The sequence below is a fragment of the Gymnogyps californianus genome, chromosome 2 (genome assembly GCF_018139145.2).
Source record: "Gymnogyps californianus isolate 813 chromosome 2, ASM1813914v2, whole genome shotgun sequence".
NCBI lineage: Eukaryota > Metazoa > Chordata > Aves > Accipitriformes > Cathartidae > Gymnogyps > Gymnogyps californianus.
In genome coordinates this window covers 29,872,906-30,161,263 of record NC_059472.1, presented here as the reverse complement: position 1 = coordinate 30,161,263, position 288,358 = coordinate 29,872,906, and the positions used below count along the sequence as shown (strand labels likewise).

Sequence of the window (288,358 nt, the reverse complement as noted above, 5' to 3'; positions counted from 1 at the left end):
CAACATTAATAGTCTAACTCCCCTCAATGGTCTCTGGATATACAGTTTTATGCAAGTCCTCCATTTTACACTGTGTATAATGTCCAAGTGCTATAGAAAACATGAACTCTCTGTAAGATGCAGCATATGTTCACGGACAGGAATACAATAAAAATAATAAAAGAGCCATGTAATTTGATTACGTTGCAGTTTACGTTTATGCTAAGGCCAAGGAGGAAACTGTGAAGTTGATACCTGCTTAAAAACACCCAGGAGATCAGGCAAAACTTTGACAGGAGAAATCAGAAGTGTGCAGTCCAGTGAAGAATTAAACTACTGGGAGTAATAATATGGGCTGATGCACTCAATATAGCAGTAATGCCCTCCGAGAAGAGTAGGAAATAATTCAGTTCCTCTAGGCTGCACAGAAGCTAAATACAGTATGACAAGAAATAGTAGCAGTACTCATTATGTCTGATTGCTAATTACCCCTTTGAATGATTCAGTTATGCCTGCTACTAGATAATTAGTTTAGTAATTTATGGCTGCAGCACAAACTAGTATTTTAATTTTCACTGCACAGTTTTCACAACACCTACAGTTCAGATAATATCTCCCTTTTTATTCAATTTCAGATTGCTTTTTTTGATAGCTGATGGAGGGGAGAAAAACAAGCAATTCTTTCAATTTCCTAGCATAGCTTTAATGTTAAATTACGTATTTTTATGTAATTTTATTCAAATGTAAACTATACAAATGTAGAAAACAGCTTTACCTGAGCTCTTAACATGATTTCTTTATAGATTTGGGAACTGATCCCGGAAACACTTGCACAGGAATATTTGCTGTAGTAAAGTTATTCATTGTCTCTGCTCAAACTGGAATAAAACTACTCCTGTGTATGACTGTTGCCAGGATTAGACCCTTGGGATAAAGTAAGGTTATTTTTTGCATTGTTTTTGTAATTGCACAGATATTTCTGTACTCCCCGATTATTTTGCTTACAGGGTTGATTATTCTATGTAAGGAAGGTACAGACTGCAATCAGTGACATTTAGAGTGCTGCTTGTAGTGTATCGGTTGGTGGGATTTAAAAGGTTCAGCAGTTTTCAGGAATAGTTTTATATTTCTTATAAAATCAACTACTTCGTAGTTCACTCAAGCCTGAAAGCTAATTCTAAAAGGTATTTGGAGATATATGTTTGGTAATCTGTGAGCTGTGTTGTTTTTCTAATAAAGCTACCACATGGTAATTTGGACTGCCAATGGAAGATGTGTATCTGAGTACCACTGAGGATCAAGGTCATACTTTAATTATTTGTAAAGTGTTTTAAACCTCAGTCTCGCTTTGCTGGTTTAACCAAAATACTTTTCTTTTGTCAATATGTGACTTTGTGTGTGATTCACGTGACTGTTTCTTCCCTTCTTATGAACAGACCTACCTGTGTTTGATTCACACTGTCACTTATTATCCGTAGGTTTATTTTGTTCATATTTCAAAAAGTGTAATAAAATCTTTCATGTAGGCAGGACATAGTCTGATTTTTTTTTAAAAAAAAAAAGCTTTCTATACTCTTTTTCCCTGTGTCTTTGGAGAGACATACTCTGGTAGTGCCTAGGGACTAGTTAAAATGAGGCTATCCTTTGTGGAGCAGTTCATAAAGTAACAGGCCGTTTACGCAAGACACTTTCAATATAAATAGACTAGATCAGTATAAGATTTGTTTTCAGGTGTGGAAGGGGCAGCAACTGTATGACTTGTCCAACTGGGTGTAACACAGCAGCAGCAAAGGTTGTGTGGGTAACACAGCATGTGGAGTAAATGGAGGGAGGAAGCAAACAGCCAACCAAAAGAGCAAAGAAAGTCTACTCAAAACCACATATGGGTTTGCATGGCTGAAATCTCTGCTTTTTCAGAGATCTCTGCAATCTTTGGTTGCTGTTGCTCCCTCTCCTGTTGCAGTCGCCTTAGTTGTAAGTGAACTGCTGCTGCTTCACTTCAGCAGACACAGTTTTTCCTGCTTTTCCTCCAGTATATCTCTCTTTTTTCCAGTGACCGTATTTCTTTCTCTACCAAGAGAACCAGATTGAACCAAGCAAGTTTGCTCTTAAATTTCCTATTAATCTCTGTGCTAGCTAAGGAATGGGTGTATAGAGAAATGAAAGATGGCTCTGTAGGATGCACCTCCTCTCTTTTCAAAGGGCGCAACAATTTGTATGCTTCTCCTGGCCTTGGAGGAAATCAGCAAAGCTTTTCTTGTCCCCAGTGGTGTTGTATTCAATGGCATTTTGTCATCTTTCAGAGGCAGATTTCAGGGCCAGCTCTCTTCTTTTTAGAAACCGCCTTCTGCACAGGGCAATGCTGGTTAATCTTCAGAGGCAATTTGGGAGAGATATCCTTGAACTTGACCTGTAAGATCCTACTTCTCAAAGAAAGCACTGCTTTTTGAGTTTTCTTCCCACAATGCCCAAGGAGCCAAACACAGAGCCATGGCAGAGTCTCAAGCACAGCCACAAAACAGTCAGGACTGCTTAGTCAATGGCATGTGTCCTGCTGTGCTGTGTTCTGCACCAACCAGCATCTTATCGCTGGGTGCAGTCTGCAAGCAGCACAAGGCAGGGATGGTTTGAACATAGCTGCCTCATTTTGGGAAAGGGAAGGGAAGGGAAGGGAAGGGAAGGGAAGGGAAGGGAAGGGAAGGGAAGGGAAGGGAAGGGCATTAACCAGATCAATGAGAGCTGTGCAGTGCCTCTCACCTTCAAGGTCAGAAGGTAAGCCTTGACAACCTGTAATTTTAATATAGCTCTAACCAACGTTTCTTCAAGCATGAGGTAAAGCTGGCAAAAATGTGCCCATGCAGGATTTATCAATGAAATCTTCATTTTTTTGTGCAGAGTGTATTCTTTGCTACATTGGGATACTTGTTCCCTTTAAGTTTTTGCTTCTCACCCCTGCTTTACCATAGCCCATGTGTCCCATGAAGCTATGCTATTCTGTATCTTGGTTTATCTTATTGCTAACTGTTGAATCATGAGCAAAAATTGTGGTTATAAACAAATAAATCTTATCTCATCTCCAGCTCTTTTTTATCGTCTGGCCTTTTGTCTGTTGTGTGAATACCTTTCTTCACCTTTACTGTATAATGGGAAAGTTCACTTGCTGTATCACATTTTGATCTCACAAGGTTCAGTGCTTTGTGGGAGGTGAAGAGCTCGGAAGGAGAAAGTAGTGAAACAAGGGGAAATTGGTGCTGAGAAATAGAGTGGTTCATGTTTGTTGATTTCATATGAGAGACCAAATAATTTGAATGGAGACCTTGAGGTAACCTATGCAAATGAAAAACTTGGTAGGAAAGTTGTATTGTTCAGCTTTCACATTCACATTTATCAATCTAAGAGGTGCATTAGCAGGCTATGATTTTGTCAGCACAACACCATTTTTATTGAAAAATGTGTGCATTTGTTGCCTCTTTCCTATTGAGTTTAGCATTTCAGAGTTCACATTCTAAAGAAAGAAGAGGTCCATACTAAACATTGGATTATGACAAGCCTCTTTGCAGAAGTAATTATGTGATTTTCTTGTTCAGATACAGCAACTGAGACACTTGGAATATCAAAGGAAGCATAAAAGTGTGTTCAAAATCATTGCATTACCATTCCTAGCACATTAACACTGTTACTGACAAATCAGTTGGGACTAGCAGGCAAATATTTAGATTATCAAAATGAGTTTTTCCTTATGGGCAGCAGTGCAGATTGTTTGCAGGTACTGTATTACTGAGAAAAATATTTGGCATTATGAGTTTATCAAGCTTGCTTTATTCATGTTATTTTGTTTTCACTGCAATTCGGTAACATTATGTCCATGGCTTGTACTTGCAGCAAAGTTTCTGTCCTCTTCCTGATGTTTACCACTACTGGATCAATGTTCTAAAGGGCAACTCTGACAGCGTTATTTCTGTGAACATCAAGCTTGTGTTTATTATAGAATGAAACTACACCCTTTATAGCCAACAGTCTAACTTTTGAAATATGTATTCTCTGACCCGTTTAATAAGTGGTTCCCTACAGACTGAATGTAGTGACTCTTCTCCATTACCAGTTACACAAAGAAGAGGCTGTTCCCTGTAAGGTAAGCTATCTCAGCATCAGCTTGACCTTTCCAACTTTATTTGGAGAGAAGGTTTAAATTCTTTCTACCTGGCAGAGATTTCCACTTCCAGGGTCATAACAGCCTATCTGTCTGCTCTTTCTGTTAGCTGTCTGCTGCTAGCCATGAATATTGCATGAGAATAAATGTATACACAAGTAGTCCATTTGGAATTTTCCTTGTTGGTGCCACATTGCCAGATGAAAGCATCCAAATAACTTGTCACAAAACTACATCCACTGCATATTTTCTGCGACAGTGAGGGAGAAGGTAAAGCAACGAGGGCCAGTTCTGCGTTCTGAGGATGCTGTGGGCAAAAGCAGCTTGGGAAACACAGTATAGGCAGATTTATATTGGACATAAGGAAGAAATTTTTTATGATGAGGGTGGTGAGACACTGGAACAGGTTGCCCAGAGAAGTTGCGGATGCCCCATCATTGGAAGTGTTCACAGTCAGGCTGGACAGGGCTTTGAGCAACCTGATACAGTGGAAGATGACGCTGCCCACGGCAGGGGAGGTTGGACTAGATGATTTTTAAAGGTCCCTTCCAACCCAAAGCATTCTGTGATTCTACGATTCTACATGGATGCTCCTTCCCAGTATCTGTAGTAGCACCTTAGAAACCTTTGACAGGCAATGAAATTTAGAGCAGCCATAAAAGTAAAGTCAAGCTAGTGCACAGCAAATCTAAGGTGGTAAATGTCAAAACATTTAAAGATGCCTCCATACTCCTTGTTCATACTTAAGGATATTGTTGATTCATTCCTGCAAAAATGTAATAGAAATGTTTTATTCCACAAAAGAAAAACACAGAAACTAGTGAACTGTGATTTCTAGGACTACAGTCTTCATTTTGGGTCATGTTTATACACTTGGTAACCTTCTTTATTATGATGAGAAAGTGTTTTGTTTGCTGGTATCTCAGCTAAAAAACGATGTTCTTGATGTTCCATATTTGGAGAATAATCATTACAATGACTCTTGAACTCATAATTGCAGGCTGGATACTACCTCCATTGGAACAGTGGCTATATAACCTGTCTTCAGAGGTGCTTTAATGTAATTAATTAAAAGCAGTGTTTTGCTTTAAACTGAACTGTAGGCTGCTAGTGGGGGATTATTGTGTCTATTGGCCCTTCAGCTGATTTGTGTGCACTGTACCTTGAGCCGCTGGAGGTGAGTGACTTAGATACACAGTCCCTGGCCGTTCTGGACATGCTCCAAAGGCAAAACTTCATAGACGACCACCATACTTTGGGTCTTAAAGTGATTTAGGCGCTGGTGACTCACCATACCAACACATAGGAAGTCAGAGTAAAACACCAGAGAAATGGATAACTTTGTGCATATCAGCTTCAATTCTGTCATTATGGGGAATAAACTGTAATAATTAGATTAGAAGTCACTGTAACTGGACTAGTAACAAGTCTTCGATTTGTCTGTACTTGTATGGATGCACGAATTAATTATTACTCTGCAAGATATTTCTGTAGCCTACAAGTTACACGACTGTGCGGTTTAGTATGCTGCCCTTGCAGCTCAGTTATAATTTGGATGCATGATTGACTATGTCTATACTGTTATACTTGCCTTGCATACCCCTCTGAGCGTGGGCTTGCCTCTTGGTGCCAGTTTTGTGTGAACTCTGGATCATAGCTAGGTTGGTGTAGAAATAAGCACCACCTACCCCTTCATTTAAGCTAAGCACTCTCTTTCCTGTGTGCTCTCACTGCCTTCTGACAGGGTACTGTAGGAGTACTGCAGCATAAAGGAATTGGTTATTTTGTACTTTGTCTGCTTATGTTATTCTAGAGTAGACACAAGTAAGAAAGCTTTCTCAAGACTGTGTTTATGGGTTAATATAGGCATAGCCTTTCAAGCCAAAGAAAGAACCATTTTAGAATGTGGGATGGGATTTTTCTACTGCAGTTTTGTGCTGAAACTCATCTATCATTCGTAAATCCTATTTTTCTGAGTCATGTGGCTCTGGGCCAGATCCAAAGGGTAGTCCTAAATTGGTGACTGCTTCTAAAGAAAAATGCAAATTAGAGGGGAAAAAAAAAGTACTGTGATACAGACAGGTTTCAAAATTCTGTTGTTTTTTCTTTTGCCATGCTTATAGTAGGAGGTTGCATAGTAATAGATAACAAAGTGGGTGGTTCTGAGTAACCTGTGCTGAATTCCAAATTGTTTTATTTTTTGGTGGTGGCCCAATCAGATAAACATTGCCAGGGATTGTGTAAAGTATCCTAATAAGTCAGTCAGCATACAGAATATCTAGATTGAAAATGTCTTGGGAAAAACCTTTGTATTGATATTCTATTGTCTTTTAGCTGTGGGAAAAAAAGCCCTAATTTTATGGCTATTAAAATGTTTGCCATGAACCTTTAGTACTGAGAATTTTTTTTCACAATCACAAATTCCACTGAATTTCAATTTCCTCCTGTTGAATTTAGAGGCAAACATTGTAGTGAAAGGTAAACACAGCCAGTAAGGCATTAAAGTGATCATGGCTGGTCATATGGCTGCTAGAGCAAGAGGGAAAAACAAGACTGTAATCAGAGGGCAGAGTGTGACCCTCTGTCCTGATTGACTTGAGCTCGGAAAGCCTCTGGGGACCATTGCCACGTGTTTTGCGGTTGACTTGCTGTTGCTTTGTGTATAATAAACAAGCCCCAAGGAGAGGACTCTCAAAGGATTACAGTTTGGAGCCTTGTGTTGCTTCCCTTGCTGTTGTGAGTGCCCACCAGCATGCAGCAGCAGCACCAGAACTGCCTTTGTGGTCCTACTCGGCACATGGAGAGCTTCTCACCCCAGTAGCTAATCAGGGAGTAGGGAAAACCAATTAGGCTGCAAGATCAGGGCCTGAGGAGGAGTCAGATCAGAGATAAAGATAAAAGAGAGGTGTAAGAAAAAATGGCAGTGTTCTGTGTAATCCTGCAGAACAGGGACGCTCTGACCTCAGAGGCCTATCATCGAAGATGCCTGCATACATCTCTTCAAAATTGATTTAATGTATGTGCCCTCTTTGTTCAGCTAAATTGTTCTTTTCATGAACTCAAAAGACTGTTTGCATTTGCAGTACCTTTATTCCATAATATGCTGAAAATAGTTGGAAAGATCTGATAACAAGGAAAGCTTCTGAGATCAGGGCTTCGGAGGCATTTTTGGATTCACCAGTGGGTAATGGAGTCATCCAGCCTTTCATGCTGTCTCAGCTCTTCTTGGGAATCAGACAGGTCTGGTTTAGTGAGTGTTTCAGGACTGTGTAAAAGGCAATGAAAAGAAACATGTGAAATTAATTGAAGTTGTTGTTACATCCGTAACAGAATACAATTTCTGCATATCATGTAATCTCTGAGTGGTAACAGAGATGGTTTTAACATTGATTCGAAGATGTTATTTTCTAAGCACAACTCTTAAGGGCATTTGTTTTTCAATGTCAATTACTCTAAGAACGTAAAAGGGAATGATAATTCCTTTACATGATGAATATTTCAAACTTGCTTTTGTTCAACCTGCATTATTCTTCATTATGTTTTTACTTGTAGCACTATCTCTACAATATTCATTTAATTTAGATCAGTGAATACAAGTTATTTATGATTTCATATAAAATCTCTTAGTAAGTAAGTCTGTCAGCAGACTGGTCTTTTGGAAAAATGAAAGGTATAGTGGAAAGAGAATCTACATTTATCTTTATTACATCTTTATTGCACACAGTTTATAGCCAGTGATATTTGTGTGTGTCTGTGTGTGTCTGTGTGTGAGACAGAGAGACAGAGAGAGAAACTACTGTGCAGTGACATTTTGTTAAAACCGTTTAAAAAAATACAAAAAGGAAGAAATGGTTTGGAATTTAACTAAACTGGAATTATTTTAAATTACTACGAATTAGAGTGAATTCAGCTGGAAGCATATTTTGATCTGACATTTGATTTTGGGAATTAGAACTGTTTGTTCCCTCTTCATCTACATCGTGGAAGGGAGCAAAAGGAGAGAGCTGGCAAAAAATGGAAAGTAATGTAAAAAATAAAGAAGGAAAAAGGGCAGTAAAGTCACTATTTATTTTATTTCATGGTAAAGGTTCTGTAAGCAAGGACTAGCATAAAGGAACTTCAATCAGAAGTTAAAGATCACCTAGTCTGCAGAAAGGGTGCCAGTCACATGGAGGAATATGCTCGGGAGTTTACACTAAATTTAAAATTCTTGTCCTCTGAAGCCCAAGTGGAGGGTGTGCTCCCAGCTGCAGTAATGCATAGTCCTTCTATCAAGGACTGGGAGGATCCAGGGTACAGGTTTTATATCATGTGCTGTGGATATGTCTGCGCTTGGTGTGCAGACCTACGCCCTGGATGCTAACCTTAACTGTGCCAATGGCTGGAACTGTAAATGTGGTGATTCCCAAAAGCAGAGGTCTGTACCACCCCAGTTTTAAGTGTCTCTTTATACAATAATCGCAGTGCCCATTCTGTCATTTTGGGGGGATTTAATGACCCAGTGTGGAACCACTTAAACTGTATTTTATGCAGTAAATGGTTCTCTCTCTGTGATTTTCTAATCCAGACAAAAGAAACCAACCTGCTGAACTATGAGTACCAGTGATGCCCTTCACCTGAGCTCGTTGTACTAAGACAAGCAGGGCAAAGATGGGCCTTTTGTTTTGCCAACTTCAAGTCTAGTGGATTTTCATTCTGAAATATGTTAGAAGATTGTTGTTAAAGACTTTCTATTTAATCATCAACAAATTAATTTAAAGTCTGAAGACTCCTGTGAAAGGAGATTTTTTTCATCTGATCTGAGTGATGGTCAGTGTCTCTGCCATCCAATTTCAATTGGCATAAGGTTCTGATACAGGACTGAGTATTACTCTGAGACCGTGATTGGATTTTAAATTAAATGGTGATACCTCTCTACAGCCTTCAGGCAAGGAGTTTGAATGGCTACTTCTTTCCATTAGTATCCAATTAGAGATGCAAAGTACAATGGTGGAATCCATGCTCAGGAAAGTTTTTACATGCTTTGTTCTTTCATTCACATGTTAAAAGAAAATGTTATCCCCTTCAAAGGTGACATACAGAAAATGGATTCATTTATCGAATGTCTCTCTACAAGAATGCAGAATTTTGCCTGTGTAGGTGCATTTAATCTTACGCAGCTTTTATTTCTGAAGCTCCCAAAAGAGCAGAGTTTAATTTCTGCAAATATATTCCCAAAGCAAAGACATGATGACATCTTTCTTATTAGAAAAATCTGCACATTTGTATTCATCTCAAAATATTGATATAAAAGTATCTGAAAAATGTAGGCACGATGTTATTTGTAGCAAGGCTCTACTTCGGACATAGATTACTGCATAGTAACTGCCAGTTTCTAAGCCAATAACGATGGGACACATACAATGTAAACTTAAACCAGTCAGTCTGGAATTTAACTGATGGCTTTAAGATGAACATTGTATAAAAACAGATACATGGAATAAAATGTTAATTGATTATTTCTAGTAGAGTTATAGCTGGTATTTGAGAGGTGTTGACCTACATCACCTCTCCCCATAAGAGAGCTTTAAGTTATAGATCTTCTAACTCTGTGGTTTTGTCTTAATTTAATGCAGAACTTCAGGCAGATTTTGCCCTGCTTATTGCTTTTGGATACAATTCTTTGGTCATTAAATGAAAAGTATTTCAGACTTTATCAGAGTCAAAGACATTTTCAGTTAATACTTCTAACACTGCAAGCTTTTCTAATTTTCTAATATACCTTCTGGTTAATTGTTGTATGCATCAATACATATATATATACAAAAAGCACATGCACACACATGTGCACAACTTACTGCATTAGAGATTCTCTAGAATTTAACCTTCTATTTAAAACAAGCCAATAGGAAAATAAACACACAACTACTTTCATTCTATGTGCAGGAAAACCAACCTTGAATGCATGACCTTGTGACCCAATACAGAAAGTAAATAAAATAAATATGTTCTAAAATAGTCCTGGAGCTTTTAAGACAATTTATCATTTCTGTGGTTTGACTTCTGATTTTTTGACTATTTTGTGGTGACCTTGATATTTTAACTGTTTCATACTGAGACAGAATTCTGGAGAAAATGTTTAAAAGTCTGGATTAGTCTCTTTGAAGATTACTGTTACTTCCAGCTTACAACAAAGATTTCTTTGAAGTTAATTTTAAAATACACATTAAATTAGTAACAAATGTATGTATTTATGTTAGCAGTGAAATAGAATATTTTCCTCCAATGTCATATTTAAGTAAACTTGTTCTGGAGAGTTTGAAGGTTGCCTCCTGGTTAATACTACATACCAGTTGCAGCGATAGCCCTACTACTCTAGTACTTTGTCCATCATTGAGTTTGGGCAACATGTCATCCTCCTGCCTGTACAGGTCCATTGCACAAAATGTCAGCTTGGGACTTCGGTTGCATCTTGTTCCATTCAAGTTTATAAACAGCTGAGTCTTCCTGAGTGGAGTAATTTTCTTTATATGCCAATTCTTCTTAGCGGGACCTGTTTAGGGGGGATCATCTTTACCAAAATGGAAAGTAAAATATGTCAAATATTAACTTCAATTCACAATTGCAATTCTCTCACTGTTTTCTTTTCCCTAGAGACTCAGATATGACAGTAATGAGTAATCTTAAAAATAAAATGTACCAGTTCTTTTTTACAGGACTTTCCTTCTGTTATTCTAGTTAACCCTTCTTTAAGGCATCTAACTTGTCAAAAGGTATAAACACAGAGAATCAATAGCAGTCTTTCAAATAGGTCCTATCATAGGTTATGGGAACTCCAGAGATACAGATATGTAACCATTTTTCTCCCTTTCCTACATTAGAAAAAGAATTTATGCTGATGACTGCATGTGTAGACATTGTTCTGAACGAATTAAAGAAAAATTATGTCCAGTGCACTCAATTCTGTAACCTTAATTGGAAAATGAACATGGATTGTCTTTGCTCTAAATAGATTATGAAAAACTGTTTGAAAGTAAAGCTTTTAGTGCCAATTGCTATAATTTTTATTTTCAAATTAATTTCACAGTTTATTCACACGGTTTATACATTTCTACTTTGAACTGCTAAATTCTCTCTCTCTTTTCTGGTTTTGGGCCAAACAAACCCAAATATCTTAAAATACAAGTTCAAATAATCCACATTTATGAATTACATGTATCAAAGATATAGATCCATCCTACAATTTATACTGCATAAGCTTAAAAATAATTGTGTTCTTATCTGCTGGGTGGTCTTCTTTTATGGAATTTGACAATAATGAAATCAGTTGATCCCTGTAAACCTGATGATAGCTATAGCTGAGAAGATGATACCACTCTTTATAAAAATACAATTTGAAGCTTGGGGCAGACCAGCTTTTATATATAAGAGAAACCAACAGTCAAAGTATCTGGCAAACAAAGGTTGCAAAAACTTTGTTGGTTATAGTATTTTACTGTGTGTGTATATATATATAACCAAATGTATATATTTAACATATATATTTAGAGTATTTATATATAACACCAAACTTTGTTCGTTATAGTTTTTTAGTTGCAGTAATTCAAGAAAGCTTCTTTACTTTGGAAAACACTAATATTTTAGCATGACAGCTGTAAAGACCTCATAATACCAGGACTCCACAATGAAATGCAAATTGAACCTCTCTCATATTTTTATGGAAATAGGACTGCATGCCTGTGTCTACCCACCTGGTCTGGTGACCCAGGTGAAACTCCACTATGTAGCTGCACTCAAGGGGGAGCAAGGTGTTAAAAAGGCAAAATTATTTTCCTTCTCTGCCACATGTTCATGGTTCTGTCTTCTTGGCAGCTTTTCTGTGATTCCTCTAAGCAATTCAAGTCAATAAACTGGCAGTTTTCTGGTTCATCCCATGGGACCGCTGTTATTCTTATGCTCAAAGAAAGGCATTTTCCTTCTGAGTTTGCCTGTCCTCAGGGACAATCTGAGTTATCTCATATTTGGTTTTGGTTCTTATCCAGGCATTTTTTGAGTGTGTACATCAACATCTGGCCACTTTGGAAGCCATTTGTATGTCCAGTCTAGCAACAAGGGTAATACTGCTCTGACAGAAGGTCTCTGACAGGGCTGTCTAGGGTACTGAGCAATGTCTCATGGCTCGCTGGTGCTCCCTAGTTCTCCTGCCAAATGTGCAGAGTTCGATGGGAGCCTGGTCCGTGGTTTAGAATCAGAACTGCTGTGGCCATGCAATAACTGTGAGCATGGCTAGAGAAAACATTCATCAAAAAATGAGTTTTCATCCCCCTTTTTGAAACAGTAGTTAAACTCTCTATTTTCTTGACGTGTTTGTACTCTTACATTTTGAAATGTGATGGTGGTTCTGGAGTACTCCATACGATTCTTGCAGAGAATAATCCTAAATAGAAAGAAGAATGTATAGTAAAGCCTGCTGAAGATGAACAATGCATCTCAGAAACCTCAGGGCCTCTACAGGGATCAGAGTTGCTGAGATACCATCATACCAGCTACCAGAGAGATTGTGAAAAAGGCAGTGAAAAAGCAAATAATTTTCATATGGTAAAAAAAATCTCTTAGTCATACCAATGGATGAAAAGAGATAAAGATAACCTTCCAGCTCCAACACATTCATTCTATAAATGAATGAGACTTATCAATTGAACAAAGCTTTAGATTTTAAAAAATGAGGTAGCTGACAGATATGTAAAGTTAGTTCATTTAGTTTGCTTTGCATTTCAAAATCAACTTTCATAACAGTTGCCACATGTAAATTCAAGTTAATACTATATGGCCCCCAAGACAAGAGTGCTGCAACATCTCAGTCCTACCACTGGAGATAAGTATCAGCAGAATTGGATAGGTAGTTATTCCAAGATAAGGGACACAGTTGATGATCTGATGTATTTATTTCAGATGACTGTGGAATGTTTTTCCTTTTGATGTGTGGGTATATGTGGTGGTGCTGGGAAACTCAACTGTTTTAGGGTCAGTGTTTCTGCAAATTAAAAAAAAAAGGCAAAAAAAAAAAAAAAGCTGTTCAGAGATTTAACTCCCTTTCTTGAAGTGAATAAATATTCTAAATAAAAACGTACATTTTGGGGTAAGGAGTGTGAAGAGAGGACTGTTGAGCTAGCAAGAGAGATTAAAGGGAAAAAAAAAAGAAATGAAAAAAGAAATGGAAAAGTATTTCTTTCTCCACAGGCTGTTAGAGAAGCAGGGAGTGATGGAGTGGGTGTTCAAGAAAAGCATCAAATTGGCAGAATAGAAGCTAATCAGGCAGGAAGGAGAAGATTATGGATGATTAGGGACCTAGGCAAAAGCTGCTTATGTTGCTGGAGAAGGGGGCTAGAGAGCAGATGTGGCCTATAAATGGCCACTTCTTTAACCCTCCTATTTCACACAAAGCAGCAAGACTGTAGGTGCACTAGATAGGAGAGCAAGTCACGATGGCATGAGCGTGAAGCAGCTATGGGAGGGAAGGGAGCTGAGTGCTGCTGGAAAGAGCGGAGGTGGGGGATGCTTCAGGCCTGTGTGGAGCGGTGAGCTGCTTTGAGTAGCAGCTTGGGCTGAGCTGCCTGTCTTGCCTGTGGCAGAGCCATGCAAAGGCAGCCTGGTGACAGTTTCTCTCTCTCAGAGGCAGAAAATACGGAGGAGGTTGCAATCTGGGAGGGAGATTCCTCCCTGTCCCACCTACTCTGCTAGCAGTGGATGTAGCAAACCAGACTCCATGTCTCACACCATGCTTTTCTGCCTTGCTTCATCTTCAGCTTCTTTTCTTTCTCAGGACAGCAGCAGCAAGGTCTGTCCCTGAATCAGCAAAATTCAGCGTTGCCTTGATCTCGGTCTTGCAGAACGAAAGGATGGGGGGAAAAAACAGATTTGGTGCAAGATATAGAGTGAGAAAGGGTTGAAAAGGGATCTGTAACACTGGAGACAGAATCATTGTCAAATGAGCAATAACCCTACTTTGGGATTCAGAAGAAACGTATGCTTCAGGGGGAACATTTTCACTCTCCCAGGCTAAATATTCCACTCTTTTCCTTAAATCCTCCAAATGCACTGTTTGCTTTGAAAGCTCAGAAGGAAATTGATAAACATATTTTACTAGTCCTTTTATGATTCCATATCACCTCTAGGAGTTACATGTATGGTTTCTAGTTTGTGTGTGGTGTGACCTCAGTTACATGCTGCTTGTCACAAAGGAATAGAAATTATTAACAATTATGAGACACTGACATCTGTTTCTTAAACATTCTTTAAACAGATGAATCAAGTGTGTTAATTTAATAATTCATCTTTTTGCTATCTCACACAAACATTTTAAAAAATATCCTCTTGTGTCTTCATTGTAAGTAAGGCTAATTTTCTGCTGAAAAACCTGGGTTTTGGCCATTAGTATTCTTCTTCCTCCTTTCTCAATAAAATTAACCCGGGCTTAAAGATTTCAATGGAATTTTATACAGTTTTTAAGCCTTGCTTATTACAACTTTAGATTAAGTTGAAAGTGAAGGCAAGAGCACATCTGTTGTGAGTGGGCACAAGTGAAAGCAGTCATTCAACACAGCTATCAGCAAAATAAATAAGGCATGAGGTAAAGTCAAAATTTTTCTATAGTTCACAATGCTGTTGTAAAATCAAATGTTTATGTTTTTTCTGAAATTATATGCTGCTTGTCTGCCTATTTAATGCAAGTTATGTTCCTGACATATTCCTCATTTTTTCCCAGTAACTCTTCAAATTGTCATTTCCTTTGATCTTTTTATGGTATATCAGCAATATTACAATGAATCACAGTTCTCACCAATCATCTCACCTTTGGCTTGTGTTCAATAGCCTGCTTTTCCAAGTCTGAAAGTTATTTCATGTTCTTTTTCTTTGCTCCTAATTCAACACACATTGTGTATAATTGCAGGGTAGAGTGATGATTACTCTCCAAAGAATTACAATCAAACTTGGCTTGTTAGTGTATAAAGCTCTGGCTGTTAATCACAATCATTTAAGCAGTAGCTAACCCTCACTAAAACACAGATGGTATGTTGTTAGCATTTCAAGCTACCGAACTCAGACATTGTTGATGTATCCCAGAGAGGACTTTGTTATGCTTTTCAATACTGCTTCTCTTCTGTAACGCTGAACAGTATCTGCTGGGTTTGATACCCTCTCAGACACTTAGGATGAACACATGAATACTGTACAGCTGTAGCAGCTCATGCAAATAAAAATGCATAATTTTTTTTCCACTGAAAATGAAGAATTTAACCATACAACCCAGAATGAATACAAAAAGGAAGTCTATGAAAGAAAAAAACAATATAAACAGGAAGTTGTCTTGATTAAAACTAGTAAGGAAGTTAAAATATGTGCATATTTGACTTAAGAAAACCTTGGCAAGCTTGATCAGTAATGGTATTAAAGAAGGTCTCATGTTCACTGGCTCAGAGTCCTAAGGTCTGGTGATTTTCAACAAGCCATAAAATAAATAGATAACTGTTTTTTCAAGTGTTACTGACCTAAATAAAAACTCAAATATTGCATATCAAAGAGTAGAACAAATCATACCATCAGTGCCAAGCCCCTAAGCAAGGATTTTTAATAAGAATGATGAAAAGCTTGATACAATATGACAATCCACTTTAAAAAATCCTGTATTTCTTCAAAAACATGTGTTTTGCAAAAGTTTAAAATGACTACATGCAAAAAAGTTGAATTCTTACACTGTAGAAAAGGATTCTCTGAAAGGCCAGGATACAGTCATGTTAGCAAAAGACAGAAGACGAACTAAGATTCTTGCTACTGCAGAGACTCAGTACATGCTTGTCTGTCGCCCTGTCACCTTTCAAAAGCTTCCCTATCAGTAAAATAAAGATTAAAAATGCCTTACTTGGAAGATACCTTTTGGAACTGAGTTGCAGTTTTGGAAAAAATCTATTGTTTTATATAAACTCTGGGGAATAGAAAAAAACCCTGTTCTCAAATGAAGAATTTATTATTTAACTGGAACTAACTGTGCATGACTTTTCATGAGTATGCAGCAAGTTAAGAGCTCAGAGGTCTGGGTATGTGTGTTCCGGTGTTGTCAGAGTACGTGAGCATTTGCACCTTATACCTCCCAGGGTGCTGTGAAAGGGGTAGGCTTCACTGAGGAGCACAATCATGGAGATATCTCTACTTGAAGACTCACCCGTGTGTAAGGTCATAGCAGAAGTTTTGTTTGTGAAATGAATAAAGCTTTTCTCCTTACCTTCTACCAAGGCTGTTACTGTTTTGTCTACATAGATGCCATTCCATGGTGAAATATGGGCTTATCAAATCAAAATTTCAGAAAAAAAAATATGATTCCTATATTCTTTTTGACACATAGTTTGATAAAAGGCAACTAGTCTCTGCCCATGCTCAATTTCCTTCTACCACCTGCATCCTTTGTGTATCCTTCTCTAGAGACTACTGCTTAGTTTGAGTAGGCAGAGAAGAGATTTCAGTTGGCATCTAGACCTAGATGTATCTTTTTGTCATTGTCATTTAGCACAAAATATAGTGAAGCCTAAGGTAAATCAGATTTCCAGAGCGGTCATTCTGTGTTCTTATTAGACATTCTCCAAAATATTGTTCATATTAAAGAAATTCTTTACCAAGTTTTAATTAAAGTATTTTATGAAGACCCACCTAAGTAATTTCCTTGCAAGGATTTCAAGATCAGATGCCATTTTCCACTTCTCTTTCATCTTTAAGTTTTGGATAAATGTGAATTGTCCATAGTGAACTTTGTATGGACAAGCACTGAAAGAAATGCTTGCCAGCTCTGCAATTGTGTAGTTATTCAGGTTTGCTACATAGACACAAAACCTTTTTGTTCTGGAGTGCTATGTGTGCAGCAAAAAATCATATTTACTGAAAAGCTGTGGTTCCTGGTCCTATATCGTATGATTCTTCAATGGCAGTGGAATAGGTTAAAAAGTTGTCACAGAGGCCTTGCTGATGAAATACACATTCCAACCATGTTACTTATCTGGTTCAGGGACTTTTGTCTCAGTACAGAGGCACAGTACAATGCACTTAAACATCCTTCTGTTGTTTCCCAGAGCTGATATGCTTTCAGATTATTCTTTATGGCATTGAGCATCAGAAGTACACCTTCATTTCATTTCAAATAAGGTGTAGTATCCACATAATTGTCTACAAAGAATATACTTCATGTCATATATATCTGGTTTTCTACTTGCAGTAGGTGTGTCGTTTCTCTGTTGTGCTTAGTGTTCATCTTGATTTCTTTGATCTGAAATGAGAGGTCATTTGAATATAGTATGATTTTAATCCAGCATCCTCATACCACTCAGGACAAAGGTACGGCTTGGCTTACCTCAGCAATCAGGGAATTGAAGTTTTGAGACAAATTGTGACCTTGCAACATGGGTTTCTGCATCAAACACCTTGAAATTGAGTTTATTTGTACAGCAGCAAGTTTCATGTCAAGTGCTTGAATGAAAATTGAATTAATTTGTTGCTTTCATTAATTGACCTCCTTTAATTTTCAAACTTTACATGTTTGTTTAATCTTAATACTTTTTGATTTATTCATGAAATGTTGCTCTTCTGTGCTTTGTAATAATCTTTGTCTATTCAAGCATTTTCAATGTGATATTCTCCATCCCAAGTTTTTAATGAGGTTTCTTATGTATATATTTTTAAAATAAAAATCATAGAAGTTTTTTTAATATTCATTAACTGAATATTAGAAACCATGCCTGGTTAGGAAAATCTCATCAATTTAAGGTTCCATAATAGGTCACCAAGTGTCATTCCAATAAAAATGAAATTTGCATGCAATGCTTCATTTGCAAGGAGTGCTTGTTATCTTCTCTGGCATTTATTACAGTGATCAAGCAACTGAAATAATATGCATATTATGCAAACCAGTCCTTTTCCCAGGAAAGTTTTCAGGCTTTTTATATTAAGAAAAAAACTAATGTAAAACCTTGTTGTAAGATAGCATGAGAAAAGAATTGAATCTTGTCACAAGAAATTCTTGTTACTGTCATTGCAGGTGACTAACCTATTTTGGGAAATTAAAGGTTCTCATACTGTGGGTTACATCACAGAAATATTTTATTGTGAGTGTTCTTAGCAGCATGAAGGACTGCTCTATTTGCTTCCTGGCTAATTGGATTATTGCCCATTCTACCAGTGTAACCACAAAGATGATTAAAAGAATTGGAGCCTTAGCAAATGGAGATTTGACAATGAAGTGAGTTCTTAGCCAAAGAGAATTTCAATGGGAAAGGTTAGATCAGCTGGGAAAAGAAAACTAACAGTACCTGTATCTTTATAGTCAAGAGCGTGAAGATATTGAAGGAGGAAAAGTTGTTTGTAGCAAATTGTTGAAAATCACTATCTATAAACATATAAAAGGCTCTTTTTAGTCTTGATTTGGGGACATCTTTTGAAAAAGCTTTTCCTACCAGGAAAAATTATTAGCTTTAGCTTTATAAAAACAAAACTCACAAGCCTATCAGAAGTTAGTAAACTGTTCCCAAATGACATGTTTTGATGTGGATGTTTAGGTGGTGGAAAGTGTTTTGGGCAAGCTTTCTGGAATCAAGCTCCTTTTTGTACACTACTTGCTGCAGAATCCTTTCTGCATGAGAATTGTGAGTCATGGTGGCAAGACTTGTATAATAGAAGGAAAGTTTGCAAAGAAACAGACCTTTACTAAGTAAAAATACACTTTTTAACAAAACGCACAGTTCACATGGCTTTAATTGCATCCTGGGAAAGAACAACTTTCTTGAAGTGGAACTTTAACAAATACTGAAAAACTCGTTGTCATTCTCTTAGTTTATTCATTTAGTTTCCCTGACTTCTCTACGGAGAGGGAGAGTCCCCTCCAGAAAGCAATTTGGAGCATTAAAATTGAGCTTCTGATCCAAGCTGCCCTCAGGACTGGGTAAGGAGCTCAGGGAGACCAGTGAGATATGTAAGGTGCAGATGTGTGGGAAGAAAGAGCAGGCACATTTCTGCCTATTGTGATATTACAGCAGAGACTGAAAGGAAATTATTCCCTCCTGGTGCTCCACACTCCTCAAGCTAACCGGTCTATTTGTCAGAATAGGCGCTACTTGCATGGATTTTGCCAGAGTAACCCATCACTCAGAGGTACATGGTTGGCAGATCAATGGCTGTCTATTTCACGAAACCATCTTTTTTTTAAGAGCTTTTACATGATTGAAAGCACAAATTGCACTTTGAAAATAACAAACTGTAAAGTTATTGTCTGTCACTGTTGTGCCATCCGCCATTCCTTCAACTGTTATAACCTCTCCTCGTGTCCTATCTGAAATGAGATCATAAATTATCCAAGGAAGGATTTGCCTCTTAAAATAGCACTTGTACAGCAATTAACACTTTGGGGTGCTGAACTTTAACGGAGTTTTCTGATCTTGCCATGACATAGCAAATAATGACCAAAGTATGGAAAATAGATCCAGAAGGGATTTTGAGACCATATAATCTGTTCCCTGCACTGAAACAAGGTTAAAATATATCTGTCATGAATGATATTGATATACATCCAACCTTAAAGACCTCCAGTGATGGAGATCCCATAACCTCACAAGACAGGTATATTCAGGGCATTTAGTGTACATTTACATTGTCTTTACTACACACATTTCTCTACTGTTTTTACCTGCATTCCTTGCTGTAATTTAACTTAGCATTTTTTGTCCTTTCCGTCAGCAATATGGAGAGTACATTATTTCCTTTAATAGCGGAAACATTTTATGTATTTGAGGCCTGACCATCTTCCCGCTTGGTGGTCTTCATTTGACTGTGAATTAAGTGCAAATGGCAAATAAAAAACCCATGATGCTTTAAAAAAAAAAAAAAAAAGCTTGTTAGGAGGGGAAAAGAAGATTGGGCTAAGCAGTATAAAGATAGCAGATGAGACACTGAAATTTTCCTTCTGACCCAGCAAACTCCAGAACCACAAACTGTGTGGGTAATTGTTTCACTTGCACAGTTACAGTAGAAGGTGCCTGACAGTGCTTTGTGAACTACAGAGGATATCGCGGGCATGGTCTCAAGGGCTTTAGAATTAATGTGGATGTTTCCACTTCATTACTTTCAATGGACCACAGTCTTATCTGTCTGCATTAATGAATGGTTACCCCTCTGGAAGACATGCTACTGGTTATATTCTAATGATGACATAATTAGGAAGTAGAAATAGATCTCGGTGAGAGGACTGCCTGTAGCCATGACCCACGGGCTCCTTGGTTTGATTGTGCACAAATCCAGGATTACTGAAGCATGGAAAGATAAACTGTATGGTGTTAGAGAAAGTGTCAGAGCGATAAAAATTATTGTCTGTATTTTTTTGGAATACACTCTTGTGTTGCAGTTTTGGAAGGAATACAAATTTTTGGATGCTGATTTTTCAAGAACATTTTCATTTTAAGACAATGTCTGGAATGTAGGTTGGAGATCAGTGCAGCAAGCTGCGTCAGTAGCTCTAGCATTAGAAATATTTCCTTGGGTTATTCCAAATTATATTTAAAAGAGAAAATTTATTAACAGATTTTAATAATGGAAAAATAATGAATTACATTATAGTATAAAGAAAAGTGGGTGGGTTTTTCTGGGAATGAAGTTATGAATAGAAATCCAGCATCTCTGTATAGTAAAAATGGAGCTGAAATCAAAGCATTGGTTTGAGTAGGGCTTACCAATAAGCATTAGAATAATGCTGTGATTGACAGAACAAATCAGATAACAGGAATAATACATGAAATATCTTCTACACTGGCTGTTAAGAATTTGGCCAGCAAGAAAGCAAACATAAGGCAATTGTACAGACCACACTGTATCTCCTGTCTTTTTGTTTGCATGGCTGTGCCAACCTGCTCGCAGTCATTACTGTTTACAAAAAAGTAAACTCCCAAACCAGAAAATGTACCCAGTGCAATGCTAAACCTTGAGAGTCAAATGCCCTGCTGTATGGCATCATCTTACTTTCATATGTAGCAGATTATAATTCATAAATTTTCTCAGACTATATGTATCCATATTCTAGTTTTCTTTAATGCAGTAATCCAACAGCAATTTAACTGACAGTATAGGAAGTCTAAAATATGCTAATTCAGTAAACTAGCCAGGTCTTCGACTCTGAGATTATTTTTTTATTATTATTATTTCTATTATGGTAACAAGTTCCATATATTTGCAGCAAGACATATCTGAAACAACTTAGTCTTTCTTCTGCTCAGACATTTTGACTTTTCTGCTCTATATGGGAGTAAGTAGGCTATATTTCTCCAATCTTTGTGAGTGCCAGGAACCAAGGAATTGAGCTGCTTATGCGATAAGATGTATTAAAATGCATTATCCGGAATAATTAGCACTGCTAGTTGTATAATTATGATTAAATGTGATTTAAATGGCTGTTTAAAAGTAAGCAACAGAAGGTTCCTACCAGAAGTAGCCTTCTAATAAAAGCAGCACAGAACAGAATGTTATACCAAATTGCCAGTTCTTTTCAGATCCATGTGTAAACTAGATGTCCTGACTAGCTATCCCATTTGCTACAAATAACATATTTGCTTTGGATTTGAAGTTTTTATTTTTTTATATTTATAGATCCAATACCATTAGTTGAATAAAGTTAGTAGAAAAAACGTAATCATTTAATCTCTGCCTTTATCTTTAGAAGCTATCAATGTCAAAAGTATCATTTTGCCTTTAGCTGTGATCTCTGTGTTCATGTATGATACAGAACTGTCCAAATTATTTATTGCAGCCTGTGAATTACTGTGGAAATCCTCCCTCTGCAACTTGAAGTTTGCTGTTTGTAACTATTTGCTTTTTGAATTGGTTACTGTAGTCACATCATGTTGTGTTTGCTGCTGACTATCCCCCAGATCCCCGAGCAATTTCTGAGCAGGGTGCTGTACACAGCCAGCATAGATCCTCAGACCAGTGCACATTCATACATATATTTATGAAGTTTTTTTGGTGGACAATGATCACAAAAAGAAAATTGTTTTTCATCCAGTTTTGAAAAAACAAAATAATATTAATACATCTTTATGAAAGAACAACTTGATTTTTGTAAATTTCATTAAATTCTAGGTTGTCATTATGTTGTGGCTGTTCTGTATTTTCTGTTACCATACCTCTGCATAGTGCCTTAGGATCTTGTATGTTTTAACCAAAAGAAATATTCTTTCATCTTCCTTTTATCTTCCACTACCCAGCCCCAGTTCTTAGACTTAAGTAATTTAGCTAGATCCGCCAGCTTGTACCCAGTTTAAGTACCGTCATACTCCGTGGTCCCATTGAAATAACAGGGATTACTTGTGCAGTAAGCTTCGATTCAGCTTGACTGAAGGTAGCAGAACTGATCTCCTAGTTTTTATGGGAAAGGCAAATTCATCTATGGATGCACTGGATTTAGTGATAGCCTATAGAAGTTATTATTATCCCTTGTTACTTGCGGGTAGAATTTGGTACTTGCAATATCTGTTTGGGACACTTAACCTGAGACTGACACAGTGTTTAAAGTAGAGGAGGGTGGTATTGCCATCACCCAGGATAAGTGATTAGGGCACTGTGCAACTATTCTGGCATTGTGGCCCACAGGCTGAAGAGAGACTAGAAACTGAATCTCTTGGAAGAGAGCTTTAATCCGCACTCTGTTACTCAAAGGACTGATGGCACCAGCAATATCACATCAGCTGGTTTCAGTCATTGTCCCATTGTAGCTGCCCTGTGGTCACAGCATGAGATAGGCACCCATCTCTCCAGAGCAGACATTACTGGCAGGTCTAGGAGATTATTTGTTTGTGACTAGAGAGCTGTGTTTTTGTAATTTGTCTCCATTCTTTTTTTATAAAAGCATTGTAATAGCTCTTCTACAGATTTGCAGGTACCATTCTGTTTACTACATACATGTGTGTGTGTGTTCATTACTTTTTCAACACTCTAAAAACAAAATTATTCATATTTCCTCTATTTTTCTGATATAAACAATGAAACTGGGAGAAGAGAATTTCACTCTCTTCCTTTTGGAGTATAAAATTATCACAGATTAAAAGCAAACAAAGTACTTTCTGCGATGACTTCTGTAATTTTGGGGAATACCTGAGCAGTTTTGTTTTTATCATCAAGGCACGTACATGTAAATTTGGCATAACTTCAGATACAGAGGCAAAAGCATATTAAGAATAAGTGGACTTTCTTCCAATTACAGATGAGTAGCTCTAGCCAGTTCCTACAAATGCCTTAGAGAGGGTATGCACTTTATTCTTTCCCAATTCCCACTCTCCCTTACCTGCAGGGTAAGTTTCCCAATAATAGGGATTATTCTGAAACAGGGATCTTTAATTTTCTGTACTTTTTTAAGTAACAAAAATGAGAAATTCATTAATAATCATGCCTGAAATCTAAACTGTGTATTAATTTTTGAACCCAATTCTGTTATTGCTAAAAATGTAGTGAATACTAAAGGTATGAAATCAGTAAGAATAGTTGTGCAAGTGATTTTTATGTGACTGAGAATATGAATGTGACTGACTGGGGTCCAAAGTCACATTGTGGACTGTTTTCAACTTCCCATAAGGTGCCATTTGAAAGTGCAAACTAAAATCGAATTTAAGCTGCCTATGTAATTATTCTAATCCGCAGTATGAAAGTGCAGTTTGCGAAGAAGCAATTACCTGTCCTAAACTATGTGATCTAGACTAGAAGCCCAAGCTGCCTGCCCTGCAAGCTGACCTCGGTTACCTCCGAACTCCTTGGACTGGCAGGGCACTCGCTGCTCAGCTCTGAGTAGCTAGGCTGGGACTCATTTCACAGAGGTACAGATCGACAAGGGATATTTCATTCTGTCATATACATTTCAATGTAATCACTCATTTTAGTCTTGATTGTCCTCCTCTGAATTCAGCTTGATTCAGTATTTCGAATTTGTACATGTGATAAGCAGTCTGATGCCTTAGGAAGGTAACAGATGTAAAAGGCATATTGCAGATTATTCTCTGATTCTGCTTTGCTTCTGCTGACCATTCTCAGAAGAATAAACTCTAAAATTAGATATGCTTTTTGTACAGTTTTAAACAGTTATTTCTGTAGTTTGCTGCTCTTTCAATGATGCAACTCATAGAAGCTGGAGTCTAGAGCACAAATCAAGAATGCTTTTTTCAGGAGAAAGGAATTTTGAGTAATATCAAGATTTGAGGGAACTTCTTTAAGACCTATATTCAAAAATCACACCCAGGTGTTTGTAAAATATCTACCTCTATGATGAAAATTTTTCTGATGTTTTCATGAACACATCCTTCTTCCCAACACACTGATATACAATATCTTAAGAGTGTCTTTCCAGTTCAGTCTCATTTTCCAGTGATATGAACTAAAAATAAAAATATAAACTAAAAGTATTTCAGGGACACTGCTTTGTAAGTGCTGGCCAGATTTCTAGTACATGTTTTGCTTTGTTTCTCCGTGGAACAAGAGGTAGGAGAGGTAGGAACATGGAAGGAGTTATAGACTGAGCTTCTGAAAGGAATCTCAAGGAGGTTTAGGTCAATAAGTGAAGATTAAAAAGAATTCTTTTGCTATGTAACTTCATTCCCGAAATCTTCAACTTGCCGCAGTGCAGCTCTTCTGTCTTCTGTGAAAGTATTATAAAATTTGAAGAATTTGTTTGACATTTATAATGAACACTAAATTTACTCAGCTTTTATTAATTACCAGAGAAAGTTCAAAGTCCACTACACAGCTTTTTCAAACTAACAAGATTTATTCTGACCCTCGTTAGCATACATAAGCCATGACCTGGAAGATTTAATTACTGTAGATCTTTCTATGTTTGCCTCCTATTGCTGAGAAATACAAACTTTATTGGAAGTTTAATAATATGTTCTTAAAGATTCTTTTTTTTCTTTGTACCTCAGCTTCCAGTATGATATGGTTTTGTGAAAATATGGGGGTTTCTTTTGACTTTTTTTTTCCCCTTAATCTAAGCTTGCAGTCCTACATCTTATGGAAAAAAAAAGACCCCCAAAAAACCCCAAAACCCCGACCAAAACCAACCAAAATTTAGAATGCAAATTGTAAAGTTTCAAACTCTGGGAGACACATGCAAGAGATTCTAAAATGTTTAAAGACACTTTCATATTTAAATAATTTCCTTTTAGCGAACAGCTCAGAAAACTTGGACTCTTGCAGTTGTCATACCTTTCAAACTCTGTTGAAATAAGCAGTTTCATCCAAAACCATTAATACAAACAACAAAAAAAATTCATTTGATTTCAGAAATATAGAATGTTTCTTGTAGAGATGTTGTACTGTAAATATTGGTCAGGATCTGTGTATGCAAAACATGTTTATATTACTCATCTTTGGTTACCAGAGATGGTGATATCTAGACAAAGGTTTAAATAGGATCACTTTTAAGCAATCCTGCCCAAATTCAGTTTTAAGAAAAATTTCAAAATATGTTTGTATGTGTTTACAAATCATACACGACTATAGAAAATACCTAGAATAAATTGTTAAGTACAGCTGCCAGTGGGAAGCTCTGAGAACATATCTATTTTATAGAGAATTAGTATCAGTGTTTCAGTGCTATTGCTTGAAGTAATTGTGTCTTCAGAGAACTATCAGAGAAGAAGACCATGCCACAAAATGTTCCTGGCATGTCTGATGGATTTATGCTTGTTGACTATTCATATGGGTGGCAGTGGCAGTGTGATGAATAGGGTTTTTTATGGGGTGCGGGGGGGGGGGGGGGATGGATTGACTTGTTACATTAGTGTTTCTTTATCAAACAAAAGTCTGTTTGTTTGGCTTTTGGTTAGGATGCTAAGTCAACCTCAGAAGCTGGGAAACGACAGCTTTTTCACTGTACTCTTTTAATTCTAATTTGTCCTGCTTTGGGCTATGTGTCATCAGGCAGACTTTGGATTAAATTATTACATACAGTCTTTTTTCCACAAGATCACTGCTTCATTCAGTTCCCAGAATAGATGACAGCATTCACTTAATTATCAGTAGTCAATAGCTTTTTCTAATTTGTTCTGAAAGTGGCTCTTTTGCATTCAAAATATGTGTTGCATATAGAATTTTTCATTTGCTCATGAGCTTTCCTATGGCACTGGCCACTATATTAACTGAGTTCTCATGCCATATTGCTGGAGGAAGATGTTATTCTATTTTCCTAGGGAAACAGGGTTGCAGAAATATTAGAGATCAGAACCATCTGCTGATTTTGAGTCAAAATTTGAGGCACTTAGGACTAGATTCTTCAAGGTACATAATATTACCCAGAGTTTTGTATGTTCTAAGAGATGTTGGTTTTGCCAGTGTGTTTGACCTGCACAAGGAGGAAAAACTCTTCAACACAAAAGCCCATCAACTCACCAGCAAATTAGGACAAGCCTAAACTTTACTGTATTTGAAATGAGAAGCAGAGAAATGGAGATTATGTTGCAAGAGAAATTTGGGTTAAGTACCACATTTTGCATCACAATGGAACAGGAAGATGGGGAAGAAATAAATTTCCTGGAGTGGCATTACTTTTAGTCTGAGTGTCCACACTCATACTGCAGCCTCTTATTTATGTTGCCAGCTCCAACAAAGGAGAAAAAAATCACAAAAGCAATGATTTTTAATATAAAACTTGATTCACTTAACGACAGATGCATACAATGCACTCCAAGTAAATGAAGCAGTGGTTTTAGTATCTTTACTGCTTTTCTAACTTAGGATTTTGTTTGCACATAATGCATGGTTACAAATTGGTAATATTTCTCACCATAGATGTGAAGTGAAGCATTTGAATCTGTTAAAATAACTTTTTCTTGGGTAGAGAGAGAGCACCTAAGAATCTTGTTGTGAAAGACATTTCTTGTTTTCACACTCCTGAGAGAAAAATTACTCCATCTATAAATGTTTTTCTCCTGAATTCAACTTGTTTTTCCACTGTGCTTTTTAACCATTTTGATACTCCTTGCGCTGAGCATTCTGTTTCCTTTCAAAGTTAGACCCCTAGTGTTTCAAAGCTTGAATTCAGTATATCATGTTTTTGCAGTTCCTTGCTTGAAGTCCAGAGCTTTTGCTGGTGACAGTACACAATGGAAACCAGAGAAGTTTCTGCTCAGGCTGCTTTCATAGTCTCATGGATGACACAATGACATCTTTCTACTATTTAGTAAGAATAGTTGCTGGGCTGCAGCAAATTCCCTTGCTTGTTAACTACCTCATTTCCTTGGGTCTCAGGGTGACAGTCAACTGAGGGGAAAAACCTCTTCAGATAGAGATTCTGCCTGTTTCCAATGGGAGAACAGAGATCATAAAGGAAAATTAGAGAAAGAAGCTATTACATCTGTTAAAAACATGAGGAGGGAAGGTAGGAAGTGATAACGTGAGATCAAAAAGTTTAATCTTATTTCACTTCCAGAAATCCTGTTAAAACAAATATTTTTTTCAAATATTGTTATGTTTCTCTGTGTTTATTTTAATTCTTTTATACTTATCAGGCAGCATCCTAAACTCTCACAGAAATCAATAGGAACTTTGGGTATAAGGAGACTGTCCCACCATGACTTCAAAGAACAACCTTTTTCCTCCGGGTGCCCATGGCTGACACTCTGCTCTTGGGGTTACGAAGAGCTCCTGCTCCGCTCTTCTCTGTCAGGACAGGCAAGGGGAATGAAAAGAGGGAATGAGAGCCCAAAACATCAGTGGTGAGAGCCCATAGAGCAATTATGCTAGAGCTTCCTTCTGCACTCTAGACACATGCTCCATTGGACTCATCTTCAGTGTTTTCTCTATCTTATATCCCCTAAATGACATATTTGGCAATATCAGCCTCAGGCAATCACAAGCATTCTCTGAAAACATTAGTGGAAACATTGGCGGGAAAATAATTCACTTGGAACTTGGGAGAGGCTGGACAATGAGGAAAGTCATGTAGATATGTCTTCTACTTTTTAGTTTTTCCCCACTGGTCTGTCATGAAAGGTTGCGACAGGGAACAGGAAGGCTGTTTGCTGTACTGAGTGCTGTTAGAAGGAAAAAAAAAATCCAAAATGAAATAAGCAGTGGGTACAATTCATTGCACTATTTCAGTCAGAAATGGCTGCTACACAGACTCAGACTTTCTAATGGCTTTTCACAATCAGCCATCTGTAAGCCTTCAATTGGTATGGTGCCTGCAGTATTTATTTTGAAATACTGTATAACCACACAGCATCTGGAAATACCTACAGTACATACTGTGCAACCATAAACTATATAAGTGTTGTGGAGGATTCAACAGACTCTTCTATAAAAAAAAATCTGTTGAAACGTTCAGAAGAAGCAAGGCCAGAATGGAATAAGGTTCATCCAAGTGTAGGTGACATTGTGTGCATCCTTTTAAAATTGCCCTGTCATTGTGGACATGCTCGTTCTTTGAGAAATAATAATAAAAAATCTTGGTGATAACTTTAGCTAACAATTATTAAAATGGAGTAAAACAAAATATTCATAAGAGAGGTTTTGCAAAAAGACGTAATGGAATAATGTCGTTATAGTATTCTCCATTCTCATCTAAGTCTTTCTGGTAACCACTTTGGGTATGTTTCAAATGGAATTACATTTGTGTATAAGTGCTTGATCAGGACTTAAGGCTGAGTCCATGTGTCTATAAAAATATTTTAAGAAAATTATTTACAGTTTAGAACTTTGCTAGTTTGTTGTTATACTGGGATAGAGAGCTTCCTTCCCAGCAGGAGATATTTTGAAAGCAAATTCATTAATGTTTGTGAGGTGATGCCACTTGGCAAATGCGGAACAATCACTGAAAAACTGCAAAATTTTCAAGCAGCTACACATAACACTATGTCAAATTTATCATATTATTTCAGCATGAAAAATGGAGAAAGAATAAAAATCAAAGCATTTTAGATGGGCACTTCCTAAAATAGCTTTGAATATTCCCATATACTGACGTTTTAAAATGTCTGTCTTCCTGTCTTGTTTTGTCTTCTAGCTTTTACCCAAGACAATATATTTCCCCCAGTTTTTCACTCTGGTTTGAGAGGGGGAAAATATTTTTGTTTTAAATTGACATGAAACATTTCTTTTTTCACTTCAATCAGCAGCAAATTGAAAAGTGTACTCTCCATAGCTTTTTCCTGCAGCAGATTCTGTTAAGAACAGGTGGAACAGGTATCTCTGGCACCCTTTATGTCATTTAGTTGATTCTATAATTACAGACTAATTAAAAATGTACCTCAATTTGCAAATTGCTAGTTTCTAAAGATTCTTTAGATCTTACTAGCTGGAAAAAAGTTTGTTATGTATGTCTTCAACATATGTATAATAAATTCTTTAAAGTGTATATATTTGACTTCATAAACTATATATTGAGAGAGAGAAGGAGGACGTATATTTGAATTTAGAGGATCATTAACCAAGCTCATAGCAGTTGCTTTATAATCCTTACAGTTGAGTTGTCTGAGAGAGTGCTAATATTTTCAGATTCTCAGCAGAATTATTCTGCTATTTACCTTAAAGATTTAGTGAACTTGTAGCACAGAGAAGGAAAAAAACCAAAAAAAAGTCTCGAGGTCTTTCTGAAAAGGTAGCTAGATAGTTGTTCAGATAGGTGGCATGGAAATACGCTTTTCTTTTCTATTTTTGTACAAAGTTTGGATTACAGAAAATTATGACTACATGTGGATCTGTTTCTTCATTCTTTACTTACTGAAGTGTAGGATGAAGGCAAAAGCCGTGAAAGTATTTATGGTAGCACTAATACCAAGAATCGGGAGACGATTTTTATACATATATGGCTGCTTTTGTCAATGATGCTTTGTGAAAAAGTTCACTAAGTAGTTAATAACAAATTCTGTCATCAAACTTAACTTATGATAACTTTTATAAAGTAGAACTTTTCATACAAACAGGAATACAGAGGCAGAGGTAAACGTTTTTCTAGCACCTATGATACTTTAGGCAGGCAAGTTAGTAGAAATGCCCTGGTTCCTGGGAAATCAAGTACAATTTAATATAGACATAGGTAATTCTATAAAAGTATGTAAATGACCATTTGATAAGTCACCTTAACTGTAGGCCAAAAGTTACATTGTCAGCAGTAGAAGATAAACAGTATTGTTTCAAAAAATCGGAGTAAATCATTGAACACATTTGAAATTAGTACAAAATCTATCTGAATAAAACCTATATTCTTTTTACTCATGTGAAAATCCAAGACTAAAAGTGAAAATATAATATAATATAATAGCTTAATGATTACAATAAAAATGCACTTTAGAAAGAATCTCTTTGAATTCTATAAAATGTTTCATAAACTTTGGTTAAATGGAGCCTGAGTTCCTCATAATAACTTCAGTCTTGCATTGCATATGCTGCTAGATGCATCAACCTGGCTTACCAAGAGAGCTGAGGGAAGTCCTTTGTCTGAGATTGACACCTATACAAATAGACGATGTCTACAGCTTTCTTCTCAGTAGCATTAGGAATCCTGTGAGTTATAAAATCTTGGCAGATTCATTCAGCTCTCTCAAACACAAATGTAATAAGGGCATCTCATTTGTTTTAATCATATTTTTTCTTTTTTTAGTCTGTCTAGATTATTTTAACAACCACGGAGTTGTGCTTTGCTTATGGTGGGTGGCATGCTTCTATTTGCAGATTGTTATTTCAGGTTAAGTTTCTAATTTGGAATGTACCAGAACTTGGTTGCAAACATCTGCTTCACTTTGTGCTACAACACATTTTTCTGTATAAAATATGCAGTTAGAAACTGTAACTACCCCAGAATTAAAGACCTACTTTTCCCTTTCAGTTAGAATTCCTTTAACTGAAAAAGCAGTATGCCTTTCACTTGCAGAGTTGAATTGTAACACCCTGGATGAGTCCCTGGAAAAAAAGTATAAAAGTCTATTTATGTGTATTAGATATAGATCATCATAGGATATTTTAGAATGTCAACATCACTTCATTAGATATTGATGGAAACTTATTTAGAAATATGTTTTAAAATCAGAATTCTAATAATCTCACCCTATTTATCCTAAACTTTACAGAATTAAAATATAAAAAAAACCCCTGCAAGTAAAATGGAAGGAATTACTTCTGCATATTTTACAAAGATAGAATAGTACATATACAGATAAGAAAGATGATTACACCTTACATTCCCACCCTGTGTTGTAGTTATCACCCTTTAAGTTGTCAGGGGTTGTTTCTCTGTTCTTAATTGTTATTTTCAATTCCTCCTTCCTATCATATTTCCCAAAAATAAAACCTTCCTGGGAAAAGGCACATGGAAATGAGTCGTCCTCTAAATCTTCAGTATGTGAGGAAAAAACTTCATTTTCCAAAATGCCATTGTTGTTAATAACAGTACTTTCTACTTAATCCCACTATATTTTGCTCTTCCAAATCCTTCGGTATTTCAGGATTTCACATCAAGGAGATTAGAATATGAATTGTTTCTGAATACTTCAAACTGTCCTTCTTCCTAAACCAAGGACATGACTAAAGACATAGTTTCTACTGTTTTGAAAGTATTTATCTTCAGTTCTCATTCCATTTAAGTTTAGGTGGGGAACAAAGTTACAGAGACATAAAAAAAACAGAGAAAGAAGATGTGATACACTGTCACAGAGCTCTGGTGGTCAGGGAATAAATTTAATTATAGGAGGTTCAGGACATTATATTTTTAAAGCTATTTTGCATGGCATTTAAAATTAAACCATAATTTAGCAGACTAGTCTTAGAACGAGAAGATAGTATTTTCTCCATTTGGGGAGATCTGCCAAGTTCTGCCTCCTGTAAAGAATAGGACTTGTCTCAAGATTTTATGTTGTGGTTCTCTTTCCAAGACAGGATCTGGGGGTGGGAGATAATTTTATACATCCAACATATGAACAGATTGACAATGTTACATTAGATATTTTCCTATTTTTCTACAGAGCTTCTTGGACGGATTGTCTTAGTACCCAGAGACTGAACTGTGCAGAAACACTTCTAAATGTTTATGCTTTGCAAAGCAATTGTTATTCTGGACAAGGTTATTTCAAATCTCTGCTTTAGCTATTGTAACTAGACTGCCTATATTACTCATACTTTCATGTAGATTAATATATCCCTTCATACTCATGTCAAGCAGTCCCAATGTGTAAGTTACACACCTCAGGATTTATAGGACAGCAACAAACAAAAGGAGAACAAGGTTTTTGACTCTGTCAGACATCTTTACTGTCCTTAGATCCTACAGTCTACCATTACTGCTGCAGCAAGGAAAGCAGGAATTATTGCAGATCTGCACAATTTCTTGCTGTTCTGAAGATGTGTGCACACAGAACTCCTAATTCATCTTGGAATGGTTGTAAAGACCTCAATTTCCAAAAGAACTTCAGCATTTAAGAATGGGTGGCTTGTTCAGAGCATTTTTCAAATATTCAGAAGACAGGAAAATGCATCAAATACTAAGTTGGTATTTTTAAATTACCAATATATGACAAACAGAGATGGCTGCAATTTTCCACTCTTCCTTGAATGTGTTTCTTTACACTCTTTTTTATTATACCCTTTAGAGGAGTTGACAGACAGAAGAAGAAATAGCTCAATAAAAACTACTGGAAACATCTAAGGAAATCACATTTGAGAAATACTTATGTGGTGAAATTTCATCCAGATTCTTCTCCTAGCCATGACAAACAGTTTTGTTGTGAAAGTACTTTTCCTTTTATAGAAGCTGATAGCACTTAACTTTCCTTTATGTAAATATTAAAGATAGGGGTAAAAGTCACATATTGTTTAAAGTGAAAGAAATAAGGGACTAGTAACCATTTCCTCAAATACCTTTTCTTCTTAAGGAGTCTAGCTCTTTCTACAACAAAAAATATAAAAATAGAACAGTAAAAAGCATTAAATCAGTACCTTTTTGCTGTAAATATACAGATAATTTTAAAAGCAAATTCTTACATAAATTGAAGGTGGGCTATCTTAAAATATTTAATTTACAGGAGTAGGTGCATTCCAATTTCTCTTCAAAATGTTACCTGTACCTATTGATCTTGATTCTGGTTTCTTACTCCACAACATCTGGTAACTTTTCCCAATAATCAGGAGTTGAATAACTTATCAGAATATCTACAATCAACATGCAATCAGTTTTAGAGAAAACATGGCAAGGATGGATAAAAATAATAAAGGCTATTTTAAGTGGCACAATTTAATGATGATGACAGTGATGTTACTCAGCTACAGCTTACTCTTAGAATTTAAAATAATTTTATTGTTGTTTTTCTTCAAAGGGATTAATGTAATGTGCAAGAATTGACAAGCATTTCCTTCCTTACATGACAGTTCTCATCACTTACTTACACAAATGAGATATGTAGGAATTGGTGTTGTACTGCTAACAAAGCACCAATACACTTTTGAAAGGAATAAGATGCTCTTTAGTAGGATTTTTTTTTTCCAAAAGGAATATAAGAATACATAATCACATTAGGAGAATAACTAACAATATTAATGGAAATCAAAGACAGTATGTTGTATGCAATGTGGTTGGGGAACTGAGACTTGCGTGTTAAAAGACCAGCGTGGTCCCTGCTGAGTATGTTTTAGTTTCAAAATAATTAGCTCTGTCAAATAATTAATATTTGTTGACAAGACCAAGTTAAACGCATGCAGCATCACATGTGTTGTAATTAGTTGGGAAGATAAGATAATATGGACTGAAAATAATCAATTTGAGCTGCCAAAGCTGATCACTTAAGCCAAGTGAAAAAACACAAGCAACTTTCTTCCATAGATCTCATACACACTTATAATTAGCTTTGCCTGCTTCTGTGGTCTTTTTATATTTCAGCTCTCAGTAGCCATGTTTCATTGGTGTGAATGTTTTTGAACATTTATTTGAGTGTTTCCTGAGCAAACTTGTTGGAAGAAACACACTAAAAGTCAATTAGAAGCAAATGATAACATTGGATATACTAGATCAAAATAAATGTAGGTAAACTAGATAAAATTAAAGAATATTTAGAATATTTAATATTGAAATTCAAGTGCTATCAAAGAGCTGTTTGTAACTGATTTACATTTACGAGAAAAAAAATCCTTACTCATTGCAAGCTGTTGAATAACAAAACTTAAAGTGTATCTGTTCAGATTCACCTGGGGGGATAACATAAAAACAACAGCAAAACCCCTCTCCTTTCAATTTATACCCTTTCCTGTCCCAGTTAAGTCAATGAAAGCTATGGTGTGGTTTAAAGCAGAGTTACTTTAATAATGAATCCTTCTAATAATATCATCCATTAGACCAGAGGTTAGATATTATGACAGCAAGTGCTATAGAAAAATCTTTACAGGGTAGAAAATTTCTGGGATAAATTATTCATTGTAAATTATTTGCTCTAACCAGTTTTTACTGCACTCCTGTCAGATACTTTACAGCTCTACAGCATGATGTTGGAGATTGAGTATAATCAATAGAATAAATTATTTAAATGTAAGATTCATAGGGAGGTTTCTTTACACTCAAATTTGTCCAATCTCCTGTGATACAGGGGAGCTAATATGAAGTATATTTATGTTAAATATTCTGGATTTTAATGATTTCTGCTGAGGTTTCTAAAAATTTTCTTCACAGGCTTGTATTGTTTGGCTTAAAAATAAATCATAATCCACTTTACGTTTTGAAAATTTAGTGGAAATGTTTTCCTTTTTCCTTTTTTTTTGTCCTGTTCCATATGCATCTACGATGTGGAAAGAAAGAGAAAAAGCAATGTACTGCATACTCAGTGTTACTAGAATCATTCTTTTATAGTCTTTAAAAATGCTATCCAGTTGAATTTCTTCTGAAACACATTAAGAGGCAAAAATTGAATTTGATTGCAGTTAAAATCCTACTTTTTTGCTACAGACTTTGGCAGGGCCACAGTTTCACTCAGAGCAGTAATACAGTCGGCTCCTGATAGAGAATGACAGATTACGTTCACTTCAGGTGCTGCTGGTCCCAGTGCTTACAAGACCATGCTCTTTTAGGTACAATATAGAGTAATAGCAAGCAAAAAAAAAAGCTTCTGATACAAATAAATTAGCCAGTCACTGGACAGGCCTATAGGAAGTGAAAACAAAAGCAGTGTGACAAACTTCATACCAGTGTTGCTCTTCTATGGTTGAGGAGGAGGAAAATCTGTAGGAGGGACTTAGCGGAATGGAAGAAACAAAGTGGACTCGAGTAAGGAATAGTGTGAATGGCCTTGAGCAGAGTAAGGTAGACATGGGAAGAAGCAGAGAACATATGAGACAAGTGATATCGAGTAAAGCGTTGAAAATATGACATTTATGATACAAGAAGTCAGTACAAAAAAAGAGAATTACACTTTAGACATATCTGAATATAAACTGATTTTTTTCTGAGCTGTCTCTTTGCAAAAGGTTAACCAAACAGGTTGACAACAGGTTTTGTATGGTTTGCATCTAAAAGTTTGTATTAATGTTGTTGATTAATGTTCAGATAATGTTTTTAATAAAATACCTTTGGCATATTATTATTTAATTTTGTTTGCTTAAACAAGTCTCTAAAAGAGCATTAAATAAATAAAACAATTATCTGAGTACAGACTATTATCATTGTGTTTGGACATCAGATGTGTCCTAGAGTAAAATCACAGCTTCACTAAGACTTACTAGTATCCTGAACTAAATTAAAATCTCACTTGTATCTACTTGCTGCAGCAAAATGTTACTGTTGAGACTACAAAGATTGAACAATATTGGAAAAAAGTTTCTCAGCCAATTTTTGTTTGGCTTTTCACAAAATGGTAAAGAGGGAACAGATAAGACTTTTTGTGTGTATATATAATGCATTTTAAAGAGAAAAATTAAAGTAGAGTATCATTTCAGAGGTTCTCGATGATACATACAGTATTTTAACACATTGCTTTTAACACTTTTCTTAAACTGTCTAGCAGATTTTTTATATGGTATGGGGCATAGTGTAGGAACTGCAGGCTTTGTAATCTCTCAGTAACAATGAAAATGTTACTATGCTGAGTTTCATTTAATTCCCATGTCTCAGCACAGAACTGAAAAATAAACAGCCAGATATTAAAATTAGTTTTGCATTAAAAGATAAGTGCTTAGCAAGGCTTTGGCATGAAAATTCCCATAGTTTTAACTACAAAGTAAATGTGAAATGCTTTTGAAGATAGTCTAGGAAGGAAGATGTAGAGGTAAGACCCTGAAGCAGCCACGCTACAGTGATTGCTGAGAGCCAAGGCACATGCTCAGAAGACCGAGAATGCACATTCTAATTTTCAGCAGCAGAGAATCAAATGAAGCTTTCCATTGTCCCAGAGAATGTCCTAAATGTTGAACTGTCAGTTAAAACACTGGGAAAGGCACCACAACTGGGTTTTGTGTCCTTAATAGTCATGACAGAGGAAAATTACTGAAATAGTCTCTGCAGCCAAGACAGGTCAGTGAATGAATTTGGGCAGATTTAAACATGCTATATATATCAAGTCACTCAGTCTTGAAAAATTTTAAAGAGATTTCTGCAGAATATTAGACTACTTGTAAGCTTCAATGTCAGAAACCAAAGTGCAATTAAACTTCAGGTGCCTTCAGGATGAGATGACAGAGGAAGAAGAGTTCCACAGGTAGCTTTGAATTTGTGTTTATGAAATGATAGAAGTCCAGGAGAGTCTATGGATCTAGTTTATAAGGACCTTTCTCATGGTTGCATGATTGTGGTGGAAAAAGGAGCTGAAGTCAATTCCAAATACAAGACTGACTTTAAGACTCTAACATCATCATCAGATCCATATCCAGATTTTCTTTAAGTTTTTCTTCATCAGATGCCTGTATACTCTATATATAGATGATGGGAACTTTCATAATCCCATGTGGAAAATTCCATTGCCACATTGTGGACACAACGAACTCTAAGGTTTATCAAGCAAAGGAATTTCAGATGTCTTGCTGCATATCCTCTGTGGTGAGAGTATCTCTTGTTTCTTGACTACCTTTGTAATCTTAAACTTTGATATATGCACATGAGATTCAGTGTGTGGAAAGATAGACTAGACTTTCTAGATAGACTAGAAAGGCAGTCAGGTGTTTTGTGGTGAATGATAGCCTATTACCTTGGGTTCCTGACTCGGGATGCACTGTATACGCTAAGGAATAAAATCAAGGCTCTGCAGGGATGTGACAGTCTGCCACATGTTGCCTGCAGATGTGCTTGAGTTTTAAAGATGATACAAAATGATGACTGATGATACAAAAATCTAGCCAGGCTGAATAAATGAGGTAAAAGAATGGGATGGATAAAACAAAAGCACAACATGCCAGTGATTTACTGCATCATTTTGGTAAAGTTACTGGTAGAGCTAGAGTCAGATATCAGAATTAGTTGGTTGTCAGCACTAGCTTTTCTTCCTGTAAGTCAGATGCACAACATGATCATCTGGCAGAAATCCCCAAGACAGACTTCTGAGAAGGACATTATGGAGTGAATACAATAGCAAATGTGATTCTAATTTGCCTCTGATTATGAAAGTCAAGTACTCTTAAATGCCTCTCTCCATTATGAAAGATCAAAATAATTATTTTGATCAACTAATATGGCAGATAAATTGTAAAAAATACCCATGAACAGAAAATACAGAAAAATATTTAGAAATATACAGGTATAAGTGGTACAGACAGGGAAAACAAAGATATCACTAATCCTCAAAACCAAGTCCTATGTTTTCAATTAAACTGTATATTTTCTATTAAACTTCCTAGTGCCACAGCATTTTTGCAGTGTTTTGCATTCTTTCTTTTCATTCATGCAACAACCCACTGAGCTGGAATATCATCAGTATTATTGCCAGTTTCTGAAGAAAGAGGACAAGGTGGAGATATTAAGTGACTTGCATAAGGCCTCTTATCAAGTCTGTACCAGAGCTAGGATTACAATTTGGAAGCTCTTGACTTCTTGTTTGGTATTCGGCAGCCTAGACCGTGACATTCCTCAAATCCAATTTCAAACTCTTATAAAATAATAGAGGAAACATAAGAGAGCAAAATTCTAGTCAATGTTACAGAAAGTTTTCTTGGAGGCTTCAGTAGAATAAAATTGGCTGAAATAGTCTATTTATGAGGCGCTTATAGCGATTCCACAAATAATAAAGATCGGATGCTACTTTAAAAAAGCATGACAAATTCACCAAAAGAATCTTCTTCCCTTAAGAATCATTTGAAAAAATAATTTATATTGGCCTAGCTATATTTAATGTCATGTGTCCCGAAAAACAGCTTAGTACATAACAGAGAAGGTTTGGAATGAGAACTGTGTTGTAGGGGAAACATCTAACCATGCCATGGGTATCCTTATTAGACCTGGTTTTAAATAATGGCCTTAAATTCTAAAGCATTAAAACAATTCACTGATTAAAATTTCAGAAGATGTTGTACTTTGGGACTGTAAACTCCCTTGAGAGCAGAGAAAACTGTTGAAGTCTATTAGGAAGGTTAGAAATACAAAAACAGTAGTAGGAGACTGTCTTACTTGCCAAGGCTCATTTAATCCTCACAGTGATATGAAGCTGAAGAGAAAGCAAAAACACAGAGGAAGCAACAGTGCCAAATGAGACCAAGCAACCCTAGTGAACATGAGATTAGCTTAAAATGTCGTATGAGAGCAAATATAGCTAAGATTGTTTTTAGGCAATCCGTAGTACCACCAAGTCACCAAGTGAAGAGAAAGACAGCAGTCCTGCACCTTTTACTGTCACTATACCTAAAACTGAAGATTGAAAACAGATTTAGGCCACAGAAACTGTAGAAAGTCAGAAATACCTTAAAAATTATTAAGAAGCCAGCAGGAATGACTGATGAGGGAAGATTAAAATAGCTTGCTGTATAAATGAGAAATGATGACTTGGAGGGGATGAGACAGCTGGCTACAAATAGATCTGGTCAAAATATTGGAAGTGAAGGGAAAAGTCACCAACTTTTGTTTGCCTTTTTCTTAAAAAAAAAAAAAAAAAAAAAAAAATCTTGTTCAGTTCTATCTCCAAGAGTCTGACTGACAGCACGTAAAAGCAGCACATCCCAAGACTAAAAGTTTCGATTATTAGTTTCCTGGATAGACATATCCAATGCATAGATCACAACCAAGACATGTTAAAGAAAAGTATGAAGGTTAGCCCTTTATTTGTCTGCCTTGCATGAGTGTCAAAATATCCTGATTGCACTCTTTCTCCTGGAGACATTTTAAAAGATGAAGCAGTACCTGAGGGATAATACTGAAGGTCCCATTCTGGAATTTGTTAAGTGACCTCAATGTCCAGGTCTTTCCGGTATTCCCTGGAAAGGCATACCTCTTTATGGGATTAGACAGTTAGGTAATGCAACATCTTTACCCTATTTCAAACTCCTCTTCACTTAGAATCCCAAATAAGTCTAATCTTTTTTTTTTAGATTTGGTTTTAATATTTTTCTCCTGAATTTTCTGTATTATTTACACAGCTCTCCTGGTATGTGTTATCTTAATTACTTTCTTATCCTAGCCAACAAGATTATGGTTTGATTTTACAATTGATAAATAGAGAAAGCCTTGTATTTAGTAGGGGTTAAATATGATGGGGAAAAAGGACCCATATCTGAGTGCTCATCAAAAAATTATGTTAGGGAAATGTATTTCTTTACATGACTATGTAGAGTTATTTTCTATATCCTGAGAACAAAGAGCATGTGAATGGGAGGGCAAATCCCTATAACTCTCTGCTGACAGGTTTTGTTGTCTTCTGCCCATTTGGGTGGGAGAACGTCCCAGCACCATGAGCTAGTGCAGGTCAATAAGAAGCTGTAGCTTCTGTCCACCTGTACAGACCTCAGACCTTCTCCTCTTTCATCTCCCTCCTTGGAGGTGGTGCTGCTCCTGAGACAGGGTGCACATCTCCCCCTTACTCTTTCAAAAGTTTAAACAACTAACTCAAAATAATATATTCCTAAAAGTGATTTATGATATTTGTCTGTATGGCATTATTAATATCTAGTTTGGGGTTGTTGTTTTTTTTAAAGTAGATACATTTTATTCACCCTCCCCAAAGAGAGAGTATTTGTCTCTTTGAGAAGAGTGACAACAGGAGATGAAGTGCGATCTGCTCCATCATTTTATTTTTTAGTCCTTCATTTTCTACAGGATGTGGCATAGCAAATATTGATGCATTTTGTCATTTATATGGCTCCAGAAATGCCAGCTTGAAGGGAGCGTTGTCTGTGTTATAGACATGATGTGTCAAGCCCTTCCTAAAAATAATTGAAAGGAAAACTTAAAGCTAAACCATTAAAAAAAAATAAAAAAATAAAAAGGCAGGATATCTTGGGGGGAGAGAGGGGAAGCAGATTCTTTGACTTTAATGAGAACTGGAAAAGCCAGAATATTGTGATGTGGATTTAACTAACGATCTTATGAATAACTTTTTTCTTTATTTGTGTGACCTAGATATAGTAATTCATTAAAAATGAATTTAAAATACAAAGAAGAAAGCATTTTCCAAGACAAAATATATTTTATCTGATAGCTTTCTGTTCTCTCTCTTCCTTCCTTCCATCTCTCCCCCCCACCATGAAATATCCAATATTCTTACTTCCAACAGGTATGTAAAATTCTATAGAGGTTTGTCAAGGATTGATTTAACTGAGATAAAATAGTTTTTAATGACCGCTTATTAAAGGAATTAACATGAATATTGATTTTTCTCTGTAAAATATTAGTACCAATGCAAGATAAATCTATGCTATGTAGGACATTTCACCCACAGAAGGACATTTCCAATGTTTAAACATCTTAAATTTGTCTGCAACACTACAAAAGTATTAATGTTATCACTGTTGCTAAAAAGTAATTCAAAAGGAGAGAAAATATATTATGCCCTTAAATTTTTTTCTCGATAAACATTTTAATATTTATTGATTCTTAAACCTTAAAGACACTAAGTCACAGAAAAGCTCAACTATTAAAGCAAGGATTGAATCTTGATATTTACAAAAGTTCCGCTATTAACTGAGGCTGGATAACAGAGGGGCAGAGATAAGTTGCTTGGAAATGCCAAAGGGAGCACCATGTGTTTTGGGTCAGAGACTGACCATGTGTTACAGTGCTGCATTTTGTCCACCTAAGGACCAATGCTGTGAAGTTTGATATTTGCCAGAACACCTATGTTCAGCTCGACCCCCAAACTACCTAGCAATTAATTTTTTACAGGCTGTACTTTTTACTGTGGATTTCATTGTGGAGACAGACACCACTGTCCAACCACGTGTCTCTTTAGGTCTTTCTCCGTCTTTCTTGGAAGGATTTGTAATTATCAAATGTGTACTATGCATCGTACTGTGCAAACTTTATTATTGTAAATAGTAAAAATTAAGATTTGGAATTTAATGGTGCTTAGAATAAGCTGCCAATGATGGGAATTTTCACAGTTAATAATCTTTCTCCACAGAATTAGTCTTTTGCTGTCACACAGATCTAATACAGGGTGGTGATTATTTCCTGGCTCAGCTCTACACATGATCTCAAACTGAATTTTTTTTTTGGGGGGGAAATGAAAATGTGTTTCATTTTTCCTAACATTTTCTTTGTAAATATAATAAGTACATAGAAGTTTGATATTAAATCTCTCTATATATAAAGTAACACGTTTCTAATCTATTTTCAGAAAACATTTAAGTTTTCTTTAAAGATTTTCTGTTTCCTTGTTTTAGTTTTCCTCAGTAGACCCTAATTTTTCCTAAAGTCACTGCAAGTAATATTTAGTTAATTCAAATATATAGACTTTTTCTATTTTCTTAAAAAAAGCAAATGTTTTATTTAGAAAAGAAAATATCTCCGAGATAAAAGCACATAAATATGTAGAAGTTCGTGAAAGTATTACTAAACTTGTTGAAGGCAAATTTTTTAAAAATGAAACTAAGTATAGATCTTACAAAAAAAAAAATCCCCAAACCATCAATGTAAATCTTTCCTAACCTCTTTTAAAGAGATTTATCTGAGAATTTAATTCTAACAGAATTGTTACTCATTGGCCTCATTGGTCTATTCGGTGTAGGAAAATGCATAAGGACAATTTCAGAGACAAATTTTCAGTATTCAGTAGAAATTTAATCTGCTGATGAGTTCCAGTCAGTCTTTTAAGATGAGAAACAGTTGTACAACTAGGAAGATGCTGAAGTGAATCGCTCTCAAAATCCCTTTAAACAGCTTAGGTCCTCAAGTCTCCGTATGTCCCGAATTGTTTTGCAGTTTGACCAAAATGTTGTCTCTTCAAAGAAAAATTTTGCACTTTACTGTGAAGAGTCATTGGTAAAATGCGTAAACAGCATAGGAAGCAGAGGTCCAATAAGACTATCATGGTCCCTTCTTGCCCCTACCCCCCCCAAAAGAAATGCCTGGGAGTTACTGGGATGTAGAATATGACAACTTGCTCCCTTTCCCTTTGCTTCAAGTCCTGTGCTCTTCCCTGCACTGGGACACAGCACAACTGTAAGAGGGATCGTTGTCTTCACTGTTCTGGGGTTAGGCACAGTGCCAAAGGAGAAACATCTATGAAATGGGAGATGTGGGTTCAAATATTCATCTTATGAGCTGAAGATGAGTTTTGCAGCCACAAAGCAATGCTTTGTCATGCTGGTACTTAACCCAACTTCGTCAGAAAATGCTGGAAAAGTGAAGGAAGCCAGGGCTTAAAATGCGCCCCCCTCTTCAGCACTTCATATTGACAGGTTTAGACTTGTCCCATGTGTGTGCTGGACAGTAGGAATCTCATTTTAGTCATTTGCATTTTCATTCCTGTTTAACATGTTAGAAATTTTAATGTTTAAAACAGGTTTGCAAAATTTACTCTTTGAATCAGAGATCTATGTAGTAATGGAAATGGTCTAATTCATAACTTTTATGTTCAAGTATACCAAGACTTAAATTAGTTAGTTCTGGGTAGAATAATTAAATCAGCTACAGCATAAAACAATGCTGTATATAATGAAGTGTATTGAACAAATAAATATGATGAAGTGTATTGAGAGCTAGAAGTTATTCATAAAACATTTCTTAAAAGATATGTTTGGCATATAGAGGATATTTATTACCAGAAAGGGTCACTGCAATAATAGGAAATTAGCAAGATAACTTATTAAAGGCTGCAAGGAAATGAGATGATTTCAGATATGTTTCTCTCACAGTTTCATTTATTTCTGTGGTTGTATGAGTTACAATGTTTGTGATTTTACTGATAGCTCAGAGAAGATAGGTATAATTCAGTGTTCACAGATGCATATTGTAAGTGAGGTGTAAAACTTACCATAAGTTTTTTCTCATTGTAAGGAAGATTCCGTGTATCTTTGATTTTTATGAAACATTCACAATAGCATTGTACCTTGACCAGCAAGGCAATCAAATCTCAATTATTCACATGTTAATATTATTCTCACCCTTTGAATTTCTGCAGCACGTTTTCCTGACTGCTCATTTGAATATGAGAGAACCCACCAGACAACTACTTTTCTTTGTGTTATAAAAATATTGTAAATTTGCATTGCAAAGAAGAACTACAAAAGAGAAATATTCAATGTCCTATTCAAAGTCTATTTAAATTCGTGCACGGCAAAACTGGGGAAAAATAAAATGAGGATTTTTATGAAATAAAAAAAGGAATAATTCACTAGATTCCATGTTAAATGGCCAAACAATAGAGGAAATAGAGAGTGTAGTACTCTCGTGTTTTGAAAACAGTTGTGATGGTAATAATTAAAGAGTTTTGTTGTGTACAATTTTCATACAAGTCTTGTCTGGCAGAAGCTTTTCTGTAGATTTTGTCCCCTTGTCATTCTTATTGTTAGTGTGTCGGTTGTGCCCAAACGTACCAGCTGAGGTCACATCATTGTGTTAGAAGCTACATAAAAATACATTGAGAGACAGCTCTTAGTCAAAAAAATGCAAGTCTGAAGTCTAAAAAGGAACAGAGGAACAAAAAAGTGTCTTACTGAGAGTCACACAGCAGGCTAGTGGAAGAGAGAGGTCTACCAGACAAGCCTACTGCTTTCTAGACCAGTGGTCTTACTTGTGAGACACTACCTCTGTGAGTTTAGTAAAATCAGTTCAGCTACACAGCTGATAAATGTACACAGACAACATTAACAAGATGCTAAGAAGTATATAAGGACAGATACAGCTTTTTTCCTGGATCTTCACAAAGATGAACACAACACTGTCCATGTTAAGTTTTCCCAACAGAAGTGGCATTTGCACACTGAAGTGCTATGCATCTTGGCACCACAGGGGATACCAGTGGTTCCCTGTTCACCAGCTATTTGACTGCATTAACTTTTATCTTTATGTCTAGCTATTCTGCCATGTTACCTCTTCAGTTTGGGTCATTAGGTGTCTTTAAGCTAACATGGCTATGCTATTGTCACTTTGACTCCTGTGTAAGTACAGGTATATCTAAGATGGGTTTAAACTTGCTAGTTAGATAATATCAGCAGTCTACTTCATGCCAACAGGGAGCTCATTGTGCATTATATTCATGTTTTGGAGGTGGTTTGTCTTCAAACTATTATGGTACCAAGCGTACTATTATGACTTCACGATATTCAGGTTAACTATATATAGACATGACTTCAACATGCATGATCTGCACAGCAATCTAGAAATACACAGTATTGAGTCAGTCTTATGATAAAGCTCAGAGGCTTTTGGTCAAGGCAGTTTTCCTCATTTTCTGTGATTAAATTTGCGCATATATACAGTATCTTGTGTTTCTAGAATGTATTTAAAATTGATAAACTTACAAGAAAACATATTTTTCCTTGTTTTCTGCAGTGTTTTCTCTAAATGTTGTAATAGGAAGTAAGCTGTCATATTTAGCCGTTAGGCAAGTGAAAGTTATTTCACTGATAGCTCCACTGCATGTGTTCGTTTAATAAAGCAGATTGTTTGCTACGACTCAGGAGGACTGCCCACATGTCTCCATTGTGCGTTCTTACCTGAAGGGTGTGGTTTGGATCCTGTGTGATGGAGACAGTTGAAGTGCTGATGGCTGCGGCTGTGGCCGTTTTGTTCACCAAGAATTGTGCGGAGTTCAGTAACAATGGTTTCTTTTTTCGTCAATCTAGCTTGATATATGGTAGCTATTTATTTAAAATATGAAACTTCTGCTAGTTAGTGTCAAGCTTTAGGTGTCCAGAATAGAGGTCATTATTCCTTTTCATCTTAAGAAATGCACTGAGCTTTAACTGTGAGCAGTATTTAACTGGGTTCTCTTCTTGCCTAAGCTGTTACTGTGATATGATCAAAAGTATGAACAGGTTAAAAAATAGTAACATAATTCTTAGCTGCAAGACATGGCCTATATTTGACTGCTGCCTAAATGACCTCCTCCTTAGAAAATAAGTTTTCACTATTTAGAAGTATGCATATTTTTGACACTTCTGTTGTCTAATATAGCTAAAGAAAACCCAGCAGCGACATGGGACAACTTCTTGCATTTCACCTTCATCTAAGTAAATTGATGTAAATGGAGGGACCTGCTGGCAGGTTGAATTTGCATACATGTTAAGAAAATAAGGTGTGCTTCAGAAGTGTGAGGCTAGATGAACACAAAAAATTTTGTTTTTTTTTTCTTTTGCCAAATCTTTCCCAGGATCCATGTGGATATTTCCATTTGAGATATGCCAGGATGCATTTAGACTCGTGACCTCAGAGGAAAGAGCAAAGCAGCAAGCAAATCTGTGTTCCTATAATTAAGGAAGTTTGTTCTCATACTTTTTAATTCTAGGAACATAAGCCACTTGTGCTTCCCCTGTCTTTTCTCTTTTCTTTTTTGTACTGAATTAATAGGGAAAATTGTTCTGATAGAAAAATATTGAATGCAGTAAAGAACTGTATGTCACCTGCCCTGCACTCCTCACAATGACATTTAACTGGTGAGAAATGTGCTCTGGCTGACACTTACCAAACAAAAGCAGAGTTGTCTTTCATTTTTAGAGTTTGTTCTCTACATGGCCTTGAATGTTCATTTCTTTGACATAAGATAATGATTCATTCTCTTGCTTTGCAGTTTCTAGATGGCTAGTTACTTAAAAAGTCAATACTGAATTTCTAAGCAGAAATCCACATGTGATTACAGTAAAGCTCTACTATCACAGCATTGTATTAAGAGCTGTATTGGTATATTTTATATCTATAAAAATAAGAAGTCTTAATTTCACTTATGAACAGTATTTTAAAATGTGCTACCTTGGTTTTATTGATAACAATTTTTAGAAAGTATAACTCTTCTGAGTCTAGATTCATCCTAAGTGAAAAATAAAAAGTGAATTATTGCTGGAAAAATCATCCAAAGTCAGAGATAACTGTATGCTTTGAAACATAATTCTCTTTGTTCTTTATTTAAGGGTTAAAGCCAAGTGATCCAACCATGACCGGCAAAACACAGACCAGCAACGTCACCAATAAGAATGACCCAAAGTCCATCAACTCCAGAGTCTTCATCGGCAATCTGAATACAGCCATTGTCAAAAAAGGCGACATCGAAGCAATCTTTGCAAAGTATGGGAAAATAGTTGGCTGCTCAGTGCACAAAGGTTATGCGTTTGTACAGTACATGAGCGAGAGGCACGCGAGGGCTGCAGTGGCGGGAGAGAATGCCAGGATCATCGCAGGGCAGCCACTAGGTAAGGGCTTGTTCATATCATTGAAATATTGTTTTCTCTTTCCTTTCTATTTGAAATATCATCTGCTGCTGGTGCCTTGGGGACTAGTAAGTTTGTTTTGCCATTTTTCTATCTAAGCTTATTTCCAGGATGTTGGATCTGTCAGAATTTTCAAGGTATTAGATGTTACCTAGATATTACAAAATGTTTAGTGCTATAAACTGCTGATTTATTAAATACATCACTTCTGACTCCTTTATGCTTCTTTATGTAATCCCATTGTAGTGAACGGGATTACTCATGTGAGGAAAATATCAGTATTTTCTCTTAGCCTCTAGTTAGTAAATTTAATGTAATATAACAAGACTCATCTAATAGATGTGGTTATCTTGCATTTAATGAATCTAAAATAATATCCAGCCCAGTGGTCTGTCACATTTTATATAGAAGCAAAAGAATGAGTTTTGTTAGTCCTTGAAATTGTACCAAATCAAACTGTAATGTTGTTATTCATTTAGAGAAGTTTATTATTAAAAACTTAGGTTGAAGTTATTCCCACATAATGTTGTGGACAGTGTTCATCTGAGCTCCAAATTAAAGAAAAAGTGTAACATTTTTGTTTTCCAGTGCTTTGTCATGAACGCTTATGTAAGATCTGGTTGTTTGTTATTGTAAGTGTTACCTCTGAAAGCTATTTGCAATTGGATATGGAGGCTGTCAATGATAAAATCATCTGGAGTACAGTATAACCCCATCTGTCATATATGTAGTAATGATGGACAGTACAGCAAGATGTTTCGTAGGAGCCAGAGATCTTTCACTAGACCGCTGAACTATATTGCTCAGTTCCAAACCCATGTCTGTAATGGCTATGTCAGGAAAAGGTAAAGTGTAGCTAGAGCTTTGACTGTAACAAGTCATAAAGAATGGATATGGCTTATTCATTTTCAATTTCTCAGGCTGTGGAAATCTGTTTTTCCGATTATTTGTGGAAACTGAGGCATTTGTGTTAGATGGGTTGTTGTTTTGTCACAGTTGCTCAACAGTAATTTTAAGTTTTATAACCCCTGTATTTTGGGTTCAAAAGAAAAACAGATTAAAGAAATCCAATTACATTTTAGGGGAGATCAAAACTTCTTTAGGAAAAGTTATATATATGAGTGAAATAAAAGAACTCAAGTGATAAAAGCAAGGCAGCAAAGTCAGTCTGTGGGATGGCATTATTAGAAGATGTTTCCTGGAGCAGTGGTCTCCGAGCAATAGGCCATGTAATGCCATCAGTGCATTATTTACAGCTTCTTGCACACTGGTCTGACCAGATTTTTTAAACTGTGTTTTCCTAAGGCAATAGATAGATCTGTTATTATTATGACTACTGTTGCTAGTCTCTTTTAGTATTTCTTGTGGCATCTATAATATGCCAAGTGCTTTGTACAAGGAGATGCCCTTGCTCTACCCAGAGTACTTTTGTGCTTTGTATAGAAGGTAAGTGAAGTTGTTGTAAAAGAAATTAAGGGACCAATAATTACTTGAGTTCTTCAAATCTTTTAATAATAACAGAAAGTTTATTCAATACTAAGTTTCAACTGTATAATCTTAAAATACTTTGATTATTCTGCAAAGTCTTGTGATGGTATATTTCATGCCTCAATTCCTGATGTATCAAGGAATATAAAGAATAAGCAAGGTGAAATTTTCTTTTATCTGTTCCAAACCTCATTTACTCTTTCTGTATATGAAATACAGTTGTCATTGGTATTGTCTGACAAAAAAACCCACCTTTGTAAAGGTGGTACTTCTCGTTAGACAAACTGTTTCTATGAATTCTTTTTATTAGCAGTAGACATTAACAGTCGCCTCAAAATAATGAGGAGCTGATAGATAAAATTTGCTTGTCTTTATGACCCAGAAGAATAACTTATGTGAAAATTGTGTGTTTGAATGGAAGTAACAGGTAGACTCATTACTGTGAAACTACTCGATGAAAAATGACTTTGTTCTCTGACCTGAGAGCCTTGCATTCTGAAATAAACAGAACACATTATTTTATTTCAACAGTCAAGGTATGGAAAGGGGACAAGAAAATCCTTTTACAGATGTACAAATAAACTTGATTAGCATAGCTGAATTTTCTTTTAAATGGAATTAGAATATAATTAGTATGTGGTGGGTTGACCCTGGTTGGATGCCAGGTGCCCACCAAAGCCGCTCTATCACTCCCCCTCCTCAACTGGACAGGGGAGAGAAAATAAAACGAAAGGCTCGTGGGTTGAGATAAGGACAGGGAGATCACTCACCAATTGCAGTCACAGGCAAAACAGACTTGACTTGGGGAAAAATTAGTTTGATTTATTACTAGTCAAATCAGAATAGGATAATGAGAAATAAAATAAAATCTTAAAAACACCTTCCCCCCACCCCTCCCTTCTTCCCGGGCTTAACTTTACTCCCGAACTTTCTACCTCCCCCCCACCCCACCCTGAGCGGCGCAGCAGGATGGGGAATGGGGGTTTCGGTCAGTTCATCACACATTGTTTCTGCCACTCCTTCCTCCTCAGGGGGAGGACTCCTCACACTCTTCCCATGCTCCAGCGTGGGGTCCCTCCCACGGGAGACAGTCCTTCATGAACTTCTCCAACTGAGTCTTTCCTGTGGCCTGCAGTTCTTCATGAACTGCTCCAGTGCAGGTCCCTTCCACAGGGTGCAGTCCTTCAGGAACAGACTGCTCCAGCGTGGGTCCCCCACAGGGTCACAAGTCCTGCCAGCAAACCTGCTTCAGCATGGGCTCCTCCTCCATGAGTTCGCAGGTCCTGCCAGGAGCCTGCTCCAGCGTGGGCTTCCCACAGGGTCACAGCTTTTTTCAGGCATCCACCTGCTCCAGCGTGGGGTCCTCCACGGGCTGCAGGTGGATATCTGCTCCACCGTGGACCTCCACGGGCTGCAGGGGACAGCCTGCCTCACCACAGTCTTCCCCACGGGCTGCAGGGGAATCTCTGCTCCGGTGCCTGGAGCACCTCCTCCCCCTCCTTCTTCCCTGACCTTGCTGCAACTGCAACTCCCCTGTAACTTTTTTTCCCTTTCTTAAATATGTTATCCCAGAGGCGCTACCACTGTTGCTGATGGGCTCGGCCTTGGCCAGCGGCGGGTCCGTCTTGGAACCTGCTGGCATTAACTTTATTGGACATAGGGGAAGCTTCTAGCAGCTTCTCACAGAAGCCAGCTCTGTAGCCCCCCTGCTACCAAAACCTTGCCGCGCAAACCAAATACATAGTAATATAATGAGGGCTGGATCGTAGTCAGTTGTGGAAAGCTGTTTGAACAAATGAATATTTGAAAAAGATTATCCTATAGTATATGCCTGATACTACTATACACTCTAGTACTCAGCACCTCACAAAAGAAGGAATAATTTAATTTAGATTGCATTATTAATATACATTAGTTCTTTCATGGTTTTGGCAAACTGACCATTTATGTTAGCTCCTGTCTTCTATGGAGTCCTGCCATTCAAAATTATGATATCCTCTACAGCGGCTTTACCTGTGAGTCAGAGACTGTTTACATGTATGTAACTGAAATTAAAAATGGAACCTGTAAATTCCTATAGCTGTATATAGTGCTACACAGTTCACTGAAAAGCCTGTCTAAATGTTTCTTCTGATGTGGAATCCCAAAGTGTTAGGCTCCATAGGTACATAACAAGACATTTCATTTAACAAATTCCTCAGAAGTACAAATCTAAAGCATTGGTAGTGCCGTCAGTATTGCCAGCTTCCTGTGGGTCATTATAATTGGCCTGCTGGTCTCCTTCAGACAACTCTCAAGCTCCTACTGATGTGTTTGGTGGCCAGTGTTGTGTAATGGCTATGCAGTGGATATTGTAACTTCAGGGAAGTGGATTTCATGAGCTGTGTGATTATTTCCAAGTTTTCTGTTCCATGAAGTGCAACATGATCTGAAAAACTGTAGGGAAGAGATTGTAAAGGAACACAAAAAAACATGCTTACGAAATATATTGGTATTATTGTGAAGTTCAGTGTGGTTTCTTGAAGTGATATTATATCTTCATGGGAATAGCATGTTTTCCTGCCCACAGGGCAGGGACAGGTCAGTATTGGGCATAGGAGTCTGCTTCACAATGATTATTTTGTGAATTGCTTCAGGTTGGAGCCAAGAAAATGTTCAAGTTGGTCTAGGACAAAACTGCAAGTTACGTTCCCAGTTGTGGAATGCACCCACATAATCCCCTCTGCTGTATCATCACCTCAAAAGTTTTTCATCCATTCAAACACATCTACCAGTTAGAGAACATTTGCCCATATTTGCCTCCTTGCACATAGGGCAAAGAGACAGAGTGAATAAGAATTATTCTGAGGAAATACCGAGTCTGTCTGTGAGCTTTACCAAGGGTGATTTCACCCCTCTGTGGTGAGAGGAGGACTAGAGACCTGCTTGCTCCAAAGCAGATGGTGCAAGTCCCTCATTGCAGCTGTGGGCTGAGGAGCAAGCTGCAGCAAGAGTGAAACTTGTGGGTACGTGATAGAGAATACAGTTCTTCACCTGATGTTTTCTCCTGCCTTTGTAGTTGTTCACAAGGGTCACAGTAACGCTATTTAGCTTTTTTATCCATTCCAGCACATATGAATTCTGTGAAGCTAAATACCATGTAAAAGGCATTTAATGTTCCATAACTTTATATTATATATTCCTGTTTACCTTGTGCATTTGGCAAATATATGTAACAGCTTCCATCTATAATTCTTGTGTAGCTATCATAGCAACATCCACATCATAATGTCCCTTTGATTTGCTTGGTTTATAGTTCATAGCCATATATTTTATAATTATAGGACCTAAATTCTTTCCTCTTTCACACACATTTTTAAACCATCTTAATTCCTTTAACCTCAGAATATGTTTTGATTTGCATCAGAATAAGACCTGAGCCACCTCACAGGCACCTTGAGAAAACAAGTTAAATGCTGCAAGGCTAGTACTTTTGGTCTCTTCTGTTGCTTTCTTTAAGACACTATGGAATTTCATTCTTGGATGCTGAGAGAAAGGAAAAAGATTACAGTACCAAGAGTATGAAAGACACTGTAGTTCTTCAGTTGATGTCCTTTTTAACTAATAAATTAGTTCCACTGTAGCTTCAATCCTGTTTTGTTGCTGTAAGTATTATTCACGTATGTCTGCCTTCAGGTCTAAATTAGATGCAGTCTCTGAGTACCAAGTGAGTGCATATTGACATGTAGCCTAAGGTAAGATGGTGGTTGCAGATAATTATTTTGGGTGACATACTCTATTGCACATCCTTTTGAGAAGCACAGAAGCCCTGCAGGGGCTTTCTAAATGATGGCTACCCAGTATAAAACATCCAAAGAGAAGAACAGGTAATAAAGAGAGCCTTTAGAGAGACTCAACGTATACCTTTGTTGTAAATTGAATTGATGTGACAATAGGGCTGTTTTTCCTTTTGTTTCCCTTGCCTCTACTCAAAACAGATCTTCTCTATTTCATATTTGTAATGTCGATCAACACTGAGACATTTTACATATTTGCAGAACTAGGACTATCCAGAGTGAATCAATTTTTCACCTCAATCTGAAATCCAGACAGCACTAATTATGTCATGAATGTTTGTATTTAAAAAAGAATAAATACTTATGCTGCTTTAGTGAACTCGTTTGTGAAAAATGCACTTTGGCTTGAAAAATGACACATTTATGCAAATTTTGTTGGTGACTAAGCTTTCTTTACATCAGTGGTACACTAAGAAAGGAAATTCAAAAGGGAATTAGTGATTATTCAGTTTTTCCTTTGCCATCAGCGTTCAGTCAGTAGCACATAAGTACAACAATCATGCATTTGTATGAACGTTACTCGTGACTTATTGAAGCAACCTGGTTACTCTTACCCACCTACCAACAGCTACCATAATAGCAGGATATATCTGTGCAGGATAATGGGAAAGTAATGCTATCTTGTTTTAAAGTGTATAGTGGAGGAACAACTGGAAATGTTTCTTATTTTGCTTCTGGCAAGTCTATAAAGACTTGAGTTTTAATGTGAGTCAAAACATTCTAGGCAAGGACAATGGCTGTCTTAGAGAAACCCCAGAGATTGTACTGATACAATGAAAAAGTGGGAATGTTTTGGTATTTTAACATATATTCTAATGAGACATTAAAAATAACAAATATTACATACATATAATAATTATATATTCAAACTATATTTCAAGTCTTATACTTTTAAGAGATTGGATATTGCATGTTCACATTACTGGACCAGAAAGGGCGATACACTTCATAGAAAATTCTTTGGCCCGTTGTAACTTTTGCAGATGCACATTCTAATGTTTTGTACTTATCAGCATTGCACCATGAGTAAATAATCTGAGAACTGTAACTCAGTAATATACATGTAATTGTCTATCGAAGTGAGACTTAGACAGCAAGGTATTTAAGTTCTGATAAGCCGTAATAACTATGTATTGTATGGTTTTCAACACTTAAATGTTGTACCTCAAAGACTATTGTATTCTTCTGGTATAACAATCCACTTTTTTTCTGAATAGTGTTTAAGCAAAAGCAAAAACACGCTTGCAAAATGCTGTATAAAGAATTATCATTATCATGTAAGTTTAAACAAAATATATATTTAAATAAGCAAATACTTGAATCCGCAGAAAATATTTATCCATAAACCTATCCACAAACCTATAAAACCTGTGAGATGTCATAGATGTTGGTTTATTGTGGGGATGACTTTTACATTTGCTGAACTCATATAACTATTTGCTGAATACTTCCCCAAATAAGATCAATTACTATTGTAAAATAGCTGTCAACGTCAGGGCCAGGTTTTGAGAAAGTTTATTTGATCCGATATTTTTTATGTTGAACAAAACATAAAGTAATGATAAAGAACAAATTTAATTACCAAGTTGTCTTCTTTCAAAAGCAAGCAAACAAACAAAACCCACAAGAATTGTGTATATGTAGTCATGATGAAAATAATGCCTTTGATGTCTTGGGAGCCTAGAGTGAAACTAAGGATATTGACTTAGGCCTGTGCTGTCTTTATTAAAATCTTTCCCACTAAATCACATCTTAGTCAATGTCCTCATCATCCAGCCCTCAGGCGTGAACAGAATATTACAGAACTTCTGAAAAATTATTAATTAACCTTCCACAGCTTATTCTGGAGGTTGTCAAACTTTACCCACTAGAACTGACTCTTTAATCCTATTTCAATCTGTTCCTATATTTGGGAACCAGTGTAAACCTGTTTCAGCCTACTCCTGCATGCAGGAATAGGGACCCTGTCTAAATCTATCTCATAGGTCTCCACCTTCTTAATTCTTACCCATGCCCTTGTGGTCTTGGTGCAGCCTGTGTAACAGCAGACACTAGTGTCAAGTCTAACTGTAGGGGACCTTGGATACAACCACTGATCATTGCTCGTAGGTGTCTTCTGATATTGGGTAATTTCCCTATGTCCATTCCCATTACACATTTTGGTGTCTCCCAATACTTTTATACCTTCTATTGTTGCATCAGCAAGGTTCATTGTGGCTGTAGTCTACAGCCATAGCAGCAGACTATGCTACAGCAGTATAACCCAGTTGTCTTTCCTTATGCTCTTGAACATGAAAAGATGATTAACTCTTGTTGTCACTCCATAGTTCTGTTTGTTGTGCATTTTTTCAATCAGTATTTTCTCATCCTATAGTCACACTGATGTGAACCATTTCAGGTACTATCCGTGCATATAAAGCAACTCATATAAAGGAAGGAAGGATTATTTTTGACAATCATCATTCAGCGGTTCAGGGCAGGACACCATTGCACAATTGATGTATGCCTGTTCCAGAAGAGCAAGCTGAATGTCTCATCACGTAACAAAAATCCATATTTTAATGGAATGAGCCATTTCATTAGATTGAGAATACCTAGAATAAGAATGAATGAGTTTTACTCCCCATATCTTACAAAATGTTCTATTTCTTTCTTAGTGGGACTTGGTCACTCTAACTCATTATGAAAACCGAAACTACAATTTAGATCTGACTTTCTGGCAGAACTAAAATTTTTTCATGTTCAGAAAAGTACCAAATGCATATTAAGAAAATAGTTTAGCTATGAGGTGAACTCATGAGAGCAAAGCTTTCCTTTTTGATTGCTTGGGGCCTCCTCCTGTGAAATTCTTCATATATTCCTAAACTATGATAAACTAAAATTTGCAAATTTGTGCCTGGCACAAGGTTGTGTACTCTGAACAGCCTGATGTCAGCTCATGCAAATGTTAAGTATTTCCTCTTTCATAATGCCAAGAATAATGATCTGATTGCTTGCCATCAGCAGGTGTTATTGTAAGAAAAACTTTCCTTCAAGGCTATATACAGATGTATATTAGGATTTACTTAGTCTTCTGCATGCCCAGCTCATCTTTAAAATCATGGACAAGGTGTTGTTATGGGATCTTTCTGTGTCCTTCTCTGCTGCTTCACATGTCTGTATATAGCACAGGGTCTCATCTGCATTAAATGCTACTTTTTTCATCATTTCATCTTTGGGTTTCACAACATGCTACACTTTAAATCCCTCAAATCTGCTTGCAACAAATATTTACCTGTTCATGGGTCTGATATATCCATTGTAATTTTGTAAGCGCTTTTCAAAACCTTTAGACAATGTTACCTCAAAGTTCCCAGTACTTCAGCCTTTACTCCATGCATATCTTGATGAGATGATTGGGTTTTTTAGCAAACAATATCCAGTAGTTCCTTCTTGATCTGAACATAACTCTGTTTTATTTCTGTTGCAGCTCTATAAGAAGTTACAAAAATTGTTTTCCTTTGTGGCAGACAAAATCCTGTATGTTTTCTTAAATATACTTGCTTTGATTAGTGACTGCTGGTATCATTAAAATTTGTATAGCTATTCTATAATGTTTCAATCTGAACTGTCATAACATCATGCAGTGATAAAAACACTGTCTTGATAGGTTCTCACATAACATTTGTCTCAGTGTCTCATGTGGGATGTACTGTATAAAAAGAAGAATTAACTCTAGGATGCTCTGCAATTTTTGGTTTTGTTGTTCTAGGAGGTCTCATGTTGTCTACAGCTTCACTTTGCTTGATCTAGCTTGATTCAATTTGATAGACTATCTTCCATGCATTTGGCTTCTTTCACTTCAAACAGAATCTCATCTGGACTGAGTCTGATATTTTCTTCTTGATCATTTGACAATACTTTCTTCACTATTTCATCATGTACTGGTGCAGTTAGTGCTGCTAGTATCATGTCACCTGGTTTTATATGTGTGCCTGCCATATCTCCATGTTTTCTCATTCTTTTGTGAAAACATTTCACTTGCTGACCTTGTTCCAAAAGGCATACAGAGAAATTCATATCTGTTCCAGAGTGTATGGAAAGGGCAAAAGTCAGATGATTTCTCATCTAAATCTGACTTGCCAATGTTCATCTTTCTAATCTGCAATTGGAAGGGGGAGGGGCGGGGCGCGGTTTACCAGGTATTCAGGACTGAATGCATGACAGGACAGAGTAATGCTATTTTAGTGCACTGTGGAATCCAGACAAATCCCAGCCCTGCTATTGGTCTTTTGGGCTATGACTGTTAAACCCATAAAATAGGTTTCCCTCCCAAGATGTCACTCAGCTGTTTGGAGGAGAAAGTATAGCAAATATTCCTCCTACCAGAATACTGATGTAGCAGACAAAAATCCTTCACTCGATCATAGTCTCAGTTCATGGAGGAAGCTCTTTAGCATGATGAACTTTTAGGATCACTCTTCCTTTCTTTCCCTTCTTAACAGCAAGGTCAGCTAAAATGCAAATTTTCTTTTTCTGTTTAGCTTAACTGAGACAAGAAATGCTTGTGAAGGCATATTTGCTATCTCAGATTTGATTTCATGTCTTAAGCCTACTTTCATTTCACACCTAAGGAAAATACAGAGGAGGAAATCTGTTTCTTTCTCATCAAGGGTCTGTCTCAGGTTTCACACAATCCTACAATTCCTTCAACGATAGACAACTTCATCAGCAGAACTGTGTAAATCACGTATATTGGGGAAAAAAATAATACTAACACCTTACTAATAACTCATTTATTTTTCAGCACTTCATACTGGCAAAGTGTAATTCACAGGCAAACAAAGGGGAGATTTGAAAAATGAGGTCCTCAGCTTCTACACTACTGCTCCTCCCTCTCTGGTGGGTTGACCCTGGCTGGATGCCAGGTGCCCACCAAAGCCGCTCTATCACTCCCCCTCCTCAGCTGGACAGGGTAGAGAAAATATAACGAAAGGCTCGTGGGTCGAGATAAGGACAGTTTAATAAAGCAAGAGCAAAGGTCGCACATGAAAGCAAAGAAAAACAAAAGATTTTATTCTCTACTTCCCATCAGCAGGCAATGTCTGGCTGCTTCCCAGGAAGCAGGGCTTCAGTACGCGTAGCGGTTGCTCCAGAAGACAAATATAAATAACAAATGCTCCCCCTTTCCTCCTCCTTCTCCTAGCTTTTATTGATGAGCAGATGTCATACAGTACGGAATATCCCTTTAGTCAGTTTGGTCAGCTGTCCGGGCTATGTCCCCTCCCAAGATCTTGCCCACCCCCAGCCTACTGGTGAGGGGGGCAATGTTGGCGAGACAGCCTTGATGGTGTGGGAGCACTGCTCAGCAGTAGTCAAAACACTAGTGTATTATCAACGCCTTTCTAGCTACCAATACAGAGCACAGCACTATGAGGGCTGCTATGGGGAAAATTAACTCCATCTGACCCTCCCACAGAAAAAATTTTAGTATTACTGAGCTCCACCATAGGCTTACAAAGTTTTGAGTAAAAGTAATTTTCTAGGTATTTTAATGACTCAGAACTGAACACTGTTCATGTTCTTGATCATGACAACTGTTTAAGTGACTTTAGTCTCTTCTAGAAAATTAATGGCAGCTGAATCAGACTTTTTTTCATGGCAAGACTTGTAATTTTCAAAAGGTCAACTCAAAAAGAATGAGTCTCGTTTTTAGTATAAAGCTAGATTTTTTCATGTCTATTTTAAGTTGTGTAAAGTCCCTCTATACCTTACAGAATACCTCGTATTACTTAGCAAATGATAGTGTATCTGTAAGAAGACACTGCTCATGTTCAAACCCAGCCTGGAATTTCTAATTTGACATATATGTAAGTTTAGATATATGAGTCCTGAGCTTTCTCGCACCAGATGATAACAGTCAGATAGCAGAAAGCTGAGAACATACACTAGCTTGTTCCAGAAAGAAGTACAATCATTTCCACAATTAATCCACACTAGAGCTAGCTAAAACTTGTCTCCCAGCTACCAATGAAGCTATCCTGCTTCATGTTTCTTAACTAGCTTGATGACAGTTAGTTTGCTTTGTGCCCCACTTTGTTGCACAGCACAGGCATGTCTTCTATTACACCGTAAAAAAACCCCAAAAATAAAAAAGGACACATTTAATTTTATGTATTATGAAAGCTGGACAGAACTTGCTTGAATGTCTCTGCTACCATGAGTAAGAGCTCTTTTCTTTTTCTTTCTTTTTTTATTAAAGTGTGAGATGGTGTGCTTAAACACTTAAAATACTTTGTTTTCCTTTATGTCAATCTCAGTATTTTAATACTTTTTTTAAGTCTAGTTTTGTTGCTTATTTATCTAGTCTTCTCCCCGATGTAAGTGTTCACTGATTTGATGTTATCCAAACACTTTTGTTATGATCACAGTCATTCCTACACTTTGTTAAAATCTCATTGAAAAGAGAGCATTTCCAATTGACTGCTGTGGTAATTTGTTGTAGACATCTGTCCCATCTCTCCTACTGTTTGCAGTTAAATGACAAATTTTAAGTCTCTTGTGCTTTCTTTCAGTCTGCTCCTGATGCTTCATAAAAATATTAAAGAGAGAGGAACAGAACTTAATGAGTTTGAAGTGTGGTGGTAACTTTCAAGTCTTGAAATGAATTTGGGAAGTGTATAATGTTTTCTAGTTCTTTTCAGTTCTTCTACTACATTAAGTTTTCTGGACTCAAGGTCACGCCTCACTTCATGAAATCTATGTCTGTTTAATTAGTCTTTCAGGTGAGGAACGCAATATTTGACTGAAAATAGCAAGTGTGAAACAAACAGTAGATAACAAACAAATAGATACTAAATGATAGGAAAACCTGTACTTGGCAAAATCTGAAGCCATTCAGGATGTGATTCACTTCTCAGCTGTACACTATATGATAATTCAGCATCTTAAATTTTAAAGATACATTTAAAAATACTTCTTTTTTATGATTCCTTCAGCTAAACTTTATCCGTTGATTTGATACTGTCATAGAATTGTTGAATTATAGAGTAATTTAGGTTGGAAGGGACATCTAAAGGTCATCTAGTCCAACTTCCTGTTCAAAGCAGGGTTGACTCAAAGCAGTGACAGTCCAGATACTGTTTTTCAGCCACTTTATAATCCACTCATGCAGTTCATACCTCCCAGTCTTGGCTGCAAGGATGCTATGGGAGATTGCATCAAAGACCTTGCTAAAGTCAAGGTGAAGAACAGTTACACCACCTCTTCCCCCATCCACTAAGGCATTCATCCCATCATAGAAAGCTCATTGGGCTGGTCAAGCATAATTTGCCTCAGTAAATGTACTGGCTACTCCTAGTCATCTTGTCCTTCATGAGACTGGACATGGCTCCCAGGTGATTTGCTTGTAATTGTTCAGTCTCTTATCTGGTTGGTCCCTCTTCGACACTAAAGTCCATGCTGACCACAGAAGTAGGTCTGACATATATGTTGGAGCAGCAACAGATTTGTTGTCCTGCTCTAAGCTGCATAGATCAGGCACAGGGCTCCTGAATAGGGACCTCCCAAAAACCTTGAGGACATTATTTTCTCCTCCTAATATTCCCTTCTTCCCCCTCAACCTTTTCCAGGTTCTGCTCCTTTACCATCTTATTTCCTCCTAAAATAGTTGGTCTCTGTCTACCCCTAACCAATTTTTCCTGGTTTTAACTTTACAAATTTATTTGGTATTTATAAGAGATTGTTCTTGAAATGCCTCCCTTATTCATGAATTCTGTTAAGGTCATACCACCCTGCCCTTGTTTTTTAAATATGTAGTGTTTTCCCATGTTCATGTTACTATCTTTCAGTGATGCCACAGGCTGGGATTAGCCATCTGCATGCAAACCTTAATGTTTCCAATCGAGTGAGGTGACGTTGATTATGCATGTAATTCCCCAGAGCCTATTTTTTGCCTTCTTTGAAGATGGGTGTGACATTTGCCTTTTTCCAGTCATCAGGGAGCTCTCCTGATCTCTCCAGCCATTGAAAGGTGATAGAGAGCAGCCTCACAGTAGTATCAGCCATCAATCTCACCACCTCTGGTTGCATCTTGTCAAGTCTCATAGGGGGGGTGATATTTATTTTAATATTAGGAATTTATATTTCAGCCCATCATTGTGCAATCTTAATATTCAAAGAAAAACAGACACCACGCTAGTTTTTAACAAAATCAGCAAATGCCTTGGCTTTTTCCCTTTTCCACAGTAGGAATATTGCTTTCTTTTCTTTTTAGTCAAGACAAGAGTAACAGGATTGTGAATGTAAATCAGATTTCAAAAGCTTTTTTTTTTTTGTAAATGCACTGCAAAGAAATAGATGATGAAGACCTTTGAGGTTATAGTGACTCCAGCAGCTGATCTGGATGGTATCAATAAAGGGGGCAGTTCTCCTGCAAACGGTGGAAGAAAATACAGGAAAGGAGTAATGTGATGGTGCTCTGAAAATCTGTGCAATGTTAACAATGGGTATTTTGGAGCCTTATGAAACTGGGCTATAGGGGTAGTAGGTAGGATGTTCCTTTTCTCCACTAGTGAAACAGCTGGGCTAAAAGAAATTAAACAATATATTATAGAAACAAGAATTATTGGATATAGAATTAGATAGATTTGGAAGGAAATAAATATTTATGTAAGGTGAAAGATTTATTTTGAATTGGAACTCCTTATCTAAAAATACATCTTAAAAGGCACAATTACAATATTGATTAGAACAATCAAGAGGATACTTTAAGCAGATGCAGTTTTAGAAATTCAGAAATCTAGCAAAAGTTTTTGGGGTTTGTTTTTTCTGTTTGGTTTCTTGTTGGTTTCTTGGGGGTTTGTTTTGGTTTGTTTGTTTTTACCTAATATACTTTAGTGCATGTGACAAATGGGACAAATTCTCATTCTAGATGGACAAAGAGTCACTCCTAACTGATATATCTAGTGTGAAAATTACTATTTACCTTTGTCCAACTTTGAAAATCAAGCTTGGTGCTAAATGATCTTGCTGCAGTTCTAGCAGTTCCAATTGCCAAAGTTTGAAAGGATCTAGTTATGTCTTGACTTACAGCAATGAAATTTGACAACTGTGTAAATAAAACCAGATCTATGTCTTGGGCAAATTATTGAAGTTATAGAGTGCATCAAGGTATTTTGGTTTGGCTTGGGGTATTTTTAATTGCAAAAAATTTACTATTTTTATTTTTTGGGAAACTTAAAAGGCCATTATTCTAAGAATGATTATTTAAAAAATTGTATTAGCAAAACCTTAACAGTGCAACCGAATGTGGTTTTCCTATCTAAACCATATGCATAATAGCATTACACCCCAACCTTTACATTTCAAGCAACTATGTATGAAGACCCCAAAGTGAACTGTGCTGAAGCTTAAACCATCCTGACCTCAGTTAAAATTCAATTCTTATAGTGTTTGCAAAAAAGCATGAAAACTGAGTTTGTGGAAACACTTCCATGCCACCACTATTGTGGAAGACAAGCTAGTTTTGTGGGTAAGAGGGTGGTTGGTGTTCTAGGTTTTTTGCTTTCTGAGGGTTCATTTTGTTTCTTGGCCAGGTTTTGTTCAAAATTATTAGAGAAACGTTAAATGCAAACAATCAAATTGCAGCAAAATAAAATCAATACTCATACTAGCATTGCAGCAGCTGGAAAAGCAGTTGTGAATTTTTACAGCCTGACTTTAGAGGTCTTTATTTTCTGTTAATTGGCACTTACTGCTGCTTTATTTGTTTCCTAGTCTTAAATTTTAGTTTTGATGTATTTAAATCCACAGGCAGACAAGGAATAAAAGGCAGAAAAAATGGGTTTTTTTAGATATAAATAATCAAAGTGGTTATGATTTTTTTCTTTGCTCTGGTGTTGTGCAAAACGAGGTAACAATTTCAATCTAATCTGCTGGAATTTTAAAATTATTTTGATCGTAAACAAAGTCTTTGTGTATAAGAATGTCTTCAAAAAAAAAAAAAAGAAAGAAAGAAAGAAAAGAAAGACATTATTTCCATAAGAAACATATTGACCATAACATAGTGGATAATAACAACACCAGCTTCACCACAAAGTCATGCTCTTTTTTTTTTGACCAACAGTAGAATAGAAATGCATTAATAGCAACAAAGCTAATTTTTGAACAGAATGTTCCCATTATATCACTTTTTCTCCTTTTTCCTTTGCTTTTCATCCTGACACCCTTGATTTTTATTAACACTTACTGTACTTATGAAGAATAACTTCTTTGTTCCTTACACCGATATCATCACTTTGCACATCATCATACATTCACTCAGTCCAAAACCATATTTTGACCCTTTCAATAAAATTCCTCCATTTCCAGTTTTTATTTACCTCTCCCAGAAAAATCTACTTTCTTCTTTTTCTTACCCTAGCAGGTATCTATTTAATCAACAGCTCTTGCTCCCTTGCTATTTGCCTTGTTCCTCAGAGGTGTTCCCTTCAGCCTCTATCAGGGAGCTTTGACAATTCTGCACACTTTCAGTTCCCACTGAAGGATCAGCATCCTGGTAAGGATGGAGGTGCAGGACTACATGGTCATACCAGGTATGGCAAAAGCTCTGATGCAGGTTCCCAGGGCACTTTTTGATGAGAGACAAAAAAAGGATTGGCAGTTCCCCATTGACTTGCTTACCCAAAACATGACAAAAGACATATTAAATCCAATTTTCTTGTAGTAACAGTGTCATAGGCGCTATCGTTTTACAAAAACAAAAATGTGATTTGTTTGGTTGTGTTTGGACAATACAACTAAAGCACATAAGCTACTGGACAGGAATGTTTTGTAAAAAGCTGAACCACAGGAGTTTATCTTAACCATAATTCATATTCAGATAACTGGAAAAGTGCACAGAGTAAAAAGGCGAAGTATCCTAATTTATTGTAACTTCATGTCTTTTCTCTCTGAAATTGTATACTGCCTTGGAAGCAATGCTTGAAAGGGAGATGGGTTCAGGGCCTGGCCTGGTGTCGCAGGTACTAACGGATTTAACCCCAGTCTCAGGAGCAAGACAGCAGCTTGAGCTCCTGCAAGGCTTAAGTATTCTCCCAGTCCTAGTCAATATGCTCCATGAATTCTAATTTTTAGTGAGTATGTAAAATTATCAGTAGTCTTCCAAGCCATCTGTTTTAAATTTTGATGGTATGCAGTATATCTGTAGTAGATACTTTGACAGTGAACTGCATCACCACTGTACACAATATATTTATTCCAGTAAAAGTTCATTAGTATTCACAGGGATCTTCTGGCTCTGTGATACTAGCAGAAAATGTCAAATTGTTCTTAGAATTTATAAGAAGGTATAAAATTCATGAGCTGAGACAATGAAAATCCCAAAGAAATGATGGCTACCATATTTTGTACTCACTTTGGCATATGATTTCTTTATGTCTACAGAAATGAAGGGTAGTCACCTAGCCTTTCATCAAGTCAGCATTTTCTGAAATACAAAGACATGAAAAGTGCTTACTAATGATTGCTTGGCACCCATCCTAATATATCTAGAATGAGAACAGCAAGGAAAGAAAAATACAGCAAGTTCCATAGTATAGCACTCAGATCCCAGTTTATTCACTTCAATAAAGCTTCCTTCAGACTACATGCCATTATGCTCTCGACATCTTGGTGAGAAGAGAATGTCTTAGTGTCCTTCAAGAATCTAGAAATTTAACTTGGATTTTTATTTTTTTAAATAAAGTAATGGGAAAGAGAGAAGGGTACCAAATCTGTGTAAAAAGACAGAAAATAGATACTTCACTGAGACTTCTTGTGCTTAATTTGAACTCAAGTCAAATGTCTATTACAAAATGCAATTTCCTAATTCCAAAACCTGTTGCAGAAGAAATCAGTATTGAGAGATAGAGAAGAACCAATTATAGAACAAAAATGCATTGGTTGCTTAGGTACAAATGGTCACAAGCTGCTCTTATTTAGTATACTTGCTGTTCATAAAGGCCAATTTTATAAACCTTGAAAGTAGACATGAGCAAGCTCAATTTGGAGAAAGAGCTGAAATAGGCAAATATGAATATAATCTGGAACAATTAAAATATTTTAATTGTTGCCAAAAGAGAAATAAGCATGAAAAGAAGCTGGTCTGCTTAAAAACATACCATAAAAAACTCACAATCTGAGAAAGCTGTGGGTAACTGAAACACTAGAATATGTAGAAAAATTAAATTAGATTAGATTTATGAGTATTTTAAGTATAAAGAACAAAGAGAATTTGAAAGAAGGGTATCAATGCATTGCTGGGAAGAAATGTAGGGTGTTTGTTGTTTGAGTTTCAATATAGCTGTATCTGTAAGGGGTTTTTCTCCTGTATTTGGAAATTGCCAGATACATTCAGATCACAGAATGATGATGATATGGTCTCCATTCCAGAATTCATTACAGAGCTATAAAATAAGCTATCTTTAAATCCTGAAAATTAATTTTCATCCTGGAATTTCTAAAGAACTAGCAGGGATGTTCTCCAGGAAGGTTCTCAGCTGCTAATGTTTGGAGAGTTATCTTCAGTAAGTCTTGAACTGAAGTAAAAGTTTCAGAAGGGTAGAATTTTCGCAGGGATAAATTGTTCAGTTCACATAGTTTAAACCAAATCAGGATTGAAGTGGTTTATTGATTTATTAACAACACAAAATTAATTGGAACTCATGACCCATATTGATAATGAGATCAACCTCAATACTAGGCACTTGCAAAATTTTAAGAAATGCTTCCAAACTTTCTAAATCCCCCTCTAGAATTAATCCCAGCAGAGCACATCCCTGCTGTGGGAGATGCATGCCCCAGTTTCCCCCCCCCCCGCCCCAGGGTGGGTGGCAGCACTTGGGACGTGATCGTGAGCCCCCGGGGTGCAGGTCCCAGGGTGCCCCCGTGCTGTCTGTGGTCGAGCTGGTGGCAGCAGCTGGGGGTGCCCATGGGGAGGCCATGCTGCCAGGCCCAGGCAGAGCCCCTGGGCCATGGGGCTACGTCTGGCAGGGTCACGCCAACCCCCCTGCTGCCCTGCTCCCCTCTTTTCCTGCCCACTATAAATCTGTGTTTCACTTGCATTTCTGTTTAGCTGACTTCTTTATTCCCAAAAGTCTTCTGGTAATTCCCCAGTTACTGTTTAATCTGGTCAATGGTTGTTTTCCACTTTACGTAGATCAGTTTTGGACAAATGCCATCTCAGGCAGTTTGGACATCCCACTCAACCACATCGTTACACTCACTCCTGTCTTGTCAGCTGCTGTTATCCTGGCCTATTTGCCAAGGGTGGGCCCTGCGAGAACATCCACTAGAAAAAAACAAACATTATATAAATAATTTAAAATGGTAAAAGGACCAGGCTGTATAACAATAGTCCTGTCATAATTGTTTTAAATTGCAGGAAAAAATAGTGAAATTGCTGGTGCGGGACTTGACTGATCAAGAATGAACATGGGGATAATGTTACAAATGTCAGCATGACTTCACTGAAAATAGGGCTTGAGAAATTAAATATGTATCCTTTTTTATATTGTAACACCATATAGTAAGGTTGAACTGAAGTTTCATACTTCTGCAAGGCACTTGATTCATTCCAAGAGGAAATTTGATTAAGAAACTGTCTTACAACATAGGTATGGTGCACACCAAATGGATTAAAAACTAGTCTCAAAAGACTGGTAAATGGGAAGTAATCGTACAGCAAGTGTGTGTCTTTTGTGCAGTTCACAGTAGAATCAGTTTTTTAATCATTCTTTTACCCAGTCAAAAAGACAACAAAAATCATTGATAAATTCTGTAGATGGCACAAAGATGCTTGGGTTCATGAATGACAAAGAAAACAGGACATTGATATCAAAATAGAAAATAAATACCAAAATAGGAGTCAAAGTGTGACTGCTCTAAGTATAACATCTAACACGTTGATGATCAGCTCTTCAGCATGGGAGAGAAAGGTGTAACAAAATCTGAAGGCCAGAAGCTGAAGTGAGAAAAAGCAAACCTCAAAATAGAGGCCATTAGGAACAGTTTACCAAAAGTTTCAGTCAAAATTTCTAAAGTAAGCATTGGATATGTCCTAGCTCAGCCCAGAACTAATTCAAGGAAGTTCTGTGGTCTGAAATACCAAACCAGACTGGAATTTTTTGTCTGGACCAGCCGTCGAAACCTCAAAGACAGAGATTCTGCAGTCTCTTTGGATAAATACAATAAATCAAGAAAATTGAAAGGCTTTTGGTTTTATTAAGGTCCCTAGTGATTTATGCCTGATATTAATAACAAATCTATAGAAATTACACAAATGGACTGGTTGTGTCAGCACCTTTGGAAATTAGATAAGCAATATCCACCTAACGACAAGGTTGGCTTAATTTAACCAACAGAAATAAGTAGCTTTTTCCCAGTGACATTTACAATTAAATAAAGGAAGGAGTGAATGGGATTTAGAAAACTGAGCTTTCTACACCACAGAATGTCTTTTTTTTCATATATTTGTTACAAGATCTTTTTTACATTTAGGTAGATATTAACAAGACTGGTAATAATCTGTAAGAAAATTTAAAAATTGTGAATAAGATCAATCTTGTTTTAGCTTTCTGTGCCACAGAAGCAAAAGATTTCCCTATCAGGCCCATAACTTCTATTTTATTACAACTTACTTTTTCATTCCAGACAAGCAGAGACATGTTTGCACCCAACTTTCTGACCATCATAGCCATAAAGTTATTTGTCCTTAGGAAAAAGAAGACAGACAACATAATAACGCCATTAGCTTAATACCATCTTAATGTCTTAAGTGTTTTTTTCTTAGGATGAAATTAACCCCGGTTCAAAGGGCTACAATCAAATTCATTTGGAGAAAGTGCACTGCTCTTGCTAGAATCACTGCTTCTTGAAATTTCCATTAGTGATCTCATTCTTCTTCTGTAGCTATGTTCTACTTTAAATTACCGCAGTACGTCAAATGATGATCACACATCCACCACATTCCCGAATGTTTTCTCTTCAGAGAAATCTTGCAAAATTTATCAGAGAATACGATAACTCTTCTCGAATTCCTTCCTCAAATGATTAATCCCTGATGGTTCTTTATTGTGTGTCTGGGCAGACACCAGGTCAGAAAAGATTAGGGTTTTACTGCCCTCATATTTCAGATCCTTATTTTAGTAATTGCAGCCAGGATTCTTTCTCTTTCTCTTATATCAGAGTATAGCAATTACAGTCCTTTCACATTACCCTGAAATGCTGTTCCCCTCATGGGCATCCTGTAATTTCTCTTCCCAAGCAGCACATCTTGCCAGATGAGAGCTCAGACACACAGAGGTCTTCGAATAATTTGAAAAGTTTCATTACTGTATTTTTTTCAGTTATTTATTTAGCCCAATACACATTTATAAAAGGATAGGTGGAAAATGAGATGCTTTTCTACACATCTGAGTAAAAAGTACTTTTAATACAGACTTTTACAAACAGTATAATATTTGAAAATATATAATTTTTACCTTCTTCACCCAATTCTAGTCAGGCTGTAGCTGCAGAGGGAATTTGTTTTACAATGCAGGCACATCTCTTCCAATATCTTATGGCACAAAAACCCCGGTAGATTTTTAATTTGCATAACATTACACATATTTGCATAAAATATTGCCCAGTGGTACTAAGAGCACCAGCTTCTCCCTAAGCCCCAATTAATTATGTGTCCCTCCAGACCTACAGCAATTTATTATGCATTCTTAGTATAGCAACATCAATTAATTATATGCTTCCCAGCCCCACATCAATCATTTTGTGACCTCCAGACAGCTTTGCACCTCTCCCTGCCCCACATCTGGCTGAAAACACATCCTCTTCTTTTTCCATAGCTGAAGAGGCCTCTCAGCAATTTTGCCAGTCAGCAGAGAGCTCTAGGAGCTCCCTGCTCTCGCTGTAGCCCATCAAGGTCTGAAGTTTTGGGGATGGCAGAGTAAAACCTCAGCAGCCATACTGCTGTCTGTCCGAGGACTGGGAGAGGAGAGTAGTGCAACTCATTTTCTGTCTCCTTTCCTTTTCTCCCGCCCCTTTTTGTGAACTGAATAGAAATGCTTGCACATTGCTGGTATTGACATGTATTAATTTGATTTTGGTGCTATTTTGCTCCTGTTTCTAGCACATTTTGTCCAAAAGTTTGGGCTCTGAACGTGCTGCATACTGAAGGTGGTGTGAGAGTAGCCCATTGACTTCACACTCAGAAAAGGTGGGAGAATCTTTTTAGTTTGATCCTTCCCCGCATCCCACAGGCCCAGCTGCAGTCATACTTGGGAGGAAGAACTTCAGTCAGCCTCAAATGATCCAAACATTGAAACCATGATCCAGACATTTGTTCAGGTTAAAAGGCACTTGCTTAAGTGTAGGGAATGAAAATGTGACAAGGGGGTGAAATGACACGTGCAAAATGCAGAATATAAGTGGTGGTTGGAGAAAAATGGTGGATGAGGAATTCCTGACTATTTTGCATCAACCTCTTTAGAGAATTACCTTGTTTGTTTGTTTGTTTGTTTGTTTATTGTGGTCTATGTGAAACTATACCCTTTGCACTTGCGGGAAAACAGAAGTTCATGTCACATGTTCATCAGAGTGTTCTTGGACTAGATTACAAATTTTAGATGGCAATCAATTTTATTCAACGAGGTTTGCAGGAAAGGTGAGGCTTTCCAATGATTTTCCTTTTTCCTTTACAGTCAGTACAAAGGTCAAGCTCATGATTGCAGGAAAGGAGTAGGAGGGAACTGAAACTATGGCTTCTTTCCCAGGGCACCCCTTGGCTGAGTAAGGTCAATACACCAAGGAGCAGCACACTGACCTGACTGAAATATTTAACATTTTTCTTCTGTCCTTCCTCTTTACTTAACTTCTAGAACAACTTTAAATCCTTCTGTATGGCATCTATTACTTCTACAGGATTTCTAGCCCCCTTTAGGTGCACCGTACATCATCCTTCAGTTCTGTTCATTAAATTTAAAATGTGCTTGCCATAAAGTAGTTATGGATTTTAAGTTTGCAAGGGGAATATACCTACTTTTTCCCTGCAACACTCTTTATATGTTGAATATTTATATGCATTTGTGTTTGTTCTGACATAAGAAGGGTAGGCCTGCCAAGGATCCCCTTGTGACTATAAACTCAAGCTTTAAAAAAAGTAGCTTAGCTAAGTTTTTTATTAACTGCTACCTATCACTGTTGTATTGTCCTTATGCCCCCAGGGCTGAATCAGCACCTTCAAAGCATTCCTCTGTCCCTCACTGAGAGATGCATATTTCTTCCATGGATTCTGATGCAGCACAGCAGGAACAGGGCAGTGTTTGGCCATGACTTGCAAAGTCAGGGCAGGTCATGGAGTTATTTTTAAAGAGCAGTGAAAATATATATTAAAAACTATAGGCAGGACAATTTGATGAGGATGGGGGAGAACAGACTTTTTTCTGCCTTAGCTTGATACTCTGCCTCTTCTTTATCTCCCTTTCCTCCTTATACACTGTCATAAAAACAGAGACCTGAAATGCATGTAGGAAAATCTAGGTGTTCAGCTCCATTAATATTGCACAGCTCAGTAACTGATTTTGCTAAATCAGCACCTTTCACAGAAAATTGATTGCTTATTTTCATTTTCAGAAAAAATAATACTTTTTTTCTGATTCATCAAGTACTGTTTCATGGTTTTGTTACTAGATAGCATTCATTAAGAGCTGTATTAAGAATCTGTTTCCCCTTCTCTCTGTGGTCCACTCCAGCATCAGTGATGGTCCTTGTTATTTTAAGAGGGAAAAATAACTTAAGTCACAGCTATCCTTGAACCTCAACAATATAAATGGATCTTTTATTTCCCTTAGATTCCCCTCCAGGAAATTTATTTCACTTAAGTGTAGGAGATTTCTGTAGAGTACATCTTTCCCTATAAACCGTATCTGAAATCTGGCTTGTTCGGTATGTGGCTTCTGGATCACATCCAGTCCATGAGGCTGAAATAGATGACTGACCGACTGAGACAGAGTACAAAAAAAAAAAAAAGGGCGTTTCTAGCTGAAGAGGCCTATTGTTTGTCTTGTAAGTTAGAAGCAGAGGAAGCCTTGCTGGCTGCTGGAGGCTACCCTGAGACTAGTGCTTTGTGTGGGAAACCAGACATGGCTTCCAAGGAAAGCAATAAAAGACCAGATACAATATGAGGAGCTGCTGGCAGATCATACTTGAAAATTGGTCCTTTCCCTCCTGTGGTGGCATCTTGGAGAAGCTGGAGGGAAGTCAGGAGGGAAGCAGAGTCTCAGCCTGGGAGGTGAGGAAGAGGTGAGAGGTGTGTGGGTAGCAGGGGCATGAGGTGTATGAGCTGGGGAGGATGGGCAGTCGTGCTCGGAGAAGAGTGGAGCAAAGAGAAACTGGGGAAACTGGTAGCCTGGGGCACTGAGAAAGAAATGTGAATGCAGCTGGGGCAAAAGCGTAGGGATCTCAAATCTTGGTTTCTTTCTGGAATGGGAAATGCAGAAAAGCAAAGCTGTCCTCAAGGAAGCTGTGGGATTGCATGGATCACTGGGGGATAGCTGCAAAAGGAACCAGAGGATATTGCTGAAAACAGGGCATGAAATAGCAAATATTAGATCTGTGATGAAAATGAGGAGGAAATAATTTGGAAACGGTATGCTTTAGAAAAGCTAATTGAACAGCTGGCAGGCACTAACTACATCTCAGCAGTGTTGTTATCTGCCCTTCCTTGCTGAGTTTCAGGCAATTGTGGGGATCCAGGACAGCAGACATAAAGCTGAATGATGATAGGCAACATTTAAACCCTTTCAGTCTAGGAATACTTTGCTCTCAGAGAGATATTAAGGATTCACAAGGTTGGTAAGACTCATTCAAACACTTTCTGTCATATTAGAGCATGATAACTTCTTCCAAAATCTCTGCTTTCACAGCTGGACCTGTCTTCCTTCTCTGTTCTTTATGAAGTCCAGTGAAATTGCTGAAGGAGAGTACCACCAAAAGTATATGGCCAATGTTTAGTGTTACTGCACTCAATATTGCTCTCAAATAACACTAAATAATCTTTCTCTTCAGTTCAAGGTCTTATGAAAGATCAGCAAGTGAGTGAAGATGAAATTTTTAACAGTGAAGAGAAGGTTGATGTGGGCAAAAAGGAAGGACTTTTAAAAATTCATAACCTTGAGATTTCATTCTCCACTGAACACATCTGCCTTTAGATGATAGAGACAGTTGGCAGACTTGCTATTTTACTGAACTTCTGCTGCTTTGAGAGTTGCTGTTGCTTTTGGACACTGAAATAGGCAGGGATCCAAAAAGCACTTATTTCCCACTGTGCTTTGAAGGGTGCTCTACCCTGTCACATTAGATTTAAACTTGTCCACAGCAATGCACACCTCTGTGACCTGCAGGCATGATTACATGCTGCACCTATGAATGAAATCACCATGCAAAAATAAGTGTTCTAGCTGGTTCAGAGTTCACGAAGAGCACATCACAGTGTGGCTCTGCTCTCTGTGCATGCTTCTCACAAAGAGAAGAAGCTTTGTCCTCATCAGGGCCTTCTTCAGCACGATTTTCTTTTTTTAAGTAATTGGATCTTCCTGCAAATGTTAGAGCTCGCTGAAGCAACAGGATGATTGGTTCAAGAGATATGCATATGTTTAGGAGGTGGGTGTTTCAAAGATTGGCTGAAGAGCCTAGTTGCAGAGGAGATCTGCATAGCAGTGATTCTCCGAAAGAGCAGAACGCAAATATCACATCTTGATCAGAGTATCCCACAGAATCACAGGATCACAAAATTGTTCTGACATTATCTTTGATCAAACATGCCTTCAAAATAATAGCTCTTTAGGGAGGGGGAGACAGGAACTTGGTGTTGCTTGAAAAAAGGAAGGTTGGACAATGCTTAGAGATGTTACTAAACAGAAATAAATAAATGAATGAATGAATAAATAAATAAGGTAAGGCAAGGCCATCTACTTGGGTTGTCAAATTTGACCTGCTGCACAGTATGCTACCATCTCATCCGGGCCAAGTGCCCTAATCTGCCCATATTTTATTTTGGTTTCTATTCTTATGATAGATGTTATTTGCTTTACTTCAGATTATTGCCTCAGTGGCACTTGCTCTGGTCAAGGTTGCTGTTGCATTAGTTTCCTTACCTGCTTAAAGCTCAAAGTATTGTCAAGACAGTGATAGAAGAAAATTTGCCAGCATGTGTGCACGAAGTCCAACACATCTGGGAACATTCAGATTTATGCATACACCCTGCAAGGGACGTTCTGCCCAAATGGTAAAAGTACTAAATCATTTGGTTTTATTGTAGAACCATCTGTGAAACACAAATAAAGGTGGGCTGATACATCCCATGCACATCAGACTCATTACACATGCTCTCTCCCAGGAATAAATATGGCCCACCTAAACTTGCAGACATCTGACAGAATATAAGTTTTGACCTCATATAACTTTAATTTGCTGAAAGGATTTCCCATTTAATGAGCATACGATTAGACAGATTTGATAAATATTTTTTTATTGTAAATACTGAGCACAGCAAATATTTAGGAATGATGAGTGGGATTTATCCCATTCTTGTCAGCAAGCAAGGTTTTTTTCTTTTCCTGAGTCATAAAAAAACTGTGTTGGCCAGGTTGCAAATTGATTTTTCTGGTTCTTGAAATTTTTTAGTAGCCTGTTTAAGAGTGTTGCTTGAGATTTAGAAAGTCCTATCAGTTATCTCTCTACACCATAATACAGGTAATGTAATCGCTTTGGCTGTTCTTTTAATGGTGGCAAAAAATGTGGAAAATGAAATATCTTTTCTGGATATTTTTAACATCTTAGCCACTGCCTTTGAGTAAAGAATAGTTCAAAGTTTCTATCAAAATTAATCAACTCCAGTTCTTATTTGAAACACCAACTACAGGAATTAAAGCAAAGAGGTTTGTACCATTATTTGACTGGTGAATCATTTCAACTAGAAAAAACACAAAATCTACTACTTGTTCTAGATAATTAATTTTCTCTTTTAAAGTACAGCTAGAGCTGGTGATTACTAATGTTTATTTTCTACATTTTAGTACATGTGTTTGCTTAAAAAAGATTTTGTAATAGAAGGCACCTCTGGATTACAAAACTCATTGACATCAGGATCAATCTTCCTTTCATGTCCACAGAATCTGTGAATGTGTTTTAGCATTATCAAGTCAATCTGCTTAGCAAAGTCACATTTGGTTTCAGGGAGTTTAAGAATAAACCTGATTACGCCAAACACTCTCAGTTATTGCATCACTTTACCCCACAAATGAAAAAATAAGAAGTGTTTGAAATCACACAGGAGCTATAACCCCTTTTGCACACCTTTGTGGCTTTTCTGCTTTGGAATAGTTATACAATCTACCTCTTTAAGCCAGCAGTAAGGACAGCCACACAAAAAAACCTGTACTCCTTGAAACTTCCCTGAACAATGGAGCCAGGAGCCCAGCTGCTGTGCACAGTCTTGTCTCTGCTCATATGTGAAATGATGCCACCATTGGGTTGAGGTAATATTGCAGGATGCAATTGCAGTTAAATAGAGAAATTTAACTTTCAAGAGGTATTCTGATGTGATTTGTCCAAAATAAGTGTAATTAGGCCATCCATAAGAGTTAAAATGAATATTTGCCAAAGTAATTCCTGGTGAAATATCTTAATGCACCTGTACTGCCAACTGTGTCTTTTGACTGTACTCGATTCAGATCTTTGTTTAGATAAAAGCAGCTTTAGACTTTTTTCATTCTTCATGGCCTTTATATCTCATTTGGTCTGAAAATTGACTACTGCTCAACATATTTCTTCTGTACTAAAAGCCATAACTCTGCAGGGCTCATATTTAAAGGGTGCTAAAGAGCTATTTCCTGGGAAGTAGGAAAAAGGGTTGCCAATCAAGCTACTTACAGGCTGGTTTTATTATAGCAGTTGATTTGGAAATTGTCAAATATTTTAGTATACAACTTGTTTCTATGTTTGTGGGGTAGAACGAGGAGAACTTTACAGGTAAAATTGTGTTTGTCTGGGGTACTACTTTTTAATCTAGATTTTTAAACATAGATTTACAGAATAAGGAGCAAGAGACCTACTTACGTATTTTTGCATTACTACATGTTTACACAGAATTGGCTTTTACTTGTGCAAGAACCACGCTTGAACAAAAAAGTAGTATGCATGGACTCAGTGTGCTTTATACCAAAATCTGTAGTTCTAATACCACACTATTTTTTTAGGTTATACCTCCACACAGTCATTGACCCAGAAAACACTGCAGAAAGCTTCGTCTGAGAAGTTACTATGAAAAATGTTTTTTGTGGGTTTTTAAATTGTAAAACACTGTCATTAAAGCTGAGGCTTTTCTGCAGAATTGTGACAGCTGCAGTGAAACCTTCCCCATAAAGGTCATCTTGGATCTAGACAGGTTCTCTGCTACCACTACTACCACCCCCCATTTCCCCTGAAATAGGAGAGACACCCATTTTTGGGAAGAGAGACTTATGCTGCAAAGTAACAGGGTCTGCTATTTAGGGCACTGACCTGGATTGAAATCCCTGATCAGGCTGATACAATAGAGACCTGAATCTGGCTTTCTCAATTTTCAAGTGAATGCCCTAATTACAAGGCTGTTAGCTTCTCTGCAGTCAGAATCACTCCTTTTCATTCGAGAAAGTGTCTGATTCCCAGTATGGATTTTGAAATGCAAACATTTTTTGCAATATTGAAATGGAATGATGTGTTGTTTTTCCGTCAGTAGGGGGAAAAAAAAAAAACAAACAAGAAAAAAAACCCAAAACACCGCAACCTCGAATATGACAGAAAGGTAGAGAACAAAATTACTCGGTTATCTTTTCTACCATGACATTTCAATATAATTCACTAGAAGGTTTTAAAGGTTCTTTTTGCTTTGTTTTGCTTGTGTGTGTGTGTGTGTTTTGTATTCCAGTTCAGCATTTAAATCAAGGACCATTAGCATACTATCTTGTTTTGAACTTCCATTTCTTGCAATAGATTGGTCAGCATCTTGAAGATGTAGGGTATCAGAAATAGATAGAAATAGTCAGGTGTTAAACTGAAAAGGAGGAAAAGAATGCAAAAAAGGAATTATCTTTTGCTGCAGTTCTAGTAAACTATGCTACCATTTGAACTTTATATATTTGGTCTTGATATAAATACTTTTTAAAAACTCATTCAACTTCTGTTACTTATAATAGAGTTCTGAAAGAAAGAGTGAAAGACAGACCTTCACTATTCCCATGCCCTAATATGCCAGAACTTTCACATTTAAAGATGTCTAACCTCTGAAACAAGAAAAAGAGGATCACTCTTATAAATATGTATCTGCTCTGTTAATTGTTAAGTATAGAAATCTGGATGCTAAAGAAATTATTTGTTCAGGATTGGAATACTTCTGGGCAGCAAATTACAGAACCAAATTGAAAACATATTAACAGTCAAGAAACAAATTCCACTTTCCACATATTTTAAGGAGAGAAGGGTCCACTACAATAATTTACGCAGATCTCTGAATAATACAGACTATAAGACTTCCTAGAAATAATTCCTGCCATAAGCCTGACAGCTGTGACCAGCCACAGAGCACATCTTTTCTAATAAACATGCATCTTTAATTAAAAAGAAAACAAACTTGAGGTTAGACACTTAGCCTTTGAGGTTAGACACTTAGCCATTGAAACAATAGGTTCTACCATGTTCTCTACAGATAAAATGTGTTTCTCGAGCCTGAGTTTTGTGCAGTGTCAACTTCCAGCTGCTGGATCTTGTTATGCTTTTGTTTGCAATGACCTCTTGTCATATTATTATTTTCTCATCACTAGGCAAGATGGGAGAGACTCCATTCAGAAATTTTAAGGGGAAGAAACCAACTGCTCTGCTACAGAAACTTTCTCTCATTAAAGTGCATCTATTGACTCCTCTTTGGGTACCTCCAGTGCTATATTCTACACCTTATTCATTATTTCTGAGTGAGAGAACTGAGTTTAAATGAGGGATATAATAAAATAAATAGTATGAGATTCAAGTAATTAGTTTTTCTGTTGAGTTCAATAGGACCTGGTGAAGAACTATTATATCAAGATGACGTCTATGTGTTTGAGGATTTCATGTATCCAGTTTGATCTGCAAACAGCGACTGAGACCCATGAGCACTTGTTTTTGCACCAAGGGACAGTCCTGAAAAAAACCATCTTTTACTGGTTTGTAATAACAAACTGCAGTAATGGGACCGGAGGGAATCTTGCAGATGAGGTATTTTGCCATAATCAGAGAAGGTGAAAAACACCTGTATAGACAATTATAGTAACACCTCAAGAGCACTGGAACTCTTACTCACACTTCTCCTGGAAAACGATGGAAAAGCCACCTGAGCTCAGACAGATTTTTAAATACTTGTGCCTTGTATTTGGAGGATATTGTGGGTTTTTTAGCTCTCTAAAAATGAGATTATAAAACCTTGGGGCAGAAATATTTTGCTACTGAATACTTGGTCATGTTCCCATGGGGGAACATCTTTATACGTGTTTCATCTTTTCTGAATCTTTTTTCCCTGTTTTCTGGCTTTAGGGACTCAAGAGCTTCCTTTTCTTTTTTTCTTTTTTCTTTTTTTTTTTTTTTTTTTTTTTTTTAATGAACAGAAGGAAGCTATTAGAAATTTAGGTAGATATTTAGGGCTTGGGAGGAGGATTGTTCTGTCTTCTTTTCCCCACCTCAGTTTTTAATCCAGTATATAGTCTTTGATATTAACCTACTAAAAATTCATAAACAGTTGTAGACAGTACTATTGGTATAGAACTATACACAATCACAGTTCAAAGTGAATTACTAATTTTAAGTAGGATTTGCTTACAAACCAGATGTTCAAGAGTCTTTTGTACAAGGAGGAATTTATTTTTTTATAAGGATCTGAACTAAGTTCTCTACTCAGAGTAATATAGTCTAAAGACTTCTTAGTATTCCTTAGGCAGGTGAGGAGGGACAGCACTTCTTTCTGTCATTTATGTATAAGCATGTATGAGTCCATCATTTTACATTTTTCATAAAAAGTAAATGCAGCCCTGAGGGAAAAAAAAATAAGTTCTGTTGGGGCACTAATAGCAATAGCTGTCACCAGGGTATTAAGCAATACAGGTCTTACTGGCTATCTCATGCTGGTCTCTTACTCATTTCATCAGTGAACAGGTTACTTTCCATGTTTTCTTTGTTGCTAGATGCAGTGTGTAACAGCACTTAAAAAAAACCCCCATACTTTTTCCTTGTTATGAAATTGGTTGCGCTAAAATTCTTTCTTGTTATGTTATTGTTCTGTGTTCCTTAAGATTTCTTATACCTAAATATGAAGATAACCAAATTACACAGATATACAATGCATAAGTATTAGTAAGTACATTGTTTGTATGTTTATATATTACTTCCACAATTCTGTTGCTTCTAATTCCATTACTTCTATTGTAAACTTAGGTGGCTAGAGGTAAGACTCATAAAATATAAATGTATGAGAGGAAATAAGAAAAATGTCACAGTCAGACCCTGGTAGTATATAGGATATTCATTTAGATCATGTTTTAAGTGGTGTTAGTAATTTATTTTTATTAAGATGAAATATTAGGTTGGTAAAAATGAATACAGACAGGACTTCAGCAGCTATGGAGGTTAATCAAAAGCTTCATATTTAACTTCATCTTAACTGAAATATTTTGCAATAAATGTTTTGCTACATCTTCAGTTATATGTTGTTCCCACCTTCCTCCTGCACCACAGAATAAGAGAACTGTGTGGTGGAAAATATACGTTAATGGTGCATTGGATGAGCATCATTGGTGGAATAGTTTCCTTAAATGTTTTTATACTTGCTTGACTATTGAGTTGCCTTTGTGAAAGTGTTTCCCTGGCTGCTGCTCTTAGAACTTGATTAGCATTCCCTAGCACAAGTGCTTCTGCTTACATGGCATTTTTAACTAAGAATTTTGCTGATCTCTTTATATTTATGCAAAAATATTGTAATAAAGTTTAAAAAAAATAGAGATTAGATACTAGGTAACATTTTAAAATAATGGCATTTTAATTGCAAAATTACTGAGCAACTCTTGTAAATTAAGTTACATATCACACATAACTGTAAAGTGAATTAATTTATCATGATTAATGTTACAGTGAAAACCACATGAATTAATGATAACTGGCCACCTACTTTAGAACGTTTCCAAACTAAGGTAATATCATTGTGCCTATTAATTAATTCTGAATTACACGGTAACTTCTAAAGAAGAGTAGGCTCATTAACAAGTGACTGAAAGCCAAATGAATTAGATATTAGATGTCTGGCCAAATGAGCAGCAAATCAATTTATTGAGAAAGGTCACTTTAAAAACTCAGTTACTGCTTTCAGGCCTCATCAACAACATATGTATCATAAGTGTCCTGCTAAACTGTTGCATTAAATATTTTACATGCAGGATATTCCTGCATTAGAGCTGGATGAGTGCTTTCCTTTCCTGGCGAGAGGAGGGTCTGCTGCTCAGGTCATCTCACCGCTCCTGACGTGGCCAGGGAACTTCTTGACTCTAACATCACTGAGTCTTCTCTTGAAGATCTTGTAACAGTGCTCTGCTGTCTGCATTATAGCACAAATGTACAGCATGTAGTACAAAACATAGTGTGTCTTAGCACCGTGCAGTAACAGGGAAAGCATGCCCAGCAGAGCAAAAGACACTTTCTGGCTCAAACTTATACCTGACAGGATGGGCTTCCACACAAGTTGGCATGGCCTATATTTTGGGCCAAGGGTGTAACAGTTAGCAAGTGAAGCTAAGTCTTTGCCTCATCCAACTCCTCTGGTTAACTGAAACTCCCCCCTAAATACATTAAAACACAGATTAGGGTAAAATAGTCTCCTGTATTTCCTGATTTAAAAAAAAAAAAAAAGGAAATCAGCATCCTTTTAACTTCTACGAGGATTCATACATTTAGAAGTATGTTTTCTGTAACACAACAGATTCACCTATCGTGGGTCAGAATTGAGAAACTATTTAATTAGTGAACTTTTAATGTGTTTTTCCAAATGTCAGACTGTTTCTCCGTAAGTCACATAGCAGGACACATCTTCACCATTGGATTATGCTAATAGTTATTTGCTAATAGTTGTTAGCAAAATAGAGAATCTGAAGAGACAGTGTTTACTAGCCTAAGGATATCATAAGGTGGGAAAGCATCACGAGAGCTTGCCTAGTTACACTTTCAGTCCTAAGGCAAGATTTGTAATACTGGACTGTTCATGAGAGTTACTTCTATGTCATTCTAAGCTAGTCTTAAACATCTTTAATGATTTGACAGAATTAAGAGTGGGCAGCAGAGGGATGTCAAAACCTCCCTGAATTATCTATTGCAGTGTTTTGTTATGTTTCCCATTAAAAGGTTATCTCTAATAATGACTCTGAATCTTCTTGTCCATGATTTAAACTCATGACTTCTTTTCCTGCATACCATGGACACAGAAAACAAAAAACAGCTTTCTCTGCAACAGCCTTTTGCTATTTGATGCCAGTTATTATCCTTTTCTTAATTTTCTCTTTAGAGTGAACAGGGTTTTTTCCTGATATAGTCAAGTTTTCTCAGCAAGAGTTGATTTAAGTATGAATTGCCTTTCTTATGCATGATCACTCCCCCAAAGCACGATTTCCATTCTCCATCTGTAAAGTGTCTAGAACATGAAAAAAAGCCAGTTATTGAGTAAAACTCAGTCTCTATTTAACAAATTTTAAAAAAACCTACCATGTCTGAAGGCAACATCCTATGAGCTTATGGCTGGATGAGGTGTGATGAGATAGACTTCCACTTCCCTTGGTCAGCCAACAGCTTTGGAAGACTTTTTCCTTTAAAAATAACCATCAGTTCACTTTTCATGTATGAAAATTTTCTTCTAGCCTATCAATCAACCAATATTCTCCCTAGTAGGAAAGTGGAGATATTCTTTTAACGATGCTCCCTTCCTTCCTTGGGGCTAGATCTGTCCTTGCCCTTTAAAAGAAGAGTGTATGTGGTCATCCTGTTTGTTTTCACACATAGACCCTAACTGCAACAGGTTCACAAATTAACAGTTGACAATCTTCAATCATGCTGGTTATGCTGCTGGAGCCAGAAGACCATTGCTCTAGCAACTTGCTGCTGAGCTCAACCAGTCTTCTCCAGTCTGAGCCCAAGGATAAGCATATTATATCCATCATGCAGGTTTACCAGTTCTGTGCGCGTAACTTAGGAGGTTGCTCAAGTGTCTTAAATCTATTCAAAAACAGATTGCAAAAATAGATAGAACTAGCATTCATTCACCTAAATTAAATACATATCTGGAAGTACAGGTGTAAACATTGCTTCAACAGCCTTAAAACAAGCCTCAGACTAGAATTCACCAGAAGACAATTACAGTTCTGATGCCAGGTTTTTAAAATTATACTTTTGTTCAATATAAAAGGTTTATAACTTTCAGTATAAAAAATACTGGCAGATCCTAGTTCAAATCTCTGCTTCTGCTGGGTCAAAGAGCAGGCTCTTAAGTTTTGATCCTTAATCAGTCTAAATGAGGCTCGGAGAAAACTGTAGACCAGTCCTTGAACCTTTCAGCTCTACAGATGCACTTTCTCTGAGAGCGTGTGACTAAATACTCCTTTCAAATAAATCACAAAAAATATTTTCAATCAAAAACATATTTGGATTAAATAAGACTTTATACAGGAGTGTTTATCTTATGAGTGCAGCAGTTACTTGGGCCACTTGTTTTTATACTAGTAGGAGGTGCCCTTATTTGCTTAATGAAAACAAAATCTTAAAAACAAGCTCTTCAGATATTTTCGTTGTTAAGTAAAAATACTTTCCAGACATTGTTGAACAAGAGGACTTGTGCCAATTAGAACTAGATGAATACCTCTTCTTCAACATCTCCTGAGCTCTGTTGACCCTGAGTAACCAGAAAAGCAAAGGGCAAAAACTGATTTCTGCCAACAGTTATTGCAAGTTTATCATTAGAGTTTATGGAAGCATAATCCAACATATTCGTTTCTACCATATCATTTTTTTCTTTTTGCTTTCCTCTCCCCAGGTTGTAAATGATTGTTACTGCCTGTTTTTCTCCATAGATTTTATCTACCCTCATCAATTTACAGTAAATTTTCAGGTTTGGAATGTTTAAAGGTCTGTGGAAACTATGTACAAGGGATTTCCTGCTCAATTTAGATTGAAACATATGTAAATAGCTATACAAGATATAAAGTATTTCTGAAAAGAAAGGGAAACCTGAATTTCTTTCCACAAGAACCCATCATCCTTTATCACGATGGCAGTTTTTCTGCACTGTTCCAGGCACTAGCCCTGCTCTATAATTAGTTACTTCCTTGCAGCTGCAGCAATGGATGTGCACTTTCAGCACGCAGATGTAGGTGGACAGCTCGGTCAATACCAGGCTCTCCCTTCTAGTGCTGGGCTCTCCAGCACGAGGAAGGGCTGCGGTTGTCACGCAGGTAAATAAGAGAGAGAGATGTCTGCCGTGATAGATACAGACTTGGACATCTGTTCCTTCCCATTAATCAGTCAGGGGGGCTGACAGGGAAATTTGTGACAGGCCAGTGTAAGTTGATGGTTGAGGGAAGGTGAAAGTGAGTTCTGCAGCCTGAAATACGCTGACTCTGTTTCAGCCAGAGAGAAAGAAATACGCAAAATTCTTTGATAGATGCAGGAAAAGAAAATACAGGAATATCTTAAAATATTTCCAGTTTCAAGGTTGTTCAGCAACTTCTAATAGCTCTGTTTGGGTATGAGGCTGTTCCCCAAGGCAAATACCAGTGTTGTCTAGGGAACAAAGGTTTGAAACTCTGCCCACCAGTTTATAATGTGGACTTCCTCAGTCACTTCCAGTTGACTTTCCTTGCTTGCCAAAGTTTCTCATAGTTATTTTCTTATAGTGCGTTGTGTAAGGCATGTTTATTGGGTGTACTTTAAAGGATAGTGCAGTATGAACTCCTAGGAGTCCTCAGGCAGCAAAGTTATGACTGCTGTGGGTTTCTCTCCTTTGTGTGATTGTCCATAGGCATATTTGGACACGCAGAGGGTTATAGACATTTACAGTGTCTTCAGGTGGAATCTGTTCATCTGAAGTGGTTTCCAGGGAAAGGATACTCATGTTTTTTTCCCAGTGCTACAGAAGGTATAAAAAAAGAATGGCTCCATGGGAGGCATTGTGTAATTTGCTGCTCTTTATTCGCTGTTAGATGCGGGAGTAGCAGTATTTGATTAGAAGATTTCTGGTCTGTCTTCAGCATAGCATTTATTGTTTGTTGGGATAGACTGGTTTCCTATGGCATTCCAGGGAAGCCTACTACACTTAAAGTCCTGAGTAGCCTGTGAGGGTTCTCCCATTTATGGCCACATTCCCACTAGGGGTGGGAGGAATGTTGTTTTTTAACTTGGCTGATGACAGCACACAGTCTGAAGTGCTACTTCTGTAGTACTAATGCTGATACTTCTGACGAAGCACATAGAGGAAAAACGTGTTTGACTAAAGAGCCTGAGACCTACAGATACTTAGAGTAATCATTGTACAACTGTTTGTGCAATCTTGTTTATGGGAAAAAAAGTCATACATCTTGTTTATGAAGACAAGAATTTATTGTTAGTATAACTGAACTGAAATTTCAACAGTCTAATCAGAGAATTGTTTTTTGTTTTCACCATGGGTCATTTTTATGTTTGCTAAAACACTTTTATACCTTTGCTATTTCTTCATTGGTCTGCAACTCCATGTAACATCCAAATGTAGTACATACGGTGCCTTTCAAATATGTTAGACACTATTTCGTTGTTCTCTTTATTCCCCCTAAAATCAGATTTGTCCAGCTCCAGATCTGCATTTCTTTATCTGACCATTGGTGATCCTGTGCCCCATCTCTTATCATCCCATGCCTATATACCTCTGCATGGCTTCCTATGCCCCCACTTCTCAAAGCCTCTGCTATCGTATCAAGCCTGCATTTACCAATGCTGCATCATCACATTAGAGTCCTAGGTATCTCATTCTACACAGAGCAATAATTTTGTACTTATGACTGTATAAAACTGTAGTTGTGCTATACAAAAATAAACAAAAGTCAAAAAAAAAAAGAAATAGCCATGTGTCAGGAATAAAAACTGATGTTACAGCTAGGCCAGGTGAAAACAAAGGCAAGCAGGTTGAGACAACTGCAGAGAGTGTAAGCCTGACAGCCTCAGTTCTGAGGCCTTTTAAACTCAATACCTTCAGCTTTAAGTTTTTATTACATATCGTGTAGAATTTGGGATGATACAGAAATACTACCTTTGCTTCTCTTTCTCTGTCAATGAGGTTATAATTTACAGTCCACTCTACTATGTTACTGTCTGGAGTCGGGTCCTACTAGACAAACACAGGAATTGAAGCTTCAAGGGATGGGGTTTCATTCACTCTTTTATAAAATCTGCATTTGGAATGGAGGAAGGGACACGTCCATGCCCGAACCAAAATTCTTTCAGAGAGTGACCGTGCACAAACCACAACACAAGTATGAGCATGGACAACAAATCTTAAAGAAGTGTTACTTAAGGTAAGTAACCTTTCTGTATGCTGATGCTCTAAAGGAGTCAACTAAGAATTTAATCACGTACTCACTTTTCATCATAATAAGCTCCCTCTTGGCAGAGACAGGAAGCTACTCTGCCCAAAATAACCTTAGGCATGGAAGCTGCATTCTTTTTGCCCGGTGGAGCAGGGTGGTTTGTGTATATTGCTGCTGGGCAAGTGTTAAAATGGGCCTAAGCCCTGCACAGAAAGCTTCTCACAGGCATGACTGCTTGGCCTATTAATGCATGTAAAGTGCCAAACATAAAAACTTATGTATTTTTGAAACTTTAATGTAGTATTTAAGGAAATGCCAATTGATATCATTTTGCTAATGGCATTTGTAAGAAGGTCTTATTTTGGTAGGCAGGAGGAAAAACATTTCCCAAATTTCAGAAGGTTTTCCCACAGCAAGCTACTGTACCCCACTGTCTCTTACCCCTGGCTCAAAATTTAGAAGACTTTAGAAAAGGGATCTTTTTTTTTGGATATTGAAGTTTCATCTATATTAGGAAGCAATTTGGCAAAACAGAAATGGACCAGTAATCAAAGCAGTTGGCACTGTAATTCCTACATTTTCCTTGTACATGATTCAGGGATTTACTCCAGCCAGGATTTAGTTTGGCATTCACAACACATGATTGAAGCCATCTGAAGTACCTCTTTTTGGTTCAGTCTCTGTCCTCATTAGGTACGAGAGAACGTTTGGTGCATACTTGGAATAGAGCTCCCGTTTTAGCTTTCTCCAAAAGAGACCCGGTTATTATGAACAAAAAAAACCAGTCTGTGAACTGAGCCAGCACACGGTAGGTGGGAACAATCAGGGGTTTCACTCTGAAACCATATCACTGTACCGAATGTGGCTGCGGTCAGAAATGCTCTGCACTGTAGAACATAAGATAAAAAAGGCCTGAATTTTAAAGCAGAAACAAATGTTTGTTTTCACCATCCTAATGTTTGGTCACTTGAACTTTTTTCTTTGAAGAGGGGATAGGGAAGAGGGGGGTGATGCTGTCCGAAGCTCCCCAAGGAGTATCCTGTACTGGTGCAGAGCACTTAGGCTACCTCAACATTCAGTTCAAGAAAGCTTCACCTGCTGCAAGCTTACTGCTTCCTAACAGCTCATTTGTCAGAAAAGCTCATGCTCAGCTTATTAGCAGCCCATTTTTACGGTCATTATCCATGCTTCCACAACATCTGGCTAAATGTTGTACTCCAGATTGTGGCTGTTCTGGGAAGTAGTTTTAGCAACTTGAAAAGGGTGTTTAAGTCATGCTTATAATCCTCCCTCTGCCTCTTATCAGTGGGGTGATTCTGGGGAAGCGGCTGTCTCTCTTCTACCCTCTGTATGCCTTTAATAGACCCTGAGCTACTCTGAGTAAGGACCATCATTTTATTTGTTCCTGTAGTCTAGCTAAAAGGCTAGTCAACCTCAGATGAAAATTAATTTTTGTAAGAATTACTTAGCGATATAGTTGTCCCTTCTTGAACTATTGTCTCTGCATAAGTGGTTTTGTAGTGCCTTAGATGATCTTGTAATGAACTGGAAAGGTTTTATTCATCAGTGTGTGTTCTTCATGCATGCCGTAGTTAGCAAATAACTTTCTCTTGTAGAAAATCTTCTGCAGAATTAGGACCATGCCCAAAGTTTAATTGCAGAAAAAAACTTTTCCAGATCTTCTGGATATCAATTCCACATCATTGATTTAGGTTTATCTTTTTAATGTAAAAGAGAGAAAATCATTGTTTAAATTTTCAACATTTTGTTTCATCCCAGGAAAACAGTATCCTAATTTTCTGAATTCTGTGAATATGTATCCTTTCCTATGTCTATTTACTATGATTTAACCTGTCTTTTGTTCTTATTTAAAGCCTTTTCTCCTTTTTTTAATAAAGCAGATAGAGTGCTCAGTTATACAGGTAATAAAATACCCATCTGTTTGTTAGGATTTCCACACTGCCCAGTAACGCTTTGTCATTTCTCAGCCATCCATTCTTGGAAATGGTGTTCCTACAAATGACAGTACAGCAGCAAAAATGTGATTGAAGTCACTCGACTCACAGAACATACCCCAGTCTACCAGCGAGATGCATCTGAATGGTCCAAACACTAAACAACTGCCAATTGAGACACTGATTGGCACAGCTAACAACAATTTCTGCCCAACCTGCTTTCTGACAGTCACTAGTTTTCTTCTCTTGATTCTATTGCCTTCCTTGTCTTGCTTACTGAACTTTGGGCTGTACATAACAGCTGACAGGTGTTTTCCCAGGGGTGATACAAATGCCCTGGCTCAGCCATTATCTGACAGTTTTCAGGTCGTCCCGTACCAAGCGAGTGATAGATAAGCTATAAGACAAGTAAGCAAACAGTTACACTTGGCACAATTGCAGGCTTTCTGGAAGGAAAGAAACAGTCAATCTCACAATTGTAGTCTGCCTGACACTACCCAACTATTTGCAAAGTGCATGCGGGGAGTTCAGACAAGGAATAAGGTTGACTGACAAAAGCTAAGCAGAAAAGGCTAAATGTCAGACTCTTTGCAGCAGCTCTGTAAGAGTCTGGCAGACGAAGTGAAGTCTGGAATGCAGAATGACAGAAGAGTGATGAGTGCTAGAAAGCAGGATGGCAGTAGTGCTACAAAGGGTTACTTTTAAAAACTTTTATACTAGCTTTAATCAGCTGTACTTTTAAAATCAGCCATTAAATTAACTGCTATTATTAACATCATTGAATTTTATTAAAAGCGTTAAGAACTTTTGGAGTTGTTACAGAATAGGACCTATACAGTTGCTTCTTTCCTACTGAAGTTTTTTCAGCCTTTTTAAACTAAGGAAAGGTGATTTCAACAGCAGTTCAGTGTCAGAAGAAAACTGACTGCGTGAGTGGGCCACATTTTATAGTAGTATGCAGGAAAATGCACAAGGGATGTGATATATTCACAAGTCTTACAGCATGATCTCCCACAGTATACTTATATATCCAAATTGGTGACATCTGCATAAATGAAGTATAAAGTGGGTGGAAAATTGCCTAAACTGCCACGCTCAAAGAACTGTGAACAGTGGTACAAAGTCCAACTGGTGCTTGGTTACTAGTGATGTATCTCGGGAATCAATAGTGTTCATGCTTTTATTTTTGACCCAGATGATGGAGTGGAGTGCCCTCTCAGCAAGCTTGCAGATGGCACCAAACCTGTGATCTGGGGTGATTGATACACTGGAGGCCAGGGTTGCTATTCTGATGGACCTGAAGAGCATGGAGAAATGGCCTGACAGGAACCTCATGAAGTTCAACAAAAGGGACAATGAAATCCTGTATCATGTACCTGTATATACCCACACAACAGTACAGGCCAACTGGTTAGAGAGGAGCTTCCTGAGAAATGATCTGGAGGTCCTCATGACTAAATTGTGTCTCTGTGGCAAAGGCAGCTGGTGGCATACCGGCATACTGGGCTACATTAGGGAAAGTGTAGGCGGCAGGCAGAAGGAAGTGTTTTTCCTTTCTCTCTGGCATTTATGAGATGGCATCTGGAGTACCATTTGGGTCCAGTTTCGGGCTCCCTGGTACAAGAAAGATATTGACGTACCAGAGAGTGCCTAATGAAGGGCCACCAGAAAAGTCGTGGGCACGTAGCATACATGACAGCAAGTAGCATACAAAGACAGACTGAGAAAGCTGTGTTTGTTCAGCCTGAAGGTTCAAGGAGATCTTATTCAGCTACCTAATGAGAGGGCATAGAGAAGACAGAGCTATACTCTTCCCAGAGGTGCACACAGAGTAGAGGCAATGGGCACAAGTTTCCACATCAGAAATCGTGACCAAATATAAGGAAAAAACTTATCATCATGAAAGTGATCAAACCATGGAATAGGTTGTCCAGAGAGCTGTGAGTTCTCCTTCTTTGGAGATATTCAAAACTTGACTGAACAAGGCCCCAAGCAACCTAAACTAGTTGTTCTTCCTTTGAATAGTGACTAGATAACCTCAAGAGGTCCCTTTTAGCCTTAATTATTTTAAGAGTCTATATAACCATCAAAAGTGGTGACAAAAAAATGAGGAAGTGTTGATTAGGAGAACGGGAAAAATTCTTTAAAATATAAAAGAAATTTGCTTTGTTTCATTAGTCTCTAAAGCAAAAAAAATTTCCAGCTTTCAGAATTTTATTTCCAGTGCAGCAAAAGACAGCTTCTATTTCCATGAGGATGTCTACAGTTAAAATATACACATATTAAAGCAGATGAACACTGTAATAGCAGCAAACATCCTCAGTCTAAGGTGCAAATTCTGTTAGACAAAATCAAAGTTTAGAGTTCTAGTAATTATTTTCCTTAGTACAGGGTAGTTTTAGGGAAAGGGAGGGAAGATTTGCCCAGTAGATTGATTTTCAGTGAAGAGCACACACTTTACAAATCTCATCACTGAACTGCAGGTACCTAGGAATTTGCCTTGGGACAAGCCCTCTGCTTTCCTACTACTTGTATTTGGTGTGTGTTTGGGATGGAGAAAGGAGTGAGGTAAACCTCTGGATACTTTCTGCTTATTAGCTGGAGAAGGATAATGGCATCACAGATATTTTTAATTGATGTGATCAACTCTGAAATGGTAGTCTGTTTTTGTCTTCATTTCAATAGAAAGACAAACACATCAGGGGAATGACTTCCCTCAGGTGCTATATGTGTAGTCATATGCATCTTGGCATTAAAAGTATGTATAGACTAAGAGATTTTAATGCTTAACAGAGGTGTTTTATGGATGCAATATAAGTTGTTGGGCTGGTTCTCAGAAGTTTTAAGCAGAAGTGTCAGTGCCAATATCAACAACTCTCGTAATCGGAACACAAATACCCTTTCTTTCTTTCTTTCTTATTTTGTTTTCAGGTTTTAATTTTTGTCCACACTCCTATAGCTGTTGCTTTAGTATTATTTTCAAACATTTTCATGTAATTTATTGAGCTGTTCTTTAAGTTGAAAGAACATTCATACTAAGCATCAGAATAAGAAAAGGAGTAAAAATTAGTATAAGAAATTAACACCTTTATGATTAATAATTTAGAGATTTGGTCCTTAAAAGAATAAACCTCACTCATTATAATAATCCCATCAGTGACTTTAACTAACAGTAGGAGATGGTAGTATCATACCTTGAAAAGATGGTATAATCCTACAATTTGAGACAAGACACAACTTGAAGAATTTCAAATTGGTAGTCTGGTTTCTGGGATGGAGAACAGAAATACTTCACCTCATACACTGTGAATATCTAATACTTGTCTCACTATTGAACTTTCAGACAAGAGTGAGGAATTCCACTAGTTATCATTCCCCCAAAGAAGTTGCATTTGCAGTTGGAATTTAAAATTAATTTTCTGAGAAAGCACAGGTTTACTTGTTAATTAGATTGTTTTTAGCTCTTTCATTATTTTATTATGGATCATCTAAAGCTCTTTAAACTCCCATGGAGTTTAAATTCTGTATACAGAAAGTGAAGGTTTATTATTATGCTAAACACTAATCATGGCTGCATCTAACTAAAGATAGAAATGGTCTGAATTATTGGTTTGTCCCTAATTTGTATATTACACGTAACCTAATCCAATCTGAACAAGGTCCTTGCAGGCCAGTTTTCGTATTGTTATACTGGTTTCTTACTATTAATGGAGAGTGATAGACCAATACAAATATATGTAGAGTCAGATCTAATAGAATAATATATATTTAAAGATAAAGATAGGAATTTTAAATGTGTGTTCGATGATGTCCAAACACCACAATGCTGAATGTGCTTCCTGAAGGTCTCTCCCTATTCTACATGCAGATATTTTGACCACTAATACTTCACATCAGGACAATAGATGCTGAAAGTGAATTTATCCACTTTGGGAAGGAGAGGAAGCGTGGGAGCTGCTTAAAAAGTAAGCATTGCATATCTTAAGTTCAGGGGTTTAGTTTAACCTCAAATTAAGTATGTTTCTGAATCTGGCCCAAGTTCTTTTTAACATCCAGCATTTTACATTGTAAGCTGACGGAAAAAGGAAGGAAGTCCCAGCACTCTACACTACCCATATGAAAAAATGTGCAGAAGATAGTGGGAAAATTTAAGAAAGCTCATCAGTTATTAACTTAACAGCTCCAATTAGAAATAATACTGAATTATGAAACTGGGTATTCTGAGGCTCAAGCAGGAGATAAAAAGCTTATGTTAGTAGTTATTAAATAACAGAATTCTGAAGGAAATATAAATTATATATATTAAAACAATAATTGAATTTAAAATCTAATCTCAGCTGAGTAAGCACAGTGTGTATAGATTAATGAATGCTCTCAAACCATGGTCAAAGGTGAAATGCATTTATTGTAATTGTCACTTACCTCGGGTCAAGTAGGAAAGACTCCTTTATCACACTAATATTAGTAAATAAAATATTTGTTTGAGCCATAATATTTAAATGTTTTTCAGTTTCATGACCTGAAGTTCACAGAATAAAATAATCTCTATAAAAATCCAATTTTACACACATTTCTGCAATTTTACCTTCTCTTTTTAGTTTGGTCAAAGTAGTAGTTACTTGTAGTTTATGATAAAAATTATGATGAAAATCAAGAAGATGCAGTATGTGGGGAAGATACAGGAGGAGGGTGACAGGATTCTGTAATGTTAATGACTTAGAAGGGCAAACTCATCCTTCTCTGAGATTCAGACCTTTTAGCAGGCTTTAAATGATTATGGTACTACAAATATGTTGTTAGTATATCATTAATTAATGATATATTTAATTTGGGCTATAAAGAAGATAAACTGTGCATTTACCTTTATCAATCAATAATACTTTAAGTCATTATATGGTTTGAGTTTGGTTTTTTTTTATCAATGTTTGTAACAAAAATTTTTAGGCATCTTCCATATGAGAGTTTTTGATCTTGGTAAGACTTCCAGATAAGTTATGGCTCTTGCAGAACATGAGCTAGTGCTGTCCTCTGCCCAGTCTTGCTTCCCTTAAAACTGTTTCCCTCTTTCAACTCCCAGCCTTGCTTTCAGTACCTTGGTGCTGCTGCTGTCTTCCCTCTCCTGTGCACAGGGACCAAAGAAAACAGCTGTGCCCCAGCTGCAGGGCTGTGGTGAGTTTGGAGTCCAGCCTTTCCTCACCATCCTCGGGACTCTGCTCTCTTCATGGAGGATTCTGTAGTTTCATTTCATCTCAGTAATTCATACCTCGCATTGTGCTGCCACCCTCACTATATTTTTACAAGTTTAGAGCTGGCAGTTAAAAAGAAGTATGCCAATTAATGCTCAGTATTCTAAGAATTTTATTCTAGGAAAACACCATCTTACATATATATTTCTTGCAGAAGGGAAGAAATTCTGCTCTTCCAGTGAGCAGAAAACTGATGCAATGGGAGTAAATGTTTGTGATTTTGTATCATAAACTAGCGAAAAGACTTTACTAAGAAAACAACAGCCTGAAATCAGATTAATTGGTAGTGATGCCTCTATAAGAAAATAGTTTTTATACAATGATTTGTCTTAGGATGCAGTATATTTTACAACAAAAGCTGCATCTCTGTTTTATACTGAAAAAGAGAAAATACATGGCCATTTGTCTGTTACTCTCCAGTAAGTCAGTCTGCTTAGTAGGGCGCGGTCTCATCTGTATTATTTCAGTGTACCATCCTTTAGGCAGCACTTGCTGAATTATTATACAGGTGTTTCACCTCTTAAGCCTTGATTCAAAGGATGAAGGGCCTCTGCTGTACCCTCTAAAATGTAAAGGTACAGTAAGATGCTTATTCACAAATGTTCTAGTTAAAATAAAAAAACATGAGAGGGTTGGTGTTTTGTTGTTGGGGGGGGGGGTCCCATTTATTATTTCATTGGTTGTTTGGTTGTTTTTTTTAAATAAGCATGTATCCAGTCATTTGTTCTTATAAGGAAAAGGGAGAATAAAAAATGAAATTCTGATGACATGCTAAGACTACAGGTAGTAGTGCTAAGTAAAATATACAATATTGCAAAATTATACAAATTGACCAGCACTATTACAAGGTCAATGAGAAGAACAAGAAATGTATAAAGATGTCACATGCTGTTCTTGTTTCTAGAATGACATGATCTAGTACAAAATCAGTGTAGAAGAAGGAGGGTTTGGATGATGTAATTCCCAGACTGTAAGAAGTGTAGTATACAGAATACATGATAAATTAGAAAGTGAAGGGGATATGTAGAGCAGCTTTTCCTTGCAACACAGACAAATTAGAATTGCTGAATATCTTCCAGAAGAAGAAACTATTAGTTAAAATGTTCAAACCTAAGTTATTTTGCCTGTTTGTGGGTCTTTTTTTTTCTTCTTTCCTTTTTTTTTTCTCCAAGAAGGCCAGGTTAGCCTTCTAAGGAAAAGACATAGTGTTAAATATTAGATCTTCTCTACCTGGAGGGCAAATCACACATAAGCCTTCAGCAAGGGACTCTGCAAACTATTGTAGGAAAACTGAAGCATAAACACACTAGCTGCAGAAAAAGGATAGGGAAAGATGGGCAGCCCTGTGGTGTCACTGTCCTGATAGTGATATATAGACATTTTACTTGGAAAATATGAAAATAGTAGATTCTCGCATTCCTCCTTTCTTTCCTCTTAACTTTTTTCATCTTCTGCAGAAAGCAGCAGATCAAGACAGTGTTGGTGAGAGGTAAGAAAGGATCTGGACATTGGGGTAAGTGTCTGAAGCCACAGCCCCAGATATGCAGATCCTCGGCTGAGCTGCAAAAGGCAGGGTCAGCTGATCATTTTACAGACACGCTAACCTTCTACCACAATCTTCACAAAATACGCAGTGCCAATGAACAATCCTTTCATATCAAAGCTAGCTATTCATCACATTCATGCACGGACTAAGAACTTCTCAGTGCCTGGAGGTGGCAAGAGCCATCTCAACCCAAACTCTGGTGACAGGCAGCTCTTTGCTTAGTCTTCTTTTAAGAGAAGGCTCCAGCCAGACCCCATCTGGAGGACTCTGGGCAATAACTTTTCAAATGTTTGGTTGAATGTAACTGTATTGCCACTGGACAGAAAATCAGGGTGGTTGAGTCACCACCTTGAGGGATAAAATGGTCTTAAGTATACTATTTTCCAGTCTCCCCAGTGTGTTCTCTGACAGGAGCAACAGAGGATGTGAGGCAGATATTTTTTTGAGGGCATAACTGACAGTTTTGAAAGTCATATTCATACTGAGTTTAAAGAATTTGAAGGTGTTCTTGTACAACATATACATTTGGGGATATATTTGTGTCAAAATATTATTTCGAGTAGATCTTGCTGCAGTGAGGGAACAGGCCTTTGAGAGTGCTCTGTCACACAGGAGACCCACCAATCCCCTGCTCCCTTGTAACTGCAAGTCCCTATCCATTGCAAGAAATGGATGCTCTAGAAAATGCCACAGTGAAGTTTATGGTATCAATCAATGGCAAAATGTCCAACTGTTTAAAAAGCAGGGTTCATCATCTTGTAAGAGAGACTAATCTTTCCCTCTTAGACAGAAAGCTAGAAGTCATGAAGAAGTCCTTGGAGAAAAGGAGAGTCTAAAAACCTTAAAAATACATAGACATTCTTGAAGGCTCAGAGGGAGGTCTGCAGTAAACCTCAGTAAAATTGATCTGTACAACTCTTGTTATCTCCACAAAACAAAATCACTTTGACTGTGCTTGTCAGGTGCTGCTGAGTTTGAATCAAAAAAAAAAATAGAAGGAGGGGAAAGAGAGGAAGGGAGTAATTCATCAGCAGCCATGTTTACATCTAGTCTACGGTGCTAATTTGTTTCTTCTTAATTTTGTCTTGAAATGTCTTGAATGTGCCATGCTAGGTAAAATGGGAGGAAACCAGGATGAATAGCCTGACTTCTTTCTTCAAAGCTGAAGGTCTGTTAGGCTATGGCATGTGTTTTTGACTGTCATAAGAGACATTTCCTTGTGACTAGATCATTTGTCTCTGGGACTCCTCTGTTGGACCTCAAAGATGTGACAAATGTGAAAGAGAGCTCTCCATCTTTTCTACCTTTTGTTTTCTCACCAGTTCCTGATCCAAATGAAAATTGCCAAGTTCCTTAAGTGCTGGGCTCTATAAAGTCATCCTCCTCTTCCTTCCCTTCTTCAGAGTGAAGCATGCATTATCTATAGCCCTTCCCTGGGCTGGGGGCAGTGGCTGGCTCCCACAAGCTGCATACTTCACTTCACTGGCTCCATACAGTCCTTGCATCTGTTCATCACATTGCTATAGGTGATAAAAACCAGCAGCAAAAGTAAGGTGAGAAGGAAATATGACATCTCCCCTAGGTGGTGGCAGGATTTTTCTAATCTTTAGTAAATGTAAATATGTAGAGTCTTAATAACATGGAACATTTTAATGAAACTACTCATAGCAAAGATGATGTTTTGTGTCTGTGCTGGAGACAAAATAATCACATTTATAGAACTGCTACCCAAGTGTACTATGAAAAGGCCAACAGAAAAAAAAAGCTTTATGCTGGATTGTTATTGAAATCGTATCTGTTTTGATAAGAGAGGGTCCAGTGGCCCTACTGTGATAATGTTACATGGCATGCTTATAATGTGAGTGTTAAAGGGATTAAAACAACCATGCATGCATGCTGTGTTTCATAAAATATTAAAAAGTCACATATTTGCATATTATACAGCTGGTTGCAAAGCCATCAATCATCATATTATCTGTACATTGAGGATGATAAATGGTTTTCATTCTAATGAGAGAATCTAATCACATGGAGAAATGAAGAGGGCATGCAGCATAAAAGCTTTGGCTTCAAAAGCTATAGATTATTATTAATATTATACATTTCTCTCTGATTTGGAAACTTCTGCTCTTCATTTGTACACATCCCTTTCTACATTCATGACTTTGAGAAAAGGTCAGGTCATTAATTTTTTTATTCTTAATAAAATGGCACTGGAAAAGCAAGAAAAGGTTGAAAATATTAAGCAACTTGGAAACAGCTTATGTGAATTTCTCTAAATTACCCAGGACAGACCATTTATTTTTCATCCCTAATAAAGTGGCAGCAGAAAAACAGACAAGGGTTAAAAATAGGAAGGTAGAAGCCTCTTACCTAGGTATTTTTGTAAAATATCTAACAGCTCTATAGCAAGTGACTATGCACTATATTGCTTGCCCACTAAATGAGAAAGTGAGCTACTTCTAAAAATGTTACAAAATATAAACTCTTTCATATGGCAGTAGTTATAACAAGATAACTATTGTCATTAAAAGTAATGCCAATTATTATGTTTAGGATTCTGACTTTTACAGTCCACTTGGGTGGTAAGATCACACAGTACCATTTGAAAGAAAAAAGGACTAATTTTCTAATGGGCTGCAATGGGTAGAGACACTTGTATGGGAATGGAGAGGAAGAAGGCAGAATAACAGAGACACAACTGTTTGCACGATGGACAGCTGCATGAGTGAGCAATCAAGGAAAAAACTCAAAAGAGTACTTTATAAAATACCTGTATTTCTAGATGTATTTTTCAGAATTAGTTTGTGACTTTACATCATTCCTCAATGTATTTAATGCTGTGTTGAATTCAGAAATTTAGAAAAAAGCAAGTAAACAGCCTTAATAATAAGGCCATACTGAATAACCTGCTATAAAAGTTTTCTCTAAGATGTGAAAAGCTTAAAAAGTACAGACCAGACTGGAGTGTGCATTTCAACTGCAGATTAATGAAGTTTTGTAGGTTTAACTTTGTAAATAGAAATAAACATGTACGTTCCAGGATGTCGTTTGAAAAGAAAATTTCTGAAGCTTTTGCTTGTTGCCATTAGGAAGTGATGCTGTGGGAATGATCTTTATGGATTGCTGCTCATCAGCTTTGTGCCGAATAGTATCACTTCCTGGAATGTTTTAAATGTAACGGATTTGGAACGGTCAGCTACAAATAGAATTCGCATCCAAGAACAGAGTCTAATGTTGAACCAGTGATGGTCTGGTATTTGATAACTTATGAGGTTTTAAAGGAACATGCTCAATGGGATTTGGACAATATTTCTGTCCTAGGAATAGGTGTGTGTGGGAGAAGGGGTACAAGAAAAAGGAAAAAGCCTCTGGAAAGACTGTTCGTAAGGAGCAAATACTGCTTTTGATCAGCCTGTAGCACTTAGATGTGGTCTGTCATGAAAACTCACATGGTACCTTTCCTGAGGGACCACCAAAATGTCAGGTGGTCAGGTGTCCTTGTGTCAGGTGAGGGATGTAACTGTGCACACTGGGTCAGAAGGTGGGCCTCTGTGTGTCACTCGTTCTGAAGTGGACAAGCCAGTTTTTGAGCATGAATCTGCACTGCTTCAGCTGCAGCAAAGGATGGCACTCCAGAAGGATGCCTCTAGGACAGTATTTCCAGTTATAGATGGCAGACTGGACACGTCACTGTCGCTGCAGTTCTCAGGTTACCTGCAATTTTCACTCCTTCATGATATCTTTGGGACAAACCAGTGGGATTCTTTTTAAGATGGATTCCAGTGATTTTTCCTTTCCAAACTCATCACTTTTTCCAGAGAAGGAGGACTAAAAGAAAAGTTTTGAAGTATGTGCGTTGGTCTAACTTTGATCCAGAGTAAGAATGCAGCTAAGCAAAAACCTGGGCCTAAGCACCTGGGCCAGACATAATCTGGGTCTTGGAGAACCTGGTAAGCCTCATGTACTCTTATCTTCAGCTGGGAACTTGTTTGTTGGTCATAGCCTGTCAGAACTCTCACAGCATTTATTATGTTACATCATAGCAGTGCCATCACTCTCCTTTTTCCTCTTTCTCCTCCCACCCCCACCTCCTCACTGTCATTCAATATGGTATCAAGTCTTCTGATGTTTTAGACCCTGACCTGCAAAAAAGAAATAACTTTCAAGAGAGAGGAAATTAAAAGATACTTATATCAAATAAGCATCAGTTAACTGACCACTATTACAGATTTGCCTTTAAATTTAGGGGAAATATTTTTTTAGACATTTGTCCATGTACGTATGTTTTAAAAGATATTTAGACCCTAAGTAATAAATAGAATTTGAATAACCCCTAATTTCTGTCACAACTTCCTCAAAAACTGTATACATTATGTATAGGAGAACTGGATCTTCATACAGCTGAATGTCTTCTTACAGAGACATCCTTATTCAGTCATGTGTCTTTCTAATGTATTTCTTGCCTCTTCAGTTATAATACTGCAGCTGTGAAACATTCATTAGTATACTGATGCTTTGCTGATGTGTTACTTTCAAAATATAAGATGTTGCAATGTATCTACATTATTTCTTTTTCAACTGCAAAGCTCAGCAATATTCAGTTCAGAGTACGTGCAGAAACACTCACTTCTGGATTTTGTAGTCCCCAATACAGTTTTACCTGATATACTTTAGAGGTTTTTGTGGTTCAGGGTCTTCATTAAAGAGTGTCATTATTGTTCAAGTGTCACATGAAAGAATAAAGACATATAGAAGATTATAGTTAGTGAATAACTACACTATAGAGTTTATTTTAAAGTAGCATGTGTTTTCTGATATGGAAGTTTGTGCAAGGATGAACTAGGAGAGAAGAGTCGCTATCCCATGAGATTAAAAAACTGCACTCATTTGCTTTTTCATTACAGAAACAAAATCGGTGTTTGTGATTAATCATCCTGATTAAACAAAAGATCACAAAAAAGTGGCATAGGTCCCTAGTGCTAAAAAGTGGATTTGCATTACTACTCTTCAGGTTTAAAAGCAGAACACTTTTTTAGTTGACTTGAACCTAGTGAGGAGGCCAAGTATACAATAATGCATCCTGTCTGCAAAAAAAAATTAAAGAAATTTGGCTTGGCCTTAAAGTATTTTTTTGCTTGCAGAGGAACCGCATAAGATTTCCTATGTGTCTTGTCCTGGGAAAAGAAGAGTCTGAAACTTAAACTGAAATTTAAAAAAAAACAACCACAAACAATATAAGTCGCCGAAGGATGCCATTTTGTAAATCTGTTACTCTCAATTCAAACAGAAGCTTCAGTATTGAGGTTTCTTTATCCAGGACTCATCCCATGTTTTTATGATGAGTCATCACTTACACTGACCTTCAGTACTTAATCTTTGTATTTCCACAGTTACCCAATAAGTTTCTGAACAGGAGTTTGCTTAGTTTACAAAAGGGATTAAATGATAGCACCACACAGTGTAGCAAGGGGCCCTTTCACAGGACAGATTTCTCCAAGCACATACAGAAGTGCTCCCAGGCATGAAATATGAATCTGTAAATGACAACAAATCTGGAGAGCTAGAAGAGTTTCAGTTTAATCAAGAGCTGGGAATTTGGAATAAGATCTGAAGCCTTTTCACTTAAGAATGGTTGTGACTTTTTAATACTGCTTGCACAAAATGTGTATGTTATTGAAGCCTGTAATGCTCTCTGCTGAATTGGTCCGTACATTTCAAAAGCTGCTATATTCAAAAGGAAAAAAAAAGAAAAAAGAAAAAAAAGACAGAGAACCATTTAATTTCAGCGGTTTGACCATGGCTGGCTAACAACTGTTGGTTATAAAATAGGAAACTCTTTTTCCTTTTAAAGAATAACAAAGAGCTCAGCTATAGCAATGTAATATTACAATGTAATGAATACTTAAACCTGCTTGCATTGTCATTAAGAAAAAATGTGTAACCTTAACTAACCTTTCTTTCTCTGATGCAGTCTTTAAATCTGCAATTATATTACCTTTAGTATCCATCTATCCAAGGTTATCCAAAACAAGAGCATCGTGTAATACTCTATTATGTACTTCATAAATATGGGCTTGCATAATGTGCATATGTATTTGTATGTAGTCAACAGATTGATAGACATTTTAGCCATACCGTAGTCAAATTGTTGAAGCTTTGCATTAAACTTAATCTGTACATGAAACCTTGGCTTTTCAGAGCAGTAATTTTTATTTAATATTGAATTATTTAGTGCCTTCATGATCTATTTTTTTATGCCTCTTTATCACATGGCAATGTACATTAGCAGCAGAAATCGATCGGCGAAATGGAATAGAGTTTGAAAGTGAAGACAATAAAAACACTGTGACCAAAACCACACATCTCCAGGCCTGCCACAGATACCAATTTAATCACGAGAATGTGGCACCTATAGGGCTTCCAGGTCACACTGAAGAATTAGCCTTCTGGCTTTATTAGTTGCTCCTATAACCCTTTCTATGCAAGTTTCCAGTCTATTTGACTACAGATCCAAAACTACAGACTGTAACCAATGTATTTCATTCACGCAGAAGTAAATCATTAAAACTAGCTTTCCAAGTAGGATGAAATGTCTTTGTTTGGAATGTGACCTTACATGTACGCTTTTTTATTAAGCTGGGTGTTTACAAGTAGATGACACTTAGAGCTGGAAGACTGAGCAATAATCGTTACGATATCTGGTTCCTATAAGTTAACACACACAGAAGTGGGAGAGAGATGGTGAAAATTTTATCAATCTCTCTGTGTTTGAAAAAACTCTAAATTATTTCAGAGAAAAAAAAAAGCCTGTTTGTGAAGAACAAAGTAATTGAAATAATATTCACTTACAACTCCACAATGAGTTGAAGGATACGGTAATAACAAGACCATTGCATTTACTTTCAGGGTCAAAACCAGGCAAATTCAGTTCTTGTGTGCTCAAGGCAATAACGTCCTGATGATGAGGATGTGTTAACGAGCATGTGAAAGAGACCTCACAACCTTTCATTATATTTTTCCCTAAGTTCTTGTACATTTCAATGTACAGTGTACCAAGGATGTCATTATTTTCTCATTGATTTGGCTATGAGGTTGTAGTTCTTAATAGAAAAAGTAATTTCTTTTAAAATGAGGATCTTATTTTAATCTATGCTTTCCTGCTTCACAAAAGTCAACCTTTTCTAGTAGGTGGTTAGTCCAATAATTCCAGCTGAAATCAATAGCAATTAACTCATCAGTACCTGTCACTTCAAAGTTTGGGCTCACTGTGAATAATTCAATTTTAGCACCTACGTTTAACAGCACATCACTGTACTGTTAAAGCACCTTCCAGTACAGCAGTAAGTACTGTGGCTAATTTCTGTTCCATGTGGTCCCCTCTTTCTAATCTCACCTTCTTAAAGGAAAACTGAATGTGCAAGCAGGGTACCTTGCTTTAAGAGCTGATAGTTTTTTTATAAACATACTGCCATACTTTGTTATTACTGAAAACAAGACCTTTTTGTACTTGGAATGGAAATCTATGAAATTTGTGATTATCCTGAGTCCTTATGGAAGTTTTCCATGGAGAAAGAGTGATCTTTGAGAAACCTGTCTTTTACACAAATGAATCTTCCATTTATAATGAAGAGTATTAGTGTCCAAACCTGAAAATTGGTCTAAAACTCAAGTTCCTATGCTGGTGTTACAGACAATCATTCAGCTGCTCCAGTTCCAAGCCATTCAATACCTTCAACGCTAGAATGACCCTCCCTGTCTCCAAAAGGAAGAGCCTATCCCAATTCCCTCTTTGGTTTTCAGTGTTTCTACATAATGTATATCACATCACTTTAAATTCAAAGGTTATCAGATTAGGCCTGGTATATTTATTAAATGCAAAACAGGATTCAAAGATAGGCAGGATGAAATGCCATGTGAGTAATTTGGCTGAGAAGTGATACACAGTTACAGTAATAGCACATATTCTTATGTGGTGCCTTGTTTTACAAAGATCACAACGAAGTCTGATTCCACCACGTTTCTGTCCAGTTTCTCTAGCAGGTGGGAGACTGATGGGATGGAGACAGGCCGTGCACCCTTCTTTTTTCTATAAACGCCTGAAGAAGATAGCCCCTTTCCCAAGAAAAAGGCTGAAGCAGACCAGAGCAGTAATGTGTTACAGATAGGTAGGTCCCAGAGGGAATCCCAGATCACAGGAAAAGAAGGAGGAGAAGTGTCCCAGTTTAAATGGATTCTCCTAACTACTATGATCACAAATCTGGGCCTGGAAAGATTTGCAGGAGGTCCATTTTCCTACTCTGAGTCTGGATCAGTACTTTTGGTTCGTCCTTGGCAGCTGTCCAGTTCATGTCTCGAATTTCCGATAAGGGGAATTCCATAATCTCCCTAGGAAATGCATTTAACAATAAAAAAGCCTAAATATGTAATAAAAAAATCTCTTTATGTAGATTAAAATGATTACTTCTTTTTATATTCTATGCAGACTTAAATAACAAGTGATCATTTTCATTTTTAATATTTGGAGTTTTTAATGTCCTCTTCTTTCTCTTTCTTTTTCTAAACTAAAGGCACTGAATCTTTCAGTATTTCTCAGAACATCATGTTTTCTAAATTTTGGATCATTTTCATTTTCTTCCCTGTGTTGTTTTCTTATCGTACTCCAAAAGTGGACACTATCCTAGTGGATGCCAGACTGCTGACTACTACAAAGGAATAATATGTACAAACTTGCTCAAAAATTTTGTCTTTATACATGAAATTTAAAGAAACAGTATTGAATGTAGTTAGAAATTTTTAAAAATATGTTTCTCAGCCCCTCGAACTTATTATTATTGCCTAGAATTTACCTTCTCATGTGCAAATCCCACATGATCAGTGCTATCAGTGCAACATGAGTCATTTACAACAGAAAATATCCATCCCTTACAAGAGCTAGTCTTTTGCAATGCTATCCTTAAGGAATAATTGTCAAAGAGCTTCATTTATGCTGCAGGTTGCAACTCAACCAGCTGCATGGAATGATATTTTAAAAATGAGTTTAACTCTGACGAGTACCACAATAACAAGGGAAAATCAATTCTCAGTGGTCTAAAATGGTTTCCAACAAGATACCTATGGATTAGTACTCAGAAATATTGTGTGGGCCAAAATACCAAGATTCACCAAAAGTGTTATGGTGATACTTTGGATTTAGCAAGTTCGGACACATTGTCGCTGCTTGTACCTTTTCCACGAAGATGATAGCTCCAAGATGACCTTTACTGGCTTTATTAGAGAAGCGTTTACACTTAACCTAAACCAGAAGGGCAGAAATAAAACACTGCCTCTTAAATGTGCAATAACGTATTTCAGCTAAGTCTGATGAAACCCTTTGCTAGGTTGTCTCAGCCTGACCTCCTTTCTTATGAAGGTGTTTTTTGTGACTCATAAAGAGCTTTTGCATTTAGGGCATTTCAAAGCCCCGGCTCAGCAGGAGTCCAGTTAAATGCTTCTGAAGCAGCTCTGCGAGGCACAAGGACACAACTGTAGAGACTGTAGACTCCTTCAGAAGAGCCAACAAACTAGGCTATCACTTAACCAGCCATCTTACCCCCCAAAACACTCCATGGCCTTTCCCAGTTGTTCTTATCCATAGTATCAGATAATCTGTTTTGCTCAGCATCGTGTGCGTACACTAGTGTTTCCAAGGAGATTCTTTTTCTTCACATTACTATTCTCAGAGTCCCCATAGAGCAGCTATACGCAAAGCCTCCCATGCAGTGGGAATATCGCTCCATGACCCTACTAAATATAGGCTCAATTATTTTTAATGGATGTGTAATAATTCCAGATGGAATTTGTGTTATTGTGAAAATATTGCAGTGCTACCACTGCAATATACTCACGGGGAGAAATGAAGTGCAAGGTGGGAAAGCTCACAGGTAGCTACTCTGTCGTTTTATCATATCATATAATACACGATCTCCAAACGTGTGGTTTCATCATTTTCTGTCAATGTAAATTATCACACAGTTTTTACAGGAAAAAAGTTCTATTTTTCATATTACAGTTCATAGTTGTACTATCATCCCTCCAAACTTGGAGGAGATGTAAGAGCTTCCTGGGAATGTCTAAGTTCTGGAAGGAAAAAACTTGCAAGCCTGGGACCTACATATATACTGATATGATGGCATTAGAAATCTGCAGATTAATTGGCTGAGACTTACTGATAATATGATTTCAGTGTGTTTGTGTGAGTCCACTTGCTACAGTTGTCTTGCTAGTAAACTCCTGTGTTTCCAAACTTATTTTGTCCAAAGATGCCCAAAATATGTATGTATGTTTCCCAGACACTATTCATTTTCCATCCAGCTGTGAACAGTCATCCTTCCCTCCAATCTCTACTTCTTTCTGAAAGAATAGGCAGGCAGGGCAGCACCAATTCCTACCGCTGCTGCTGGTTATTCTTTCTCCCTCTCAGTGACAGAAACCTTTCCAAGCTGCTTTCTTTCCATTAAAACTGAAATTTTGGATCAAGGGACGGCCCCCTTCATGATGCAAGGCAGACCTCAGGTGTGCAGAGATCCCGCTTCAGAACTGCCTATTGAGTACCAACAGTTGCTGTGATGGCGTCAGACTGGAGGAAGTTTCTGAGCTGCCTAGGTGTAGATTTAACACCAGGAAAGCAGGAAAGTAATTAAGGATTTGAGCACCAAGGTGGATACCTACCTATTGCAATTATGAGACTCTATTATTTCCTATTTTTCTACAAGTCCTACTGAGACAAGCACATTGTTCTCACTGGGAGCAGATTAAACTCTGAATTAATTACTCACTAATTAGTAGACTATGCCCATGGTTTCTTGCCCCACACTTTCTCCTGCTGAATTGTTTAGCATAAAGCACTACATATCTTCTAACACATTTGATGGGTACTGTTTGCATCAGGAACTGGTTGCTTTTCCCTGCCTTTTCTTGCTTTCTGGCCAAAGAACTTACATGACCCTGTAATATTCTGGCATTCAAATATTCTGCAATCTTTAGTGCATTTAGTTTCTTATTTGGGGAAATGGGAATGCAGCTACCTTCAAAAATGGATGAATCAGGCATAGATAGCATAGAAGCCAGATTCACAGAGAGTGTGGGGGCAACAAGGAAAGTTTATAATACCTGCATTTCAGCTGACTCCCATGGGGACTCTGTGGTGCTGACTTGGGCACCTGACATTCCTCTACAACTTAGAGATAAAGTTAAGTGCATTGTAAAGGAATTTATAGCAGCTGGCATCCTGTGCTGGGGAATGTCTAAGTTAACCCACTGTTAATATCAAGGAGAGGCACAGATCTTAAATCTGCCCTTCCTGGGAGATTTGGTACTTCACTCAGAGTTACCAAAGGCTTTTCCTCCACCAAGAACTCTGTCCTGCACGCTGATTGTTTCTGTCTGAACCGGATAAAGGTTAGTGTCTTTCTTAGAGCATTGTTGGAGGAAGGAATGTCCTTTCTTCACACTTTATCTACAAGATCAAGGTTGCAGTATCCACGCTGTATAGGGGAGACTCATTTTCAGTGCCACCCTGAGCTATTTGCTATTCTGATGAGGACAGAGAGGGCTCATTATTTCCCCATGCAGAACTGAATCAAGTTTAAAATCATGAACACCTCTGCAGAAAAGTTTCTTGTAGATGACAGAAAATGACTTTATGTAAAACATGGAAGGCTGCTATTAGATGTGGTATTATTTACACTCATTGCCAACAATAATACCTCATGTATGTCCCACTCATGGTCCACAAGTCAGTACTTGGTAGTCTCTTAGGGAGGAGGGAGAGAAGTAAAAAGCCCTCCAGTCTCAGAGGAATAAATATCGTTAATACAGCTCTGTGAATCATAAGTTGCCACTTGGTTTGAAAACAAAAAACAGTTGTGTGTTCTGTTTCTTCACAACACAGGTTTTAGGGTCTTCAGGATTTCTACCACCAAACCTTCCTTAATATCTTTTTTAAGTTTACCTTGCCTATAGCCACAGGACTCCTGAAGCTGAGGTTTAAAAAACAGATAATTAAATAGATAAATAATCTTGACATTCAAACTTCAAGTTACCAGTGTTAAGATTTTGTTAATAAAATAAGGATGTCTTGAGGTGACTTATTTTTGGTGAGAGCTAATGGCAAATGTTGAAAGAAGCAGTGAGCATTTCGACGTCTTGGCAGAAAGCACCATGTAAGTTTCTCACTGCTCTAACAATTTTAATAATCCCTCCTTTAACAGTTTTAAAGTTTATTGATTAAAAAATGTTTTATATAAATTTGTCACTGAGGTACTGCAGCTTAGAATTCCCTTACTTTGTACATATACTTATATATATACATATACATATACATACATATTGTGTCAAAGACAAAGGAAAAGTCTCATTCAGAACACATGACCTTGAAATCATGCACAAGATTTGGTCTGTCATACTTCAGATCTATGCATATTTTTCTCATTGCAGCTGTGGGAAATTTGTCAGTCCTATTGCAGACTCTGCTCCTTAAGTAAGAAAAATCTGAAATTTCCTTCAAATCTTCAAAAATAGAAGGCTTATAACTATGCCACACCACTGAGTTGTCTGCCTTTGCCCACAGAAAACAAATCTTTACTTTCTTGTGTAGAAAACACTTTTTATTCTTGCATTGTCTCTGCAATGATGCTAAGATTGAGAAAGATGTAACATGCAGCACCAAGGAGAAAAAAAAAAAAAAAGCCATGTTTACTGAAAGCACAGCAGCTTTCAAAAAGAAAAAAAAGATGCTGTTCTTTTCCTTCCTGACTTTCTTCCCTGTTGAGGGCAGCTTGAAATCATCCTAGATTCTTGCAAAGATTTTTTATCCCTATTAGTCACTATCTCCAAAGGTTCTCAGCAGTGCCTGTTGCTGTAGAGAGTTTTATGACTCTCAGGTTGTTCTCAGGTTGGAATTTAATTATTACCTTGCAAATCTTTGCCAATTTCTGTTGATAATTCTTAGTGACATGCAGACTAGTATGTTTTGTATGGTGTTTTATGACACTATTTAACCGAATTATTTCTAAAGCCATATGGCCTAATTTAGGGACCAGTTCTATTTAGGGATTAGTTCTATTTTTAGGTGTCTATCAGATATTAGGCTTTCTCTCCTCCTACCCCTGGTACATAAAACAGCCAATACAGTAATGGGTTACACTGCATCATTCAGGTGCAAGACTTCAGAGATCCCCAAATGCGACATTTTTTTGAACCATGTAAAATTGCATCATTGGGCTCCATTAGTTGTGGCTGTGTTCTGGGATTTTTCCAGGGAATCTGAAGTGTTTTAACTGTATCTATCTGAAACACTTTGGTTCTTTTCTGTCTGAGTTGTTCCAGGTGCTGACTGAGCGTGCTACTAACTTCCATTTCTGGTTTCTGTTTATTATACTTTAGTATTATTTTCTGTCCATGATATTTAAAAATACATGCATATTTTATTTTTAGTGCCATTATCATTTCCTCATAGCTCCTTTACAATTTATTTTAATTTTGTTTTTTTCATGGCATGAACTACGTGTGCACAGCCTACATTTAGAATTTAAGAAAAGGTATGATTGCTCACACAGACCAATCTAGTAACATATGCAAAATAAAATTAAATAAGCTGGTAAAATAAGAAACATTAAGATGTAAAACATATTGGCCTTGGTGTTTATTGATTTTCATCAAGTCTGGATGCAATATGATGCTAGATAACACTGTTGATGTATATTTTCTTAATAAAATCCCATGAAATGTCTTGTGTCACTATTATTTGGGAAGATTTCTTTAGTCTTGATAAGGTCTTTGGTCAATCAGTAGGGTAGAAGAGAATGCTTTTTGCTTGACTTTCAAATGTTTGTTTTGCAGTTAGGCATATTGATAACTAAAGAAAGATTGGCACGTTCCATTTCTGTGGTTTTAAACTTGCTATTTGTGTTCAGAGTAACTTGTTTCCTTACGAGTTTATTGACTTTCAGCAGAGCTGCCTTATACTAAGTTTAGGTGGAAGTTACCCCTGATATCCTAGCATATCAAAGGTGAGTGTGCAGGGAGCATGGCTGCTCCCTGTGCAGATGGAGAAGCAGTGGGGAAATGGAGATGGAGGATGGGGATATTTCCTCTCAACGTATTGGCTATTTGAAGTCACAGTGCAGAGGTTATTAAAGCTACACCAGCTTAAAGAGAAGAACAAAAAGGTTTGGATAGACTGCTTAGAGCCCAAAGAAAACACACTGTCTGAATCAGAACTCAAGGTAGCATTTTTCGTGGAGGGGACTGCATGGTGGCAGTTTAAAGTTGCCCACTTATAAGCTACAGAGAGATAATACATGGTTCTATTCAATTGAATGGATTTATGCAAACACCTCTAGCAGCCTTTCAGACATAGGACAGTTGCATCACTCAACAACCAAAGTCAGTTTTTGACAATTTGAATGCATTGCTTTGTTTGCATACCATTTATGAATATTTGTATGCCTCATCAACTCCAAGGCATATGGGAGTGACCTGAGCTACAGTGGGAAGGACCTTGCTGATCTGGAAAAAAATCTGAAATACAGAAGAGAAGACCACAAGGAATCATTTTTGTCTTGAATTGGGTTACTAGACCCAGCAAATACTGTAATTAGCTGTTTTGGTGTCATTGCCCATAGACCAAGGAATGAACTGATGGCAGTTCTGCATGTCCAAGATAAAGACAATTAACACTTTCCATCAGCTCAGTGCTCTCAAAACAGCTGTCTGTGCTGATACCTTATATGACATTTTCCACAGAAAAAAAAAAAAAAGTAGGAATTGCAGAAACCCACTAAAATCCCGCCATGGACAGATACAGTATGATGGAGGAGATAGGGACAATATTATGGAAGGAACGGATTGGCAGAAATATGCATGAGGTAGAGAAAGGAAAGTAAGGTAAATGGTGGTCCTAGAAACGGGTACTGGTAGTATTAGAGCAGCAGAGGTCTTGACAATGAGACAGCACAGAGCCTTCATCAAAACTGTGTGTGGAGACTGTCAGTGCATCCTTAAAATGCAGAGGATGCGAGGCAGGTAGGAGGTAGTGTGTGTGCTTGGGATGAAAAATTAGCAGGCAGAGGGATGCAGGCAACCCCTGACGGATCCAATGAGTTCAGCCTATGGAGGTGACAATGTCTTTTGACCCTTTATCGATAACTGAGTGGAATTTGCTGAGTGCAGGTAAACAGATGGTGTAATTGGGAAAGGATGTACACAATTTCTTGATTGATTAGGATATACTGTCTCAGTCATCCAGCTGCTTCTGCACGACCAGTGGGGATCTCACACATTCCCCCTGAAGTCCTTAAAGCTCTGTGCCAGCACATATGTCCAGCCACAGGAAAGCTGTTTGCAGAATCAGAACTTCTTTCTGAAGTTTAAATCTAAACTTCACTCTCACACCCAATAGAGATTCAACTAAACTCAGCTGATGGTAAGCCAGTGATCTGGATAGTAACTGGAAAGGAATGCTCGAAACTAGTTTGGTGCAAGTTAGTGCAGTATGATATGAACTGTATTCAGTTTGCAGGTTAGCTAGCAGCTTTCAGCGCTGTTTTTCTTCTCTTTTTTTCTTCTCTCTATTAATTTTTCAACTCTAATTTAATACTACTTTTCTTTTGCTTTTCTCTTCTCCTGCATCCATTTTCAAGTCTCTTCTAGGCAGTATCTGACCTTGCTGTTAATTATTTACCCACAGTTGTGCTAATGGAGCTGTAGCACAATGCAGAGCGATAGTACCGAGCAGGGTCATCCATCTTCAGCCTCTTAAATTATGAAATCTCATCTACAAATAATGAAAAACTTCTATGCCCTACAGGTTCTAGATTCAGATTTGATTCTTTACCTGCAGCTGAGACCTAGCAAGTGCACAAAAAAAGACCTGCCTGTTTTGTCAGTGTAATCATTTTTGTGGCAATGATATTGAGAACTATGTTAGTTATGAAAATAATACTTATTATGTTAGTCCATGTTAGAATTTCTTCTAACATCTAGACAAAAATATCCAAGGAATTTCTCACTGTCTGGGGGATTACAGAGTTATTTCATCATTATTTTATTTACTTGTGTGTTTTGTTTGCTTTTATTTACCCATTTTGACTGTACTATGAGAGTTACATCCAATTTCAACGGGTTTTTTTCTGAGAAACAAGCAATAAACCATGTGCTTGCTATTTTTCCTCTTGCTGAAACAAATGCAGTGTAATGTTTACTCCCAATGATAGGTGGTACTTGAAAACAAAACACAGGATGAGCAGTATGTTGGATGCATGCCGCTGAAGTCCAAACATTGAAAGGTCCTTTGCTGCCACCATGTGATATAATCTTCAATTACATTTTCTCAGATGTTACCTAGTATTGAGAACTTCAGGGGTTAAGAAAACCCAGATCTCTGAAGGAATCTACAGATGATCCGTTATTACAAATGTATCTGGAAGTGAGATTCAAAAATTAAGTTCGTGATAACATAATTCCCAAGTTAGATCCCTTTACAGTGAATAGCCCAGTTTGTCAGAAAGGGAGTCACACACTGCCAGTAGCCAAATGGGGAGTATGGAGGCTAACCAAGAAAAGACACTGGAGGGAGGATCCCAATTTCCATCTTAGATGCCACTCAGAGCCTGGGTTTCAGATCCTGCAACAGATTCTGGATTGAGGTGTGTCTTTGTGCACAAGCAATCACCTCATATTTTCTCTGAAATAAATGGTTGGAGGAAGTTAGAAATTTCTCAGAAGGTGGGACATGTGGGATCAGTTCCTTCTGCAGTGCAGCGGCTTCAAAAAACATGCCTTCTCCTTTCAAGCGTCACCAAATGCCAGGCAAGCCTGGGAAAACCTGCAGACAGGACTCCTCCTGCTGAAGCTGTCAGGAAAGAATGAGGCATTCATGGGCCAAGTTGCACCAGGGACTTTATTGTAATGGTTGAGACTATTTACATAATTGGTGTTAAAGCTTCAGGGACAAGTTTCAGGTACCCCATCACCTCTTCAGGTCACATCTTTTAATATAGTCTGTGATCTTTGAAAGTCAGGGTTAAAAGTAAGCTCCTGAATTATTGTCTAGTTATGCAAAGAATTGATCTGTTTTTCAGGTATGTTGGACACCAAAGATGTTCCATGGTAGGAAACAGTTATCCTCTGAGTTAAATCTGCAGCACTCAAGTATAACACCCAAGGAAAGGTCATTTATTCCACAGCAGAGTTTGCTTTTTAAATTCCAAATGCGAATAATTTTCTTTGTAACTTTAAAACATCAACTCAGTCTTACTATTATAAGCCAGACTGCTTTACTCTTAAGTGACGTGTCCTTTCCTTACACTGTATGTGACATGGGAGCAGAAAATTTATATTGATCTTCAGTGGCTCAGCATCTCAGCCAGCTCCATTCTGGCAGCTCCTCTATCCCCTGAGCTGTGTAGTGGCCAAATCTGAACTTCTGGTTCAACTTACACCCTGCTTACAAAATGGATATTTGTCCCTGCTCTTTTTTGAACCCTGTTTTTTGGTTGTAATGGTGAAAAGTAAAAGAGGAAGTAAAATTCAAGCAGTACTTTTGGGGAAAAAAAGGAACTGAGAAAATGACAGGATGACGCAGAGCAGCGAAACAGATGTTTGGCATCTGGCCACAGTGGAATGAACTCTCTCCACACTGAATTCTGTATTTTTCTTACACTGAAAAATAATTAACTTGTAGAGCAGCAGGTTCAGAGAGCCTTGAGTGTGGTGATCGAGGCAATTAGCCCCCATCAGAGCCATTGTTTCAAGCTCTCTGAAAAGCCAACTGAGTATTATTAGTTAGCCCTTTGCAGTTAGATGAGCCACACAACTTCTTTTCAAAAATAGAATTGACGTTCCGGAGCACTTTTCTGTGACAGGGTGAATTCGGTAGCAAACTCCAGCCACAGCATGTGTGAGGTCTTAATTGTGATATTTACAAAGCACGGAGAAGAGAAAAAGTACTTCTTCTTTTTTTTTTTTTTCCTGATTGGAGTCCTTTTATGCACCGCTGACAACCCTCTCCAGTCATTGGTTATTTGAGATCCTCTTTTTTCACCATCTTTTCCCCCATTGCTCTGGGTGTGACAGGTTTGCTGAGGCACGGTGACACCCAGTAGCTATACTAAGGCTCCTTTGCATTCTTTTCTCAGGTTCTTCAGCAATGATATGTAAAATGTATGTAGGATATCTCCTACAAGGAAGAACAGATGACTTAATTTCCATCAGCTCAGCAGAATTTATGACTTTTACATTATCTGCTCACATGGAATCCCCTGACTCCATCCTTCAAAACATGATAAAACAAGCAGGCCTTTCCCTTTGTTCTGAAGTTTTACCTCTTTCAGAGGAGCAGAGGCTTCACAGCAAAGGACATTTCATTGGCAGGTACCTCAGGACTATAGTTCAACTGCCATAAACACCAAGAGGAAAGTACCTCATTCATGGTGCCTTAGAACTGAAATCTTTCAGCTTTTTTTGTCAGTTATGTGGTTACTCTCGCTGAGGCAGAGCTATTGGTTGACAAAGAATGGAATGGATGGAAACATGAAGATCTCAAAAGCATTTCAACAGTCCTACTTCTTGACTGTCCAACAGCTGAATCTCTTTCAGTCATGCGGTTTTACTCTCCTGCCAGCGACAAACGTAGTTATTTTGTACAGAAGCTTGCTGTTCTGTGTGTTTGGTCTACCTTTGTGCACTGCTAAACAAAATGTTAATCGCTATAGGAGACATTCACCCTGCAGCATTGCAGCAAGGGACTTGAAGAGCATTTTGGAGATCTAGGTACGGAAGATCCCTGAAGTCTACATAGATATGTACAAAAGCAAAATAGTTAAGGTTGCTATGAAGAAACAGGTGAATGAGGAATGAGCTACTCGTTGTTCATTCTGGCAATTGTATTTTAGATTGCTTCACTGTATATTACCCAATTGACTTCTCAGTGATCAAATGTCTTAACTGCATTATAGGTTTACTTTATAGCAAGAACATACATAGGCTTAATCAAAACAAGTTTTTTTTAGTCGTGTTTTGCTCAAATTTCATGTGTTACTCCAAGATAGTGGGTTGCAAAGACTTTTTAAGATTCTGCTAGCATTCTGCAGTATATACTATATAACAAGTGGTAAATAGTTTTGCTACATATGTTTAACAGTAATCAACACGTATGGTAATTTCTAGTCAATCTTAATTCAGCTTTTACTTCCCCTGTGCTCAAGCAACTGTGTCTTATGTAATATTCAGGAAAACTTTCTAAGCTTTCATAAAATGTATTTCTTTTAGGAGACTTTCTTTCTTAGCAGCAAACAAAACTTGCTAGCCTAGAAGACAGACATAATGATTCTGTTTAAAGAACTGTAAGTTATTCATGTGGTAGCATAGTTTTTTAGTTACTGAAACTGGTCTTTGAATAAAAGTTTCTTAAAATCTGGTGAGACTAGAGCAAATAGAGAGTTTTGCTTAACTTCTTGACAAGAGTAATTGTGTATAGGTATGTAATCAAAAGGCACCCTCAAGCAAGGCTGTGAGTCTGTATTTAGACCATAGTCTAGGCAAGCTCCATGGTTGCTTGTAATTCCATGGTGATCCTAATCATCCAAATCAGTAAACTTGCTGGAATGTGTCAGGACTCATTTCTGTCCTACAATTAGATTTTTTTCAGATGAAAACTTGAGGACCTAAGCTTGCCTATGGTTAGGATCTTGTTACAACACATGCCTTGAATTGAGATTTTGGATCCATACTTCTGACATAGAATGCTGTAAATCCTTTCGTTTCCATGACAAATGGGCACTGAGCTGTTCCCTAGGGACAGAATAAATTAAATTCAGTACATGCCTGATGCTCCTCAGAGTCCCTGGGGCTCCAGTGAGGTAAGGCAGAGGAGGGGTCCACACTGTCCCAGAGCTATACCCAGTTCTTTTCTACTCTATCTACCCACCCCTGCTCCAGGCATGCAGAAGCGGTAGCCTGGCAGAACCTGACATCTTCTTGTTCAATACTTCCCATGATGAAATTGTTTGTAACCAAGACCACAGGGACATTGCTGGTAGAGACTGTCTGTACCCTTCAGGCTGTTTTTTATATGCAGCCAGCAATGGTTAAAAATGAGTCATAACCAAATATACTTCTGTTTATATTTCTATGTATGGTTGTTAGTATCTTCATTTTTTTCTTTAGAATGAAGCTTCACAGCTTTCAAATGAATTCTTCAGTTATGTCACTAGTGGGGGTCCCAGCTGGAACAGGTTTTGAGGCTCAGATATTGCTGCCTAGGTTCAGACTACCTAATTCTTAATATTCATGCAAAGAAGCTAATTGCTAGGATAGACATTAAATTAAATCCTCAATTCAAAGATAACGCATATCATCCTTACATATGACTTGCTTCATTGTAATGATTGTTGCCTTTGCAAATAAATTGCCTCTACTTCAGTTTCAACACTGTTCTCTTAATTTTATAATAGAAATTTCATGAATCATGCAAATTTCCTAGAAGTAAATCTGTTGTCTTGCCCTATGTACCATTGCCTCCAGGTAGGGTAGAATGGATCTCGTTTTCATTGCAAAGTGTTTGAACATTTTACTGGCAATGTGTCTTTTCTTTTGTTAACTATGTAGAAGTTCTCTATCATTAACAAATATGCAGTTTTAATTTTTTTTTCTAATTCACCTAAGCAAAACTCAAATACAGTATACCATCTGCAGGCTTTCATGTCCTAATTTTAGCTGTCATGCTATGATAGACATTAAAGCAATAGTAGAAAAAGAAAAAAACCTTTCCAGCACCATTTGAGCCATACCACATAGATGCTTCTTTTCCTCATTCAACAGAATTCCCTCAGCCTTTTTTCTCTTCTTCAAGTAGATAACAGAGAACAAGGTGAAAAATGATTTTTTTGAGACAGGAGCTTCATTACAATTAATGGGCATAATGCCCTTTTTATGAATAACAAGATCATTCATAACTCAGTGTTTACCTTCAGGATTCAGAGCCAAATCCACTGCCATAATCTGGGGGTGAAAATGTTTGGCTACACCTAATAGTCATTAAACTGAACCAAGGAATGTTCCCAGGCTCAGGACCTCAACCATCTACAGCATAAGTTGTAGAACGGTCCCTGGGATGATTTTGGCTTGAGCCATCTACCACTTACCTAGCAACACCAACGCATGGTTTCAGAAGTAGCTTGAGCCAAGGACCATTTTAATCGGTACTCTGGATGCAGCCACCTTGTCTTGGAATAAAAGTGTTTAATTGCATAGACATGGGATGATAGTTAGCCTTTGGTGCAAGAGAAAAATCTTAGGTGGGTTTCATTTTCAAGTATCCTCTATGGGTGGTTAAGGGGTTTTCAACATCCAGAAATTCTCAAACACATATCACTGCCAGTAAGCATCATTGCCCCAGAGGCTTAGATGTGAAGTCCACAAAAAGAATGGCACAATTTTGGGGAAAATTTTTCTTCCTTAGCAGAACAGTGACATTAACAGCATGGGATGTTATGCAAAAAAACCCACTGAATTTGTTGCAAGACTTGGGGAAAAAATGACAAGATCATAGCAGTGGACAACCTGAACTTCTTCAAGCAAACGAAGAACTAGCTGTTCCTTCACACTGCACCAGTCAGTCAAGTCTTTGTATAAGCCAAACGAATCTGAATTTATGTCTCTTATATTGTGGGAAGTCTGGTCAGGTGGCCAGGGGAGAATAAGGCTGGCTGCCTGCATAAATTAGAAAAATAATTTTGACTGTGGACGGTTTTAGCAGCCACAAATCACCAGAGCATAGATATGACCTTTTTATGTGTCCACCATGACAAGAGAAAAGGCAGACAGAGGAGCTGCTTTGTCGAGTGTATACCACCTGGAGATGTTCTCTCCTTGGGGACCTCCCTTCAGGCAGGGAGGTGGCCACTACAGCTTGTCCACATCTTGTGAGACACACCTGGCAGCAAAATCTGCTGCCTTTGTCTTCTGTGTTCATTGTCCGAGTTGTAACTCTTAAACATTTCACATGTTTGGGGTCTCAGGCAACATGAAAAACAGCTACCTTGCTGATTCATAGCAGCCTTAAGAGGTTTTCTCAGCTCACCCAAGTCTAAATTTTTGATGACAGCTTGTGAATTTGATGATAGAATTGCTTAGCAAATGTCAGCTATTTGCCAAAAGAAAATATTCCCTGCATCTCCAGCAGTTAACAGAGTTTGTCAGCCGAATCCAAAAAAAAGTACAGCCCACCATATTTCATTCTTTTTTGCTCTGAGCCATTTCTATTCTTGTTATCTCCGCAGCACTGGTAAAAGTGTATGACACGTTCTTTATACTTAAAAATTTTGTTCCGTTCTTTTTCCTTTAATTCACTGAAGCTGCAGCTCCCCACATGGTGACCACTATAATATTTGCAGCCTGTTTCATGTTTTTGTTCGATAGCGTAATAACTACCATTGACCACAAGATGGCAAGGTTTCTTCACTTTGCTGTGACGAGAAGCCTATTTCAGGAAAAGGAAAGGGGAAGGAATGCAACAAGGTGGAAACAGGGTCAAAGGAGGAAATACACATAAGAACTCTGATTCCTCTTGTTACATGGGGATTTCCAGTCTCCTGAGTAAGCAAAGAAACATGATGGGTTTATTATATGATGATATTATTTGATATCATTTATTTTGCTGACAAGAATTTATGAACATCACAAAAAAATAGTACATGTTTATTGCTCTTAAAAGATGCTAAACTTTCATGCAAATTCAATTAGTTGTTAGACTAGAAATGCTAAGCCAATAATAACAGACTCTTTGGACCTATATGTATGTAAGATCTTGCCCAAAATATATTGCTTTTCAGCAATCAGAGTTCCTTTGATTTGCACAGAAAGAGGTAATCTACTGATTGCAAAATTGATGAAGGAGGGATGGAGGCTTTGTTGCCCTGAGATTTTGCAAATTTTTTTTTGTTTGTTTTTTTGTCTTAGAATTTGGGGGGGGGGGGTAACAACTACTCTATCCTTTTTTTCCTGTTACATATCTATTTTTTTATGAATACTAAAGTATATAACTTCTGAATCTAACATGTTCTTTTCTACAAAAGAAAATCATGAAGAATGCCATTATTAATTTAAACATCTTTTTAAATGATTTTGAGATCCTTTCATGATGAGACCATTGAAAAACTTTTGAATAATTTCCAAAATGTATTTTTCTATGATAAGATTTTCAATTTGACTAGCAACTGACACAATGTTTCTCAAATTCTGTGTAGGTAGCACTCACCAAAGAGTTTATCTTAAATTTTCTCTTGCTATGTCACAGTTACAGGGACTTTTCTTTTGCACTTCACTCAAATTTAATTCTTCATTTTTAAAATTTATTCTCTCATATGTTGTCTATACTACCCATTGGTTAGCTATTTTTCTTTCCAAAAATCCACAGCCATAGGAAGGTGTACTGAAATTCTGTTCACTAATCAAGCCTATGAGCAGACAGTTCTGCTGCCACCGGAGGCCAGGCAGTTTTGTTCACCGCCTCCCTCTTCACAGACTCAGATCCACACTCTAAACCCTGCATTAATACAGGTGTTCACTGATCTCATTAATGCATTTAGAGAGACGGAGAAGATTCCTTTTCAATCCAGCTAACCCAGTGCACAGTACTATCATGTAGGAGGAACATTAATCTAAAAATCTGTGACATTGCAATAAAAAGCCTAGGAAGTGATGGGAGTGTACCGGAAAAAGTAAAAATATGAAAATTATAAAAATACCTTGTAGCAGGAAAATAACTTTCCTCCTTTTTTTCTGCACACCTCTTGCAGCATTTTCCAGGTAGCTGTTGTGTCTTGGTTCTGTTACATTGAGTAGCTAATGTAAATTAGAAAGTGTTAAGTTATGAACTGGCTTTTAGCACTGATGCTATCAAAAAAATGCCAAAGGTTCAGATACAACTCTTGTAAAAGTAGAATTAAAGAATATTTAAACTTTCCTGGTTTATTAAGATAAGTGTGCCTGATTTCTTCAGTATTTTAAAGAAAACTTTTAGTAAACAAGCTCTCATCAAGGAGATATTTACCTTGAACTCCCTGATAAATAGCTTGATGCAAAGCTCATTGAAGCTTATTTAAAAACTCTCACTTATTTCAGTGGGATATGCACCTGGAGCTTAGTACATAAAGCTGTTCTAGTCTTCCAGGCTTTTAATTTAATAATGCGTTTGCCTATTGCTAGCAGCCCTGTATCCTTGAGAAAGAACTCTTGCTCAAATGAGGCATTTTTTTCTGGTCTACTATGATTGTTCTACAAGTTGAATTCAGATGAACGGGCTCTGATTTCAATCATTGATGTACAGTTTCCATTGAAATCAACATGTGATATAGGGGGACAGAGGAACATAAATGTTTTAAAGATGGAGTCTAAAATCTGGTCTTCAGCCCTGACTGATCTGTTTTTCGGACTCCTTAGAAGGTAACTTCTGTACTGGTCTCTCTCTTTCCCACTATTTCAGCTTGTGAACATTTTTGAACTTTCCTCACTTCTGCCACGGTCCCTCTCTCGAAAATGCCTGGAACACCCCATACAAAAGACATCCCTCGGGTGTTTCTTGCTCTTAACTAGGTAACTGTAGATCAAGAACATATCTTACTGTCTTGAGATGCAGAACTGCTCTTTAAAGGCAGCAAGGATTTCACTTTGTAGTGAAAACATTCTTTAAAAGACCTGTCCTTGTCACCAACTCTCTTTGGCTTTTGCATTTGTTTCCTGACAGACATTATCTTCCATTTCAGGAAAGTGTAGCCAGTGTAGTCGCTGTGATATTTCAGTCTCATTCAAGTCTCTCTGTGGACATGCTTATGTTTTCAGTTCAAAATATAATTCAGTTGCCTATTCATCTTATCATCACCAGAATATTGAATTTTTACAACTCCCCAAATGCTTTTTGTCCCCCAAAGCAGGGAGTCCTCTGGGATACCAGTGTAGTTGTTCTTCCCATGATTAGCATGGGAAGTTACCATTATCATCAGAATCAACATGCTTCCTACACATGTCATGCTAAATCTCTCATATAAGCTGTAAATCTGAGCAAATTTATATATCTTCCACTGTTATTACTGGGCTTACAGTTGTCTGAAATTCTCCACTCCAATAACCAATTAATTTTTCTTTACATTTAACTGTTTCTATCACAAGTTCTAATTTCACTGCATGCAAAAAGTATTAGTAATGGGAATTTTGCCTGTATTCTGTATGAGATGGGAAGAAGAGAAAGAGTTCTCTCTTTCTTGGGGTTCCTCTGAAATGATTGCATAGAAATCTGACTTCACCAGATCTGTATAAAAATTCTGGTGAGCTGCCTCAGAGTTTGAACAAAAAAAAATCTTTGCTGTTTTTGTCCTAACGCTTGTCAGGTAACTGCCTCTGCATCTCTTTTTCCAGTATGTGTTGTCCATTCTTTTCTTACTGGAAAATGCAACGTTTGCATTTTATGCCTTCCTACTTTGAGGTTCTACCTTAAGATGATAGACCTCTTCAACTGTAGTGCGATTAAAACCCAAGACCTTCCTTGAGCGTAAAGGCTTTTCAGATAGGCAAGACGTACCTCAACTCAAAAACAGCAAATCAGAGAAAACAATTGTAATGTCAAATTACAACCCCAAGGCATAATTTGGGCATATTCATTCGAATTTAAGCAACCTGGTCATACTGAATCCGTAGCTGGCTACTATAGAGAATTACTTTTTCCCTATTATAAGTTAAGTGCCTACTTTAGTTTATAATATAAGCCCAAGATTTTCATATAGCAGCCTTTTTTCTCATTTGAATGCACTATGAAGAATCAGAATCCTCTAAATATCTTTACCTGTAATGTATGATGGCAATACAAACAAGTATCTCTACTGAAAACCCCCACATGCCCGCAAAGAACAACGCAAAGTTTTAAAAAGCAAATGGAATTAGTCACAGTTATAATTCGACAAGAAATTTCTGATTACATCAACTACCACAGGCACCTCCAAGGAACTGGCTTCTGGAGGAACTTTTTACTTTGGGAGTTGCAATGGAAAGCCGTGTCAGCAGATGGCACTGGAGACATAGCTGTGAGACTGAAGTGGTCCTCAGAGCAAGAGTCTGGAGATTTAAGTTTAAAGATTTTATTCTTTTTAAAGTTTTTTCTTAAAGCAAAGTATCATAGCTGAACGTCACTCCCTCTGCCTTGTATTATAAACCCTTGTGGTACTGGGTCTGTCCCATTATTCACGGGATGTAGATGCTGAGTGTTTGTTATTTTTTTGAGCACCCTCAAGCTCAGGTCTTAGCCTGCACTTCATGTAATGTTTAGGTGCTCTGGGCCATTTGAGTCTCACACAGAAGCTGGGAGTTCTTGCACCTGCAGGGGCTCAGAGAGGATAAGCAAAAGAAACCAAAATGTAGGAAGACACCTGTCCTGGTTGCGGCTGGGACAGTGTGAACTCTCTTCTTAGTAGCTGGTACAGTGCTGGGTTTTGGATTTAGCGTGAGAATGATGTTGATAACACTCTGATGTTTTAGTTGTTGCTAAGTAGCGCTTATCTTAAGCCAAGGATTTTTCAGTTTCCCATGCTCTGCCAGCAAGCAGGTGTGCAAGAAGCTGGGAGGGAGCAGAGCCGGGGCAGCTGACCCGAACTAGCCAAAGGGGTATTCCATACCATGGAACGTCATGCCCAGTACATAAACAGGGGGAAGTTGGCCAGGAGGGGTGGATTGCGGCTCTGGCATCGGTCAGTGGGTGGTGAGCAATTGCATTGTGCATCACCGGGGTTCCCCCCCCCTCCCTTTTTCTTTGTTATATTCCTTTTCATTACTATTATTATTATTATATTTCATTATTATTATTGTTAGTATTATATTTTACTTTAGTTATTAAACTGTTCTTATCTCAACCCACGAGTTCTGCCTTCTTTCCCAATTCTCCTCCCCATCCCGCTGGCAGCAGGGCCAAGGGGGACGGGGAGTGAGGGAGCGGCTGTGTGGTGCTTGGCTGCTGACTGGGGTTAAACCACGACAACACCCCAAGGAAGACACCACCCTTACTTGAGTAGTTATACAGGCAGTAGTGAATTATAATTAACTGAAATAGGCTTTCTCAAAGCAGTACTCCCTGTTGATTTGAACTGCTGAAGACAAAATGCCTTGGGTCAGATTGTTTTGGCAAAGTTCAACTAAAACTTTGATAACAAAAAATAGATGTTCTGCCTCATTCCATCTTCTCCAGAATGTTATCAGCGTTCCTCCCTTTCTCTCTGGCTCATCGTGTTCAACAGTTTCCCCTTGCACTCTGATCCTCCATAGGGTCTCATGTTTAACTTTTAACATCTGGTACTTGAGACTTCTGTTATGTAGAGTTTTCTCGAGCATGCTGTTTTATTTGGTTCTTTATGGATATTAAATACGCATGTGGAAATCCCATTTCATGCATATTTCGCAGCTTGGAGCAAACTTATGGGTTGGGGTTTTTTTTCTTTTTTTTTTTCATTTTTGTAATAGCCTATAGAAAATTGAGCAAAAATATCACAAGAGATTCAAGTTTTACATATTTGGCTATAAAAAATGTTTCCCAGTCAAAATTCTTAGACAAGAATTGAGCAAAAGGCATCTAGTGAACAGTAACAGAACAAGAGTGCATGAAAGATAGAGACTAGGAATTTCTTATGGCAACTGTAATGATCAAAACATGACATGTATAAGAAAAGCAATAGAGTCGCAAAATATTAGTGAGAGAAAAAAGGAAAAGCAAAAAAAGGCCAAGTTTGCTGGTGACTGTGCAGCTGCCAGACAAATACTTAAAGCTATGTAAGAAGAATTTTCTGTGATAAACAAACTGACAAAATAGTATTTTATATCGATTTTGATTCTGATAATAGAAATAAGTGAGGAAAAAAATAGAATTTTGAAACTGACCTGGGAAATAAGTTAAATCTAATCACTGAAAGAATATGCATGAATACGAATGACAGTTCAGTGTCAAAACTGGGAAAAAAATAAGCTCACTTACTGACCACAAATGGTCCCATCTATCTCATCCATTCTGGCAAATTGGTGTAATGGATAGAAATGGCAGCTTAATGTAAAGCAGCAAGAAATTTCTTTGGTGCTAGGGTTGAAGAGCAGCCTTACCTTGCAGAAGAATGAACACAGTATATCATCTCTAGGAAGACGAGGCCAAATATCATGCAAAACCATCTGCTGCAGAACACTGAGTGCTGAAAATGCCTAGGTGATTTTGTACAACAGGCCATGAGCCACAGCTTAAAAAAGACATCACAAATCAAGTCCAAACAAAATAGCCAATGGTCAATTGCATATAATTTGGAGGGAAATCACCCTTCACCCTTACTTTCTCTTTGGTTGATTTGCCTTAGATTCTTATTAGCATGTTCAGAGTACAGGTGCCTCGTATTCCAGATTTTGAGGCTCATTGGAGTGCAATTAATTGCTAATCTGGGTAAGAAATTATGAATACTTTGGTGTTAAGTCTCTATAATGGTCTGCAATCTGTCAATGTAAAGAACTTAAAATTTAAGAAAAGAACATTATCATCTTGGTCATGACTGCATTTTGATTTAGAGTATCTTAAATTTGCAGTTCATGTCTTCATTTCAAATACATTCCCATTTTTCACAGAAATGGTGAATAACCTTTTGAATCTTACATCCATTTGAATAAAGAGGTTTGTTCATTCATCCGCACTGATCACTTTAAAATAAAATGTTAGATGGGCCTATTCCACCTCTGTTCTATTAGTTTCTTTGTGTAAGTTATCATACAGATCACTTACACAAAGGATAGGATGGTCCAAATTTAGCACAGGTTACCTCTCTGTGTCTTCCAGTTTTTCACAGATTAGGTCCAACTGACATGTAGAATCAAGTTTAGAAGGGTGCTTGGAGCTTGGAAGAAGCATTTTTTTTTTATATAGCATCTGGTTCCGACACTTGTCTGATACAACATTGCATATAAAAATAAAGATAATTTTTAATTAGTAAAGTATCCATTTATTTAAATTACTGAACATGTACTGGGAGAGATTGAATACTTTACCTGTTCAAGTGGTTGGGATTTTTTTTATTTTTAATGGCGCCTTTGTAAACAAATTCATATTTTTTTTTAAATTGCTATATTTTTAAATTGGATTATTATGAAATGCTGCCAAGACTTCTAGTGAGGTGAGACATTAAAATGCAATGACATTTTTGTTTAGGTGGAATGGAGCGATCTCAATGTATAATAAGTTGTGATGATAATGTTTCAATAATTGTAATTTCTTTCAAAATGCTAAAAACCTTTTTTTAATGATCTATTACTTTGCAAAACAAGAAAATATGACTGCATTATGAAAGGAGCTTTTAAAGCTGTATTTGTCATTATGACAATTTAATTCTACTTTCCTTTGCAGTATTTTATTTTGCTTAACATGTGATGCTCCGTATTTGCCAGTATCTGAAGACAGAACTTAGATCATGGTTTAAGGGTACATCACTTTATAGGTGCAATTACTAAGAGACCTCCTAAAAGCTTCTTCCTTTAAATTTAGATACGTATTTTTCAGCAGTTTTCTGAAGGGCTGCACATTGGTATATTCTAGTGCAGTCATCCTTGGAAATTTTGACTCCACTGAAAATTTCAAAACTACTTCCAATAAGATGCTTTCACCAAAAGAGAAAAGATTGGGCAGTGAAATGGCATGATTAGTCATATGTTTAGCCAGAGATACCATTTACAGATCAAATTTATCACTCTACTTGAAAGATTAGGCTATTAAGTTCACTGAATTGGAAAATTAAGAATTGTGAGCCAAATATTTAGTTAATTTAAATTAAAATAATTTTGATGATTTTCCTGGATTTATGCTGCATAACGTAGAACCTCCCACATCATGAAACTCAGTCATCCATGAATGCAGGCAACGAAGTCATATAATAACCTCTAATTTACAACAGCTGAAAATGTGACCATTTTCTTCATCTTGAACCTGTTAATAAAAAACATTGCACTTTCGAACCTCACTGTATGTTTTCTGTATGATAACTGCTGTGGTTTAGGCCCAGCTGGTAACAAAGCACTACTCAGCCACTCACTCACTCCTCCCTCCATGTGGGATGGGGAGGAGAAAATACAACGAAAGGCTCGTGGGTCGAGACCAGGACAGGGAGGGATCACTCACCAATTATGGCCACAGGCAAAACAGACTCGACTTGGGGAAAAAGAAATCAATTTAATTTGTTGCCAATCAAATCAGAGTAGGATGATGAGAAATAGAACCATATCTTAAAAACACACCTTCCCCCCACCCCTCCATTCTTCCCGGGCTCAGCTTTCCTCCCAATTCCTCTACCTCCTCCCCCCACAGTGGCGCAGGGGGACAGGGAATGGGGGTTGCAGTCAGTTCGTCCCACATTGTCTCTGCCGCTCCTTCCTCCTCAGAGGAGGGCTCCTCACACTCTTCCCCTGCTCCAGCATGGTGTCCCTCTCATGAGGGTCAGTCTTCCACGAGTTTCTTCAACTCAAGTCCTTTCCACGCACTGCAGTCCTCCACGAACTGCTCCAGCGTGGGCTTTCCCATGGAGTCACGGCCTTTTCCGGGCCCAGCCACCTGCTCCAGCGTGGGGTCCTCCACGGGCTGCAGGGGAATCTCTGCTCCGCCATTAACCCTCCATGGGCTGCATGGGGACAGCCTGCTGTCTCACCACGGGCTGCAGGGGAATCTCTGCTCCGGCGCACCTCCTCCCTCTCCTTCTTCACTGACCTTGGTGTCTGCATGGCTGTTTCTCTCACATCCCACTCCTCTCTCCACTGCAGATTTTTTTTAGCAGCCTTTCCCCTTCTTAAATATGCTATCCCAGAGGCGCTGCCATCATCGCTGATGGGCTCGGCCTTGGCCAGAGGCGGGTCCAACTTGGAGCCGAGGAAGCTTCTAGCAGCTTCTCACAGGAGCCACCCCTGTAGCCCCTTCCCTGCTACACAAACCCCCACCACACAAACCCAACACATAACTTATAAGAAACATAATCCTATTTCCCCTCCCCCGAAGTCAGGTGTTTTAAAGATTATTGATTGGACGTTATTCAGAAGCAATTCCTCTATTAACATTTGAAAAATAATTTCACTAACATTTATTAGTCTGAATGAGGGCTGCTCAATCGACCTGTGTCTTGCTAGCCTCTTTAAAAATGTTAATCTCTTTAAAAATAATTGCACATGTTCTGCTGCTGTCAGAACAGTGTGGAGTTTGTGCCACTGTTCTGCAGGAGGGGATGTAACTGTGAGAAAATTTATCAAAAATCCACTTGACAGGACTATATTTCTACACTGGATCTTTCCATCCAGTGTATTGATTTCCACCACCTCCCCTTCCCATTTGGTCAGTTCTACTGTATTTTGACTGCTGTTCAAAATATTCAGCTGTAGAGTGTTGACAAAAGCCATATGAAACTCTGAAAAGAAATATTTCAGTGTGTTTTGGTCTGGTCCACAGTACAACTTGGAGGAAGTGTAATGTTTTCTGCAATAATTTTTATATCAGTTAACCCTACCTCAGTTTTTCATGTGAAATTATTTTTGCATTTACTGGAAGTCGCTGAAAATGTCAATCATAGTTTTCATTGTGTGTGTTTTAGATTAAAGTTGGACCAATTTGATTTCATCATATGTTTGATACGATCTTGCATTTCTTCTACTTTGCCTTTTCCAAGCACCCAGGAATGTTTGCCAGATAAAATCAGTCTGCTCGCTCCTTGGGAAAATCTGAAAGTGTAATTGTTTTTTCGTTTAGTCATAGAATCACAGAATCATAGAATCATTTAGGTTGGAAAAGACCTTTAAGATCATTGAGTCCAACCATAAACGTAACACTACCAACTTCACTGCTCAGATGAAGCCCTTAAAACCATAGTGAAAGTGTCAAATGACCAGGAAAAGTGACTGAGACTAAGCTCAATGCCAATCAGAAAAGCAAAACAAAATCTTCTCATGCTCTTTTTTTCTACCATTTGATTCCAAGTTCACCAGGACCTTTATTCTCCAAATCTCATTTTCTTAAATATCTGGGTCATAAGTATTGTATTCCTCCAGAATAAATAACGTTCAGGGCTCATCACTTTGTTTTGCGAGTGGAATAGTCCAGATTTTGGATTTATAAAACAGCAAAATTGCATGGTATGGGTTTTCATTTGGCAAAAAGTAAACTGAATCCGGACTGGCTTGGGTCTGCGTTCCAAACAATAATGTGTAGGTGGCCTTAAATGAGAGATTTTGACTCAGTGTAAAATGTGGACCGTTCATAGCATTTTTTTATTGTGTGTAAAAAAAATTGCAGATTAAGGTTTTGTCTGATTTTAATTAGCCTCCCACAAAGTTTAGTGTTCCTGTCATACTTCAGAGCAAAGGTTCTCATTTTAGTGTATTCTAATTATAATTCTCCTTTCTGTAAGTCATTGCTCTGAGGGAGGAAAGAAACCCTTTTTGAGAGGACCTGTAACTTTTCTTATCTTTATCTTTTAGAAGTCAATGTAGTCAATACTTATGGCCAATCTCATGCAAGCTTCTGAAGCTACCTTAGTCTTTCAGTAACAGCAGGAGGGAGCTATGTGTTCAGTGCAACATTAGTTAAACTAGATCCTGTGAATTTTAGTTTCCAAATAATTTGCTACGCCTTTTACATTGTAAGACATGAGCAGGAATTTCAGTATAGAGATAAATGGTGATTAATAACACTGCCTTTCTTAAATCCTTCTCTTTCTTATTTTGCTGCTGCACCACAGAGGGTTTTTCTTATCTGTAAAGTCAAACTTCATTAAAAAATATAAGCATGTTTTGTCTGGTGTAGCTGAACCAAGAACAGACATTTTCAAGAATGGAAGTGATCTGGGGACAGATTTTTCAAAAATTATTTTGAATATCTCTGTGGTTTTGTTATCTTCTCTGAACAGACTATCTCCAGAAGCTGCTATTCTCATGTTATCCGAAATGGTTTTACCCTTCCAAGGTGCCACAGAACAGGGAATAGAAAACTTAGCACCTAAATTCTTCCATGCCTATGATTTTAGGCTAGAATTTAATAAAGCATCTTGCACACCTTTGTTTCACATTTGCACATAGTCTCTTAACTATTTACCTTGATGAGAAAGCATTTTTCCTACCAAGTCCACAAGGGGATAAAAATGTTCTTTATCTCCTCTACTGTACTGACATCTCTTTTCAATTTGTTTTCAGGTCATTGAGAACACACTTCTGTTTTCTGGGTTTCAGTATTCCATTGAAGAGTTGCTATGTGCATTTTTAGCAGTTAAATCACAATACGTTTAGATATTAATTGTAAAACCTCAAGGTGAGAAGTACTAGTCTTTCCAAGTTCCTCTTACTTCTTGTGGTTTTGAAACATCCCTAACTAGAGAATGTGTTTGATTTGGAAGTACTTTATCATGCAAAAGTATATTCTGATGCCCTTTATTACTAACAATGATTCTTTTATTTCTTTAAAATATCGGGTTTCTAGATATTAGCCAGACTTTTTAAATGCAAAATGTGTTTCAAATGTTTGATACCCTTCTCTCAAATGGGTTAACAACATGTTTAAAGCTTTTCAGTGAAAAAGTAGAGCTTTGGTGTTAAATGCTACATAACACTATTGTGCTATAATACCAGTCTTGATTAAAAACTTATTTGAGCTTAAAACAAAACCAAAGAATTTGGCTTGCTATAATCATAGAGAAAATATCCTGTTTCTATATAGGATACCATTGACTCAGAAATTGTCCTTGATTTAGTTGTAATGTTTAGAGAAGTTACCATATAGCTGGCATATTCTAAAAACTGAACCTATGAATTCAGCTGACTCAAAATGTACGTAATCCCACCACAGGCATGCAGCCTCATTTAGACTAGGGAAAAGGTGCTTCCTCTCCAGCCATCCACCAATCTAATTAAGACATTAAATCAGATGAATTAATAATTTTAATGTAATAGCTTCTTGTTAGCACTTTCCCCACCCTGCCACCCCACATAGGCATATGCACATGCACACAAACCCTAAAAAAAACCCCCAAAAGTAGGAGCACTTGTGAAGTTGGAGTCACATTGGTATTTTGCACAGAGTGAGCAGAGCCCTGTAATTCAAAGGATGTTGTTGTATGTGTGCCGATAGTATTACATCCTTTAGCATGGTCTGGTGGTGAATTGATATAATACAGCTTTTTCCATCACTCCAATGATCAACCTTCTGCTGCTGCTTTTCGTCTCTGTTGAAGGCCTTATTCTCCCTCTCAAACCAACCATTACGCTGATTGATTATGACTAAAATTGTCTTGAGTCCTACACACTGAGAAAGAAAGATCCCATACAATGAGAAAAGAAAGTGGAACATTTTCAGCTTTCTCTTGATTGTTGTTATAAAAGCATTAGTCTGAAATGAAAGGTTGAAGCAGCAGCTGTTCATTGGCTGTACCATAAAACATCATCAGTTTGCATTGCTGTGAGCCCTAAATTGACATTTTAAGTGCCTCATTTGTTCACAAGAAGTTCTTTCTCAAGCTCTCCCTGTTCTGTTTTGTAGACAAAGTGAGACAACGTTCACTAGAGTGAAGAACTGAAAATGCATTTTGAACGTGTGTTAAAGCTGTTTCAATAAACATATAAAAACTTTAAAATAGGACCTCGTAGTGCAGTGGTGATGATAGCAAATGGTTTCTTCAAATGGCTATGTCTGAAAAACCTGTTTGAGGTGTTCAAGTACTACTGAGCCCTTAAGTGGAATCAAGACACATGAATTTGAGGTGTATTTTTGCAATGTTCTTGGGTTATGCAAGAATGAATTCTCTTCCGAAGGTTTGTCCCATTAAATTTAGCATGCTGAAGTGTCTCATCAGTGTGATAATTAAAAGAAATGTGAAAAGGAAAACAGGGCAGCATTGAATTGCATGTCACTCTAATCAAATTGAAATGGATATCATCTGTTTGCAGAATATGACACAGAGGATGTAATTCCCATTAAAAACAACTCTCTGTTGAAGTGGAATGATTTTGTTACTTAGGCAGAATCAAGATAGATTGATAGAAAAAGCTGTCTTTAAATCTCTCATGAAAGCTCACCAATATTCAGCACTTTGTTTCTCTAGAAATGATATGCATGAACATGTTTTATTAAATCCACAATTGAGCACTTGCTAGTTTATTAAAAGCCTAAATACGTTTTTAATTCAGCAGAGCTGTTTTTGCTCCACATCTGGTATTTGTCCACCCTTTTTTATTTGCAGTATCCTGTAAGATCTACCAGCTCTGAGATGATGGAAACTGGTGCCTGCTACAGGCATCATGACTTATTTCAGATTTAACATCAACAAGGAAGAAAAAAGCTCTATTACTTAATGGCTTTCTGACAGTTTTCCACTAGGATTAAAAATTTACCAACTAGATAAAAACTATTACATTTTGAAATGCTAATTCTGGACATGTTAGGATTGTTTCAATAACCTAGGCTAATGAAATTCTTAATATGTTAATAACTAGCACAGATAAAAGTTTTTACCGTAAACCTGATAGCCATTTTTCTACAATTTTGTATTAGATGAGTATGTTTCCAAGTACAGGATTGTGCTTGTGCTGTATTTAGGAAAATCTGTGAACTGTAACTTTAGTATGTTGTGCAAAACATTAAAGATCATGATCATTGAAAGGATTACTGTAAGGTGAAATATAGGGAAACTTTTCTAGCAATATGGCTCATAAATTGAATTACTAAGAAATAGTTTAATGATCAGAAAAATGCAGACCACCTCTTCATACATCATTTGTATTCTGAATTATATTAATGTAAATCCTGAAGAAAAGATATTTTTCAGTGGAATCTTGGTTTATATTTGGAAAACAATTTGGGAAACAAGCCTTCTAACTCCTTTTAATGGAAGGGAAGTGTGTTTTAGTCCCGTAATCTGAGAAGTTTGAAGCAGAAGATCTCTTAAGACTGTCTCAATTGTTAAACAGGTGTTTAGAAATAGTGTGAAAGTAACTAAGAAGTATTGTTGCTGGGTGGTGACAACCTCATCAAGATGAAATAAAAGATGATGAGAAGTCCCAGCCAAACTAGCAACCAAAGCATGTAGCAGAATAAATGAAAACCTGTCAGGGCTAGATAAAACGGCTAAAATCAAATTAAAGATGAGATGAAAAGAAGCCAGGACTCAGGAAAAACAAAACAAAACCAAACCTTAAAATTGCTCAAAATCAGAAGGAAACTAGCCAAGAACAAACTTGTCAAGAACTGAGATGGATTAGGAAAGAAATTGATCTAAGATAGGAGGAACAAAGTTGGATCTTAAGGAGTGTGTAAAGCAAATGAAAGGAGTCAGAATGGCATTGATCTGAGATTGATTTACCATTTTTCCACTTGCCAAAGCAGAAGGGAAGATGTGTTTTTCCACTGTAGAATCTATCATATAGAATATTGAACTGAGCCTGAAGTTTAACTGTTTTTTCAGACATTTCAGAGAGGAATATCTTATTATACCTGGTTTAAAATAATACCTAAATGTTCCTCAGACGGAGGAACAGAAAGCTTTGTGTTACCGCCACCGGTCTAAAGGGACCTGTACTTACTGTGTACAGTACTTTTTTTGAAAAAAGGAAGAGCTATCAGGCATTCGTAACTGCATTATTTGGTTTTGGAACTGGGAACAGAATAGAATTGGCTAAGTTTCACTCAAAGGTTATATAAGACTGTGTGAATAATGAGGAGGGAGTTAAAGCTGGGAAAGTATCAAACCTCTCTAAAGCCCCTGTCAGTCTTTGGGACCAGGGAGAAAGCTGTGGAGTGGGTCTTTGTGTAAAATCATCATTCTGAATTGCGAAGTGGAAGGTTCAGGCTTCCAGCATAACCATGCATTGTAGCTCCTCTGAATCTTGTGGAAGTTACCCAAATGTAATTGAAGGCACAGTGCAATGCTGAAGGGTATTCATAATGTGTATCTATAGGTACCCGAGTTAGCAGCCCAGTGTCTGTAGCTGGAAAGATTCAGAGCAGGGTTCAACCACAGGTGTTCTCATTCATTCCCAGTTGGAGAAGCCACTCCAGTGTCAAGAGCAGGGGTTGGTCTTCCAGGATTCCCTAAAAGTAGGTACAGGACATTATATGCTTCACACTTGGTGTCAGGTCTCCCCATGTCATGCTAGTCTCCTCCTGTCTGAAATACTCCATTCATATTAGGTAGGCTGAAGGACTAACATAGACTGAATCTTGGCTAGTACTGAATCTTACGACAATTGCTATTTTATCTGGGCATATGGGATCACAAGTAACGTTTGGAAGAAACTACAAGATGTCATCTTATCCATCTCCTATGCAGGCTCCTCTGAGATACCTAACCTATTCTAAAATCCTTTAGCACTTCTTAGGCAACGTATAGCTATCCTTACCAATACCAAAGTTAGTTTCCAAACAACTAATGTAAATCTCTGTTGCTACAGTGCATATCCATGACTGTTCTAACCTCCAGAGACATAGAAAATGGCTTATTCACTAACTATTCCCTTTTAGTGTGTGTGTGTGTGTGTCAACCTTCCATGTATTTAAGGACTGTTATGAAGTATGTCTACTTAGTTGGGGGGGGGGGGGTGTTTCTAATTTTTTGTCATTCTTTGAAATTCCTATCTTTACTAATAGATAAAGATTTGACTTTCAGATATTCAGATGTCAATTCCAACCTTACATTTGCAGGAAGTGACACTGTAAACTTTGGAAATTGTTAGTCACAGAAAAATACCCAAATGCATTTCTAATGCTCTTGTTGGAAGAATGAGAACGTGCTGTCAACAGGGCAACGGAGGGGAGGAAGAGTGAGTATGAGCTCCTACCTGAGAAAGAAGGTGGCAGGCTTTGTTTCATACCTCTGTGATCATATTGCTAAATAGTAATAGCGACATCTGATTAAAAGAGCTCAAACTAATGAGGGAAGCTTGACAGTGAGTTCCTTAAAGATTAAAGATAAATGCTAGTATAACAATGAGACAAATGATATTCTAGTGAAGAAGCTTCACTGAAAAAGAGAAAATTGCCTATGGTGAAAGTGGGACCAGTACCTTGGGGGCTTTCTCCTGCTATCTAAAACAGAATCTTTTGTGAGAAGTGTCATTACTGTCTGATAGTGCTGAAGAAAAGTAAAACAGGTCAGCAGAAATGTAGAATATAAGAGACAAGAAACAGCCAAATAGTTTTCTAAAAATCAAACAGCTCCAGAAAACACTCATTTCTTCTGATGTTTTTTTCTAAATTAGTAGATGATGGGAATGCTGTGAATGTAACAAATTTCATTCTAATGTAGTTTTTGATGAATACTTGAGGTTTTCATGAAATCTTGCAAACTGTATATTCTTCTGCATATGAACACTTGGCAGAGTAAAAACTGGGTGAAGTAAAGGAAGGCTGTTAAAACATTTTGTCAGGCTTTTTGGCTTTAGTAAAAGGAAGTACTGCTGATTTGAAAGTATTATGCTACATTATTTCTCTTTTATCCACACAACTTTTAAATCCACACAATCAGCTGTGGATTGTGTACTAACAAATAGTGACTTCTTTGAGGATATTTAAAAATTCTCAGTCATACATCTTATCATTTTCTTTTTCCCTATAATTCCTACTGCAATCAATCACAGGCCTGCGACAGGTAGGATTTTTTCCTGTTCCCCACCTGGATTTCAGTGGATCTCTGTAGGGGTTCTCCTCCACATGTATCCATCAACTCTTGCAGGGTCACGGCCTGAGAGTTCAGGTTGGAACCACTTTGAAACAATTACCCTAAGTATAAAAAAGCCAGAGAATAATGACAGTTATCAGAGAGAGGTTAGAATGTAAACTCTTTAGGCTGGGTTCAGTTGCCTAAATATTTGCCTAGAGCCATTTAAGATGGCCTTGGCTTCAGTGGAGTGCTCCAGAAGGTTGTAGGTTTCCCACAGGTCCTGTGCCACATTTTCTGGCACTGTGGGATGTCTCAGATGCCATAAATCATCTAGCACTCTAGACATGAATGTTTAGGCAGCTGAATTGAGCCCTTTAGTCTACAGGTAACCTTTTAATAACATCTTCCTTCTTTGGCACTCTCATCGGTCTCTATTTCTGGTCTGCTTCAGGAATGCTAGCCAGCTTTGTTGTCTCTTGAAAAGTGTTTATGGAACTCCTTGATTCAAACTTATGGTTGTAAGCATGAGAAGTACAAATTTTGCTCTTTCTTATTCTGCTTGCCACAGCTTGTTCAGTATTGTACCAGTGTTAGTCAGGGGTATGGTTTGGCCAATATTTTAAGCTCTGTCCTCATTACATTTTAAAGAGAATATGTTATCATAAACCTGTCTTAATAGCTAAATGGCATTTCTTGGTAAAGTCAATTTTATTTATCTAATATTACACCATGTTAAGAAGCATTATTGTCAGATAATTGCCCAAATTTTTACCAGTAAAAGGTGCGCACATGTCAAGTGCATGATTTTAATACATTAATAATTGTATCAAAGAGTGTTTATTAATTGGAAGAGGTTAAATGTGGATCCCTACACATATCATTTATTTCAAGAAAAAAATTCATTCATATTCATAGATGTAATATTTTATTATTTGACATCATAAAAATAACCATAGTGGAAGCTATAAAAGGATATTATCTAAGAAGATTCTTTGGGTGCATTGAATTAAACACTGAGAGACAGAACATACTTTAAGCCTCCTCCACCTTCCTTTTTTGTCTAAGATCTGCTCCTTAAAAATAAAATTGAGGATATAGCCCAGGCAAAGTGTTTATTGATGAGTAATATGTGACATTCAAGTCAGCAGTTATATTTGTAAAATATCTGGGTTGTTTTTTTTTTTTTTTCTCTGCTAGGAAACAGTTTGAGAAATTTATTGCAGTATTCAGAGAAAAACTCCTTATTGAGACCTGTAGGGTGGGGATGAAAGAAAGGTGAGAGGTGATATGGGGTGCAGATGTGGACATTATTAATTCTTTTACCACTAGCAACCATGAACTGATAAAATTCATTCCAACAGACTGTTGTAAGAACATTTGAAACTTTCGTAATCATTTAAGAAGATGTATCCTTGTAGAAAAGTAATAAGCTTAATGTGACTAGATGATTTTTGTTGCTGAGAGGTTCCATTCATTTCTTCCCACCTCACTAAGCTTGCTGCATTTAACCAGCCATATGCAAGATTCTGACTTTTTTTAAAGCTGTAATAGTGTGAAAGTGAATTTTAAACTCTCCTAACAGAGAACAGTAACACAGAGAAACAGGAGGCTGCTGTGCCCACTCAAAGATAGCCAGCACATTCAAGTACTTTTTTTGCAATATTTTTTTATGAACAGACCTAGAATGATTCACTAAACAGAGTGTATTTACTTTATTTTTAGCAAATGCATTTTACTGTACTGAAGAAGTAATCAGAGTTGCAATTAACAGAGAAAAATCAATAAAGACTGTGTTTTCTGGGATCATTGATTTAAAATAAATTAATTCCTATCCTATGAAATTTCCATCTAGTTTATATTTTTATATTAAACCAATACCAAGATATGTGCATACAAATACATGGTTGTAATAGAATAATGCACAAAAACAATGGAAAAATATACATGTTGTCACGTGTGCTATGTATAATATAATACAGAGAGCTAGCAATATATGTCTAGGTTAAACACATGATAAAAATTAACAAAAAATTAGCCATTAATGATAAGGAAAAGGAATGAGTTCTGTAGTTGAGATCTAATATGGGCTGAATAAAAAGATTGAGGACATCTTACCAAATCAATGAAAGAAGGAAAATTTGAACTGAATGATATGGATGAGAACCTTCAGGTAGAAGTAGGAAAAGAGCAAGAAAAGGCAACAAAGATTGCTACACAAAGGAGCGAATCTAAAGGGAGACCACAGATCTCTGTAGTCTGAGTCAGATCACAGACCTGATTCGGCTGGAAATTAACTCAGAGGAAAAAATAAAGCTGGAAAACTGCAGAATTATCCTCAGTGCATATAAGTTGCCGCAAAAATACTGACTTCAATGGATATAAACTACATAATGCTGTTTGAGTATATGGCATGCAGGGTCTTTCTATATGGTACAGACATTTTGTCTGCCACTATGTTTAGCAATGACTTTGTCAAATTTTTTCCTTCCTGTCACTGTTGATGTGCTTTGCAATTTCCCGCCTTTCTGCTGACCTCCACAATAGAGATGGTGTGATTTCAGCTGTGGCATTTTGAGATGACTGTAGTTGAAATACTAAATAAATCTAAAAAATGCATCCATTGCTTTCAATTTCTTCAGGCTACACTTTATCCTCAGCTATGCTGATACAAATCCAAAGCAAATGAAAAGATATGTGGTCAGGTTTTGACAGAGGGAGGAAAGGTAGATGAATAGAGCCAATATAAAGTAAAGATTTCACTTCAATAGCTAGAGGTGTGCCAATGCGAAGATACGTGCATACTGAACAACTGAAAGGAAAATTAAACAATGCACAAAACTAAAAAAGATTATACTGGAGATATTAAAAAAAAATCTGAGAGGGAAAAAAAAGATGGAAAAAGTATAATTTTAGGGTAGGTAGTTTGAGAGAGACATTCCTTTTAATTTCTTTTAATTTTTTTTCATGAAGAAAATAACTGTAGGTCAATGTTTTTAGATGGATGCTGCAAATTGTTTCTGTCTTTGAAAATAAGTTTTTTACTTTCTGAAACACAAATGATCCATGGGCACCAGATATTAATTTTTTTTTATGTAAGCCAAAGATATTAGCTTTAGATTTCTTTGAGTAGTTTAGACAGCTGTTGTCAATCTATGCATTTTAAACAGCAATAAGAATATTATTATTAGTTTTCAAGATATTTCAGTCACTATACTTATTTTTACATTACTGCACCCTCTGTCTCTAATCCTTTGACACTTCTGTATTTGTGATATCTGGGATTAGGATCTCAAAACATGAAGGGCACCTCAAAACATGAATTTCTTAAAACATTAAGAAATACTTTCATGTTATTTTATTGAAGGCAGATTTATTGCTGAATGAACTGGAATTTCCACCTCTTTCCAGCTCCGTAGCTGCCACTGGCATCTTCTTTCTTGAATGTCGTCATAACTCTCATCTCCCCAACATGGCAAGAATTTCTTCCCCTTTCCTCTGCTCCCTTTAGGAAGATGTCTGGATTCTTTGAAATGGTGGCACACATGTATGTGGAAGATCATACAATGCTGCCTCTTTTCTTCCCGTGACCTTGTGATTCAACAGACTAGCAGGCAATGAAGTAGTTATAAAAATGAGCAGTCAGCAGAATGTTGCTTAAATAACTTCCCCCAAATAAAATCATTGAAAGGTAATGCAGAAGTAAACATAGGCATGAAAAAAAAAATTGCATTTCCTATGTTATTTCCTGAATAACCCATTCATGAGCTCAGACCTGCAGTCAGGATTTCATTGGTCAACATGTGCTGATTTTTTTTAATAGTAATTTCGCTTGAAAATTTAGTCCAAAATATTTTAATGTCCTCATACGCATAATTCTAAGACCTCTCAATGAAAAGTTAGTTTTTATTAGTTTATGAGGTCATTTATGCAATTTTGGTTATATCAGGGCTTTTTCAAGGGATCTTGATGTCAGGCTATCAAATAGCACATTACCCCACTTTGTCTGATTACATGATTCCACATGATTTCTGGATTTTATTAGCTGGTGTCACACACATTTGAAAATATATGAAAATAAATATATTTTGTCTCTGAGCTTTGTAACAGAGAAAATAGTTACAGCCAGTAGCATCTCCCCTGGATTTTAGGAGAATGGTATTACCCTGCCTTTCTCTGAGAGATTGCTGGTTACCTTCTGTCAGTGAGCAACTGTCTCACTGCAAAGCAGAAGCACGATCTCATCTCTTTTGTCTGTGTTCAAAGCAATTACTTCTTAGAAAGTGGAATTTCTTCAGAATGACTATGTACAAGAGCAAACGCAGAAACCAAAGATGTAAGTAAATTGTAAAGTTTTTTTAATGTTCTTACAGAGGAGGGAAAATAAATCTCGAGTTTCATTGAAAACCATGCTTTACCTTACCCTGCTCTGGTTAAATAATACCAGGAAAGCAGGAACAATATTCCCTGCCAATTATCCCACTGTATCTATATGTTAAGTGCATGAAAGAGCTTTAAAATAAAAAATTAGCTCACTTGTTACTATGGAAACCTTCAGCAAGTGATTGCTTTATAGTATCAACAAAGAAATAGAAATCAAATATAAGTTTAATTCAGAACAGCATCCTTTATTCAGGGCTTAATGACTGGCTAGCTGTAGCCTTTGACTTGACAGGGTTGACACGCTTTCACTTCGTGGACTTTTTTATGTGGTTCGCTTTAGGGAGCCAGTGATACCAGAACTTTAAGGGCAGTTATTTTATTTCCCTTCACCACAACTTTCAGAAGAATTAACTAGTTTGCTTAAATCACAGAAACAGAAACTGGGGGAGGGAAGCATGCATGTGTCTCTGTTGTGTATTTAAGACACTCCAGCCCTGAAAATTCACTGGCTTCTAAATGCATGAGTTTCCAGTCAAGCACCTGTTTGACTTTTTAAATTGCTATGGCATCAGCCAGGGGAATGTCAGTGCCAATATTGTCTCCTCCAGAACATTACTGAAGGGTGACTGAGGCAAGTAAAAATGAAGTGCTGTGGGTCAGGTCATGAAGTATGTGTTACTGTAAGGAAATCTAGCAAGAGGCCAAGTTATAAACTGGGAGCATGTCTGAGGCTGAGAAAAAAGACATTCCTCTAAGAAAAATGAAATGTAGGGACTGTGTGCTTTCAGGGAAGGAGCAGGAGGGGAGGAATATCAATTCAAAAGAAGATAAGTTTGGACTTTGTTTGGACTTTATTTGGACAGGAGTGTTGTTACTGTTCAGAGTTGAAGGGATATATACAGCTATATCACTGACCTCAGTTTCTGGTTCTTAGAGCTTATTCTGTACAGGTCTTCAGTTTTTCTTGCCCAAAGCAAATGGACGTGCTGCATGTAGAAAGTTTGCAGGACAGATCTCTGCTAAAATCTCTGCAACAGAAGTCAATCATCTGCTTCACATTCAATAAAATAATTATCATAAATTTTGTTCCCATAGCAGCAGTAAAAGAAAATTATTTATATAGAGGCAGATTATAATTAATCTAGTTCATTTTAACATACTAATTACTCTCACTGTTATTAAGTAAACCGGGAGCTCTTTCTATAGCCAGCTGCATTCTTGCATTCTCTCTTGTTCAAGCCTGGTTATGGTGTACAATAAGAAAATTTGTGACTGGGTAGCTGAGTTGTTAGGTTTTTTGTTGTAGGGATATAGTCATTCACGAAAACTGCACAAGATGCTTTCAAGAATGCTTTTATGAAGAGAACCTGCCTTCTTCCCCTTTCCCCTCCACCCCTGCTGACCCCAAGGAAAATCTGTGATTTGCCAAAAGAAAAAAAAAAAAAGAATGAAACATAATTTGAATCAAATTTGTAATTATGAGGGTGGCTGTTGCAATGTTTTTTGTTTTTAAAACTGTCTCTAATTTTAAGATCCCAGTCAACAAAATATCTCAACAAAACTGTCTCCGCTATATTAGATACCAATACTGTATATATGGATGTTTCATTAATACCTCTTAGCTAATTAGCAACTGCAAAAGTCTTAACAGACAAACAAAACAATTTGAGTATTTTTGATATTGGTCCTATTCATATCATTCAAAGGCTTTTTGAAGAATAGATTTCATCTAAGCAATTGTTATTCTGAAATATAAGGGATAATGGTAGCAGCTGTGTTAAACAGTAGACAAGTACTACATTTTCTGTCCATTACATTTAACATATGTTCTATTTGAAACTTGAAGGCATTTTTGCTGGCCCTTAATAAACAATAATAAAATATATTTAGTATATAATTTCCAATATATGCAGGGTAAGCCTTGGGTTTTATATCTCTTCACTACCTCTCAATAAAACACTTGAACATGTGGCATAAAACAAAAGTGAGCTTTGTGGCTTTTTCTTTTTCATTGAAGTTCTGCTTCTGGATTTGGTACACTCTGAACAGTATTATAAGCATTGCTTTCCTAATCCATTTTTTTCTTTAATGTTTGAAGAAGGGTGTAAAGGCATTTTGTACTTAATTTTAAAGCACATCAGATTAGAGGGGAAGATAGAAAAAACAGAGACGTGATGACCTTTCTCTAACATAAAATATAAGGAATCCTCATTTCCAATTTCTGTCCCAGGTACAAAACTGTTCCTAGAGGAGCAGATGCAAAAAAATGAGTCTACTTACCTGTCTGTATGAATAGGATAAAGGTTCCCTGTATATTTTTTCAGCTGCAGCATCATACATAAGTCTTCCCAGTTCAAAATTAATCTTAATGTTTCACTCTCATTGTACCTTTGGTTTTGATTCTAGTCAAAGTGGCACTCATATTAAGCAGTTAACATATTTTATTTAGTCCATACATGGTTGTAACTAATGAGAATTAAAAATAAATGTCACAGTAAATTGTGAAACTTGCATCACTAAATAAACAAAATTCAGATTAAGGCTATTTCTGTATGAGTGTTTGTGTGTACCTACCTACACATATACACACAGTCTCCATGCATACATTTGCCTGTACGTTCAGATTTATAGCATGCTTTATCCTTAATTCATGATTTTATTTAGCTGATAGGCTGAATTCTAATTTCATTGCATGGACCTAATGACTGAGTGAGGGGAAACCATCGTAACAAATGCAATCTTATAAATGTTGAAAAAACAGTAAACACGTGTGGTAAAGCTTTTCTGAAATAAAAGGGTTTAATCTTAGACTGACCTGCTTTGGGGCTGCAGCTGATGAGGAGGATGGTCAAGGTAAGCCTTGCAGTAGGCTGCAGTGCACATGTGGGTCTTCTCCATGGAAAATCTTCTCCATTCAAATCTTCTGGAGATGCCATGCCTCCAAGCCTCCTCTCATGAAGCAAGTAGCAGGCATCCATTTTTCACTGGGGTCTTTCTTGTAGACTTCACTGTTACAGAAATCAAGGCAGGCTACTACCCCTGAAGACAATAACATTGGAAAAAATTGACTTACCTATAAACCAACTTTAAGAAATTAACACTATTATTATTTATTCATGGTTAGTGTAGCTTCACAACTTAAATCAGGACCACCTTGTGGAGGGCTGCGAATGAAAAGAATGAAGAGATGATCCTTAATGATGCTTCACTCTAACACTGTAAATTTGACTCAGAAGAAATGCAAGAGGAGAAAGAGACAGGAATGGCCAGTGTGGCAGGCAGCCGTGTTTTGAGGAAGGTGTGCGGCAGCACCGAGGAGGAGATGGCAGAGTGATGCCTGGAGTGCAGAGGCTGGTGTGGGACTTCCCTGCTACACACTTGAACAGGCGGTTGGAAAGTTAAGGCAAATATGGAAAAATTAAAGGGAAAAATAGGACTTATCCTCCACTTTCTTCAGCTTCATGTTTTCGGTGTTTCATGGGATTTTTTATGCACGTCGGCAATGACAGTCAGAGCACAATGGCAACTGAGGCAAAGAGCAGTTACTTTTGAATATTAGGAACCATTGATAAGGTTATCATAAGTGCAACTACAGAACCTGTCCATTTCCAAGGGCTTAATTCCAAGACATCGACCCCAAACTTGTTCATGACAATATGAGGAATCCTGTCAACATCAAATGGCCTTGAAATTGTGCTCCAAATGCATTAATGACTTCTGCGATGGCTTGGCTACTAGCTCCATGTAAAATATCTGTTTCCATTGCATATTACAGTTTGCTTAGCTGAAATAGTCATTGCTATTTTCTATGCTGACGTGCTGTGAACAGTAATTTTTTTTTAAAGTATCATCCAGATCTTGTGAAGATTCCGCTTCTTTTAAAACCATCAGATGATTAGTTATATTTCAGGGGTATTTTTTAAAAGAGTAATGAGAGAGAAGACATCATACTTCCTTTTATTCTGGCGATTTTTCTCTCCTCATAGGAGACATGTCACAACTTTACCTGTAATTGTCAAATGGATTATGATTCTTTGCCCTCAGTCCTCAATTTTGTTTGTCCAGTCCTAGGTTTCCCTGCATGCAGAGTGCTGTGGAAAGTAGCATGTACATTTATTAAAGGGTTAAATAAGTGATAGTAAAATGAAAGTAAAATAAATGATTTTCAAAAGTTATGCAGGTAGCTGCTGCAATGTAGAATGCATGTGGCTGTCACAGAAGTTCATAATATTTTTGGCTTAAACTAGTGCTGTATTTAGAGATGTGCTGTCCACAGGTGTCACCTGACGTGTGTTTTTCAAGTATCCTTGTCTTGCTGGAGAAAGATTTTCTTGTATACTGATAACACCTGATGAGAAATTCTGTGAAATTCCAGTTTGAAAGAGTATTTTGTCCTATCAGCATTCTTTGATCTATTGAATTGCCTGCTATATTTTCTTTTATTGATAAGGTCCCACTTGCCATCTTTTCATCATGGATTTGCTGTTCTCGTCTTCTTTGTCCACCTTTACAGATAGCATAATCACTTTCAGCCTTAAAAAATAGAGTTGGCATCTGTTGAGTCTTGTTATATTACAGTTTGATCAGCCCATGATTACTTCCATCTTCTTTTTGCCTCTTAGGGCAATAAAAAGCCCACTGTAGTGAGGCTGCTACTGCTCAAAGAAAATAGCAGCCTTTAATACAGTGTGTGCTAGGAGTTAAAGTGACTGGAAAACCAAATCTCTTTGGGGAAAATAAGTGTAGTTACTGACCCAGATACATATAAGAAAACTCTGCCTCTTTCCTTAAAACATCAGAGACACAGACAACAAGGGAATATCTCTTCAGCATGTTATAGAGACAGCTTTCTTCATGTAAAGCTATCCTAGAATAGCCCCAAGATATTCCTATTGCTGCATACCTTTTGAGGAACTAGAGTTCAGTGCAATTAAGTGTATCAGTAATAAGGCTGAGCAAGAAGACACTCATGACCTGCAGGAGTACAAATGTAATTGAATATTCACATCACTTGGATAACATCGTTATACCAAAAAAATATAATTGCTACTCAACAAGTCAGGGGCTTCAAGGATAGAAGCGCTCTTCCCATAGCTTTGAAGGGAATTCATTGTGACCTGAGAAGGTTGGCTTGTTTGAAATTATTCATTTCCCAAGGTTACTAAACAGTAAAACTTAAGACATATGTCCCTCAGTGAAGCATGTACGGTAAATAAGCTAGAATTTTTTCTTTGACACTTTTTCAAGTGTCTCTGTAGACTTCTAAAGCAGACATGTTTTTTTCTGCTTCTAGACTGTACAAGTGAATCAAAAGTATTGAAAGACATCTGTTTCAAAAAGCATCTTTTGAGAGATTAATAGTCTGACCAAACCCTACATGCACAATTTACATGATGCTCCCCACTGCTCGGTGAGAGTCTGCCTCAGGAAGAAAAGTAGAATTTTTGTCTCTGTAGAGTAAATGCTGGGAGGAAATACTAAAAGTGAGGATGAAAGCTTGGGGAATCAAGAACTTATAACCTATCTTGCAAAGGGGAGTGAAAGGAATACACAGTGCAAGTACAGATTCAGAAGTGACTTCTAAAAAAACTGTCTGAGAGCAGAAGTCAGAACACCTGAAATGCAAGTGGAGAACATAACAAAGAAATCCAGCCAGTCATTTCATTTTTATGGAGGAGAAATTTAGGGCAGCAAAAAAACCTTAATAGAAGCTTTGGCTTCATTAAAAAGGTTACAGTTTTAATGTTGGGAGGGGTTTCTTTATTTTGCGTAAGTAAGTAGAATAATGGACAGTATACAATGATTCAGCAAAAAGAATAATTGGAAAGCTAGGGAGATCTCATAAAAATACATCAGCTATTGTTAAGGATCATAAAAAGGGAATTATTAAAAAAGATGAACATATGCAAATAATGTAATTTGGATTATGTGATTTGAAGTGTATTAGGGGAATTAGCAAATGAATGTACCACACCATTGAAAGTTTGTATTTGAAAGGTCATTGAAAACTAAGAAGGTATCAGAAATATAAATGTAATACTGGTTTTCACACACACATAGAATTCCAGTTCTCAGCCCTGCTCAGGCTGGCAGCAAATGCTGCTATGTTCATCAATAACACAATTTATCATTAGTGAAACAGCACATACCGTATGTTGGTTAGTCTTCTACAAGGAATCAAAACTTACAAGTTCTGGGACTGCACTCCAGTAATGACCTGAGATCTGGGAAAACCAATAATAGTTTTAAAAAGTGAAGTCTATTGAAATAACAATCAATAGGTTGAAGATAATCATAGTCTAAAGCAATCTATATAGAAAGACAATTCTGGCCCTTAAATTGAGCAAACAGAAGTCCAGTGGTTAGAACCTAAAGTTAGATGTCTGCAGGCTAAGTTAGGATATACATTTGCTGAGTGTAATCCGTCATAGAGATAATTTACTAAAAGTACTTGCAATTTCTCCTCTCCATCACTTAGATTTTGAATCTAGATTGCTCATCTATTTTAAAAAGTCTCTTTTAAACATGTACTATGGACCTGATTACAAAGTATCTATTCAAACCTTACAGTATACGTGCAAGTTGAAAAGAGTATTATCGTCATAAAACATCTACAACCTATAAAATTCTGGAAATCTTGAAGGGACTCCAGCATTCCTCTATTAAAATCTCTGTACGCTGCTGTAGCAGTGCCATCTACTTGTCTACTCAGAAAAAGGAGAAAAATCCTCGAGGGTTTCAGAACATAAACAATCTGTTCTCATAAGGGAAAATCTGCTGTTGCTTATTTTCATATAAAGTACCAACATTTAAAAAAAAAAAAAAGACTTGCATGACTGCATATGTAAGCAGTACACGTCCTGATTTTATGCACGCTTTTTTTTGTTTTCATAGCCAACCCGATTTTTTTCTGTTGCCTTTCATGTACTTTCTCTGTAGGAACAGAGCAGGAAAGAACACCTCCATCCTACCTCCAGTAGAGGTCTTAACTTCAGACAAAGCCTCTGTCTCTGCCTCTTTCCATAATCAAAACTATTGACAGGCTGAAATCCCAATCTTTCTGATATGTGCAATCTTTTTGCAATAAATCACTGAAAGTTTTTATTACAAAATTAAACATACCAAAAGAAAAAAGCAGAGGACTTCTAATAAATGCTTCAGTGACATACCTCCAGCTTTAACCAGTGATAAGACCAAGCACAATATGTGCATATTGACACCTTCACAAGGAAAAAAATCATAAAGTTTTAAAAAATACCTTTCAAGTCTCTCAAATTATTATCCAAAATCTGATAAACCATTAAAGGGATATTTACAGGTTGTGAAGCATCAGCCAAGATCTAAATGCTACATAAAGTCCAGCATTTTTTCAGCAGTTTTATCTTTGAGATTCTTCGACAGTAAAATCCAGAAACATATATCCAGAAAAATAGGCTGCATTGTCAGTTTGTTGTGGATTATGGTTATAGATTTTTCTGCCCTTGCTTAAAACTAATGTGGCATCTCTTCCTCATTGTCCTTTGCAGAAGCCTGCAGTGATCTCTACACACTATTCTTTGTTTTTTCTTGAACTTCCCCAAAATAAAGTCTGCCTAGGGCTGCTTTTCAACAAAAATAAATAAATACATAAACAAACAAACAAACAAACAAATAAAGAATACATATCATATTATAAGCCTTCTTTTGACCCTGGTGAGTTAGAAATTGCCTTAGAAATCATCCAACTGTAATTCTTTAAATAGAACACCCATTGTTCTCCAAATTGCTGGTATCTGTTTTATTAATAGTTTCCAAAGGCAATTCTATTGCTGATTTTGGTTCACCTCCAGGTCTGTCATAAAGCTGGGTCTAGGTGTGACCTTCTAGCCTGATTTTACTGCTTGCATTCAGATATTATTTCCTTAGGACTCACTGAAGGTTTTGCACAGCTATTTGCAACATTTTGTTTTTCCTATATTTTTATTGTGTTACTGCAGGGCAACATGTGCTATCAGCACAGAGCTGAAACCTAATGCCAGAGACTCTGAACACTCAGCAGTCTTGTTTATTATTCTGAAAATGGTCTTTCCATTTTATGAGCTATCTTTTTTGAAGGGAAGATTTTTTTTAAAACTTACAGTCTATCATTAAAAAAAAAAAAATTCAGGGAGAGAGTAGTAGGGTAAGGGAGGTACCTTCCTGCTTGCCCTCAGTGGCTGAACTAAAAGCCAAAGAAAATCTCAGTGATTTAGTACTGGTCACTTGTAAAATGGGATGCTTGTCCTGAGAAACAGAAATATACATTACGATTGCATTTCTGATGCACTAAGTATTGATTTGATTGGCCTTCCCACTGGGTATCATTTTGTACCTTCCATTTAACACATTTGATCAGGATTAAGTCTTATAAAGATGGACTCGTGCCAGTATGGATCTAGCTCTAGCACTTTTTTCCTTACTCCAATATTCCCTAAAATTAAAATAGTTTTCAAGCATTAAGATACGTTTGTCTACAAATCCCTTTCATGAGAGCAGAAAACTCAAACACAAAAAGGAAGCCTACAGAGGGCGGAAGCAAGGACAGGTAGCCTGGGAGGAATACAGAGAAATTGTCTGAGCAGCCAGGGATCAGGTTAGGAAAGCTAAAGCCCTGATAGAATTAAAACTGGCCAGGGACGTCAAGGGCAACAAGAAAAGCTTCTATAGGTACGTTGGTGATAAAAGGAAGACTAGGGAAAATGTGGGCCCTCTCTGGAAGGAAACGGGAGACCTGGTTACCCAGGATATGGAGAAGGCTGAGGTACTCAATGGCTTTTTTGCCTCAGTCTTCAACAGCAAGTGCTCCAGCCACACCACCCAAGTCACAGAAGGCAAAGGTAGGGACTGGGAGAAGGAAGAACCACCCACTGCAAGAGAAGATGAAGTTTGAGATCACCTAAGGAACCTGAAGGTGCACAAGTCCATGGGACCTGATGAAATGCATCCATGGGTCCTGAGGGAGCTGGTGGATGAAGTGGCTAAGCCACTATCCATCATATTTGAGAAGTCGTGGCAGCCTGGTGAAGTTCCCACTGACTGGAAAAGGGGAAACATAACCCCCATTTTTAAAAAGGGAAAAAAGGAAGACCCGGGGAACTACAGGCCAGTCAGTCTCACCTCTGTGCCCAGCAAGATCATGGAGCGGATCCTCCTGGAAACTATGCTAAGGCACATGGAAAATAAGGAGGTGATTGGCGACAGCCAACATGGCTTCACTAAGGGCAAATCATGCCTGACAAACGTGGTGGCCTTCTACAACGGGGTTACAGCATTGGTGGGTAAGGGAAGAGCAACTGACATCATGTAGCTGGACTTGTGCAAAGCATTTGACACTGTCCCGCACGACATCCTTGTCTCTAAATTGGAGAGACACGGATTTGACGGATGGACCACTCGGTGGATAAGGAATTGGCTGGATAGTTGCACTCAAAGACTTGCGGTCAATGGCTCGATGTCCAAGTGGAGAGCAGTGATGAGTGGTGTTCCTCAGTGGTTGGTATTGGAACCGGTACTGTTTAACATCTTTGTCGGTGACATGGACAGTGGGATTGAGTGCACCCTCAGGAAGTTTGCCGACGACACCAAGCTGTGTGGTGCGGTCGACACGTTGGAGGGAAGGGATGCCATCCAGAGGGACCTTGATAGGCTTGAGAGGTGGGCCCGTGCAAACCTCATGAAGTTCAACAAGGCCAAGTGCAAGGTTCTGCACATGGGTCAGGGCAATCCCAAGGACAAATACAGGCTGGGTGATGAGTGGATTGAGAGCAGCCCTGAGGAGAAGGACTTGGGAGTGTTGGTTGACGAGAAGCTCAACATGACCTGGCAATGTGTGCTTGCAGCCCAGAAAGCCAACTCTATCCTGGGCTGCATCAAAAGAAGCATGACCAGCAGGTCAAGGGAGGTGATTCTGCCCCTCTACTTCGCTCTCATGAGACCCCACCTGGAGTACTGCATCCAGCTCTGGAGCCCCCAACATAAGAAGGACATGGACTTGGAGCAAGTCCAGAGGAAGGCCACTAAGATGATCAGGGGGCTGGAGCACCTCTCCTATGAAGAAAGGCTGAGAAAGTTGGGGTTGTTCAGCCTGGAGAAGAGAAGGCTCCGGGGAGACCTTATAGCAGCCTTCCAGTACCTAAAGGGGGCCTACAAGAAAGCCGGAGAGGGACTTTTTACAAGGGCATGTAGTGATAGGACAAGTGGTAATGGCTTTAAACTGAAAGAGGGTAGATTTACATTAGATGTAAGGAAGAAGTTCTTCACTGTGAGGGTGGTGAGGCACTGGAACAGGTTGCCCAAGAGAAGTTGTGGATGGCCCATCCCTGGAAGTGTTCCAGGCCAGGCTGGATGGGGCTTTGAGCAACCTGGTCTAGTGGAAGGTGTCCCTGCCCATAGCAGGGGGGTTGGAACTAGATGATCTTTAAGGTCCTTTCCAACCCAAACCGTTCTATGATTCCATGATTCTGTGATGAAAATCTGTCGAGCTTTTTGCCATTGTCCTTACGTCCTTGGTACTCACTGACAAGCCTTCTAGGAAGAACATTCTTCCTAGAACAGTCACAGTCCCCAGTAATGTATATTTTGATATATAAATAACCTGTGATGTACCACACATATTGCATTGCACTTGACAGTGATCAGCTGGTGCTGATGCCACAAGCAGGAAAGAAAATTTTTTTTAAAGTAGGTTCATTAGTGAGTAGCTAGAAGCATGCAATGAGTAGATAACGTACAGCCACCAGGGCCTTCTGTAACAGTTTGAGAGTAATCATGCACATGCAATGATCTGTAATTTTGTATAAAATCTGTGATAAAAAGCTTTCTGAGCACGTTTGCAGAAATTATTGTATAAGTTACAGATATTTCAAGTGAATTTTTAGTAAATCTTGATTGTCACAGGCAAGCTGTTTTAAACACTCATGTTCAAAATGAGCCTACTTGGGTTCTTGTTGATCTCTGTCACAAAGAAAGTATTTTTCTGGTATTCACACACATGTGCTTTGTACTTGACCAAAAAATACCCAGACAATGAATTATTTCTAGTCTACAGAGGTATGAATATTAATATATGTGCTTTTATGAAGTATATCTTGTGTGTGAGAATAATCCCTTCAGTGATTAATTGAAAAATCTTTTTTCCAAATTAACATTGTGATAGCAATGCTAGCAAGATTTTGAAAGTAAAGACAAAATCTTTTATATTCCCTTCTTATAATAAGTTGGATTTATGCTTTGACCAGGGTCTTTTTAAAAAATGAGGAAGGAGAATATCTCATGAAATGCAGGTTGGACCTGCCCATGAATGCTTCATGAATTTCCACACTGCAAATGTTTGTGTAGTCACCATGAAATCTGATTTCTTTCTTCTTTTTCATAAAAACATATTGACATGCATATTAACATCTCTTTTTTACCTTTGCCTGAATATATATGCACATTTTTACATTAGCTCAGAATGCTTAGTAGAATTCAGTTTTCAAAGTATTTTATCAGCCAAAAATGCTATTAATAGTGTTGGAGAACATGTTTACATTTGAATTTAAAACCTACTTGCACAGAATGTACTGTACATATTCAAACAAAAGAGATCTGCTATAGAATTATCTAGATTTTACTGTAGGGTCAGCTACTGTCCACAGACCCTGTTAGCTTGCATAGGCAATTTGAAGCACGTAAACTGTCTACAGAAAATTTTACTTTCAAAAGAAGTTGTAGGTATATAAACAGAAATGCAGATGAATGGGAAAAAAAAGAAAAATCATGCATATAACTGGCTTACAATTGTTGCAGAGGTTTACATTTCTCTTATGTAACATTCTTCCTGCCAGGAATTTATAACCCAGGAACATGATGAACAAGTGCTGTATGTTGAGAATTTAAAATTAAAGGGAAGTGGTTGATATATATCATTCCCTATTATAACTTATTTCTGACTCATTTAATGCAGTTAAAAATCAAAGATATTCTGTGCATAGTTAGGTTATACATAAGTGATATACACTATCCATGGCTGTCTGCAGAATTTAGGACATGCATGAGAGAATAGAAGGGAAAAATGTCCAGTGACAATTTGCCATCTAATCTCTGATGAAAGTCAGTTCCAGCAAGCAGACTTTTAACAGCATTTCATGCCTTTGAACACCTCCTCGAGGTGTTCTTTTTGGTTTTTTGATTAGTAAAGTTTTGGTGGTGCAATACTGAAACCAATGGCAAAATTCACATTGACTGAAATAGTGTTGAATCAAGGCTTTATTGCTTAGAAAAGTGTGATAATTATGTTGTCCTACACACTACATTCACAGAAAACAGCCATGTAACATGCCCCAGGAGCCCTTCCTTTGGGATTTAACTCAGATTTGAAGGGAATGCCTTACAAGTGAATGCCAATTTATTCTGTTTCTTCAGCTGCTTGGTTGGAGCATCTGTTGAAACTGCCATGAAAGTGTCCAATTTACTACCATTTGCTGTAGCAGTTTGCTGAGAAAAATTAATACAAACAGCTACCGTTGTTACACACAAGCTAACACACAGCCATTGAGCATTAAAGTTTTGGAGTTATTAGAGACTTAGACGTTGCACCATCAAAATGTACTTTAGTCTCCCAAGTAATCTGATTTTCCACCTGTGACTTTTTAAAAAGTCCAGGATCTACTTTGTATATAAACGATCTTCCAGGTTATGATTGTTCATATATGTCGATATAAATACACACTAGGCCAGCATTTAAACTGATTTCTGAAGTCATTTCTCCCCAGGATCTAGGTTGGGTAAGCACATGATGGTCCCATTCAACTCCATACTCAGGTTTTCCTCTGTGGAGAGCAGAGTCTAGGAATGGGCAAAAGTGAGGATGTCGCTGGTGCTCTCCCCAGCAGGGAGCTGGGATGTTGGCAAGAAAGCAACTACGTCTTGTGCTCAAAAGCACACCTGGATCCTTTAATTTAGGCCATATACGTATCTTGTCATGGACAGCAGGAGAAGCCAAGTTGCATTTACATAATTGGCAGACAACTTGTTTCATTGCAAAAAAGAATTACTGAAATAGTATATTATGAGATACAATATTTTAGGCAATGCTTCTTGGGAAATTATGTAGTCAGGCCTTAAGAATGTATTGTACAAAAGATTGATGCTTTTTAAGAGTCAGGGGTTGTTGTTGGGCATTAACTGAATCTTCAAAGATCTGTCCCCAGGTTTGGTCTCTCTTCACCTAATAGAAGTAAAAGAAACTTGGCAAGTCAGTTTTGTATGTCTTTTATCAGACGGGCATTGAAAAACAGCAGAAAAGAGTGTGTATGTATTTTCACTCTCGCAGTTCTGAAAAGCCACCAGCCAAATCAGTTTAAAATACACTTAGTAAAGGAAAAAGAAATGTTTGGGTTTTTTTAATAACCACATATTTGGCTGTGCTTCAAGCAAATGCAAATTAAGCAGCCAATTTATAAACCCTGCCATAGGTGGTTTTTTAAGGGAAGCTATAACCCATTCAGAATACACTCATACTGCTCACTTTACATTATAAATTTTCTAAACATAAATTATTCAGAAACATTAGGACATTAATGTAATTTAACACTTAATGTGACAGTGCATGAACACAGTGCTCTGGGTTCTAGAAGATATGCGATAAGAACAAAATGATTTATGACAGAGTTCATGTCTGTATTGAAGTTCAAAGGATTTAATACCATCCTATCAAGGTGAAGATTTTTAAAAAGAATATTTAGTGGTCTTTTGATGGAGATCCTAGAGTCAAAAGGTATTAGTGTTCTTTCTTTCCATTTAATGTGGTCATGGCAGAGTCAGTGTGATATATTGAAGGATTTGTCCAAAGATGAACGAAAGTTCTAGAAATTAGAGAAATTCTTGTGCTGTCCTTACTAACTTGTTAAAAATAACACCAGTAATAATAATAAAGTTCATTGAAATGTTCTATAGAGAGGCTTACAATTGTAGGCTATATAAATAGAATACTGTCCGAGGCTGTGATCTCTGGGCTTGAATCTAAACTCTTAATGATCAAAGGTAATGGTAGAACAAGCTGATTAAAGATCAGCCTCAGAACCAGAGGGAGCCTCGTCCCAGATCCCTCCCGTTGAATTGCATCATTCACAACTTTTCTATAACTCCAGTAAGATATAGGGCACATACCTCAAACGTGCTTTTATTTTACTCTCTTAGTAACAATCTATTTATACTACTTTAACAAAGCAACTATTTGTCACTTATTTCTTCAAAACTATTCTGTATAATTAAATGCTGTTTGATCTTTTATGCATTAATTTGCATTTCTTGTTATGTGTCTTACAATAAGTAAGTCGGGTGTAGGGAAAAACAGAGAATGGTGGAGAAGAGAGGAAATGGAGCTCAGTTCCGTTCTGTACTGAAAGCATTATGCTATTGTGGCCAGAAACTTGCATTTTGGAGAAGTAATAGTTTCCCTCTTGACTCTGTGAAAACAAAGTTGAATCCAGTCTTGGAAAAGGAAACAGCATCCCTTTTTTTCCCTTGGAAGGAGATCACACGCTTGGAGCTATATCAATGCCCTCACTGAGAGGATTTGGGGTAATCTGCACAGTGTCCTCTTTTTTTTCTCTTTACGTAGCAAAAAGAGTTTACAAAATCGGAACAGCACAAGCTGACTTAACGAAAGATTATAAATCTACATTACTCCTGCTATGTTCCTCTTCAGCTCTCAGCTCTACCTACAAGGACCAGGGATTCTCTATCTGATATATAGCTCAAACAGCTGGAAACTGAGCAGGTTGCAATGAACCCAGAAATACTAAAGATAGCTATATCTCCTGTATGTCTTTCATCAATTTTAATTAATTTCCCCAGTGGAACGATTTCAAAGCTACTCCAGTAATTCAGGTGATATTTATAAGGCCTAAGAAAGTTGTACTCTGAAGGGGTTCATTAATTATGGAGCATAACTTCATCAGTTTTTTCCTGGTGTGCAATCAACCTGCTATTTATCGTGCCCTTGATTTTATGGCATGTTAGGCTGCTACATAGTCTTAAATAGTGTGTGTCTAATTAATGCTCCCTGATTTCATCAACACACATGAGTTACTCCTTCTGGCACCTTTCTTTCATGATCAGTGCAACGATATTGTTCAGGTATGGTACATAACAAGCGTTATTTTTTTTCCTTGACACACAAATCATAGCTTTATCTTGTGATGTGTAACTACTGGCAAGGTCCTTAAGTAAAAAATGAGACTGCAGTCCCATGACAGAAGACCAGCCAAGAATACATGCAGGTCACACCTGTTTCATTTCCACAGCTGTATAAATTTGATTTGCCACAAAGCTGGTTAATTATTTGGATCGTTGAATCAGTCTAGTCGGGAAAGTAGAGAGTATTAAACACGGACATTGATAAGCTTAGGATGTGCCTGCGTGAAAGAGTAATTAGCTTGATGCATGTTTTAATCAAAACTGAATGCATGTGGCCTTTCCCAGATACGGCTTCTGCTTATGGACAGAAGAAAGACGTTTCTTCAAAAATTTTAATTTTAAACTCCTTTAAAAAATGTAATTTTGGTGTTTACCATGATCCTGATAAGTGTTGCTATTAAGTTTCTCATTGAAATATAACTGTGAGTCCCCTGGATGTAGGAATGCAAGTCTCTGTGACAGATCTTAAAACTGTCAGGCCCTGGATATACATGGTGAAGTCCATGAGTGTCACCGAAGCTCGTGTGCTAAACCGGTCAGCATTAGCCAAAAAAGCAAAAGGCTAATCTGGATGATAAAAAAGCCCACATAAACACATCTATATCCTTCTCTGCTTGTAAAAATAGTCATAGGCAATATTCTTAATCTTTTAAAATTTTTAAGTATGAAATCGCTGCAGTTTATTGGGGGCGTACCCTGAAATCTGTATACAGTGCTTAGCGCTAAATTGGTTGGCACCAAACTAGGCTGTTCAACAAACTGACACCTCAGAGGTTAGATGTAAATGAAGTTTGAGAATAACCACTGTAGATTACTAAAAAATTTCGTTCCAGACTTCCAAAAATGTGTATGAAATTGTAGATTATATTTTTAAAGAAAAACACATGCTTTATGTTAATACAAAGTAAGATCAGAAATGTTCTTTTTGTTGTAAACATCTTTAAATGAATGCAGCTATATATAGATATATATATCCATGTTTTGTGGCTGATTTATTATCCAGTTTGTGCCATTTCTAGTTACACTGGCTGGTACAAAATCCTGTGAATATATTAATCCCTCTGTATCAGAACTAAGCTGATTGCCAGCTGGGGCTTAAGAAGATATCCCCTTTGTAGCAGATATGTGCTGACAGTATTTATCATCAGAATGCCCATACAAGGTATTTATCACGGGCCGTGTGCTTCCAGGGTAATGCAATTTTTCCCATTTGAACATAGCCACCTATGATAAACACACCCCATGCAGGAGACAAAATCCTCTATCAGATCTCCAAGCGGATATGCTCAGATGCTCTTTCTGAACAAATATTCTCCTTCTCCGGAGTTCCAGTGAAGTTCTGAGGATAGAAGTTTTTCTGGGGCATGCTGACAGTTTCCATGGGGAGTCCATTTGAGGTAAAGGAGTCTCCATTTCAGGGGTAGAGTGTTTGCCAGTTCACCAGTGTTTACAAATGGGTGCTCTGGGTCAGCAATGAATTTAATCAGAGATGGTGTAGCAGCAGAGGCAAGGAATTTGCTGTGCATCTGTCCTTGGGTTTGGAAGACCATTTGATTCTTCTTTTGAGAACCTCATTGCACTATTGGGAAGTACAAGAGATGTGGAAGAGGAAGGAAAAGGATGAAAAAGTGAGACCTATGCATCACTTCATAACTCAAGTGGGAGAGGGGGAAGTGTTGTTCTCAGTTCACAGGTGGGAGTCGACAGCGGCTCCTCTGTCCCCCACAGATCACAGCTCTCCTTTTCCCCTGGGCTCTGCCTTTAGTCAATGTTGTGTTGATGGTCTCAGAAGCTCCTTCTGTCTTGCTTAATCCTACCAGCAGAGATCCAAATTGCTTAGAAATAATACAGTCATTACATTAGTCATACAATTTGACAACAGCATGGGAGTTAAACTATGCAAAAGCTTTTTCCTGTCTGTACCATACAATTGTTATTTCTGTGATCTGAAGGCAGATATCTCATTTAGCATAGCGACTTGTGTCGAGAGATAAAAGTGCAACATTTTTAATTAATTACCATGCTAGAAATTTGAAATTAGATATAACTGGTTTTGACTAAGAAATTAACTGTACTGTGGCTTTCTTCAGGTTATTTGCATTAGAAGGGTAAATTGCTGGTATATTGCAAATTGTTTGCCATCCTCTTCAGTTATAGTGACTTTACAAAATCAAGTTTTCCTGAGGGCAGAATCTATCAATAGAATATTTTCATATGGTTTCAAATTTCTCCCAGCCAACACTTCATACAGTTGATTGGTTTTGGCTTTTTCTCAGGGTCATGATTTTGCAACTATGATGAATTCTTACTACTTCTTTAATTTTTTTCTTGTTTTAAAATTGTATTAGAACAAGTTCAAGAAAAAAATTACAGATATTTGATTTTAAGATGTTCTTTGCAAATGGCAGTACTGAAGAAAGGTATTGGAGCAGTAATACTCTAAGTGACTCTTACAGATTTTGAAAACGCTGTGTATTTTTAATATGTAAGCATAACAAGCTTATATTATTCATAAGAAATTTCTTTCAATTTTGGCCTTTTGTGAACTCAAGCAACTCAATTCGTAGTAGCAACAGCAAGAGCTTTGTGCAATACAATGTTTAAAAGGCTGAATTCTGCCTACGTTACAACTTCTGCCATCGCTGTAGCTAGTTTTGGATTAACCTGAGTACCTAGCCATTTTGTGTTTTAAAGCTATAGCAATAAATGACAGTTCGGATCCTTTAAACTTGATATTTATGCTCTGCCATTAATTGCTCCTATTAATGGGGAAGACTTGAGTATGCAAGCAATAAATACTACAGAAGACAGCTCATTAGTCAAAGCCTTTTACATGGACAATCTTGAAATCCAAGTCTGTTGACTCCTCCTTTCCTGAGAGATACTTTTTCTGGCAATATGCACAAAATTGCCTAATTCCAAAGCTATGGGCAGGAATTCAGGGATGCAGAGATTAAAAAACAGGTTAAGATAAAACAAGGGGTATAAATAAGACACCTATTTTTAAATTGTTATTGCTACGATCAGTTGATCCCTTACGCATTTTTTGGAAAAAGTAAATAATCCCTTTACCAAGCAGGATCACATCCTCTTTCCCTCTTTTACAGAAGGTTTGTCAAGGCCACCATCTATGAGTTTGCATGTGCTATGCCCTCTTTCTTGTTTCATTTCTCTCCTTCCAATTTACTTCTCACTCAGCAACTTTTGTACGGTAAACAGACAAAAGAATTATCATCCTCTCAGTCAAGGTCATATCAACATTACAACCATGTTACAGCTGATCTAAGATACTTCAAGTGTATCTGGGTATTCTCTGTCCTCTATAGAAGATCAGTTGTCCTCTCTTTCATTAAATATCCCCATGAAGACTGATTAGCTTGGGCCTTCCCTTGTTTCCTGCTCAAAACCTCCTATTTCAGGTTCTGTGATCTTACTTGTATCTTAAATCTTTTAGAAATAATAATTTCCTGCAATAATAGTCAGAGCACTTGTTTATTCCAAATTTACATACTTTGCTGGCAGTCTTATTGATGATAGATGAAGGTAAGTGTTCCCCTTGATGAACCTATTTTTAGAGAGACAAGAGACATGGTTTTCCTATGTCATCTTAACTTTATTTTTCTTTATATTGAATAGGAATCAGAGATGGATATAAATCTGCTATATTCATAGCTAGTGAAATAAGCACAAAGGCAAGTACTAAACATGAGAAAATTAATTAGCATGTAAAGATTTTACAGGCAAAATTGGAAAAAAAAAACCAAAACAGGTCCAGATAACAATTTAAATGTTATAATTGTTATGTACAAAGTAAAATATGCAGTAATTGGATGTATTTATGCAACTATTTTGAAATCTTAGTATCTTCAGTAGTCACATGTTCAAGATTACAGTAAGTAATTATTCATTTACTGTCAGAAAACTACAAGGCAATATATAATCTGTGACATTTCTCTTATGAGAACATAAGTCATGTTTTGTTTTTGCATGTCAGTGGCTTTATCTTACAAGATACTAAAAGGAGATCAGCTAGTAAGCGTGCTAAGTCATAGCACAAGGGGCATCCATGCAGTCAGGAGGAACATGCCCAGAGCTCAGCCTGAACGTGATGTTAAGTGGGACTGACAGGACTGGGTGCACTGTCAAAGTGTGAAAAGGCAACATTTAGAAAAAAGTGACACTGGTCAAGTACATTGTATTACTGATCACTAAGCTCAGACCTGCAAAATCCACACTTTAACACTTGTTGACAAATTAAGACATGTTTTTATATCTATGTTTTTGAGGATTTTTTGTAGGGGGTTGGCAGGAAATGGCAGTTTGTCACAGCATGAGGTTGAGCTGGCTATTCATAGCTCGTATACTTGAGCAGTTGGATATAGCTCCATAATAAAAATATTTATATTTTATTCCTTTCTTTGTTCTTGTGCTATTTCTCATCCTTTGTGATTGTTTACTGCTCCTTCCTGTTTGCTGTTATGGAGTTTCTAGAGCATATATGATAACTCACTGTGTTTTCCTTTCTTCCTGATACACCGCTTTCCTCCACTGTTGAGATGGTAGAAAGAGGTAATCGCTGTAGTGTATAGGTATAATTAGTCTTATTTTGTGATTTAGCATAGTACTCACAAATTGGTTTATTGAAGTGTTTGATAAGACCACAGATATGCAAAGCACATAAAGGCCATTTTTATGTTCATGAAGGATGACATTTTAGATCATGTAAGACTAGCTAAATGTGGACTTTTTAGCAAAGTTTATAGGATAATTTTTGTCATATTTATTATCTTGTGCATACAGTAGAGTGGATGAGTTTGCACTTGAATTGCCTCTGTTTCTTGACTGCCTCTGTCTCTTCCCACCACCATTAAATCTTTTAGATCCTGTTACCAGTACGGTGAGTTTTTTTCCTATTTCTTGGTAGTTAAAGTAACAATATTCTTAAATCTATGTCAGTTCTACAACCCTACACACAGTCATCCTTTAGTTGATTGCTGTTTCTTTAAGCAGAAGTATTAACACAAGAATAAATGCCTAAACTTGATAAAACCAAGCAACAGCAAAACTCTCTTAGCTAAATTTCAATTTCACAGGTACAAGCATTTTAGATATTAGGAGTAAACGAAGAATCAGTTCTCTTCTTTTGAACTAATTCTGTTTCTAGTATAACTAAATGACGTGCTCCACTGCCCACGTTTCCTATGCCAAATGGATTTTCCCTTCAGCTTTTACAGTATTAATATCTGTGATTTCTCAAATGCACACCTATAATTCGGGATTTCTGTTACTTTCAGTGTGCCATTTGGGAAGACTCTGTCCTTTCATTTGGTCACCATGCTAACAATTATTATCTGAGGCTGCAGATAAAGTAAAAGTATGTTCAGGATGGAATTTAGAGACTAGCGGTGTTAAGATGAGGAAAATAAGTACTGTCAGCAACAGGCTGCTCATGATTAGATGGGAAAGAGTAAGCCAGCGGTTCCCTACTTTTCCTTTTTAATGTCCTGTTCACAAGGTCTTCTGTTTATTATCTTGTTTCTAATTTTTTTTTTCAAAATGGCAGGAAGACTCATATATGTCATATGTTAAGAGTCTTGATATCCAAATAAAGATCAGCATTTAACTGCAGTGAGCTTTTCTTCAGTACCTTCCCAGAAGAAAGATAAACTCTTCCTTTGGGTTCTAGTCAAAATGACAGAGAGCACAAAATATTGTTGCAAGAAATTATATGTACATGAGAAATTTAAAGAAACTGTGTAAAAAGATAGACTCTTCATTGTTAATCATTAAACTCCTAATCCCAATTGCCATTTTCTTTCCAAAATGTTTACAGATTCGACTTTTTTTCTGAAAGCTAGTCTCAGTTCAATCATAATCCAAAAAGAATTCAAGTAGCAGCAATAATCCATTTCTTCTCAGTGGAATTAGAGCTGAAAGAAAGAAAATCTGGTTTCTGGCTCTGTCTCTCTTGCTGTGGGAGAACCTAAATCCAAAAGCACAAAATACATTAATACAGTCAAGTGCTCGGTCATGGTTGTAGGAATAAAGCCATATGACACCTTTCACATATCCCAGAGAACTGAAGAGAAGTGCCATGAGGTTCAGAAATGGACAGTAGGAGCAGCTCCACAGATGTCCTTCTTAATCCCAGTGTGGACTGGAAGTTGAGCTAAGACAGCACTCCTGGCTGGTCGGCTTTCTTCCCTACCCAGGGTTTGGATTATCCAGCTCCCACATGGTAGCACAGGCTCACTGCAGTCACACCCCAGGGACAAAAGCCACCTTGAATTTCTTACAAATCTATGTTGACTGTATCTGTGCTATCATATAGTGCAGGCACAGTAATCAATTTTAATTGCAATATTCAAATTTTTGCCAATTATTTTTCCAATTTCATATGGAGCCACAAAGGAGAGAGTGAATGAAAAGATAGAATGGTGGGTTGGGTTTTTTTATTGTTTTTTAATGGCTTGGCAATTCATCTTTTGGAGTAATTAGTTTAGAGTTGTGCATACTTAACAAATTAAATTATAGATCTTAGTTTTTGGTTACTCAGTGGGTGAAGCCATTGGGGCAAGTAGAAACTGTGGCAGTGCCAAAAGTATTTTTAGTTTTGACAAAGTTACAGCCTGGTTGTAGAGAGAGAATTCTGATGCTATAATTAAACAGCTTACTGTTTCATATCTTGGTTTTGGATTGTAACTCAGGTATGGCCATTTCAGTAAAAGGAAGCTGCTGCTGTTGTTGATCTGTGAGAAAAATACTGGGTTTACTACTGAATTGTGTCATGCAGTGACAACGTCAATAAGTCAATATTTCAATTAGCACTGAAGAAACCTGTATGAAATGTTCCTGGTTTTGTGGACATACCAACACTTCCTCAGTGTGTTATCCCCCGCTGTGACATGGCATGATACTGCTGGACGCAGCGGACACCATGGTGATGTGTGTGAGCCCTGGGGGACAGGTTGCTGCTCCTGGATGGTTGGAGGTCCATGTGGCTTAAGTGTTTCCATGCCAAAATGGGTGTGGGGTATGAAAGGTGGAGTCCCGTGCATACCAAGGAGGCATCATTAATTCCAAGGTGGCACAATAAATATGAAAGCTTGTGGCCCGATACAACTTTGCTAATGACAGTCTCGGATACAGCTCTTTCCAGGGCAGCCTGTCAAATGTGTTCAGTCTTCACAATATGGATTGCCTGTAAGAAAGCTCAGCTTTTACGTAGCTCACTAAGAGAAAAGACTGATTTTTCAGAAGTGATTGACATATAACGAGTCCTGTTCCTGGGAATAAAAAAGGAAATGAAGGGTGCTGACTTTTGCAGGTATGTGTGTAAGAGAAAGAAGGGGAGAAACAGCTGAATTTTGAAAGTAAATAAAAGCTGAGCTCTTCTCAAAATACAGCTGGTTCTATGGTTCTGTTTTGGGTTTTGTGGTTTTTTTAATACTGGTGCATAAATTGATACCTAGATTAATGACTGAAAGAATTTATTCCAAAATGTAGTCTTTCGGCTATGCTACCCACTGGTTAGCAGTGCTACGTCTTCCCCATTGCCTGTTTGACAGAGGTGTGGATCTTCAGCTTCCTACCTCCGTTCACAGTACAGGGATTTAACACTGCAAGTTTTTTGTATGGTTTCTATTGCTGGATAAAATAGTAACCATTGAAATAATTTATTGAGTAAGTAAACACAAATAAACCTAGTAATCAGTAGAATAAAAGATTTTATTATTTTATTAAAAAAACCTGACACTTTAAATTAGATTAAACTTTAAAAATTGATGCCAAGGTGTATTTTCTGGGACACATAAATATAATTTGTATTTGACCTTTGGATAGATTCCTTTCATTGCTGGGATGCCAGTGACTGAACTATAGAAGTGACTATATAAGTAAAAGACCTGTGATTCACTTCTCTCCCAATATCAGCCTATATCAGAATAGATGTTCATATTTAACTTTTAGTAGAACCAGTATTGCAAAGTTTTGCTAAATACAGATTTAAAATTTAAAATATTAATATTTAAGATATATTGGTACATTAAGTATATTTACACCTCTAACATAATAACTTTTCCAGTGCTTTATGTTTTTTGTACACTGATTGGTTTTTTTACTTTTTCTCTCAATTTAAAAAGAATTAAATAAAATTGAATTCAGCTAAAGATGTGATAGTTAGAACCTTTCCTAGATTAAAAAAACTTGGAACCTGGTAATCCATGTATGGGGGAGGCTTTTCATATGCAAACAATCCAACAGTTAGTTTTCTTGATAATGCCTGAAAAATACATTCAGGTATTTGCAAATGCAAGATTACATGCATGCACCATAAAACTTCATCGTACTCCTCTGTGAAAATCAAGACCTCAGTTTCGTCCTTGGAGTCCTAGGGGATGTCTGTGCCATGCTAGATAATTTCTGCATCAGCACTGCTGTAATACACTGTCACACATGCCAGAAAATTTTTCACAGGCAACCCACAGACTCGTATGTGAGCTGCCTGTGAAGCAATCAGAGGTATGGAGAAAAGCAGAAGTAAAGCAGGACATACCCAGTTTATGAACATTATGAGACCTGAGTGGAATATTTATATTCTTAATGGGCTGGTCTTAATTCACTTGCCCTCCTGTTCCCCATCTACTAGACAACAGGCTGTATCCCTCTCTGACAGCTGAAGTCTATGTCAATGACAGTACTAATCCCTACCACGCCTGCCCTCACTCGTCGTTCTGCCATGGCAGCTATACCATTTCAGTTTTGGCTGGCATCCTAGCAGAAAAAAAATGTGCTGTGCACCTTCCATCATGACTGTCCTTGTCAGCATGTGTCACCAGGGGTAGCGTCTCCTGAAGAACCTGTTGAACCCAAAACTGAGCGACTGTTATCTGCAAGTGGATTTTGTTTTCCTTTAGGGATAGTCGTTCATACTCAGCTGTATTACTCACCTTCCCAAAACTGCAACACATATCAGAGAAACAAAACACAATTTTTAATTTAGAGAGTACAGCCAGACATTAATTATTCTATTTAATAACTTGTGGGCATGTTTATTTTGCACATCTTGGAGAGAGGGATTTACAGACTTTCAATATCTGAGCAGGATTTGGGGAGCTGTGATCTCATAAGTGCAGTAGGTTTGAGCACTCTTTTCATTTAGGAAAGGTGTCAAATATTAAACTAATTATTTGAATGTAAGTAAAACAAAGATGGACCTTTCTGGGTTACTTGCTGCAAACAGAACAACAGTTAGAACAGCCTCTATTTCCAGACAAACCTAAAGGAAAAACTGTGCTGAAAGAAAACATGAATCCACTCCAAATAGTGATACATCCCTCCCACATCAGAACTTGGGAATATCTTGAAGTGAGCGCTGGGTTTCTTGTGGGTAACTGATGCTTGATCTTGGCCAGCATCCACGTATATGAGCTGAAGCTGAGAAGCACTTCTATGTTCTAGTTCATGATTTTTTTCTATTAATCTCAGCCTTTAGAACTCTTTGAAGTATGGAAAAAAGACTTCTGGGGGGTAACACCAAAATAAAGAACACAATGTGCACACAAAAAGGGTTAATTGTCATTATTGATCCTGGAGCCATTATGGTGGTGACTCAGTATCATAGTGAATGGCATCAAATGAAGTAACGAACACATTTACTACAATTTATTGTTTCCCAATGTTATTTTCATTTCTTTGTTGGATCACTGTATAAAAGGAAAATGAGCTGGGGATGGGGGGCAGCTGCTGCTAAGACAGCAATGCAGTCCTGCATGGAGCATACTGGCTGAACAGTACAGATAATGCAATGCCACACACTCAAGCACACAGCCCTTGTCTGTATAACACTTTTTCCATAAATACAGCTGCAAACATCACACAATCATCAGCTTGAATTTCCCATTGTCACTTTTGGAACACCTCCATTACAGGCCGTGACATCCTGAATCCCTGGAAGGCTTTGTTGCTGGATGTACTTTTTCCTTTTCCCTAAAATAAAGCAGCTCAGGTTGACAGTGATCATGTGAATGAGCAAGAGGTTACTGTAAAAGGCCACAATGTTCTTCCTTCTTACTGGAGTTTACTAGACTCCACCTCAGTAAGTTAAAAAAAAAAATCAAAAAACAACACAAGTCTTTTGATTATTATACAACATATGATTGAAGAGTGAAAAGTAACAACACTGACCTAAATATCTGATTTTACTGCAGACTTAAATGGAAGGTTACACTAACACTGAGAGCTTTTGAAACTCTCATCCAAAGTTGTCTCCTTTCTTACATGAGCAGTGCTTTTCCACTCTGGCCTAATTGCTTGGAAAATAGGTACAAATATTTTTAAGTATGGAATTATAAATGCTTATAAGATTGATAAGTAGTATCAGGCGTTATAGGAAAGGATTGTAAGGTTGAGGTTACAGCAGAGTGAAGGTATGCACAGCTAGCTGTAGACTGTTGGGCCAATGTATATCAGGCCAGCATAAATATTTTTAGGGTATAGTTGTATCTCTGGCTCTGCTTTCAAGCAAAAAATATGTCATGATGTTAACAGCAGTGTCTGATAAGGACCTGAACATTAGGAAGTGAAAGATTAGGAGACAGTGTGCTGAAGCAATGTTGTGTTGAATCGCATTCATTTTTATTCAGAGGGATCATTCAGCCCAGTGTTTTTCTCTGGCCATTTTCATTTGTTGCAATGCAAGATTTAGGGATCTTCTTTTAGACTGAAACTGAATTAAAATAACAATGCTAAGGCTTTAAAAAGTCTGCCTGCATCTTTCCTTGTACTTTCTTCCTCATTTTAAATGACAGGCATGAGATTAGTGGTTTATGCAGTATGACCAGAAGATTAATGTTTCCCGGTGAGCCTAGAGAGCTGTTTCATTTGATGAGCCACTAGAATTTCTCATTGCACTGGGGAAAAAAAAAAAAGGAAAAAAAAACAAAGGAAAAAGAAAGGGAAAAAAAAGAAAAAAAAAGAAAAAAAAAAGAAAAAGAAAGAAAGAATCTAACAGTTCTAAAAGCTGCAGGTACTGAGCTTTAAGATAGGTATATGGTACCAGTCTTCCCTTAGCAATAACGATAGATAACAATTTCAGATATGACATTTCTGAGTCTAAGGAATGTTTTGTTTGCTATATTAAAGCAATTGACTCCAATGTCCACTTCAACAGCAATAATTTAACTCCAGATTCAGGAATTCAATATTCCTCAGTGTTCCTTTGCAACCTTCTATTTTCAGAAACTGTGTGATAAAGATGAATTGCAAAACTTAACAAAAATTGTTCCAGCTGAAAATACATGCTTCTATTGTGAATATTTTCACACACAAGTACACATGTACAAATACATGAGGGAAAAGGAAAATGCAGGAACCTTGGGCAGGGGTTAGCAACCTGGGTGAAAATTTTAATCTTGGGGGAGTGGGGTGGGGGTTGTGTCTGTTTTAACTTCATGATTAAGTTGCAGAAGAAATACTATGGCTTCCAATGAGACTCAACGCAAGAATAACATTTCTGGACTCCTTACAGGAATCTGATATAAGCCCAAAAATCCTTCAAGGAAGAGAATGTCCCATGGGTGTTTATTGTCTTGTCTAGCTCTATATATTTCTTATGCCAACTGCAGTAGAGATTACTTTCCGAAGCCTTTTTACAAACATTTGTGCTGTCTGTTTATGTGCAGTTTGCTCAAAATAATCACATTCTGAAGAAATAAATTGGAAATCTCATGGTCCCACAGATTTCTGGGGAAAATAATTAACTCAGAGTGGAGGAGTTCTTGGTTCCTGTGGTCTCTGAGACAAAATGACGTATTTTCTTTGTGGATAATAGAGATCTATTGTTTGTATGGCAAAGCCAATGTAGACAGAAAATGTTACTGGGAAGCATAGAAGAATGTGGATCCAGTTAACATAAGAGGGTGGTGAATGACCAATTTGAGAGCTTCACTAGCACTGCATATTAATATGCATGGTTATTTATACTTCTTTAAAATTAAACTGGAATATGTCATACAGTCTTTTTGGCAGTATCTTTGATATTCAGCCTTGATTTAATGAGTTTCAAAATAATTACTTTATTTTCTAATATGATTTTTAGTAACCTATTACAATGTTTCCTGTTATTGATTCTTGATATATGCAAATTAATGTCATTAATAATATGTAGTACACCTTAAACCACTTGCGAGAGAACCTCTGAAGCAGCATATAAAGTATATCTGCATGCAAAACCAAACGTGAATCTACAGAAGTAAACAGCAGAAGTCCAATAAATTGCAGGGAGAAGGATGATGTTTTATGTTTAGAGAAAGGATTTCTGACATGACTTCTATGATTTTGGTTATTACTGATGGGTAAAATGAATAGTGGTTGAAACAGGGTTTGAGGGGATGAAGAGTGGGGGGATAATAAGGCTAAAACAGAGCTCACTTCTTGTTGAGAAACAGATTTTTTTGTTAAAAAAATACACCAATGTGATATATTAGTAAGAATAACAGAGTAATTGGACATTTATGTAGTTAGCAAGGTTATTTGAAGTTGTAGTGATTTCCAGTTCCAGTTAGTACCAGTTAGGTACTACAAAATCAGTATAGGAGGAAAGATAAAACAACATACTTTAGGACTTAAAGTAATCCTACTTAGCATTTTAGGAGGAGAATCATGCTGAGATGATAACAGACTGGAGGGAAAATAATCTTGTTTCTAACTAGTTCGAGGTTCTTGCGTCTCCTTCAAAAGCATCTGGGGCAGCTGGAGGCAGAAAACTACAGTATATGAACTATCAGTCTGACAAGATATTGCATTTTCTCTATTCCTATCAACTGTTTTTATATTTTCCTTGCAGAAATGCCAAAGAGATCTGAATAAAACAACACTCCATATCGTTCATTTTGAAGCTTGTCAGTATTTCCAATTATCATATGTCCTGCTTCTGCAATAGGCTTCTATGCTGTTGTAGTTTGGTTGTCAAATTGAATCCACTGGGGAACTTCATGCACTGGCAATGAAAGAGAGTCAGTACATGGCTAGAACCTAAGCATTGCTAATACAGAAATATTGGATTTGGCATATCATTTGTTTGTAAATCACCTCCACAATAACGTTTCCCGCCATGTGCCAAATTTCAGTGGAATTATCTCCACTTCTTCTGTCATTTTATTCAACCCAACCCTGACCTGTTAATAAAAATGGTGGACTTTAGGTTAGTGAGTGTCACAGGGTATTTGACTTTATATCACCGCTATATTATAATACTAAAACTGTGACAGTATTAAGGGAATATTTACAGTTTTTACATGAAAACATATGAGCTAATTCTGTGGCTGTCCATCATATGTTTTACAATGGTTGTGTTACAAAGACAAAACTTTTCGGAACCCTAATATGTGATACATTGGATATAAGGAAAACATTTTTTACAGTGAGGGTGGTGAGACACTGGACCAGGTTGCCCAGAGAAGTTGCGGATGCCCCATCATTGGAAGTGTTCACAGTCAGGCTGGACGGGACTTTGAGCAACCCGATCAAGTAAAAGATGCCCCTGCCCATGGCAGGGGGGTTGGACTGCATGATGTTTAAAGGTCCCTTCCAACCCAAACGATTCTATGATTCTATGAGTCTATAATTTGGGGCACAAATTTTCATAAAGTTGACACTGAAAAAATTACTGTATCTCAAGGGAAATGCTGTAAGCCTTGTGCTATGCAATTCCAAAGTGTGTTTGGAGCTTGAAAAGATCCTCTATAGATCCTCTAATCCAGATAAACCTGGAACGTGAAGATCATGGGCACAAAGAGGGTATATAGAAAAGAGAAATGAATAGCTGGAAGTAGTAGAGAGTATTTGTTTGGGGCAGGGGGCTTGTGGAAGTGAGGTGGGGCCAAGATGAAAGCTTAGATCACTGCAAAGAGAATAACAGTGAAGAATAGAGGAACAATTCAGGACAAAGGATGAGGATAAAACCAGGCGTGTTTTGGAGAGGAATAATAGTGGAAAGTGGTGGAAGTGCATTTGGGGCTGCAGAGGTCCATTCCTGTCTCCCCCACCAGATTCCTGTGATCTGTGGTCGTCATTTTTCAAGACTTGGTGAAATCCACAGCATGATTCCTCTCTGATCTGTTGTCAGCCTAGATGAAAGCCTCTAGCCTGTGGGAATACCCTCAAGGTCAGATCTACCCTTGAAGGTTTTGACAGCAAAGTTCAGGGTATTAAAAATGCACCTACACCTCAGTGATGACTGTTATGCCAACAAACCCCAGGGGCAGAAGCAGGTACGGTAGCCAACCTTTCGGAGACACACTTTGCCCTCCCACCTAACAGCACCTTGAAGGCACCCATCTACATCCTCTGCCCCACACCATCCCCTGCTGCCTCTGCCCCATGCCCCTGGGGCTGCTGGGTCCTGCTGCCCAAACCAGGACAGACCCCAGGGCTGCTGCGACGTGCAGAATGAGCTGTGTGTTGGAAAGCATTTCTGTGGAAGCCATTCGGCTTGTGCCACCCAGAAAGTCTTGGGAACATTCACTTTTCGAAATTATGAGGAAATGCGCTTCAAATGTAAGCAAATTTCACTGGAATGTCCAAGAAATATGGTTAACAAGTGCAGATAAATGAATGTTGGTAATTTTCAGCAAAATATTCCTATTGTGATGGTTATTTTAGGAAAAATACTTTTTGTTCGTGTTTGCATTAATAAAGTTGACCATCTGCAAGAAAAATAGTGAGAAAAACAAAACGATTGGTGCAATGGGAATAGTGAACTCTTGTAGACTTCAGATTTCAGTTGTCATGAAAAACTATTGCTTGGAGCATGAAGCTAACATTAGTAGGAGAGTTAGATAAAAGGCTGTGGGGCAGAGAAAATAGCCAAGTATTAGAAGAGAGGAAAAAAAATGTATTTTGAGGAAGAGTTGAAAATTACTGAGGTTCAGGGCATGTTCCCTAGAATAAATCACATTGAAATCCAAAAGAGGTAGATGAGGGACTTTCATACTGTATCCCCACTACACTGTTTAATGTTGCTGCTTGAGGCTAATTGCAATGCTAAGAAACTCAGACATCTAGTCAACATTAAGCTTTGTCTGACTCTCATGGTAATAACTATCTTTTGTTACCAAAGAAAAGCAGCAGAGAGTTTGTTGGCTGCTGCCCTGTAATGACTGTGCTTGATCTGAAGGAAGACAGGTGCTCTATTTTCTATTTGTAAACAGCATCTTTATTGCGATCAAGAGAAGGTGAAGAAAGAAAAGTGCTCCTTGCACATCTCAGTGTCTGAAAAAAGCTGTAACTCAAGGACCAGTTCTCTTTCCCATTAATAGCAGCAATGAGAAGGTACAGTGTGAGCAGGGATTGGGATCATATGAGTCCCTGCTTGAACTTTTTTTTTTTGGCTGGCTAAACTTACATTAACACAGTTGTCTTTTTTTCCTGAAGATAGCAGAAAGTTCCTGATGTACTTTTCCATTGCTTTCCTATATCCTCATGGCAATGTTAATCTTCTGCATGTGCAGAATTGGCCGGTCCATGTGTTAAACAAGTACTTGGCATGTAGAAATCTTGTTCTCTGGGTGGGAAACAGAGCAGCTGAAAACTTGATTAAATTAAAAGGATCTTCTTACAGGAAGACTATATTTGCCTGCATCTATAGTTTGGCTCTGGTGGGGTGAAGTGCTCATATGACAGCCAGCTTCATGGCTGCCATGGCACAAACCGAACTAGAGGTTTCCACAGTTAACACCCAAACTCCCACAGCTCTTACAGCTGGTGTGCAGATAAGCGGCTATGGCCATGTAGTCCCTTGTAGCTGAGTCTGAACCTCTTGCACCTGCAAAACAGCAGTGTGGATCTTCCTGTAGAGGAACCCACAAGCCCAGTGCTGAGGAGGAGTGGGGAGGATTGCCAGCAACAGGGCTTCTTTCCCATAGGAAGCCCTTCACAAGACACGCCTTTTTCTCTGTGGTGTCCCTTCCCCTGCAGCCCAGTACTCCAGCCTTCTCCCAGCGTGAATCCTGCCACATCAAAGTACTTGATCTGCAAGGATTCAAGCACCAGCACAGAAGCAGTTTGTGAGGTCTTGGCCACAAACTCTGCAATCACAGTGGAATCCACGGGCAGTCTTCAAGAGGCCACAAATTAGCATTCTCCCCTTCCCCAGGCAGAAGTGATGCCTCTCCCTGGGCATGATATGGACCACTGCTGGTCACACACACAACAGGGCCAGGAAGGTCTGCCCAGTGACTGTGCCATCACTTGGGGCGGGAGGTGCAGGGATGGCAGCAAGCAGACAAAAAACAAGGCAGGCCAATGCTCCGTGTCAGCTGTGAAGCACATCAGCATCTGTTCAGCAGTTAAGGGAGAGACCTCTGTCTCCAGGATCCTGAAGAAACAGTTTGTGACGGGTGTATAGACAGGACAGGATTTCCCCTTTTAGCTGTCATCTGTCCTCAAACCAACCCAGTTCCCTGGGAAACGGAAAGAGACTCTCTGGCAAGACAATGCCTGACACTTCTGTTACTGAATGGTGTTAAGAATGATAGCTTATATAATCCTATAGCCTCATTTCATTTTAGCAGTATTTAATGAAAGAAGAGATGGTTGAACAAAGCAATTTCATATACTGTTCAACAAGCAGCTCTTTCTGTATGAAGCATTAACAATAGCTGTCATCTTCATACAAAAAAAGGCTTCCAATTACTACAATGCTAAGAGAAAATCCAAATGCAGCTGAGAGCCCCACAAGCGAATTATTTTTAATGCCATTATGGAAAAGGAAAATGTGTGACCCAGAACTTCATTTAATATTTTACTAGCCATGAAAGTTAATTTGAGTTTGTGTTCAATTTTCTGGGAAGTTTCTTCTTTGCAGTTGTGCAATTTGGGCACAGAATTGAACAGAACTGAGAACTGTCCTTGCCTCTCCACTTTTTTCACATGCTAGAGACAGGGAAAAGGGAAGAGATGACATGTAATTAATGTAAAATATAAAGAAAAAAGGAAGTCTATGATGTAAAAAATGTCATATAACTTCATTAAAATTCCTTTAGTATGCAGCAGGGAGATTTATAAGACTGGTAGATGGAAGAGTATAAAAGAAAGATAGATTAGCTTTGCTGGTGTTCACTTATGCTATAAATCACATGACTGGAGGCTTTCTCTAAATTGCACCTACCTCTTGGTCTTTCTCTTCTGTCCCATATACTTTGGGTCATCTGAAAAAGGAGAAAATGCATTCTGATCTCCCTATATCCATATATCTGTCTGGATACAGATTGTACATTCATTGTGTGAATTCTTTCTCTGTACATTAATTTTAATTACCATTTCTTCCATTAAAGGTTGGTCTAAAGCAGAGCTGGTCTGGAAGTACACAATGACACCCTTTTTCATCCAAAATTTTAAGTCAAACAACCGTGGGATTTTTCAAGGAATGTCTCAGTTTCTACAACCATTCACAAGAATGGGTGGAAGAACATCTGATGAAACATGTCTTAGAAAATTGGCTGTTGAGCTACCGAGGCCCTTAGAGTTTTCTTAGCTCCAGGTCTTGGTTCCCAGTCTTTCTGACATGGAGCCCACACTCAGAAGCCACATCAGTAATAATTAATTACAGGTACTTGGAACTATTCTCTTTCACTCTGCAAAGCAGAGTGGCCACAACTAAAATGCCAATCAACTATAGTCCCTAGTTCATGTCAATTCTCCACCTATGTCTAGAAGTTGCATGGGAGAGTACTTATTAACTGGGGCTAAAATTCATGCCAGAAACCACTCTAACAATTTAATACAAGGGATAACTGAGTACCAGAGCCTGGGAAGGGCACTATTCAATTTTATAGTATAAATATAGCCTGAGAAACAGGTCCTGGATTTGCAGCAGAAAGCCTCAAAGTCCCAGTTTTCATGGGTTGAGCTAGAGCTTATTGAAGCTTCTAGTTTATGACATTTGTTGTTGTGAACCAAAATGATTGATTGGGTTTGGGTTTGGTTGGGTTTTTTTTCAATAAAACTTTTTAAAGTGTCTGAAGGGCAGAGTACTGAGAAGTACTGAAATACTTCTGGAGCATGAATAATCCTTAGGTATCATTGCTTACAGTTACAAAGCTTGTTTAAAGGCAACTGTTGTCTTCAGGACCAGATTCTCAGATTGCTTTGCCAGCGAAACTATGAGCAAAGCCTCAAAGCTAGCTGATATTGCCTCTCCAAAAATGGGAGGCTCATGCACCAGAGTCTCCTTGGTCATTACTCTACTGCCTAGAGGAGGTAGGCAGGCAGTGGTGGGAAGCAGTGACAGGAGAAAGGTAGATCATGCTGTGTTGGGTTGCTCTTTCAGACAAATTTATGTAGCCACTGAATACAATCACTGGTCTCTCTAAATGGTTTGCATATTCTTTTTTTTAAAGGCAATTTTTTTTCTCATTAATTGCTAGGCACTTTTCAGTATAATTAGAAACAAAAATACCATGTTTGAAATTAGATATATTCTGCTGATGACACAAAACCTTGAATGAAATCTAGATCTCATACCTTAACTAACCACTGCTCTGCTAACAGGAATAGATAGAACTGAAGATGAGTTTCTTTAAATAAAGTAATCTCATTTGATTTTGAAAGAACAGAGAGAGCAAGCTGCTGCACTACTATGTGCTGTTGTCTGCACAGTCACCTTTCTATTCATAGTGATTCCTTAATATTTTGAATTTCAGTGTTGAATTTATCTTGAAGTTGATGTCTAAGTGAACATTTATAGTATATGAGCAGAGAAAATAATGTGAGAGTCCCTGAGCTGCTCCGTTCCCACATAGAAGCAATGTGAATGTTTGTGTCCTTTGTCAAGTTGTCTGGTTCATATTCATGTACAAGTGTAGTAGCTAATTTTACAGCATAAGGAGTGATACCTCTCTGCATTCCTTGGGGTGAAATCATTAGCACAGGTAAATCTCTGTGCTGCAGCCAACAAATTTATTTGACACACAGTTTATGACCTAGTAGACATAAATGTCTGCAGTGAAACTAACGATGGATGAAGCAAGAGAACAAGTTATCTCACAAGATTTCCAGTTGGGCTAGAAATAATCTATCCTGTGAAATGTTGACAAGTTCACTTCTAATCTTAGTTAGAAAATTGAGGTTGGAGTAGATAGTGCTGAAAAATAATGGGGTGAAAATCTGTTCTAACTTTTCAAACCATTTCCTACATCCATTCTTAACTTACTAGAAGGTGCTTAGGGAGTTGCAGAGCTATTCAATCACTTTCATATTAACAGAAAAGCCCCATGTGCACAGCTTTTCTATGAACTATTTCCTGTGTTAAAGAGAAATTTTGGCTATTACTGTCTGTATAACATAGTTCACTGTTTTCTGCTAGTACATTTAGAGATTTAAGTGTGAGGGACTCTTAACTGATTCTGAACAGCTTTTCAGCTTTGTTTTCTTACAGCGTTACCTTTCTGACAGTATTTGATTAAAATAAAGGGAACACATAACAAACAGCCCTTAATCTTCTACACTACTTCTTTGTTAAAAGTGGGTGTTGTACAGCTGCAAATGTAGGTCTACAAGAATAACCATCAAGATAGTATTGATCTGTCCCAGAAGGATATGAGAAAGTTTTTAAAGTCCATTAATGTTCATATGCCTAAGAATAGTGACCTTGGCTGTAGCTCTGAAAGAGGAGCAGATGAGAAATATGAAAAATATGTGAAGATGTGTCGCGGTTTAGGCCCAGCCGGCAACAAAGCACCAGACAGCCGCTTGCTCACTCCTCCCTCACGGCAGGATGAGGAAAAGAAAATACAACAAAAGGCTCGTGGGTCGAGACAAGGACAGGGAGGGATCACTCACCAATTATGGCCACAGGCAAAACAGACTTGATTTGGGGGAAAAGAAATTGATTTAATTTTTTACCAATAAAATCAGAGTAGAATAATGAGAAATAGAACCTTATCTTAAAAACACACCTTCCCCCCACCCTTCCTTTCTTCCCGGGCTCAGCTTTGCTCCCGATACCTCTACCTCTTCCCCCGAGTGGCACAGGGGGGCAGGACTGGGGGTTGCGGTCCGTTCATCCCACATTGTCTCTGCCGCTCCTCACACTCTTCCTCTGCTCCAGGGTGGGGTCCCTCTCATGGGGGTCAGCCCTCCACAAACTTCTCCAACATGAGTCCTTTCCGTGGGCTGCAGTCCTCCACGAACTGCTCCAGCGTGGGCTTTCCCACGGAGTCACGGCTTTCTCTGGGCCGAGCCACCGGCTCCACCGTGGGGTCCTTCATGGGCTGCAGGGGAATCTCTGCTCCACCATTAACCCTCCATGGGCTGCAGGGGGACAGCCTGCCGTCTCACCAGGGGCTGCAGGGGAATCTCTGCTCCGGCGCACCTCCTCCCTCTCCTTCTTCACTGACCTCGGTGTCTGCATGGTTGATTCTCTCACATCCCACTCCTCTCTTCACTGTAGCTCCTCTTCTTCTCTTCTTTTTCAGCAGTCTTTTTCCCCTTCTTAAATATGCTATCACAGAGGCACTACCACCGTCGCTGATGGGCTCGGCCTTGGGCAGCGGTGGGTCCATCTTGCAGCCGAGGAAGCTTCTAGCAGCTTCTCACAGGAGCCACCCCTGTAGCCCCTCCCCCGCTACACAACCCCCTGCCACACAAACGCAACACAAGATGAATCCCACAGCCTCAGGTATTTCCCAAGAACAGATTACAATTATACATTTTTTCCTAAAATCTGACCTAGTTGTAGTAGGAGAAGGTGAAAGTGAATACAGTCAATGACCTTAAAGCTGACATATTAAAATAGTGTGGAAAGGTCTAATTATCGTAAAGGTCACAGGATAAAAATTTTGTTCCAATGCTGTTATTTCCAGGAGCCAATGGAAATGCAGCACAGCTGTCAAAATTCCTTAGTGGCTTTCAGAAATGCTTGACGTTTACTTTGTTGGGTCAACATTAGTAGAATTTATAATTCTTTAAATAAGGGAATCATAGCTGAATTTTTAACAACCATGGAAGAGGAAGATTAATATATATATAATTACACAATTGTTTAAAATTAAGGGCAGGAAAGCATTTCAAGGAGGTATGAAAACTGTCTCCAATATTAATCCAACTTCAGAGAGATAAGTAAAACAAGAAATTTAATATTTTATGGAAAACTATGATTTAAGAGTAATATAGCTCCTACAAGAGGAACTACAATCAGATTTAATTCCAAAATGCTTTATATGGAGAAAATTTTACCAAAAAGTATATTATATATGAAAGAGTTCTACACAAAAATTTTTCATTTCAGGACCTTGTATAATTTTAAGTAAATGTTGTTTTAGCTCAAAATATCAAATTTAAATGGAAAATATGTTTAAAATTCTTTAAAATGTTTGAAGCATGAAATTTCCAATGGAAAAATCCTTTCTGTCAAAAAAGCTGAGGGACACACATTTTCAATGTTTCTGATTGTTAAAAAAAGTCAGATGGATTATTTTTTCCACTTTCTGTGAAATAAAAGTATCCAATCAACAAGTCTCAGGCTTTTACTGCAGCTTTTGACATCAAGAATAGCTTAAATAAAAATGTCTGGGCTTTTAGCATCACTGCGCTGGGCAGTAATGCTTCCTCATTCTACACCTCAACTTTCTACTTCTCTTTTCCCTTCACCACACTCAATTTCAGGTTAAGCATAGACTTTACCAAGAACATGTGCTTCCTTGAAAGTTGTGATCACCAGGTGATTCCATGGTAAACAGGATATGTTGTTCTGTCACAGCAATTTTACACTGAAATAACTCCGATGATTTTGTTGAATGTTACTCTTTTGCATATTAGTGAAACTGAGGAGAGATTTAGCTGCAGCATCACTCAGATAGCATGGCTTTTGTTTCCTAATCAGAAGTTTTACTTTATCTATGTGAGTTGTTGCAATGTCGACTTTGCAACATTCAATCGGAGGGAGGGAGCTTTTTAATATAGATTTGTGTTTATATAGACAGTGTCCTAAGCTCAAGTAAGGTATTCTCCATAGAAGGGTCTGTGCTTCTTTCTCCATGGTAATTGTTACAAGCAATCAAAATGATGGACATGTATTTCCTGGTATGTCTTTGAGTATGATTCAGAAGAAGAGAGTAATTTGAGAACCAGCATGACTAATGTCTATATAAGCTTGACGTATTTTTAAATTTCAAGGATAAATACACAGGCATAATGTAAGTGAACTTTTAAAAAGTGTGCACAAGATTTCTGGTGTTGTTGAGAATTATAAGAACCTGCCTAAGATAAAGCATGTGCAAAAACAGATTTTCTCTTTCTCCATACAATTTTTAAAGCCAATGCGTTTCTATACTCAGAACCAAAAAAAAAAAAAAAAAAAAAAGATGTATTTGGGGTAGGAAATAGATACTCTCTTATTTGTTTTTGAAAAGTCTCTCTTTGAGTGGATAGTGATGTGGCAGTTAAAGATCAGTGTGCATTTCTCTAGATCCTAAAGGGGAACTCTTCAGAACCATTATAGTCCTCCACAACAGAATTTGACTTGAGATCATAGTTTGTCTCAACATCTAAGTTACCATTCCAATCTCCTTCTGTAATAGAAATACATTATTGGCTTCAGCTTCATGAGTGGAAACTCATGTATGTTTAAAAAATGTCATTTCTCTGTGTTACCAATAACTGACATTTTGCCTAAAATGCTCATGCATTACAGTAAGAATTTTTAGGAAAGTTTTATAGCATCAATTCAGAAGTGGTAAAAACTAGATAGATGTTTTAGGTATACTGTCCATTTTCACTGTTTGTTACTCATTTTCAGTGTCTTGAAGGCACCTTTGCAAACTCACTCTAACTTACAGACGTTTGGCTTACTAATATCAAATGTTTGCTTTCAGATATCAACATGGCAGGAGAACCAAAACCATACAGACCAAAACCTGGCAACAAGCGGCCACTTTCAGCACTTTACAGGTAAGTGAGATTTCATCTTAACTTACTACAATTCAGTTTTTATTAGCAAAATTACGGTAACCTGAAACATATCTACCAATGTCACTGTGTAGCCCATGAACGAGACAAAGGAATTTTTTTCCATTCACTCTTTGATGTTCATACAAAATATAATCAAGAACCTGTACACACCGAAATGTTTTGAATGTGAGTAAAAGAGCCAGTATTGTAGCGTCTGACACTACATGTATCTGTTGACTCATTCCAGAGCAAAATGTTCTAACTTCCAGAGATAAAGACTGTCTTATGTTGCCTGTCTTAAAAAACTGACTTACGCTAACTAGGAGTAAGCCCAGCAAACAAAATTCCTGAATGATACTTAGATGCAATGATCACTATATGCACATAATGCCCCTCTTTTGGTTGGAAACAAACACCAGAGTTTCTGTTTGCTGTAAAAAAATAAAATACTTCAGATATTTAAATGATAATACAGGCTTTCAGAAGAACACATAAAACTAAATCAGTTGGATGAGAATTTTATTTCTTAGTGAAAATACCTTATTGTTTGGCCATGGCCTTGTTCTTGTGACTTTTTTATTTCCAGGGATCAGTGAAATAACTAATAATTTCAGAGCAACAGAACTGGTTTCTCACTGATTTTTGTGTCAAGGGTGAGAACCAACTTCTAACAAGACTGGACTTCTTCCTCGGGTGTTCAGGAGGGCACTGATAGTGTCTTTCTCCTATTCCCAGCTGCCTTTTTTCATATAGCTTGTACAAAATTGAAGAAACCCCCACCTTTTTTTCAAAATCAATTAAGCTTAGTGAAGCATTACAGATTGTTAGGGAGATTGACAGGCAAACATGCACACATGTATTTCTGCTCAATAAACCTCACTTCTCATAAAAGTACTACAGAATTTATGCTCTAGATCCATGAAAGGAGTCAGGGCTGATTTCTACTGTGGCTGAAATGTAGATAGACTGGCTCTGAGACCAACAGCTGAGTGGTGAAATCAGACACACGAGCAGGACTTTTTCAAGCCTGGTCTGGTCTGAAAGCTTCAGATGGAAATTCAAGGGTGGGATCTCAGAATGAGACAGCCAGGAGCATTTTAGATCTGAGCCTGCATGCTACATAATAGTAATGTGAAGTTTTATCATATAGTTGCCCTTAGCTAAGTGATAGAAATATTATTTTCGGAGAAGAGAACCCCTGTTTTATCATTACTCTCAACTGCAAGCTGTTAAACTCTGTAGGTTTTACTGGCAGCCATGGTCTACTGTGTTCCTGTGTCAGTATTTCAAAAGATTGCTGAAGGTGTTCTGTGGTTTCTGCCATTTATACGCACTTCCACCTCTGAGCTTCTGAATGGTTTCTCACGAATACTTGTTCTACAGACAAGACAAGGATAAGAGAGAGACCTGTGGAAAGTTCTGAGGGAACTTTAAAGAGAAAAAAGATCTTAGATTATGTCCTTTCATGGATCTAGTACAGACTACTTCTCTAGAAGATTATGAGAGGCTCTTTTGAGCAACTAGCAGAAGCCTTTATCTGATGGTAATGGAGAATTTTCATTATCTCAGTATCTGTTAGCATAATAATATGTGAGGAAAGCAATGCCTTATAAAGTTCTTGACAACATTGAGAACATTTACTTATTTCAAAACATTGCACTGGGTCTGGCTGGGATGGAGTTAACTTTCTTCATAGGAACCCATATGGTGCCATGTTTTGGATTTGTTACTAAAACACACCAATGTTTTGGCTGTTGATGAACAGTGTTTGTACAGCCTCAAGGCTTTCTCTTTTTCCTATTCTGCCTTCCCAATAAATAGACTGGGGGTGGACAATAAGTTGGGAAGGAATACAGCTGAGACAGCTGACCCAAACTGGCCAAAGTGGCATTCTATATCATATAACATCATGCTCAGAAATAAAAACTGGGGAGGTTTTTCCTTCCAAAGTAGCTGTTGCTTGGAGACTGCCTGGGCTGCTTGTTGGAGGTGGAAAGTAATTGCCTTTGCATCACTTGTTTTTTTCCGTCCTTCCCTCCCTTATTGCACTGCATTTATCTCAACCCATGAGGCTTCTTCACTTTCGCTCTTCCTATTCTCTCCTTCCTCCAGATAGGAGACAACGGTAGGGGAGTGAGATAGTGACTGTGTGGGTGCTTAACTGCTGGCCAGGGCCAGGACACAAGATGGAGAAAGTTAAGAGGGAAGGGGTTACGTTAGATTTGATTTTGACTAAGAGAGACATTGCTTAAAAATTTGGTTATCACAAAATATTCACTGTGAAAAGGGAGGACCGAGAGCAGTAGAAATAGGATAATGGATTTCAGAAAGGACAGACTTCAATGAGCTCAGAGAACTGGTAAGTAGGATATCTTGGAAAGAAATTTTAGGGACAAAAGGAGTGCAGAAAATCTTGCATTGACTGTGCTTAAGGTACAACAGAAAATTCTCCTGAAGCAGAAGAAGTAGAATAAAGGAATAATATGGCAGCATCAAGTTTCTTTAACATCCTGAAAAGTGAAAAGGAATTGTACAAAATGTGGAATCAAAACCCCATGACTCGAAGTTAGTAGAAAAGAACAGCAGAGTCATCTAACAGGATGTCAGAAAGGCTAAGGCACATAACAGTATAAAAGGCAACAAAAAGATTGGCATTGAACTAATTCCTCTGCTTTTTTATACTGCTGTTATTTAGCAGGAAAGGAGAGCAGATAGTAGATGATACAGAAAAGGCTTCTTTTGCTTTAGCAAAAGAGGTTAGTTGACAGCTATTTAAGAAAATCAATTTTAACCAGAGGGTATGGAATGAAAGAATTGGCTAACCAGTATTTGAATAAGTGAATTCAATCGAAATGGTATGACAAGATTCACCCTACAGTGTTTAAAGGACTAGCTGAAGCTGTGTGTGGACTATTAGTGACTGTTTTCCAAAACTTACGGAGGTCACGTAAGGTAGAAAACCAGTGGGTATGGGCAGTTGTTATAATTATTTTTAGGAAGAGAAGGACCCACAAAATTATCAGGTCAGCCCAGCTATGATTCCTAGAAATGTACTAGAACAAATTATTAAACAATTTATCAACAGCTAGAGGATAATTTTGCACAGGGAGCAAATTATGTTGAAGCAATATAATTTCCTTCTCTGACAAGATAGACGATTTAGTGGATAAAGAGGAAACAGTAGATGTGCTATATGGTCATTTAAACAAGCTTTGACACTTGCCACATGTGGAGTTTTCATAAGCGTGTTTAGGAAACTTGGCTAGAAGAACCTGTCCTAAGGTAGACATCCAATGGAAAAACAGTGATTGTGTACAACATAGTATTAAAGATAACAACTATTGTTTGTTCAGTCTCCTTCGTTATAGATTTTTAAAGAGTATTTTTGGATATTTGAGACAAATTTAAGAACAGTTTTAAGTTAAGCAAGCAGAAGGGCTGCACAGGGTTGCATGATTTTATTTATTGTGAAGTGCTTGAGGCTTCAAACTTGTTCAAAGTACTCTGCATCTCTGAAGAGAAATCTGCATCATATTTATAGCTGGATATGCACATGAGTAATTAATACAGAGCAACCGATGTCTACAATGTGTTATACCCATGTAATTTGCTTACGTGTCCAAGTCATTAGATCCACTTTTGCCTGGAATGGTATAAGAATACTCAGTCATGCCTCAGTTCAGGATATACATTCTTTTTTTTATCCTTTATAGTTTTATAATCTCTGTGGAAATAATCTCATTTGATCTCACCTATGTGAAATTTAACATGAGCCTAAATGTGAGACATCATTTTTTTTCAGCTATAGGAATAACTACATGCAAGACAGATAAGCGTATATCATTTCTTCTTCAACATATACATGCAGTCATTCACATATCCAGACTCTCTTTTGTTCTCCAGTTTATTATTCCACTCATACTTCTTCTTTTCACATCTTTTTGATGCTAGCATTCCTGGTACAGTTCATAGAAAAAAAGGCCGCAATTAAAAGTGATACAGAGAATTTAAAAGGCATCATGGACCTAATGAAGTCAGCAAAAAGTTTTGCCATTCACAGGACTAGAATTTGCTTCCACTTCTTCTTCTGCTCTCATAAATGTAATTTAATACACTAATTCCTACCAGGTGAAAATCCCATTGATCACAACCCTTGACTGCTGGAGAGCAGACTTGCACTGCTTGGAATAATCCCATCGGACACTGTCCCAGAGAAAAGAGGAGCCCAGGAGAGCTGGCTGATTTCCAAGTATCACCTCCTCCAAGTTCAAGAACGGTTCATTCTGATGAACAAGAAATCAAGCAAAGGTAGCAGGTGGCCTGCAGAGATGAACAAGGAGCTTCTGAAAAAATTAAAACATAAAAAAGAGGCATGAAAAGGTGGAAGTAGCAACAGGTGGCCTGGGAGATATATAGAGACATTGTCTAGGCATGCAGAGACAGAGTTAGAGTGCTGTGGGAGTGGGTCAATGTCATTGCGAGGCCACTCAATCCATAATAAAAGAATTTCCTTTTTGGATTAGGCCTTAAAAATACTTGGAGAACAGAAAGGTTTAGGCTTTGCTTCAGAAAGCTGCTAAACACATTGTTAACTTTAGGTGTACTCATTGAACAACTACAGATATGCTTAGGGTAGTGCTCAGGAATCAGCTTAAATCTAACATAGCTGTTAGCTCCAGCAGCATTCCTCCTGATTTGCATTGCTGTTCAGTATGTTAGGAGGGACCTAAATCCCAGAAGGTTCAAAATTTTTGTGAATTTCCTTTTTTAGCACAGCACTTCGGCAGAAAACCAAATGCCTGACAAATCTGCATCGTAAAATTATTTTACATCTTGTTATTTGGGTCTAGCCTCAAGCAGAAGTTAATTTTACTGGCTAATCTTCATATTGTTGAAACATAAGGTAAAGATTAAAGGTGCTGACACAAATATGTTAAAGCACTCTTTGGGAGCATTGTTGTGGTAAAATAAAGGATCACACTTTGTCTTTTTAATTTAGTGGTGTTTTGATCAGTATTTCACTAAAGCAGTTCTGTGTCAGCATATGCCCCAACATACTAAAGTATAATCAACAGCAAATACTCTGATGGACCGGCATTCTGTTTCTCTACATCATAAAAGAATATTTTAACTCTTTATTGTTCATTTCAGTCCACCACCATGTTATATGAGGTTTTAAATACATGTCTGAAAGCTTTTTATCCATTTCGGAGGTCTTTGCTGGGGTTATTAAAACAGGATGAGGCTATTAACAGTTAACAGTTCTTAACTCTGGAGATCGCTAATGGCTCCATCCCCAGTTGCTCCAGGAGCAGGCCCGAGCCCCAAGCCAGGCAGAGCAGAGCCACTGTGCACACACTGCCTCTGGCTTGCCTGGCCTCAGGACAGACTCACCATGTCCCTTCTGTACAGCTGTCGTCATGGAAGTCGTCTCAAAGTCTTCTCTGGCACCCTTCTAGCAGTAACAAAGATGAGGGGATTTGAGAAGAACAGGGGGAGCACCTATTTTTGAGTCTCTTGAAATAACGAAAAGACTGTGCTACAGGCTAACAGAATGGTGGGAATTTTAGTGGCATGAAAATGAATGCGGCTACTGCAGGCCCTGCTGCGTGAGGTGGTGGTGGGGACCTGCTGGAGACCATGTGGGACATGGGGAGCCAAAACTAGTGCAGTGGTACTGGTACAACTTGGAGGGAGTTGGGAGCAAATTGTCCCAGATCACATCTGAGTCTGCATTCTGAGAAAACTAGTTTGTTTACCGAAGACAAACCCCCCAGGAATGAACTAATATTTGTATAACGTAGGAAAGCAGGGGACTAGGATTTGGAAGAAAACTGGGAAGGCAAGTTACTCAGCACTGCCAGGGTATCTAGTCACTCCCTTTGCTCTACACAATTTAATATTGTAGTTGACCTATAAACATTTCCAAGACCGATTTAGCTAAGACTAACCCTCCCCATGTGGATTATTTTCACCCTTGCCAAACTCCAAGTTTCCTTATAAGGCCACAATATGTATAACTGGCCTTGCCCCAGTGCTACATCTTGAAGGCCCAGTGAGGAGTTGAATTCAAGCCCTACTCCTCCCAGTATTCCCGTTGCTGGCTGGGCATGAAGCTGCCTATCCTGGGATCCATCCAGCTGAGGCATATCCTGGCATGAGGCAATTAGCAGGATGGATTTAGTGGATAGATTAACATGACCAGGAAATACTGAGTGAAATCATCTCTCACCATGTTGCCTTGGCTGGCTGGATCTCCACCCAGTGGTGGCTGAGTTCCTGCAGCACTGCCTGTCTATAGCACACAGTGGCCCTGGCAAAGGTATCCCTTGAGGGCAAGTTCTTTCCAAGCTGGTCTCTGAAGTTTCTGGCTTATGGTTCAGCACTCCCTGAGTGGTATTAGGTACCACAGTAATTTCCCATTCCCACCCACTTCTCCATGTAATGCAATTGAAATATATATTCAGCATGCTTGATTTAACATGCTACTAATTAGCCATATTAAACAGCCTTTACTTTACAATTTCATAAATCCCTTGGCCTCTGGAGGAAATTATTTTATTTAAATTTCTAATATTAATATACTGGAAAGAGATGCTCCTTTATTTACAGAGTATGATTATGGTTTTATATAAAAGTTTTATTTTTCTTTGACAAAAATACTTTTATCAGTTTCCTCAGCACATTTTACTTTTATAATCTCCATCACAAAACTGATTGGATTATGTTACACATCTTGCATTTCCTTTGGTTTTGCAGTTTTATTTTATAGCAGAGGCTTAAAGAATTGCTTACAGTCTTTCTCTACTTGCTCTCTGCTTCTCAGATTTATTTTAAGATATTGTTTATAGAGTTTGGTGTAGTTTGGTTTGCCTCTCAGTCCACAGAGCCATCCATTATTTTGAGTTGTTTTTCTGAGCACTCCTGGGTGCCCTTCATTTCAGGAGAAAGTGTGAAAGGCACAGTGATGGGCAATGTGATTGCTTCTTCCAGGGTAGGAGGCTTCTTGAGATCATTCCTCCCATTTAAAAGCGTAACATAAACTCAACAAATTCTGTGCCAAACAAGCATTACTATTCTATTTGAATACTGCAGTATTTTGCATAATTGCTGCTGTAGTGTGCCATTGGCAGTATATTAGCAATGTGCTTTAACCTACTGGCATATAATAAAAATAACCGCAGGTATAAGGATCTTTCTTGATTGAATATTGTCCTAGATTTCCAACAACTTGCTTCTTTATTCCTTCTTTTTCTTAATGCATTTGTGTGTCCATTTTTATCACTGGCCTACAAGAGCCTAAAGACACAGTCCGGACAACAGAAAATAAACCCGATCAATTATTTTCTGATACTTTACATTTGCATTAAATTGTGATTATGCCTCTTACTTTATTTTACATACTGAATGAAAAAAAATCACTTATGCTTATGGAACATAATCTTTTGATGAATACATCATATTAAGATTACATAGTGTGATATTTCTTTTGAATGAAAGTGCCTCCTTTTTACAGAAATGTATCTTCTTGATGTCTTTGATTACCTTCCTTCACGAAATAAGCTATTTTATTTCAGTGCAATGGAATGAATCTAAGATGGGTGTTACTCTACAGCTCTTCTCCTGACAAAAGATCTAGCTGCCATAAAACAACATTTCTAGGCATGTTTAAATGGAGATAATTTTAAGTCCAGTAGGATATTATTTACATTCATTTCATCAAAGAATGTTCTCAGTGATCACATTTGAAGCAGTCATTACTGTACAGAAAAAATGATCATTTAGTCTGAAATTCTTACTTAAAATTAACAAAAACAGTGCAAATTTTGCTTGTGTTGAGAACTTAAGTAGCATTCTCAAGTATACTAAAAATGTTAAAAGGCACAAATACAAAGCTACAGCAGATCCAGTGATTCAGTTTGGTCTGAATTTTTGTTTATTTTCTTCCAAGGAAAAAGCCCCGTGTCAAATAACTAATATCATAAGAATAAGAAAAAAATATCTGCTGATGGAAGGCAACACAGGCAGCTCTGCATTTCTGAATTATGTCGGTGTAACTGCAATCAATTTGGTCCCAGAGATGTTTAAAGAACAAATCCATGTGCTCAGAGGGGTTGGGAGAGCCAGCCAAGGACATAAGTTTGCCCTTTCACATGATCCAGAGCATGAATGTGCAGCACCTGATAAGTTTAGAGAGGGGAAAATGGCGGGGGTCTCAGGTCCTTAGTAACACCCAGGAAAACCTTTGCTTCTGGGCACAAATCACAGATACAGAAAAAGTTCAAAAGACCAAAAAATATCAAATACACTTATCATCTTGATTTGTTCATTCAGTCATATTATCTGTGTAGTATCTCCAATAACAACTAAGACAACAAAACTGTCTTTTTTTTTTTTTTTTTAAATCTTCCCCTTCACTATTTTAAAAATACTGCTAACTCCCTTTTAGAATCTAGTGACTAGGGCAGATATTCCTTCTCAGATTATCAGTATATCCTAAATGTTACATTTTTCTCATGTTTGTTTGTATTCACCTTCACCACAGTTTTTAAAATATGGTCTTGACTTAGATCCATTTTGAAGTATGTCCTACATAAAGACTAGCACTTGCCTTTGTTCCCATCTCCCCTCAAGTTATTCTTTAGACTTACACAGTCTTTTCTCAGTTTATTTTTTTTCTTTGTTAAGAGGAAGCCAGTGACACCAACTTACACACATCTGCAGAGGAGCTGCATCCCTTTTCCTAGCTCAGTACTTTTCCTCTTGCAGAAGATGATATATGGTATCACATGACTGATGTTGTTTTCTTCCACAAAAGCCCAAACACCATAATCACACTCATGCTTAGAGATTAGCAAGTTTGGAGAAGAATAGCCTGTTCTCTTATTATTGCTTTTTTTTTCCTGGTGTTTAATCTTCTTTCTTACTTTTTCCATCTCCTATGAAACCTGAAGCAATATGCTATAGTTAAAGTAACTAACTGTAAAACCATCTTATTTTTTTCATGGTTTTTAATCACTGTTTATACCACAGTGGAACAGAAAACATATTCACATCCTTCTGATGGCATTGAAATTATTATGATTCCTTTCTTATCCAAGAATTTGTGCTGCTAATACGAATGAAAAAACTTTGGCTTATAATTCAAAAAGTAAATTCCTAAAAGATCCAGAGCATTGATGGTTTTGCCTGCAGGCAAACAGAAATAGTACTTTTAGTCATTCATTCAGTTTGAATCTTGACAGTCTGAGCCCTGTTCCTATCACTTATTACATGTGAGATTTCTACCCTTTATTACTGCATGGCTTCTTGCATTTGATTTAAGAAATAATCAGAATTTGGATTCAGTGTGTTCTAGCAGAAGGATGATGTCTTCTGTAGATACTCAGCTGTATTTCAGTTAGCTTGAAAAGAAAAATGGTAGTACCTACAACATATTAAAAAAAAATCAGAAACAGACGGTCATTTTTCCACATTTGAGTTTTAGTGAAGCAGGTATCATAGAAATAGTATCCGGTTTTCAACCACTGCTGTTTGGTAACTGTCTTATTAACTTTATAGAGGTCTTAAAAGTAAGGACATAGGGTTCATGACACAGAATAGAGAAGGGCCTGTCCTAACGTCACAAATGAACAGCGGGATTCTTCATTTTCAGGAATTTAGTAAACCCTTAATTGCGGCAGTCATCAGAGATGCAGGGGAAGGCTGTGCTTCAGAGCACCACTTTGTGGGCTCGTAATTAAGCATTGGTTCTCACATAATGTAACACCTCTAATTGTATAGAAGGCTGTAATTCAGTCTGGGAGCTGCTGATGTACTGCAAGGGCACAGTTTAGGTGGCTTACAAACAGCAATAGAAATGTGATACTGGGTTATAGATTTAGTATTCTGTGAATAAATAAGGAAGGCTGGATAAATGAGAGGCTGTAACTTGTTATATATTTTAAAGTCTTACGGATATTATCAGAAGAAAAGATTTAAAGTATACTTAGTTTAAGAGAAAATGGATTGTTAAGTAAGATTACAAATAGTATGGAAGGCTATGCTGTGTGCAACACAGAGGAACAATACCAGCATATTAATATGCAGTGAATTATCAACAATGGAATTACCCCCCAAGTTTATTTCTTGCTGAATTCTGCTAGTCTTGGAGTATACTGTCTAAAAATGTGTTATCCACCCTGCCAGGACCGATTCTTAGATAGCGCTGTTGGTGCATAATGTCAAATGTAATTTTATTTTTTTAAAAAATAGGTTATAAATTGCATGCCTTTTTGGTAGATTATGTTGCTGGTATTCCCAGAACTTCTGGCAAAAGCATTGGCTGTTTTACTGAAAAGTAACAAATGTATTCATAAACATGTGTGAATTTATTATGAGTCCTAAGAAATGAGCAATTTCTAATATCTATTGGCATAAAAATGTATGTTTAATTTTTCAGTCTTGCAAGAGAGATTATTCTAGGAAACAGCATGACAAACATGAATCATACATTGTCAGAGCAGTGCCCCTCCTGTAACTACTTTTAAGTGTTAGTAGTGTCATTGAGGGAAAAGGAGATTAAGCCTCTACCCTTGGGATCCTCAAAGGCAATGCCTGCATTAACCTTCATATATTTGTGACTACAAATAGCCATGCAGTAAAGTAGTATTGATTGTGTGCATTAGATCAGTCAACACTGTTTTGTTCAGCCCACCCTGATGAACTCATTCTAGATGTTTTTAGACCAGTACATATTGACCTGAATGTTCTTTCTCTGATTTAGAGCAGAAGAGGGTCAGGTGACATCAGCTTCATGCAAAGAATGATTAAAGCTGTCAGAAAGAGGACTTTAAGGTAGATAGCTAAGTACACCACTATATTTTTTTCAAAATTCTTTCATTTGTTGGGAGCATAGATTTTTGCAAAATTTAGCTACTATTAGCATATCACAGGAAAAAGCAAATTAAAATTGACAGCAGTGGCATGAAGTTACTTTCATTCTCCAGAGTTTGTTTCCTTTGCTTACTTGAACAAAGGTACAAAATTGAGCATGTTTTCAGTTTGGGAAGGGGATCAGAGTTAGGAGTGTTCTCACCTGAAGGAAAATGAGTTCTTATTCTTGATTCTTGCAAGAATCTCACTTTGAATCTGAACATTCATTTCTTCATGACTGGAAACATCATACAGATGTGGTGTACAGATTAAATTCAGTTTAGCTTCCTTATCACTCCGTTTGGCTTCAGGAGACTTCTCTTGGGTGGTGTGGGAAGAAACTGCAGTCCATAACTATCTAAGATGGTGTTCATATGTAGAGTCTGAATTAATTTCTCTCCAAGTCACAACTTAGTTTTTCTCAGACACACTTACCAATATTTATCTCAGCTATAAGAATCCATGCCACTGTTCATGTTGTGTTTGCGATTTATGGATTCATAGAGGAAAATACAGTAAAGTCAGTTACAAACTATAATCAGCTACTGAAACTCTATTAGATGGATATGATACTATTTTTTAGTTCTAGCTCTCTGAAAATATTATATTATTATACAACCTTCAAATGACTTAGAGCTTTTGTGTTTTCCTCTCATCTTGTTGCCTAAAATTTAGGCCACCCATTAATGAGGATTATGGGAAACTACTTCCTTTACTGTTCTTCCCCATGCCTTCCTTTCCTACCACAACCCCAAAACCTTTCTATCCCGTGTGTTATAACAGTAGTGCATTCAATATCCAACATGACCAAGTACATTTTTACTGGTATATCAAAACCAACTTTCGCATATGCTAATTTATGTTTCATCCTAGCCTCTTGCTGTTGTGAAAATTAGTCTCTTTAAAGCACTTCCTCCCGGTATTGAAAGCTACCTTTTATTCAGTTTTTCAGCTGTCAAATTTTAGAGATAATTCTGGACAGATTATTCAGTCACACTCTGCTAACTGATGGCTAAAGATTATCTATCCTATTAACTCATGCGGAAATAAATCCCAGGGGCCCCTGAAACTTGTACTTATGTCAAGAATTTGATGTTTACAAATTATGTAACAAGATTCAGGTTTTGCTAGGAAACTAGCTAAATTTGGTCATATGCTATGTACATCTGTAACAAAACCGTATTATAGAGTAAGCCAGAAGAATTTAAAAGGGACAAACCTTGCTTTATCTTGGGCTGACTTTGAAAACACTCATAATATTGCATCTGGTTTTCAGTGCACAGGGCCAGCATGCTAGGTTAGACAGCTCAACATCAGGTACCGCAGACAGTATCCTGTGCTAAGTGTTCCCTGAAAATGTTTTCCTGCACAGAGTGCTCTGGCACTACCCTATCATGGGCTTAGGTGCTAAGTAGAACTGGCTAAATCAAATGTACTGCATCAATAGTCAGTGATTTTTGCAGGGTTTTTTTCAAACAAAAAATAAAAATAAAAAAAACTTTATATTTTCGCACATACCTTTTTGTTGTCCAGACATATAAAATGCTTAAAAATGATATGATATATGTGCTGAGCCAAATATTTCATTCCTTTCACTTCAAAACTCTGAAAAGGGTAAAGGAAGCTCCATCTTGCAGCATATTAAATGCAGAGTAACTGCATTAGTGCAAACCAAACCCTAGGGTAAGCACAAGCACTCATAGACAGAAAACGTTTCAACCATGCTGCCTTATGGGGACCAACCATAATTTCAGTTTTCTATATCACCAGAAATTAAGTAGTGCAAGATACGCATCACCTACAGATATATTGGAAAATTAACTTCTTTAGGGTGCTATTTTTGCCTCATGGGGCTGGGGAAAACCTGATGCTTCAAGAAGAGATCTAAGTTATTCTCAATGTTAATAATTAACCTTGTCAGAAATCATAAGATACTAGAAAAAATGTGTCTTTTTTGTCAGTTGGAATGCATAATGTCTTGCAATACTTTCATAAGGGACTAAATACATATTATATATATAGTAAGGATTATATATAGATCTGCATATAAAGGCTCTGGTAGCCAAAGGGATAACCTTATTCAAGTAAACCTCTATTCATCCCTAGAGTGCTTACTAGTGTAGTAGCTTACTTATTGAAAAAATTCTTCAGTAATTAGTAAAATTTAGTTTTAGTAAACATAAATATTCCAGTTGTGAACTTTAATCAAATTGGGATTAACTCTGATCTGAGAGTAGAAGAGATGAAGCATGTACTGATTGAAGGACACTGCTCATTGCCACTGCAATGATTCAGAGGAGCTAAAGAACAAAAATTCAGAACAACGGAGAACCTAAAGTATTTCTGTGTGAGCTGCAACATCAGTTTTTACGGTAACTTACAACATACTTGTGTTCCTCACATAATAGCTGTACCCCAAGCGAGATGTTGGGACATATCAGTAATTAAAATAGGCTGAAAAAGAAGTTAACCTGAAACATCCCTGGAGCAGATATTGGAAAGAACCTGTGTGATTTAGGACCTGCTTGGCAGGCAGGGATTAGCTCCTGAATGCTAAAGACTTCTCTCAAAATGGGAATTAGATGGAACCAGCAAGGGATTACATGGCAAAAATTATTTCTCAGGAGTGAAGCATCAACAGTTTACAGGCATGCTTATTTAGACTGGTAGCCTTTGTACTTGGTTCCTCCTGTGTCATCTGGTGTTTGTCCCAGAATTTCATATTCTGTGACTGCAGTGAGCTGTTGGAGACAGATAGCCCCTAAGGTCTGTATATGCAGAAATTTTAGGCTTCTTGTCACGGAGCAGAAAAGATCTAAATGACAGAAACTCTATCTCCTAGATCACTAGGAGGAATCCCTAGAGTTGGAAGCATCAGCTCCAGCTGATATTTTCAAGGTAGAAGTTCCTATTTCACAGAGGATACGTGGAGGACCTAATAACCTCTACTTGATATGGCATTTCCATCACTCTAAAGGTCCTTCTCATCTTTTATACTCTTAATTGCTCTCCTTTTGATTGTCTCCATCTACCCTCATCCTGTTATAAAATGCTGTGCCCAAAGCTGGCACAGTGCAGCAACTGAGGGATTCATCAGCTCTGAGGAAAGATGTTTTAGTATGTCCCCACACTAAACAGTATCCTGTTACTCAGTTCTTGCTCTCTTGAAACTTGTTTTTTTGTGACACCTAGCCAGTTATTCTCCATTCCATATACATATAAAGTAGTTCTTGTTCTCAAATTCTCACTGGACTTATCTTTTCTTTTTTCAATTTCATTACACTGATTTCAGACTATTTCTCCAATTTATCAAATTCTGTTCGCTGGACTGTTTAAAAACCAGTTTTTTGTCATCTATTTTACACACATAGTCTCTATTTTGTTGTTCAAATCATTTATGCAAACCAAAACTGAACAAAACATAGCGCTGAGTGTTCCTAATATTTAATGTGTCCCTCTTTCCCATTGGCATAATTCTTTGTGCATGGGCATGTTGGGGTTTTTTGGCTTAATGTATATTTTCCTTAAGGTAATTAGATCATATTTTCCCAGCTTGAATATGAGACTCTCATATAAGGCAATATCAAAAGCTTTAAAAATCAGGCTAAGTCTTACCTATTACCTGCCTCTTCTTCTATCCACTAAGTCAGTTATCATGTCAAAGGAGTAAGTTTGCACTGAGAAATGACATTTTGAGTTTGCAGTACTTTAGTTTCCATCCATGGTTTGAGGGACGTATTTTATTTTGTACTAGAATTTTTATGTTTCAATAAATAACAGAAGCATTTAGCTCTGTGGAATAGAACTTCCCAGGGCACTCTTATATTTTCATATTAATACAGTATTTGATATTACACAATATTTGTGAAAACAATACAGTTTGTATTGTTTTTCTAACCAGAGTCATCAATTGCAACGTCAACCACCAGTTGGAAGTGGAACTTATTAAATTTATTAAGAACAAGTGTAAAAGTTGAAATAAAGCTGTAAATTATTCCTCCATACCTTTGCTTCTGAAACACTTCTGACAGATTAGATCTTCTATACAGTTGGTCTAGCATTTATTTATTCCAGAATATGACAGTGCTTCTTAATAAAACTTGCCAACGTTTATAATGATATTTATGGAAGTTTCAGAAGATAGCATGAGCTTCTTCCCTAATTCTGTCTGACAACAGTTACTGATGTCCAGAAAAATTATCTTGGATTGAAATTACTTTAAGTCACAGAAACCATTATAAATGGCAAGGAGGGAAGGAGGGAAGGAAGGAAGGGAGGGAGGGAGGGAGGGAGGGAGGGAACGAGGAAGAAAGGATTACCTAGTGTACACCAGCAATGGCTATTTCAGTCTCAATAGATAGTGCAAGTTACATGAAATAATATTTCTTCTGTAAATTAAGACATGCTTTTATTAAGCCTACTTGCATTGTATACAAATATTGGGAGTTAACAAAAGTTATAATGCACATGTTTTAAAAAGGAAAGGAATTAGAGGACAAAATATGAGCAATACTGCTTAAAAATTTCTGAAGGAAGATGTTTTCTGATCACTAATGACTGTTGACTTCAAACCACAATGTCAACATGCAGAGAAAAATGCAATGCTGGTTGATTACTGTGAATGGCAAACTACCTCAGTTTCTTCTGAAACGTCCCTTGAGTTGTCCTTGGTTATAATTTTAAAATTAAATTCATTGGCAAACAGGGTGAGCCATAAATCTGAATATTCTTTGACTTCACATATTTTTGCTAAATCTTTGGTTCCTGAAGCTGTACAGCGCAAAGAGATAGACATGCTTGACAGGTAAATAAGTCAGCTACATCAATCATACAAAATATACATTAACACTATACAGCCAATTCATCAAGCAACTGAAGTCCAAAATGTTTTTTAGTTGGTCTCACTTTCCTACATGGCTTGAATGAAAAGCTTGAATCCTCTGGATTCCTGTTAGAGGTATTAACTCTTCCAATCCACCCAAAAACTGCAGTCACTATTCATGCATTTTACAGTCAAACAGAAAATGTGTGACGTCAGCAACACACTCAGGTTATCCTCCTTGGGAATTCTGATTTGAAGATTGTAACCCAAAATGGTGACTCATCTAAAAAAATTTTGGTTCCTGACCATCATTTTCCCTGATTCAGGGTAGACATTTTTATTATATTAAAAAGTCAGAATAAGAACCCTAACAAATGCTTTAAATTCCACATGTTTTTCTTACTAACTCCTTAGAAATGAAATTATATGATCACCACGAGGAAGAATACATTGATTCATAATGAGTTACCTTGGAGAATGCTTGGCTAAAATCCATTTGCTTGTGTACAGCGTGGATATTCTTAGAAATGTTATCCACTCTGTCCTGTAAATATGTTTTGGGAAGGAGAGGTGAGGATTCTTTAACAAGAAATTATATTGATTTATGTATCTTGGGTCAGGCCTCAGACATAAAAAGCCATCTTGCCTGTAATCTTAATAGGACAATTATGCAAGGGAAGTGGAGTTTACTTTGGGATCTTCCTGTCCTTAAATGATTTGTTTACAAGTCAAAGAGGAATTCAGTTGCCCTTAGTCTAGTCACGTTTCCTTGTGTTTGTCTGCAAACCTTGAAAAATTTGTCCATCTACATGTTCAGTCCATGTCAAAGATGGGATTTAGATAATTGGCATTAATATAAGCAAACTTAGCAGCAAAGAAGATCATGAAATACACAATTACGTTAATCAGATCCTGTAAAATATCTCTCCAAGACAGGTTGCAAGGGGTAAAATACTAAATGGGAAATTTCTAGGGTCCTTATTTTAAACACAGAGTGTGACAGTACTGCAGCATATCAATGGGTACAAATTGATTGCCTATGCCTGTTTGGTTTACAGTGACTGATTTTAATTGAGCAATTTACATAGTGTAAAAATCCTTTTTCCTCCTGCAAAAACTTATCCATTATATGTAGATAAGAAAGTCAGACCTTTCAGAAAATCTTAGCTCAGAATCAAAGGGAAACACAACCTCAGTCTGCCATGTCCCAGTCATGCTACCGATTAGCCTGCCTCCCTTCTATTCAAACTGATATATTGCCCTGACATTTTAATAAACTGAAATTTTCTGATGGGAAAACCATTTCAGGAAAGAAAGAAAAATCCTGATCACTCCAGCTTCGTTACCATTCTTACATAATTAAAACATTATTCTCTTTGTTTACTCTCCAACCTAGTATTTCTTACACGCTTAATACATTTTTGCAAGAAAGAAAATTTCTGTTTTAATGTTTTTCCTGAAGGTGTATGACAGCCCTTCTCACAGCTTATCAGGATTACTCTTTTTGAGATATCATATTTAATTATGCAAGACTTCCTCAAAACTCTGGAGAATTTGGTGTACTGCAGGCTAGAAAAGAAAGGTAAAAAATCTACAATATATATTGATAAATGTCACCAGTAAAGATGATATAGCCTGTTATTTCATATGGTGTTGCAGTTTTAAAATCTTTATATTAATTTGCCATATACTGACTTACCAATTTAAATAGAAGGCCAACAGATAATTGTATTCCCTTACTATGAGGAACACTTGAACTAATTTAAAGTAATGCAGCAAATTATCTAAAACCATTTAGTCAAATATACTAGAGAGGGGTCAAACCTAGGGCAGCACTATTTAAATCAAATGGAATTCTATCCTGAGAATGGATTTCAAATAGATTTTTAATTGCAGTATTTTGTCCACAGGGCATTCTATCACACACTTTTCGTTTGCAAGTAAAATCCACCAGAATGTCCTCCACGAGGATAGTGCCAGGTCTCTCTTCATTACAAAATTTCTGTATTATGAAGTATGTAAATATGTTCTGAGGCTTTCATTCTTTGCTCATTTTGCTTATAGTTAATCTCTTGAGCCAAACACCGGGTACTTCCCAGGTCTGGGTCATTTTATTAAGCAGAAAAACAGGAAACAAAACCATAACACTAGTTGGACTTTTGCTTATACACCAGAGAGAAACTGCAAAGATGGTGCAGATGTTTTCCTATAATGGTGTGATTCACAGCAGGAAAAGCTGGTCTGTGAAGCTGGCATGGTGGCTGCACAGAGCCTGCCGGAGAAGGATGCAACCCCGCACATGAAGGGCCCCGTCACTTTATTGCTCTCTGGCAGTACTGCCTAAGCACAGAGGATGCCAAGCTAAGCATTTTCTTGGTGCTATGAGGGTTTTGGTGTGCAGCATATCAGTCTGGGAGGGAAAGCATTTGTGACAGTACTGGGGCTGCCCTCGAGAAGAGTACCCCTGAGTGCGGGGATACCCAGCTTTGGGCTTTCACTGTGCTTCCAGGTACACGCAAGGCCATCCGTGATCCCCTCTTCTATTCTTTTACTTCCATGTGGATCACAACCCCAGAAAGAAATGGAAAGGTGAGGTATAGCCATAAGGACAACAGAAAAATTACTATGTTTTGGATACATTTTGGCCTTTCCTCAAGTCTTATGCCAGTTGTCCTTACCACTTCTGGAAATCTAACCCCAGAAAATTAGGTTTAAAGTACATTGGAAGATGACATTGTAAATGAAGACAGGCTCCTAAGTTATTTCCACTAGTGATTCTGGAAAAGAAGTAAATGCTTTGCAAAAAGATGACATGCAGTATTTTTCAATTAAAGACAAAATTATATGATCCTTTCAAAAGCACAGTGACAAGTTCACCTTTTGTAAATACCCTTCTGGATAGATGGCAATAACTAAAGTGGCTATTGGTTTGTGAGGTTTTTGGACAAAACCTTTGCTAAATGAATAATAACTGCAAATGTACTTGGTTTTTCTACAAAGACGACTTGTAGGAAAGGTTTGTTCTTAAAACTTTAACACATTATTTACAGTACTTTTGTTTACAATTAGTCCTGTTTACAGTTCTATTTCAGATATTTTGTTGTGGGACTGAATTGGTTTCAGATGGGAGGGGTCATCACAAATGAAATGTTCGGTTCCAGATATGACATACTTCGCTTTGTCAGAAACACTTTTCTTAAGGGCTACGAAGAGACATTAAGTACCTGGGAGTTTTAGTTGCTGTTCTTCCTAACACAGTACTCTCAGTGACAATTAGCACAACAGAGAACTTTTGCAACATTTGCATGTCATGTCACCTTTCAAAATAATTGAGTTGTAAATTTGCTTTAAATATGTTTATAAAGGACCCTGAAGTCACATGCTAATGGTCCTAACAAACAGCTGATATTGGTAAACTCATTGCAGCCAGAACACACTACAAAATTAAGGGCAGCCAGTTGCAGGTACTGGAGCAGAAATACAGTACAATAACATAGATGAAAATTTTTAAATCTACCCTGGTTGAGTGGAAACTACTAGTAGAAGAGGTTCCTGCCAGTGTGCAAGTGGTGCAGCTCCTCACAGAGACAGCAGCAACAGCAGGGAGTTGGAGAACAACTGGGTTTAGAACTGGGCACGATTCTGGGTCTACCAAACCAGTGGGATCCAGCTCCAGCACAAGGCTGGTTGTGGCAGATGTGCCAGAAGTTCTCACGACAAAGAAGTGACCATGTCATATGAATAGAGGATGTCGAAAAGCAAACAAAATGGGTGTGGAAGCCCTCAAATCAGGAAAGTTCTTACACCCATACTAAATTTTATGTTTAAAGTTAAAAAAAAGAGATTCGATATCTTCCCTAAATCATGGCCATCAAGAAAAAAATATTTTACATGAAAAATGCAAAAAAAAGACAAAGTATTATTTGTTCACTCTAGACCTTCCATGTAAACACCTGCACAAGTCATCTGAATCTGTGAAATTTAAAGGGCCTAGATGTGCTGCTTTGTAAATATTTGATTTCTAAACCAAAGTTCAGTTAGGTAAATGGGATTTTTTCCGAGTTAAGCTCCTAGCATAATGGATCAGACCCTTCTATTGTTGTTAAATTGTGTATTGGTCACCAGGTAAATTTGATACTGAGAGTGGCTGTTTTAAATTCATCGTATAAATGTTCTGAAATAAAATAAATATACATATATTTAAAACTTCTGTTATTCACTTGACAGACTTGAATCAAAGGAGCCTTTCCTGTCCGTTGGGTAAGTAGGAATATGTATATTTCCATGGATATTTATATATTCAACTACCATACAATATAATTTATGAGATTATGTTGAGCATAAACATCTTGTTTCAACATTATGGTTATTTACGATACCTAAGCTTAGAAAAAGTAGTTATTAGTCAATAAAGTCAGCAGTTGTGGATATCTCGCTTCTTAAAAAAAATAAGAAGTATGTTTTGCCTCTATTGACTAACCAAAATTTATACTAAAAGACATGTAGGAGTTAAATGTTGCATTGAAAGGTAGCTGGTTTATTATTTTGTTTTCACTGATCTTTCAGTCAGAAACCATTTCAAATATTGTCTATACCTCTTGTCTAAGCCCCTGAACAAATAAATGATAGTTTCTTTTAAAATAAAAATTTTGTGATACTTCAATAACAGAAATAAAATCAAATGCATAAAATAGAAAAATATTGCATTTTTAGCCTAATTATAGATCATTACACTGATTTGCGTATTACAGCTATTGTCTTCATAGTCTCATAGCCGCTTAAACAGTTATATGGTCTATATATTAAAATGATTAACTCATCTTTCTAAAAACTTATTTTTAAATGTGACTTATTCTGGAAAAAAAAGTGCCATTCTTTTATAAAATGTAAGGTAAGTATCTGTATTTTACTTTTGAGTCTGAATTTCAATTTTCATGCACTGTTTTCCTTTTAGCTTCTTTCTTTAAAACTTTCCTAAGTTTCCTAACATTCTCACTCCATTTTCCTTCAGAACTGTATATTCTTTATGTCTCTTCATTCTCATTTTTCTTTGTTCACAACACCATGCTTCATACTATCAAGAACACAAACTGCAGACAAAAGATCCCATGTAAAATAGCCATTTAAGGGTTAATTCTACACGTAATTATCAGTAGCTTCCAAATTGTTGTATTAAATGCAGATCAGAAAACTACTTCAAGTTCTGAAATGTGAATTACAGTTAGCAAACAAAGGAATTGTGTCAGTGATGAACAGAGAAACTCAACAAATCAGCATAAGCAGGATTGAGATATGTCTCCGTTTCTATAGCATAAAGTAACTTTGGGGTTTTTGAGTATATTTTTAATTAATTGCTTGCCATTTCTACTTTCTACCAACTCAAAATTATTGAAAAATAAGTTAAATGCTAATCAAATGGGGGGAAGGGGGGGAGTATGCTCTTGGTCTGTATGCTTTGAAATGTCCAAATTCATTATCAAATTCAGTCACTTCTGTTATTACCTTTCATTACTCCACTTTGTAACTTGTCCTATTGAGTTGTTTCTTTGAGGCCTCCACTCTCGTAATGAACTGATTACCTGAAAATCTCAACTTTAAGATTAAAAAAGAAGTTGCATGTCATTGTGGCTGAGGAGCAAGCTTGAAAGTATAAAAATCCACGAAGTAAATAATAGACAATGGTAGCAATTATATTAATAGTAATTGCGACAAAATAATAAATCCTACTTTTGTAGTTTTTGTCATGATCTTAAGAACTTTGCTGGCATTTTTAGGATATTTGAGGATCTCTACCTAGGAGGAAGCATTATGTTTATGTTTTGGGTTTGAGTTTGTTTCCAGATGAGCAGATTGGTGGCCACTGTGTAAATTCACATTACCTCCATATAGCCATTGTATGTGACTTTGTCACTAAACTGGATTCCTCTTGGGAAGTCCAATCTGAGCAAATAGACTTAGCCTCTTCCCAGAACTTCCCAGAAGTTTGCTTGTAATATACTTGAATTATTTCTTGCAAGTTCATAATAAGGATAGAAAATATAAAAATTAGTCCCTGCCTCTGTGCTACTTTTGCCTTTTACTGCTGTATTTCCTCCACCCCAAAGGAGGGCTTCAGACAGAGGCTAGAGCGCTCTGCTCTGAGGAGGGGCCCAAGCCAACATCCACCTCCTTGGTACTAATCAGAGAGATGCTCCTCCTAGTCCCACACTAATTGAGGGGTTCATTTGTCCAGAGGACGAGCTCTTGTGCCAAGACCTGCATCTAAGGTTTTAACCCAGACTGACAGCTACAACCACCAGGCTTTTAAAATACAGTAAATGTTTGCAGAAGAAATGCTGGCTCAGCCTCAATTAGACTAAAACACATTGGTGCCCTTAATGCCTCTTGCAACCAGAGTTGGTCAAAACACCAATTTAAATTACTTTAGGTTGCCTACAGATGACTTGGTCCTGCACATCAGCCTTTCGTTCATCTGCCTTCTGTGACAGAGATTTGTTCTCACATTTTTATTATACTGCCTGTATGCTTTTATGTAAAGCTAATTATGATTTTTCATTTTGCCATTCCTAAGCTAATGACTTCTTGGTGCTTTTCCATTGTTAATTCTTTTGGTGAGGGAAAGGAACATGAAGTGTGGCAGCCTAAGAGCTCAAGACTGCCACAGTTTGTTGAGCTCTGCATGTATGAGCAGGGCTGCAGCCTTCCCATGAGAGATCCCACAAAGGAAAACTGGTTCTTAAAACAGTGCATTGTTTCTCCTCTCTCAGAAAGCAGCCAGCTACAGAGAGAAGCAGACCCCACCTCTTGGTGTTGTAGTTTGTGTCTTGAATGCAGGGAGAGAACAGCTCCTGTACTCCCTTGGTAAAGGAAATTCCATTTATCCTTCTTTCTATGCAAAGTGCATAGCAAAGAAGAAAAATCCATGCTCCTTTACTCCCTGTGCAAGACAGGGGCATAATTTGGCACTGAAGTAACAGTAACCTCTTTAATGTAAGTCTCTGATGGTAGCAATCAGGAGCAAAAATTCATTGAGTATGTGATCTATTCAGATAAGAGCATCTGAATTCAATGTTATGATTTTGGGCTAGAATACAAAGTTGAATCTGAGATACATGTTGTCTTCCTTTGTCTCTTAGAGGTGAAAATCACCTTCCCTAAGGATAAGAAGCTGAAACATCTTTTAACAGTGCTGAATACTGAGTGTTAGCCTGTAGGGGCACAGGATGCTTCTCTCCACAGGTGTTATTTCTACACTTCTGGGGTTTTGTGTCCATATTCAACCTGAGCAAGACAGAGAGTTGTCCGGACTTTCTTTCTTCTTCATGTTATGTAGCGTTCATGTTCATGTAGCGTTAGAATAAAAAAGAAGTCATGCAAATAGTCAGAATGCCTGGAAGACTTTACCATCAGAGGCAACAGTTCTGGTAAAACTCCACCAAAGTGAAGACCACCGACAATGCATCAAGTTAACTTCATGCAGAAGTCTTTGAAAGATTCAAACAGAAAGACCAAGCAGGTCAAGAGGTACAAAAAACTGGGTACTGCAAAAAGGGCAACCTAAAAGCCAGTTTATATTAAATTCATCCTACTTTGTGGCAAAGGATGTATAATATCTTAGAAAAATATATTTAAAATGCCAATAACTTTTAATTATCCCATTTGCTCTCCATATTTGGCATTTTGTTCTTAATAATAATGATGCACAATTATCCCGTGAACAAAACTGTTATCATTCTCTCTGGATGATTTGATAATCCAGTTAACTAACCATTCACCCAGCTATTTCATGGCAGCTGATTCATTGTAACAATCTGTATGTAAAAGTTTAGCCCTTGATAAATTCCAGATAATACTGCATGCAGATTTGTAATTGGTCATCAGTCTGAGCCCTAAAATTCAAAACTCATTCTGTAAAACACAGCCATTGCAGCATCTTTTAAGACCTATAACAGCATTATATAGCCAAGAGAGACCATAATTATTTTGTAACTGTCTTGCACAGTAGAAATTCTTTGAATTAATTCTTGTTTGTATCTAACTGTAATTGTATGTAACTTTCATAATAACATCTGGTCTTCTTTAACACATGCAGTGTGGAAAATCCATCACAGCAACTAATAAGTTTGACAAACTTTTAAAAATAATTGTCTCCTTTGTTAGGTGTCATTTAATAATACGTCCCATACTGTTGAATTCAGAAGAGACAGGGAGAGTAAGCAACAGAGCTGATTTTTTTTTAGGCTAGTGAGAACTTAGACTCATCTACTGCCAGCTGCAGAGAATGGCATTACTTCTGGATAAGCAGGCAATAGCTCTTCAGTGAGATGGTCTTTGAAAATGCATGTGCTTTATACATCTGGTTGTCAGCTGAGATTCAATCTATTTCTCTTTCTTTTGCGTAGATGTTAAAAAAAAATATAATAGAAACTGCTGACTTTTCACTCTTTTTTTCTTTTTTTCAAGATTGGTTGTTTGCTATAAACAATATAAATTTAGGTGGAAAGCCCAGAGAGAGACATAAGTGAAATAAATGCATTGTATGCGTTTATTACATCATGAATAGTTGTCTGTCGTGGGAGAAAGAAGAGAGATACAAGTAAAATTGGCACTAATTGCTGCATTTTTTTACATTCTCAGTAAAAAGACTAGAGATCTGTATGAACTACTACTTTCCTCACCAAGGTCCTGTTTCTAGAAAGTATATGACAATAGAAAATACTGAAAAGCCATGTTTTTCCAAATCACAGCTTAATCGCAGTACTTTTCAAATCACAGGTACTTACTTCTAGAAGAGATGGAAGGATTTTGGTGGGCTCAGCTTTAGGAAGTGCTTCCAAAATACAAAAAGTAAAATTCCTTAATTTTCTTCTGGCAGAATTGTTCTGAGAAACATCTAACAACTGGAGTTTGTCACCCACGTTTCTTCCTCTTGCTCAGTAGTGTTTGCTTTCCCATACGGCCATTCTGCAGAAGATCTATAGGAAATTCTGCACTCAAACACCGGTTTGAGGGATCCCATTCTGAAGAAGTGAGATAGTTAAAAAAAAAGCCTAGTCCTTGCAGGCTCTGTTAGGATAATATTCAGTCCACTTCCAAAATATGCAGTTTCCTTCAATTCACAGTCAGTTTTTGTGTGGGTTTCTTTTTTTACAGACAATAGGTTATAAGGCACAAAGCAGAATGTAGTCACATGTCATCTTCTGTACAACAAATACCATAACACTTGTCCCCCATCCTGATTATCAGATAACACCAGTGGAAGAAGCAGACACTATTCCTACTGTTCCCATCCAGCTTTTGAAGAGAGATAACTAAGAAAATTATTTTCCTTCAGCAGAGGAAAAATATAAAAAGAAGAGGAGATACTGGATGCATTTTGCATTGTTAATATGAAACCAATAAACCTACCAACCTGAACATAATCTTGTAACTCGCATTCACATTCAGGCCAGGTATTAAGGAGTTGTGTTTTCATGAAAAGCATGGGAGGACTGAACACACCTGACAATTATTTAAACTCATTGTTTAGAGACAGGCAGTAACTCCTTATGCTTAAAACCACTTGGGCTCTGTGACTTAGATAGGCAGCAGCAGGTCTTCTGCGTTTGCAGAGAATACCCTCTAAAACGACCAACTCTTTAATTATGTGTGAGATTTAGCCTGGAGGCCAGAAGCAGAAGTCAGGGGACTGCAAGGGCTCTGTGCATGGTGAGGCTGCCAGGGTAGTCCCCAGAGAGACAGGAAGGATCTGGGGGACGATAACTCATACGGAAAGCTGGGGAACTTCATGTGGAAGACACTGAGAATCTCTACAGTTTAATTTCAAGCAATATTACTGATACACTTCTCTTCCAACAATTTACCAAAACCCAAAAGGATTAAGCTTTTCCGTAATTGCCTGCTTTCTATTATTATAAGACTCAAACAGTGGATGAATATCACTGTTTTTTAAATTTATAAAAACTTTTTTTGCTTGAAGATATCTCGGAAGGAGAGATTACAAAGCCACAGTAATAATAATGTTGGTTCGTTGCTGTTACTGCATTTCTCAGTGTTTTTGTGTCATTACTCAGTGTTTAAAGATCCCAGATTATGTATTTTTCTACTCATCTGCAATTTAAATAATTATTTTATGGTTCTTCTATTTTCCTGATCTTTTTCATTCTACACCACTTCCACTTTCACACACACAGAAAAATATATATTGCATAGAAAACAGACTAATACATTTGGCCAAAAAAGAAACGTATTTTCTTAATTCTGTTAACTTTTATTAGCAACAAGCTCAAAAATATGCACCTTAATAAGTTCTTTTTCCCCTCTCTAACCTTAATAACATCAGTAACAATGATGTGCTTCATAATTGAGAAAGGCAACAGAGCATGAGATCACTTTTTTTCTCTTCTGGTTATTCTATTTGCCTTTCTCTTTTATTTACTTTCTGTTATTTCTGTCATCCAAGACTACTCTTTCATAAGTAATTCTAGGAAAACAATACATATGCAAGTCATTTATGTTCTGGATTAATGATGAACAATTCCTCAATACCGAATATCTTTAGTCTCACCTATGTATGAGACAGTATGTTCTCTAGACGAGGGAAAATGATGTGCAAGAGAATGTCTCTGAAGGAAAGTCAGGAAGTGGAAACATTTCGGGGCGGGGGGGGGAAATGAAAGGAAATAAACAGAGATGCAGGAACATAGAACAGAAAGGAAAGTCCAGGGAAAAGGACCACACAAAGAAGCAAAAAGGAAGGTATTTTCTTACAATGGAAAATGGAAGGAGGAAGGAAGGACAATATTTGCTGGGTATCTAACCTCACTGTGGGACACCACTATTTACTTCAAACTCACTGGGTTTTGCCCAAACAGTAGTCACTGATCCAGGAGTTATAGAAAGTGTTTGGAGAGGTCTGTGTTAGCACAGTACTCCTATTTCTTTTTTCCGAGCTATCAACATAGCATCTTGGCCCACTGGTCTCTATGGGCTTCCGTGAATATGCACAGCTTACTGTGGCAGGCTAACAGGCATGTGAAACAATTTCATAAATGAGACCTAGCTCCCTACTCACAGCATGTCTGAAAATCAAGACAGTTTTTCATCCTTCATATGGCAGTTGCCATATGAAAGACTATTTATTTTCACAGGTTTCCAGATCATTACAAAGAAGTTTTAATTCAGTATCTTCCCCTTGACAAATATACTGAAAGATATAATTTTGAAGTTTCATATTTTGAATTTCAAATTCCCTATAATGCTGTTCAAATCAGTCCATCTGTATTTGCCCCTTGCTCTTCTGCCTGTGTTGCTCTTACTACTTTTGTATGATAGTAACAATTGAAACTCTTCTTAATATTAAGTTCTTAGCATGCTAGGGCTTATACAAATATTCTGAGAGGATCTGATGCTGATGCCTCTGATTCCACCTTTGAAATCAGCTTAACCTTTTTCACTAGCAAGTGAAATCTGAGATTGGTCCATCTACCTAACATGTTACTTGCACTTGTGCTAAAAGAGAAAGGTGGGATGGCAAAGAGAAAAGTATGCCTAAAAGACCAAACCACAAAAAGGCAGCCAGTACTGCTATGCTAGCTTTTACTTGAAAGTCCGCTTCACACCCTTCTGCAGTAATATAATTTGCAGCTTCTTGATAAAGAGGTTTCTTCTTTGGAGTTTGACCACCCATGATCACAATAGCAATCAGCAGCTGGCCTTGCTTCAAAAGTTATTGTTCCACACCAGTCTCTGTATACACTGGCTTTCTAAAATGGCTGGGTGCTTTAGACTTTGACATTCTCGTAAAAAGCCCCATCAAGAGCACTGTCACAGATCCTAATTTAGTTTTTTTCTCTTATCTTTCTGGTTTTTTAAAGCAAAGGAAACACATCAAAGAAAAAGGCACATGTAAAACAGTGCTAACCGTGCTGGCCAATTGGCTAGGCTGAGTAAGGATGAAGAGAATTAAGGAGGCAGAAGAAAGAAGATAGTATTACCTAGATGTTTTTTTACTACATATTTTTTCTTTGCAATGTCAAATTATGAAACATATAAAAAGGGGTATGTTTCCCCTTCTATTCATGTGTTCTTACAGTATGTAAGTACCCTTTCTGAGTTTAAGTGGGACCATCCTTTCCCTTCCCTGGCCTAGGTGCTGAGGGGTAATGTACAACCCTAATGATGAAGGTTATTACTGTGAATAATGATGGGAAGAGGGAAGGATTTTTTTCTTGCTTCCATACCATTTTAAACTTTGATAATTTCACTAAGAAATGTTGTGTCCCACAGAGAGCTGCATCACCAGAGTTGATATCATGGAAGAAACGGAAGATGTCTTCCAGAGAGGTTGTAGAGTCTCCATCTGCTGAGGTTCCCAAGTCTCAGCTAGGTAAAGCCATGGCTGACCTGGTCTAGCCCTGGGCCTAGCCTGTTGGATAGGAGGCTGAACCAGATACCTTCTAGAAGTGCCTTCCAGCTCTATGAATAGGCAGGGAAGCCACATTAGCTGTTGGACATGTGGCACCTACAGTGGTACTTTCAGCCTCTGACTCCTCTGTGAAATCAGGAGAATGGCTCGTCCCAGGATGTGAAGTTTGTTAAGAGATGCAGCAGTGCAGAAAGAGGCACATCAGAGAGAAGTGCTGCTGCCACAGAGCAAATTGGAGCTCCTACTTGTCTCTCATGTTTGTTAAAAGTTGTTTAAAAGATATTAAGCTTCAGACTAGGAGACATTGTCTTTAGTGTTGCTCTGTTGATAGCCTTGTGTATGATACTAAGGAACAACAACTCACATCTTGCCTTATGGGATCGTTCAGCTGTGCATTAGCATGCTGTAGTATACCCCTCATTCGAAATAAAACAAAATCAGGATATGTCCTGATACTAGGCAAGCTTTCAACTAGTAAAATGAATCATATCATAGGTTGTTTTCTACAAATTTAGCTTAATCTGAGATCTGACCTCATTTACAAACTGCTTTTTAACTACATTGGCATAATGCCTTTACACACCTTAATTTGAAAAGAAGCAGGACTGTGTCGAGGGTATTTAGGGTCATATTCAACAGCCTCTGTTTGGCCCAAACTGACGTTGATTTCAAGAAGGAGGGTCTTGATTTTGGCAGCTTTGGGTTTGGTTTGGTTTGGGGGCTTTTTTGCCTTAGTTCTAATTATGAACTGCAGTTCAAAAGCAATCTGCAGTTATCCATTGAGTTTGGGGATTTTTTTATCTCAGGTTCAGGCTGGATTCTTATAATTCTTATCATTCTGCAAGCCAACATGCAGTTTTGTCAGCATCAGTCATACACACTCCTGTGGGGGTGTACGCACAGTTGTAGCAGGTTGTAACAATTTTGCTGACGATGTACACAAAAATAAATAGGAATTAGGTCACATTCCATCTTGCCAATAGTATGCTAAGAGTTTTATTGCTAACAGTTTAACTACTGTGCTTCAATTACTTTTATTTGTAAAGTTTTCAGCTTTGGTTCTGAATTAAGGTAAAGATCAGTTTTGTTCAATAAAAAGAATTCCTTCACAACCACATATTAGAGTAGAATTAAAAGTTGGAGGATGTGCCTTAAACGTGAAGTAGAAATATCAGAGTGAATCTGTCATGCATGACCAGCAACTGACAGTTTATATTGCTATGGTAATGACTCTGTAGCTCATGCTAAAGCATTTTTTTAATTTAAAACGTATAAACCAATTTCCAACAGTTACTGTTTTTTTATTTTTTTTTTCTTTTCAGTTGCCTCTAATGCTTTATACAAAAACAGCCTTTCTGAACTCTCTCACACTTGGGTCCTGTAGCCCTTACTCTCAGGGGTAAGGATGGGAGGATGAATCAGCTATCATCCTGCAGCTAGCAACTTTTCTCAAACATTTTCATAACCTCCCAGATAGCCACCAGAAAGTACTTGTAAGTGTCAGTAAATTAGGAATTTTATCTGAAGCAATTATTTGCCAAAAAGTACCTACTAAGTATGGCCTTGTTTATTCTCTTGCCATCTAAATCAAGGGACAGAAACTACAGGTAGGTTTCCAGGCACACTATGAACAACAAATAGTCAAAATGAAAAATTACCAACTTTCAGATTACATTTTTCCTATGAACTATTTGTTGACTACCTGAAAATACCGAACATCTTCACAGAAATTAGGATCAATACACAAAGGAGGAAAACTGAAGCATTTCTCAAGTAATGTAATTCATCCTGCAGATCTATCCTTTTTTGGTGTACAAGAGGATATGGGATGGAAATGGAAGCTACATCTTCTGAGACAGTGAAGTTAGTGAAGCAAAACTGGAGGTCGTTAGTGTGGCTTATACAGCAGTATTATGCCAAAGTGTTCACATTTCTTTACTAAAGATAGAGGAACTTGAGAGGTATCAAATAAGGTTTTGTTTCCTCGCAAAACTAATCTTTTTGTTCAGATACACACACACACATATTAATCATGATTACACTTTAAATCTGGAATCAAATACGATTTGGTTTCAAGCAGACCTTGTCTAGGTGTCAGTAGTTAGGTGTATTTCATGTTCTGGCTGATACTTTATAGGCTATAAAACTGTCTTGCTGTGTAGAGCATTCACAGAAAAATAACATTCCAGTCATGTAAGTCGTATAAGGGTGAGTAATGGTAATGCGGCCTTGCTGGGAGAAGGCAAAAATTGTGTGAGGGGAGTTCAGCAAGAAGGTAAGGGAAGGGGAAGGAGCGGGGGGAGAGAGAGAGAGAGAGACCTTAACAGTTTTAATTCCTTCACAGAGTCTTGTGGTTTGGGAAGAGATGCTGGAGGCAATTCTCAGCACTAAATTGTTATGGTAGCTTAATTCAATAGACTATATAAAACCAAATTTAGTCTAAGATGTGTCTGTATTGTTAACTTCTACTGTGCATTTCCCACAGTGATAAAACACTTGAAATGAAACTTTCTACAAATGTTTACTAGCACTGATGCATACCAGTGCAAGCAAAGCCCTAATCTGACAGGAACTGTGACCGCATGATCTAGGGACACATGTTACAGAAAATGGCAATAAAAGAAGCATAAAGCTCCCCGAGCCCTCTTTTGTGCAGTCATTTTCTTAATATCTAAAATGTTATTAAATTAATCTGTATGGAAGAGAAAAGATGGATATACAGATCATTGTCTAAGAACCACGATGGTTACTATATCTTAGTTAAGAGTGATGAATCTTACTAAATGAGAGTCTGAATGCATTAATATTTAATTTTTGTATACATAGGATCATTTTTGCCAGGGCTGGTAAGACTAAAGAAACATTTGTTAATGTTCTCCCCAAGCAGGATAAGAAATAGTCTCAGTTCTAGTGTTACAGCCATTGAATGTGGTATCTTATGCACAAATATTAGTATTATGTTCTTAACAGTGAATAACAATAAGTTAATGAAACTTGGCCACCTGCTGCAAGCAAGTTGTCAAAATGTGAATCGGTGCAACTGTTTCCTTGGAGCTTAATACAGTGATATGAAGGAGTCTCCAGAAGAGGTCCTGTAACATCCAGGGAGTGCAAGGCAGAGGATGAAGAGAAGGTCACATAAAATACATACTGACCTCCCCAGATTTATTGTGGGTTTTTTCTTTTAAATATAATAGTCACACTGTGGACCATTAAGTTAACATCAGTTATGCTACCAAAATGTTTGACAGAGGTTACAACATGTGATTTACAAAATGTGACTACTGTGTTTTAAGGGGCTTATAGTTGGGAAAAACAGGTTAAACCTGAAGCCAAAAATGTAACCTGATCAAACTCTACATCAGATATGCTCATCAAAAAATCTCGAATGAGGAAGAGAGGAAATGATTAATACCCTGTATTGTTCAGTGACCTGACAGTGAACCAGGGAGTGGAGTAAGCCCTTAGAGTGTGGAGGTAACCATAAAGAAATGTACCAGGCAGAGTAAAACAGGAGAGTACCCAGACTGCACTGTCTTCCCTGCATGTCCAGGAAGGCAGGAGCACAACCATATGAGGAAACTTGAGAAAGATCCCTCCCTAAGCAAAAAAGACATTCCTCAAAAAAGACAGGCACAGAACCTCAGTTCTTGCCCATTGCAGATAGGAAAATGTGTCTAAGCTCCCTCCAAGTCATGCCATGCCTAAGGCAAGTTGCAGAGGCCAAGAGGCTAGCCTTGCAAGTCAGCTGACACTAGACCAGGCAAAAGAAACCCGTATGGGGATTCCCTAGTAGGAAGAAGGTCTTTTGGTAAGTGTCAAACAATACTTCTTTGCCAATTAGAAAAAATATGTAGAAAGTTTTCAGCTAGATAATTCATACTCACATCATATCTGTGTGACAAGAAATCAGTAGCTCTACAATATGTCTAAAACTGTATAGGGAAACTGCAATACCAATACCATGACAAGCCACCAGGCTGTTTTGTTACATACTACACTCAGGTGAGTCATCTGGGACAAAAATCCTCTTTCCCTTATGAGAATGAATATAATGGAAAAATCCAGACATACGTTTAAGATAAATAATTATATCTGATCCTTTGATTTCAACAGCTTTATTTTGGATTTACAGTGAAGTAGTTCAGAGTGGTGACATTTGAATACCCTTCTGTAAATCAAAAGTTCTTTCCACTGATATTTTAGGAATTTATTTGTTTTGTGACTTTTTATTCATTTACAGAAAAGAAATCTTGTTTTCTTCACTGTGTATACAGAAAGTGAATGGACACAGGCCCTTCCAGAGCACTGAAGTATTAAGAGCCACAGATTTGTCAGAAACCAAGGAAAGTGTAGTCAGCATAGTTAGCACTGGTCTAGAGGATACACAACTGGTTGTGTGATGCACAACTGCCCTTTCCACTCATCTCTGACCAGACTGGAATTGAGTCTAGTCTTGTGCTCAGTTATAGAAGAATCTACTTTGTATCAGATGCACTTCCCATATCCATTTACCATGGAAATTATTGCACAATGGGTTAGGAGTACAAGAATGCTTTCCTAGATTCACAGTATCTGGTATTTCCATTTATATTGTAACTTCACTTGCAAAGTGCACTCTTGGAAAAACAAACAGTATGTCTTGTCTTCACAAGCCGTACTCAGGACGCTGACAGTTATGGTCTCTTTCATGTCTCCATTTTGCTGGTTTAAACCTTGAGTTGCTTAATACAAAATAATTAAATTACATCAGTAAACTTAGTGTAAATGAGAACAGAATTAAATTTAATTTAAGCTTTCTGACAGTTTGAAAAGGGGAGAGGAAAGTGTGTGTGTCGTGGTTTAACCCCAGTCAGCAACTCAGCACCACGCAGCCGCTTCCCCCTCGCCCCTCCCAGTGGGGTGAGGAGGAGGAAAGGAAAAAAAAAGTAAAACTCGTGGGTTGAGATAAAAACAGTTTAATAACTAAAGTAAAAAATAATACTAACAACAGTAATAATGAAATATTATAATAATAATAATAATAATAGTAATGAAAAGGAATGTAACAAAAAAAGGAGTGGGGGAAGGAAAAAAACCCCAGTGATGCACAATGCAATTGTTCACCACCTGCTGACCAATGCCCGAGCCACAATCTGCCCCTCCCGGCCAACTCCCCCCAGTTTATATACTGGGCATGACGTTCCATGGTATGGAATACCCCTTTGGCTAGTTCAGGTCAGCTGCCCCAGCTCTGCTCCCTCCCAGCTTCTTGCACACCTGCTTGCTGGCAGAGCATGGGAAACTGAAAAGTCCTTGGCTTAAGATAAGCGCTACTTAGCAACAACTAAAACATCAGAGTGTTATCAACATTATTCTCACACTAAATCCAAAACCCAGCACTGTACCAGCTACTAAGAAGAGATTTAACTCTGTCCCAGCTGAAACCAGGACAGTGTGTCACAATTTTCCAGAAATATTTTTTTTCTTTACATAAACTCTGACATTGTCGCATTGTAATTGATTAATCTTTTGTGAACTGTGCTTTTCTGTTTCATTCAGTGCTTCTACAACTGCTTCTCTGAAGAGCACATAAAGTTTTCAGAGATCTGTTTTTGTAATCTTAAGTGGTTAGTCTTTCAGCTCCAGTGCTACCACTGTGATTTTAATTTATTAATCTGCTGTTCAGTGAAATGCTGTAGAAATACTTTAAAGCCTAAGCCCATCACTTATTCCTACACCTGTCAATGACAGTCTTCTGTACTTGTCAAACCAAGTTAAAGGACACTCCTGCAATGTATACAATATTACTAATAAATTGGATAATCAATCACATGTGTATGGTTTGACAGTAGTACCGTGAATACACTGAATTTAAAACACATTTTTAAGAGGTAGGACTCATTACTCTTGTACTAAGAAAAAAAATACCATATGGACATCAAGAATTTCCCAGTCACTCTATACAATTAAAGGACACCTTGGGAAATGGTTAGGCCACTGGTTAGGCCACTGGAAAGCTTTTTCATTATCTTACTATAAAATATTCCCATGGGTAACATAACTAATTGGAGATTACTTTCGATGACAGAAAAATAGTTTAACAGCAGGAGGAGAAAGGTCAGGGAGACATTAAGCAGATTTACTCACATTTCTTTACATACAAAAGCTACCATTTTGTTTCTAAAAAAGCATCAGGCTAACAGTGTGAAGCAGACTGTCCCTGCAGCCACAGTAAGTAGTTTTTACTAGTAGTCATTCTAATACTTAGCATTTAGCTGTACAGAAAACTGTTGGGGCTAAATTTTGCCTTGAAATCCCTGCATCACTTGTGCCCATCTCGCTGCCATAAACAGCTCCCAGACCAGCTGATCCCCAGAGTCTGAATATTGATCTTGATGTCTTTGCTATCCTCTGCTTCACAAGCTTTGCCTAATCCTCTACAGGAAAGTGACTAAGTGACTTAATTACCTGATTATGTATATGCAACTTTGAATATTTGCCCAAGTTTTGCCTAAAATTCAGGTTGGAGAGTAAGTTCAACAGTGTTCCCAAAATACATTTCGTTGGGACAATAGTTCTCAGGAGAGAGGATGAGCCAAAAGAAGGGATGTATCTGAAGATAGAAAAAAATACAGCCTAATCATATTGCAAATAAATTCTGCCTAGTGCCTGAGAAAGATACTTTAATGGAAAATGGAGTACTGTATGTCAGCTATTTTATGTATACATGTCTTGCTTGGACAAAATGTACCTCTTCAGATTAGATTTGCCAAAAACTTTTCAGTTTTGCAGAAAAAAATTCTCCATTTACAGTAGTACATTCCTTGCTGTACTTTTTAAAACTTGACTCCATACTTCTCCCCCACCTCAGGGGGGAAAAAAAATCTATCTTGCACTTATTAATTGAATGAACATGCAGAATTAGAATAAAACTTTTATTAACTTATGGTTACAAAATTACTATGAAAATTGATCTGTAATTGAAATGTACAAATAGTAGGTTATGTCCAATCATTTGGCATTTTGGGACAAGTGGTTGGGGATTTTGGTGGTTATTTTTTGGTTTTAACTGTACCTATTTGCCCTCATAACTGCATTATGGAAATGAATGTAAAATACTTTTCTGCAATAACTTTTCCTCTTCCAGCTCCCTCTTTTTTGCTGTAAACCTCCAAGAATATATTAGTTGAAGGAATCACTGACAAAATTTGTCTTTGGACAGTTAGTATGTCAGCAAAAAGCAGGCTCTGGAGAATATTCTCTTTCTCTGTGGAATATACAGCCTGAACTGCAAAACAGAAGTGTCCTTCCACTTCTATCAGCATTCTCAGCCTTAACTAAAATCGAATCATCTCTACAGTAAAGGTGGGATTCAGACCACCAATTTAATTCATGTCTTTGGGGAATGTAGGTAACCATCCACTGAAAAGTGGTCTGAAATCTCCACCTTTTTTTTCAATAGCTCATGAAAGTCATTGCCATCTGATTGATTTTCTAACAGGGACAGTTTCAATCTCCTGATGCTTATTCTCTACATCATCTAGTTACCCTCACCCACTCCCTTTTTTTAACATCACCTCAGTTTAGACTGATTCTCTTTTGCACTCAACAGGACCAATTTCTAGCACTCTTTTTACATGACAAGAGAAATGATTTTACAAGTGACTGGAATACTAGTTTCAACCATTAAGTTGATATGTGCCTCCTAAAAAGAGTTTGATTGAAGGAATATTGCTTTTGTATTTAATATTTTTATCCAGCCCTGACAACAGAGAAGCAATTGACAGTATAAATGGTGATAGCACTGTCAATTGAATTAAGATACATTACACTTGGTTTGTCAACATTTATGATTTAAAAATACATCTTTGTACCTGTGGAAAGAAAAAGAGATATTAGCTAAGGGTGACTCACATGCAAGACAGAAAATCTTGTTGCCATGAAAATAAAAAAAAGCTATTTCTGCTCTGTTCTGTATTAACTATTCTAAGGTCAGAATAACTCCACTGAAGTCAGTTACACTCACTAGTATTTGGAGCTACGTAAATTAAAACAGGATGTGATTGTTAGTTTATAAAAATCTTTTGTGGGCATAGAACACAGAACACAAGAAAGATTACACTTTGATAATATATTTTCAATATACGATATCATCAGATAAATAAAGACATAATAACATCCATAGGTTTATTTCAAAGATGCAGAAGCATAATTTTGCATTTGCCTGATTGACACACGTGCAACTGCTGATGTGTATAGGAAATTTGAATACGTACAACATCATAATTCTGAAAATACGGTCTTTGGGGAATCCTTTATTCTTCAGGCATACCCTATTTAAAGCAGGCATAGCGTTAAATGAAGTGAGGCTAAAAGAGACAGCTCGTACAAGATGGTCTTGGTGATACTAGGTCAGAAAAAGGAATCATGACTTTTGCTTAACAGAAACACACTTTATTGATGAGTTTTCTTTGCCTCAGTGTGAGCATTACAGTGTCTTTTACTGTCTTCTCTTTTAATAGCAGCATCATGCACACAGTTCTGTTGTTAATATTGCAGAGATGGCATATGTTTGTAGGTAAGTAATCTGCCTGTTTACAGTGCCATTAGGAAACCGCTGACTCCACCAGTTCACAGGCTCGTTTAAACCTTTCTCTGCTTCCGACTTGCTGAGTATTTGGTATTCAACACCGTGCGAGTGATTTCCCGCAGCCTCCATAACATAGGTTGTTGGGTTGCTAAGGAATAATTCTCAGGAGGTTAAGAGCCCTGCAGTCACCTTGATCTCACTGCCAGTGATTATCTGTGCTAATTTTCTGCTTCGTGTTTTATACCGCAGCACTGACCAAAGCTTATGTCTATCCCTTGGCATGCATAAGTGTGAACAATTATGGCTTTAGATGGAGAGACGTACTCACAGCATAATCTCTTCAACATATTATTACAAATGAAACATCATCATTCAACTTAAAAAAAAAAAAAGGAATGAAAAAGAAAAAAGCCAAGTGAGATCAGTTGGAAAAACAGAAGAGATTTTTTTTCTCCTAGGTCATCCATTTTGGGTTCTTTTCATTTTCATTGGTTCTTAGCCTTTTCAGTACACATGCAGGACAACTGCTTCATAGCCAAGAGGACTAGGACTGCCTTTATAAAACCCCAGACCTCTAAGGGTCTCACATGATGTCTTGTGTCTCTGGGCTGTTAACTCAGCAGTCACAGTGAAGGACACTTAACCCCAGGAAGTACAGCATGTTGCCTCTGTGTTGCCTGTGCTGCCACAACTGCAGGTAGAATTTCAGAGAGGGAAAAAGAGACCCAGATCATGCATATAAAGAAGGATCCACATCAAGATTTCCCAAAGCTTTAAACCCACCCTCCTTTACCTGTCTTATTCCGTAAGGGTCAATACCTACAGATAAGGTCCTACAGTACTATTCCTCTTCTGTTATTTTAATAGATAGCATGGAAGGATAAATGTCTTTCCTCCATGACCAACACTTCAATTCCATCAGCTTTCTTCAAGGACACTAAGTAATGGGAAAGGGAAATAGGAACTGAGCCCCTTGTTCTGTTGAGAGCTCATAGCAGCCCATCCACCTCTAGTACCTCTGGGTGCTATTCCTACCTTGAGGGTCAAGTAGCTGTTGCCACATCTTTGCCAGTGGCCCCAGGTAAGGAGTCCCTGTATGTGCAGAACTGGCTCTTTCCCACTCCATATGAATGGTACTTCCATGCAGAAATGCCTTTTGCCAGTGCAGAGAGATCCCAAATGGTCTGTGGGGAAAGCAGATTCCCTCCCCACCTCCTGCTGGAGTCCCAAGTGCCCACATCATAGGACATAGGACTTAACTAACAGAGATGCCCTTGAATTGTGATGATTTCATTTACAATAAACTCAGACTAGAAATGTAAGTGAATCAGATCCTCTTAGCTTGTCAATTGTGCTAGCAGGTTGCCCTGTTAAAACCCACAATATGTTTGCATCTCGTATCCCAGCCATGGGGTCAGTAACCTTTTGGCAGAGAGATGGATAAGAAGGACAAATTGGATAATGTTTGCTGCAGCTAAAGCTATGTGTATGCCCATTTCAGAGACTGACTGTCATGCAACATACAGAATACTTGCAGTTACCTCTTATCTCGGTAGCAATGGATGCTACTGAACTAAACAATGCAAAAATGCAAAGCACCTTAACTTTAAGGTTAGAGGCAACATCTGTAGCAGAGTCGTTTAGATAGCTTCAGCTGTAAAACACTATATGAAAAACGCTGGGGTTTCTCCGGGTGAAAATTAAAGACATAATAACAGTATCAGATGCTTCTGAAGCAATGAAATATTTTTAAAAGGTAATATAAGCAACCCATAAAAATTTACAAGAATTCATAGATTACACCGCCATGTGATAACCAGACTCCAAAATGTGCTTCTACTTTTTCCTGTGCTGTTCCACAGATAAGCATTAGACCATGCGGGTTGAAACTGTCATTTGCAAAGCTGAAGGAACATAAAGAACTGAGTTCAGTTTCAAGACGGAAGTTACCTGAACAGGGAACAGAGTAAAAGAATTAAATTGTTAGGGGCTGACTGATGTGCAAAACTGCTTCTCTTAAAAGAGAAGTATTATCCAAGATGTTACACTAAATTAAAAAATTAAAAAAAAATGATAAGCCACGTTTTTCAACAATATAAAAATATTCTGCATGAAGAATGCTGTGTCACAGGATCTCCTCAGTGGTACAGTGAAAGAGTGAGAGCAGAAGGTAGGGAAGGAGAGAAACAATCTGTTGCCACACCAGAAACCCTTTCCTGCATTTTCCCTACCCAAAACCTCCACTGCCTGCGACTACCCTCATCTGAGGAACCTGTGAGCCTTTCCCAACCACTCGACCCTCTCTCAAGCCTACTGACTTTTTTCACTAGCACACTCAGATCTCTGCCTGAAACCTCTCTCCTTCCTGTGCCCCATCCCATTCCCAGGGATGGCTTTGAGCCATCTCTGTCATGGCATTTGTACATGAAAAGTTCCACACTCCGAAAGCCCAGTGAAGGGCCAGCAGTCCTTATTGTGTCCTATGGGCCAGAGTTGAGTTGCAACCAAAAAAATATAGCTGCCCTTCAGCCTTACTCTGGCTGGTGCGAAGTGAATTATTCTTCATCAGCTTCATGGTCTTCAGCCTTGAAAAACTGAATTTGTCTGTTCTTTATGCAAATTGAATTAATGTCACTCCAGGTGAAAGGTTTGATGTGACAGGTCTTTTAAATTTAATCTTTTTTCTTCAAATTGTCTGTTATCTTCTACTTAAAAACACAAATTGAATATTAAGTATGGGCTTACTGCAGCTATTAATCATTCAGCTAAATAAAACCACTAGCAAACTGTGAATAGCTGTAAATAAAATAATAGCTTTTCTACCTGCTACCTCTTAGTTCCATGTAGACCGGCTATAGAGTGAAAGACAAAATAAGAGCTGTCACCTAGTTTAGGGAAAATTTTGTTAGTTTTGCGTTAAGGTAAGATACAGAAACGTGATCGCTATGCAAGGTCTAACTATTATTACTTAATGTTATTCTGCTTCCTTTGCCACACACAGCTTACCTGCTGCTGGGTTCTAGTCTCTCAGGGCTGTTTTATTTACTGGTTCACATAAAATGCATATAGGGCTTTCTTTTCTCAAATAAATTACCAACAGGACTACAGTCCGCTTTCTCACCTGGTGAGTCTCATGATCTTCACTGCTGGTCCAGTATCATGTGGGTAGACGGCACAAATTATCCTATCACTTGCACTTGGGCACTTGCATCCGAGGCAGATGTGGCAGAGGTGGAAATTGTCCCCTGACCTCCTGCTCCTTTGATGAATGTTTCTGCCAGTTGCAGACAGGCAAAATTGCAAGCCTTCAAAATCAAAACACTGGGATGAAATGATTACTGAGGTAATTTAAGCCTGCCAACTCTATTTTTTCCCCCTTTTAAGTGGTCAACCTCTGAAACATAGCAAAGGGAAGAAAAGGGGAAAGAGGCAATATGTGATGAGGAAAAACAAACCCAAAGGACTCCAGAATTCTTGACCCATTCTTCAAATTATGCACTAAAAAAAATTGAAGACATTTTGCTTAATGTTCCAGAGCAGAAATTATCCACAAGTCCATTCCCTGTGAAGACAAACTTCATTAATATGTAGCTAATGTCATTCATCTCCCTTTATTTTCAGTGAATGTTTTCTTCTGTGCTTTGTCCTTTCTAACTCTCTCCTTTCTACCTTTCTTCTTTCTTACTTAAAGCTTCTCCTTTTTTGTGATACTTTCTTCATGCCTCTCATCCTTTGCTATTCATAATTGTCCTTCTCAGGCAAGTGAAAAACTTCGGGTTTGTGCTACTAGTCCTTCCTCAGGCAGAGTACAAATCCCTTGTGACTTTTCCATGCAGAGCATTTATTAGGTCTTTGGTTCTATTTTTTCGGATGTGTGAGATAGATAGACTTCATAGCTATTTCTTCACCATAAAGGTAGAAAGTTGCTAATGGAATGCAAAACTAGGAAGATCAATCTACGATTGACTTTGTAATTGACAGCTCAAAAATATTTTTCCCTGGACCTTTGCAATTTCCTACCTATATTTGTTCCCCTTGATGGTGCCTGTCTTTTCCCAGATTGGTATGTATATTCCCTTCTGAACCCGAGAGGAAAGGCATCTCTGTAACACTGTTCATTTTCCTAACTTTTTTCCTTTTCTCTTTATGATGAAAGAAGATTTGGCAAACTCAAGGACCAACAGTCCAACTCTTTTCATGTTTCTCATAAATCAAATTCATTGTCTTATCTCTGCTCACCTACTTACTCATTTACCAGTCTTTCATATATTTAACAGTCTTCCTAGTCCACTGATTATGCTGTTAGCCCAGCAAAGAAGAGGGCTTCAGTATTAGAGTGCTCAATTCATTTGATCACTCAGAGAATTACACTATAATGATCCTCTAATTACAGAGCTGTCGCGCTGTGTTAAATACTTTCTATATGTGCTGTCAACTGTTTACACTGTTCTGCATGCCCCAGACTTCACATTTCCAAATATACTACAGTGATAACTGACAACAGCATTGACAAACATAATGTACAGTGTATGGTTGTGGAAAAAAAGTGGAAAGACTTTGAAGAAGGGCTTGGAATGTGAGAGTAAGCCAATATTACCACAAAAGTTTTAATCAATGTGTATTTTTCTATAAACCTGATCATTCTTGTTTTTCTGTGTTTTTCCACAGTGGTTATGTCTTTGATTATGATTACTACAGAGATGATTTCTACAATCGGTATGTGTGGTTATATTTTTTTACATCCTACACCATTTCTACTGTTTGTTTATAATGTAATCACATCATTTGGTTAGACAGGTCTGTTCTGATTTTACATATTATTCATTTCATTATTTCTATTGTGTATCAGAAGACTATTTGAATATATCACAAACAGAGAACATTACCACCACCAAATGTATGCTCATTAAACAGCTCTTTTGGTCTTATCCTTCTCTATAAGCTTTTGGGGCATTTTCTGTGCTGAACAGTTTAACAGTAGTTTAATTGCTCAGTGTTTCTTCCTACGGAGTTCTTCCAGGCTTACTTTCACTGGAACATATAGCACCTGTAAAATTCTTCAGTATGACACTCACGTCTTTGTCTTTTCATCCATGTGTATGAAAAGATATAGAATGTCTCCTGAAAAATGTGTCTTCCAAGAACATTTAGAAGTCTAGAAGGACCTTGAGGGAAGCAAAACCACAAGTTGAACAGCAGGTGTGTTTCTATAGGAGGAAAAGTGTGGATACCTGAGCAATGGGAGACTAGTGCCTTGAGTACGTACGCACAGCCTTAACTCTGCACTGTGGGAATTTATTCATTCAGACGTAGCAGAATCACCACAACACAGGGGTAACATGGACGACCACAGATAACCAACTCGTGATCCAGCAGTGTTGTGTCTCTGCATTACAGCAGCCTGGTTTAGCATAGGCCAAGTGAGTCAGAGGGGAACAAAGCATTGCTCTGCCAACCTCTTCTAATCTGAGATTTCTTTTATGTAAAGCAATGGACAACAGCAGGGGAGCGGTTTACACCCTAAAGTTAAGTTATCGTGTGCTATATACCTTTCTGCTTAGGAACACTGTAGGAAAAATGTAGAAACAATGGATTTTTGTTTTGTTTTTTCCTGGGGTTGATTCAATTTGAGCCACTAGTTTTGTTTTTGCATGTAAATTACCATGCTCACTTTGGACAGAGCTAAAAATAGTGAGCTATAAACACGTGGAGTAAAAGCCATCAATGCAGTTTAATCCTACTCAGTCCAGCCTTGACAGTAGGAGCAGCTCATGTGCTGTAAAAAGTTAAATTCCACAGGCTTGTGTTTACTTTCCCCAAGGTTACTGCTCCAAATTCCATCAGTGGATTTGTATGTTTTTAAACAGAGTACTGTTTCTGATCTATGCCACCTGAATATTAAAGTTATGTGTCTTTAGTTTTTTACCTAATTCTGTATATTATGGGTAGCACAAATGAACAACCATAACAGTTACATTTCCTCAACAAAAGAAATACTTATGGGACATAAAAGGTTGTTTCTGTGGAACTTGGTGTCTATTTTGGTGATTGTCTTGTTATGGAAAAACGCTGACAGTGAAATGTGGCCATAAATCTATTCAATAGTGTAATTTTCTGATTTAGAAATCTTTCATGATTAAGATAGCAGAACTTTTATGGTAGAAAACCCAAATACGAGGTTGGTCTTACAAGGCTGGACATGCTGATCTGTTGACAATAAAAACCTTAGGAGGTTAAGGCTCTCTATTAGATCCCAGTTAATGGAAGATGAAAAGCCCTATGGTAGGCATGAAAAAGAAAATCGCATGGAGAGTTCAATGTACTATCAACATGCCTATAGGAAATATAAATTAAGAAATATAGTCATGATTCTTTGAATTTCTGAACTTATGAACTTTCTGAATTTCTGTGTTTTATCCCAAACCATAGGTCTTGTTTTCTAATATTCATTAATTTTCCGACCTCCCTGAAGGGAGAATACACCTATCTTATTTTGACTAAAGCAGTGGTGGGGTCAGAAAAGTGTAGCAAGAACAATTAGTGCTGTAAAATAAAATCTGTATGAAGACAGATTGACAAGACCAGGACTGCACAATTTAGAAGGGTGGGTGAAAGAAAAGGCACTGTTAGTGATTATTGGGTCAAAGCATTTCTTTAGAACTGAGCATTTCTGTTTATCATTTCTCATATTACAAACACAAGGAAAACAGACAAGGTACTTCAAAACTGATAAAAGGAAGCATTTTTTTAAAGAAAATATATCATTGAAATATGTAGAGCTTGATACAACAAAATACCAAGCCCAAAAGCTTTGCATAATTTCAAAAATAAAAGTAAGACTAGTAATATTAGATAACAGTCTTTTTATATATTTCAGAAAAGGAAGCATAGTTTTGCATTTCACTACATTATCTAAACATGAGCTATTGGAAACTAGAAAAAAGTCACCTTTGGAGGAATGATTGCATAATGATCTTTTGCATGATAGCTTACAGTTCTTCTGAAACATTTTTTTCCAGTAATGTCAAATGGAAGATTGTGACCAACCTGCAGATAATCCAATATGATAAACGATGAGTGACAATAAACAATAGTATTTCTGTTAAAAGTCCCAAAAATATTTTAGTGTTCATCTTCATACACAATTGTTTAGTTATGCTCACAATGGCTAGAAACTGCTTATTCAGTAAGAATATGCAAGGCCACGGAGTTCAAGTTCAGTGGGGGTGACAGGATCTCTGTGACACATTTTGTAGGCAGCTATGGAAAAGGAGGGAGCTGGTTATATTGTCTGTAGAATTACGGTACAGACAACACTAAGGATCCTGAGATTTAAGCATTAGGTGTTTATTTGCCAGAAAATGGGCTAGAAGACTTAAGTTTGATTCTGCTTCCTGTTCAGCATGCTGTTAGACACTCTGGTGAGTGAATTACTGTTTCTTGTGTGTCTGTTTTCAAATGTGTATCTATCTGCCCAGCTGGGTGACAGTATTAAGAATTGTGAAAATTAAATATGCAGTTATAAATTTCCATAATTACTAGTTGCAAGTATCATTTGAAAGAAACTGGGGAACATATTGTGAGGATGTTGCTTGTCCCTCTGCTTCAGTCTCTGAACTGGAAATCTTCATTTTCTGAACTTTCTTCTCCTGACCTGTTGTATTCAGAGTCCACAGCTTTTATGTTCTAAATATATCTGTAGCTTTGATTACCTTTTCTACTGCCTTTATTTTCTTCTACACAGGTTAGTAAGCTGCTGTTGACAACTGTGTTTTTAGGATTGGGGTATTTTGTTTGGGAACACTAGTTCATTTTGATTGTAGAGTATCTTTTATTGACTGTAGTGGTAATTCTCTGAATATCTACTTGCTACAGTGGTTTTGATCTGAACAAGACTTTTTTTTATTAAGCATGCTTGGGTATTTTAGTGATTCTACATCAATTCATTCTTCAATAAAGAGCACATATACTGGGATCTCTTTTCTATGCATTCAGAAGGACATACAGGTCCCTCATTATAAAGGCTCTTTTGCTATTTTACAGACTGCAGGATATTTCTTTACGGTGATGGTTGGCTTCAGAAAAGTTAATTTCTTTTTCTGTCTTTAAGGATAGCAGATACAAAACTAGCATTTAAGCCATGCATCTAATAAAGGAGCTGAAATGTCACCACAACAAAATATACTGCTGTTAGTTGTGTGCAATGACATGATGTGGACCTGTGGAAAGCAGGTTATGGATTTTCCATACTGCAAATAACAGAGTCCCATAACGCATCCTCACTTAAATTACGTAAAAAATCTGAGCTATGCACTGGTCTGTGACTGAAATCTGAATATGGCACTTAATGTGCATAGGTCCTTGAAATCTAATTTGACTGTGATATAAAGTGATTACGGTTTCAAAGGGTAATTTTCTCAAAGATAACATGAAAATTTAGTTGACAGGTCTTCCGTGACATGAAATCACAGAAGGTTTTATGGAGTCCATCTGACTTAATGTTTTCTAGGTTGTTTGATTACCACGGCCGTGTCCCTCCACCACCCCGTGCAGTGATTCCACTGAAGCGTCCTCGTGTGGCTGTGACAACAACTCGCAGAGGCAAAGGGGTCTTCTCCATGAAAGGAGCATCACGATCCACCTCAAGTGGGGCTTCTTCCTCAGGATCCAAATGTGAGTTGCTCATATCAGTTGGATATTATTGAAACAATGATCCTAGTAATTTCTGCAATCAGACAGCTTCCACTATATAGCTCTGTTGCAGTCATTTCCTACCCTCAGCCTTTAGCTTGAAAAACTGGTTTGATTACCAAAGCAGCCATGCTTTTCCTGCAAGTCAAAGAGCACACTGATGTAACTTTTGAAGGAAATCCCTTCAACATTTGACCTACTCCCTTGGCCTCAGAAGAAGCCTGTTAAAAATCTCCTGTCATCTTGACTGCTTATGCACCATGAGGTCTTGTGAACAGCTGATAATAAAGTAAAGCTACTAATCTTGTTATAGACAGAGGCACACTGATTTCTGTTGAGACTTGAGGGTTATATGTGAGCTGGTGGGGGGTGGGCTGCGGGGGCGAGGGGAGGTTGGGTTGTGTGTGCTTTTTTTGCCAGATTCCTTTGGGGGTAGAAAGAGGCAAAGTGTCTGCCTGTTCTAAAGGGAGTCCAAAACAGCATTGGCAACGTGGGGTTATTCAACCCTTCTTTAGTGAGTTGGCCTTAGAAGAGCTGATGAACAATAGGCATTCCCTCCTCCATGCTCACCAAGCTCCCCACCTCATAATATGTCCTGGGAACTTCATCTTCCTCTTCGTGCATCTTTCAGCACCCACCTGTCTTCCCCTGCCCCTTATGTGGAGTGATACTGTCCTTGGAAGCGTCACTGGAAGAGGAAGAGAAAGATCAGGTAGGGATCAGATATTAGAAAGAATGAAGGGATTTCAATAAGACACTTGCAGTACCAGACTGGCCAACAAAGCATCATGCTGTCTTATACACAACCATGAAATAAGTGAATCCACCAACAGTACATCTTACTGCAAGAGGGGTTAATTACAGCATCAACATGAGCCAGTTATATACTCTGCTTGAATAACATATCCAAATCTCACACACTAGCATCTAACAAAGAAAATGGACCTCTAGTGAGCCCACTAGGATCCATTCTTGATCCTATTGTATGAACTGATGGTATCAGAGACCTTGAAAGAAAACGTGTAATAAACATGCATGTGACTGAAATAATGGAAATGTGATAAACAGAGCTAAAGATAATGTTGTACACTGAGGAACAAGGAGCTCAAGCCATTCCTTGGAATGGACGACATTTTGAGAAAGGCTCTGTTGGCTGTACAGTTGTATCACACACAAGTCTCCAGTGAATGAATTGGCTAGATGTCCATTACCAATAATGGGAGCTTTGATACCTAGCACACAGGAAGATATCTAAATTTAGGTGTCATATTATGGAGCTGACTCACACCCTAAGAGAATGTCTGGGAGTAGTAACATTTCCTTTTATTCTCTGGAGGATGAACATGAGTCTAGACATTTTCATACACATCTTGAACTAATCCACTTTTCCATAGCTACTTTTTGTCTTTCCTCAATACTTTAAGTAATTAATTATGATTCTTTATATTAATTTAAAAGAAAGCATACAGCTCAAAACCTTCACTTTAGTAGACTTAGAATTTAAATTATTTTGTTAGTCTTTTCCAATCCTTGAGTCATTGGATTTTCACACAGTGAATCAAAGCTTTAGTAAGTATATACATTTACAGATTCACTCATTAGATCTCCTTTGTTCATTCTTTACTGTTGTCTTATTCATATGAAAAGTTAGTAGTATCAGTGCATTCAATTCACTAATTGTGCTAAAGCATGGTCTAATATGAATGGGCTTTTTGGACTCACTTTGCCTTGAGAAGAAGAATTATTTTCAGATAAGTTTTTTTATATATATTTCTCGTTGTCCAGAACAAGAATAACTCCAAAATTCTTCTAGAGAGCTGAGGACCTTAGTATATCCTAATAGATGTCAAGGAAATCTCTCACCCAGAAATCTGGATTTTCATTGTAGTGAATGGAACAGAGCATATTACATTAACATATAGATACCTGTTCCTCAGAATAATCACCAAATTTGCTTTATTATTTATTCTGCATTTCAGAAAATGTTTTGTAGTACAATGTCAGGACTTCAGTAATGCATAACATAGATTATAGGATTCAACCCTAGTCCAAGTACCCATAGCCGCTGGCTATAAGACCTCCAAAACACTGTCTGCATAACACGGCAAATGTTGCAGAACCTGTAAATTATTTAATGGAAATGCAATCAGGAATGTAGAGATTCTAACAGACAGTGTTATGCCCCGGTGAAAGTATCCTTCAATGTATTCAGGTGTGATGTGAATTCTAAATATGTTAGTCTGAGAGCTCCAGGTGACAAGATCATCTTTGGATCCAGCTCTTTAACACTGAAGGGAGAGCTGCAAGATGCATCACTAAAAATGTGGGCTGACGTTTTGACCCACGTTGGGTTTCCACCCTCAGTTCTTTACAATGGCAATTGGAACACAACTGCAGAGACTATTTATCGTGCTGGAATAAATTGCAGAAAATACTTCTTCTGCATGCAGCACACCTTTAAAAGGAGTCAGACACACAGTATACAGACTTTCATGCTTGATTTCCCCATAGAATTACTTCCCTTTTTGTCAAGTCCAACCAACCAATCATAAAGGTAGAAACATGATTTTGTTGACTTGGACAGGAATGTAATCAGCTTATTGTAAGACATTTATCAGAGAAATAACTGAGTCATTCCCTTAGGGTCTTCAAGTTGGAAAGTAGAGAATATGTATTTTGGGGCTTATTTTGCCATTTTCTTGGAAAACTTGGTTATATTGAATTGTGGGATGAAGCAATTTAATATTTTGTTGTCCCTTACTCTACACTGCTAATCTGAACCTCTTGAACTAATGCGCTGTTGATTCTAATTGTAATTTATTGCTAGTTAAATAAAGGATCTCTTCAATAAGGGGAAACATAGTTTGTGGGAAGGAAGCTATTTTGGGTTTTAATGAAATTCAAGACTGTAAAACAGCCTAATTGCAGGTTCAGAATTAACTATGTCAAAATGGTATTGCCTATGCTTGAAAGATTTCACCTCCAAATAGCAAAACTCTCATAAGATCACATGCCCTAATAGACTTTTCAGATTTAAGTAGAAATCTCATAGGCATAACTGTTCTCATAGCTGTTCTCCACACTCGGACTGGATCCAGAAGATGAACCCATACATTTAGTATTAAAGGTCAGAACACAGGGCATCCCTCAGTGAAATTACCAGGATTAGAGGGACTCACTTCTGAAAACCAGCAATCCAAAGACAGAAGTTTGTTGTGGCATACAGCAAAGATGTTATAAAAACATAATACCAAAAACGCCTTGCTCATGGATGAGTACATCTGCAAAAATGTCTGCCAGTGCAGTAAATTATTGTTCTATCAAAAAGTGGCAATATGTGTTCTAAGTTTGCTTCCAAAACACAAAATAAGTTAGGAGGATTTGATTTCTTTCCTGAATCTATACTTTTTCAAGGATCAGTTGACAATATTTTGTTTTCTTTTTAACTCCAAAGACTAGGGGGAAAAAAAAAAAAATCAACCTTTCCACATTATCAGAAGTAACTCACAAAATGAAACATGTTGGTGTGGAAATTACACATAGTAGTTCTTCATGTTAATAGTATGAAGCAGCAGATGCAGATTGCTATTTAGAACTGGGAAAAACTCACTTTTTCTGACAATATAGAAACTGAAGCTCTTGGAGTATGCACTTTCATTGTACACATCTAAAAACAAGAGGAAAACACTAATCGAATTTTTTATAACCTGTGTGCTTGACATTAAGTAGGAGACACTTAAGATGTTACAATATGTACTGAATTATGCTTTTAAATTGATTCATTTTGACTCATAGTTTATATTTAACTTCATCAGCTAACCCATTTTTCAGTGAAATCTAAAGTAATACAATATGATAAAATATTTTCTATTAAACATGAAGGGCTTAGATAAAAATACATTACATTTCTTTCCAAAGAAATCTGAATCATGCTTTGTGGATGAATCAATTTGTAGTTATGGCAAAAAATATTTCACAAATATAGCTGTAATTCAACAGTAGCACTTTCATTTCTGAAAATGTGATTGACCTCAATTTTAAATCCCTTGTTTTGATCTGGATGCAGTTTGTCTCCTTTGGTGTTAGATGCTTCAATGAAAGATGCATTCTGGAAGGCCCTTGTATTCCTGGCAGAGGACTGGAAAGGGTCACTGAATCTAATTCCTTACTGTTGCAAGTAGCCGCATCATCTAATCCTTTCAGCTCCATCTTAAAGCTAGTTAGGGTTTGGTTTTTGTCTGTCTCTGTTTCTTCTAATTTCCAGCTTAAATTTGTTTCTTATTTATTCATATCCATTTGTTGTGCCAACACTGTCTTAGCTTAAAAGTTGTATTTCCTTTTACCTTCTTTTGTCTCGGGCAAACAAAGAAACTCTTCTGTCACACTACAGGCTTTCCATTCTTATGGTCATCTTCATGGCCCTTCTCCCCACGTACCTGCTAGACTTCAGTGGTTCAACCTGTACACGTTATTACAGATGAGCTCTCACCAGGTCCTTGTACAATGGCATTGTACTTCCCCATCTTTAGCAATACATCATTTGACACACCCTAGCACTGCATTTTCTTTCTCATGGCTGCATTATAGTGATAGCCTATTGTCAACCTGAGATTACAACTACACCCAAGGATAATTCTGTCACTGTCTTTTTCCACTGATGATCTTTGATGTTAAGAGTAGAAGTTCTGCTGTTAGTCAATCAAGTGTAGGACTTTTTTTCAGTGCAATTACATTTCATCTTTTTTCTAACATAGCATTCCTTAAAATCACCTGACCTCTCCTTCCATTCCAGTTCTCTCTGAAAAGATGATACCTTCCAATTTCATGTCATCAGCAAATTTCACCTGTTTATTTACTTTTTTCCATCAAAGTTGTTGAAGATATTTAGCCATTTTGGTGCCAGTGCTTGAGGAATTTCATTAGTAATTTCTTTCCCTTTCAATATATGCATTTCTGTCACCTGCTGGCCTTTGCTTATCTGCTAATAGGAAAAAAAAAAAGCAGTAAGCTACTTTATTTTCCTATTTTATTACTCAAAAGCAGATGAACAGATATTTTGGACACATGCAGCTCTGGTTTCATGTTTATCAACTGTTTTACTTCTTGCCTGAGATCAATTTTAAAAAAAAATCCATGAAGTTTTAAAGGAGAATTTATATACTCAAAGCAGGACACTTGAAGTACAGTATTTACAATCTTTACATTTTGTCTTTGTCATAACACTGTGCTTAAAAAGCCTAAAGTTCTTCCCAAGCTCTATACCACAGAATCACAGAATGGTTGAGGTTGGAAGGGACCTCTGGAGCTCATCTGGTCCAACTGCCCTGCTCAAGCAGGGTCACCTACAGCAAGTTTCCCAGGACTGTGTCCAGATGCCTTTTGAATATCTCCAAGGATGGAGACTCCACAGGCTCTCTGGGCTGCCTGTGCAAGTGTTTGACCACCCTCACAGGGAAAAAAAAAAAAGCGAAAAAAAAAAAAAGCTTTTTCTTGTGTTTAGATGGAATTTCACATGCTTTAATTTGTGCCAATGGACTTTGACGTGTTAGTGGGCACTAATGAGAAGAGTCTGGCTTTGTCTTCTTCATTCCCTCTTGTACTGGGGAGCCCAGAACTGGACACAGTACTCCAGATGTGGCCTCACAAGTGCTGAGTAGAGGGCTGTGCTGGTTTTAGCTGGGGTAGAGTTCATTTTCTTCATAGTAGCTAGTATGAGGCTATGTTTTGGATTTGTGCTGGAATCAGTGTTGATAATTCAGGGATGTTTTAGCTATTGCTGAGCAATGTTTACACAGCATCAAGGCCTTCTCCGTTTTTCACGCTGCTCTGCCAGCGAGTAGGCTGGGGGTGCACAAAAAGTTGGGAGGAGACACAGATGGGACAGCTGACCCCAACTGACCAAAGGGATATTCCATACCATATGACATCATGCTCAGCAATAAACTAGGGGGAAAGTTGGCCGGGGGGCCACTGCTTGGGGATTGGTTGAGCATCGGTTGGTTGGTGGTGAGCAATTGTTTTCATTTGCATCACTTGTCTTTCTTGGGTTTTATTTCTCTCTCTTTGTTATTTTCCTTTTCGTTACATCATCATCATTATTATTATTATTATTATATTTCAATTATTAAAGTGTTCTTATCTCAACCCAAAAGTTTTCTCCCTTCTACCCTTCCAATTTTCTTTCCCCCATCCTGCTGGGGGGGCGGTGAGTGAGCAGCTGTGTGATGCTTAGTTGCCAGCTGGGGTTAAACCACAACACAGGGAAAGATCATCTCCCTCAACCTGCTGGCAACACTCCTCCTAATGCAGCCCAGGATGTTGATGGCCTTATTTGTCACAAGGGTGTATTGCTGGCTCATATTCAGCTTGTTGTCCATCAGGACCCTTCATAATTTGTCTTTAGTAATTGCTGCTTACTACAGAAATACCCAGTACAATATAACTGAGAGTGAATTTTCTCTAGGAGCATGATTTTGAAGATTTGTACAAATCTCTGCAAATTAAGACAATAAGCAACTCAAATAATTACACCATCACAATGTTGGAAACAGGGTGGAAATTTGGAACTTGTGCAGATTTGTTGAAAATCTTTCCCCTTTTTTCTTTCATTCTTTTTTAGCGTTAACTTGAAGTGATTGACTGTATCATGGAATCATCTCATTAGATGTGAATGATAAGTTGCAGATTCAGTGACCAAAGCTTGAGAAAACAGTTTTGGCATAGGGGAATTTTGCAAGGTAGCAATAAAACTCCTCAGTAGTTCATAGCATCTTTGTTTGTTATTGAATCATCACTGTTGTGTCTGTGTTCCCTCTGGTGCATTCTTCTTCCCAAACTGGTTTCTCACTGAGACACCACAGGGAAGCCCCTGTAAAGCAGAAGGTTTGACCTGTATTGAACAGTAACCCTACATACGTGCCTGTTTCCTGACCAAACTCAGAAGCGCAAATGTTTTCTGCTTTGCTTGTTACACTGGGAATAAATACCATTAGGTCCTTGCGGTGTCGCTTCTGACTTTTGACCTTTTAGCCTTGGCAAGCCTGCTGTTTGCCAGTCAAGGGAGCCCCTATAACTCAACAGCTTGGCCACACGGGGTGTGTTGCCAGCTGGCTTCATAGCGGGTTGCTGCAAACACTTAGCATTCCCCATTGGACAGATTCACACCATTTCACCCTGGGATCTGCGCCTCCTTGCTACTCCAGCATGGACCAGCCACTGCCTCTAGGGAAGCAGTAACCTTCTAAATATACAGTTGTCAGAATCTTAACGTTCTGTTACAGATCTAGGGGATTAGACAGTGACCCTTTATTACTCTAAGAACATTTTAAGGCCTTGCTCTATAAATATACAGAATAATTCTATCAAATACTGTATAGCATATAAGGGTCTAGCACAAAGGTTACTTTTAAGCTCTGTTCTCTAAGTCCTACTATTCATTCAGTATGAGATCAGAGGTTTCAGCCTATGATAGTGTGAGATATGCAATTTCTTAATATGAGCACATGATTAAACAAGTTCATTACTGCATATAGCAACCTACTGCCTTTAGCTGACTTGTTATAACTATAATGTACATGACCCAAACTCTAAGATAAAAAGCCTTGGTTTTAACCTCAGTGAATGTGCTCCAAATTAGCAATAAGGCTGATTTCGAAGCAAACACAAACTCATTTACTACCACTGAAGCAGGCAGTAGCTTGCCTGCACACTTCATCATCAGATTTTGACTGTCCAATAAAAAATACCCATGAGACACTATGATGAGATACATGCCCAAGAGTCAATGAACGGGACTGATATGGCAAGATGCAGCCAGGAGACCCTTTGGACAGAAAGCGAACGTGTCCTTCTCCATGGCAGAACATCCCTTCTCCCAGGCTCACTAAGGGCCCTCCTATTGCTCTGGATACACGCACCAAAGTCAATGCACATCCTCCTTCAGCAACGGTAAGGATGGATGAGCAATACTGCTCAGTGCTCTTCCATTGCCAGTCCCTCACAGTTTAAGGCGATGGTCCATTTCTTCCTACAAGAGTTGTAAGTGACAGCTGTGTTACCTACTCTTGACCTTTATAAATGGCTTTATTCTCCCATGCTAGCACAGGGTTCCCATTTTCTCCTCTTCACCTTTTCAACATGATATCCCAGCACAGATAGGGCAAGTGGATTTGTTTGGACTATCTTCTGAGCACAAAAACATGTCATGATAATGCCATAATAATGAGGTCATTCATGAGTGCTGCAGTGCTGTTTCTTCTGAAGCCAAAACACCTCCAAAGCAGCTACTCCTTCTTACATTAGAAAATAGGAGTGCGATAATGAACATAAGTGAAGAGTAATGCAATGCAACAAAGATTTGGAAACTTCAGCTCTTAATTTATAGGCATTGCCTCCATGTCCCTGGATGTGATCATAAAAGGAAATATTTTCATATGTTATCCATAGCTGGAAAAAGTACAAGAAATTACCAGAACTGAAAGCTTTTGAAGAAATAATACTTAACACCTATTGCAATGAAGTTGTTGACCGGAATGTAACATTGCATTCCTAGCTGCCCTAGCATTTATGTTACTGTTCACTCTGGTTGAAAAATACCTACTGCTACTGTGAGGGATCTTTCTGTTATTGTTGCTATTATTACAAAATAGTCCAGCAAAATAGCATTGCAAGACTGTGAACTGTCTGTTATATTTGAATTATTCTTTCACTATAAGTTGTTTTTCAGTAAAAGTTACTTGGTTTTACCAAGAATGCCCTTGAGATGTTTTGCCTGAAATGCTTATTACAGAGCAATACACTTCACACAACCTCTTGCTATTAGGGCTTAGAATCCTGTGATTTCCTAGGGTTCAGCATTTTTAACTAGCAATGTTCATTTTAAAAGTTAAATCTCTAAAAATACTGACAGAAATGAGAGAGTAGACTTTGTACTAGAGGAAAGAAAAAAGAACATGTTTCGTTCATGGGGGGCTGCAAATACAGTTTATTTCATGTTTTGCATCTTTGCTCTCTTTTCACAGTGAAATCAGATGAGTTGCAAACAATCAAGAAGGAATTAACCCAAATCAAAACAAAAATTGACTCCTTGCTAGGGAGACTGGAAAAGATTGAAAAGCAGCAAAAAGCTGAAGCAGGTAGGTGAAAGCAATTTGTAGTCAAATGAATTAAATTAGAACCCAGTTATCAGTCAAGCAGACAGACCAGAGAGAATGGAAGACTTCCAGAAATTTTGCTACATAATGGAGGCCTGAAGCAAGGTAAATTAACTCTCAGGTAGAACTATTGGGAGGATAAATTAATATTCTTCACAGAGCATGCAACATCATTTCAAGAATTGTTTTCTATGGTGTAGTAGGAAAAAAAAAGAAAAAAGATTCTTACTAGATGTTCTGGAAACAAAATGTCACTAAAAAATTGACTAGAAAGAATTAAGTTAGAGGTTGTTGACCTTGGGGATGCTTGTGTTATCTATATTAAGAGTTATTAGGTGGTCTATATCAGGAATTATTGCCTGGGCAATAGGCAATAGTCACAAGTTGCAGCAAGGGAAATTCCTGTTTGATATAAGGAAAAGAGATGCAGCTAAGCAGTATAGCAGGTTGCCCAGAGAGACTGTAGTAGCTCCATCCTTTGATATGTTCAAAACTCATTGGGCCAAGGACCCATGGACCTGGACCAAACTTTGAGTTTGGCCCTGCTTTGAAGAGGGGTTGGACTCGGAGAGTCCAGAGATCCCTTCCAACCTAAGCTATTGTGTGAAGCTGTGGCATCTCTGTAAAACTGGCGACACCTCTAGTTCAGCTTTTCTCTGGCTTGAAATGTTTTGTTTTGAGGCAAACCTTGGGAATGACAAAATCCAATACTACTTTTTAATTTAATCGCGATCTTTATTTCTATCATTGCAGTGATCATTTTATTAGCTGAATGATCTCACCTGGCAGCACTTTAAAGCCATACTGAGCAGTTATAAGGGATTTATAAGGCTGTATTTTCACCACGGTATATATAGAAAACAATCTCAATTCTTACCACTGTCTATGGTACTTCTTTGGCTATTTCCTTATAAATCACATGGTATATCTCTGTACAGGAGCTGTGTGCTAGCGAGCTGATTTTGATGAGAACCAGCGAGGAAATGGAAGCCTTATCTCATGAAAAATCTCAGTGTTCCTTTTTCCCCCACCCCTTCCATTCTCTGATGAAAACTTTTTATGTATTTTGTGTGAAATGTGTGAAAGAAATTCTACCTCAGAGTCCACAGCTGCCTGAGTGTCTGGGCAGATTTGTGTCCCTTGCCTAACTCAAATCAGTTACGTGAAGCCAAAAGACCCAACAGGACACATAAAGAGAGTTCCATCAAGACTATCTAAAACATTGGTGGGAATTAGCAGTTGAGGTTCATGAACTGACACAGGCAAAATAGATATTTAGATCTGGATCCCTCTTGTTCCCAAGTGCCTGCCCTATTTCCTGATCTATTGTGGGAGTATGTCTCTGGACCCAGAAGTTTCCTGCTGGCGTTCAGCGATAACTCTAATGAATGTCTTCCTAGGGCAGAACACTACAGAAAAATATTTTGTGGTTAACAAGTTAAAAAAAAAAAAAAAAAAGCTCTTTAAAAAATCTACCTTTTATTTACAATCATTTTCTAAGTTGACGGACAAGGACCAATCCCTCAGCTGTTATAGTTTATCCCACAAAATAAGTTGAGTGCTTTTTTTCAAGTCTAAGGTAAACCATTAGTACAGAGTGTGATTACCTCTTTCAGGAGATCTGTACACAATGTATATTCATTATATTCTATTTTGTACTTTATTCAAGTTAGATAAAAGTTGGTATATCAGTGAAAATGTAATTGCAAGGCACTCCATTGAATCACTTGGGTACTGAAATGCGCATCTCTACTTCAGGAAGCTTTTATATAAAACCCATTACTATGCAAAACAACCTGCATGTCATTGTACTTTGATATCCAATTTTCACTTTTGCTAAAGGACTGTAGTGAACTCATTTAAATAGAAATCAGCTCAAAGAGGAAAACGTTGATTTGTATTGAATCATACTGTTATGTCTTTTGAAGACAAGCAATGAATAATATCCTCAGAGATTAAAAACTGGTTTCAAATTGTTGATGTTTTAAAACATCAGGTGCAGAACCCGTTCCGCATATTCCTTGCCTCTCATCAGAGGGTGTGAGGAGAAAAAACACCTCAGAGATACCAGTAAACTTGGATTCCCATTTAAGCCTCCTGAGTGATGAAGAGGCTTATGCAGGCTGGGTGATTAGTCTGCAGATGATTGCTTCCTCAGCTAAAAGATTTGTGTAAGATAAAGCTACATCAGTAGCTGAACTATTTCATTTACAGTGTCAGATGTGAGATGATTTTGTTCCTTCTCTATGGTTTGGCAATATTATTTCTTACTTTGCCAGAAGGTGTGGCCTCACTAAGACTGTGATGAGAGAGAGGATCTATATCTCGTTTACACAAAACAGAAATCAAGCCATCATCTTACCCTTTTGGTTTTTTAAGTTTGCGTCACTCTCATGAAGAATATTTAATTATTAATCTTAAAAGTTATACATCTGGAGGAATGTGATAGGTTAAACAGACAAGCTGGACAAGCTCAGTGCATACATTGGTTACTGCTCTACAGCTGCGTGAAGACTCTCCTTACAGTAAGAGCTATGTTCTGTCTTTTACTATTATCAACCCCTGACCACTCCAACAGGGGGAATATAGATAAGAGGATTTCCTGTACATAAGGAAACTGCAGGAATAGCTCCTTTGCTTGTAAAAATCTGAATCAGGAAGACAGGGATAAGAAGCTGTTCTGATGTGAAAAAATTGTTAGAGGAGAATATTCTCCCTGTGATATCAGAGATGGGTGCTGAAAGGCAGGATCTTAAGTTTAGCTTCTCAGAAGAGCCCAAAAGAATTAGATGCTAAGCTGGTATTTTAGACTCCTCTGAAGAACCCAGTCTATGTTCTCATTCAGACAATTAAGTAAGTTACCTAATTTTTTAGCAGCTATATCCTAAAAGTTTTCCCATTTAAATGTATTACGTCCATAATTTCAGGAACCCTTTTTGAAAGCCTTGACCAAAGTTGATTCAGTTGTCACTGCCACAGTTGGGTTAATCTCAGAAGTGGCTTCAGGCAGAAGGTGGTGGGGCAAGACACAGTAGGCATAGCTGATTCAATCCACGTTTCCTTGCACAGTAAGACAAGTAACATAATGACTTATAACTAGTATGGTATTGTATAGAGCACCTTACTAATAGATGATGAGGCTCCATGGGCTGAATCTTCTACTAATATGTGTGACTACAGTATTGTTGAAGCAGTTATCTAAGATGACTTTTTATTCTTTAAGTCCAAGAATCTTTCTGAAGAAATTATGTGACTAAGGGAGAAAAGTTTAATTCTTCTATGTCTTCAGTAAATGAATTTGAAAATGAGGGACTAGAGACTAACAAAGACTGAAGAGATGAAAACAAGTTGCAAAATAAATGTGCAGAGGTAGAAGGAAAAACAAATGTCTTGGTTTAAGACCATGATACAGAAAAGTATGAGCAGATTTGAATATTGTATGCAGCTGGTAATAATTTATAGTAAAATAATAATATATTCATAGAACTGAAAAATATAGAGCTTCACAGGCAATCTACAGATTCATTGGCTCTCCAACAAGATAGGTGATGCACTACTAGTGTTACAGAACAGTCAATCTAACAGAGAAAGAAATGGTTTTGTTCTAGAAATTTGATCATTGATGGGTATTGTCACCCTCAGACTGAAAAGACATTCGTATTCCAGCTACATGCAACCAATTCTCTGGCCCGTATTCACTTTGAGTACATAAAGCTTTCCATCTAAACTCCTGATGTGCATAGGAATAAGACTCTGATCCCTCCAATCACTCTTCTGGCCAGTCTGTCTCTGTCATTCCTCCTTCAATCCTCCTCGATTTCTGCTGGCTGGCTGAAATTCCTCAGCATATCCAGGAGTCTCACAATACATAATCACAACAATGCAGCTATCTGCGCTAAGCCAACCAGAACAGATTCTCTGGGCCTCCATGGAAATGGTCTTTCTTTTCACTGCTCTGCAGAAATTATAGGAAGCTTATATTTGGGTAATTGCAGGGGGGCATTCTCCAGTTACCTCAGCACATTATACCAATGGGGAGAAACTGTTACTTTACTCCATAAAAAATATGTTCAGTTGTCTAGAAGGATTTGTTGATTATCTGTATGGTTGTTGAAATATATTCACAGCAGATTTATGCAAATCCTTGTTCACTTATTGGCAATTAACAGCCTTCCGCTTCTCAGAGCATAGAGATTTATGTACTTCTCATTGGCTGCAGATAAATAAATATACAGTGACTATGCCAACTGGATTCCCAAGGCAAAGCAAAGTCCAGAAAATCAAAAAGCTAGATCTGCTAGTAAATCAAGCCTTCATCCATTGCATGGGATAGATGAGCATGTTGATACTATGGTCAATTTATGCATTAAATTTTGAAAACAAGGGTTTTGATCATATTTGCCTGGTAGATATTAACACACTGATTTTTATGAAGCTAGCACATCTGGAGATGGGAAGCTTAGGTTTCTTCCTCAGAGCACTTTTCTTTGCCACCAATAGGGAAGGTTACTGAATCTCTAGAGTATGTTTTCCTTACAGAAGCTCAAAAGAAACAAATGGAAGATAATGCTGATTTGATTCAAGAGGAATGCATATCAGAGAATGCAGATAACTCTACAGAAGAGCCAATTGAAGGAGGGCCAGATGCAGATGGGGATGGAGAAGATATGACTGATGGGATAGAGGAGGATTTTGATGAGGATGGCAGCAATGAGCTGGTAAGGAATAATCATGCCATGTCTGTCTATACAGTTGCTACAAGTAACCAAAGAGAAACAACAATCTGGGTTAACAAAATAAGATCACAGCAGCACTGTTATGTACTGTAACTAGTGCCTAGTCCTACATTCTTCATACACTGTAGTATCAATTAAGCATAGGGCCCTCTGAGGATAAACAAGAAAAATATATTTTACTTGGTGATTTTAGAAAGGAAATGAGATGTACTTTAAATTTGTTTATATTTATTATATTACATTTACTGAAATGTAGATGAGAAAGGAAAACATGGTGTGCTTTTTTTTTTTTTAACTGGAGCATTTAAAAATTAAATAAGATTCTAGAATGGTGAACTTTCTGATTAGTAAACACGTGCTCCTTCATAATCCCCAGTCAATGTCTTCCATGTGTATCTTCTGCAGGCTGCATTGGCAGCTACAGATTTTTTTGATGGAAGGATTTTTCCTTAAGAAATGTTTGGCTAAGAAATGTTTGGGTTTTCAGCCTGAGCCTGCACCTTTCATGAAATGCCCATCATGTTGTTAAACTTCTAAGTTTTTCTAGAGAAACATTAAAAAATATTTTGAAAGTCAGATTTATACTTTTTTTATTCATTCCTAATAAGAATGGATCAGTCACATTGTTTTAGACTTTATAATACTCTCCCTCTCTTCCCAGCTTTCATATTCTTCTGCTTTGAGCAGAAATCACTTCTGTTGCTCAGTGTCACTGTCCCTGCTTGCTTTTTAACACACATTTAATCATGTATGCACTGTAAAAATCATTCAGTGAAGCCAACAGAAGTCAGTCAGCAATGGGCACAGCTGAATCAACACCAAGTCTGGAGTAACAGGGCATGTGAATAACCAGTGTTTTGCACTGCTTATTGCAAACGCAATTTAAATCTACTGCTAATTTGAGGGTCTGTGTTCCTTTAGCCAGCACAAGGCCCTCTTGAATTTATAAATCCTGAATAGCATTATGCCCAGGAGAAGCTACTACAACCTGAACCCCCTCATCTTTTAACATGTGATGTAAAACAGATGACATCATTATCACTTTTTCTCAAAGGAACAAGTTCTCCTGTACAGATATGAGGGATGTCTGTGAGAAGTTGCCACTCTGAATTTGTAGGAAGTCGAAATTTTGTAATGAATAAATAGTTGTAAATATAATATCCCACCATGGCTAATACCTGATCAGCTGAAGTGATATCAGCAATAGGGGTGACCACAATTTAACAAGACTGGTGGGTTTTGCACTAATTAGGTGTCAGACTCCCTACTGCAGACAACTAAGTGGGGAAGTTAACATACAGTATATTAGCCTCTGATTGTTCAGTGCTGTCATTTCACCCTGTGAGTATGACATATTTAGCATACATCTACACTATATAATGAAGCATGATGTAGAAGAAATTTTTCATCTAGCAAGGGCCTAAGCAGGAAAGTTTCTAAAAAGCAAGCAGCACAGGAAGACTTCATTAGCAGTGAAAGTCTGGAATCTGCACAGCCACATTTGCACACCGCTGCTTCCGAGTTAAAAAGCCTTTCCCAGATTTATGTTATGGAATTAGTTGAAGTGCAGTGTGTTGCAGACACAGCTCCAAAGACAGCTCAGAGGTCTGAACTACACATCTAAGGCATGGGGGGGAACCAGCTCCAGTTTCTCTGCATGCCATTACTGAGCCCCTTGAGTGCTGGGAGGAGGTGGCTTACTGTACGTGGAGAGTGGTGTCCTCTGCCTTGTGCCCTAGCGCTCATGAACAATATCCCCCCAACCCCGACACGGTGGTAGCAAGGAAAGACCAAGGAAGAGTGCTTATGTGCACCGTCTCGATCAGGTGCAGCCCATCACAATGCCAGGGCACTGGAGCCAGTCAGCCTCTTGCCTTCCACCTTCCCAAATGCTGGGACCCTCTAGCCAAGAAGCTGGCAGTATCGCAGACTTCAAAGCTCAGAACCAAGATTACCACTGATGTAAAATCCTTGTGCTTTTCATCCTCCCTTGCCATTTTCCTCAAGCTTTGGAATAGGCCCTTCACCTTAGTTTTCCTCTCTGCTACAATAGGATAATAACACTTCCTTTATTTTACAAAGCCTAGGTAGATCAGTGAATGAAAAACTGCTATGGATGGGATAAAGGATTGCTCTACAATGGATTACTTCAAAGAAATCTCAGGCAATGGGTGTTTCCTATGGAAAGGCAATTATAAATTGAACTGTGCATCTTTCCTCTACAGTTTTCACCCAAACACTCGGCAGTATTGGCCAGTACTGTTATAATATGAAGCTGGTAGTTTATGATGCATAATGTAATTTAGTCTGTTTTTCACTTATACTTACATATATTTATGTAGATATAATGGCCGATTCCCATAAGTTTTACTTTCTACTCTTAATTGCTGATAGCTGTATAACTGGAAAGTCAATAAGAATACTATCAAATATATAGAGAATACCTCAGTAGGAATAATTGGGATTTCAGTCTGCTTCTACCCGTTCTGTGCCCTGCTATCTGGCATTACCCTCTGTTTTGTGAAAAGTAAAGTAGATAGATAAGCTTGTTATAAAACAAGAAGTCCGAACAGATGTTGTTCTCCTGTTTTATGAAAACTAAGTTATTTAGGAAAAAGAGCTGACTAATAGCAAACGTGTCATTTTGGAATGGAGACAGTTACAACACATTTGAGGAAAAAAAAAAGGGGGGTTTAAGCATGAAAAGTGTTAAATGGGAAACAATTAGGACAAACATTCCATGTGTAAAAACATAACCTTGGGCTCAGAATAAGAAATGCACTTCCAAAGGGCATTTTTTAATGAAATCTATAATCTTTTCCAAATATAAAGTTAAAGGGATTTAGGATGATGATGAAAAAAAATCTTTTCTTTCATCACTAAGAGCAGCAGAGCAAATAGAAAAACATTTGAAATGGGCATAGCTAATGTTCTGAAGTCAGTTCAGCATCAAAAATTGGTTGTGAGTCCACTAGTCTGAAAAATATTATTAGAGGGAGAGAGGAACATGACTTAAATTTAGATCTTAACCTTTTTTGCAGTACTTCATATTTAGCTGTAAATCTCCTGCCAAGCCATTTGCCAATAACCTGCTGCAGGACTCTTTTTGCTGAACACAATACTGTTGGTTTTTTTGTTTCCCCCGTGACCAGCCCTAAAGCTGTCAGTAAAGGGAAGTGTTCAATAAGTACAGACCTGCTGCCAGAGTCCAGATGCTGCCAGAATGGAGCCTCTGAATCTGTGTATGTGTGTCTGCATCTTTGGACTAGAGGACTCAAAAATATATTTCTTTCTCTATTTCTAATTCTAACTTGCAAAGGAAGTGACTATGCAGGATGTATGCTGTGGGTTTAGGTGGTAGGATCAGTTCTCTAAATTCACACAGTGTCTATTTGGAGGAACAGGTTACTGCACATTAACTGAGTGATGGCAGCTGTCCTCATGCCTGCTTTCAGCCTAGACCAACTGTAAAGAAATATGAAGTAGTTTAGCCTGCAGCCTGAGTTAAGTCAGGCATGGATTTAAGGAGGCTTTAGCCTCTTCATTTGCCTGCCTGGCTGCACACACAGAAACACATCCCATTCAACAGCTGCACACCTTCTTCATCCACCATTTAGATCAGGATGTTGTTCATCCCTGCATTGTCATTTTCTATGGACTAAAGACACGCCCACAAACAGTCGTTATGGCTCAGCTGAAGTGTGAAAAAGTTTTACGCCACAATAACTTGATTGCCCATCTGAACTCTAATTCAAGACATGCTGCATTTCAAGTATCTGCTGCAGTCGTCAAACATCACCTCTTGGGAAAGTTTCTTTTGTACCAACTGTTTGCCCACGTCTCTCAGCAAGTGTCTCCAGTGCTGCAGACACTCCAGCTTGAGGATCTTTTTAGAACAATCCCCAAAGACTTTTGCTGCATTGACATACTGAAAACTTCTTTAAATGGTGATTTCAGATATATGATCCAGCTATGTACGGATATGTCAAATAGTTGACTTCAATTTGCTCAGTGAAGAGTGTCATATGCTTCTCACCCACCTGCTCTTACACGTTGGCCTTCCACTCCCCCTTGTACAAGGGCATGCAATAATATATTGTAGCTACAGATACATATATAAAATAATCACTAACTCGGAATGTAGCTCCTGCACTTACTCTACAACTCATGTCACTTAACTGACCATCAGAGCTAGCTGCAGTGGATGAAAACTTCAGGTCTGTTTCCTTTGCTCCTTTTAGATAAAAAACCAAGTAGTTGGTTATCCCAGATTTTACTGGACCCATGAGTCAGGCTTTCTATCCACTCCTCACATTGAACAGTTTCTAGTTGCAGTGAATTAAAAATCTTTGTGTTCCTTCCTAGTATGAATGCATCCACTCTTACTGGTTTTAATCTAAACTGTCCCTCAACAGTGCTGTGAAGAAAGCAACACACCTACGCAGCTTCCCGTCTTGCCTTAGAGAAAACAAGCTCCTATGAAGAAAGATCTTCATGTTTACTAAATTCACCTCACACACAAATCACAAACAGGCCACAAATCATTGGAACACAAGTCATCAGTGATATCAAGCAGTTTTCAGGTGCCTGCCATGGCTTTAAGTTGTAAGGAGTGGGAAGGAAAGCCAGTAACCTCCTCTTATTCCTGTGGCTGCACAGCAGAGAGCAGAAAAGTCACCTTTGCAGCACAGTCCAACACACGTTTTGATATTTGAGAAGCAGCTTGGCCTCAGTGCCTCTAAAACAAGCCCCTTCTCCTTACTAAAGTAGCATCAGCAGTGTGTGGCACGGCTGAGACCATGCATGAAAAGCATTTCTGAATTAGTGTGCGCAGTGCTTTCCTTACTCTGCTGATTTAGCAGCTGGACAACCCAGTGCAGGTCCAGAGCATTTCATACAACTTCTCTGAACTTGTTTCAAATGGCTCTAATCGATCATCAAGGAAGCTCTGGCTCAAAATGAACTATAACTTATCATCACAATCCCCTTGTAAATAACAAAGGTGGCATCCAATTAATTAGCTGAAAGCCTGAAGTATTGTAGATTTGGAAAAAAAAAATCACTTTCGGTTAATGCTTAATAAAATACCAACAAACTAATTAATTGGAATGAGTTATACACAAGCACTCGGATCTATATTACATTGCCTGAGAAGAATAGTTTCTATCAAACTGTCAGCCTTTCATAATAAATAACTATAATAATAATAGCACAGCGGTGGTTCAGTAGTTAAGCATTCAGTAGAGCAAACTGTTTTCTGGTAGAGCATGTGATCCCAATGATTTCAAATACAATAGATTTATGGTGTCATAACTCAGATCAGACTCTGGTTAGTGCTTGGCTGGAATTTGAAGGATATATTCACAGTCGCAGCATTGTGATTTTATGCTGGTGTAGCTACGCTAAAAATAATGAAGCCACACAAGCATTAGATGGGAGTTCCACAATAATGAGTCACCTTTAATGAGATGTCTTGAGAGGCATTTTTATTAAATTATATCAGAAACAAAAGGTACAGAGCCTGTACAAGGCCCGGTTCTGGTTACAATGTAGACTTACAACAGTTATTTCAACAACAATTATAGTTCCCTTTCTATTAAGTATATTTCAGTTACATTCACCTCTCAAGGATATTTCGTTTCTCACTCTTGTTCTTTTCTCCACCTCTACATTGCATGTTTTCAGCCTATCATTGGATTTGTTTCTAACATCTGATAGAGAATCATGTTTCAAACATAAATACCAGAAACTGCCACAGACAAAAAACTCAGGATAATCCTCTTACTGCACTGAGTTTCATTATGCAGAAGTAAAAACATTATGACATAATAATAGCTATATTTCTTGTGGGAATGCACGCAAATACCGTTTAAATCAATGGAACCAACTAGTACTTTGGCTAAAGCTTATCAAAAACATTTCCCTCTTGTCACGAATGGGTGATTTAGATCACTGAAAGGACCACTGTCAAAGGTATTAGCAAAAGTGGTTTTCATATGATGTTGTAAAAGTGCGACTTCTTAACAAAGTTCGATGGCAAGGGTCACTCTATTATTGTACGGCACAATCATTTGAACAATGATTCAAAACTACCAAGACACAAAGCAAAGTTACCAAGGCACAAATTAAAATTACCAAGACAAAATCAAAGTCACCAAGGCACAAAGCAAAGTTACCATACTACAAGGTTATGCGCGATATCAGTCGCTTACCAAAGATCTGCCATTGGTAAAAGGTCTCTCTGCCTCAAGGAGCAACCTTGAGAGGCGTCCCAGCTCAAGGGGAGATCACTGCCATGCAGCCAGGCCGCTTAGCTGGGAGAGCTCAAAGAAGGCTCACTTCACCTGTCATATCTATGGAATAAAGTGGGTGGCTTGTAGACAAATTCCATGCGATGGGAGAGGTATGCACAAGACTCCTTGTACCCACAGCTTGCTTTCTTCCTTGATAAATGAGTCTTGGAAAAGCCACCCGCTATTCATGTGTTAATCGCATGATCAGTGTTCCAAGCTCATATGCATCGCTGCTCACTGTCTCACTCTGCTCCTTTGTGAGTTTTCAGAGAACAGATTGACACTAGAGGAGCTCTTGGCCCAGCTATGCCTCAGGCCTTTACCTCCTTTGGAGCCTGAACCAAACTACTGCTAGTTTGGTTAAGGGGGGGTCGAGTGCATCTGTCACACTCCACCCCATGACTACAGTCAATCCACTTTATAGACTCATAGAGTGGTAGTACGGTTACCTCTTGCCTCTATGTCACAAATATGTGGTGTATTGCAGATGGGTGGTGTCGTGGTTTAAGCCAGCCGGCAACAAAGCACCACGCAGCTGCTCGCTCGCTCACTCCTCCCCCCGGCAGGATGGGGAGGAGAAAATACAGCAAAAAAAGCTCGTGGGTCGAGACAAGGACAGGGAGGGGTCACTCATCAATTATGGTCACAGGCAAAACAGACTTGATTTTGGGGAAAAATAAACCAATTTAATTTATTAACAACCAAATCAGAGTAGAATGATGAGAAATAGAACCTTATCTTAAAAACACACCTTCCCCCCACCCCTCCCTTCTTCCCAGGCTCAGCTTTCCTCCTGATTCCTCTACCTCCTACCCCAGAGTGGTGCAGGGGGACGGGAATGGGGGTTGCAGTCAGTTCATCCCACATTGTCTCTGCCGCTCCTTCCTCCTTGGGGGGAGGACTCCTCACACTCTTCCCCTGCTCCACTGTGGAGTCCCTCTCACGGGAGTCAGCCTTCCATGAGCTTCTCCAACGCGAGTCCTTTCCACACACTGCAGTCCTCCACGCACTGCTCCAGCGTGGGGTTTCCCACAGAGTCACGGCCTTCTCTAGGCCCAGCCACCTGCTCCAGCATGGGGTCCTCCACGGGCTGCAGGGGAATCTTTGCTCCACCATTAACCCTCCATGGGCTGCAGGGGGACAGCCTGCCGTCTCACCAGGGGCTGCAGGGGAATCTCTGCTCCGGCGCACCTCCTCCCTCTCCTTCTTCACTGACCTCGGTGTCTGCATGGTTGATTCTCTCACATCCCACTCCTCTCCTCACTGGAGCTCCTCTTCTTCTTCTTCTTCCATCTTCTTCTTCCTCTCCTTCCTTTTTTTACTGTAACTCTTCTTCTTCTTCTTCTTCTTCCTCCTCTTCTTCTTCTTCCTCCTCCATCTTACTCTCTCCCTCAGGAGTCTTTTCCCCCTTCTTAAATATGCTATCACAGAGGCGCTACCACCGTTGCTGATGGGCTCGGCCGTGGCCAGAGGCGGGTCCAGGTTGGAGCCAGGGAAGCTTCTAGCAGCTTCTCACAGGAGCCACCCCTGTAGACCCTCCCTCGCTACACAAACCCAACACAGGTGGTAAGAGTACAATTATTTGATAAGTTGTTTAGTTTGAGTGTCACAATTAATTCTAGTTATATACCATTTCACGTACAGTATCAGTTGATTGTATACATTTTACATGTTGGATTGACGTAATTTGTTTCATCTTTTGCCTAACTTTGATATACAGAATGATTGTAAGCAATAAACATAATAAGGTCAAAACTAACAAAACTACAATTGGATGCAGCATCAAATTCAAAATTCCAGTTGCTGTTGGTGACCATCCAAAATGAGTTTTCCACTAGTGATGTTCTCCATCTTTCTTCACTCTTTCTAGGACATAGTGTATATTCTCTGCAGCATGATGGATGTTAATCAGGGTTCTTTGTCCATTGTTCTGAATTTGTTTTAGCAATTGACTCAGGTCATCATGTTGCAACAGTTTTCTTACCAATGTGAGATTCATTCCAATAGAGGTAGGCAATAAATCTTGATATAATCTATAGTTATATTGTAGCAATTGGTGGGTTGTGACAGGAGCTGAATAGTTAAAGTCGCATCCCATGATTTTGGTAAAACTACAAATACAAATATTCAAGTGATTATATGTCTCTACAATGGTGTTGTCTGTAAATATAGAATCACCAAGGGTTCTCATACAAACACATCCATTTCCAACATATACAAGTACAGTTTCAGGGGTTTCATCAGGATGTATTTCAAAATGACAAACATTTTGTTCAGTGTCAAGACAAATGTCTTGGGCCTTAATGGCATTACTTTCACAAATAAATCCCTGTTGTTCCCATACAACACATGCATCAACATCAATAGTTTGCCGTTTGTTCCCATTTTGTTGGGCTCATACTCTCATGTTCTAACGGATAGAGGACAGTTCCATTGTGATTTAATCCTAGTGCAATGATTGGGTATATGGTGTACAACAAAGCATTGCATATTGTTAAAACAAAAGCTGTGGCTTTACCATTGGTGGGGTCATAAGTGAAATTAACTAGATGCCACCAAGATTAGAAATCTTTTTCGAATTGAGTCACATTATCCCAAATTACCTTTTGAATCTCAGTGGGCAAGGTGCCCTCATCACCTTCCCTTATAATTGCTGTTACAGTAGATCGCACCCATAACTAAGAAACATGTATGGTGCAGAATGTACTATATTTACCGTATTGATTAGCATAAATAAAAGAAGTGAGGGTCTCCACCCTGTGGGTCGAGCTTGTTCACATGTGAACCGAATTTGGTTCATGCTGGTGATGATTGCTCCTGCAAGAAGGAAAAGTAATCCTTCGATGGTTGACCCAGTCTCCAGGGGAGGCGTGCTGGTATCATTCCCGGTATCGTTCCTGGAAAGGAAAAACAATACAAGTCTCGGCGGGGTTTTTCTGGACGGGTTACCCCTTAGTGGCTCAACTTGTTTAACTGCTCGGACTAAAGACAAAAGTTGCTTTTCCCACTCATAACATCTCAGTTGTGTCTCTTTAAAAGCAGTCAAGCTAAACACTAAAGGCCTTTTTGGCCCGCTTGGCCCACTCTGGAATAGATTGCAATAAGAACCATGTTCTGCAAAACCCCATTCTGCTATAATAGGGTTGCGGGGGTGCACTGGCCCCAGTGACTGATATGTTTTTAATTCCTGTATTAGAGTTTTGACTGCCTCTTTATATTCTGGCTTCCATTTCCACAGTTTTCCCTTTCATAAAAGTGAGTACAGTGGGCGAGCAATGATAGAAAATCTAGGTACATGTTTCCTACAGTATCCTAAAGTACCCATAAGTTGTCATAATTCTTTCCTAGATTGGGGCATCTGTAATCATTCTATTTTACTTAGGGTGTCCAGTAGAATTGCTGCACTACCTGTAATCCACCAAGTACCTAAAAATTTTACTTCTCTGCTTGGTCCCTGACATTGTTCAGGTGGAACTTCAACTTCTGCTCTATATAGTGCTTGCCACACTGCTGCTGCCACTTCCCCCACTTTTTCAGGGGAGGTCCCTCTGATCTGAATATCATCTATATATTGGTACAGTTTCACATTCTGAGCAAGTGAGACTGTCTGTAAAAGTTCAGCAAGCACAGCATGAGCAATTGTGGGTGAATGTTTACAACCCTGTGGGAGTCTGTTAAAGGTGTACTGTATACCTTCCCAAGTAAAAGCAAATTTCTCTTTATCTTCCTCCTGCAAGGGGACCATAAAGAACATATCTCTGACATCTAACACTGCCATCCATGGATGTGCAGCTGTTTGTAGTGTGGCTGTTAAAGCTGCAATATTAGGTACTGCAGCCGTTAGTGGAGCTGTGTTGGCATTTAAATGCCAATAATGAATTGTCAGACGCCATCTCCCATCCAGCTTTCGGACTGGCCAGACAGGTGAATTATATGGGGAGTGGGTTCTGGAAATAATGTGACATTTTTCCAAATCTGCTATTACTTCAGAAATTCCTGTTCATGCTGCAGCAGAAATTGGATACTGCCGGACATTGGTGATTTGTGAGTCGGGGAGTACAGGGGCTGCGCGGAGTACGTGTACTGTAGCTTCCCAATTTCTGCTGGGGTTGGGGTCAATACTTGAACCGAACTGGCAGGTCCCTTTTTCGTCTGGTCAAGACATCAGAACCCAAAATATTTTCACTGTGCTTTTTAATCGCAAAGCGAGTAGACAACATGGGCTTCTCACCCGGGAGCAATAAATTAACTTTTGCGGTTTGGCAAATAACACTTGCTCCGTTTACTCCAGTGACTTTAACTCTCTGCCGTCCAGGTCGCACGCCCAGCTTCTCAGCATCCTGTTGTGTTAGTATTGAACTTTGTGCTCCCATATCTCTTAGAAATTTTATCAGTTGTTGTTGAGGACCAACTGGAATTAAAATGTAAGGGCCTCTGTCATTTAGCCATTGGTAGGCTTCCACTCACCGGATGGGCAGGCCCAATTGCCATCCTGGCGCAACTCGTTTTTTGACTTCAAGGTTTGTAATTCCCTCCTAAGAGGTTTAAAAGGGTTTTGGCACCCTTGTGGAGTCTGTGTCAGTGGTGGGACATTAGGGGGCTGTTTAGTTTCCCCATTTCCACTCAATTTCTGGAATGCTTGTATTAAGCTTGTATTATACTTGTTGGTTGTCCCTCTGTTGCGATCTTTGGAACACCTAACTCTAATGCTTTTCTCCATAACTCATTTCTTCTTTCTCGAGACTCTGCTTATGGGTCTTTCTTTGTTTTTATGTTCTGTTTGTCTGCCTCCCAATCCTTGTGATGGTGTTTGTGTTATGGATCACTCCCGGTGGTTTTCCAGTCGGGGCCTTGGGTCTGATTTCTCGGTCAACAGATCATCCCACCCCATTTCATGGCCATGGTTTTCAATACTGTGCATTAATTCTGCCCATGTAGGGAGTTATCTGTGGGGACTGTCACCGCCAAATTCCTCGTTTTGCTCTCTGTCTCGTTTAATCTCATCCCGTTTTGCAATTAAATAGGGTTTGAGAATTGCTGGGGCTCCCCTAATTAGTGGCTTTAACATAGTATAATCTACAGTAGCGGATATCAGGGTATCACTGGACTCTCCACGTTTGTTCATAGATTGTATGCAGGCAGCTTTGGTGATGGCAGTGGAGAGTTCACTTAGGGAACGGATGGGAATCATAGAAGGTTCACCTTGATCGAAGGCATCTATTCCCCCAGCCCAGTAGGCTACCCCACTGGGGATAGAATGGGCTTCATCTACTGGATCGGGTCCTAGGTTTAAGAAAACTCCTGGACCCCAATAACTGTTTGCTTCATCTCCACTCAGCATTATTCAGTCACCACCACTGAGGCAGACATGCCACAAATATTCAGTTTCAGTTTCACCTGGCTTTCTGCCGTATTTCTCTTGTAATTTTGCCAATTGTAATGCATCCCACAGAGTGCTTTGCATAGTATATTGCTGACCACCTCCCTGAGGTCCTTCAGAGTATTCTGCTTTAATGATGGGCCTAGTCTTATATTCAGAGGAGTCCGAAAGGGGGAGGGGGTTAACATTTCTGTTTTCATGGTCATCAGGATCACCCCAAATATCACCATCCCAATCCTCTGGGGACACTATGAGTTTCCTAATTTGCATGGGGTTAGAAGGATGTGGGGCCTGCATGAGCATTATCTTGATCTTTTCTTCCAACTTTTTTTTTTTTCTCTTTTTCTTCCTGTAACTGCTTCTGTAGCTGTTCAATTTGCACGGACAGTAATAACTCAGCTGCCTTCCTGCCTTCTATTTCCTCTCTCAGATCTTGTCTCTCTCTATTATGCTTTTTCCTATCCTGACAGGTGGCTTCTAGACAGGTGCCTAACTTCTTACAAATAATTCCTTTTCCTTTACTGTCTTTAATATTTCCTCTTGCCAATTTTAATTGTTCTTCAATAACACCCCAGTCATGCCAGTGGTCGTGCACCCTTTCTTCTGAGAATTTGGGACTTGGACTTATTCTATGCTTCCATAAGTAATCAGTGAAATTACTTGCCATCCTGCCAACTATGCCAATTTGTCACAAATGGGTGATTTAGATCGCTGAAAGGACCACTGTCAAAGGTATTAGCAAAAGTGGTTTTCATATGATGTTGTAAAAGTGCGACTTAACAAAGTTCGATGGCAAGGGTCACTCTGTTATTGTACGGCACAATCATTTGAACAATGATTCAAAACTACCAAGACAAAATCAAAGTCACCAAGGCACAAAGCAAAGTTACCATACTACAAGGTTATGCGCGATATCAGTCGCTTACCAAAGATCTGCCATTGGTAAAAGGTCTCTCTGCCTCAAGGAGCAACCTTGAGAGGCGTCCCAGCTCAAGGGGAGATCACTGCCATGCAGCCAGGCCGCTTAGCTGGGAGAGCTCAAAGAAGGCTCACTTCGCCTGTCATATCTATGGAATAAAGTGGGTGGCTTGTAGACAAATTCCATGCGATGGGAGAGGTATGCACAAGACTCCTTGTACCCACAGCTTGCTTTCTTCCTTGATAAATGAGTCTTGGAAAAGTCACCTGCTATTCATGTGTTAATCGCATGATCAGTGTTCCAAGCTCATATGCATCGCTGCTCACTGTCTCACTCCGCTCCTTTGTGGGCTTTCAGAGAACAGATTGACACTAGAGGAGTTCTTGGCCCGGCTATGCCTCAGGCCTTTACCTCCTTTGGAGCCTGAACCAAACTACTGCTAGTTTGGTTAAGGGGTCGAGTGCATCTGTCACACCTCTCCTATAAGTAGTTAAAGGGAAATTAATTTAATTGCAAATCTGTATGAAACAGTGAAACTTTCTTTACTTTCATTATTTGGCATGAGAATTCAACAATGAAAAAACTCAGCAGAGAGTAGAATAAGATCTAGAGAAAAGGAATAAAAACTTGTCTGATGAATTTCATGTAGCTTAAGCCCAATTTTGCATATCTCAAATAGCAAGATTGATCAAATATGTGACTATGTGATAGGATTGATAGTACTTAATTTATTATTGTAATCAAACTGGATTTTTCATTGCCCTTTTAGGTAGATTTTTTTTTCTGTCAATAGCATCAGGGCAGACCAGACTGACTCTTCTGTTATCAGCAGAATTAAGCTGATTAGGCATGTCAAAAAGATCAATAGCTACTGTGACAATTTGCAGCTTGCTGACTGCACTTATGCAGAGTACTACTTAGAAAAAAAAAAGGACAAAACTTCTAATTAATGGTAATGGCTGAAGGAACTTTGTCCCAGAAATCTTATTTAGATTACTTTAAATATCACCGAGACCAAGCAAAATTTAGTCTTTTTGATGTACTGAACATTTTGGACTTCATTGAAATCTTGCTTTCAGTATTAGGGGAAACACGAAGATCTTCATTCCTGAGACAAATGAATAGGTCAAAAGATTGTGTTCTCTTGATAAATATCAGTGCAAGATGTTTGTACTTGAGCAAGCTAAGAAAGTCATTAGGGGCAGCATACCCGACAGGTACTAATGTGTTGTACCTTCCAAAGCTGCAGTAAATCTAATAACCTGTGACTGAAAAAATGGAGAAAGTAATAAAAGCATGTCATGAAATCAAAAATTGTAAGAAACTTCCTGACATGCCCTTTTGTTATATTTAATATATGCAATAGCACAGTAGACGTGTTTGTTGCTCACACGCTGTTGTATGAGTCATTGGAAAGGCCTTGCTACCAGCTCCTCCTCCCCATTTGTCCTGGCAGTCAATTTCTCAGAGGAAGACTTCCTAAGCTGTGTTCAGGGTTTTAACCAGGTTACTCCTGACTGACTACATAATATTTTTCTAATTATTATTTACATCCTATCCCCTACATATCACATGGGAACCTGCAGAAAATGCAAGCACTGTTACCATGCACTTTGTGTCTCTCTTTCTACTAGACTTCCCTGCCTGTAATTGCATATTTGTAAAATGAATGAGAAAAATCATTTCCTCACCTTTTCACATCTATTCCTCTGCATCTGCTCTATATTATTTAGTCCTCAGTTAAAAAAAAAAACCTCAAAACCATAAAACTTTTAAAACATTTATAATGTAAATTATATAATTAATTTATAGCCATTAGAATCTTACAGAGTTCATGCAAAAGAGCTTGAAAAGAATGGTTTTTTCTTCTGTTTATCTCTTTTTTAAGCAAAGGATGGGGAATCGGGAAGTTTGGGTCCCATTCTCAGCTTTGCCACTGAGCCAATGTAGTGGGCAACATGTCTCAGCAGATCAAATGTGCATGTAGACTCAGCCCCTCTTTCTGAGGTCAGACCAATAGGTGCCTTTGGCCCTACAGCCAACATGTGGGAAAGGAGTATTCCCCAAATACATGGTTTAAACTTACAAAAATTATATGCTTTCTAGTCAAGAAAATTGCAAATTTTATTTTTGCCCATTGAACAACATCGAATATACACTTCAATGTTTTACTTTTTTGTTGCACTCTGCCACCAGTCTTGACCTACCTGAAGTTTCAGTCATCATTTAACTTCCTACACTTTCTGCTAAGAATTATTAGCATGGCCTCTCTTTTTGAGGCCTGTCTGTATGCAAGGCAATTCTGGAAAGGTCCCTTTCAGACCCAGCAGGACGAACATTAATAAACCCTGCCAGCAACTTCCAGCAAAATGCCCAGGCACATACAGCAAGAGCAGGAAAAGTTGTGCGTCTTCTCCTACACCCCGTCAATGCCACTGAGTACAGAAGAACCACCTATGTTCGGCAGTTTAAATGGGGTACATCCTTTCTAAGACAATAAATGGGCATAAATATTAAACGGAGGAGGGTTTTTTTGTTTGCTTTATTCCTTGAGAACCACTGGAAGAACTGGTCACAAAATTCTGGTATTTAGACTACCCTAGACAACCTGAAACAATGGCTGGTCATAGCCCAATGCTGCATGAGGCTAGTCCTAAGTACACTTACTTAGCAAATGCCTGTCAATACAGAGTACTGGCTTGCACGTGGGATTTACAGCCTCGTGGAAGTTTGGTGATATGTCTGTTTGGAAATACTAGCATGGGTGACATCTTGGCAATATATCTGATACATAAAAGAATTTCTGATTACCGCTTAATATATTTTAATGTTTTTTAGAAATTGTCTAAGTGCTTTGTGTCAAGCTCATGCACTGCCTTCCTGTGGACCTGTGTTTTGAAAGGGTAGCTTGTATGCTTTGTCTGTTTTGAGGGGAACGGGGACTCTGCTGTTTGTTGACCCACTGTCAGTAGATTTATCATTATTTAGTATTCATTATACATTTTTGTGCTAATTTCATTTTGGGTTGGTTTTTTTTTTTTTCCCTTTTTTTCTTTTTAGGCAGGACTATGTGTTTATCTTAAGCTTTTAGGTAAGAATAAGATAGTCATGGTGTCTGATGGTTTTGGGACATCAAAATATTTAATTTTAATGGCTCAGCTTCAACTGTCAAAAACAAATGTTGTGCCTCCAGTTTTTAAAAACAAACAAACAAAAAAAACCAAAAAACCAACCTGTGAATTGATTCAGAGGCAAATAATGCTGTCAGATCAGGCCAAAAATTCTCTCAGATGTGTGAACAAAATACCTGCCTAAATGAGATTAATTCCTCTCCAACATAATGTAATTGAACTTAATAATCAGTACTAGTGGACTGGTTATTTATATTCCATCTAAGTAAATCAGAATTAGCTCCACAGATTTTGCTAGCCTAAATTTATGAGCATAGAGTCAACCTCTGAGTGCACTACGGAAACAAGGACAGCCAAACACTTACCACCCAGAAGCAAATGCAGATCCCTTTTCAGGGGAGGGTGATGGTGGCTTATAAAAAAGATCGCAAGCTTTTTGCTGTAACTTATGGCTGGTAAAGAAACATCAGATTTAATTGAAGTAACTCAACACTTTAAACATGAAGACTGATTTCAGTTTCTACCCCTGAATATTTTTGCCAATGTAATTTTCACTAATTCTGGTGGAGTCGCTCTTCTTTTACCTCCCTGTATTTTGGTTGACTCCAGTAGACTTTGGATGACTTGTGGAAGGTGCTGGGTTGGGTTTGGTTCACCCATTATTTGCAACCAACATTCCCCAGTCCTGTGTAAGGAGAATAGGCATCAGAGTAGTAACCTAGTGTAGATACCAAAGCAGCAGTACAAGGTACAGTGGGAAAGTGGTGAGAGAACAGGAAGGGGACACTGGTGTTTTCTAGGCTCTCACTGGGACACTGAAATCCTCCACAATGACTCAGGCCAGCCATTGGGTCTGTCTTTGCGTATGGATTTGAGCCTATCAGCTTAATCCTCAAATTCTTCGATTTAACTGAAATTGAGCAATTGTCATGCATCACACATTTTTCCTGGTGTGTCAGTCTTTGAAAGTAAATAGCTTTAGTTCCCCTAGAAAACAGTCATTTCACAGGTTTTATCAGTATGCTTGAGCCTCAAGAATGCTGAATGAAAAACCCTCAGAGGAAACATTTTTCTGTTGAAAGTCTTCATGCAAGTAAAAAGGGGAAAACACTGAAAAGCCAAAAGGTTGTTATTTTTCCATATAAAAAGACGCAAATTTTAGATGTTTTTATTTTTTCAATACAAATTGCAGAGCCACTGCAGTTAGTGACCCAATTATTCCAAAAGGTCTCAGTTTTTTGAGAAAATATAAATGTGTTACTAAGAAGATTTTCTGCATGATTAATATCAAAACATGAAAGGCAGATTGAATTTATCTGTACATAGGCATTTACAGACCTCAGAAAGGGAAGTTATTTAGAAGGTGATAGAACTGTAATTGCCATTTCAACAAAAAAGCAATCAGTGAGGAATAAAACAAGCTCAGTCTGCCAAAATGAAGATTTGGAAGTTAATCAAATGCCATCTTAGCCAGCCTGTTACGCTGATATGTATATCTGAAGTTTCCAAATTATTGTTGCTATTGATTTCTAAAAGTACACTACAGTTTTATAATGTCTTTCAAAACAAGTAAGTTGTGTTCCAGCCCCAATAAATAGAGAATCAAAAGGCTAAATTCTTCTCTGCTTCCTCTTTGCAGTGTTATACTAATCCCTTCTCAGCTATTAGGTGATTCTGCACCATTTGCAGACCACATTGTAACCCCAAGTCCACCATTTTGCTTTGGAATTTTTATTTTTAAAGGAATGTCTCTTGAAATCCTCATAAAACAAAGATGTTATGCACTACTATGCACTTTGCATTCAAATAAGTATAATGCAGGAAAATACCAAGCAAAACCTGTTTAAAATAGGATCAGCTTTTATTGTCATTTCCATCTGGATCACTTTCCCAAACCAAGTCTTTCACAGGTAACAGTCTTTCACAGGTAACTCTACATCCTGTATGTTTAATTGACTGTCTTAATTCAGTACACTATTGTCACCATTTAAGTATCTGTTGTGCATCATTGTTTGTCTCTTCCCTTTCCTCCTTCCTATGGTTTACTCCGAGCTTTCCCAGTATCTCTGTCATCTCATGCTAAATGCTTCCAGCTGCTTCCTCCAGCAAGCTCTTCTCCCCATTCCTTCTCTATTAATTTGCTTTTTACCTCGCTCTACCTGGTCTTTATGTTGAGTAAAACTTCTGCCTCCAAGTAACTGAAAAATCTCCTGTTGATTAGATAGGACATTCCTGATCTCATTACCATCATTGCGTACAATTTCTTTTTCCTGCATGGGTGCACTTTGGTTTTTGATACCTATCTAAACTCTAATTTGGTAATACTGGGAAAGTTTAGCAGGTGCTTTCTGTGTAATTAGTTTAAGGTAATTCTCCTAGTAAGCTCCTACTTTCATATATTTTAAAAATACACTACTTGAAGTGTAGACGTAGTGAGTGGCCTCAGGTTACAAGTTTTAGTAGTTCCTTTATACATTAACCTGTGTGTTCAAACATGCACCCTTGGCATCGGTAGGACAGGAACTATTGCCTTCAGCATTCATACTAACTGGACCACCACCTCACACTGGGGAATTCCTACTCCTCACATCAATAGGAATTTTATTCTACAACTTTTTGACAGCACCCTGCATCCTAAAACCATCTCCTTCGTAGCGTTCAGAATGATAAAGGACGATCCTTACCGTGGATCCTGCTAGGACTCAGTTAGACTTGCTTCTCATGGAACAGGCCCAATCCCAAGAAGCAGAAAACACCTAGTGGTTTCCAATAAGAGTCATACCTGTGGGAATTTGCTACAAATATCTACTCATATTCAGGGTTAAAGGAAAGTGGGACATTTTCCCCTTTACTACATTTGGCACTGGATCCCAAGAAGGAGTTGTGTTGCTCTCAAGGCACACGGTTACAAGCTGAGGGAACTCTGTGGACAGCAGCAGCGAGGCTTTACTGCATTTGGTTTGGCTTTATCAGCCAAGAGGGAACATGAAATGGAGTGTTGGTGGTGGGAGCATGGCTTCACCATGGGGTAGCCTTGTGAGTGCATTCTGGGTAAAGGCTTCAGGGCAGCAAGTTCTGCAAAAGCACCACCTTCCCACCTTCCCACCTCTTCCACGTTCTCCTGCTTGGAGATCCTGCAGCCCACCCCACACTCTGCAGAAGGTCCAATGCCTCCAGCTTCAGTTCCCTCCCACCATCACCAGAAGCTACACTGCTAGTCCCTGAGTCTTCTCCTACTGCTATAAAGGACCTTGTAGAGGAATATTTTGCTGCAAAAAGCAGTCGAGTAGGAGGAAAACCCACAGAGTAAAGTGAGGTGGACAGCTCCACTTCTTTCTCTCCTCCTCCTTGCTGCCCTCATAGGCCCTCTCAACAAAGCTCTCAAATGACCATGGTGACTCTAATCCCAAAGTCATTCCTTCAGCCTCACACCTGACCATCATCTCAACTGGAGCATGTCCTCACTAGCACTCTCCAAATACTAGATCCTGTCTCCACCACTACACCCAACAGTATTCATCACAAATCTGCCTACACAGGACTCTGAGAAAGAAAAGATATGTTGGTCTAGGGGAAAAATCAGTATTTGATAGGGTTATCTCATTCTTTCTGCTGATTTTTATCAGGCAAACAAGTGAAACAGAGCATTTTAATACAAAGGAGATGACAGAAGTTTGTTTTCACTGATGAGTAAAACAGCCATTGTCACATGTACTCACATAAGTACTAACACTTCAAAGCAATCAAACCGTTCACTGAACAGAAAAATGATTCTGTAGTGTTTTCAGCAATTAAACTATGACTGACAGAGTACAAAAGATAATTATTAGGTTTTATAATTTGAAGAAAGGTTTAAAGAAGGTGCAACTGCTTCCTTTAATTATTCTTTATTAATATTTACCAAACTGTACAATTCGTCCTATTTGTTATATGCAGTAAATATTCTATCACTAGCTCATTATAAAAAGTTTTGCTTTAGTGCCATAATTTTTTCTGTCATGTTTTACAAGTGTTACAAATGACAGCAGCAAACCCGTAATACACATTCACGTTCCCCTGCTAACACCTACTGAACTGAGCATTTACATTTCATATGGGGGCATTATACTAAATCACCTATATAGCTGTGTTACTTAATCAGAGATTTCATGCTTTAAATCAAGGGACAAAGCGCAAGGTGTATCTCAAATGAACAGAGCTGTGAATTCAATGTGATAGCTAATACAAATTCAAGGTTCCTTGGTAAGCCCTGTTCGTTGCTTGTGGTTTTCCATTCATAATGATGAATGCTGTGTAAAAGCCAATAGAAGCGCTTGCCCCCGTGGTACCTTACAAACATAAATTACTGGGTTTTGCACTCAGTGTGAGCTGCCTGCTTAACAGACAGGCAGGATATTTTCTTGAGTTAGACACAGCAAATAAACAGAATGGCAATTTGCACTACTACTTTCTGTAATGCATCCTGATTTTTCTCATTTTCGGGAAATATCTGGATCAATAATGGCTAACCAAGATTTGTTGTTTTGTTTTTTTTAAAAAGTCTGTTCTGCAAACAGATTCAGTTTTTCAGCTCCTTGGCTGTCCAGAAAGTACATTTCATAATCAGAAGAAATTATTAGAGATGAAACAGAGTCTGCCATCCTAGAGGACACAACAGCAGCATCTGTGGACCTGGATTCAGTATTCTCAGTTGTACAGATAACAGTATAGGAGTGAGCATCAGATGCAATCAAAGCAATCGCGCTACAATTGCAGTTTGAGGTAGTGCAAGTATGAGGGCCAGTGTTGTGAGTGAAAGGACAGTGCAGCAGCTGCATTTTAATGGGGCTTGCAGTTGTTTGGCAGAAAGTGATGTATGGCAGTCACATAACCCACTGCCAAAGCCTAGTCAGACACCGGCAGCAACCTGGGAAGGTGTCAGGCATCGAGTCTCCTACTCAACAGGAGCCTGACAGAGGTAGAAATGCGATTTTACCTGAAACCAAGCAGTGGTCAGAATTAGCTTCAGATGCCTCCCTTACAGTTATTAAACTCAGAAGTCCAGTCCTGAGAATGGGTTTGTCTGGCAAGGAAAAAGAGGCAGGAGAGCAAGAGGAAGGATATTTGAGGCTAGTTTCAAGCTCATGTGTATATGTGCACCGTCATCTACCCATCCACTGTTTAGGTGCATTTTCTGGGAATTTCTAAGATTAATGTTATCACAAAAGCCATTTAGAGCAATCGATTGTTTAAAAACAGATGCATTTTGTCAGATGAACATCTTGTATATACCTGTTGGATGCTCTTATTGCTTATAATTATTGTGGGGTAAACCATACAGTAAATTCTGTAACGTCCATACTCTGTGGGACTTTTCTCTAAACCTTTTCTTAATGTTCTACAAGGGAAGATGTTAATTATGTACATCTTTTGTGTCATTTAGTCATGGTGCATTCCTAATACTCCCTTCCAAGGACATATGCTGAATTTATGCTCTCAGATAGTAAGATTTATTCCAGTACATCTAGGTCTGGAAGATGAGCATGGTAAAGAAAGTCCAGCACACTTTTCCCATAAACCCTGTGAGAAGGAAACTAGGTATTTATGGGGAACAAGGAACATATCCCTGTTGTTTACCATTTTTCAGAACTGTAAGGAAGAACAAATGAACCAGAGCAGGGAAGAGGCTGAGCTCTGTTTGGATCCAGCTAGCAGAGATCAAAACTCATGTCTCCTACAGACAAATAAAGTCCACCTGAACAAGTTTAGAAAAGCCAGCAGCATCCTCCCTGCTACAGAAGCAGTGATCACCATTACAGCTTCCAGCTGCTTGGAGACGCTGGGGAGAGGAGGGTGGCCCACCTCGTTCTAAAAGAATGGTGCCTGCAGGTGTTTACCATGTATTGAGCTTGCCTTTTCATAAAAGGCTTTTAGGAGAAATACAGAGTGCAAACTCTTCCTGTTGTGTCATGCTTGGTGGTTACCAAGCACAGAGCTTAGAGGAAATGGTCCCCTGGCAGGTGATCTGATGGCCAGGCTCTCCCACAAAAAATGTCCTTTACATGCAGGGCATTCTTAAAGATCTACAGATGTAAAGATTGGAATTATCTAGGTTTTGAGGGGAGGTAAGTGATAAAACTATTAAACCTCTAAAAGACAAGATGGAAAACTCTCTAGATTTTTACTGAGTTTTATCTGATTTACTCCATCATTTTTAGTGATTATGGTTTGGGGCTCATTAAGTAGAACTGCACTTTCATTTAGTGAGGTGTTTAATGTTGGCTTTCCAATGTTATATACATTGTAATAGTGTAAAGTTAAAATTAATTGAAGCTAGTATAATTTGAGTCTGGTAAAAATGCTAGAAGGATCATACTGGAACTATAATAACAGTAGCAATAGCATTTCTGGAAGACTGAAATCAGTGTTATGCCTAAGAAGACTGTTTCCAATAGCTCATGCTCAAAAAGGCACCCAGATAGGGAAAAAAAACAGCAGAAATAATTTCAGGCAGAAAATGAACCAATAAATATTCCATAACCTATCTCTAGCTTTTTTCAGAGATTATGATGGCAATTAGGACAGTATATACTGTTTCTTTGATATTGTCTATGGCTGCCAAGGCTATATGCTCAGTTGGGTTATTCAATTCTTAAAATGCATTATGTTCAAATCACGCATTCTAAAGTGGGTTTCTGTTAGAACTACATCAAATGAAAGCCATATTGCTGGCTCAAATGTAATTCAGTTCATCCTTGTTGTGTCAGGATGTTTTTTATATATATAACGGGAAGGAAATGAAAAGATTAAAAGAAACATTAGTTATCATGAGGTTTTTTTAATATCATCAGCACTACCATAAAGCCAGTTGATAAATTGCACACTATTCAGAAGAAAGAAATAGAATAAAATTAGTATTGCATTACACTAGATTAATCATAGCCCTGGGTTACCGTCATTCTATGGAAAATAAAAGCTTGACTACTTCAGATTTTAAAGTTTCTCCTCAGTCTTTAAGATTATTTGCCTTAAGAGGCAAATAACAAGCCCATGTACTGAAGGAAGAACACAAGATTTTGGACTAGTGGGGTTGGTAAATTTTTATCATTGTTTCTAAATGACAGCAAAGCAGCATTGATGACTTGGATCCAGATGGTTAGCAGTAACGCTTCATAATAGTAACCTAATGAAGCTTTTTAGTGCTGGTGACAGGTAAATGCTTGAAAGGTTTATGGCAGGGAAAAAGCTTCAATAAATAACTTGAAAATCTGTCTCTCTTCTTACTTGCATAATTATTGCTTTTTATAATGGCATAATGGAACAGCAAAGCATAGGTGAAGAAAAGGCTAGAAAAGAGGAACTCTCTCTGGAGCGAATAGGATGTACAGTGGGATTTTTTTTTTTTCTTTTTACTTCTTGTAAGATGAATAGCTACTTAACAACCATTAGGCCTCTCTCAGACTTAAGGGGAGAATTTAAAAATCTTTTTCATATAGTTAAGTCTGTCGAGGGATCAGGAGCTAAAAATAGGGGAGATGAAGATATTTCTCTATGCAAGTAGAGAATAATAGTTTCAGGATATTTTAATAGAAAGAAGAAAGTTCTGGGATCTCTCACATGAGCTTTTCTCCCTAATCCTGGTTACCTGTGAAGAGTACAACAAGAAATCTGGTGCTCCCTTTGCAACGAGGGAAAATCTGATGGCTGACTGCTTCAAAGGGCAGGAGGCCAGTCCTGCAGGGACTCTGATGTTTCTGATAAAACCTTTTTCATTGGAAAACCAGGTTTTCAATAAATGGAAATTTTAGAAGAAATTGTCCCTTTTTTTTCTGTGGAAGAAAAAGGCAGACTTAAAACTTACTGAAGGAGTGGGAAATTGGCTGAAAAGAACATCTGGAAATTTTTCAGGTTTTGATCAAAAGTGCACCAGGTTTTTTCAGCTGGTTTCAGTTACAGAAAATGATATAACCAAAAAAAAAAAGTGAAGAAGAAATTGGCTGAAAGATATTTTTCCTGTCAAAATTTAAAAAAACCCTTAGGTTGAAAATTTCACTTAAAAAAAGAAACCATCTACTTCTGTTAACATTTTCTACTGTCAGTTTTCCAAACAGATGTGATTGGGAAAGTGTTGTCAGTTTTCCTGTGGGTAGGTGGAGCTGGTATGTCTTATGCTCCCCTGCAGCATCACTGAATGCCTAGTTGAAGCTGGTAGCATTAATGGGTTGCACAGCAGGACTCTCAGATTTTTTAGATGCAACCTGCCTCCAGCCTCTGCTGGAAGAATGACCCTCAAAAGTATTGGCTGACACTGGATTCTTGCTGTTTCACATTGTGGCTAGTAAAACAACAAAAGAAATCAAAGGATATGCAATTAAGGCTACGGCATGTATGCAAGAACAACAATAAAATAGACAATGTCAAAAGGGAAGCCATTGAGGAAAGAACCATTAATCTGGTAACTATAAGCATTGTTGAAAGCACACAGTCAATGTAAATGGTCCAGAATAAGGTATATAAATAGTGTAATGGGACCGAAGCAAAGAATTCTACACACAGTTTATTTAGATTGAATGCTATTATGCAAATAAAGCATTTCATTGCAAAGCAGCTAAGATACATTCTTCTGTTTTCTGCTGCTAAAATAGAAATTATTGAGCAGTTGTTCTCATAGCAGTATTGAGGGGAAGTATGCTTCAGCCTCAACAGCTCTTCCTTGATTCACTGTGGTTATTTTGGGCCACGCAGTCTAACTCAGGACTGTTGCACAGTCCTGATTGTCCACTGCTGCAGGTACATGACTTTTCTTTTAGCCCTTGAATGTTTAAGGTGGGAAAGTATGTTAGAAATCAATATTTGATTTATTCATGAAAAAGTTAAGCCCTAGTCCTCTTCCCTCTTTTCCCCAGTTTTCTTGGCTTCCTTTTGAGGTTCTGCTGGAGGAAATTCTGTGCCTTCATACTAAAGTGAACATTTCATTTCTCAGTTTCTACAGATCAAGTGATGAGATGTCATGTGTGAACCCCCTGAAGGCTGAGAAGAGAAACTCTGACTCCCCCACAGAAAATTGTGAACTGCGGTTTCTTACTGGCTAGCAACACCTTTGACTCAATTTATATGAAATCTCAATTTACTTATTAAAATGGACGTTATTGTTCAAATATTAGAAATTCCATTTCTTATATGTTCTAAGCTGTACAATTGTCAGATTTTTATGGTTTAGATTGTAAATGTGTTTTTCTCTGGCTAATTATTGGTATTATTTTTTTAATTTTGATGTCTTAAAGGCCAATGTACTGTATCATAATAATATGAAGGACATATTTAACAGGTGTGGGAAACACTGTATACAAATGTATATTTCTAAAAGCTATTTTTATGATTAGCATGTTTTACTGTTTTACCATATTTAGAGTCAGGTGATATTGCACTTCTTTATTTACAGCTTAATTAATTCAAACAAGATCATAATTAAATACATTGTATGGTATTATCCATTATTTTATTTATTATATTTGTCACTGGAAATAATTATGTTTACTAACAGGGATAGCTGCTAAAAAGTGAAAATGTCAATCAAAATAAGAGAGCAATCCTGATAAACTGTAAATTGGATCCTCCTGTAAATCCCTTTCTTCAGATAAGCACTCTTTGTGATGCCATTCACTAGTCAGTTGTTACAGCTGTTCCTGCAAGTCTCTAAAGGCAGTTTGTTGTTACCATACGGAAAGTTTACATGACAGTCAGTCTCCTGTCTAGCCAGGTAAATTACTTATAGACTGCCAATATCTGACAACCTGAGTTAGCCTACTGATTACTTTTTGGTTTATTTTCTGGCAGTAGTCTTTCCACTCCTGAACCCCTAAAGCCCTCCTAAAAGCCTGCAGTTGGAATAATTAATTATTACAGATGTTGTAGGGGGAATCTCAGTATAGAATTTCTTAATAAATCATATTTCCTTTCAAACAGAATGGATGCATTATTTCTCTTGTGTTACTGAGATACTAAGGGTATCAAAGCACATATGACATGGGCACAAGGTCTTCTGCTCTAATGAAAGTACCAACTTGTTCACCATCCCAAAGCTAGACCTCCTTAGCACTGCAGATGATACCAAACAAGGAATAGATATTTATTTATCTACATCCTTCTGTGAGATATACTCCTATAGAAAGAGACATGTCTTTAAAGTGAAAGCAGGGGAAAAATTATTTAATAGCTACGGCCTTCCAAGAGGGAGAGACATTAATTTAAGAAGTACCTTACACAGGCAAATGGAGCTCAGACCCAGCTGTGTGCCAGTCTGCAGCACAGAGCCCTGACGCCCACTGATATCCGTGCCAGGGGTATTTGGTATCATCCAGCACCACAAAGATAAATCCTTGCCTTGCCCTTTCAATCATTCTCTGTAGGCTGAAAGCAAGAAAAAATAAAGCTACCAGAGAGACTCTTTAATAGATCAAACTTCCAATTTCCATAAAAACCAGCAGTTTCTGAGATGATAGGTTCACCTCAAACAGTGGGGGTATGAGGAGGTGGGAGCTCAAGGTCTCTAGTCAGGTTTCCAGCATGGGGACCACCATCAAAGGACTGATATTCTTCAAACATTTGGAAGAAGAGCATACATTTGAATTTAATTATCTATTACTGAGTGGGACTTTACTTCACTAGCAGACTATGTAACATAGCACTCTCAGTTATGTTTGTGTATCTTATATTTAGCTTGTCTATTGTCTGTGGAGTTACATGGTTTACCTAAGTGCTGAGTAGTACCTAGCTACTTAATTAAGGAAAGAATAGTATAAGTAGTTATGCCTGAGCATAAAGAAACACAGCTTCAGAATCCACCAAGGCTGACTCTCCCACAAAAGTGCAGCAAAAAATATTACTTCTGTGTAAAAGTGAAATGTTAGGTTAAATCAAAGGGTGAAATATTTCTCCACTTTCTATCTATTAGTATAGGTTATGATCATTTTTAACTAAAAATGCCAAAAGAATTGCCATTTTGGGATCTCCCTCTTTGGCTGACAGTTAAAAAAAAGAACTCCAAACCTTAGCAGCTCAACGGGCATTTTGCCCATTTCAATTATGTAAACTGTTGGCTGACTTAAAAGATGACGAACATCGTCCAAGGAGATCAGTTCTGATGTTGGTGTTAATAAATTATGTATGAGAAACAGCTAGGTGTATCATCTCTTCACCACCTCCATTCCAGTTGAGCTAATAATCACAGAAAGCACTCTATTAGATTTTTACAAATTCCTTCCAATCGTTATCCTTAGATTATATATTCACAGAAATGATTGCACCATCATGTCGACACTGTTTCACACCAGTTTAAGTCCTGAATATATTTTGAACACAAAAAGACATTTCTGATGATAACACCATGAGGCACTACTTCATTTGCAAGCCAGAAGTTTGTTGTGCCGTGCAGTTGATTACTAGCAAGGTTTCTTAATGGCATGTTTGCTTCAAATCACTACAGAGGATGCTGGTAGCTTCAACAGAGCTTGATAGTTCTCTACTTTTCATGTATGCGGTATGCTCGGTGTTGTTTGCCATCACTACCTATACTCGTTTTACATGGGTTTTGTCAGTTGTGGGTTTTTTTAACATTGCTCATCCCTTGCAATATGGAAGAATAGGAAACATAAAGGATCTTGTCAATCGGTTCGGACAGTCAACAGTCTTATAAAATCCTTTATGGACAGTCCTGAATTAAACCAATTCATTTTCTACACAGACCTATATGCTCTGTGTATTTCAGATATTTGTTTCAAACCTGTGCAGCTGCATGAATGGAAAATATTTACTAAAAAGCTTTAAAGTTTGGATCAAGAAAAAATATTTTTACTTTTGTAAACTCTTGTATTACATATTGCTGTGGTTCTTATCAGTTTTCTCTGTAGATCCATTTTTAGTTCTGAAAAATCATTGTACTTAAACTATGTAGATAGCTACAATCTTGTAAGCAGTCATATTTTTAATAGGTGCCACTGCAAGTTAGAATTAAAACATTCAGGGTTTGCCCATGTAGAGCAGATTGATGGTTCATTACAGTTTTCTTTAAAATGTTGTAACATAATTTTTACATGTCTGTAAATAAATATTTTCTCTGATTTATGCACTAATTCAGTTTTGTAATTTCTTCTCTTAAAATGTGACTCTAAGAAACTTTCCAGGAAAAATGTATTTGTCTCGTGGAAAAATGCCATTTAAAGCTCTGCAATACAACCATGCTTCACAGACTTTCCAAGAACAAATAGAAACAGGCATCCATAATATGAAGTACTTAAGTAAGATGGAGAAAAATGTGGTAAATCCTGCTATCACTTTAACAGTTTGAGAAATTTAAGGACCAGTCCTGTGTTAAAAAATGACTGAGAAGAAATCTGACAAACTTCCTGAAAAGAGGAAATTCTTCAGTGGGATGAGAGAGAAAGAGAGAGGTCCAGCAGTGATACTTAATTGAACTTGAGGAATGCATTTTCTTAATCTTGGAAGCTTCTAAGTTTCATGTATCACTAAAGCAGTATGAATATAACTTATGAAATCCATGCTAAGAATAGTTATCATTTTCTATGCAGTATTCAAATACATTTTTTATTCATAGTTTATTATTCCATTCACAAGGTGCTGCTATACAGACAAACTAAGGAAAATTGGTCCACAAAGTCTACGAGAATGTTTTTATATTATATTGGTATTGTTGGGAAGCAAGACTATTTTGAAATGTGTGTGATTTATACATGGTACGTAATTTTCTACATTTTTAAATGTGTTGTCCTTATTATTACAGCTATGCCAGATTTTGCACAAGTTTGTGAAATTTATAAACAACTTACTCTTATTATGCATGATACAGGGCCAATTCCTCACCCAGAAAGAACCCTGCTACAGATTGAATAGTAGCTGATTAGAATAATTTCTCATTCCTTTTTAGTACAGAAGGTAGTCTGAGAACTTCAAAAGTTTCCAGTTTCCATGTTCAGAAGAATCCTCAATAGTCTAGAAAATTTAAATAAGGAATATATCTGATTTGAGAGGAAAAAGGATAATAAAGCAGGATAATTTCATTTTCTGTGCTTGTCTGTCAAGATCTTACGTAACAAACATCATCAAAAAAATTCACTTTGATAATCTTAAATTCTGTGTTGGATCATAATGGGCATGAGGGCAATTATTACTGAACTGATTCTCAGCCAAGAATAAGCAGGGAAGAGAATCCTGCAGTGTTAGATGGATAAAACATCAAACAATCTAACACTTTATGGGCAAAGGAGCAACACATTATAAATATTTTTGGAACAGATAAGTACTTAACCCTGTTCATGATTAGTAACAAAGCATAGAAAACATAATTTATGCAATTAAGTTGTAGTCAGGATTATATTTCAGTATTTTTTTATTTGCTCATATGAAGATCCATTCTGATCCTCATTTATTGCCATTAGGGACAAAGACAAATATTTTTGAATTTTGAACCTGTTGGGAAAACCATTATAAAAATAATGCAAAATTATTATATTAGAGGAGTGGAGGCGTTTTCCACATAAGTAATGGAATCCTGTCTCTTTGCCTTAAGAGTCCTAAAGGGTGGCTCCAAAGCAAAGCATTGAAAAGATTTTCTTCTCTCATAAATTCTTTGCTCTGAGGCAGTGACCTTCTTCCATGTCTGCATAACTTCAGGCTTTTATCCTCCCTGAAATAATCTTGTAGGACTTCTCCATCGTAAGAGCTCACCAAAGTCGTCCACTCAGATCCAGCAGCCACAGATCAGACAAAACACCTCTATATGGTTAGGCTCCCACACAAGAGGAAGGATAGTGTGTGGCGTGGTGAAGCTAAGGACAGTTGGACAGCCTAAACTAGGAGAAAAGACGTTTCTTTTGGCTAGCGGCTGCCAATCTTAACAGTCAGTTAAGGGCAGACCTGACTACGGTCAGGAGACTAAAGATCCAGGAAAGATTCTGTACACTAAGTAAAACCAGCACAACTTGACAAGTTAGTAACGTGGCTCTGAGCATTTCTCACCAATGAAATGTTCTGGCCATGAGGATGAGAGAGAGAGAGAAAGTAAAGGCACCTGTGTACAGCATTTACAGCCCTATTCTGGCGATCCATACCCTTACAACAACAAGTTCTGGAAAACTGGTAACAAAACCCTCTGAGAAACTGCTTAGGAAAAACACTGAGTGCTATAGGAAATAAATAGTTGTTGGGTTTTGGATGGTGGGGTTATTAACTCATTCGAGACAAAAAGAGCTCAAAGTTTTTCATTGATACATATTTTGGGGTTGCTATAGTAAGTATTTATTTGATTTCAGCTTTAGTTATTTAAATCATTCCTATACGGAGTAAGTAATATTCACTATCGCTTACCAGTAGGGGAAGACCACAAACATTTCTTTTCAGAATATTCTTGAGCTTTTAAAGGACATTTTCTTAATTTCACCTCTTTTTTTAATCTCATTTTTCTCTCTCTCTACTATGTTAAACTGGAAGGAATTATAAAGAAGTCAACATTTAGCAAATACAACATTAAGAAAGTATTTGCAAAAAAAGAGAAATTTGAATTCATAAACACAAATAGGACACAAGTTTAGTAGAAAGGTATCTTTTTAGACTGACAAGTAGAATTGATAAAAATAGGACAGCTTTCAGGTGTACAAGCCTATCTGTTTGGGGTTTTTTTTTCTAATTTACCCTTAGACCATCCTTATATGTCTTGATCACCTTGTCTACAAAAACACTGCTGTTAAAAACAGCAAATCAAAATGGAACAGAGATATTCTTATGAGCAATGGAGCTATCCCACAACTCATATTTCTAGTCAGTCAAAATTCTGATTTATGTAATTGTTATACAAATCATTGTGCATAAAACACGTAAATCAGTGTCTGAAGTGATGAATTTGAGGGTTTTTTTTTCCTTTTCTTTTTTTTTGCCAACAGACAGTCTTTTATATTCTGGTCTCCATGAGTACTCTACTTAACACAGGAGGACAAAGTTTTATGCAATATGTGATACCAAGCAAATAAATGCCTAGACATTTCTTTTCTTAGTTCTATACAGGACAACTTTCAGTGATACATGTCGGGAGGTTTACTGTGTTTGTGAAGACATATCGCATTACTTGTAATCAATGTATCAGTGTATGAAATGCTGTTTTACAAATCAATTCATTGAGCACTATTATTTAAGGTAGCAGGCTTCAGAGAGCAAGTGTATCAGCTCATGTCTCAGGAACACAAAAGTGGTTTTTGACAGTAAGCTATATAAAATCAATTGTGCTGATTTCCAGGATGAGTGACCTTTCCGATTTGGATACTTCTCCATTTACGTGAGGATCATTTGTAAGTAAATTGCAAGTTCTGAGTGTTTTTTGTGGTAGGCAAACAAGGTGGAAAAACAGTAATCCAGGAGTGCTACCAGCTTAAATGTGGCTCATTCTGAACAATTTGTTCCACACTGGTTTTGGAGGATCCAAGACATGTCACAAGATAACATGATGGCAGCAGACAATCAATAATGGCACTAAGAAAAATGACAAAAATCACTGCACTTGGAATTGCATGTGGGCAGCCGTGTACACAAATGACATTGCTGACTGCTCTATCAGATGTAGACTTTAAGTACAAGAGGAGCTTTGTGAAACCCCATGCAGTGCAGAGCTACAAAGAGAGCACATCTGCTGCTGCTGCCTACTCAAGGGAACAAAGAACCCAAGCAGATGTTAGATTTCCAGCAGCTTCCTCAGATAGCACTTCTCAAAGGTGTCTTTTTATAGGGGACAAGCTCAAGCTTTTTACCCATCACCTTCATCCCCCTTTTGTGTGTAGTTTGTTTCATCTGTTAAACTACAAGGTTTTTCAGAGAAGAGAAATGCAGTGAAGTGGTCTGCTCCTAGGAACGAAGAGCATGAGTGAGTGGGTACATGCACACCCACACATGCAAAACCCACAGACTTGCAAATGGAGGACATCCCTTCCCATCTCCACTGCCCAGGGCAAGCTCCTTGAGGAGTGTGAACCTTCACTTTTTTCAGTGAAGTTGCAAGAGACTGAGTTTGGAGGACTAAAACTCTCACAGAGCTTATGAGCTCCTCTTTAAAAATGTTTTTATAGATTGTTTTTTATCTGCAGACCTGTCCCGGTTTCAGCTGGGACAGAGTTAATTTTCTTCCTAGCAGCTGGTACAGTGCTGTGTTTTGGATTTAGTGTGAGAATAATGTTGATAATACGTTGATGGTTTAGTTGTTGCTAAGTAGCGCTTACCTAAGTCAAGGACTTTTCAGTTTCCCATGCTCTGCCAGCGAGGAGGTACACAAGAAGTTGTGAGGGAGCATAGCCAGGACAGCTGACCACAACTAGCCAAAGGGATATTCCATACCATAGGACATCATGCTCAGTGTATAAACTGGGAGAGTTGGCCAGGGAGTGGGGGGGATGCCTGCTCAGAGACTGGCTGAGCATCGGTCAGCAGGTGGTAAGCAATTGCATTGTGCATCACTTGTCTTTCTTCGGTTTTATTTCTCTCACTTCTTGTTATCTTCCTTTTCATTACTGCTATTATTATTATTATTATATTTTATTTTATTTCAGTTATTAAACTGTTCTTATCTCAACCCACGAGTTTTACTTTTTTTTTCTGATTCTCCTCCGCATCCCACCGGGGGCGAGGGGAGGAGCGAGCGAGCAGCTGCATGGTGCTTAGTTGCCAGCTGGGGTTAAACCACGACAAGACCTCAAGCAGTCACAGAAGAAGGTTGAATCCTTTCTTGGTTATAGACAGGGAACACAGGGCATGGAGAGGCCATTTAGCCGGCTCACAGGCTTTTCCTGTTGGTAACAGCAAGAATCTCAGAGGACTACATAGGATCCTGGCCTGGTAAAATCACTAGACTGAAAGACTCTTTGGTCTTACAGTAGATCGTATCTTTCTGTTTCCTTATGGGCAGAGTTCTAAAACTAAATATTTCACATCATGCTGGGTATAAATTTTTACTGCTGTGAATAATCAGCATAGTAATGGAGTTTAAGTCATAAATCACATCTGAATTTCCAGCAAAATGCCCCAGTAGGGGTGGTTCTAAGTTGACAGTGTTAAGCAGGTTTTGGAGCAAATAGTATGCAAAAGCAAAATTATTTAATCTCTTCAAGCTAAGGTGGTGGTGTATATTTCCTTCAGCAGTGATAATCAGATTTTATTGGTCTCCATAGCAATGCAGGTGAAAATTTAGAAAGCCATGAAGGTATCCAACAGCAAATACAGAAATGCATAATATTAAAAATGTATCCTACTGAGGCTTGGTTTTCAGGAATGCTGAGAAAATTAAGCCAACATTTGCCATTGAAAAGAATAGGGTTTCGTTACCATGAATCACTATAATTGAGCAAGGATCACGCTACTGTGGCATGTTGCATCTCTGAAAAAGTATCTCTACTTTCATATACTTTGCAGCTATTTTTGAGTCAAACAAATATAAAACTTGCTGAACTATTAATTTGTGTATATTTTCTCTTGTAATTTAGTTAACACTGTATGCTTTAATAAATAAAAATCTCCAAATCACATGGGGCTGGAAATTTGCCAAATAGATTTCAGCCTAAAGTCTTGATGACTTTTTTTTATTATTTTTATCAACTTTTTTTTTTTTTTTTTGGCTTCATATATTTCAAGGCCAAAAGGAAATAGTATGATAATCTGGTCACCAGTCTAACCTAGAATACAGAATTCCTCCTACTAATTCCTGCAATGCAAAAAAATAATATCTACTCTGTTCTTATGTAACATTAAGATCCTTTATAATACCAAAAGTATCTTTTTATCCTGTATCATCAGACTCTACCTTTCACAGCCTTTGTTTTTAATGAATCACTCAGACAAAGTCTTTAATTTGAACATAATATGGATCCTTTCAAGCAGAGGGAGCAGCAGCAGTGCCCCCCAAGAAGGTTGCTGTCGTGGTTTAACCCCAGCCGGCAGCTAAGCACCACACAGCCGCTCCCTCACTGCCCCCCCACCCCTGGGATGGGGGAGAGAATCAGGAAAAAAAAAACCTCGTGAGTTGAGATAAAGACAGTTTAATAGGACAGAAAGGAATAAAAAACAATGATAATGATAATAATAATATGACAATAGTAATACTAAAAGAATTAAACTATACAAAGCAAGTGGTGCACAATGCAATTGCTCACCACTCGTTGACCGATGCCCAGTTAGTTCCCGAGCCGCGATCCCCCCTCCCAGCCAGCTCCCCCAGTTTATATACTGGGCATGATGTCATATGGTATGGAATAGCTCTCTGGCCAGTTTGGGTCAGCTGTCCTGGTGGTGTCCCCTCCCAGCTTCTTGTGCCCCTCCAGCCTTCTTGCTGCTGGGCACAAGAAGCTGAAAAATCCTTGACTTAGTATAAACACTACTTAGCAACAACTAAAAACATCAGTGTGTTATCAACATTATTTTCCTACTAAATCCAAAACACTGCACTATACCAGCTACTAGGAAGAAAATTAACTCTGTCCTAGCCGAAACCAGGACAGTTGCTTAATGCAACGCATGGCTGAAAGATTAAGCACATTTACACAGAATAACAGAGTGCCAGGGAGACCCATAAGCTAGTACAGATCTGAGCCAATAAATCTAACATTGCAGCCTATGTTGACCCTTCAGCTGAGATGCAGAAGCAGTATAACCACACGGGTACTGTGCGGTACCTATACACCTATACTGCTTTCCAGGAGTGGGTGTGTTTGTGGTAGCTTATGTTTCACACTGTGCCCCACAGCTCTCCTAGTACTAGTGTTAGCACATGTGCTGCCAGCTCAGGTTTTTCAGCCCATCCACAGTGCGAAGGAGGGCCAAGACCTTCCCTGCACCTACTGGTGTAGAAGTGCCTTAGTGGCACATAATACAGCCGGACAAGATGATCTCCAGAGGTCCCTTCCTACCTCAACTATTCTGTGATACTGTGATTCTATGTTATAGTAAAATGACATCCGTGAAGTCTATATTAAAAAGATACTGAAGGTGCACAGGGAGCATGCCAGAATCAGCATGTAACCTCCACCTTATATATATTCTTTATCATAAGAATCTCTTGTGAATACTCAAAATAAAACACATTCTAATCATGATCACTTATTGAAGCAGGAACCATCTTTTCCCAGTAGAGTCCTGCAGCTGCTGAAGTCATGCTCAGATTGCTTTCCCTCATCCTATTCAGGATGAATATTCATTCATAGTCAATGAGCATTTAGTTCACACACAGAGGAACAGTTTCAGCTGAAAAGAATCAAAAAGTCCTATCTCAGAAAACTCTGCAGCCCTGCATCAGGGAGGTGGTAGTTGGAGACTCAAAGTCTGTGAGGCAGTGAGGGGAGCTGGTCCTGCCTATTCCATATCTGTGTTGTCTATGCTAAGTAATGAGCTACTGGACAAAGCAGAGCTACAAGAAGAGTGGGATTAGGTAAGCACTCATCCCAGCTGTTCCCATGGGAGAAGAGAAATATTCCTGAGATCCACTGGCAGATGCTTCCCAGGAAGACAGGCTATGCATCTGCTTCAGGGAAGCAAACAGCAAATGGTAGTGGCTGGAGGGCACTGCAGAGGGAAAAGCAAAGGGAAGACAGAGAGGAAGAGACTAGCAAGGGGTTGCCAAGGAACCAGTGTTTGGCCCAAGGAGCAGAATACAGGGGTAAGTATCTCAGGGAAGACTGTAGGGCTGTTGGAAGGCAGAGTGAGAGGTTATCCCATTGCCAAAATGCCACTGGATAAAAACCTATGTTTTGTGCAGGATCCAGAGTAAAACATCTAAAGACATACGTGAGATAGTCCTACCAAAAATACAAGGCAGGGGACAGTTCCTGTATGCACGGAGACAGGGTGTGGGCATGAGCTGTGTGAACAGGGCAGAGTTACTAAGTCTAAGGCAACTTAGCCCAAGTCCAGACTAAGCATTTTCTTGCTTCCTGAACCAAAGTAGCGCAGGCAGGACTACAGTTGAGGGCAGGCTCTGAGGACTGTGAGATTGAATTGAGGCATCTGTATACCACACAAGTATTTCAGTGGTTGTAGTCCTCATGGCTTGACTTGGAGAAGTACTGAGAGTCCATGAGTCCTAGTGGAGTCAATGGCAATACCATACACTTAACTCCTCAGGCATCCCTCGTTAGGATCCCAAAACAGAGACACCGAGGAAGCAATTTAGATGCCTAAACACAGGTGTCTACTGTCATTTTAGACCCCCCCTTTAGATCCTCCACAAAGGAATAAGGTTCACATAGTCCTGCCTATATCTGCCAGTCCCAGGAGGGTGTTTCAGTTACTCAGGACATTTGAAATGGCATAGATGCGGATGTTTAGGCTCCTGAATGGGCCCTCCAATTTCAACTGTGGTGTTTTGCTAGGATAACTGGGGCAAGATGCCAGCAAAAAGGGCTGAGGAACACAAAGAAAAGTTTTGACCAAGGGAGTACATTTTCAAACCGTAACCTGCAGCTGTATAATTTGCATTCATGTCAGCAACAGTTTCCAAAAATCTGCTCATACAACTGAGAATTTCCTAAAGAAAGTCACAGAAGACTGGAAAAAGTATGTTGGACAAAGCTTATGAAAAAGTAAGTTAGCAGCAATAAAACTCAAAGTTATTGGTGAGTCCTATGATAGTTAACTAAAGTAGGAACTGAAACCCTGATCTGGTGTTACCCACTGAAAAAAGAATTAGATATAGCATGTGTTAAATTATCCTTTTATCACCTATGAAAGAACGCCAGACTTTGGCACCTATTATTGCCATTAGATGGACTATACCTTAGTCACACCTAGACTCAATTATTGCCACAATGTTAGCTGCAGCAGGCTATTTCAAAATATACCCCAGCCTGTGCCATCTGTGTACTGCTGGGCTCCCAATTAAAAGAAAATTACTGAAGGCCCATTTTCTCAGCTTAGCACTCTAGGAGCTTGAAAAATAAGAATGATTTCTCACCATGAACTGTGAAATTACCATAAAAGTGGTGTAGACTTCTTTTTTCCCTTTGAATTACAGGTTCACCTACGTCTAGAGTTAGAGACACTTTGCTCAGTAAAGCCACACCAAAGCAGCCCTGTAACGCAGCTGCAAACCTGGCTGAGAAGCAATCAGCACTGGCCAACAGAGTCATTTTCAGAGAAGGAAGGGCTGAGTCCCAGGGGCAATCCCTGCCACGAGGGCTGAGGGATCCATCCCCACCAGAGCTTTATGAACCTTACAGACATCTTTCTTTGTCCTTCTGTCTTAGTAGCAGCAGAATAATGCAAAAGGGGTAACTACAGCCTCATACGAACTTGTTATGCATGAAATGTAATGAGTTTCTTTCTTAATAGCAGGTAAATTCATTATAGAGATCTTGTGCATTCTTGCTGCTGTGAAGTAGTACTCTGGGCATTCCTCTGGCTGTCACAGGGACAACCATGTGAAAGAGCATAAAAATGGGTAGGTAGGAGAAAAGTACAAGATTTTTTACAAGACACTGGCCTTTTTTGTGTGTTTTTTCAAAGACTTACCTTGATAATTAATAACCTGTACTGTTCTTGCTTTATATATTGCTCTGTTAAACTTTTGTTGCACTATATATTCGTGCTCACATACTCACATATCTATTACAAGTTTCTGTTGAGACTCCCTTCAGCTAAAACAGCAGTAGAGATGCCAGTTTTGAGAAGGATGTAACAGTTTTTGAATCATGTCCAGCTTTATCATTTGAGTAAAAAGCAAAAACACGAATACAAAAATGCAAAGCCTTTGCATCCCTTTAAAAACTGTTTCTCAGCTCTCAGTTTTCACAGTGTCCTTCTTGGCTAAAACTGAGGATCTTGACAGAACTGCAGTATCTGAGCTGGCTTCCCTGAATTATAATTATAATGTCATTTGTTTCTTTGTGACTTGGATAATAAAAGCCAAGAGCTTGAAGAGCATTCAGAAAGGGATTAGCCATTCTGTGGATAATGAAAACTTCCACAAGAGTATTTAAACAGCAATAGTTCTTCTCCTTCTAAGAAGGGCATAAACTTATTTTTTTCCCTCCAGTGCATAAACTAAACACTAACTGACAGCACAAAGGGAATGTGAAAACAGGTTATTCCATGACTATTTACCTGGAGATTTCTAGCACCTCTCTCTGCACCCTTGAAGTGCAACATGATCAGAGACTGTATAATAGGACTCGATGGAGGCAAGTTGAGGTTTAAAAGACGTAAAGCAGAGATAGACACATTACAGCTGTATATTTCTAGTGTTACTGAGCAAAATTGTACTGTAATGACTCCTTCACAGCACAGGAGAGAGAATACTATTGTGTTTCAGCTTACATTGCACTTCTTATGCTTCAGAGAAGTACAAATACACTGCTGGTAACTTGGGAGGTGAAGCTACGCCACAAGCCAGGGCGTCTGTCCAGCATTTCCTACTTCTTTGGAAAACAAAAGGGCACAAGAGTAGCTCATGTGCTTAGCTGAAAGACTGTGTTACCCATACTACAGCACTCCACTGTCTGGTTTCTTATACATACAATTAATCTAGTGATAATTCCTAGCTGTTTTGTATATTGCTATTAAACTGTGCGCAGAGGAGTCTTCTGGCCTGCTGGGATTAGGCATAATGTGATACAGCTTTTATTATCGGCATAAAAATGAGAGTTTTCTGGTTGAAACTGCATAGTTTTGCACTCAGTTTTGCACTGATTCATCCTATTTATTATGTATAAAGAATGCACTAAATCATACCCAAATTCCTGCACTTACTCTTTGAGTAAAAAGTTAATTTTCTGAGAATTTTCAAGGGAAGCTGTTACTTTCTTCATGAGTTAAATTTATTTAGTGATGAGACCTTTAATTTAGCAATCAGTGTCAGACCTTTTCTCTGTCCCCGATGACCTGCGCTTTGGCAAGTCTGCATACACAAGCCCTGGCAAAGGAAGGGATCTTGAGAAACTCTGGCTAGATTTCTTCTTTGTATTGTTTATTGTTGGGTTTGTGCACTGTATCTATCAGCAATTCAATATAACTGAAAGTTTTTCTTCAAAGGAAGTCTTTAAAATTATATTCTCCCGAAGAGAAGCTTGCAACAATCTCTTGAACCACAAAACTGAGGCTACAAGACATCCTTGTTTAAGGCATTTGACCTAATCTGGTGACCATCACCTAGTAAGAAGCACAGGAAGGGAAGAAACAGGCTGTCCTGGTTTATGGGTTTCTTGGATAGACCTTGCACCTAGGCTGTAGGCAGCCTTGTCTCCAGCCATAGCTCCTGCTTCTCCTGAGGAGATTCCTGGGCTCACTCCAGACTTGACTCGATACCTCACCTTGCCTGGGACTGTAGATGGACCCTGTCCCTCTCACCACCACCCTGCCCTGATGCAGTGGGGCTGTGCCTTCATCACTGCTCTGCCCGTGCCATGCCCACTCTCAGCTCCCAGCTCATCCTCTTCAGTGAACCGGCCCGGTTCTTGCTGCTCCTTGATGTGCACAAACTGAGTCACCGCTGCATGCAGAAAATCTGGTAAGTTTACTGGTTTACTGCAAAGGAGCTGCTGAAGCAAGCGTGCTAATGAATGATAGCACCAGGGTTATTTATTTAACTTGGCTATTAAGTGGAGCTTAACAAAAATCAGAAATTTTTTATTCTGTGGATAAAAATAATTTTTCAGCATTTGTGTTAATGTTTCAGAGATTTTTATCGATAGCTTTAATACTTCTATATCTTAAAAGTAAGAATGGAGATATCCATACTTCTCATGGAATGAAACACTTTGGGAAAATTAGAAAATGTTGAGCATTTCAGTTGAGTGTTTGCTTTTTAAGAAAAAAATGGCATTCCTACATCTGCAGAATTTATTTCAGATTATTGAACTAAAATATCTTGTTCCATATCAGTTCAATTTAAAAATATATTTCCTTAAGGTAATTCACTAGACCACAGAAGTTATCATTTATATGGTAGTTCTTTCTTATTTTCCTATAGATTAGGTTTTACCCTGTTTCTCATGCTGCATGAGAAGTATGACCCAACCTATGGTGCATTACAGAGGTCAGTCAGAGAAGAGATGCATGAATCATGACAGATTTCAATTAGAGGTGATTCATATGTATACAGGTTACATGTATCTGTTGTGCACTGTAAGATCAGAGTCAAGGGCTGTAAGCAACTCAGATTTTGGCCAGATGCATTTTACGACAGAAACTAAGATTACATCAGAAACTACATAAAATCCAGTTTATTTGTGAGCTAAAATAATTGAAAGTATATTTAATTAATTATTCACAAATTTAATCAAGAAGAGAAACTGCACACTGTTGAGAGCAGACCCAAAGAAGTAGATTGCAAGTAATTATATAAAGGCGAGACACAGAACGTAAACAGCTGCTTTGATATTTGTATTTCACCCTTCATACCGGATCATAAAAAGAAGCTACCAAGGCAGGCCAGACACCTTCTGGGAGACTTTGCAGTGGCCTTCTGAGATTCCTGGAGGTTTTTGGGGTGTGCAGGTCGGGACAGTGTCAGCCACATACACCAGCGGGAAGGCAGCTGAGTTGGAACTGGCTTGCAGCTAGGACTGTTAGTCGCAAGTTTTACTCCTCTTTTTTTTAGGGTAAAATAAAACCTATTCGTTTAAACTAGATCAATCTGATACCTGTGGATGAGGGGAAGTTCCCCAGCTGAGGACTATCCCAGGCAGTGGCAGTGCTGCCCACTGCCCTGCATCCACCACAGTGATCTTATGGAGTGGGTTGAATAAACTGGCTGAGCTAATGGAAAGACACTCCTAATTTGTTGGGGCAGGCGGCGGGGAGGGTGTTTGGGGTTTTTGCAAGGTCAGACTTCCAGCCTGCTCCCAGCTCAACTGCACGGTCACAACAGATGACACAAAGGAGGGGGTGGGAAAGTGAGGCCAGGAAAGAGAAGAAGAGCAGGAAAGGCCCTTTGGAATTTGTCTGATCTTGCATCAGGTGAGGATGATCTGTCAGAGCTTTTTGTTTCCTTCCAAGGTTAATTCAAATAGATTAGTTCAATCTGATGCAAACCACGCCCCAACACTTAGAGGTGCAGCACAGCATGGAGCAGAGTTCAAGGTACCAGGTTCTCCTGGGCTTACTACTAAGGTGATGCCACCAGGGAGCTAGTACTTCAACGGACAAGCAAATTTTTAAAAAGCTGTGTTCATATTCTTTATTTGCAATTTCAATGACTTGCTTTGTATATGCGCCCCTTCTGTTTAGTGTAAGACCAAAAGTGTAGACAGGTCTGTATTTTCATACTTGAATGTTGAAGCAGTTTTCCCACGGTATTGATTATTTACAAAATTTTAACGTTAAAAAAAATTTAGATAAACGTGTATTTAAGACCTTTTGGATGAATTCTGATTATAAGACTCTGTAAGCCCTTCAGTTAGGGAAACACTCCAGTTTTTAATCCTGAATCTTCCCACGTTCCTTTCTTTCTTGTAATTTGTAATTTAAAATACTAAAATCTAATATTTTCATAAACAAAAATTCACTTCAAAGGAAGGAAATCAGACACATCTTCCACCACCTACTGTAACTCTACTAGTTGGGATTTTTAGAGAAACCCAGGGAAGCTTGATCCCTCCTGACATATCAGAGCAGCTGAGCATCTAATTCTTGTAGCTCCCTTTAGAAAAATCTCAGGTCTGAGGCAGCTTTAGGCTACTCTTTAAAAAAAAAAATGAATCAAACTTTCCTCTCGGACACCTATTTACTTGCTAAAAGGAGTTCAATCTCCTTCTCCATTTAATAAACAAAAAAATTATCTGATGCAATCATCATGATTGCCTTAATATTGACTCTGGTACCTGTGAGGCATTTCTGGATTTCTGGGGACTGAATGTTGTTTATGAACAGCTTGATTTTTCAATATACAATTTCATTTTCTCTCACTCTTTTTAATTCTACTTGAAGTTTATATATTTTCCATTACTGTAAAATTGACAGTCTTTGAATACATCAAATATAGAGACACTATTAAATGGCATTTATAAGCATCACTTTATGTGAAAAGAAATCACTGAAAGATCTGTTGAGTTTATAACTGGGAAAGCAGAACAATTCTTTCTTTCCAACATAAAAAGCCTTTTTTATCTAAGCAAAGACTTAGAGCAAGTGGGAGTTCAATACCATGCCTTTGAGAATTACAATCTGTTTAGACCAAAGTAAAACTATTTGAAAGGAAGTATTAAATAGTGAGAAGTAGTTATGTGTGGTAATTTTCTAAAATATTTGGATTTCTCCTTTCAGTCTCAGTCACTTTTCTATCTGCAGTATCCTTTCCACTTCATATCCAGTTCACAGCTTAAAATCTGAAGGAGTCTTTGAAGTATGTAATTTATAGCAAAAAGCACAGGCAGAATACTACTGGTTTTTTCCCCTGATGCACTGAAGGAAAAAAGCATTGACACCCTTGATTGTGCACCTAGACCCGTATGGAAAAAGCATTGTCTAAATCCCTGCACCGAAGGAGTAATAAAGGTATTTATTCAGTCACAGATGGAGTTACATTTACGACTATTCTGCCTTTACTGCTGATATGGAGTCCTCAAGATATGACAAATTTATCTTAATCATATCATGTCAAGATATGATATCTTAAATCTTATCTATACATTACAATAGCTGTTTTGTTAGGAAGAGGGTTGACTTCACTTGGAAAAACAGGCAGCAAAGTCTGCTTCCCAAGGGTGCTATAAGGGAAAATATATTCCTTCTCCCTCTGTCCTCCACATAGCACTGCAAATACATGCAAACTTAGTGGTCATGTTTTACCTCTAGATAGGTTTTCTGCATTGCTAGCTTCTGCTGCTTTCAGGGGTCTGACAGCTTCCCTAAAACAAACCAGATAAACCTAGTAGAGCATTTCTAAATTATTAAAATGATATCTATATATACAGCACAGCATCATTATTAGGTTCTCTGAGAGATTATATATATAGATTACACATAGGTCACAAGTGGTGTTCCCCAGGGCTCAGTATTGGGGCCAGTTCTGTTTGTTTAATATCCTTATCAAGAATCTGGACAAGGGGATTGAGTGCACCCTCAGTAAGTTTGCAGATGACACCAAGCTGGGCGGGAGTGTTGATCTGCTTGAGGGTAGGAAGGCTCTACAGAGGGATCTGGACAGGCTGGATCAATGGGCCGAGGCCGATTCTATGAGGTTCAACAAGGCTAAGTGCTGGGTCGTGCACTTGGGTCACAACAACCCCACGCAACGCTACAGGCTTGGGGAGGAATGGCTGGGAAGCTGCCTGGCGGAAAAGGACCTGGGGGTGTTGGTCAACAGCCGGCTGAATATGAGCCAGCAGTGTGCCCAGGTGGCCAAGAAGGCCAATATCATCCTGGCTTGTATCAGAAATAGTGTGGCCAGCAGGACTAGGGAAGTGATTGTCCCCCTGTACTTGGCACTGGTGAGGCCGCACCTTGATACCGTGTTCACTTTTGGGCCCCTCACTACAAGAAAGACATTGAGGTGCTCGAGCATGTCCAAAGAAGGGCAATGAAGCTGGTGAAGGGTCTAGAGCACAAGTCTTATGAGGAGCAGCTGAGGGAACTGGGGTTGTTTAGCCTGCAGAAAAGGAGGCTGAGGGGAGACCTTATGGCTCTCTACAACTACCTGAAAGGAGGTTGTAGCAAGGTGGGTGTTGGTCTCTCTTCCCAAGTAACAAGTGATAGGACAAGAGGAAATGGCCTCAGGTTGCACCAGGGGAGGTTTAGATTGGCTATTAGGAAAAATTTCTTCACTGAAAGGTTTGTCAAGCATTGGAACAGGCTGCCCAGGGAAGTGGTTGAGTCACCATCCCTGGAAGTATTTAAAAGATGTGTAGATGTGGCACTCAGGGACCTGGTTTAATGGTGGACTTGGCAGTGTTAGGTTTGCGGTTGGACTCGACGATCTTAAAGGTCTTTTCCAACCTAAATGATTCTATGCTTCTATTCTATGATTAGATGTAGATATGCAAGAGAGAGAGAGATTCCTCAAAAAAAACCAAATAGTTTTTGCTTGAGTATGTACATTTTGGCAGCACTCAGGCACTGAGCAGTCCCAGATTGCTTCCTGTCCCTGTCCCCAGACAAGCATGTTCAAGCACAGCCCTCAGAAAGCATGCATGCAGCTGCAGTAACACTAGCCATGGTTAACATACCCGCCTTGCTCTGATCCAGGTCCTTGGTGGTATCTGGCAATCTCAGACCTTGTAGCTGCTGTATGAGAACCTGTGAGTCTCACACAGCGCCACATCACATCTGGTTCAGGACAAGCGTTACTTGATGTACTTGATGTTTCAGAAGGGCCTATATGATTCATAGTTACTTGTGATCCCTCTGCTGTGTACCTCAGTAATACATCTTGGGTGTATGAAACGGTGTGCCAGCATTACCACCATGCTCTGTGTGTCTAGGAGACAGGCTGAAGAGACACCGGAGCTGTGAATGTATAGTTAGTTTATATCTGGACCTGAACACAGATTACAAACTTTGGAAATGTCAGTTTTGATTCCCTGACCTGCACGATACATGCACATGCAATTTGGTGGAACTGAAGACAACATTGTCTCTTCAGCTGGTAATAACAACACAAGGAAGCAAGGACAATGTAGATAAATTTTCCTCTCTTCCCTTGCTATGCATTTCTTCTTGTTGTTATTGGAATAAATAAATGACTGCTCTTTCCAGAGCCTTTTAAGTACTAATTCCAGAAAGAAGGGTGAAATGAGTTTCTTGAGGAGTAAGTTGCATAAAGTCAAAGCTATGGTTCCAGGCAAAACAGTACACTGCAGTGCTGCTTTCTGCACTGTTATCTTCTCTTTCAGTGTATACATCTGAATTAAACCTAGAAATATATTAACATTCTCTGAAGTCAGTGAAATGGCATTTCGATCTGCTTGCATATTTTTTGCACAACTTTTTGTGAACCTACACTACTCAGTACTAACAATGTGGTGTTATACTGCCTTCTGCAACAATGAGAGAAGGAAATTTTATTATTACACACTTATTATAACCATGTTAGAATCTTTTGAAATGCTGATTTGAAGCATAATTTGTGAAATAATATGTGTAACTAGCTGGTTTGTTGAAAAGGTAGGATTACTGCTCACTCTCATCCTGCATGGGCAGTTGGAAGCTCTTCACACAACTACCTCTCTTCCACAGCAGACACTTTTGTTTTGTCCATAATTTGTAACACTGAGATTAAATTCAGTTTAAAAATCCACACCTGTGGATCAGACAAAATAAACACATCTGCTTTTGGCTTTGCCATGGAGAAGTTCCACATATTTTCCTGCTCAAGATACTTAAGAATTCAATGGTGACACCTGTAGGTTGATAGTAGGTTGATCTTATGACCAATAGACTCATCCCCGCAGTGTTGGACAGCATGTCAGATCTATCTTACGGAGCATATCCTCCTTCTCACTTACTCTGGCACAAATAGATTTCCCACAGAAATCTTCTTCAGTAGCTGCAGCTCCATGTGTTTGCAAGGGCCACAGCAATGCAGAAGTGTCTGCGCTGGTACACGCAGGTAGGACTGTGCAACTTCTCCTTGTCTCTCTCTGTGGACATGGTATTGCATTTGCTCAAAGCCAGTTCAGCCAAAAGGATGGCAGGCGTCCAGTTAGGTATTGCTAACTGCTGTGACCTGGTTTGCAGAAACCATCAGGAAAGGGGACTTCTCTGAATCCAATTTTTACATCCAACAGATTCATACCAAAGCACCTCTGAGACCTGGAGGAAATTGTGTGAGGACTGCTCCAACACTGGAAGCCAGAGACCCTCTCTAGACTAGAAAGCCAGAGTATAAGGAGCTACTTACTTCCAAGGATCCACAAGGTAGACTACCTTTCAACCCTTTTTTTTTTCAAGTTCTTTCATCCTTTCATCCATACTCAGTAGACCTGACTTTTCTCTTTTTAAAGTTATTATGTGACAGCAAAGTGTTTCACATTCTAATAAAACAGCGCTAGAAGGAAAAACAAAGGGTGGTGGGTTTCTTTTCCAGAAAGGGTGGGTGGTTTCATTTCCTTGCTCTGGCTGACATGGGTTCCTTGTGGTTCCCATCCCCATACAGCACCTCTGCCAACCTGCTTTTTGAGTTGGGCTCAGGTGATATGCTGCCTAAACAAGGCTGTCTGCAGGTAAATTGGGGCTGATATGGAAGTTTGGGAAAGCAAGCAGAGGGCCTGACAGTCTGTGTCTTTCCCACTACTGACTGTGCTGATTAGAGAGTAACACCACCAGCATGATTATGCAAAAATATGGTGTGGAAAATCTTGCAGTCACTTTCACTGCAAAATGTATTTTGATGAAGCAGATGATTAATTTTTGCACTTCTGTGGTACTTTACTGCTGTTTCTTCTTTCATGGTAGCACTTAGTGGTAAATTGAAATTATACAAATGATATCAAGGATGTTTTTTCCTGCCTTTTTCTCTGTATGTGTGAACATGTATTCTAGCTCTTCAGACCCGAGAAAGCATGTAAAAGCTACAAAATGACCTTTGCCAATTCCTTTAAAAGAAAAAAAAATGAAAGAAAAAAATAAAACATAAGTGATAGACATAATTCACACCACAGTAAAAGGAAGGAAAACCATGCCAGTAATGATATTTTTAAAGTTTGAAATTTCCAGCTTTTGTGAAATGGGAAAACTTCTGTTAGACCAAGAACTGTAAATGAGTTTCAGTGGGTTTGTGTGATTTCAAGAGTAAGAAAGCTGAATTAGACTATGTCAGTTATGCCAAACAGTAGGGAAGGAAGGTTTGTTGGTTGGTTTTCTTCTGGATCCTGATCAAATTTCTGCAACTTTACAACTGTACTGAATACAGTTTGAAAATACAGAATGGTCTTTATTTCTTAAGGGCTGCCTTGGCAGGTGATGCAAACTTGGATTATATCTTTATCAATCTGTGCATGAGAACATCTGGGAACTGGAGAGAGTTCTCTCAGGGGAGAGACGTCTGCAGCTCCCTTCTTCTTCAGAGTTTGAGATTGTTGATTTGGGGGGTTTAATGAAGTTTCACAGTCATATTTTGGCCAATGAATATGTAGTAAAATGTTGCTGTTGCTGTTACCCAAAATCAGCATAGCAGCCGCAGCACCTAAAATGTTACAGGACTGCTTTTTAGTAAATTGTATAGTTTACTTGTGAACTAGTCTTCAGACATGCAGATCAACTAATTGTACCTGCAGAAACTCCTTTGCTCCTGTACATCAGTACAGGTCCTTAAAGTTCAGTGGCCTTGCTTCAATTATCAGGAGAACAAGAACACTTTTTTTTACTTATTAGACATTCCCCAGAGGCCATATGAGAGGTGCTTCTCAGATAAAAACAAATAAATAAAGGGACTTCTCAGTCAGGTGGCCGAGTGAGCCAATTGATCTTGAGCTGCCAGTCAGACAGAAACTCCAGGGTTTCTTTTCTACTGCTGTGTTATTCCTTCACAGAGTACATAAGTTGTAGAAATTGAACTTCAACCACACAAATCAAAAGATTGTGAGAACTGACTCATTCTGTATTTATACTTGAGCATTGTCTCCACTACCAGCATTTTGACAAGCCTTGAAAAGACAGAAAAATACTCCTAGAGCTTAGCTGTGTGAAGTAAATGTGTGAAGCTGTTCTGTTTTTATCTCACACGAAGTGAACTTTTTCTTCCATTATTGATAGTCCATTTTAAGCGAACATTTCCAAGAGTGTTATATCAGCTAGTGTGCTGTATCCAGGTGGAGCAAAGGGTTCAAAACAAAGATAATGCTGAATCCTCATTGACTATTGCAAAGCTAGATCTGCAAATACAAGTCACTATGCTAAGGCAGACCAGCAGCCTGTTTATTTAGCATCTGGTTTCTACAAGTGGCCAGTGCTGGATATTTCAGAAAAGCTGCTTGCAGCTTCAACTTCTTTTGCCTAGGTAGAGGTATCATTGCTGTGAGTGGGCAAGCTACCTGTACAGATGTGATGAGATCTGTGAATAGTCCTTGACACAGAAGACTATTCTTAAGGATCTATATAAAATCTGGGGGTGGGGAAGTTGGTAAACACATTAGAAATGAGGATAAATTGTTAGACTTTGTGAAAGTTTTATAGTGACACTGAGTAATAAGTGGACAGTAAGTGATGTCTAGTACCTAAACCAGCACAGCTACCAATTTCTGACAATGCCACATGCTATTGAGAAATAGGTCTAGGAATATTTTCATGTTGCTTTAAGACGCTGCAAACAGTGAAGCATTTTAAACTCTGAACAGAATACAAAGAGAATACAAATCTTTCTGTAGCAAAACCACACCATATCAAAGTATAAAGTAATCAGATCCTTTCAATGTAGTTAATAGTCTCCCATAATAATTAAGATTTTGAAAAAGTTTATAATGAGGAAGACAAAAATGAAAATGTGATTATTAAAAAAAAAGCTAGGTATTTAGTCATATTTTAAAATTAACTGTCTTGTTGAACAATTGCTATCTAATTATTAATATCACAACTCTTGACCTTCTGAAGACACTCACTTTTATCTAAATCTACTTTTTACTTGTACTGCATTTTGCTTCTTTAAAAAATGATGAAGCTTTCTTATTAAAATCTTTGGATCAACAGGAATGCATTCTCATCTGGTAGAGGTATTTATAGCATACACTGAAGTACAGATACTAATGTATTTATTTTGAATTATTTGGTCATAGTACTTGATTTTCTCTGAGGCAGGTTAACTATACATCATAAAAACAATCTCCTCTTAAGACCCATCAACCCCAAATTTCTCTGTGTGAGGGATACAGCACAGAATGAAAATTATTTAGCCTTACTGCAATTTATGACTTGAACAAGACAAAAAATAAGAGGATAATGGGGGTGGGGATGGTGGGGGTGGATAAGAGTAAATTATTGGCCTTTAATAAATTTTGGAAGTGAAGTCTGATTGATTTTCATCATTTTTTTTATCTCAGTATACACCCAGCGAATTCTAGAGAGTTCTTTCCTGTGAAAGAAGGACCAAGCACTGGGTTGGCAGAGATGTTGCAGAACTGACATAGTTGCTGAAATACAACAGTGGTGCTACCTTGGATGGTTTGCACTCTACTGTGTTCTACAATGCAGTCTTCAGTCTGAAAAATGTGTATGCAGATCCCGTGCCAGTTAGGAAATCACTTCCAGTCAGTGCTGGATGTGCACTGTGCTGTGCAGTACAGAAAAATACTTCCAAATCTTGCTTGGCATGCTGGTTGGACTGCCACATATTTTAAACAATTAGGGGTACATTTTCTCTAGGAATGTACTTTTATCCATGGCATTGCTTCAGATGCTATGTAGAGAGATTTTTGTTGAACTCATTTTTAGTCTTGGCTTTGAGCCAGACCCTTAGATATATCGGTTTTCCTATTGCTTTACACTATCCCTACAGATCTCACAGCAAGAAAGAGACAGTGATTGAAGAGAAATCTCTACTACAACACTGATATTTTACTTTGTCTTTGAGGGATTTGAGTGGGGTGACACATCACACTAAAGATACACTGTGAAAAAAGAAAAAATGAAAAATGTTTAAATCCACCTGAAATGAAGGGGCTGTTTTTCTTTGACTTGTAATCTTTTGGGGATAGACTATGAGTCCCAGAGACAGTGAGGGGAAGGAATTGTTCTGACCTTGGCAAGGTTAATCATATGTATTTGTCCTCCACCAACAGCAAATTACTATCTACACACATATTTGTAGAACCTAAATTCCGTTTCTTATTACCCACCTGAGAAAGCAGAGAATATAGCACAGGTAGTAGTTGTTTTACTGCTACATGACAACATGCCTGTTCCCAGAAAGGTACATGTGAAGGGCAATGTCAACCCTATTCCAAAGTTCTTTTGCTACCATGATATCATTTGATGTTGGACAACCTTATATCTGATTATTTCTAAAGTAAATGTAGAATAAAAGAAATAAGAGAAAAATGGGAATACAATTCAACCATAATGCTTGGTCTTGTAAAAGCAGTCATTTGATTCATGATCAGTTGCCTAAAATTTAATTTAAAGGTAGGGATACATATCAAAATTACAAAAGTTCTCTGTGTTAGAGAAATGCTTCCATTTCCCTGAAATATATTCCGTTAACTGTACATATCAATCCAGGAACTTTACAACAAATTATTAAAAAAGCCTGTTGTTCCTTTTTTCTAATAAGTATAATGAACACGTTGCTGTTACTGATGTAATTATACTGCAGGGTCTCCTTTTATAGAGGGATATTTGGGTTATTTATATGTTTCTCTGTGTGGTCGACACCATTATCTGATGGACTGACTGAATTTACTCTTGTAGGCTACAGATACATCCATAACTCAGCTCTGCAAGAATAAAAAGCTATTGTTACAGAACCGAATAAGGTCTTTTGGGAAGTAAAGTTGTTCTGTTCCACATGAACACTTAAAAGGTAAGATGTTTTTTCAGTCTGAAGATAAATTTAATTCCATTCTTCCAGGTGTATAAAACTGAATAAACCAAGCAGAATTATCATAGCCGGATAACTTATTCTATAATTAATATTAGCTAATGTTTCCCAGTGTAGCTGGCTATGTAAATGAACATTTCTTAGGACCTGGTATCTTCCATTATATTGCAGAACACCACATTGTTTGTTTCATCCTACGTGGTAGTAAGTTTTAGATGTGTGCTGGTTTAGGCTGGGGCAGAGTTAATGTTCTTCATAGTAGCTAGTATGGGCTATGTTTTGGATTTGTGCTGAAAACAGTGTTGATAACACAGGGATGTTTTTGTTATTGCTGAGCAGTGCTTACACAGAGTCAAGGCCTTTTCTGCTTCTCACACCACCCCACCAGCGAGGAGGCTAGGGGAGCACAACAAGTTGGGAGGGGACACAGCTGGGACAGCTGAACCCAACTGACCAAAGGGATATTGCATACCATATGACGTCATGCTCAGCATATAAAGCCGGGGGATGAAGAAGGAAGGGGGGGATGTTTGGAGTGATGGCATTTGTCTTCCCAAGTAACCTTTACGTGTGACGGAGCCCGGCTTTCCTGGAGATGGCTGAACACCGGCCTGCCGATGGGAAGTGGCGAATGAATTCCTTATTTTGCTTTGCTTGCATGCATGGCTTTTGCCTTACCTATTAAACTGTCTTTATCTCAGCCCATGAGTTTTCTCACTTTTACTCTTCCGATTCTCTCCCCCATCCCACCACGGGGGAGTGAGTGAGAGGCTGTGTGGGGCTTAGTTGCTGTCTGGGGTTAAACTACAACAAGGTGACATGAGTGTAGCTGTTCTGCCAGCACATGCATAACTACACTCCCAGTTTTTGTCTTTCTATTGTGGTGGACACAGAAGCTTAGAAATGTTGGCTGGAAGGACCTCTGGAGGTCATCTAGTCCATCATCCTGCTCAGAGCAAGGCTATTCCCACGACTACATCAGGTCAGCTGTGGCCATATCTGAATCTTGAAAATAACCAGGAATGGAGGTTTAGTAGTCTCTCTGGTTAACATGTTTCAGTGCTGCACTATTCTGGTGAAAAGGATTTTCCTAATGTCCATCTAAACCCCAAAAGCTGCGATTCCTGGTCACTGCTCCTTTTATATTACTTGTTACTACTGGTTCTGTTACCTTTCTAACCCCCATTCAAGCAGTTGTAGGCTGCTATCCTACCACCCCTTAGCTCCTCTTTGCCAGACTAAATAAAACCAGATGTTTCATCCTCTCCTTGTGGACTACATGCTCTATGCCTCTGGCCAGTGGTAGTTCTCCCGTTGTCCGTCTCCAGTTTCTCAACATCCCTTTTCAACAGAGAACACTGGACTGCTATCTGGGTTGAAAATTTCTCATTCATACAGCCTGAACTTCGTCAGCTTTACAGTGAGAATGCTGTGACTCTCCACCTCCTCCTCCTTGCCTGTCTCAAAAAAGGATGTAGTGTTGGCTTTTTTTCCAGTCAGCAAGAACCTCCTCTGATAAACATGAATTTTCTTAGATGATAGACGAGTCTCACCATCACTTCAGCCAACTCCTTCAGTACCCTCAGGTGTATCCCATCCAGTCCCATGGAGCTGAAGACATTCAGCTACTCTCAATAGTCCCCTAAATCTTTTGCTCCCCAACTGTCATCTATTTGTCTCCTTCCCAACCGTACTGGTAGAAGCAGAGGTCCCAGGAGAGGGCTTTGCCTGTAAGGATGGAGATAAAAAAACATGTTGAGTATTTCAGCTTCCTGGTTTGCTCAATGCCATGGTGCCCTCCCTCCAGATGTATGAAAGGCCCCCATGAAGGCAAGAAATAGCTATTTAAGGCTCATCCACCACTTCTTCTGCCCCAGGTGATCAGTTACAGACCTCCACCACAACATACCAAAATTAGCCCCATCTTACCTTGACCTCTGGTTTCTTACTGGAGTTTTTCAACATTCAAGGGTCCCCTTAACAGAGGGTGCAATTATCCCTCCTTTTCCTGCTCTCCTCTCCGTGCTGAACAGCCCATTTCATCCATGCCTGTGCTCCACTTGTTCATGCCATCCCTCTTCCACTTGCACTCATCTCTTTGTGGCACTGATCCTAATTGCAAAAGCTGAGATATCTGGACCAGGATCTTTCCCCAACAGGACTTGTTTCTCCTCTGTTGCCAGGGCACTGGAGCTATATTTGAGGTTAAATAGCTTCAGGCTGAAATGGAGCCTTCCTCCCACTGCCAGAAGTCACAGGCTCCCACCCTGCTAGGTGAGTGTCCTCTTGCTGCTCCTGTGTTGCTTTCCCACCCTCAAGGTGGCTCCTGCCTCAGCAGAGTCTCTTGAAGATCCTATTAGTGTCTCATCTATCATCCTGGATACAACAAAGGCTGCTCATTTCTTGGTTAGGATTGTTTCACTTGTTTTAACAAACTGAAGGAAAGCACAAAGTAGCAGAGGTCTCTGACTTTGGGTTCCCTTGTTTCATTTTTCAGTCTGAACTCCAGCCCCCAGGAAAACCTATATGCAATATGGATAAAATTGCCTGGCTTGCACAGAAGGGAAGTCAGACTAGCTGACTTCACAGTTATCTATGTACTTAAAATCTATGGTCTACAATAGTTTCTCCTTCTCTTTAATTATTTGTGAAGCAGAATCCTCTTCCAGCTGTGAAGAATGCAGAACAAGGAGGTGTGTAGGAAGAAATGCAGCTGAAATTCTCTAGTGTTAAGTCTAACCTTGCAGAGAAAGAGAGAGTATCAAATGTGTAGAGCCTGCTTTTTGGAGCTGAAATGCTATCTAGCTGTGCCTACAGAGAGAAGAAAAGCTAATGAGCTGGTGTCCTACTGTGGGAGTGTGGGCTGGGGATCTCTGAAATCTAGCACAGCAGAAGAGATTTTTCTCTCTATTTTGGGGTGAATCATAACTCACAGTGCACGTTTCTCATTTTTAATGTGGTCCAGTGGAGAAACTAAACTGTGTGCATTTGCTGCTGTGAAATAGTTTCTCTGCTCTAACAGAAATAAATCTTGTAACTAACTGACACGCTCCTTCCTCAAAGGCAGCAGAACAGACATGTATTTTTAGGAATAGAGGCACCCTCAAGTGATCCACTCAGTCTCTGAGTGAACCTTTGTCTGCCACTGGACACAATTCAGTGTTTCAAGGCAGCCACAAGATGCTTCAGGGTAAGCTGCTCTGGAATGAAATCCTGATGGAGACAGTCCGTCTGGAGTCTCACCTGCCAATGGCTGGTTCGTGCTTTGAAACATATTCTAATTTCTCTGCTGTAACTCTCTAATCTTTTGGAGAGACCCTGCTAAGCTTCCCAATAATGTAAGTTATTGAAGTTAAAAATTATTACACAATAACATAAGTTATTGAAGTTAATAAGTGAAGTTACTGAAGTCTTTCATTAGTTTCTCCCATATAGACTAAATACCTCAAGCATTATCAATCTTTTCTGGAACAAAATAAAGATTAGCAGCATATGCCCATTCACTGAGATGAGTTCTTCCCGTCTATTTTAAATGTTAGAGCTACATGTGACACTGAAAACATTAACAATAAATCATGCTGCTAGTTTCCTTCTTGGACAGTATGAGAGGTGGATAGAGACTCTTGAACTTTATGGAGCTTCATGAGTGATTCAAATAGTAAATCAGTAAAGCTTACCTTCATTCTTTAACATATGTATATAGACCCATGAGTGAGGAATGGAACCAGACCATCTCCAACAGATGCAGGTTGACCTGGAGTCACTGGAATCAAGATGTATGTTGATTTACATCAGCTGAAGTTACAGCCCATAATATTTAAATTGTATGCAAGCAAATGGCCTGTGGCTTGGATTTTTGCATATCCTGACGTAAAATAGCCTGCTTTATCAAGAAACCAAGGTCCTGATTCATAAAGCACTCTTCTCAAGTGCCACTGACTTGAACATTTAACTAAAAAAGAGATGGAGGGATACAGGCTTATTGAATAGTGTACTTTAAAGGAAAAAACCTCTCTATTTTAATTCTTCTTTCTCTAAATCCTCCACAAACTTAACTGTGTCTGAGAGATTTAAAATAGGATTATATCAGGCTTTACCCAGCAAGGCTTCCAATTAGTTTTTAAGGCAATACTCATATTTTTACTGTACCAGGAGAAGCAGCAAAATTTATGGATCATTAGGCCAGTAAAGCTGAGAGGAAAGTAGTTGCAGTTACTTTAGACAAGAAATGAATGCACCTATTTTTCTCAGATTTTTATGTTCTGAGTTTATACTATATGTCACTGCCTCCATAATTCTGAAAACTGCTACTTTTTTATAATTTTATCTTTTTCCAGTGTTAAATCTCTAGCACTGCTTGACGAGAAGGATTGTTACAAGAGAGATAACAAATAAATTATTATCATGTTACCTGTCTGGATTCTCTTATTTTGGGATTTACTTGAGGCTCTCTGAAAGCCGCTACTACCTTTCAGGGAAAATTATAATAACACACGCTCTGAAAATGTCTATATGTCTATTACCATAAAGTAATCCCATTTTCTTCAGCATAATATGAAGCTAGAAATCATAACAGCAGCTTTGACTGAAAACATCACACTAGCTTAATTAATTAAAAATAGATTAGGAACATTGATCAGTCAAATAAAGATTCCTAATTATACGTTATTCTGCTTAATACTCTAAAATTATATGTGTGCTGTATGAAATGCCCCTGGGCTGCTGTACCCTAGACCAACCCACTCTGCTATACCACCCGCCCACCTCTGAGTTCAGCACCATTATCCTGAGTAGTCCCTTGGGCATCAGGGATGTCAGGCTGACTACATATGCAAGAGTTTTGCAAAACTAAGGCGCTGCTTAGTAATCCCTCGAGACTGCCAGTTTTCACATGTAGTCTCTCACTACTTTAAGGAATGCCTTGCAATTAATAAGAA

At 38.0% G+C, this 288,358-nt stretch overlaps 1 protein-coding gene across 1 annotated transcript; it reads left to right on the top strand.

The window, feature by feature from the left end:
- The first annotated feature begins 46,644 nt into the window (after positions 1–46,644).
- On the top strand, positions 46,645–258,388 carry RALYL (RALY RNA binding protein like). Its single transcript, XM_050891900.1, has 8 exons — positions 46,645–46,903; positions 173,829–173,904; positions 193,868–193,900; positions 215,308–215,355; positions 219,149–219,312; positions 228,351–228,464; positions 233,022–233,200; positions 257,904–258,388. The coding sequence occupies exons 1-8, from the start codon at positions 46,648–46,650 to the stop codon at positions 257,919–257,921; spliced, it is 888 nt and encodes a 295-aa protein (XP_050747857.1). The 5' UTR covers positions 46,645–46,647; the 3' UTR covers positions 257,922–258,388.
- The last annotated feature ends 29,970 nt before the right edge of the window (positions 258,389–288,358 follow it).

Excerpts from the sequence above, each read along its gene's own strand:
- RALYL (XM_050891900.1), top strand. The coding sequence starts at position 46,648 with ATGACCGGCAAAACACAGACCAGCAACGTCACCAATAAGAATGACCCA. Across the intron at positions 173,905-193,867 it reads CCACTTTCAGCACTTTACAG|ACTTGAATCAAAGGAGCCTT; the intron begins GTAAGTGAGATT and ends TTCACTTGACAG. Across the intron at positions 228,465-233,021 it reads GCAGCAAAAAGCTGAAGCAG|AAGCTCAAAAGAAACAAATG; the intron begins GTAGGTGAAAGC and ends TTTTCCTTACAG.